The sequence below is a fragment of the Canis lupus genome, chromosome 23 (genome assembly GCF_011100685.1).
Source record: "Canis lupus familiaris isolate Mischka breed German Shepherd chromosome 23, alternate assembly UU_Cfam_GSD_1.0, whole genome shotgun sequence".
In the NCBI taxonomy this organism is placed as follows: Eukaryota; Metazoa; Chordata; class Mammalia; order Carnivora; family Canidae; genus Canis; species Canis lupus.
The window spans coordinates 26,762,427-27,050,784 of record NC_049244.1 but is presented as its reverse complement, the minus strand read 5'-3'; the positions used below and the strand labels follow the sequence as shown (position 1 = coordinate 27,050,784).

General features: G+C 43.7%; 3 protein-coding genes and 2 long non-coding RNA genes across 10 annotated transcripts; 3 read left to right on the top strand and 2 right to left on the bottom strand.

The window, feature by feature from the left end:
- Nucleotides 1–8,020: 8,020 nt before the first annotated feature.
- Nucleotides 8,021–15,525, bottom strand: DPH3 (diphthamide biosynthesis 3). Its single transcript, XM_038570765.1, has 3 exons — nucleotides 15,276–15,525; nucleotides 14,286–14,360; nucleotides 8,021–10,493 (listed from the first exon to the last, which is right to left on the bottom strand). Exons 1-3 carry the CDS (start codon nucleotides 15,381–15,383, stop codon nucleotides 10,428–10,430), a joined length of 249 nt encoding a protein of 82 aa, XP_038426693.1. The 5' UTR covers nucleotides 15,384–15,525; the 3' UTR covers nucleotides 8,021–10,427.
- Nucleotides 15,526–15,899: 374 nt separating this feature from the next.
- Nucleotides 15,900–52,397, top strand: OXNAD1 (oxidoreductase NAD binding domain containing 1). Of its 4 annotated transcripts, none has more exons than XM_038570761.1 (9): nucleotides 15,900–16,038; nucleotides 21,765–21,903; nucleotides 23,717–23,843; nucleotides 24,107–24,170; nucleotides 36,614–36,720; nucleotides 43,290–43,431; nucleotides 50,019–50,261; nucleotides 51,041–51,149; nucleotides 51,828–52,397. In XM_038570761.1, the coding sequence occupies exons 3-9, from the start codon at nucleotides 23,725–23,727 to the stop codon at nucleotides 51,980–51,982; spliced, it is 939 nt and encodes a 312-aa protein (XP_038426689.1). In that variant the 5' UTR covers nucleotides 15,900–16,038; nucleotides 21,765–21,903; nucleotides 23,717–23,724; the 3' UTR covers nucleotides 51,983–52,397. The 4 variants fall into 4 exon arrangements, with proteins under 4 accessions (XP_038426689.1, XP_038426690.1, XP_038426692.1 ...); XM_038570763.1 differs by lacking the exon at nucleotides 21,765–21,903 and adding an exon at nucleotides 21,932–21,997 and having other exon boundaries at nucleotides 15,922–16,038; XM_038570762.1 differs by lacking the exon at nucleotides 21,765–21,903.
- Nucleotides 52,398–65,242: 12,845 nt separating this feature from the next.
- Nucleotides 65,243–265,914, bottom strand: RFTN1 (raftlin, lipid raft linker 1). 2 transcript variants are annotated; one of them, XM_038570760.1, is made up of 10 exons: nucleotides 265,790–265,914; nucleotides 247,674–247,826; nucleotides 185,575–185,761; nucleotides 158,750–158,858; nucleotides 125,346–125,685; nucleotides 116,500–116,703; nucleotides 104,857–104,972; nucleotides 75,799–75,902; nucleotides 72,602–72,683; nucleotides 65,243–66,622 (listed from the first exon to the last, which is right to left on the bottom strand). In XM_038570760.1, exons 2-10 carry the CDS (start codon nucleotides 247,816–247,818, stop codon nucleotides 66,227–66,229), a joined length of 1,683 nt encoding a protein of 560 aa, XP_038426688.1. In that variant the 5' UTR covers nucleotides 247,819–247,826; nucleotides 265,790–265,914; the 3' UTR covers nucleotides 65,243–66,226. The 2 variants fall into 2 exon arrangements, with proteins under 2 accessions (XP_038426688.1, XP_038426687.1); XM_038570759.1 differs by lacking the exon at nucleotides 265,790–265,914 and adding an exon at nucleotides 265,047–265,179.
- On the top strand, nucleotides 78,545–85,294 carry LOC111091921. Of its 2 annotated transcripts, none has more exons than XR_005376998.1 (3): nucleotides 78,545–78,791; nucleotides 84,943–85,053; nucleotides 85,204–85,294. It is a non-coding gene; the product is annotated as an uncharacterized LOC111091921 (long non-coding RNA). The 2 variants fall into 2 exon arrangements; XR_005376999.1 differs by lacking the exon at nucleotides 78,545–78,791 and adding an exon at nucleotides 79,018–79,871 and having other exon boundaries at nucleotides 82,090–85,053.
- On the top strand, nucleotides 138,397–141,066 carry LOC111091922. The gene is made up of 3 exons (XR_005377000.1): nucleotides 138,397–138,482; nucleotides 140,155–140,229; nucleotides 140,955–141,066. It is a non-coding gene; the product is annotated as an uncharacterized LOC111091922 (long non-coding RNA).
- Nucleotides 265,915–288,358: the final 22,444 nt, after the last annotated feature.

Sequence of the window (288,358 nt, the reverse complement as noted above, 5' to 3'; positions counted from 1 at the left end):
TTTGGACTGAATGTGAGCCCCAGGTTTGGTGGGAGGAGGTGGCTTCCCCCCTTCTTTGTCCCTCAGCCGTTTTAGATCTTAAAGTCATTGGGTGCCCCTTGCCCTGCACCCACACCCCACACACTGCCCCTGTGTAGTGCTGCACTTAAATGTGTGTGTGATCACCCACCACCCTTTCACAAAGGGCACACGGGCTCCCCAAATCTGCCACCTGCTTCCACCACTAATTCATAATATGACCTGAGGCTCCTTCCCAGCTTCCAGGAAGTGGAGAGGACTTTTGTTGTTGGAAGCTTAGAGATTTGAAATCTCATGTAAGGGAAAGCCCTGTAGCACTTAAAATGGATTTCAGGGGCGCCTGGGTGGCTCAGCTAGCTATGCATCTGACTCTTGATTTTGGCTCAGGTCATGATCTCAGGGTCATGAGATTGAGCCCCTCATGGGGTTCCATGCTCAGCACAGCATCTGCTTGAGATTGTCCTTCTCGGAGAGGAAATGTGTGGGAAATATCAGAAAGAGAGACAGAACATAAAGACTCCTAACTCTGGGAAACGAACTAGGGGTGGTGGAAGGGGAGGTGGGCAGGGGGTGGGGGTGAATGGGTGACGGGCACTGAGGGGGGCACTTGACAGAATGAGCACTGGGTGTTATTCTGTATGTTGGTAAATCGAACACCAATAAAAAATAAATTTATTATTAAAAAAAAGAGATTGTCCTTCTCTCTCTCCCTCTGCCCCTCCCCCAGCTTGTGCACGTGCATGTACACGCTTTCTCTCAATAAATAAATAAGTAAATAAGTGAACAAATAAAAATATTTTTAAAAAGAGAGGAATTTCACTTCAAGGACTTTTATGAGGTAATATTCTCCGAGTCATCAGTGAGTCGCTATGCTAGAGACATAGAGCCACTCTACTACCAGGCAGTCTCAGTATTGGCCTGTAGTCCCTCTCCCTTCTTGGGCTCTGTCACTGCTGGGCCTCAGCATAGCAGAGCTGCTGCTCTCCTCTGGCCTGGGTCTCAAATGTGGCATCCGGGGTGTGCAAATCAGCCAGAAACCCAGCCCTTCCCTCCTCCGAACCCATCTCCTCCAGAAGGGTACTTTCCATTTGGCAGCTCTATTCCACATCAGAAATCCAAGTATTGTCTGGTCCTTTGGGGAAATAAAACAATCTTGCCAGCAAAAAGACCCCTTCATACCCACACAGAAGAGAGCAAGCACAATTTATCATTAGGGAAGAACCAGTAGATGCAGATGTGAGTGACTTGAAAGTAACGAGTCTGGATACGATTCACATGACTTTATGCAGTAAGGTGGAAGAAGGAAGAAAGAGAACATCTCTCATCTTTCATCTCCTTGAGAGACAAATGGTGGGCCCTGTGATTATCTCCTGAATACTTCCAGAGACTCCTGAGGTCATTTTCACGGTGTATGTTTACAGTTCCAGGGGGCAGAAGGCTCTTGACCTTGGATTATAAAATCAAAAGGTCATGCCACTGGGTGTTATACTATATGTTGACAAATTGAATTTAAATAAAATATTATAAATAGTCAATATGGAAAAAAAAAAAAGGTTGTGCTTCTTCTCAGGCCTATTGTGTTTGCAAGAAGACTCCCTAAGGAGAGGGGAGTGGGAAGTGTACTTATTTTACCTTACCTGAAAAGCCACCAATATTATTCCAAAACCCACCCTTTTTTGACAGAAGTCTAATGACAGTCTCTCCTCCTTTTGCTTTTTTTTTAAAAAAGATTTTATTTATTTATTCATGAGAGACACAGAGAAAGAGAGAGAGGCAGAGACATAGGCAGAGAAGCAGGCTCCGTGCAGGGAGCCCAATGTGGGACTTGATCCTGGGACTCCAGAATCATGCCCTGGGCGGAAGGCAGGCACTCAACCACTGAGCCACCCAGGTGTCCCCTCCTTCTGCTTTTTGTGCATCACTCGGTGAGAATTTGTAGTGCCGAGTGCTTATCAATAACTTCATGTTGATTATTCCATCTGATCTTCACAATCTGGGGAGGTGGTTTATTATCCTCATTTTACGGACAGAGAAACAGATGAAGTGACTCTTGTAAACTTGGGAGAGCTGAAATGTGAACCCAAGTTTTTAATATCAAATATCTCATCTTTTTCAGCTTCTAAATATATGGCTAGCCCATTCTAATGCAAGCAAAGAAGGAAAGGTAATATAAGAAGGGAAAATCATTCTTATATTAAAGGGAGAGGCATTTCATATTTCCTCAGCATTTGAGCACTATGCCACATTCCAGAACAGAGCCGTTCAATGGAACTTCATGTGGTGATGGAAATGTCCTTTACTTGAATCATCCAGTATGGTAGCCACAAGCCACAGCGACATGTGTATACATGGGTACTCGAAATTGAGAAATGACTTCTTAATTTTATTTCATCTTAGTTGAAATGTAAATTTAAAAAGCCACGTGTAGCCTGTGGCTACCATGTTGGATAGGGTAGCTCCAGAATGCAAAAGCCCTGCTAGGTGGGTCTCTACATGTCACCTAGGCCAGTAACCAGTGGGCTGTGTTTGCCTCAGACCTTGGAGTGAAGCTTCCACAGATGTCATTCTCATTAAGTAGGCTGCCCCTTGGGGAGGAGAACCTGTGGGCTCAGAGACATTTTGGCTATTGGCATGGGTTTGGGCTGTCAACACTCCTATCCAGTGGGGCTCTGACTCTCCCCACAGGCCCTGGCCCCTGTCAGCACTCTAATCTTTCTCTTTCTCCACCCCTTCCTCAGCCCAGAGCACAGTACTCATCCCTAGGTTGCTCCTTCAGGTAAATCAGGACAACTTCATCAGTAAACAGAAATAATCGTTCACTTGCTCAAAAGTCACATCAGAACAGAGCTGAGAGAGACCTTCAGATTTATTTTTTCATGCCCTCCTCCCAGTTTTATAGCCAAGAGACCAAGGCCTGGAGAGGTGACCAGTTATGTCCTTGGTCTCTTTGCCCAGGGCCCTGACCCACTGAGCCCACAGATGGGGCAGGAACACCTGTGTAAGCAAGAAAACAGGAGCCATCTGGCCACATTCAGGCATTCCTTCTGCCTACTTACATCCATACAGTGATTCCCTTAAAAGTGATGACGGGAGCGCCTGGGGTTTAGTCAGTTAAGTGTCTGCCTTCAGCTCAGATCGTGATCCCTGGGTCTTGGGATAGAGCCCAATGTCAGGGAGCCTGCCTCTCCCTCTCCCTCAGCCCCTCCCCCACCCCACTCATTATCTCTCACACACAAATAAAATCTTTTTTAAAACAGTGACGATGAATAAAGAGAACCAAGTTTCCAATCCTTTAACTACCAACACATGCATTTGGGTGAAAAACATTTCCATGCTGTTCTTAAAAGACTCTCCATAATATAATTCTATCTTTTAAATCTCCCCCTTGCAGAGATTAGACTCAACTCTCATAAACAAAAAAATGCTTGGGGCATCTTTACTGATTGGATGACACTACTTATCCATTTTGGGGGTAACTACTAACAATCTTAATAATTTTATAAGCAGAAAATCCTGCTTCATGTCTAACCTGACTGATTTTCTTTTTTTTTTTTTTTCCCAACTCAGCATAGTATGATGAGTGCTTAGCCATGCCAGATGGACAGATCATGAGCAGGCCACACTGGGCTAGAAACATAGAAGCCATATCTGGCAGACTTTGTCCAAAGTTCAAGATTTCAGACATGGCAACGCAAGTCACCTGGGACTTTAAGGGAGTGCTGCTCACCTGATCTGAAACAGTCTGGATAGCAAACTGTTGGGTACCGCTAATATGCACCAGGGAATTAGTTGCCATAGAAACATTCAAAATGATCATCCCCAAATCCCAGCAACCAGGAAACAGACACGTCAGGAAGGTGGATAGTGTAGGTTCCCATGGGTATTACATCTCACTTTTAATGACATAATATGAGCCTAAGTCCTGTTTCTCTCTATAATTAGAGCTAATAAATATCTTCAAGTGGATATTTATGGCAGACTTTGGAAATATTAATCTGTTATTACTAGTGTTATATTGCTCTGAATTTGAATATGGAAAACATAGCCAAAGCCTTGCTTATCTCAAAATGCCTATGTAGCAAAAAATGAGTCCCTTGGGCTTGCTGATGATGTCTGGCTGGTGTCTGGCTAGCAACATGAGACTGCTGACCTGTTTTAATGTTTCAAACCGCTTCCATTTTATCACTTGGAAAGTTTTTCAATTATTCCAACCCTGCCACAGAGGAAAGAACATGCAATTTGGAGTCAAAAGTATCAGCTCAAAACGCCAAGTCTGACACTTCATGACTGTGGTCGATTAGATTACTTTCCAAAAATAGTCACTCCCTCCCTTCCCACTGCCTCCCTGGGAGAATTGGATTTCCCTGCCACCTTGACTTTGAGCTTGGCCACGTGACTTGTTTTGGCCAATGGGAAGTTGGCAGACGTGGCTCTTGCACCTCTGTCCTGGCTAGTCCCCTGGTCTGAGAAAGAAGGGCTGTGTGAGACCAGAGCCAGAACCAGCCTGCTGTTTACAGCCATCCAGCCAAACCCAGCCAGGATCGGCCAACCCCAGCTGACCCCTCGACACATAAGAGAGAATATCCGACTACTGTTTTAAGTTTTGGGTGGTTTGTAATACAACCATGCCTGACTGACACGTTGACAAAGACCTGGTTTCAGTCAACATGGGGATAATGATATCAACATCACAATGTAATCAAAATGACATCATGCTATTATCATTTTACCTGCTTAAAAACAAAGTTGCCCCACTCTCTCCTTGGTTTCCCCAACATTGTATGTGGTGCCAATTTAGCTAAACTGGGACTATAGGACTATCTTCCCAGAGTTCCCTTCCCTGTATGGTTCTAAGCTATCACTGACCACCAGAGAAAGATTTGTAAAGCAGCACACATATTTTTATGCTCTGAAGGTTGGAACAGGGAACCAGAGTGGGTGCTCACACACATTATTGCTGACCTACTAGCTTGCCTTGTTCTAGGCTGCCTGGTTGTGCAACTCCACAGGGAAGGGCACCAGCTTCCCCTGGAAGTCACCCACAGCATCAGGGTTGGAGGTGGTGAAAGGCAAATGTGGGTTCCAGGTTGTACTATTCTCTTGTTCATATCAAGCCTTCTTTTCCAACTACCAGATTAGCTGACCTATAGCTACTTTAGGCTCAACATCGGGTAGAGGTAATGGCCTTGCCTATGCCTCCACCAGCTTTCATGGCTAGGTGGAAGTCCAATCCTTTAACAAATCCCTCATTCTCTATCACTCATGGTTCTTCTGTTTCTTTGGATTGAACCCTGACACATCATGGCTGAGTCCGTTGTTGTCTTAACATGTAAATTCAGGCAAGTTCCCCAGACCACAATCTTGAGTCACTTCCAATTGAGCGAGAAATTATGTAAGATTAAACTATTGAACCCTTACTATGTACAAACACTCTGCTAACTACCTTAAAGTGCTGTTTCATTTAATCTCATTAAGTGATTCACATCCCTGATCCAGGCTGGTTCACTCTTGCTATTACCACCACTTGATAGTTCAGAGATACCTACTAGCTACAATAATATCTCCAGTTCTGCCATTTGGAATTGCAGACTGGGACCCAGGGCCCTCTGGGGTAAACCTGGATGGAACCTGGATGGTATGTGAGGCCCTCACAGAAAGAGTCAGGACCACAGTTAGTGCCATTGAGGGTTTCTTACCCCCTCTTCTCCCTCGATCTTGGCATTAATCTTTATCCAAGGGTTCAACACTCAACCCTATCCAAGAACTCAGGTCCCTTCTAAGAATGAAGTCTACCCCCAAAATCTTTGCTTAGTGACTGGACCCTGCTTCTGTGATCTAGTCTCAGATGGGAACTACTTGCCTTGTCCCAAGTGTTGACCCACTGAAGTAGCACCTGTAGATCTTACCAGGATGTCTCACTGCTTAGTAGACATTTATCTCTATTTGGGAACCACTTTGTATTGAACACCTACCCCTATCAAACGTCCCTTGTTAGACTTCCTTAGATGCATTTCCCACATTTTGTGAGCTAGGGAATAGTATCTTTAACTGTGATTTCTTATTCACGTGTCCTTTGTTTTAGATCCTTAAGAAGGAATAATTTGTAAAATGGCTTCCCAGTCAAATATGTAATCATGAGCAATTTGCTTTGTAGGAAGGAGGAAATGGCAGGCATCCTCAAATGGAGTTTGAGTAATCCTAATTATGTACATCAGCAGAAGCTGTCTTTTTTGTAAGATCTGTAATTAGCAGCTAGCATGTGCTGGGAAAAATGTGATTGTCTGTTTAAACAGGGTGCAGTGCAGAGACTGCCCAGAGTGGGGCTCTCCTGCTGTGTTCATTAGCCCAGCCCCAGCTGGTCACCTGCTAAGGCTGACTGCATGCCTGAATATAAGGTGTGGAGTCAACCAAGCCCGCAGGCCTTTTCCACAGGCAAAGCAGGTGGGACCACTGAAAAAAGTTGGATCCTCTGTTCTTTGTGATTATGAATTTTCTGTTTTTCTAGACCAGTGGTTCTCAGCTTTGGCTGCACCCTGGAATTACCACAGAGACTCTAAAAATCCTGGCACCCGAGCTGCATCCAGACCAATTAAGTTAGTTTCTTTAAGGCATCAGTTTTAAAGTTCCTCAGATGATTCCAATGTGCTGCCAAGTTTGAACACCTGTTCTAGACCAGTGGTTCTCAAATGTTAGCTGCATCAGAATCACTTGCAGTGCTTGTGAAAGCCCGCCCCCAGATTCATTAAGTGCAGGGGGAGGGTGCCCTATAATTTGCACTTCTCATATTTATTCTAAGAATGCCGCTGATACTCAAAACATTGAATTCCTTTTGGGATTTAAAGTTAACTTTTTAAAAAAAATATTTTATTTATTCATGAGAAACACACAGGCAGAGGGATAAGCGGGATCCATGCATGCAGGCAGCCTGACGTGGGACTCAATCCCAGGTCTCCAGGATCACGCCCTTGGCTGAAGGTGGCGCTAAGCCGCTGAGCCACCGGGCTGCCCTTGAAGTTAACTTTTATTATTATTATTTATTTTTTTTAAAGATTATTTACTTATTTATTCATGAGAGACACACAAACACACAGAGGCAGAGACACAGGCAGAGGGAGAAGCAGGCTCCATGCAGGGAGCCCGACCTGGGACTCCATCTCAGGTCCCCAGGATCAGGCCCTGGGCTGAAGGCGGCGCCAAACCGCTGAGCCACCTGGGCTGCCCGAAGTTAACTTTTATTTTGCACACGTAACAGCCATTGTGCTAAATGTTTTACTCACTAGCTCACTTAATCATTTTCACAAGGCTGCTTCATTCCTACCCTCAGGTCTCAGAAAAAACACCCGACCTGAGATGCCTTTTGCCTGCCCTTTATCAGGCACCTGCAGTAGTTACTGTCCCATCACTTAGTGTGTTTCCTTCTGGGCCCTAACCACAGCCTGTTATCTAATCTCCTTTCTTCCACTTACATGTGGACACCCTGCCCTGTGTCTAACGTTGACAGGTACTCTACACACTTCCTGAATGAATGAATCCACAAAGTAACCACAGGAGAGGTACTATTATGGTATTTCAGACTAGGATGTAGATATAAAAGATTCAGTAATTTGCCCAAGATCATTAGTGGAGGAAGCCAGGCTCAGACTGTATCCTGACCATAGCTGGGCTTTCAAACCACTGCAAGAATTGTCAGCCTTAAATAAAATAGCAATCTTCTTTCTCAGCAAAAACTTACTCATCTAAGAATGTGAACTATTTTTGCCTTAGTGCCACTTGACTCAAAGCTTTCTTCCCAGAAAAAATAAAAATCCAGAACCAAAGCCCATGTGGTCAAACTGTAGAAACACTGGCAATTTCTTTTGCATTTCAAAACTCCACTGTTCATATCAGAAACCTACTTGCAATTTCCCAAAGCAGGTTAAGGTTCTACCTCATATAAAATCACATCAAAACCTTTTTATACAAAATGTTGGTATTTAGGGGAAGAAAACTACATGAAAACAAATGGATTTGAATTATGACTTTATTTAGCATGTCAATAATTTATTCTGGTAATAAATTAGTATGTACAGCAATCAAAAGTGTTGGGTGCTTTCCAAGAAAACAGCTTCTGAATGTGTACACTAAAATATATGTAGAATCATTTAAATAGGCAATTTTATTTTCAAACTCAGAAGTGTGGGAACATCAAGATACTGAAGAAGCATGGAGTCTCTTTCTCTAATAGTTCATGATTTAGTTTTGAGTCTATGTAAAGGTTTTAATCACCATTTCAGCTCCTGCAAGCTACAAAGCCTGAAATTATAATATTGACAGTTTATACAAGGTTAGTAAGAGACAGAGAGCCTGGATTACAGATCAGTTCTCAGAGTTCTGAAATGTCTGGTAAGGTACACAAGGCACATAATACACACAGAACTCTACTCATATCTGAAAGATCTTGGTTTTACTTTCTGCTTAACATAGGATTAAACCCTGTTCTTTTGTGGTTAACAAATTTAGTAACTAAATTGCTTTAAAAACATCACTCCCATCACTACAGATTATCCCTGATTGCCAGTGCACTTTGATTTCATTTCTCCTGGTATGTTTAGACTTGGGTAACTTTTATTCCTTACATGTTCACAGTATATCTACCTCAAAGGTGCCTGTTCCTGTTTTAAATTCACCATCAGCTGAAGGAGTTAATGTCTGTATCTACAAAACCATCAAAATAAGCATGGAACAGTTCATTTCTCTTTTCAGTTCATTCCCATTAGTTGGCACATACCATGCTCTCTTCATCTGAGCTGCCACTGGCTCCAATCTACCAGTAGATTCTTGTGGGGGATCAGCGACCTCAAATAGAAATTAGACTGCTCATTCCATGAAGAATATGCCATATAACATCATATAATCTACCCTGCACTTTGCCATACAATTTTTGGTCACTTATCAGGTCGCAGGCTAATGGCTGCCCATAGCCATGCTGCTGGCAGGTTTAGGAAAAAAAAGAAAAAGAAAAGACCAGTTGTTTTAACTTAAAACCCCCAGTGTGTGCACAGCACATTTATCAACCCAGTAATACAATAGTCACATTCTGGCAAGCTATTTTTTCTAACTGTGGGAACCGTTCCGAAAGCCTACCAGACATCAGTGAGTTTTTAAAAATTTTATAAATACGTAACAAAATTGATATGAAAGAAATTTCTGAATTTTTATGTGATTCTAATTTCTTGCTACTGTACTGCAGCAAAGGAAGATTGATAACCTATCTTTATAAATTTCTTTTTCTCCAGGGCAACATTTCTCTGAGTGCATATCTCGCTCAGTTACAGCTTATATCTTTTATCTTACACTTGTTAGATGTGTCCCCAGGGACATTCTTATTTAGACTTAGGCAGCTCTTCTTCAAGTTCATCCTCAGGAGGTGCAAGAGTTGTTGTAGCTTTACCTTTTACAGGCAGTGACTTGATTTTGAGGTAAGGCTGAAAGCACTGCTGCCAGCCATGAAGCCTGGACACAGACCCCTCTCTCGAATGCAATTTCATCAGCCTTATCTAAAGACAAACGGACAGACAAGATCCAGATACACAAACATTATCTGCTTTGACCTGGCAAAACCATCCAAGCATTCAATTTACTAAGTTGGCAAGTTTTTCTCCTCTGGTTCTGCTTCCAATTTCACTTCCTTTGGCTGCTTTTCTTTTTATCTTGTCCCAATTTTCGAGGAATATGCAGAATACTGATAAGGAAACTCCTGATTCTTTGACCATTTCACTTTTTGACTTTTCTTTCTTACTAACTTTTAGCTCTGGAAAAATTGTGAGCTCAGTAGATTTTCTCTGTAATACCATAACCAGAACTCAATGTAGGAAGTATAGTGGAAATGACATGCCAAGCAGCGTTCTAATGAATCGAAGGCTAGGCAGACTGGCTTGGTACGGGACCTGAAAAGTACAGTGTGGATAAAGCAACTCATTTGCTTAAGGTTAGAACAGCAAAGTTGAAAGGGCTTTTAATAATCTTAATAACTAAGCCAAAAATATAATCCTTTTTTAAAATTAAGGAATCCTAATGACTTTGAGGTAGATGATGCTGTTTGTTACAAGAAAGAGATCAGGTGTAGGACATAAAAATAATGATACGGAGAGAAAACGTGCACTGATCTGAAATGATCTTCCTTTAAATTCACGTGGAAAATTAAGAAAACTTCCAATTCAAAGTTCTAAGCACAAAATCCAGGCATGTCATGTCATGACTTGCTTCTTTAATTGGAGATGAACTCAGCAGTCAATGGTAAGGGATCCACACTCTAATGGAAGAGCCAACTACGGAACGGTTGTTCCCTGAAGAAGCCAGAAACTTCGCATTTGATTTTTCCAGCTTGGTTCATTCCCAAATGTTCGGGATTTGGACTCCTAAAGTCTTCTTCAGCATTTAACTAATTCTTTGTGGGTCGAAGGGGCAGGGACTGTTTCTCCACACATAAACTGATCCTAAGACAGAACAAGAAATTATATTAATCACTGAGTGTGTCATAAATGCATCAATATTACTTTAGTTTTGTTGCAAAATCAATCTGTTAGAGTTTTTTTTTTTTTAATTTTTATTTATTTATGATAGTCACAGAGAGAGAGAGAGGCAGAGACACAGGCAGAGGGAGAAGCAGGCTCCATGCACCAGGAGTCCGATGTGGGATTCGATCCCGGGTCTCCAGGATCGCGCCCTGGGCCAAAAGCAGGCGCCAAACCGCTGCGCCACCCAGGGATCCCAATCTGTTAGAGTTTTAAACAATTTTTTTGTTTCAGTTTATTTAGTAATGTCTACACCTAACATAGGGCTCAAACTCACAATCCTGAGATCAAGAATCACATGCTCTTCCAACTAAGCCAGTCAGGCGCCCTGCAGTTGTTTGTTTTTCATTGCCATCACTTCACTCTTGTTCAAGGAGTCAATGGCAACACCAGAAATATAATCCTAAAAGTGCTTCAGTTTTTAGTTCTGAATCCACAATTTAAAGCATCTTATATTACAAAGCATGCCCACCTTCATTACAGAGCATCCACTTGTCAGAAATCACATTTACAATCATGTATCACATCTTTTAAGTTTCTGTATTAATTACTACACTAAAACTTCTCCACTTCAATATTTGGTCATTCAAATACGTGTCCTCTTCAAGGTACTTCTTCCAACTAAAAGGAACAGTTCTTTATGTTTCCCAACACAGATAATCTGGTGTCAGCTACATTGTAATTGAAGTTCAATCTCTGGTTATTTATCCTGGCTTCTGTCGGCTACCACAAGAAATCTCTGCCTTCCAGGTAACTGCTCATCTCCTGCAGTCTGATCCCCGGCAGGGTCAGGCCATATTGTGTCATCACTCTCTCACTCCCGCCCAGCACCTGGGAACTCCTTGCCTCTCCCCACCCCCCCCAAGCCATCTAACTTGCTCTTTGGAATTTATGGTCTGTCATCAGCACACTGCTTCATATTCTCAACCTCTTTGCTGAGTTTGAGAATAGGTTATCCCCTAGGACGTCGTTTCCCTTATAACCTCCCAAATGGTGGTCCTGCGTTCTCAGAGTGTTGATACCACAGACACTGGAGGAGGAACTGGTTCTCCCTTCTGCCACTGTTCTCTCTCTAAAACCCACCAAACTTTGACTTTTATGTCATGAGATATATCATCACTGCTCCCCTCTGTGTTTTCTGGACCTCGTTTAAAGTCCATGGTCACTGATCACAATCTCTCTTCTCTCCCTCCTAGTTAAGAAAACTATAATCTTGGTTAAATCTAACTTCCTGTGTCTACATTCACTCATGTAGCTGAATGTCTACCACCTTAAACCCCCCCCTTTTTTTTTTAAGATTTTATTTATTTAATCATGAGAGACACAGAGAAAGAGAGGCAGGGACACAGGCAGAGGGAGAAGCAGGCTCCATGCACAGAGCCCAATGTAGGACTCGATCCTGGAACTCCAGGATCATGCCCTGAGCCAAAGGCAGACACTCAACTACTGAGCCACCCAGGCGTCCCTTAAACCCTCTCCTGATCCTCTATCACCACTGGTTACTGCCCCATGTCTCTGCTCCCCTTTGCAGCAAATTCCTTGAAAGAAGTGTCTATGCTTGCTGCTTCCTATTCTTCTCTTTTTCTTGTCAATAAGTTTTCCACCAATCAGGCTCTGTATTACTTCATCAAAACTGCTCTTACAACCATACAAATGGCCTCCCTGTTAAAGCCAATGGTTAACTTTCAATTATTCATCCGTGGCATCTGACAAGGTTGTTCACTTCCCCTACCTCTTCTCATCTGGCTTCCGGGATATGGCACTGGTGGTTTCCTCCTCCTTCCTTTTTGGCCAGCTTTGCTGATTCCTCATTTCCTTCCCTGACCTCTTAATATAGGGAGTGGCCTGAGCTCAGCCCTTTCTTTTGTCCATCTCCATCTATATTCACAGCTCTGGTGATCTCGATCTCATGGCTCTAAAGCTATCGAAATGCTGATAACTCCCAAATTCATAGCACCAGCTGATCTCTCTCTTCAAACTCTAGACTTGCATATCCAATTGCTTTCTCACTTGCTCTCCACTTGTATAAAAAACAGACCTCCTAAACTTAGTATGTCCAACTCCTGCCCTCTATACCTGCAGACACATACCTGTCAATTGATGCATCCCTCCAGTTATGAAGGCCACAAATGTTGAAATCATTTTTGATTCCTCTCATATCCTATATTCAATCAGTAAAAATAAGCCTCATCCTTTAAAGTGCATTCAGATCCAAAGACTTCTTACCACCTCCAGCACCACAGCCTGGTGCAAGTCATCCATCTCTTCCTGTGGTTCCTCTAACAGCCTCCTAATCATTACCCTTGCTATATCCTAACTCCTATCCTTGCTTCCTCTTAGTCTACTCTGTGCACAGCACCCAGAATCACTCTATTACAACTTAAGTTGGACTATAGTACTCTTTTGCTGGAGAATCCTGCAATGGTTCCCTAAGTCATTCACAGCAAAAGCCAAAGTGGCCCACAAACACCTTTAGGACCTACCTCACTCCACTACTTTCATCCTGGGCTACTCTCTCACCCTTGTCTACTCTGCTTTGGCCACACTTGCTGTTCCTTGATAAAAACAGGCATGTTCCTGCCTTAGGGCCTGTGCACTGAAAGTTCCCTTTGCTGGATTGCTTTTTATCCCCCAGGAGGAATCCTCACCTCTTTCAATCTTTGCTCCATAGGCCTGCCCTGATTACCCTATTTAAAAATTGCAACCTCTTCTCATACCAGCACTCCTAATCTCCCTTAACTCTGTTCTCTTTTTGTTCCAGAAAACATCGTGATACAGGAATAAATCTGTAAACTTCTAAATTAGAGCACACTTCTCCCATGAGACCAAATGCCTGGTGCTCATCTTCCCTATACTCATTTTAGAATTCGTTCTTAAGAATGTTAAGCTCTGTTATATGTCAACTATATCTCAAAGAGAGAGAAAGAGCGCAAAAGTGAAAAAAAAAATTAAGCTTCTTGCTTAAGACTCCATTCAAAGTACTGACCAAAAGTTGGGTTCAAGGTGGGCAATAAGAACATTGGTTTTCTATTGTCAATATCCTTCAGTGAAAATAAGAAAATGAAAGACCACAATGAAATCGTAAAATTGTAGCTATGACATACTTCAAACAAGACAATGCAGAGTTCCATATGTAGAAGTCAGGTAAAAAAAATACTATACAATTGTTCCCTCCAAAATTAGTCTAGGAGCTCTGAACAATTTTAATTACTTATTAAATAAAGGAGGAATACAGACTGTCAATTAGATAACCTTCATAATTATTTTTCTATTTAATAAGTAATCAATAATTTTCATTAGCTATAGAGCAGTTTTCTTTTTTGCCTTTTCCAAAGCTAAAATGAGTTAGAGTTTTTAGAGTTGTAATTTATGATATGGCTGTTCATTAGTAGTTTTAAAATTTTGTTTTATGGGGCAGCTCGGGTGGCTCAGTGGTTTAGTGCTGCCTTCGGCCCAGGGCCTGATCCTGGAGTCCCGGGATGGAGCCTGCTTCTCCCTCTGCCTGTGTCTCTGCCTCTCTGCCTCTCTCTCTCAACTCTGTGTCTCTCATGAATAAATAAATAAATAAAATCTTTAAAAAATAAATAAATAAAATTTTGTTGTAGGAGTCGGGGGGGATAAAATGTTTAAAGAAAAACAGCAGTTACCTAACACACTTTTAAACATCCTTGCCTCGCCATCCTCCCCCATACCTTTTACAATTCAACTACTTACCTTGTCATAAATCACTTTTATGATGAGAGAGCAGCTAGGACACGTTGCCACGTCTTCCCCATTCTCCAAATCTTCCTACAACAAAATAAGAAACGTTATAGTATTGTCTTCCCTTTGCGATCTCCTCCTCCCAAACTCTTTCCACCCCTTGGGTCAAGCTCCGTTGTGGCTCACCTCCCTACAAGGTATATGAGGGCTAAAAAGGGCTACCTAGTGAAATACCAATTCTATTTTTCCCTGCCAAGTGACACTTTAAAAATACCCAGGCAGGGCAGCCCGAGTGGCCCAGCGGTTTAGCGCCGCCTTCAGCCCAGGGCGTGATCCTGGAGTCCTGGGATCGAGTCCCGCGTCGGGCTCCCTGCATGGAGCGTGCTTCTCCCTCTGCCAGTGCCTCTGCCTCTCTGTCTCTCATGAATAAATACATAAAAATTTAAAAAAATACCCAGGAAGAGGGGTGCCTCAGAGGCTCAAGCACTCAGTTCCGGTCATGATCTCCGAGTCCTGAAATCAGCCCCACCCGGGGGCTCAGCACCGGGCCTGCAGCCTGCTTAAGATTCTCTCTCCTTCTCCCTCTGCGCCTCTGCCAGATCCCCCACACCCCCATCCCCACCACTTGCGTACCTTCTCTCTCTCTCAAAAAACACAAGACCAGACCCGAGAAAGGTCAGCCAAACTTCATCAACTCAAAACCCCTGAGAAGACAAACACGTGACCCTTCCTCCAAAAGCCTCTCAGGAAGTGGGACCCGAAGTGGCGGAGGATGACCAGCCCGACGCTCCCCGCCATCCCACCCTCCACCCCTCAGCCCGACTGAAGGCCAAGACGATGTGCCCACTGACATATCAGAGCATCAACTTTACGGGGACTTGGAGGCTGGACAAGCAGTGCGGGCACAGCTACGAGCCTCAAGGCGACGGAGCGGCGGAGGGAACCGGGCGGAGCAAACACGCGCCTGCTCCCGCCAATCGCCGGGCGGGGCCCCCACGTTACCTTGGTAATGCAGAAGTTATCCCCACACGGGCAGGGGTAGAAATAGGTCTCCGAGTCTTCGTCATATTGGAAGTCCTCGATCTCCACCTCGTCGTGAAACACGGCCATTGTCCCTGGGGCCAGCAGAGGTCGGTCGCCCCCGGGGACGGGCTCACTCCGCGGGCGCCGGTGCCAGCCCGCTGTGGTCCCCACGCACCGGCTCAGGAACGATCGCTTCCGGCGCAGAGACAATGACGCAACTCCGGCGTCGGAGGCCAACTCGGTGACCGGGTAGCGGTCACCATGGAGATGGCGGAGCTAGGGGGCGGAGACACTGAGTGCCGCAGCTCCCGGCTTGGTGGGGAGTTCGCCCTTCCGGTCGTCGGAGGGACTGGCCAATAAGGTGTGAGGACTAGCTCGCGCTGCTGTGACGTCACGGCGCCGGAAGCTCTCCAGCGAGGGTGGCGGAGTTGGGCCGGGTGGGCTAGCGGTGTCCCGGCGGCGGCGGTGTTGGCGTTCTCCGTCCAGTCCCCCGAGGTCAGAGAGGCCTTGAGCGGAGTCCGCGGAATCGGTGGCATCGACCCGGCCCTCGACGTCCTTGGGGAGAAAGGGGCGCTCCTCTGGTTGGTCTGAGGAGGCGGCCGGAGCAGCCCTGCTTCTCGAACCTCCCCCTTCCTGCCTCCTCCGTGACGGACGAAAAGTTCGCTTGGACTTTGATTCGCCGAGTGACCTTGGCTCCGGGCGACGCCTCGCTGGTGGTTTCTGGCTGCCCTCGGCTCTTCAGGTAGATCCGCGGCTCTTGCTCACCCTGGGTTCCCTTCGGATGCCCTAAATTGTGTTGTCGAGAGGACCCAGACCGTGAAGGCGTCCTGAGCTCTGCTCCTACGTTTGCCAAGCATGTGCCGTCATTAATGACCATGACTCGCACAGCAGTAATAACATCGCCTTTTATTATTGGGAGTTTGCTGTAAATACTAGGTATTGCGCCAAGTATAATTCTTCCATCATCCCTGGGAAGTTAGATGTTATTCCGTATTATTAATCTTCACACTGAGATACGGAGAGTTGGTTATCTTGACTAAAATCCCCCATCTAGGAAACGAAGAGCCTCTCTGTCCCCAGAGCCTCGAAACAGATCGCTTAGTTTATTTGAACCACGGTTTCTCCTTTTTAAAAGGAATGGCATCAGCGGACAGAGTTATGGCCTCGAGTCCTCCGTACATTGGAATGAAGGGCAAGTAAAAAGGTAGTTTGTCTTGAAAGCAATGCGAATGACTGTTTCAGTACAACCAGATTCCATGGAAGTATTGCTCCATCGCTAACACGTGTATTCAAGTTTAGGTAGAGAAGAAATGCAGTGCAGTGAAAGAAGCACTTTTGAGAAATAGGTCTAGGGTCAGAATCTGATTGCTGGGAACTAGTTCTGGGAGCTGGATACATTCTTTGGGCCTTATTTTCTCTTCCGACTAACAAAAGGGTTGGATTAGAGATGGTATACAAGATCATGTGCAGATCTAACATTCTACTTTTGCCTGGAAATTAGGAGACTTACCTGGTTAGCAATTCTATATACCATATTTCCTTTATATCTACATGGTATGTTTCCCATATTACCATGTATACACACTCCTATGCTTATTTATGTACACATACTCAAAGGTTTGCATGAAGTTACTGATTTTATGCATACTGAGGTGGAGCTCCACCTCATTTAGCTCTTCTAAGGCTTGAAAACCTAAAGGCAGAGGAGTCTTGGGAGAAAAATCAAGAAGTTGCATTAAAAAAGTTTGTGGAAGGTTATCCCAAAAGCCTCACATTTTGCATAATTGAGCCCTATGTACCCAGCAGTTAGGCAACCCTTATTAAACTTGTTGAGGCTTAACTGGGATGGTTTTGGTGTGACTGGGCAGAGTCAAAAATGCCAGCAAAGCCCACCCAGCTCCTTGGCTGCTCCCTGTATCTTTGTAGGCACAGATACTTCTCAGGTAGTCTCTTGGAGATGGGAGAACAAGGGAGAGCCTTCCAGGATCTATTCTGTAGTCCCAGTGAGCATTTTGAGACTGGGAACCATCTCTAGTTCTTAACAGTGCTTCTCAGCATAAGTACCTACAAATTAAAGAGCCATTTTTGAATGTATGGAAATGAGTGTGTTCATATTTGGTTCTTGGAAGTATAAATTAGTAGACCTTTTAGAAAGCAGTGTGGACCTAGCAAAAACAATTTGCTAGGGAATTTTAAAATTTGAGGTTAATAACCTGGAGAGTTTACAGGAGTTGTCGGATTTTTTTTTTTTATAATTTCTTTCTAATTTTCAACTTTTTTTGAGTATCCATTTACCTAAAATGGAAAAAGAAAAACTAGTGAACCACTTATGAATAATAATGCACACTATGTGTCAGGCACTATATCAAATGTTTTATATGCATGATGTCATTAAAGCAGCCCAGTGAGATCATTAATTCCATTGTCAGCATTGGAAAATCAGAGGCTAAAGAACCTGCAAAGGGAGGCAAAGCTGGTAAGTGATAGTAAATTGTGGTGAGAGCTCAAATCTGTCAGATGCCAGGACTTAGGCTCTTAATTAACTTTGATGTCATCTGTGATATAATGGCATTGAAGCAGAGCTGGATTAAACATACAGCCCTGAAGCTCTACAGACTGCTGAGATTTTCTGTTAGAGCAGTGCTGGTTCCCTTGAAACCTAGATTTGGGAGTCTCCTTGGCTTTCCATACGGCTTTCATCCTGCCGTCTGTTGGCCATACATCTTGTCTTATCAGCCAGAGGTGATTCCCTCTATGGTTCTGCTCAGTTTGAGTTTCTGCTGTGCTGAAACCATAACCAAACACTGCCATGCAGTTTTTTTCTTTTTTAGTCCAAGCAACATTTTTAGTTAAAACATTACGTTGACTACTGAACTTTTCTTTTATTCCTTAAACAGGATGGAAATGTTTTGCAATGAGGCATTATTGGACCTTGAGAATATGACCTAAGCAGATTTACTGGTTGCTATAGCATCATTTGCAATCACAAACTTATAATTAAAAGAAGTAAAGTCTATTGAAAGCACCATGAGGCTTTGAGCGAGGCTCTTCCTGGGCACAGTGTGGGCTTCTGTGTCAAGAACATACCTGTCAGGGGATCCCTGGTGGCCCAGCGGTTTAGAGCTTGCCCAGGGCGTGATCCTGGGAGTCCCAGGATTGAGTCCTGCATCCAGCTCCCTGCATGGAGCCTGCTTCCCTCTGCCTGTGTCTCTGCCTCTGTCTCTCTGTGTCTCTCATGAATAAATAAATAAAATCTTAAAAAACAAACAAAAAAGAACATACCTGTCAGATATGTTCAGCATGGCAGTGTGGCTGGTGATAGCAAAAATGACCCACTGGTGGAAGCAGCTGGTTTCACAGCTCAGGTGATTATCCTGAAACATCCAGGCCAAGTCAGTGCTGGATATGCACTTGGGCTGGATTGTCAAACAGCTCACATTGCTTTCAAGTTTGCTGAGCTGAAAGAGAAGCTAGTTCTGGAAAAAAGCTGGAAGGTGGTCCCAAGTTCTTGGAGTCTGGTGATGCTATCATCGTTGATATGATTCCTGGCCAGCCTGTATGTGTTGAGAGATTGTCTTATGACTCCTCTGAGCCATTTTGCTGTTCATGCCATGAGACAGATGGTTCCTGTGGGTGTCATCAAAGCAGTGGACGAGAAGGCAGCTGGAGCTGGCAAGGTCACCAAGTCTGCCCAGAAAGCTCAGAAGGCTAAATTAATATTATTCCCAATATCTGCCACCCCAGTCTTACTTAGTGGTGGAAGAGTGGCCTCAGAACTGTTTGTGTCAATTGGCCCTTTAAGTTTAATAGTAAGAAGACTGATAAATGATAATGCATCGTAAAACCTCCAGAAGGAAAGGAGAATGTTTTGTGGACCATTTGTGTGTCTGTGTGTGTGTGTGGCAGTTTTAAGTTATTAGTTTTTAAAATTAATACTTTTTAATGGAAACAACTTGATCAAAAATCTGTCACAAAATTTTGAGACCCATTAAAACAAAAGTTTAATGAGAAAAAAATTTAATGAAATGTTAAAACTGCTGATCTGGAAAATAATAGTGGCCAAAATTCTCAGCATGTGATCGAATTTAGAACTTATAATTCTGAATAGAAACTGTTTTGTGAATGCTGTTGTGTATCAGGCTGAGGAGAGTTATTGACAGTATCAAACCACTGCCCCTCTACCTGGCAGGGAGTAGAGGGCAGGGGTTAATGGGATTGCCTTGATTTTTAGTAACACTCTTGCTTGCTAGGCACTTGCACAGACATTTATTTGTTCCTCTTAGTGCTCGCTTCGGCAGCACATATACTAAATATTTGTTCCTCTCAGCAATCCAGTGAAGTGGTATTGGCATTCGAACTTTAAAATTTTAACAGATGACTGGCCCAAGATAAAAAAGTAGGAAGGAATCAGACCTGAGCCCAGTTCATCTGATTTCACGTCAAGCACAATTTCAGGTCAAGCACTCCATAACTTGTGTACCACTAGGGTTCCCTTACCAAATGCCAAATGCTGGGGACTCCTTTGCTTCTTCAGTGACACTTAGGGTTCTAAATTAACAGGTGCCATGATAGTTCCGCAAATTTACTCTCTTTCAGTGTTTGAATGCTCTTGGAGGCATTCTTGGTTCTCTCTCTCTCTCTCTTTTTTTTTTAACTACTCTCACATCTCATCCAATATGTTCATCTACTTTTGCCATCTCATAGCTTTATCCTGCTCTCATGTTAGATTGGAGCCTTCTAAATAAGAACTCTTGCCCTTCTGTGATCCATTCTTTACGTAGCAGCTTGAGTGGTCCTTTGATGTAAATGTAAATTAGGTCATTCGGTTCAGTGTAAATTAGATCACTTAATGTAAACCTTTCCTGGCTTATTGACACCCTTCAGTTGCTTCCTGTTGCCCTTAGAGTAAAGGCCATACTCTTTCAGAGGTCTGATGTGATCTTGCACGTGTCTACCTGCCGTGCTAATCTCTTGTCACTGTCTCCTAGCTCCCTACTCTCTAGTCCTACTGGCTGTGGCTCCTGTAACATAGTAGTTTGCTTCTGTGATTGGGCCTCTGCCTGATGGCTCTACGCTTACTGTCCGCTTGGCCACCTCTTCCTTATCTCAGGTCTCAGCTCAGATATCTATTGAGAGAGACCTTTTCCGATATTCCCCCACTCATTTCTTTTATCATACTCCCTGTATTCTATATTTGCCTCACTAATTATCTGCTTACTGTCGTTGACTGGACACACGGTAGTAAAAGTTTCATGATGACCAGGGCTTTGTGTTTGGTTCTTTATTGTGTCTCCACCGCCTAAAATAGTGCCTGGCATCCCAACAATTCTTAAATTGAGTGTACCTATTGAATAGAAATCAGTATTTTAAATACTAAACCATTTTAAATCTTAAATTTATCTGTCACCTGAAGTAATCTTTTTTTTTTACTGCTTAAGTGGATACGATTTTTTATTTATTTATCACAGAAATAGAGTTAATTTTTTTGAAGTTATGCCTGTGAGGATAGAAACACTGATGGAATATTCTTTCTTGTATCATTTTAGAAAATTCTTAGCATATGTTTATTATCTATAGCTAATTAAATATTTACATTGAATATATGAAACCATTGGATGTATTTCAAAAAATGAGTAGTTTTTTTGTTTTTATTTTTAATACCTTATTGCTTTGGAAGGCCCTTTGAACACGATTTGATAAAAATACCCTTTATTTGATAAAAATACCCTTATCTACCACCAGTAGATGGCACTCTTGGTCACAGTTACTGGCATTCAAAAACCAGATTTTAGAATTTTAAAGAGAACAGTTTTTAAAAAGTAACATTTCTTTCTTTTTTAAGAGCTTTTATTCATTTATTTGAGAGAGAGAGTGCAGTGAGGAGGGGCAGAGGGAGAAGCAGACTCCCTGCTGAGCAGGAAGCCCAACACAGGGCTGGATCCCAGGACCCCAGGATCATGACCTGAACCAAAGGCAGACGCTTAACCAACTGAGCCACCCAACACTTCTTTATTTTCAGATTTTGTTGAGCAGTAGACCCTTTAAACAGCATAATCACCAAGAGGTGTATTTTATTTGAGGACAATTTTTTTTTTAGCAATCGTTGTCTAAAACATTGAGCAGAGAACAGTGTTGCCATATTAACTATATATCAGTTCCATTTTATCAGGGAAGTGACATGTGACTGTATCATTCCAGCCATTAGTCTGGTCTTTCATGAGGTGGACATCCTAAGGAGCAAGAGTTAAAGATAGGCCGAGGCAGCTGAAAAAAAGGGAAGCAGGAAGAGAAACAGAAGAGCTAAGTGGAAACACGAGGAGGAAGAATTGATGGGAAGGAGGGAGTGGAGAGTAGACTTGCTGTGAGGTGATGCTTCCTGATTATAATCAGCCTTTCCTTTTGCAGCTGAGAATGCCTTTCCACAGTTTCCCAGAACATGATTCTTACATGTCATCTCTGCCATTGCAGGAACTTTGTGAGAATTTCAGTATATGGAAACACTGCCCTTGTTCCAACTGGTGTCACTCTTATTCCAGGACCAAAGTATTATATGTCAATCAGTCAGCCACATACTTAATGACTCCTAGAAATTTCATGGACTTCTAAAGTAAGTTTCACCTTCCTTCTTTCAACAGTGAACGCACCATTTTTGGTATAGCACGATCAAAGGAGAGAAATTAAACTTAGTAGTCTTACATGAGGTGAGAGGCCTTATGCTTTTTTCATTTACTAGAAAGAAAGATGGCGAGTAGCGTGTTTACTGACAGTGATGCTACAATATACTAGGAAGTAGATCTTTTATCTAAAGGAAGTAGCAAGTAGATCTTTTATCTAAAGACTAGTTAGCACTTTTTGATATGACTTGGTTATAACTGACTTTTATCATCACTTGATTATTTACTTTTGTTTTCTGTCTGTCTTCTAAAATGTAAGCTCCCCAAGAAGATCTTTGTTTTATGTCTGTGTCCCCAATGTCTACCACATAATAATAGACTCTTAATAAATATTTGTCAGATAAAGGACTAAATTAACAAAGATGAAGTAGGAATGGAAGCACACACAGCTTGAATTTTTCTAACTAAATTTATTGCAATTAGTTTGTATAGTACTTTCCAGAGAGCTCAGAAAAAAGGGTGTGTATGTACATTTTCATTTACTCTCTAAGATAAGAAAGGACAGCTATATATGGCAATATAGTCTGTTAAACATAACCATCTGAGACAAAGAAACATTCAGAAATTGGCAGAGGATAACAGAATGGTAGGAACCAAAAAAATATGTCATCTGACTCACAATCAGTGCTTTTTTTGATAAGCCTCTAGGTTTTAGAATTTAAATATTGGGTAATCTTTCTGGTTTTATTTTCAACATTTTATTGAAATATAACATAAACAAATACATAAATCCTTGGAGGGTAGCTTGATTAATACTTTTAAGACTTAATTTTTAGAGCATTTCTAAGTTTATACCAAAATTGAGGGGTAAGTAGAGATTTTCCATGTATTCCCTGCCTGCACACTTGTATAGCTTTCCCTGTTGTCAGTATCCCCCAGCAGAGTGCTACATTCGTTACACTTAATGAACCTGCACTGACATCATAATGATCCAGAATCTGTACTTTAGGCTCACTCTTGGTATTGCATGTTCTGCGGATTAAGACAAATGCATAATTACATGTATCTATCACTATCACATCACCATGGTATCAGGGTATCTTTAGTATCCTAAAAATCTTCTGTGGTTTGATGAATTATTACCAAGTGAAAATACCCACACAATCAGTATTCAGATTAAGAAACAGCATTGTCACTATTACCTCCCTAAGGGTAACTGCTAACTTGATTTCTAACTTGATAGATTAATTTAGTCTGTTTTTGTACTTTCTATGACTGGACTCATAAGATATACGCTTTTTTGAGTCTGGCTTTCACTCTCTTCATGCAGTGTGCTATTCATGATACCTGTGTTACTACATGCGGTCTGTTTATTCTCATTGCCATGACCCTTAGAAAATTTGCTCCTTGCACTTTATCTAGCAAGAAATATTAAAGACATGTGGTGCTTTTTGGCTGGAATGCTATTATTAGGCAGTTTTAAAATCTACTCTCCTTTTCTATAATAGTGTAAGATTAGTGCCATGAGCTTGGTTAGTGATTTTGGAAACTAAGAGAAAGCATGAATATTTGATGGCACCACTAATTACCTAAGTATGTACTGTGGAGATCAGTTGAATCAGCTCCAAGTAGTGGCAGAAATTTCATTAGGGTGGAGTTAGGCTTTAATATTGCTTTGCTGTTTTGTTAGGTCAACTCATAATAGTACCAGCAAAATTCCAGAGTCTTCATTGGCCCCTAAAGTAGCCTACTATTTCCCTACTTTTTCTTAAAATATTTTAACTTCCAAGTTTTCTGTTTGCCCAGGAGGCACCATGGCCTGTGCTGCTGTCATGATTCCTGGGTTGTTACGAAGCTCTGTTGGAACCATCTGTACTCCAGCTACTTCCCTGAGACTGACGTCCAGTACTTTGCGTCACCTTACTCTTACAAGGTGAGTTTCTGGCCCTTGGTGTCTTTTGAGGTGATTCAAAGACATGATCTGCTGATGGTCAAGGGAGGTGTATCAGAGCATCTTGTTTAAACATTCATGCCATCTGTAGACGGTTAAAATTTATTTGGGAATGCCAGTTTTCATGACCACTTTCTAGGGTCCGTAATGTTGTAGTGTATTTTGGATACTCATGATATTACAGGGGAAATGAATTTTTTTTGTGGGGATAATACTTAATAATCTAATTTTACTTTCTATTAAAGCATAATGAAATCCAAAAGGAAAACTGATCACTTGGAGAGAACTGCAAGTGTCATTCGTCGGGAGGTTTGTATCTTTGGGCCGTGGCAAGTTTTTCTAGGCCGAACAGTGCACACGGTTATGACTGGTTCACGGAGAAGACTTTAGATGAGGCCAATCCCTTTGAAGGACAGTTGAGAAAGTTTGTCATTTTTTTGCTCACAACTTTTCTGATAGGACATATGACAACTGATTTGAAAAGATGACCGTGAAATCAAAATTTTGCTTTAAAACTTAGAATAAATGGATTAATTTTTGATGAAGGGAGTATAGCAGCAATTGAAGGACCTATCTTCACATGTGTAATGTTTAGAGCTATATTTTAGGGATAGAACTTTTATAGCCTATGTTTTATGAGTAGTTTACCCTTTGCTTTCTATTTTTTTGTTTGCTTGTTTCTTTTGGCATCATGTCTCAAAGTCCTTGTTCTTATCCCTACTTTAGAACAACTTCTTATTTAATCAAAGGAGAAAGCAATAACATCCGAGAGAGGAAGTTGGATGAGCTCTTGTTACCTTTCCTATGTGCAGATTTTTTCCCTACCATATTCAGATCTAGAAAGCTAATCTACCACCTAAAAGGGTGTCAAGGGCTGGGAAATAAAGGATCCTCACCCTTTACCTCACTGAGTAATCCCATTTTTTTAAAAAAGCATAAAATGGATATTGGATTTTACTTTTTGTGCTTTCTTCACATTTTTTGATATATTTAGCTTAGTGTTGTGCATTCAAACTAACAGTAAGAAAACTATTATACACTTCTATAACCATGGTCAGAAAGTGCATCATTGCAGGAATTTAATTTTTAGTATTAATAGTAAGGTAGACTTTAATGTAAAAGACTATTGTTTAGGCCCCACTTTCCAAACTTTTTTTTTTTTTTTTTTAAGATTTTTCTTTATTTATTTGAAAGAGAGAGTGTGTGCACAAGCAGTGGGGAGGGGCAGAGGGAGAGGGAGAAGCAGACTGAACAGCTGAACAGGGAGCCTGATGCGGGGCTTCATCCCAGCAGCCTAAGCTGGAAGCAGACACTTAACCAACTGAGCCACCCAGGATCATAGCCCCTCAAGCTAATTCTAAAGAAAATTGCTTTGAGACCATGGGTAGTATGTTTGTGTATTCAGTTTTAGGCCAATTTGTTTTTGAGATGCCTGTGTAAAATTAGCATAGCAGATTTATGGATATTTGGGAAAATACACTTTTCCTACTGATAAATCTGAAAACCCTTTTTTTCTTCTTTTTGATTTGCTCAGCATACAAAAATAAAAGTGTTCATTCTATAAGTGTGTGATAGTATTTCTTTTTAAAAAGTGAAATCCTTCCAGTTTTGAAGCAAAAGCAGTTTATTTAACAAGCTTGGACTATACTCTTTCTGTTGTATTTTGAGGTAGGTAGAATTAGAACAGGGTTTGGTATACTTTCTGTAAAGGGCAAGATAGTAAGTATTTTAGGCTTCATGGGCCATGTTGTCTTGGTTAACAGCTACAAAACTCTGCCTTTGTAGTGTGAAATAGTCATACACAACTCGTAAACAAATCTGAGCCGCTATGTTCCAATAAAAAACATTATTTACCAAAATACCCACATTTGGCCTGTGGAACATAGGTTGCTGTCCCTGAATTAGGTTAGCATTTCAGAATTTTACAGGACAAAATTATTGAGATTGTTGGGGGTTATTTTGAGTGAAGTTTTGTTTTTTGTTTTTTTAAGATTTTATTTATTTGAGAAGGAGAGAGTACACATGGGGGAAAGGTCAGAGAGAGAAGTGGACCTCCTTCTTGATCAGGTAGCCGGATGCCAGGACCCTGGGATCATGACCTAAACTGAAGGCAGACGCTTAATCAGCTGAGCCACCCAGGCGCCCCTGAGTCAAGTTTTAAGAAAACTGCACAGGAAGTTAATGTAAGCTCTAATAGTGTGATTGCAAAGTTAAGAATTTTAATGCCCAGGGAGCCCGTGTGGCTCAGCGGTTTAGCGCCGCCTTCAGCCCAGGGCATGATCCTGGAGACCTGGGATCGAGTCCCATGTTGGGCTCCCTGCATGGAACCTGCTTCTCCCTCTGCCTGTGTCTCTGCCTCTCTCTCTCTCTCTCTCTCTCTCTCTCTCTCTCTCGTGAATAAATAAAATCTTAAAAAAAAAAAAAAAAAAGGAATTTTAATGCCCAGAAGTCAGAAAATGCAACCATGGTATGACTTTGGTAGAAGAATTTTCCAATTGCAGTTCCTTTTTTCTCTGCTTCTGATTTCCTCTCCTCTCCCAAACAGAATGGGAGCTAGAAGCTGGGAGGAATTGGATAAAAAACTAGATGGTATCTGGGCTATAGCTTCAGTGGATGTAAGGTCAGCAGGGGCTCACCCTCAATTCCTCCAGAGGATGGCTCCTAGCCATAGAGCAGGAGTCAGGCCTTGGACTTGCCAAAATGAACATCAGCTTAGCTTGGGTTGTAGTAGAACTGGATCACTGTCTCATGCCACTCTTGCCTTTTATTTGTTTTGCAAGTATACTTTACAGAAAGGACTCCTAGCATGTCACTTGCTCTTCAGTTCAAGTCTGTAAGATAGCTTTGGAACAGGATGGCATTTGTATTTTATGAAAGAGGAAGCAAAACTTAGGAGATAAGCTACTGGCTTCTCCCTGGACCAGAGGGAAGCTCCAGCCTAGTCTCTGACTCCTAGGCCAAAGGACCCCGCCGCCCCTCCTGGAGTGGGTAAAGAATAGAGCACTCACCCACCCAGAAATGTTTTTTCCTTGTTAGGTCTTCAGTTCTCGAAGAATTTATTGAATAACCACATTATGATGTTAATGCTCTTTCTTATCTAGAGCTGTAAATGTAACCAGCCTGAGGTCATGCTGATGCAGGAAGCTGAGGTCTGAATTGGATGACATTTGACTTCTTTGTTCAAATTCACATTTTTTTTCTTAAGGATCAAAGAATAAGCAGTTCGGGTAACCTTGGAAATGTCAAGGAGATAAATCAGATTATGTAATGCTGTAAAGGATTGTTGAAGTAAGACTTAAGATTTCACTGGGGGAGTCCATACATGCTTGGCCTCTAGAAGGCTGACCCATTGAGCAAGATGGACTCCCTCCTTCAATTTGATGGGAGAGTTTGGTAAGGAAAGAATTTTTAAAATAATTAATTCTTATGCATTTATTTGGAAATATGCCAGACACTAGGCTAGGTTTTAGGGTTGTAGCATTGAGCATGATATATGAAGTCCTTGACCTCAGATTCTGATCAGAAGAGACCGATTTGATGCACCTAATTCATTGTGGAAAAAAATCACTAAGTATTTTTCAGTTGTACTAGTTTGCTTCTTTTAGAAGCCTAAGCATTACCCAAAAATGCCTTATGTATATCATTGCCTTTTTGTTGACAACGCACTCGATTATATCAAGTTGATTCTCACAACCACCCTCGGAGTAAGATAAAGGGATCCTCGCCCCGTTTCACGGATGAGGAAATTGAGACTTCAGAAATTTAGATGTGGTGACCCTGCTTCCTGATTTTCCCAGGCTAGCATCCCGTTTCACTTTCACCAGTACCCTGTTTTGGATGAAAATTACAGTGTGGGCCTACATTAAAAAGATTTGGTTAGTAAGTGGGGGGGCCTTAGCCCTTGAACTCAGATCTTTGATATCAAACTGGTTTTTCTTTCTATACAACAGAACAATGTGACAGTTGATTTAGACCAAGTTTAATTGAGCAACACAATGGAAGATAAATTTCACAGATCCTCATCTCTGTTATAAATCAAAACTTGACTTAAGTGTTACTGAATATAAGGAAGGAGAGAGTTGTGGGTGGCACAGTAGTTAGTTAATAAAGTCAAATGGCGGGCAGCCCCGGTGGCCCAGCGGTTTAGTGCTGCCTTCGGCCCAGGGCGTGATCCTGGAGACCCAGAATCGAGTCCCACGTCAGGCTCCCTGCATGGAGCCTGCTTCTCCCTCTGCCTGTGTCTGCCTCCCTCTCTGTGTGTGTCTGTCATGAATAAATAAATAAAATCTTAAAAAAAAAAAAAAGTCATTTAAAAAAAATAATAAAGTCAAATGGCTGGGATGCTCCTGGGATAGAGACGTCTGGAGAGCCTATGGTTCTTGTGCTGACTATTGAATACTGATAGTGTGCTTGATTTGTGGTTTTGTGGAGGCTTGGGTTTGAGTGGGATGGGCTGCTTAGCTGGAGATCTGGACCATTTCCTGGGTTTAACCCTTAAAGTTCTCTGCTAGTCATCACCTACACATTCTTGGAAGATTGTATGCTGCAGTGGCCTTCTTCATCTCTGAGGGAAGAGGGGCAGGCATCTCTTTGATATGGATTGTTTCTAACAATTGGATGCCTAATTTGCTGTGCTTATCAGAATCTGATAGAGAGCCTTTTAGAGATTATCTAGCCTTGGATGTGCAGTAGTTGGCATTCCAGCCTCCGCACTGTCAGCTCTGACAGCAGAGCATGGTGGGGAAAACCTCAGGCATCCACTACTGGGAGCTGTGTGGCTTGTAGAGGGCCTGGGCCCAGTCTTCTGGTGAGACTCCCAGGGAGGTGTAGTCTGATGGCCCCAGCAACCAGCCCTTGGCTCCTCAGAATGCACAACTCACACTGCTGTGGATGGAAGCCCGCAAAGAACGAAGCTCCTTGGTGGAAGGCTCGGCTTGGTAGTGTTGTAGCCACAATATCCAGCAGTGCCGATGTCATGTGGGCAGTCAATACATGTGTACTGAGTAGAATAAGCAAATGTTAATCCCACCTCTGTGGCTGATTGAGTGTACTGCCTTAATCCCACCTGTACTGCCTTGAATGAGTGTCTTTAAAGTAGGAATGGTGATGACATCCATCTCAAGAGATGAGGTGACAATGTGAGTGTACTAGATGGTTCTGTACAGGTAGGGGTTTGAAAAATGAGGACTTGCTTATACTACCTTCTAGCTATGCCCAGAACTTATTAATGTCTAAAATGTATAGTGTCTCTGCTTTTCACTGACACATTTTTGTTCAATAAATTAAGTCATCTTAAAGACAAGGAAGGCTCCTCTCTGTTTTTCCCCCAGGGGATCCAATCAGGTGAAATAGATTTTATTTTCGATCCAGCAGACCTGTTTTCGGAACCTACTGTGTATGCAGCCGTGTTCTAAGTGCGGGAAGGAGAACAGTGCACGAGGCAGGTAAGGCTCCCACTTATGTGGAGCTTCATTCTGGTGCAGATAAACCAGAGAGTGTCAGACGTGATATATCCTTGAAGACAGGGTAATGGTGTCTTTAGAGGCATGAATGGCTGGGAGTGGGGGTGCTGTTTTAAATTGGTGTGTAACGATTGGAGCTAAGACGAGGAAAAGAGTCAGCCATGTGCACAGCCTTTCTGGCAGAGGAACAGACAGGAGCCAAGACTTTGAGGCAGGAATGAGCTTGGTGTGTTCAGAGGAAGGTGGTAGGATGAGAGGTAGGCAGGGCCCAGGTTGTATAAGCTATTATGGGCTGTATAAGGATTTGTGATTTTATTCTAAGGGGGATGAAAGGTTTTAAGCAGGAAAATGACATATGATTTATGTTTTATTTTTTTTCTGATTTTTTTTTTTTTTTTTGATTTATGTTTTAAATGGGTCATCTATCTGCTTGGTAGGACACCAGACTTTTGTTGTGCTTTGACACCAGCTAGAGGCTATGGACACAGTCCCAGGAGATGTGATGGTGGCTTAGAATAAGATGGTAGTGGTGGGGATGGGGGACAGTGGGTGGAACTAAGACACAGAAAGGGCTGATGGGATTCACGGATTTGTGGTGGAAGGGCTGTAGTGCATACAGTAAAGAGGAGAAGACACCAAGAGATTTGGGATTTGAATAATCTGACCAGATAATAACAGTGGCATATATTTGCTAAAATGGAGATGGACAAGATGGAAGAGAAGAAATAAAGTGCTTGATTTTGTAATCTAGGGTGGGAGGGCAGAATGTGGGGAGAGTGATAGATGAAACAAAATTAGCTATGAGTTTCATCAGCTCATATCAGCCTTTGAATCTGGGTTATGGATACAGTGGAGATTCATTATACTATTTCTCTTACTTTTGTATATGTTTAAATTTCCCGTAATAATAAAAAGGAAGAAACTTGGAGAGATAAAAGAGTTTTGGGTTGGATGTTTAGTTTGAAATGGAAATTCAGATCAGTAGTAGGATAGTTTGGAATTCACTGCTGGAAATAAAAGGTTTTAGCCATGTGGAGAGTAGGGGAAGAGGGCCCATGAATCAGCCCTGGGGTGTGTCAACATTTAGAGGTGAAGCAGAAGAGGAGGAACTAGCAAGGCCAGAGGGAAATCAACAGGGTGTTGGTGAAGCCAGGAGAAAGTGTTTCAAGGGAGGAGTGGCCAACTGTGTTGACCTCTGTGCGGAGAGACATCACTGGATGGAGCAAAATGGGTGGTGGGTGGCTCAATTGCTGAGAGTCAAAGCCTGACTAGACTGTGTTGGAGAGAAAATGGGAGATAAAGTGGAGCCAGGGCCATATAGAACTTTCGAGAATGTTTTATGTGAATGGGAGAGAGAAATGGCCAGATTAAGGGAGAGGCTTGTTTTGTTTGTCTTTTGAGAAGCAGCAAAGCACAGTGGCCAGGTGCCTGGATTCGAATCTCTTTCCACTTACTAGCCTCGGGGCCTTAGTTTTTTAATATATAAAATGGGAATGAGGGGCACCTGGGTGAAGCAGTTATTAAGCATCTAACTTTTGGTTTTGGCTTGAATCATGATCTTGGGGTCCTGAGATCAAGCCCTGCGTTGGGCTTCAATCTGAGCGAGGAGTCTGCTCGAGATTTCTCCCTGTCCCTCTGCCCCTCCTGCTTGTGTTCACTTTCTCTTGGAAATAAGTTTCCCAGAAAAGGCGGGGGGGTGGGGGGTGGGCGGTGATAATGCCTGCTTTCCAGGGTTACTGCAAAGAATGAATGAATTAGTGTATGTGAAGTGCCTGGCACATGGGGAGTTATACATAGGTGTTTGCAGCTGGCATAATGTGGAGTTGGAAGATCAAGTGCAGGTGTCTCATGGAGAAGGGATTAAAGGGGCGGTGTGTGAGAGAGGGTCCTGCTGGAGAAAGCAGAGAGGAAACAGCCCAAGTGGACAGGTTAGCCTTCAGTAGGAGCAAGGAGAGTCCATTGGTCATGCCAGGACTTGGTGTTGACAGGCAGAAGCTACTTATGTAGTTTGTCCAGTTGACAAAATTTTGCGGTCTTGTTGGTAATTCAATAAAACCAGTTTCTTGTAGTCAGATTCCTACTCAGCAGATTGGTTTTCTGCCACAATTTAAATTAATGTCTCTGGGCTTTGATCTCCTTATGTGTAAAATGATGTACTATTTTGGATAATGACTGAATTTTCCTTTGACTCTGAAATTCTCTGTACCCTAAAGGTATTTTTGTTTAAGGTTATCTCTAATCCTGGCTTTGTTTAAATTTTTAAACAGCAAATGAATGAATGGGAGTGAACAGAGGAAGCCAACCAGGTTTCCCAAAGAAAGACCTATTTCCTGCACAGAGACTTTTGCAGCAACAGTAACAACAAAATATCCTACACAAAACCAGTTTTTAAAATCAGTATGATGGAATTTCCTTTTAGATGCTGACTCCGTCAAACCATTAAAAATGTGTGCTAGTAAAAGTTGGCAAATGTATTGTTATTTTATTGAACAGTAGAAGAGTCTAAATGTTATTTTATGGAAAACTTCATTTCCTGCCATGTGTTTTAACTTAGGACGTGGCTAGTTGAGGTTTCAGTTGTGAAATCTTTTGATCCATTAAACATGAGAACAAGTACAAATGTTAAAACATATAGTTTGTCCATCATGTTTTGCTTACTCATAAAAGATAGAATGGCATATAACAAGGGCCATGATTAAAGATCTTAATTATATGAAACTAGCTCCAGAACAAAATAAAGATATGGCCTTCAAAAAGATTTTGCTAATGTCTTTAATCCACATGACTAGAAATCTTTATTGTGTGGCTTGGCATTAATTGAATAAAATAAAGTGTTAATAGGAGGCATGTCTTTAAAAATCATGAGTCATGCAACATACTTTGTGTGACCAGTCATAGCGGTTTTGCCCAGATTATTAGGACTAATAGCAACAGGTATATTACTATTTGTATTAATAGCAATATGTGTAAAGCATCTGGGAACATTTTTGTTCATAGAGACTATCTAAATGAAATGACTTTTTAATAGAAAGTTTAACTTTATTGAATTTTATATTTGAACATTAGCAAGTGATTGCTGATTTCATTTTATATAGTGTAGCATTTGATTGTGAAGCATGCTCACCTTCCAGCTGAAATTCTGTGCCCGTCTCCCCAGGCTCCCCCTCAGTGATTATGAATGTTGGCTTCCCTGCCACCAGGTGACTCTTGAGGATGTTTTTAAAGCTTATACATATCTAGTTTTATCAATGAATATGACAAATGCCAGGTAAACCATTATAAATAAAATAGTCTAGCTTTTGGCTATGTTTTTACAGATTATTATGTTGAAAGAAAATAATGAGTGTTTATAAAATAAACTTTTCTTGGTAAATCTAAAATGAGAGTAATAATGTAACAGTCCTCTGATGAATCTTATTGTTTTTGTAATAAGATATTTAAAATAGAGTGTTCTACTGAAGAAATCCCTGCCTTCCCTTACCTCTCCCATGGTTTTAAACATGAATCTAGATTTTCTGTAGTGCTTCCCCCTAAGCCTCCTTTTCTTTTTAAACAACAAAAGGCTCCTGAACTTCTACTAATTTTTGTTCAGGAAACTAATTGTAAGTGACTTGAAGTTAGCGTTTTCATTCATTCTGCAGATATTTACTGAATCTTAAACTATGTGTTGAGCTCTGTACTTGATCTAGAGAGATGTAGATTCTATCTTTGACCTTAGGAGGTTTGTGATCTTGTGTGGTGGAAGGGAGACGTTCATGAATATTTATAGTTACATTCACATGCACTAAGTATGCTCAGAAGATGGGAACATTTTATTGGTAGAGTTGAGAGGATGGGGAGAAGCAGGAAAACCTCAGGCAGGATTCAGTCTTTGAGCAGGGCCTGGAAAGGTGGGCAGGAGGTCCACTGACAGGGCTGAGAGCACAGTGGAAGCTGAATGATCTAGGCAGTTTTGGGAGGCAGGTCAATGTCCGGTGCCTTTGAGAACCAGCAGATTGTCCAGTTTGGCTGGTAAACCACTAGCATAGTGATACAAGAGAGGTCAAGCTACAAAGGTCTTTTAGCTTTTTTTTTTTTTTTTTTTTTGAGTTGAGTTGAGTGTTAGCCCCTGGAGGTTTTTGAGCTGGAAAGTAAATCAGTGAGGTCAGAATACTAGCAGTATTTACCTGTTGGCTGCTTTGAGAGAGATAAGGAGGCTAAGGCAGTGTTCAAGTGAGAAGAAATTCTTGGCTCACGATGTTAATGGGTGAGCACAAGGAGGAAGAAACATAAGCTGAATTTGTGGAACTTGTTCGTATTAGGGACAGGATAGGATGCCTGGAAAAGAGGCAAAGTGTGTGTGTGTGTGTGTGTGTGTGTGTGTGTACACACGTGTACCAGTTGAAAATGGATTTGACTCTTGAGTCCAAGATGAGTTCTGAATTGAACTCCTGGTGATGTAAAGCTGCTGGTTCTGTGGGGCCCCCTGTGGGCAGGAGCAGCCTTCTCCATTTCTACGTCTCCAGTGCCAGGCAGCCCATGCTCAAGGAATGTTTGTGGAGGGGCTGAATATGGTAGATTTGGTTGGACACGTAAATGAGCTTACCATTGGGATGGGGCTATCCAGTGATTAAGGGCCAAGCACACTTAGATTTGAATTCTAACTCAGCCATTCCTGAGTGATCTTGAGTTACTAAACCTTTCAGTTTCCTCATGTGCAGAGTAGAGGATAATGCCACCATCTGTTGGGCTATAATGTGATTATTCATATTAACTGCATGAATTGGTGTACGCGAGACACTTAAGCCTTCACCTGGAATATATCTGTGATAAATGCTCCTCAGACATTGGCTGTTGTTACTCACAGGGGAGTGTAGATGTGAGCCTGATTGCCAAGAAAAGTAAGGAGGGTTTGGGCTGGGGCTTAGTCGCTTTGGGAATGCTTTTGGGAATGCTGGGGAGCCTTGACCTCTGGGGAGCCTTGGCCTAGAGTCGGAAGAGGGAGTGGGACGGAGGCAGTTTACAGAAAGTGCCCACTGAGGAAGTACGAGGAGAAAAGGTAAAGATGTGGGAACCAGGTTGGAGAGGCAGGAGGGGACCCCAAGAGTTCCGCGACATCAGTTATCCCAAGCAAGGAGAATGTTTCAAGATGGAAGGGAAGTGAAAAGTATCAAACTCAGAGAGCTCCGGGAGGGGAAGAACTGAGCCTGGACATTGGAGTTCAGTTGTTGCCTCCTCCAAGTTGTTGACAGAGAGCAGAAGCCAAGTCACCTGTGTTTACCGAGAGTGTCAAGGACAAAGAAGGTTCTGTCAGATAAGGAAGTTATCAGTGGAGGTGGAGATTAAAGGTAAGATAAGATTTCTGAAATAGCTTCAAGACAGTATGGCTTTTAAGTTTGTTCTAGCAAATAGGGTGTGGTGCGAAGACCACTGTACCTTATAGGTCCTTGTCGTCTGTGAGAATCGGCCCCCTGAGGGTGTGCAGTGCTCAGTCTGTGAGGGCCTTCATGGCAGCACTGCTGTGGTTCTGCATATGTAATGATATATGAATAAGGTATAATGTGTAATGTAATAAATATTAATAAGCTGTAATTAGAATGAATGCAGTTAAGATACATTATAACTGACACTTAATGAGTACTTACTATGAGCCAACAGCATTCTAAGTGCTTTGCACGTATATGTCCCCAGCAGCTCTGGGGTACAGGTGTTGTTGATCTTATTTTATAGCAGAGGGGGAACTAAGGTAATGTGCCCAGAGGCCCACAGCTGCTAAGTCAGTGCTGGGGCCAGAATTACATGCCAGGCATTGTGGTTACAGAGCCTGTGCTGTTGGCAGCCACACTGTGCTGCTGCTTTCTGTTTTGTTGCTCAATTGTTTAGGACCGGCACATGGCATTAGGTACCATGTCTGATAAGCAGGAGAACCCTGAAGGAGGAGTCCACTGGAGCTGGGTGAAGCACTGGTTCGGAGAGGGAGGGCAAGACTAGAATTAGAGGTGCAGGAAGAGGGTCAGTGCAGACCAGCCCACTGGCTCTTAGGGAGAGGAAAAAGAGGCCTGGTAAAAATCCAGAGGAAGAGAAGTAAGGGATTTTATGGGAGCAACAGAAAGGTAAGGCATTTTCAGAGATGTTTTGAAGTTGGTGAGGGAGACCACCATCCATCTGGAGAATTGTGCAGTGGGTTTTTAAGAATTGTCTCCCACTGATAGTTCGATTAGACCTAGTCCTGTTGGAGAAAGGGGCTGAAGGAGCCAGCTTTAGGGTGTGAGGTGCATTGATCTTGACAGCTTTCCAACACACTCTTCAGTGGAGCCGTGAACCTAACTAACACCATCCATGGAGAATGATTGTATTTTGGTCACCTGCTATTGCTTTGATTTGCTTCCAGAAGTGGAATTGAATGGCAATAGGAGGTTGAGGAAAGAGTCATACTGTCTTTTTTCCCCTGTTGTGAAAATATCCCAGATTTCAGGAGGAAGAAAAGCCCAAAAGTAGAAGAAACAAAAAATGAAGGAAGTAGAGGCATTTTGAATTTGAGGGATGCTGAGGGGTGAATGACACTGAGGAGTGCCTAGCTCACACCTTAGGATTTTCTAGAAACCAGATATGTTGTTTACAGTAGTGCTTCTCAAGCTATCTGTAACGAAGAGCTGTTTTTGATACTGTTCAAAGGTTGTGGACTGTTTGTATTTTGTCAAATATAATCAGTGAATTAGAAATAATAAATTAAAAAAAAACAAGGAATACAAACCCAGTTTATTGTCTATAATTAGATTCAACAGACTCTGAAATTGCTTAAAAAAAAAAAAAGTTTGTAAATGCTTACTTGTAATTTCTGAAATTAGCTAGTCTTGGACTTGTTGCCAGGCTCAGAACAAACAGAGGCTTGTACCTAACAGCGAGCTTTACTTTAAGTATGTCATACTGACCGAGAATTTAGATGGCAGGCAGGTGGTTCACAGGGCTCCTGTTTCCCCCAGGCTCTTTCCAGATTACCCAGCCTGGTGCATGGAGCATACCACGTGCTCACCAAATGAACACTTATTAAACAGCCTCTTTAAGAGATGATTTTTGTGTGCAGAATAAAATTCAATTAGTATGATAGCCAGTCTCTCAAAAATAAAAAAATTAAATTTGTTCACTTGGTGGTAGGCAGCATTTTAAAGCAGAGTGTACCTTGTTTTGCAGTTTTCAAAAAATCACATCTTTGTAGATTAAAAAAAAAAAAAAGCCTTAGTTACCAGGAAACTAGTTTGTTTCTGATGTGTATACACACTAACCTCAGTCACAGTTCATCTTTTGCTCTAGGTCGTGTCGGCTGCTAAGGTGTGTGGGGCTGCTGATGAGTCACCATCAGTGAAGAGGCTGCACCTTCTTATTGCTGATAAAGACTTTTCTTTTAAAGCTGGCCAGTGGTAAGTGGCTTCTCTGTTTCCTTAGTGTTGTGTTCATGAAGGTGCCATCAAATAGAAGGGCTTATCATTGTTATTATTCTTTTTTATTTTTTTTTAAGATTTTACTTATTTATTCATGAGAGACACACAGAGAGAGAGAGACAGAGACACAGGCAGAGGGAGAAGCAGGCTCCATGCAGAGAGCCTGATGTGGGACTCGATCCCAGGTCTCCAGGATCACGCCCTGGCTGAAGGCAGCGCTAAACCTTAGCCACCTGGGCTGCCCTATCATTGTTATTATTATTTTAAATTTTAAGAGAACTTCAAGGAGACTGCGCAGAGCGTGGAGCCCGATAGAGGGCTCCATCCCATGACCCCGAGATCACGACCTGAGCCAAAACCAGGAGTTGGATGCCCAACCAACTGAACCACCCAGGTGCCCGTAGAAGGGCTTATTTTTTCTTCTGGAAAGGATTACGTGTCTAGCTGTTTTTCCTGAGGAATAGGAATTCTAGCCCATCCCCATTCAGGGGGAGCCTTCCTTAGGCATAGGGAATCTGATTCTTTTCCTCACCTCAGAGCTCACCTTGGTTTTGAGCCCTTGACCTTCTCAGTCATATATGAAAATTGCTGCCTTGAGTTTTGTAGATTGAAACAAAGCTTAGTTCTGAGCCATGGACCTGATAACTGATAATTATGCTCTTCAGAAATGGTTGCTATAATAGAATGCTCTGGAATAATCTAATCGGCTTGATTATTTGTGCTGGGGATTGATACATTGTAAAAAATTAGTCTTTATGTCAAATACAGAGTAAACACAGCAGTCTGGAAAGAAGAATACCCAGTTATGTCACAGAACTGACCACCCTCTCAACTGAATTACTGCATCACTTGTCTGAGTTGAGTTTAAATATTTTCCTGAATTTATTATCAGGACCCCCCCGCCGATCAGGCCCAGCTTGCACCACACTGATTGTGCCTATTTGACACCGAAGACTAGTCAGCATACGGACAGGCTAACAGCCCAGCTGTCCCACTATTCCTGCGAGTGGCTTCACTGAGTTGCAATTCAAGTTGCATTGTAAATAAAACAGCTTGTATTTCCTTAGGAAAGGTGTGTTTGGGTGTATGTTTCCTTTATTTAAATAAAGCATTCATTTCTAAGTGAATTTCTGGCATGTCAATCTTGGTAGTATTTCTTAGGAGTCACTTGACTAATTTTGGCAGTCCATCTGGAAATGTGGTTTTGTTAGAAGGAGGATGTGTGATAATAGCAAGAGTTAGCAGTCTTGTGTTAATAGTTTGCCTTTGAATTTAGAACTAGAAAACAAGATGCTGATTGCAATAATTTGCGTTTGTGAAGCAATTTACTGCAATCTTTGCACATGTTCAGTGATACATATTAAATGCATTTGGGCTGTTTTAGGGGGGCGGGCAACATTTTTACCCTTCAAAAATAGTTTAGCAGTTATTACATTGAAAAGTGGAAACTTTAATTGTAATGATCTGTCTTTCCGTATTTCCCTTCTGTGGAAGTGTTTGGGTCCTGTGCACAGCATTGTCCCTGTGTCTTCAGCTCTGAATTGCGCCAAGACTCCTGATTAGAGAAAGACCATGCACTGGTTTATAATGCTGCTACCTTGGTGTGCCTGCAAGTGTATTAGCACTTGCAAACTGTAGTTACCAGATAAAAATACCATCATTCCCTAGTGATATATATAGAAATAGGGTTCCCCTGTGATCCTCAAGATTAGATTTTCAGGGTTGGTATTATATATCCCATTTCGATGAATGGATTTGGTAATCTCACTGATGTCAGGACTGGTTTTACAATGCACCTGACAGACTCCTGCTGCAGAGGGCAGACATCAGGGTGGTCATCTCTGGCTATTTAGTATTGACCTTTCCCTGCCAGGTGTCCATCAGCATTCATTCCTGGCATTTGAACCTCCCCTTTTAAAAGATTGCTCCCTTGCCACTGACTTATTGTGTGGCTGTAAGTTCTTTTGGAAATTTGACTTCTTGCTTACCGAATGGCTATTTGCTTAGATTAGTGATGTCTGCATCTTCGGTTCCATTGCTAGGATGGCTTTTGCTCTGCATTCTGTTAGGTTATCAGCTTGATGGTAAGCTCCATTAGTAGCATTTTGGGGAAGAGGACAAAGATCAGGGAGAGAGAGTATGGATGCAGCTGCCATGCAATTTGTATAGTTAGGATTATTAGAGTGGAGTGCTGCTAGAGGTAAAGGAGAAGATTGCTCTTGGGCTTATCTCTAGGGTCAGAGATTGGGCCATGATCCCACATCTCTGAATTCCTGACCACTGCCCTCATCTGACACCTGCCAAACTAAGAGGGAGGCTCTAGACCTGCACAGGACCAAGGGGAAGCAAGGCCAAAGCATTTTTGTAGAGAGCAAGGTGTGTCTCTGACTTCATGTAAGATGACATAAATTTTCATGTTTGAAAGTGACTGGGCTCTACTAAGAGAAAGGGCTCCAAGAAGAAACAGATGAGAGGAGTAAGATCAATGAAATAAGATTCTACTCCTACCCTCTAGCAGGGCCGCTGCATTGTGGGCAGTATATACCCTCTGTGGCCGTGTTCAGCAGCCTCGACTCTTACATGACCACACATAAAAAGCGCCACGTTCCTTGGTGTCATCATTGTTCAGTTCAGACTGTGTCCTCCTCCATGCTTGTTTGGTGACTGCTGTGTGTTTTTAAGACTCCGCTGTGAAGTCTTCGTTAATTCCTCCATACCTGGTATAATTGACTGCTGCATCCTCTGCTTTCTCCCCCCTTCAACCCCAGGAAGATTTTTTTTAAAATAGTGGTTTTATTAGTTTTTTCCCGATGAAATCACATATGTTGGACGTAAGAAGAAATCTACACTAAGTTCCAGTTCTTCCAGACAGGTCTCAAATGATGAACATTTTCTCTCCTCCAAGCAGATTTTGTCATAGCCCCTGTAATTATATTTATTTGTTCATTTTCTTCCCATTTGAGTGAGTTTATTGAGGGCAGGAATCACAACATTCTTTTTTTTTTTTTTTCCTTTTTTTTTTTTAAGATATTTATTTATTCATGAGAGACACACAGAGAGAGAGGCAGAGACATAGGTAGAGGGAGAAGCAGGCTCCCCAAGGGGAGCCTGATGTGGGACTCGATCCCCAAACCTGGGATCATGCCCTGAGCTGAAGGCAGACACTCAACCCCTGAGCCACCCAGGCGTCCCAGGAATCACGACATTCTTGATCTTTAGCTCCAGCACTAACCATGGTGCCTGTACTAGGTAAGCAGGTGCTATCTGTAGTATTTGCACAGGGGATGAGGGAGGGGCTCCACATGCTCAAGCTGAAGACTAAAGGGTTTTAGGATCTCATGGTGAAGCATCAACTTTTGGCCACAGTTTGTGTACCTGGTCTCTGCTGGGCCCTGGGGCTGGACGGGGCTGCCTACTGTGTCACAATTAGATAAGGATATGTGGCTTCACTACACAGTTAGGCTCTTTCTCCCAGTTTTTCCTATATTCACTTTTATGAGAGTGCAGTTAGTACCTCAGCTCTTGGCTTCAAGAATGCTAGTCTTGGAAAGGGCATTTTTTAAGTGTGTGTGTGTGTGTGTGTGTGTGTGTGTGTGTGTGTTTAAAATTTTTTTTCTTGGGATCCCTGGGTGGCTCAGCGGTTTAGCACCTGCCTTCAGCCCAGGGCGTGATCCTGGAGTCCCAGGATCGAGTCCCACATCGGGCTCCCTGCCATGGAGCCTGCTTTTCCCTCTGCCTGTGTCTTTGCCTCTCTCTCTGTCTGTCTCTCATGAATAAATAAATAAAATCTTTTTTTTTTAACAAAATCTTTTTAAAAAAAATAAAATAAAATAAAAAATAAAAACTTTTACTTGGACAGATGTTTTATTAAATGTGTATTGTGCATATTTTCTTAAATCCATTCAGATGAAGTTTTGATGTCATTTGAATTCTGTAGCATTTAATGAAGGAGTCTTTTTTTTTTTTTTTTTAAGGTTGCTTTCCAAAGTTACTGGAGAAGGAAAGATCCCTTCACTTATCTGAGAGAATGGCCTTTATCAACATCAAGCAGCAGAGGGCGCTATGGTTTAGGATATGAAGCTGCAAAAAGTAGCTCATTGATTAACTTATTTTTTAAAACATAGCTGTAGAGATACTCTTGTAGTTCTTCTCTGATAGCATACAGAAACTGTATTAATAAATATTAGCTATAGGCACAACAAGAGAGGCAGAGACACAGGCAGAGAGAGAAGCAGGCTCCCTACAGAGAGCCCGATGTAGGACTCAACCCCAGGACCCTGGGATCACACTCTGAGCCAAAGGCAGATGCTCAACTGCTGAGCCACCCAGGTGTCCCTATTTTAGCTCTTTTATGGATCATTTGTAGCATAAAGTAATTTTTTCTAGGCTAGTTTCTCCATTTTTTTTTTAACCTTGGTGTTTGGCGTCATATCTAAGTAACTGTTACCATGAAGTTACTCCTCTGTAAGTCTTCCAAAAGTTTATAATTTTTCTTACCTTTAAGTCTGTGACCCATTTTGAGTTAATTTATGTATATGGTGTGAGGTAGGGGTCCGACTTCATTCTTTTAATGGTGGATATCCAGTTGTTCGTTGAAAAGACTGTTCTTTTGTCATTGAATTATGTTGATACCCTTGTCAAAAATCAATTGACCACATGTTTAAGAGTTTACTTTTGGACTTGGAATTCTTCTTCTTTTTTTTTTTAAGATTTTATTTATTTATTTATTTATGTGAGACAGAGAGAGACAGAGACATAGGCACAGGGAGCCTGATGCAGGGCTTGATCCCAGGCCCTAGAATCATAACCTGAGCCAAACAAAGGCAGATGCTCAACCACTGAGCCCCTCAGGTGCCCCTGGACTTGTAATGGTTTATCATTGGTCTATGTGCCTGTCCTTATGCTAGTACTACAGTGTCTTCATTAACTGTAGCTTTATAGTAAGTTTTGAAATCAAAAGGTGTGAGTCCTCCAAATTTGTTCTTTTTCCAGATTGTTTTGATGATTCTAGGTTCCTTTTATTTCCATATTAATTTTATGATCATTTTGCCAGTTTCTGCAAAGAAACCATCTGGAAGTTTAGATAGGTATTGCATTGAATCTGTAGATCTATGTGGAGAGTATTGCCCTTTTTTTTTTCTTTTTAAGATTTTATTTATTCATAGAGACACACAGAGAGAGAGGGGCAGAGACACAAGCAGAGGGAGAAGCAGGCTCCATGCAGGGAGCCTGACGTGGGACTCAGTCCCGGGACTCCAGGATCATGCCCTGGGCTGAAGGCGGCGCTAAACCGCTGAGCCACCCGGGCTGCCAAGTATTGCCATCTTAACACTATTAAGTCTTTCGGTCTATGAACATAAGATGTCTTTTTATTTATTTAGATCTTTTTTAATGTTTCTCCATAATGTTTTGTGGTTTTCAGTGTGCAAGTCTTATACTTTTGTTAATTTATTCCCAATTCTTTTTTATGCTATTATAAATTTTATTTTTCTTAATTTCACATTTAAATTGTTAACTGCTAGTGTATACAAATACAATTGATTTTTATTAATCTTGTATTCTGTAATATTATTTGAACTTGCTTATTGGTTCTCCTATCTTCATAGCAGATTCCTTAGGATTTTCTATATACATCATGTCATCTGCAATTTCTTCCTCAAATCTTCGTACCTTTTATTTCATTTTCTTCCTTAATTGCCTTGGCTAGAACCTCTAGTACAATGTTGAAAAGAAGTGTTAGGAGCAAACATCCTTGTCTTATTTCTGTGTTTAGGGGAAAAACTTGTAGCTTTTTACCATTAAACATTACACATTTTGTTGAAAGCCTTTGTTAGATTGAGGAGGCTCCCAGTTTCATAGTTTGCTGACTATTTTTATTATGTAAGGGTCTTAAATATTGCCAACTGCCTTTTCTGCACGTATTGAGATGATACTTGGGTTTTGTCCATTGTTCTAAGTGGTGTATTTCACTGATTGATTTTCAGGTGTTAAACCAACCTAGAATTTCTGGGATTTTTAAATCTGTATTCACAAGGGATACTGAACTGTAGTCTTTTCTTGTTATATCTTTGTCTGGTTTTGGTAGGGTAATACTGACCTCATAGAATGAGTTGGTAAATGTTCTTTCTGTTTTGGGGGAAGAGTTTATAAAAGTTTAGTGTTCTTTAAAAATGTTTGGTAGAATTTCACCAGTGATGCCATCTGGACCTATCCTTTTCTTTCTAGGAATTTTTGAAATTACTAAAACTATTTACTTGTTACAGGTCTGTTCAGATTTTCTGTTTCTTCTTGAGTTCAATTTGGTAATTTCTGTCTTTCTAGGAATGTATCCTTTTCATCTAAGTTATCTAAGTTTTTGTCATATAGTTGTTCATGGAATTCCTATAATAATCTTTTATTTTTGTAAGGTAGGTGATGATGTCCTCCTTCCATTCTTGATTTTACTCATTTTATCTTTTATTTTTTTTTAAGTTTGTCAGTTTTACTTATTTCATTGCCCACTTTTAAAATCGCTTCAACAAAAAGCGCTTATTTGCCTTTCTTTTTAGGATTGATTTCTTTATCCCAGGAGTGTCTGTGGTTGGTGGGTTCTCAATATGCTCCAGCCCCAGACTGCTAGAACAAGAGAGAATGATAGAATTGGCAGTGAAATATACAAACCACCCTCCTGCTCTCTGGATTCACAATCAGGTGAGCAAACCTGTTTAAACTTGGAGATCTGGCCATTGCTTCCTCCCACAAAATTTGTGTTCAGCTCAATTCATGCACCTAAGAAACCTAGCTAGGCTTGAGTGAAAAGGGTACATGCTCACAAAGAGCTCCCCTACATCCAGAATTCCGACTCTATAATGCTCGAAGAAGCAGAATCCTTTTGATGCATTAAGGAAGACTCACAGATACTTTGAGATCTGAAAATATCTTCTGGGTTGCCAGTGTTCAGTTGAATACTGCTTTAGTATATGAGCATTTTACTTTATATGTAAGGCTTTTTTAAATTGGCTCTCTGTATGTATGTCTTGTAAATGGTAAATCTATAAATCAGATTATTTTGTCCTAACTATCCTAAATAAAAGGAATTAAACTATTATTCTGTCACTTGGAAAGGAAGTGATTTCTTTTTTTTTTTTTTTTTTTTTTTTTAAGTTTATTTATGATAGTCACACAGAGAGAGAGAGAGAGAGGCGGAGACATAGGCAGAGGGAGAAGCAGGCTCCATGCACCAGGAGCCCGATGTGGGATTCGATCCCGGGTCTCCAGGATCGTGCCCTGAGCCAAAGGCAGGCGCTAAACCGCTGCGCCACCCAGGGATCCCAGGAAGTGATTTCTGATCACATCCCACTTGTGCCCACAGCTGAGCGCTGCTAAGTCCATGGTACCATTGCCTCTCTGGAGAGTTCTTAACACGGTATCCTGAGAGGGAATCCACCTTTGCTGCTAATAACTCATGTTTCACCATGAGACTCAACACAGTCCTACATAAGCTGACTATTCATCACCTCTGAGAACTCTGATAACAAAGAATGAGCTCAGCACAAGTCACTTGTTTGCCTTCTTAGTTTTTGACCCTTGTCTCCTTTTGCCATCCCTTTTCTTTCTAGAGTGTGCCTTCTATATTTACCAACAACCTCCATCCCGACCCAGGCATTTTCTTATCTCCAGAAAGGAGTTACTAGTACGATATTGTAGCTATAGACAAACTGATTTTAAAATCAAAGGGACTAGAGTTTTTGAAACAGAATAAAGTAGAAAGAATCACATTACTCAAATGTCAGAATAAAATAAAGCTATAATAATCAAAACAGTGTGGTATTGGTGAAGGGATGGACACACAAATTGATGGAAGAGAATAGAGAGTTTAGGAGTATCCAACACACATACGGTAATTTGATTTTTGACAACTGTGCTAAAGAAATTCAGTGGCGAAAGGATAGCCCTTTCATTTTTTTTTTAAATTTTTATTTATTTATGATAGTCACAGAGAGAGAGAGAGAGAGAGAGAGAGAGAGAGGGAGGCAGAGACACAGGCAGAGGGAGAAGCAGGCTCCATGCACCGGGAGCCCGACATGGGATTCGATCCCGGGTCTCCAGGATCGTGCCCTGGGCCAAAGGCAGGCGCCAAACCGCTGCGCCACCCAGGGATCCCTGGATAGCCCTTTCAACATGTAGTGCTGGAACAATTATTTATCCGTATGTCAAAAAAAAGAATTTTGTCCTAAGTGTCATACTTTTTGATGAAAAATTCCCGCAAAATAAATTGTAGATATCATTGGAAAACACAAAATTATAACAGTTTTAGAAGAAAACATAGGAAACATTCTAGACTTGAGGGTAGGTGCATTAGGACATGACACCAAAAGTCAAATCTGTAAAAAGAAGAGATTGATAATAGGACTTAATCAAAATTCAAAATATTTTTTTACAAAAGATACTATTAACAGAATTTTTAAAAAACAAGCTACAGACTCAGAAAGTTGTTTGCACTTAGTTATCCAACAAAGGTTACTTAATATCCAAAATACTTAAAGAGCTCTCAAAAATCAGCAAAAAGAAAACAAGTGTAATTTAAAAATGGACAAAAGACTGCTCCTGGCATGGAGCCTGCTTCTCCCTCTGCCTGTGTCTCTGCCTCTCTCTCTCTCTATGTCTATCATGAATAAATAAATAAATAAATCTTTAAAAAAAAATGGACAAAAGACTGAATAGATACTTTGCTACTAAGGATATAAGAACAGCTAATAATCAATGACAGGATATTGAACATCATTCGGGAAGTGCAGATTAAAACCAGATACAGGGATCCCTGGGTGGCTCAGCGGTTTAGCGCCTGCCTTGGGCCCAGGGTGCGATCCTGGAGACCCGGGATCGAATCCCACGTCGGGCTCCCGGTGCATGGAGCCTGCTTCTCCCTCTGTCTGTGTCTCTGCCTCTCTCTCTCTCTCTCTGTGACTATCATAAATAAATAAAAATTTTTTTAAATAATAATAAAAAAAACCAGATACAGTGGGATATCTCTACCCCACCTATTAGAATGATTAAAGTTAAAAATTCTGACAGTACCAAATGCTGGTAAGGATGTGGAGTGACTGGAACTCTTTTATAGCTTATATTGCTAGCAGAAATGCAAGATACAGCAGCCAGTCTGGAAAACATTTTGGTAGTTTTATATGAAATTAAATATACATTCTTTTTTGAAATTAAATATACATTTATCATAAGTCATAGTAATAGTGCTCCTGAGTCTTTATTCTAGAGAAACAAAAGCTCTGTTCATATAAAAACCTGTACATGAACATTTATAGTGGTTCTATTCATAATTAACAAAAACTAGAAACAACCCAAATGTCCCTCAAAAGGTGAATGGGTAAACAAATTGTAATGTTATTCAGCAGTAAAAATGGGTGAACCATTGATGGACTCCACTTGGGTGAGTCTCAGAGGCCACATATTGAGTAAAAGAAGCCAATCTCAAAGGTTACATACTCTATAATCCCATTTCTGTCACACTCTGGAGGACAGAAATACAATGAGTGGTTAACAGGGGTTAGGGGTAGGGAAAGATGTGATCATAGAGGGGAAAGCACAGGGAGGTTTTGAGGATGATGAGACTGTTCTGTATCTTGGTTTTGATGGTAGTTAGATCTGTGTATGTGTTAAAATCCACAGAATTGTACTCCCCTCTACCCCCCAAAAAAGTTTTTAAATCTACAGCGGCATACAAAAATATCCATTCTAATTGTGATTTACATGCCGAGTTGTTTCTGTTCAGAGTAAGGCAGCCACTTGCCCTAGCATTTCCATTCTAAGTATCCTGTCACATTTTTTTACCCTCTGACCTTCAGAGTCCTTCCTTCCACATGTCCTCAGCTGCCTCATTCCTTTTTAGATTATTTCTGGATTTCCCACCCATTGCTGTCTCTCAAAAAATGCTGTAGGGGTGGGACCAGCAAGGTTGCCATGTGCCCCTTGCTTGGTGTTAAAATGAGCTTAGTGCCACGAGCCCCCTCCAGTTATCTGCCTCCCACGTGACCTGCCCTGGTCCTGGTCCACAGCTCCCTGCTTGGTTTCATGCCTCATTGGCATTTCAATGAAGGAACTTATTCTTAGAGGCTGAAGAAAATCTCCAAGTGGCATTGCTTGAATGCACATTTTAATTGTAGTGCCTACTCCACTCTGCCCGGTGGGAGTTGCAAACAGCCTTTATGAAGTCAGATTTTTCTTGGAACCGTTCTCAGGTGGCTATTTTCCTCCTGAGGATTTGTCTTATTAAGCTATTAGAGTGGACAATGGAGGCACGTGAGTGTCTGGGTGGCAGCAGGCCGCTCTATTGGGACATGGGATAAAGTGCCATAAATGTCTTCCTTTATTTTATCTGCTTTGGCTCAGGCTCCTGGCAGGGTAAAGGGTTCTAGACAGCTATTGTGTGCTGGGCTCCAGTTGCTGTGGAAAAGTTGTTTATTTCCCAAGTAGAAAATCTATACCCAAAACATGGCTGTGTAATTGAAGGTAATGTCCTTTTACTCACTTCCATATTACAGCGTGCAGTACTTTGAGTGTTGTATTCGTGCTACCTTGGCAGCTTTTATTGATCAATAAAAGACAAAGATGGCTTTTCATTCTTTCCAGATGCTAGCAAATGAGAAGATAGATCTATTTAAGATTATTTTGTCACTCGGGAGATGGCAGGCCCCTTTATTTTTTTTTATTTTTTTTATTATTTTTTTTTTGCCAACTTTAGAGCTTTGAAAATACTCTGGTTTCAAAACACAGTTCTCTAAAGGCTTTGCTGTCATTACTAATCCTGCTGAAGATGATCACTGGAGAAAATGATTTCTTTCTCATTTCTTAGTTTCTTTTACTCATAGATTCTTAGAGATAAAGGGAGACATGTACAGGCAAGCAAGATGGGGAGTGAGGGGACAGAGATTAAATCTGTTGTCATCATTAGGCAGAACTTTTCATACCATAGCTTCTGTTTTAGAGACTTGAAAAGAAAGGGCATTTTGAAGCACTTTGGTAGCCAGTGTAGTGATCCGAGATTGTACTTACTCCTAACAGAATGCTCCATTGCTGCTAATTTCTCTTGTCAAGAATGAAAACCCACTTACCATCCTTCGTGTAAAAATGGCCTATATATAAGTTTAGCTGTTTTTCTTTTCCCTCCGGGAAAGGATTTCCCTTTGCTTAATAGTTTGTTACAGGAAAGGATCTCTTTTGTGAATTAGAATAATTTTCTTTTTTTTCTCACATTTCTCTGAGACTTTTTTTTTTTTTGAGACTAAATCTTCTTTAAGATTTAACTTCTTTAAGTTGTAAAGTTCCAAATTCAATTCATGTCAGAAAGTACTTACCTGCCTACCTGCCATATAGGGTGTCAAGGAGTGAATGCTGAGGGTTTGGTCTTTAAAAAGCACATGATTACTTATTGCTTCTTAAGAGAGAGTTCATTTAGTTGATTTACATCAGGAACATGTAATGGAGCAAACTTTTGCTCTTAATACAAATTTCTTTAGTTCTAGATTCTGTTTTTTAATGACAGGGAAGAAAGAAGCAGGTCCCCCAGAGCTTTTCTCCATGACAGCTTCAGTGACTGAAACACCTCCTCTAATAGAGCTTGACGCCAGCAAGCTGTTCTTCCGCCACACGGTGTATCATGTGATGGCCACCACAGCCCTGTGAGGTGAGCAGGACAGGTGTTGGTACCCATTTAACAGATGCAGCAGCAGAGGCTCAGAGAAATGAAGGAACTTGAGGGATTTCATAGGCTGTGATTAATAGTCATTCTTCTCTGACTCTTACATCAGTACATTTTCTCCAAACTAGAGGTCTCAACTGTCTCAGATCCAATGCCCTCTTTCTAGAACTACCCGAAATGAAACTCAAAGTTAATGTAATCACGTGAAAAAATTTTTTGGGTGGCATAATTCTCCAAGTGTAATGCCAAGGAGAAATAAAGAAAACTCGTAGATTAAATAGTAATTAGGAATCCCTAATGAGAGACTATGTATTTCACTATATCAGTGGTTGGGCAGATCTTAACTAGAAGATGGAATAAAATGGTCAGATGGCTGTTCCTCAACGCAGAATCACTGTGAGTGCACTGTCTACTGATGCAGGTGGTACAAGCTGTTGTATGGAGACATGCGTGTTACCAGTTGGGATGTGGTTGTTCAGAACAGTGGACATACTTGGTAATGTTCTGGATACAGTAGAATATAATCTATAAGGTGGTTACATTGTGGAAAATTCAGACTCCACTGTGCAAGAAATGTTTTGGGTTTTTTATGAATGAGTTAGGATCTCGTCTCAGATCATTACAAATTAATTTTCACCTACATGTATGTCCCATGGGCCATTCATAAGTTTCTGCAGGGCAGTCCTGTGCATTGGAGATAATGTGCTGCTAAACTGGCTCTCTGAGTACAAAAAGTCATGACTTGCAGCATTTGCTAACTTCTGTGCTGCAGATACTCAGTGGCTGATTTCAAACTGCCAGTAGAAATGTTCATGAAATTCTTCAAAAATTACCCATCAGCTGAATAGGAGCCAGCTCCAGGGTGCTGCTAACTTCACAAGACATCTAGCATCTCTGGTCCTGCCTTCTAAATGCCAGTTGGGCTTTCCAAACCATTGTGACAACAAAAAAAGTATCATCACATGTTTTGTGGTAGTCACCCCCTGGTGAGTGAAGCCTCTGCTGCCTGTCCTTGCTGCTCCAGGGAGAAGTGAACAGGACTGAACAGCACCATAGCGCAGGCCTCGAGCCTGCACAGCAGCTCTGGCTGTGCCCTGCTGGTGACCTGGATGAAGCCCCCCAGTACCCAGAGTCTTCTCTGGTGAGCCCAAGGCAGCCACAGTGTAATGACACTTGCCCCATCCTGCCAGTCTGAGTTCCATAGCTTTGATCAGAAAACAGGAGCACCATACAGAAAAGGAAGCTCCTGCTTCAGAGCTATCCCGAGTCCAGTGCCACTTTCCACAACCCAGTTCATCACCTAAGAAGTTAACAAATGGCCAGATGACCGAAGTGAGCATCCTTTTCTCTGTTTTGGAGTGGCTGTGCAGTATGGGATCAGGAAGGCAGAGTGGCAAATGGCCTCTATAATGGACAAGTGGAACCGGTTCACAGTGCCTTGGGACACTTGAGAACCGGCCATAAAAATAGTCCTCAACGCTGATAAAGATGCAGGAGGTAGATGCCGTCCGTTTTCTTCAAGAAGAGCATCAGGTGTAAGACCTGTGCCACAAAGGACTAACAGATCTTTTCTTTCCTGCCTTAGTGTACACTTGACTCTGAAGTGGCTGTGAGAGTGGGTGGAGAGTTCTTCTTTGACCCACAGCCTGCAGATGCCTCTAGAAACCTCGTGTTGATTGCAGGAGGAGTAGGAATTAACCCTCTGCTTTCCATCCTGCGGCATGCGGCTGACCTCCACCGAGAACGGGCAAACAAGGGAAAGGGCTATGAGGTCGGGACGATAAAGCTGTTCTACAGTGCAAAAAATACCAGCGAGCTCCTGTTTAAGGTAAGGGACGAGTGCCCGTCTCCTAGCAAACTCGTGTCATGGTGTGACTCGTCCACAGACCTCTCTTCCTGTTCTTTCTGTCTTCTGTGTGAGAGTTCACTGCCTCAAAACGCTGGACAGGGCTTATCGTGTTCAGGTGGGAATTAACGTACGCTTCTCACGCAGGACTGTGAAACAGCTCATGTTCAGGAGGCTCCCGTGAAGGGACCCGACAGGACAGATCTGGCGGGCTTGGGTGTGGAGGCAGAGGAACAGAAAGGTCACCACAGCCCTGAGGCTCTGCTGAGCCAGGAGACCTGGGGTGGAGGGTGCTCGCATGTCTCCGGAGTAGGTGAGAGGCAGAGTTTGGCTGCGGCTGGGTGAACAAAACCCCCACTGGTTGCATCTGTTGAAAGGAAGTACATTTGACAGGAGAAGGCTTTCACTCCGGATTGCCTTGCAGCTGCAGGGATGAACAAAAGAACAGCAACAGTTAAAAGACACAACTGTGGTCAGTGAAACTGCTGCTTAATTGCCAATGCCTGAGAGAAAGGGAAAAGAAAAAACTCCCGGAGAGTTAGTAATATGCTTGTTAGCATATTCAGATTTCAATTAAAGCCAAATAGCCCTCTGTACTCTGAATGCTCTGGCCTGCTAGGCTGCAAACAATACCTCTCTAAGTAGAGAGGAAGAGTGGCAGACGTGTGCAGAATGGGAGTCGAGGTTCAGCGGCAGTGGTTGTGCACATCTGTTTTGATTTTTAAAAATTGTAGTGTGACCAACTATGTTTGACATTCCAGAAAAATATCCTCGATTTAGTAAATGAATTTCCTGAGAAGATTGCGTGCAGTTTGCATGTTACAAAACAGACAACGCAAATCAGTGCAGAACTCAAGCCCTACATCACGGGTGAGTCCCCTAAAGATATTTTGACTAACTCCATGCAGTTGTCTGCTGGACGTGCTAGTTGGTTGAGTGTAGATGCTTTACTGTCCGAGGCCACTGGCTGGTAATGCCGCTACCTGGAGAACTGGGAGGTGATTCCTCATGGAAAAATAAGGAGGGATTCGGTTGGATTTACTTACTGTATTCAGGTTTCTTGCTGCCCATGTTAAAATTTATTTTCCGCATATTGCAAAGGGGACCTTTGCGTCAACACTGTAGTATGCACACGGAGAATTTATATTCCAGCCTTAACTGAAGTCATGCCATTTGCCATTAATGGTCATTTAACTTGCTCGTGGTTTCCCCTGCTTGGAAAGATTCTTCACCAGTTTATTTACTTTGCTGAAGCCAGTTCTGAATCTCTACCAAAGATCAGTAAGCTAACTGGCCCTGTCCGAAGAGTGTGTTCTGGTCAGCTTCCCACTTTGCTTGCTGTCAGCTTAGGGAACCCGGAGATGCACTCCCTGCTTGGGTCTGGCGCCCGGTGCTGCCACCAGGAGCCGTCCTGTGAATGACCCCACCCTAGACTCCCTAAGCTTGGGTTACTGGAAATAAACCCTCTTGCTGAGTTGTGGTTAGTCCTTCCCCAGTTCAGTACAGGCATGTCCGGCTTATTTGGTGTTTATTCTGTTTTTTTGGTAGAAGGAAGAATAACAGAGAAGGAGATAAGAGATCATATTTCAGAACAGACTTTGTTCTATATATGTGGCCCACCTCCAATGACAGACTTTTTCTCCAAGCAACTGGAGAACAGCCATGTTCCCAAAGAACACATTTGCTTTGAGAAGTGGTGGTAGGGAGCAGGCAAAGGTGGAAAAGAGAAAGCTGTGAAATCCACTCAGGACAGGAACAGAGACAAGATTTGTGGCATAACGGATTTACCTCCTATTCAGCTTTTTTTTTTTTTTTTTTAAGCCTGAACTAAGTGACCAGCTGGAGCATAAAAGAAAAACCAGCTCACAGACTTAGATGATAAATTTTTTTACAAAGACTTCATTGATTAAATTATTTTTACTATATTTTCTTTTATTAATAACTGATTCTCTCATGCTGTATCTTGAATTGGTCAATACAGATTTTCTTTCCTCTTAGGGAAAAAAGAGATACATACTTAATCATTTAAAAATGTGCTTTCCTGTGTAAAATGTAAGCTATCTTTATTTGATAGCAACCTTTATATCTTATGCTCAATAAACTTATAATTTAAACACATTCCTAATCATTTTACTTTGAAATTTCTTTCTATTTAATGTCTTCGTTCACTTTACTATGCCTGAAGCTTTGCTTCTTCAGACTGTCAAAGTTGGGTTTGGAAATGGAAGCTTATGAGGAAACTGCTTCAGGGAATTGAATATCTGGCATGTTGGCTTAATGTTAATGAATGTCCTAAGTATGTATCCTGACTGATTGTTAGTTTCTTCTCAAACGAAACCCTTCCTGCGCTCTGTGTCTTGGCCGCCTGCCTTAACACTCTACGTAGGAGGCGGCTTCTTGTTTGGGACAAAGGCGTCGGTGACTGCTGGACTGCATGTCGAATCTGCCTTCAATGACTAGGCTGGCTGCCTGTAAAAAATGTGCTGAGGATTGATTAGGGGGTACAGAGCCATTTCCAAATCCTGCTTTTCTGCCTTTTATTTTATTTCTTTGCCAAGGTTGTTCTTGGCACCAGTAGCTCCTCGACATACTACTCGTTGAATGACTGAAAGAAAGCAACTGGCATTTAGCTCCTTGATAAGCCTGGGGGTTGGGAGGTGGTCCCCAGAATGGGTAGAGAGAATGGTAGAGCCTCATCTCAGGGCTGCTGTAATGAAACTCCTAGAAAGCAGACTGCTGTTCTTAACCTTCGTTTAGATTTTTAAAAATCCAAAACAAGTCCATAGGCTAAGGCCAGGCCATTCTTTCTGTGACACACAGTGTTGGGCCTGAAGCTACCAGCTTGGAGAACACTGTGAGAAGGAGAAGGCAAGATCAGTTCTAGAGACACAGGAGCCCCAGTTGGGATTCTGTTCCTGAGCTGATGGGAAAAGTCAACTTGCCTCTTGTCATCTGTGGCTATAGGCCTCCCAGGGACTTTGGGGCTTAAACACAGAATGGATTTATGGGGCCTGATGATGACTGGCACCACTGTTCTCAGTCATCATCTCAATGACTCTGCCCCATTTTGAATGTTGTCAAGTTTTAAGCAAAGATCATTTGTCAACTATTTCCATCCCAGATTTGAATTCAGCAGGAGGAAAGGGGGGCTGTTGACCTGATGGGAATTTCAAAGTTTATCCAAGGTGCACTGGTCACCAGTGTTTCAGAGGTGAGGTCTGGCCACTATAAGGAGCCCTGACTCATCAATTGGCCCCAAAGTGCTCAGGCCCAAGGGCTGGGCTTTAGGGCTGAGTACCCAAGAGGCACAGGAGCATAGCACCATGAGATTCAGTGATGTGGGAACAGCAAGGGGCTCTTCTGCTGGCTGGCCAAGGCAGCTGGTGTGGAAGCAGACACAAAGGTACAGAAAGAATGGCCGGCCCGGGCCTTTCTGTGTTGGGAGTGGAGATGCAGGGTGAGCCCCTTCAGCACAGCAGGAGATGGGAGCGTAGGGAGGTGCCACCACTGCCTGTCTGTCCACTATTGTGCTACAGCAAGGTCTACCTGTCCTGCCCAGCACCCTGCCAGTGACTGACTGTCACCATCTGTAACCTGCTTGGATGGGCCAGGTCATGACCTTGGCCTGGACTGTAGTTCCTTCAAGCCTGTCATTTCTGGTGCTGAGTGCTGGACAGTCTTTCTGGTCTGCTGGCCAAGAATGGCCTGTTGCCCTTGTTTACAAGGCTAGTCAAGATCTCTTGGGTACTTGGATTGAGCTAACTCCCGCCAGGGTGCCTTGAATTTATAGTGTGGTGGCTGAGAATATAGACTGGAGAGAGCCCTTGAATCATACTGCTTACTAGATAGATGACCTTGAGCGAGTCACTCAACTGTGGCATGCCTCAGTTTGTAATTACACACATGTGTGCACACACTTGCAGCTGCATATAAAACAGAGATAATACTCCATACCTCCTAGGGCTGTTAAGGGGACTAAATGTGATTTAAAAAAAAAAAACATATAAAATGTGTAACAGAACACTGCTTGAGTGTGTTGTTAATTTGCTATTCCTTGTCCTATTGAGAAAGGATTTGAAGAGGCCAGATGGCTTAGGCTTAGTCCACTGACCTTTAACCTACTTGCAGGTAGGGCTCTGTCTTGTTCAGCACTATGCTCAGCCCACAGCAGTTGCTTAATATTTCTTACATGGGTGAAAGGACCTGCCCAGAGCTGATGAGCTACGTTAAAGAAATTCTTAAAGATCCTTCTGTCTCATGATTCTGTGAAAAGACGTTTCTTCTTGTGACAGGAGACCCTACAGTCTATGCATGAGATAGGTTTGAGCCTTCCTCAAATGTGAAGTGTTGGTATGAGCACCAGTGCTCACCAGAAAATGGATCAAATACTTGGTCTTTCCCAAGTAGTCCACCATTCCTCACCAACAGGCTGTCTGCAGGTGGCTGGGGAGCTCTGAGGTAAAACCCTGGAACCCTGGTTCTGGTTAGTAGCCTCTACTTTAAAAATCTTGTTATAAAAATGATGAAAGAATCAATGCTTGATTCTTTCCTTTTATTTATCAATATGAATTGGTGCCTTAGCAACCTCCAAAGATGGTCACCAGTGAGATGTTTTTAAGTTTCGTTATGAACTCATGGCTTTTTGTACATTTGATTGTATCTATTGTGGCCAATTTTCTGATGCTCAGCTTGTTCGGAATGGCCCCTGCTGTGTTGGTTGTGGGCGCTGATGAAGGGTTGGGACTCTCAGGGGTACAAAAAGTGATCTAATGAGCAGGAAGGAGGAAAAGAAGGTAAGTGTGGTATCAGGAAGCTACATGAAGAAAGCATCTCAGGGAGGACAGACTGGCTAGCTGTGTCATGTTGCTGGTAGGACAGGAGAGAGGAGTTTCCACGAGTGGCCATTGATTTAGCAGCTGGAAGGTCACTGGTGATCTCCATAAGATGGGTGTTATAAAGGAAAGCATGTGAAGAAAGAAAACCTATTGGAGTGGGTTTAGGAACAACTGGGAGAAAAGAAATTATAATGGGTGGGTATAGATAATAGTTTCAAAGAGTTTTACTATAGAAGGAAGGAAAAACATAGGAGAGGCAAGTAGAGTCAAGAGAACTACCTCCACCCCACTTTTTTTTTTTTTACCCATTTAAAAAAATTTGTTTTAAAACTTTTTGTTTTTAAATAATTTTAGGTTTATAGAAGAGTTGCAAAGGGTTCTCATATATCTTTTACTCGGTGTTTCTGAATATCAACATGTATTTATCAAAATTAGGAAGTCAACCGTATAGTTAAGTTGGTGCAGTACTGTTAACAACCACAGTATTTTTAAGATGAGAGAAGTAACAGCCTGAAAAACTATGAAAGAATCATTCAGTGGGATACCAGCTGGGGAGGTGGTGACTTTTTCTGGAGGACGATAAATTGGTTAAGTATGATTTATTAGCATCTAGTATGTGCAGTCACTGTGCTAGTAATTGAAGATAGGAAAATATGTTATCTTGAGGGAGTTAAGTAGTTTGGAAAACTCTTTTTTGCCATTAAAAGTGGATGCTTTGGAGGGAAAAAGTGGGTTTTTTTTGCAATCATTGCTGGTGCAAAGAGAAGCTGTAGAAGGTGGCTGGCTGGGCAAGTCCCTGGACAATGACATCCTATGGGTGGAGGCGTGGGAGAGGCAGTGGGAAGGGTTGTGCCCACACGCTGGAGACGGTGCTCAGGAGAGTTCTACAGGATGCATAGCCGCTGCTGCACATATGTTCACGTGCGCTTGTGTGAGCAGCAGTGTGTTTGCGTGTGTGGGGATTGTCCAGTGCTGTGTGCCTCGGCCTGATATTTTTTTTTTTCTTTCTTGATGGAAAACAGCAATTTCCTTCATTCCTGGGTACTGCAGATGATCGTATGCTGATAATTTGACCCGAGCGCTGTTGTTTCATTTTATTTTAAATGAAACTCCAAGAAGTATTCTATTCTCATCTTAGAGAAATACTGAGATGCCTTGTCTTTAATATTATTCTTCCCTAATATGTGCCTCTACAGCAAGCGGGGTGATGACATATGAAGATACCTCCTAACCCACCATCAAATCAAGGCATGCATTTAGAGGTGTTTGTGTTCAGGAATTCAGACTTCCTCATTGTTGAGCAACCATCTTGGTCCAGTCTGTTCTGGGTTCTTAAAAACCCTACAGGAGCCCATAAGCCTGGCGTCGTCTCTTCCGTCTCATCCCTGGGTCCCAGTTTGTTGTGCTTCAGCATACCAAGATTTTGTCTATTTCTCTCTTCTTTTTTAATTACCTGATAATTATGGTTGTAAAAAATCAAATAATATGAAAGTATGAATACTAAAATGCCAAAGTTTTCTTCTCTCCCATCCCACTCCCTGGCCTAGAATTAACTTCTATATAAAAAGCTTGCTAGGTATTAGACATTTTACAGTGTATTTACCTCATATACAATATACAGATATGTGTGATAGTGAATTTCAGTCTTCTCACACACTCCACACTGTGGGTGTATGCCATAATGTATGTAACAGTGTGTCTATGACAAACGTCTAGATTGTTCCCAGTCCAGGCCTATTACAAACAGTATTGAAGTGAACAAATTTGTTTGTGTGATGTTTAGCATGTATTCCTTTTGTTTTTTTTTTTAATTTTTTTAAAGATTTTATTTATTAATGAGAGACACAGAAAGAGAGGCAGAGACGTAGGCAGAAGGAGAAGCAGGCTCCATGCAGGAAGCCCGATGGTAGGACTCGAGCCCCGGACCCAGGATCACACCCTGAGTCGAAGGCAGATGCTCAACCACTGAGCCACCCAGGCATCCTTAGCATGTATTCCTGTGGAATTATTAGAAGTGTCATTTTTGGATCAAAAGTTGGCTGGTATTACCCAATTACCCTGTAAAACACCTAATTGACTTATATTCTAATAGAGTATTAAAGTACCCATTTCTCTGACAACACTAGATTGTCAAAGTCTTTAAAGTATATTTTCCTAGTCAGTGGAATCAAAGATGCTTTTTGAAAAAAAAATGCTAGGAAGTAGCTAAAGTATTTTGGCCATTTTGATGTCTTACTGATTTGCAAGTCTTTATAAAATAGAACAAATACTAATCTTTTGTCTGTATATGTATTGCAAATGTTTTTTCCTAGCCTATTAATTATCCCTGAATTCTGTTTGTTATAACTTAACACCAGAGTTTTAAATTCATATATAGTCAAACATATCAGTCTTTTCCCTGGGCTTTTTTTTTTTTTTTCTTCAATTTTTATTTATTTATGATAGTCACAGAGAGAGAGAGAGAGAGTCAGAGACACAGGCAGAGGGAGAAGCAGGCTCCATGCACCGGGAGCCCGACGTGGGATTCGATCCCGGGTCTCCAGGATCGCGCCCTGGGCCAAAGGCAGGCGCCAAACCGCTGCGCCACCCAGGAATCCCCTTCCCTGGGCTTTTATGCATATATATTCTTCCAGTACTTTTGCAGGTCTTTAGTCCTTTGGGAATTACTTTCTGTGCTTGATGGGGGATAACCGTCTGACCTTTTTGTATGGCTCTCCAGTTGCCCACCACCATTTATCCAATTCCCCACACTTTCCCTAATGATTTGGAATGCTTCCTTTAGAGCGCCTGGGTGGCCCAGTCAGTCAAGTGTCTGCCTCCAGCTCAGGTTATGATCCATGGGTCCTGGGATAGAGTCCCTCATCGGCCTCCCTGTTCAGTGGGGAGTCTGCATCTCCCCCTTCCTCTGCCCCCCTGCTTATGCTCTGTCTCTCACACTTGCTCTCTCTCAAATAAATAAAGGAAGCATTTCTTTAAGATTTTATCACATATGAAATTCCCACCTTCAGATGAAATTTTTTTCCCCTAGACTTTGTTCCATAGGTTTACTTATTTGTTCCTGCTTTGTTATAACACTGTTTTAATTATTCTAGGCTTCTTAGTATATTCTGTATTTTCTTTACCTCCTTTCTTTCATCTCCATGGCTGGGAGTGATGAAGCCAGACCTACGGGACTGGGACTTGGTCTATTTCCTCTCCTTTTAGGGGGCTTTCTGCCCCCTGGACTCATCCTTGAGCTTGTTCCAAAATCCTCCCTCCCTGCCCCCCCCCCCCCCACACACACACACCATTAACAGGGTAGACTGGCTGCTTTTTTTTCGTTGTTTCTATCTTTTTTTTTAGAGAGAGAGAGATTCATTTAACCAGAACACCCTGTTGTGAAAGCATTCCAGTAGTGAGTTTTTTTTTAATTCCAACTAAGGCTCCCTGTTCTTAGGGACTGTAGGAGCCTAGAGAGAAGAAACAAAGAATGATACAAGTTTAGTTGGCTGTGTAGTAGGATGGAGAGAACAGGGCATGGAGAGACCTAAATCATCACTGTCTACAACTTGCCTCCTTCATGACTCACCATCTCTCTGTGCCCTGCTCTCCTGATCTGTCAAGTGAGTAGGACTATAAAACTTACTATCCCTTTTGGCATGATCATTCTGCAGTTTCCTGATGGAAGAAACGGGCCTTAGAGATCAGGGGGTGGGATGGGTTTGAGGTTGGCCATTCTGATGAGAGATGACTAAGGAGGGTCTTAACTGTCTCCAATCTTTGATTCACTGTTGGAGTGGCTGTTGTTTGCATCTCCAATGTCGACAGAAGAAGAAGAAACTGCCTTGGACTGAAGCACGGGAAAAGTTTGGTTTGATGTAGAGGACTTTTGCACCATAGTGCTGATTAAATTCTGGAGTTGGGGCTCGGGAGAAATGGTGGATTCACCATTAATAAGAAAGAAAACTGACAACATTTGCCTGTTGGGGCTTAAGGTGGGCTAGACTGAGACAGCAGCTGAATTGATAGCTCCCTGGATCCGTGAGAAGTTAGTTTTCAACAGCTCGTAACTTAGGCATTTCGTGAATCCAGAAACTAGCAAGACTGCCAGTTGTCCTTCCTTCCAAGATGATTTTCTCGTTCTTTTTTGTTGAAGAATCAACAAGAGGGGAGGTGCCCAGGAAAGCTCACAAACAGAGCTTCATTATAGGAAGCATTTTAATACCCGATAAGTGAAATGTTATTTCTTACCCTCATTAAGGCTTTATATTGTTTACAGGCAGCAGAATAATCTAAAGCCGTAGTGAACTTAGTGACTAGTGAGCAGGACATTTCAATATAGAGGTGTTTATTACTAAAGACTGCATTTGTTGCAGGGTGGAAAGCTTGCTTTCTTCTACCAGTCAACCAACGTGGGATCCATGTTTTTAAATCATTTCTGGATTGAATGAATCCCTTTACTCCATTGCTTTCCTTTTTTTTTAAGTTTTTAATATTATTTTAGAGGGAGAGAGAGTGCAAGTGTGTGAGCACAAGTGGAGGAGGGGCAGAGGGCGAGAGAAAAGCAGACTCCTCGCTGAGCTCGGAGCCTGACACTGGGGGTTTGATCTCACAACTGACACCATGACCTGAGCCGAAACCAAGAGTTGGATGCGTAACCAACTGCACCATCCAGGTGCCCCCCGACTTTTACTCCATTTCTTTTTTCTTTCTTTTCTTTTTTTTTTTTTTAAACTCCATTTCTAAGACAGAGTCTGCACAGTGAATAGCTGTGGCTGAATAACTGTCACCATCACCATAAAAAATCTTTTGGGGCAAAACTTGGGCCCTGTCCTTCTGACCCAAAACACAGAGTTGCGGTTGTACAGCCACATGCCTTACCCATGGTACCTCCCAACCAGCTGCTTCTGCTTGCCAACAACTCCCTCTCTGAAAATTAAAGACATATTCTTCAAGTCTTAAGGAAAGTATCACGACTTAGGTTTTATTTTTTTTTTTTTTATTTTTTTTTTTTACGACTTAGGTTTTAGTAACTTTGTAGAATAGTTCTTCAGATTTTTTTTTTTTTTAAGATTTTATTTATTCATGAGAGACAGAGAGAGGCAGAGACGTAGGCAGAGGGAGAAGCAGGCTCCATGCAGGGAGCCCGATGCGGGACTCGATCCCAGGAACCCAGGATCAGGCCCTGAGCCAAAGACAGACGCTCAACCACTGACCACCCAGGTGTCCCAGGCATTCAAATCCTTAATATTAATCCACGAGAGAGGTGCTAGAAAAGAGGTGCTAGAAAAGTTTTTAAACAATGGTAGTATCACTGGATTGCTTATTCCGAGGAATAACTTTTTTTTTAAAGATTTTATTTATTGGGGATCCCAATAAATAAGTCACGCGCCCAGGGCCACACACCCGGCCGGTGGCAGGGTCGGGGTTCCAGCTGTGGGCGGCTCAGCCCATGCCCCCCCCCCCCACCCGTTGGTCTCCACGCAGTCCCCGGTCACAGCCGCTGGGGCGGGGGGAGCGGGGACTGGGCGTGTGGCGGCGGCGTGGGAGGTAACCCGGTCCCTGGCCGGGCGCATGGCTTCCTCCTCTGGCAGCAGGCACCAGGGCTCCCAGCCAGAGGCTCGCCGGGCCTCACCCTCGCGTCCACCGTCCACGTCCTTCCCGGTGCCGTACTCCGGGGACCAGGGACAGGAAACCCCGAGTGTCCCAGGAGGCGGCCTCGCCCGTCTGGGTGGCCAAGCAGGCCGGGTGCTGCTCACGCGGGGGCCTCCGGCACCTCGGCAGCCCGATGGAGGCAGGACCCCCTGGACAGCTGGGGAGTCCACGCAAGCCACCCCCAGGCTGCAGGCTGCAGCCGGGCCTCCTCCTCCCCCTCTTGTCAACCCTTTGTCCATCTTTATCGCCGCCCGCTGCCCTTGGCCTGCTCGGGTGGGAGCCGGAGCCCAGACGGTGCTGGGCCCCCCGGGTCCCCCCAGGGCCAGCAGGCCCCCCCTGCACAACTGCAATATGTTGCCGGAGTGAGGAGCTTGGGGTGAAGCCGAACCTCCTAATGAGCACTGCTACATCTGAGAGCTATTCCTGCAAGATGTCCTGCGGTTTAAAACGGGCCATGATTAATATGTTTAGAGGACTGATAAAATGTGCTTCTTAAGAACTGAATTAGAACGTCTCGTCCCGATGCTTTCTTGAAGCTGGTCCCATCAAGCAGAACTGGCCGGGTGTGACCAGCTGGGAGATTTGAAGACATTCACGCAAGGACTGGACTCATGTTGACTTATCGTTACTTATAAACCACTAACAGAGGGGTGCCTGGCAGGGCGCAGTCAGTTAAGCGTTGGGACTCTTGGGGGCCCCTCAGTGGCTCAGTCAGTTCAGCATCTGCCTTCGGGTCATGATCTCAGGGCCCTGGGATCGAGCCCCACATTGGGCTCCCTGCTCACAGAGAACTTGCTTCTCCCTCTCCTCCCTGCTTGTGCTCTCACTCCCTTTCTCTCTCTCTCTCTCTCTCTCAAATAAATAAAATTTTTTTTTAAAAAAAAGTATCGGGACTCTTGCTTTTGACTCAGGTTGGGATCTTGGGGTCATGAGATCAAGCCCTGTTTGGGGCTCTGAGCGTGGACTCTGCTGGAGCTTCTCCCTTTCCTTCTGCCTCTGCCCTTCCCCACTCTTTCAAAATAAATAAAATCTTTAAAAAAAAATCTCCGCTAACAAATACATTAAGATTTTATAAACACTATTAAAGTATTTCTGTTGGGATGGCTCCTCTGTGCTTCCATAGCAGATAAACTTCACATTCTCGGTGCTTCAGCAGAGCTCATTTGATGTACCCCTCGCCACGGGCCACGGTGACCCCTGCCAGGGGTGGTGGGGAGGAGAGGGCGGGGGGTGCTTCGTAACGATCAGGCCCAGGGGTGGCCCGCATCACATCTGCTCACGTCCAGTAGCCGGAGCCCAGTCACAGGCCCCCAGGGGCTAGCGGGACTGGGAGAGAGGAGCCTGTGGGCACCGGCGGAATGAACCCTGACAGCCTGTCTCTGCCGTTTGTCGCCTGCCAGCCTACGTGAGGATTAGCCCCACACCACACCAAGCACTTTGCATACAGAAAGCTAATGAGGCGGGTGTCAGCGCCATCCCACACATGGGGACACCGGCACGTGGAGGGTAGCATGTAACCAGCTGGCTCCACAACCCGGCTGGGCTTTCGTCCCGCACGGACCCGGGTATCAAACAGGCTCACTGCTGCATTCGCGCGGGGTCCCCAGGCCCTCCCTGTGTCACTTCTTCGGCCTCGTGCCCATGTGCACTTGAGAGCACTACCCCTACATCTCATTCAGCAGGGGAAGGTTTCCTCCGCACCCACACCCTTTCCCCGAGCCTTTCTGGAGGTGGAGAGGAGGTCTGGAAAATACCTTCCTGGCCAAAGAATTCAGCCACAGCTTCGAAAGAACTTCTTTTGTTCCTGGGGGAGGGTTTTTTCCCCCTCTAAAAACCTCTCGGGTTACCTGGGTGGCTCAGTAGTTGAGCCTTTGTCTTTGGCTCAGGGGATGATCCTGGAGTCCTGGGATCGAATCCCGCATCAGGCTCCCTGGAGGAGCCTGCTTCTCCCTCTGCCTGTGACTGCCTCTCTCTGTGTGTCTCATGAATAAATAAGATCTTAAAAAATAAAAATAAAAACTTCTTTCCATAGACAAAGGGAACAATGGGGCCGAAAAACTACCAGAACCCTCCATGGCATGAGGCAGTCCCTCCCATGAGGCTGGCCTTGGCCTCCCCTTTCTGGCAGTACCCCTGACTCCCTGGAACGCTCCCATTGGGCTGCATGGTGGTGGGGGCAGGGCCACTGAAGTCAGGTCTCCACTTTTTTTTTTTTTTTAAGATTCCCCAGACTGCGGGCAGCCCAGGTGGCTCAGGGGTTTAGCGCCGCCTTTGGCCCAGGGCCTGATCCTGGGGACCCGGGATCGAGTCCCACGTCGGGCTCCCTGCATGAAGCCTGCTTCTCCCTCTGCCTGTGTCTCTGCCCCTTTCTCTCCGTGTCTCTCATAAATAAATAAAATCTTCAAAAAAAAAAAAAAAATCCCCAGACTGGAATCACGCCCTGAGCTGAAGGCACTCAACCACTGAGCCACCCAGATGTCCCACTTAGGTCCCCACTTAAGTCATCTGTCACCCCCAGAATTCCCCCTTTCTTTCCAGACCTGCTGTGACAGGTGCAGCCCCAAAGACTGACTGCCACATCCACAAGCCTGGTGGAGCCCAAACATGAGCCTCTCCAGCATTTCCTGGTCCACAGGGCTCTCGGTGCCAACAGGCCTTTTCCCTGATCGGCAGTCACAGGAGAGCACACTCTCCTTCAGGGATCCCGCCACCCGAAATGCACATGGAGGATGTTGGGATTGTCGGGGCCTTAGTTATTTGCCGTTAGTAAAAAGCATCTCATTTCACAAGAAACAAGCTGTGACTCAACTCAGCAATCCTGTGGCTGGTGGCTCTCACCCTTGGCTGCACCCTAAAATCCCCAGGGGGCTTACGAACCTGGTGCCCAGGCCACTCCCTAGAGCAACCACTCTAGTCTTGGGGTGGGACCCAGGTAGTGGGAATATTTTCAGCTCCCCCAAGGATTCTAGGGCGAGCCAATCTGAGTTCCGCCTCGGGCAGACCGACGTTTTGCCAGGTATCAGCGGGGGTGCGGGGAAGTGGGGAAAAGCAAGACCCTCAGGAATTACTTGTTAGCCTGGTGCTGGGGGCCAAACTCCCTGAGGAATTCAAATTAGCTACAGTCACCTTTAATTTTTTTTCCCCATAACACATGCAGCCAACATAAATGTCATTTAATTATTGAAAAATATGCCCACTGCCGAGTGATGGCAGCCATCCACCTGAAGGGTGCAGCCTGGACCAAATGCTTTCCAGACTTGTGAGAGATGGGCCTTGTTTTTGTCCCAAGCTCTGCTAATGAGCGTATTTTTAAAAATCCATTCCTCTAAGAGGCTAAGAGACAATGTTTTATTTTTTATTTTTTTAATTTTTATTTATTTATGATAGTCACATACAGAGAGAGAGAGAGAGAGGCAGAGACACAGGCAGAGGGAGAAGCAGGCTCCATGCACCAGGAGCCTGATGTGGGATTCGATCCCGGGTCTCCAGGATCGCGCCCTGGGCCAAAGGCAGGCGCCAAACCGCTGCGCCACCCAGGGATCCCGAGACAATGTTTTAAATCAGTGTGGGTAGCTCAGTGGTTGAGCGTATGCCTTTGGCTCAGGGCGTGATCCCGGGATCCTGGGATTGAGTCCTGCGTCACGCTCCCAATAGGGAGCCTGCTTCTCCCTCTACCTGTGCCTCTGCCTCTCTCTCTGTATCTCTCATGAATAAATAAATATGATCTTTTATAAAATAAATCAATGCTGTATAGATATTCTTGAGCATAATTGTGGGGAATGTCATTTTTAAGTATCTTCTCTTTGAATGGAGTCTTTAACCTTTTTAGGGAAGCTCTGGGTCTGGGTGGGGGGCAAGCGTACTCAAAAATCAAGAGGCGAACACCTGGACAACATGGCTTACAAGGGTTTTTCAGTACTGCCCTATAAAAATATCGCACAAATGTGTTTATTTTAGCAAACTTGCAAATGAGGACGAGACTGGCTTCATGAAATAATTAAAAGTCTGGCAATGGGGCGCCTGGGTGCTCAGTCAGTTAAGCAGCTGACTCATGATTTCTGCTCAGGTCATGGTCTCTTGGCTCTGGCTCTGAGCTCAGTCTGCCTGGAATCTTCTCTCTCCCTCTCCACTCCTCCCCCACTCACATGTGTGTGCACTCTCTCTCCTTCTCAAAAATAAATATTTAAAAAAAAGTGGAAACATGCAAAGAAACCGATGGAGGGCTTTTTGTTTGCTTCTAAAAGATGTTTGTCTCGACCACCCCAGGCACTAGGAGGTGGCAGTGCCCTGCCTTACCTGGTGACACCTAAATCCCACTTTCCATTTTCTTTCTGCAAATGACAGGAAAGTACAGTGGGCTTCACTGGCTCTATTTTCCACAGGAACTTCATTTTCCTCTCCAACAGGAGTCAGAAACAGAGTGAGTGGGGACTGAATCCTCTGGACATCAGGCTAGGATTTTTTTCACTGTGACACAATACTCAATACTCACAATACACTAAACTCATAGATGATTTATTGCTTTAAGTAACTAAACAAGAAAGAGAAGAGACAGGCTGTTGCTTGGGTCAAGACAGTCGGCATTCTCTCTCCATAGTTTGCCAGTTGCATCTACTTAAAGCCTTAACAATACTTTCTGGACAATATAAACACGTGATAGCATACATGGAAACAACTTGGCCAATGATACACTGATGAAAATAGCACGTAACAAGGGCTCCTGACTGGTCGGGTTGCCCTGAAATGACAGAAGGAACGGGTGTTCATACGATGTGCTGAGTACAAAACCCTTAAAAAATTTTTGGCATTAATACTAATACAGAATACTTTCTTGGACATTCTGCAAGAGCAGGTGCACACACAGCATTACCTCTTCACTTCCAGATTACCAGTATCTATGGGAATACTTTGAAAAAGCCAGGAGGTGGGGCACCTCCCCTCCCCGCTGTCATTTCCTCATTTTCTTTGCCAAAGCAGCAGGGTCTGTGGGGTTGAGATGGAGAAGGGCACCTGATGGCCTCCAGGGGCTGTAATGTCACCAAGTAGCTGCAGAGAGCAGCAGGGGATGGACAGGGCCTCAGTGGGTGGGCATGGGGTGGGGATGAACAACAAACAGCCTTGGTTTGGAGCCAGGGACGCCCAAGGATGGACTTGACTCGAATGCACCCTGGAGACCGTGGGGGTGGACACAGGCACTGGATGTTCTAGTCCCTCCCATGGGACTGGGCAACGGACGGAGAAATAACTTGACCTCTTGCATTCTAACACTGGGGCAGTACGACACATTTCTAATGGATGTGCAGAGACCAACACTGTCAGGGACCCGGCCCTCGGGAGGACCCGGGTGAGCTCACGAGAAGAGGTCAAGCCAAGCCAAAGGGTAACACGTGACACTGGGGCGAACCAGCCCCCCGCCTGGACACCAGCATGGAGCCTCGGGTCGGCCAGCTCATCAGGCTTTCAACACCAACACTGGACTCAATTGTCTTCCACGGTGGCAGGCTCTGCAGCCCCCTCCTCGGCACCTCCCTCCCCGGCCTCCTCCCTGGGATGGGGGTGCTCAGCACAGCCCCCCGCGGGGGCCCTGCAGGGTCCAGCTGGACCATTCTGCACAGCCCCACCCTCTACACACAGCTGCTCGGGACACTGCTTTCCTTCGATGACATCCTGGATGGGGACCTTCAACTCCTCAGAGGCCTCGTCCTCCTGATGCGGGCCTGGCACACAGTTTCCCACGTCTCCAGCTTTGGAAAACTGGTCTTCTAAATTCTTCTCGTTTTCTTCTGCTTGTCGCTTGTCTCTGGCGCTGAGTTTACCTTTGGATTTCCTCATCTGCCTGCTGTGCATGTCTTCTCGGGAGAATCGCCACTGGAACTAGAGATCAGAGAGGGTGGGGATAAATGAATGCAGTCTCCAGGAACCTAGAGCTTCACCGATCACTCGCATTTGCACCCATGTCACTTCTCAGAGCCAGACACACAATCGCCAGTATTCCTGGAGCACAGCATTACCAGCACCAAACTTGAGTCATGGCCCAAATACACCACACCCACTGCAAGAGTCTGCCCAAGGTCTTCCATGTGGTGTATTTTAGATCTGGATTTCAGGGGTCTCTGGGGACGGTCTCTGTCTTTCAACTGGCTTTGGGAAAGGAGGTCCTGAAATCCCATCATTTGAAGAGGCAGGATGGGAGAAGAGAAGAAACATGGGGCCTGTCCCTCTTAAGAGCCACGGTGCTGGCTACTTGCTTCCATTCTGAGCTGTGGGTTACCAAGCACTGGGCCTGCATTCTCTTAACCAGGTCCCTGGAGTTCAAAGGGCACAGAACCAGGGGCCAGTGCTGTGCCGCATGATCCACCCTCTTGTCCCAGCTCAGGCCAACTTAAAAGGCCATCCCAGCTCCAGGACTCCCTGGGGCTTTGGCTAATAAAGCCACTGCTGTGACTGCATCACAGCCCAGCTTCTCCCCCTGCCCACTCCTGTGCTCTCCTTTCCCCACAGGGCACTCCTCCCTAAAAATTCCCTCCACCCAAATTTTCAGAGGCTGCTTCCTGGGGAGCTTCCCCGCAACTAAGCATTTCCCCCATGTGGCACGGAAGTCAGCAGAGGCTCAGAGTAGACAAGGTCGCACGGTAACGGAGCTGGGCAAGAACGGATCATGCTGACGCTATGAGGGGTGACGGGCGTGAGGAGTCCCCAAGGTCGCGAGGTGCCCACCCGCCAGAGGTTGCCGCTAGGGCGGCAGCAGCGTGCGGGGGTCAGAGGCGGCCACGGGCCTCGCGGGGCGTGCCTGGCAGTCTCCGCGCCAGCGGGCAGCGGGCACCGGGGCAGGAAGCTCAGACCACCCAGAGGGAAGGCAGCTGTCTGTCCTTGGGCAAGTTATTGATCTCTCCAAGTCTCAAATTCCTCGTCTCTCAGAGAGGCCCCGGCTGTGCAGCTCCTCTGGGCCCTTCTACCCCTGCCCATCTACCCCCCGCTTGCACTGTCTCACGCACGCCCGGCTCTTCTCCCAGGAACTGCTCTTGCCAACTAAGCAGAACTTCCATGCGTCCCCTGGAAGCCCAGCCACATCCAATTTCCTGTAGAAGATCACATTTTGTTGGTTTGCTGTAACCCACCAGGAGAAGACCCCAGCCACTTTCTCCGGGAACCGGCTGGGCTGCTGGGCACAGGATTTGGGGCTGTCCACACCGAGCTGGTGGGAACGATCCCAGCCAACGCTTTCTGTCCTCCCTAGTCACCCCAGGGAAATCTGTCAAGCAGGGTGACTTCTAGGACTACACTGTCTTCTGTGTCCTCAGACGGGCCACGGTGACGGTCACCCACTCCCCCTGCTGCCTGGGGGGTCCCCATCCCAGCACAGCTGTCACGGGGCCTGCAGCTAAGCATCGAGGAGGCCCTGACTTAACTCTCCCCTTTGCCTCCTTCTCTCTCTGGCAGGGGCATTCCCCCCTGAAACAGGGAAGGAGCAGGAGACAAAACTCAGTGTATCACCTGGAAGCGAAATGTTCCAAAATGTGAAGGCAAATGGCCTACAGGGTGGAACAAGCACACACCACTGTGCCTAGGGAGGAACGGGCGCACACCACGCTGCCTACCACAACTCTCACACTGTGGCAAGGCCTCCCGTTTCCCTGAATCCCCAAAGCTGTGCTCTCACTAGTCACTGTTAGCATGATTTTATAGATGAGCCCATAGAGGTTCAGCGAGGTTGAGTAACTTGCCCAGTCACATAGCTAGAAAAGAACATGCTGGAATTCAGACATGCTGAACATGCTGGCTCCACACAACCCTTCCAGCCTCTCATTCTTGGTAGATGAAAGGCTTTAGGCTCTTGCTGTGGGTAGGAGGGAGGGGCGGGGCAAGGGAAGACAGGAAACAAAGGGAGAGGCCAGGCACCTGTGGAAGGGCTCAGCCCAACACATAGGCGCCTCACCTTTCAGACTGTATAATGTTCCGATGCACCTGCTGGGTCAGGCGCTTGACTCATTAGGCCAAGTCGTCAGCTAATGGAAATCCAGATTTAACTGCCATTAAAGATAAGATACTTTGGTTCAGCTTATTTAAAAAAAGATCTATGCTGAAGCCTCCCTGACAGGCCTATTTTTGAAAAAAACCAATAATGGCTGTCCACAGGTGAGCCAAGAAAGGGCCCCACACTATTTAATGATAAGGCACTGGCCCTCAGACTTGAGCAGACCCCACAATCATGCAGAGGGCTCCAAAAACAGATCACTCACCCCGTCCCAGAGCTTCTGATCAGTGCAACCTGGGGAGGCCGGGGAGACTTTGCATCTTTAACAAACTCCCAGGTAAGGTCCATACTGCTAGTCCATGGGCCACAGTCTGAGAAGCACTGAGCTAAGAGAAACACACCCTCTGCCCTCCCACAGCCCTCAGCTCTGCCTCCCATGGAGGGGCCTCCTGGTCTCCCTCTCATCTTCACATCGGGCCCCCTTCACCACCTGGGCTTCCCCTCCTTCAAGCAGAAGACAGTCAGGGGTTTTAACAAATAGCAACTGTTCCAGATCCCAAAGCTCAAAAGGGCAACGTCTCAGAAAGCAAGATGAGGAGAAGCAGGGCGGGACACAGCCACCCCTGTTGGACAGTGTCAGGTTTTTGGGTTGAGGCCCTGAGGGGAGGTCTGTAACCACCGCCCAGCATCCTGGTTAGGATGGATTCCTAACCTCGGGAGGTACCAGGACAGCCTGTGAACAAACAAGCAGGCCGCACGTGCCGGGGCCTTCCCAAGCCGTGTGTATGGCACGTGGGTGTGTCGCTGCAGCCCACACCAGAAGATTCCAACTAGCCGTCCCTGTCAGAAAGAACCGTGGAAAAGAAAAAAAAAAATCCTTCACCTGACAGCAGTGCATGTCCACAGTTCCATGTCGGCAAGGGGTAATGGATTTCAACCCCACGTTTTAAAAGCTGTCTGTTATCTGTCTCCACTTCAAGGAGTGTAGCCGGAAGGAAGACTTTGGTGTAGTGGAAATCACCTATTACCTTGGTAGGAGTTTAATTATTTGCTCTGAAAGTCACACTCACGTGCACACAAAGAGGTTTCTTTCAAATGCTGAAAAGTCTTGATTGGAGAATTTTCTCTACTTTGCTGATTAAAAGAGGCCTCAATATGCTGCGTCCTTGGTGTGCCAGCCTTGAGGTCCCTTTTCTGAGATTTTAATCCAGATGTAATACGAATTTCCTGCGCTCACAAGTTTCATTACTCATACATACAAAGGAAGAGAGTGTCTGAGGCAGAGGGAATAGCCAGGGCAAAGGCCCTGTGGCGACAAGGGACACAGAAGGTCATGAAGGCCACAGGAGCTGGAATGCAGAGAACGAGGACAATGGCAGAAGAACTAAGAAGGGCCAGACCACACACGGCCCTGTGGATCCCACTGCAGACTTCCATCTTTATATTAAGAATCACACAAAGCTTTAGAACCATTTTAAGCAGTAGGGCCATAGGATTCAATGTGCTGTTTTCAAAGATTCCTCTGGCTCCTCGTGGAGAACGTATTTGAAGGGGAGACCTGCTACTAGCGGATTAGAGTTGTTGAAGTGCATGGTGGTGGCAAGAAGTGGAGGGATTTAAAGTTTCTAGGACCTAAAATAGACATGTCTTGAGGATACAGTGACCATGGCAGTGAGGAGACAGGGAGTCAAGGATGAGCCCTGGATGAGTGGCTGCCTCTGGGTGGTGGTGATGCCCTTGTTCTAGTGGGGGTGGGGGGAGTGGGAGTGGCCAGGTCACAAGTTGCTCAGAGATGCTGAGTAGTGACGGGGCACATGCTGCTGGGGTCTTAGGGCAGAAGCGAGTACTGAAAATGCAGGTATAGGAGTCATCAACTCAGGTGGTCAGATTTCTCCTTCTGGGGAGGAATGAGATTTTCTAAGGAAGAGACCAGAGAGTGAGAGACAAATGGGGCTGGGTCTGAACAACCTGATGGAAAACCAGGGCAGCAGTGTGGGGTCAGACCCAAGAGAAAAAGGTGCTTCAAGAGGCAGAGGGCAGCCAACAGTATCAGTGCCGTGGGGGCTCAGGCACAGTGAGGACTTGATGGAGTCACTGCCATGGCCATGAGGGTACCCACACCTCGTGCGAGCAGGATGCCAACCTGAGTCAGCGGCAGAGCACTGCCAGGACCATGAGAAGGAGACAAGCCATCTGGCTGTAAAGTCCCCTCTCTGGGACTCCACCAGTGAGGTGACCTCTCCAGGTCACACGCAAAACATGTGCTCCACACGAGCCAATCCTTTGAATGAGCAGAAGATAAGTAAGTACTTCACAACAGGAAGCAGCCACCCTAAAATTTTAGTACAGCTGATTGGGGTTGGAAGGGTCTACTGATCAGAAAATGAATGACTCCATCCTCTGGATTTTCCCCAAGGAAGTCGGTCCACCTTCTTATAGTAGCTTTAAAGCTCGGAATCTAAAAATCTCTGGCTCATCTCCTCCGTGAGCCACAAACCCTGTGTCTCTCCTTTGGGAACGGCCCACAACCCAACCAGGAAGAGCCTGGCAGGAGAAGACAGCACTGCCTCCCTCCCTCAAGGGCAGAGCCGGCGCGTTCTGGCGTCGATGGCAGACCTGCCCGCGCGCTGTTGCTGGATGTCACCGTGAATGCACGTGGTCCCTGGGAGCTTTGGGCAAAGCCGCAGCTTACAGTGGGCCGGGGGAGATCCATCTTCCAGCCGGAGGCTGACTGCTCCTGGTGGTTAATGGTGGCTTCAGTCGTGGCCTTCTGGCCCTCTGCTGCTGTCACCTGTCACATTAGCATCTTGGAGCTGAGACAGAGACTTTCCTCTGCATCCTACACCATCTGGCTTCAGGTCGCCATCTCCTTGGCGCTCCTCCCAGGAGCCTCCCCCCAGCCCCTGGGTTTGCCGGCTGGTGAGGGGCTGCTACAATCTGTTCACTTGCTTGGTTGCTCCTGTCCAGGCTCTGTGTCCAAAGAACACGAGGAGCCAGGAGGGGCGCATGGGATGGTGCCAAGCGTGAGATGTGGAGCAGGTCCATCAGGCTCTGCCAGCGAGCGCTGCCGTGGCCATCAAAGGGGGCTCGAGCTGGCTTCAGGTGGCACCTGACTTGGGCTTTGGCAAGTTCCCCTGACTCCCTCACCCCTTCCCAAGCCAATGGTGAACCGCTCACCGGCTGCAGAGTGTGGGAGTGCAAAGCATCAGATTCGTCCGACATAAGAGAAGGACTTGGGTTTGACTTCTGGAAACGCGGGACAATTTCTGAGAAATTCCCAGCCACTGTCTCCCAGCACGACTGTGTTCTCCAGGCCTGGTCACGTGCCTTCCAGAGTGGGGAGGAAGGCCCCCGGCAGCCCCCGGCAGCCTGGCCTGAGGACTCACCGCCACGGACTGCGGGCTGGCCTCGGTCCATACCAGCCGCTGCCACCGAGAGGCCCTCGGGTCGGGGCATGCCAACGAGGAGCCCTGGCAGCGTCTCCCTGCCAACATCGCCAAACTTCTGATGTCCCGAGGGATCCAATGGGCTGCAGCTGGAGCTTGTCATGAGATTAAGATACAGAGAAGCTGGGCACAAACCCAAGCCAGCGCACCCCCTGGTCAGACGGCGGCTGACCTCACGCCCCTATTTTCAGGTTAGTGGGAGTATCTGGCCTATGTGAGCGTCCCCCAGAACTGCTCTACTCCAGTCTGGCCTGACTGCGGGAGACTGGCGGACAGGGAGATCCCCCGGTGCCCCCATCTGGCTGGTTTCGGCAGCCTCGGGTGTGATTCTGCTTGCCGAGGGCTCAGGAAGTCAGAGCCGGCTGCCCACTCTGCGCCACAGAAGGTCCAGCTGCAGGCGGAGTCCTGCCCAGGAAAATCAAGGTCACTCACCTTTGATTCCTTCTTCTTCATTTTCTGAGGTAGACACGGTCTCTGAAGAAAGACGATCTGCTTGGTGGACACATTCCCCTCCCTGTAACACACACAGAGCTGAGACTGTTACACCTGGGGGGGGCCCCAACCTCACCGATGCGCCCGTCCCGAAGGTCATTAGGGCCGAGCACCTGCAGAAAGGAAAGCTGCCGCCCACAGTGAGGGTCAGAAATCGAGAAGCTGCCCCCCCCCCCACACCAAGCCATCCCCCTCCACTGGATTCCAGGGGTCTCTGCCAGGCGCCCAACAAAAGCGTCGTGGGCCTCTCTGCCAAGTCAGCTTCGTAGCTGGAAGCTCCCCTTCCCTCAGTGTGAAATAACAGCCGGCATCTTGGCCAAATGATGACAAACTGGCTTCTTTAGTGACTCTCAAGAGGTGGAAGGCCTCTTCCAAATCTGTCTTTGGATATGAGCCGAGGAGAGGTCAGAGTGGCCCAGGACGGGTGGTGAGCTCTGCCCCTCCTGGGCCCTGAGGCGGCCTGGCTCCTGTAGGCACAGGTGAGGGGTGCTTGGCAGCACTACACATTTTTATGGGTGCGCTTTCCTCTCGGCCCCCACAGAGCCGCCTTTAAAGGTGGCAGAAATATTTGTGAAGGAGATCACGGTCTTCTCTGCTGAGGCAAGCGCCACTGCATGGAGTATCAGAGGGAAAGGAGGGAGAAAATGAACATATTTTGTGCTGGGGCTGGGCTGGGTGATTTCACACATCATGGCTCATTTAAGCCTCACCACAGAGCTCCAAGGAGTGGGACTGCCGCCCGTCTGTAAAGACAGGAGACAAAAGCTCAGTTAAGGATCGGGCTTGAGATCACACGGTGAGGTTTCAAGCTCAAACCTGCCTGGTTCCAGGCTCTCTCCACTCCACCATGAGGAGGCGTGTATGGCACAGGCAAGCGGAGGATTAGGGGGGATTATAGAGCAGTTATTGGATCTGAGGGGAGACAGAGACACCTGTCTGTACCCTCTGGGTGTAGAGAGCTCAAAATGAGCTGGGGCTTCACATTCAAATCCATTCTCATCACGACTCTTGTCCTTTGGAGTAGGTAGGGGGACAGGAATTCTTCCAACTTATGAACAAGGAAACAGATTTAGAGAAGCTACAGAACTTGACCAGAATGGACAGTTAGCAAGTGGAAGGGTCTGGACTGGTCATGGACAATGCACAAATTCAGCATTCTTTCCACCCCTCCGCACCATCCCATACCCACAGAAATCTTGGCTGTGATGCAGCCTGGACGCTCCCCATGGCCTGAGGCCCAAAGGTGGCTGCAGACCAATGCCTGGTTGTGTGCAGACCCGCTGTGGCCCAGTGTCAGGAGGAAGACATGTGGAAAGCCCACACAGCCTCATGGAGGGACCCAGGAAGGCAGAGATCGTCACCATCATTCTCCACCCTCAGTCCGCGACTGCTCCGCAGCTGCACTGCCCAGCTGTCCCCCCAAAATCACCAGCCTTGCCTCATGCTGGCCATCACCCTGCAATGGTGAGCATGCAGTAGGACTCAGGGAAGGTGGAATATTGAAGGCCAGGTCGGTGACAAGGCTGCCTGGTGTAGAGGAGCACCTGACTCTGGAGACTGAGGGTCTAGTCTCAGTTCTGCCACTTACTGGCTTGTGTGGCCTCAGGTACATGATAGAGCCTCTCTGAGCCTCAGTTTCCTCACTTGTAAAATGGGAATCATATCTATGCTTATAACCCCACAGGATAGTTGGGAGGATTAGTTGAGATAAACCTGAAATACAGATGGAAGGCCTTTCAGGGTTGATGTGCCTGGGAAATGCCCATGAGCTCAATGGAGGGTGGGCCAACCTAAGGTGGACAAATTCTCCTAAATGTGAAACTGTAGGGAGTGCCACAAACAAGAGCCAAGACCACAGGTCTTCATATCCTCTTTGTGGGACTACTGACCAGGATCATGATCTTGGGTAAGTCCTTCAACCTCCCTGGCCATACCTTCCTCAGCTGTAAAATAGGTTTCATAAAAAGATTTTACCCTACATGATTTTTTTGAGGACTAAATGAAGCTTTACATGCAAGGTACCTCCTCAGGCCAGCATAGGACACAGAGTAGGGACTCAATTTCTTTTGTACCTGAGAGCCCTGGGTCCCCTCAACCCAGCAGGCTCATCTTGGACATGCCTGGCAGTCATGATTCATGGGCCAAGACTCCCCATGTGGGAAAAGGAGTGCAGAGGTGATGGTTAAGAATGAATGCTCCTCATCACTTGCCATCAGGGAAATACAAATCAAAACCACAATGAGATACCACCTCACACCAGTGAGAATGAGGAAAATTAACAAGACAGGAAACAACAAATTTTGGAGAGGATGTGGAGAAAGGGGAACCCTCTTGCACTGTTGGTGGGAATGTGAACTGGTGCAGCCACTCTGGAGAACTGTGTGGAAGTTCCTCAAAGAGTTAAAAATAGAGCTACCCTATGACCCAGCAATTGCACTACTGGGAATTTACCCCAAAGATACTGATGTAGTGAAATGATGGGACACCTGCACCCCAATGTTTATAGCAGTGATGTCCACAATAGCCAAACTGTGGAAGGAGCCTCGGTGTCCATCTACAGATGACTGAATAAAGAAGATGTGGTCTATGTAATACAATGGAATATTACTCAGCCTTCAGAAAAGATGAAAACCCACCATTGGATTCGTTTGTGGATGGAACTGGAGGATATGATGCTGAGTGAAAGAAGTCAATCGGAGAAGGACAATCATCATATGGTTTCACTCATATGTGGAATATAAGAAATAGTGAAAGGGACTATAAGGGAAAGGAGGGGAACTGAGTGGGAAAAATTAGAGAGGGCGACAAACCGTGAGACACTCCTAACCCTGGGAAACAAACAAAGGATTGTGGAAGGGGAGGCGAGCAGGGGGCTGGGGTAACTAGGTGACAGGCACTGATGGGGGCACTTGACGGGATGAGCACTGGGTGTTATACTATATGTTGGCAAATTGAATTTAAATTTAAAAAAATCTGGAAAAAAGAAAACCAATCTGAAATCCCAGCTCAGTCACTTCCCAGCTGGAGTCTGTGTAACCACTCTAGCCTCACAGGGCTCATCACAGGATTAGATAAATGATGCGCATGAAGTGTGCAGCACAGAGTAGGTGTTGAATAATACTGACGATGACTGTTACCTGGTAGTCTTGATGACAGGAGTTGGTAGCACACAGGTGAGCTGCCAGCCATAGGCCGCCAGGGAGTTCAGCAGGGGCACGTAGTCCGTCTGCACCTCGACACCCTGGGGGAGAAAGGCCACTGTGAGGGCTGCGGGGCCGAGTGACTGAGGGGGCACTGGTCAATTGGCCAACTCGAGAGTAGGAAAGAAGCGGGGCACCCTGCAGCCTGGAGGTCCCGCTCCAAGGATGCTTACAGACTCTGGAGCCAAACTGCCAACACAAGATTTCTTTCTGGGTCCTGACTCAGTCTATGCAGCGACAAGGAATTAGAGCCAAAGGATTAATGTGTTAATTTGGTTTTATTCTTGTCTGGACAAATAGCCTCTTGTAAGTCTCCTGGAGAAGCACAATCACCTTGCTTCAGAGCTGTATTCAGGGCTGATGACAACATATGCTAAGGATTTTGGAGCGTGCTGTGGGGAGTTAGATTATATCACATAAACGATCAAGTCGTTTGCATCCAGCCATAGCAGCGACACAGACACACAGTCACCCATGCACACACAGTCACACACACAGGGAGCTTCACCTGTGTTACACATCCTGACGTAAACGGGGTAATGAGCACTCTCCGTACTTCAAATCAGTGTGTGTGTGGTGGTGGGGAGCACTGACTTGCCTTTCAATTTAAAAACTCAGTCCTGCTGCCATGGGAGGGCACCGTAATGAGAGGCCACTGCCCTGGGTTCCATGTCATGCTCTCACTTTGCACCAGGCCTGGTTTCTTTCCCTGGGCTCCCTGCTGACATTGGAAGTGAGGCCTCCACCCTGCCCGGTGTCTACCATGGATTCCCCATCTCGGAGGTTGGCTTCAGAACCACAGAACATCTCAGACCAGGGTCCAGATTCCTTCCAACCAGGGCTAGTCAGCCAGTATTTCAGTATTTTGTGGGGTACAAATGATGAACGAAGGTCCTGCTGCTAGAATTCACAGTCCGGCAGAGGCAACAGCACAAACATTCGAGTAATGGAAATATGAAATGGCCTACTGGCAGGGCCACGAAGCTTCGAAGGTCAGCAGAAGAGGTAGGATGCCAACTGTGTGTCAAGGTAGGCTTCCTGAGGCCCAAGGGCTGGGCAGATACTTGACAGGTGGAGCTGGGGAAGAGGCATTCCAGGGGAAGAGGTCCAGCACGTACAATAGAAGACCACACCGGGCCTTGAGCACCGCGGAAGGTGAGCTTCACTTGGGACTGGCACTGCTCACAGGGGACCATAGGTAGTGAGTGGCTGTCCTGCTGGAGGCCTTCTGGAAATAGAACCAGCTCATCTGGCTGCTCTTGAGTGAGGGAGCTGGCAGAGAGACGAGCCTTGCCTCTTTAAAATGGCTTCTAAAACCCCCATTGCTGGGTGCCCATCCCGGTGTGGCTACCAAGTCACCTGAACTCCTGGCAACTAACTGATCCTTTGGGAGCCTGTTTCCTCAACTGTAAAAAATGTATCTTGGCTTATGACGACGGTTCTCCAAGTGTGGTCCCCCAGCCGGCAGCATTGGCATCACCTGGGAACTTGTTAGAAACACAGAGTCATGGGACCCTGCCGAGACCTACCAGATCAGAAACCTGGGGGTGATGTGCCCTGGAATCTGTTTGAAAGAACCTTCTCACTAGTCCTGATTCAGCAAGTTGGAGAAGCACTGCCTGAATAGTCAATTAGGTCTCTCTCTCTCTCTTTTTAAGATTCATTTATTTATTTTAGAGAGTGAGTGAGTGAGTGAGGGGCGGGGAGGAGGGGCAGGGGGAGAGGAAAGAGAGTCTCAAGCAGACTCCCTGTGGAGCCCAGAGCCTAAGGTGGGGCCTGATCTTCTGACCCTGAGATCACAACCAGGCCCGAAACCAAGAGTCTGATACTTCACTGACGGCACCACCCAGACACGCATCACTCAGGTCTCCTCTGATGACACCGAAGAGTCTGCAATTCAGAGGCCAAATATAATCAGTTGTTACCTCAGAGCTAACCTTCCGTCATCCTTCTCCACTTGAGAAGAGGGCTCTGAAAGGGAAGTGGGGTGAGGAAGGGGAGAGGGCAGGGGAAGGACAGGCAGGCTAAGGAGCAGGAGAAAGGAAGGGGCCTTAATAAGAAGGCAAGGAGCGGGAAGGGAAGGGAAGGGAAGGGAAGGGAAGGGAAGGGAAGGGAAGGGAAGGGAAGGGAAGGGAAGGGAAGGGAGGAAAGGAGAGAGAGGCCCACGTCTCATCACTTGACCGGAGGGCCAGGAGGGGCCCCCATGCTGACCCTTTCCCTGAAGTCCCCACTCAGGCCCGGAGATGGCAGGTGACCCCACGACACCCCTTTCTGCCCAGCCCCCTGGCCACAAGGGGGAACCCCCTTCCACACCAGCTGGCTGCAGCCTTCTTCACTGGGCCAGGCCCCCGCCACCTGCTGTGGCTGCTTTGTCCTGACAACCCTGCCCCCATCTCCTGCAGTCCCCGTTTCAAGGAGGGAGGGAAAAGTGTTAAATCCACACTCTCAAGCTTTGCGAGGTTATGATTACTTGGGCCTATCAAGAATAACCTTCCCACTTTATCAAGCGCTGTGACAAACCCGCCACAATCAGACAGTAGCCATGGCAACTGGGACAAGCTTTGGCGCCTCACAAAGCCCTGAGAGGCAGAATGGAGTCCTTTTATTAGTGACCGTGGCCGGCTGGGGTTTTCGCGGCGGGCACCGCGAGCCGCCAGACAATGGACCGCCCCGCCGCGGACGGGCCTGCCGCGGACGGGCCGTGCCTGGGCTGCCTCTGTTTTGCTCTATTTTATTTCACTTTGTCACTACCTTAAAGAGAAAGACAGCAGGATTTCTCCCAAACAGTTTTTCCCCTCAGGGTAGGGGATGTCAGCCAGAGGGTGCAGAAGCAGAGAGTCTAAAAGGAAAAGAGAAAACACAACAAAACATAACCCTGCCGGAGAGAGCTGAGGGTTCAGCCTCGAGTGTCACTATCGGGCCGTCACGTGGTGAGCCTGAGCCGCAGCGTAAAGTACAAATGGCAGGGGGCGAGGCGCCGCACTCTGCCACACTCTCCCGCTCCCACTGTTTGGGGTGGTCTTGATTTAATTAATGGTAAATGTGGTTTTTCTGTAAGCATCTATCAAAGCCGGTTTGCATACTACCAATACTGCATGAAGATGGCATTTCTAGAATATGACATGAGCCCCATGCAGTCAGTGGAGGAGGCTTTCAAGTCCATTAGCTCAGAAAGGTAGGGAGAAAACCTATCCGGGTGGAGGCTCCCTTTGATCTGCTTTCCTGTGACACTCCAGTGAGGACAGAAAAGCACAAACAGCACTCCAAAGACAGCCCGCTTATCAAACGGAAAGACATTTCTTTCTGGAAGTAGGAGCACAAATTTTAATTAACTCTCCACTCTCCTGTGTGGATCCGTAATCTCCGATCACACCTGGAGTGCTAAAAAAATGGAGCATGTCCTGTGGTTTTGCAACTTGTGTAAAAGGAATTCATTTGTATTTATGGCTTTTTTCCCCCCTTTGTTCTCTATAATTTCTCCAGTGGTTGCAAATCAACTAAGGAAACAGACATCCAATGCAACCTTCCCTTACCCTCCAAAAATCATGACAACAGAATGTAGAGTTTACTAAGAAATGCTTTTGTCTTTTGATCATTTTTAAAGATCCTCCATGCAGGGAAGTAATGAGGAGGTAGCATACTGGTCCAGTGAGAAAGTTGGTATCCTGAATGTCAGTTTGCTCTTCTCTTTTCTCCTCTTTCAATCTGTGGAAGCAATCTGGGAGAAACGCAGTTTCAAATAAAAGACTTGGATCCTTCCACATGACTGTGTAGATGAAGAGAGGAATTTTACTTCCCATATCTGAAAAGTGTGTGGGACCAGCACTGGGATGGTCTCCATACCTGGAAACAGTGACTGGGGAATGTTTGCCTCTATTCCTGACTGCCACCAGGCTGGGCCTTCGCCTTTCACGGAGAGGGTGTGTGAAGGTAGAGAGCCCTGCAAAGACACATGTGTGTCTTTTGTAAAATTGCTGCCAAAACACTAATGCCCAACACTTATTGGCAGGGTATGTATATACCACTGTTTCTTTCCTTTCAACTTTAGATATCCTTTTATTTCCTACCATGAGAAGTAAAGGCTTAGCATTCCCATACACATTTTTTTCTTAGTGCCCCAAATGGTCACAGTGTAATTCTAATCAAATCAAAAGTTTGTGTTATCACAACTTTGCAAATGTTGCTCATTGCCAGGGCAAGCAATGCACTGTGACTCTGCCTTCTTTTTCACAGGATACTTTATTTTTCCTGGAGTTAATTATGTCCTCAATTTTTTTTTCCTTCACATGTCTGGTTGTATGTGAACCCATGACTAATATTTATTCCATGCTCCAACAGCTATACTTTATGCCCATCGATAAATATCCCATGTGCCTAAATACATTAATTCTGTGTTTGTTTTTTTCTCCATTAGGGACATCACTTCTGGAGCTTTCTACACCCTTGCTCCAATCCTGGTCTGGATGCTTTCCATGACTGGGTTCATCTGCCAGTGCTATCTAAGGCTGGTGTTTTCTCTTTCTTGGGTTCCTCCACATTTTGCTGGACTGCATCCTCCAGTGGCTCCCTAGGAAGCAAATGCCCTGGAAGTCATTTGAATCTGTGCATTCATAAAAGTATAACTATCCTCACCTTTAACTAACAGTTCGAGTAGAGAAGTCTGGGCTGAAATCTACTTTTCCATTAAGATTTTTCAAGTACTGCTTCACTAGCTTCTAGAAATCAGCACTGCTATTGGAATATCTACTTTGATTGCTAATACTTTGTAACCTGTTGCGTGTCATAAGCTTTTAGGATATCTTTCCCGTGAAGTTTCAGAATTTCACAATATGCCTTGGTGTGGGTCGTTTTTGCTCATAGGGCTACACACACTTGATGGCCTCACATTCTGAGGGTTCTTGTCCTTCAGTTCTGAAAAGTGTTCTTTGGTTTTCCTTTGATAGTTTTCGGTTTCTCCATTTTCTCCCTTCTTTCTGGATCTTCTGTAAGTCAAAATGGAGGACTGAAATTTTCATGTCATTACCCCTCCCTATTGTCTTACTTGGTCTTTTTATTTTTCCTTTTGAAAGATTTCCTTTATCTTTCAGCCTTTTTATTACATTTTAAAATTTTCTGCAGCTCTATTTTGGAGACCCAAAAGCTACAAAGACAGGAGCTAGGAATCATATCACAATATGTAAGGATTTTAAACCAATGCCTCTGTTGTCATTTCTGCTGTTCACTTCTCACCATCCCATGGTCATTTATACTTTGAAAACCAGAGCTTTTCTCAGGTTCTGCAAGAAAAAATGGCTCCTTGTACATTTAGGTGGCAGCTTCCTGCACTTTGCTAAGCCAATTAGCATCCCTCTATTTTCCTTTTCTAAAAATGTGTTGAAATCAATCCTCTTCTATTTCCCTTCTTCCAGCCTTTTTGTTCTTATGAATATCTCATCTATCTATCTGTCTGTCTATCTATCTGCAGTCAGTTTTCATTATTCATGGGAGTTATGTTCTATAACGCTGCCACAAGAATTACTGAATACAGTGCTCTAGAGGAAACACAGGGTTAGGTTTCTTTGAGCTTCTTCTGATGACAATATCTTCATCACCTGATCAATACAGAACCTTGTTTTATGTGTGTTTCTGTTGAAAGGCACCTTTTTGAATATATCTTGTTGATTCATTAACTTTGAACTCACAGCTAACAGTACTAGAACCCAAGGCTGAACAAAACTTATGCAACATGTGTCTTTGCTCTGTAAGGCACATTACAGCCTTCTTGTGCCTAGGAACACCAGAGAGTACTTCAGCACTAGGTTTAGGGCTATTTTAAACAGCAAAATCACCAATAAAAGGCACAAAAGTGTGAAAAATGTGGCACTAAGTAGACTGCAAAAAAGGACACTTGTTTATAAGGGCTGAAACAACAGTATGCCTTCGCTGGGGCACGTGAATATTGGCAACTCAAGTTCTTTGCCGTTCTGCATATGCCTACAAGTGACAGTGAAAGCACCAAGATTATTTATTTGAGGATTACAAACAAATTTAAGCAAGTAGGATTTGCAAATATAGAATCCATGAATAATGAGAATTGACTCTATCATCTTTTCATCTATCTACCTACTTACCGATGTATCTATCATTGATCATTCCTTTTGTATCCTTTCACTGGGATTTTTCAGAAGACATAGATGCCTGTGTCCAACTCCCCACACTGAAAACAGTTTTATTATTTTAATTTTAAAGGATCTACTGGAAGCCTTTTCTCAGAGTCTGGAAGCTATGAAGTAAAAATAATAAATTTGGTGACATAAAAACCCTTCTGCAAGACAAGGGACAAGCTATGTAAAGTGAAGAGACAAAAGAAAAGATGGGAAAACATTTGTAGCTCATATTACAGAAAAAAAAAGGAAGAGCTCCTAAAATTTGATTTAAAAAAAATCCAGTAATCCAAGTTTTAAAATGGACACAAACAGGAAGAGAGTAGAATCACAAAAAAAAAGGAAATTCAAATGGCCATTAAGCACACTAAAAAACACCACATCCCACAATAAGAGAAAAGCGAACTATAACTACTGAGATACATATTTTCACCTATCATACTGGTAAAAACCCAGAAGTTTGACAACTACTTTGTTGACAAGACCACGGGGAAGTAAGCATTCTCATACACCGCTGGCAGGAAGGCAAATTGATTCAATCTCATACAGAACAACTTGACAGTATCTTTCAAAATTGCAAATACATTTACCCTTTGACACAACAATCTCACTTCTGGGAACTGATCCTATATATATATATATGTCAAATGTACAAAGTTATTCACTGGAGAACTGTTTGCAATAGCAAAACACTAAAGATTACCCCGGTGTCTATCACTATCAGGCTTGCTAAATTAAATTACGTTTTATGCACATGACTTGGGGGCCTGATTATTGGCTGATCATATGTTGAACCAAGGTGTCCAGGATAAAAAAGACAATGAGAAGGAGTGAATTCCATTTTAGACATGCTGAGTTCAAGGAACAGTGGAAGGTCCAGGAGGCAGCTAGATGAGATGGGGCCTGTGGTAGAAAGAATATACCCACCCACTCCCCCAAATACTTCTATGTCCTAATCCCTGGAGCCTGGGGCTACATCACCTTCCACGGGTAAGAGAGATTGGGCAGATGTGATAAAGTTAAGGATCTCCAGAAGGGGAGATTATCCAGGTGGGTTCAATGTAATCAAAAGGGTCCTCTGAAGAGAGAAGCAGGTGTTGGGGATGGAGGGAGGACGGGGGGTTGGCCAGTTAGGGAGAGAGGTGTGAGGATGGAAGCAGAGGTCAGAGTGACTGGCCCTGAGCAAGACAGCCTCTATAAATTGAAGTCAAGGAACAGATTCCCTCCTACAGTCTCCAGAAAGAATGCAGCTCTGCCAACACCTTGATTTCAATCTCTTAAAACCCATTTTGGACTTCTGACTTCCAGAATGGTAAGAGAATAAATCTGTTGTTTTAAGCCACTACAGCAGCCATAGGAAATGAATACACAGTTAAATGCAGGGGAAGGCAGGATGAAAATAAAGAACTGGAGGGGACAGCCAATACTCAATACTTGGGTGCTGCAAACTCAGGAGGCTTGAGGTTGGTGAGGACAGGATCTCCTGGTGAGGAGGTGAGTGGAAAATAAAGAAAACAGAGGCTGGATGGGGATAAATCAGCTCTTGAGCAGTCAGGGTGGGAAATGGGTTTAAGAAGAAAGATTCACACCATCAAATGTCACAAGAGGGCAAGCAACACAACAACCGAAAGACTTTCTGCAGTTGATAGTGAGGTCTTGGGAGACCACGAGCAAGACATTTTAGAAGGGAAGTGGCAGACGGCAAGAGGTCTAGCATGTGGCTGGTACTGAAGACGAGACAGGGTGTTAGCATGCTGTCAGGAAATGAAGGTTTGCCTTGGCTGAGCCTGGGTGCAGCAGGGGCCGTGGCCACCAAGGGCATGTGGGGAACAGTCATACCCTCATGTGATGGAAAGTAGAGATCCGAAGGCTGGGCAGGAGGGAAATGCCAAGGAACATTTCATCTCTATTTATTCAATGATAAGTGGATGCTTAACACTGGGCCAGTCTTTGCTGAAAACTCAGTGAGTCCTTCAGCATCCCAGAGGGCAGAGCTACACTCCTACCACTCTCCATTTATGAATCTCCACAGCTTAGTCAAACTGGTTCTTTGCTGGGCACCTGGGAAGCAAGATAGTTGAGGCTCTTCTGCTGCGGCAGGAGATCCCGGTCTGTTGCGGGGGTGTGGAGAGATGAACACGGTTCCCCCACCAGATGGAAGCCACCATGAGCTGTGCAGGAGGGAAGGACAGAGAAAGGAATGACTTGCCCCTCTGCTCTCTGGGGAAAGGGCAAATCCCTCCAGCTGGGGCTGCAGCAGCCCTGCCTTCCCAGCCCTCATCCTCCCCCTGGGCCTCCTGCAGGACCGCTGCCTCTGCCAGCAGGAGGGAGGGGCAAGGACGCTGGGGCCGGCTGGAGATGTTGTTTTCCTCTTTGTTTTACACACAATGCCCCAGAAAAACATTTTCCTGATATGTAATTAGGCCAACATAATAGAGTCTAAGAAAGCAGTCGGTCTCATTTTAGACAACTTTGGCTTTCATAACGTTCAAAGAGAATATGTTAAAAAAAAAAAAAAAGCTTAGTTCTCAGATGTAGAAAAGGGGGCAGATGATATGCAGGCAGTGCAGTCTTCCATCCGAAGACTCTTTCCCCACCCCCCTTGCTTAATTCACGTCTTTGCCTGATTTTCTCCACCACTCAAGAAAGGTAACCAACCTTAGTGCCCTTTGAGAGCCCAACAAAATAATAATAACAACTGTCATTATTATTTGAGATGCATTGTTTGCAAAAAATGGCCTTAATTATTGTCTCCCTGTATCCAGGCCTCTTTACAACATACCTCTGCAGAAAGAGGGAGAGTCTGTCTCTCCACCCCTTGAAACCAGGCTGGTCTTCTGATTTTTTTCTGACCAAGACAATATGGTAGATGTGATCTTACAGGAGTTCTGAACCTGTGCCCTGATGGGCCTTGTTGCTTCCCCTTGCTCTCACGCAGCCCTGCCTATGTGCTGAGGACATGCCCAGGCGAGCCTGGTGGAGGATGGCAGACATTTGAGAGACCATCTTGGACCTATTAGCTGCTGCCGAGGCATCTGTGTGAGCCCAGGTGGGATTAGTCAAACTGAGGCCAGATCAGCAGTCACCTGGCTGATCTGCAGACTCACTAGCAACAATAAAGGGTTGTTCTTGAAATTCACTAAAAGGTGGCTATTTTATTCCATAGTAGAAGCTAACTATCCTATTCTTATTATTCTAGGAAGAGCTGGATGCCCGAGCAAATGTCTAGAAGGAACACCATTGTAAAAGTCACCTGGTCTAACTTGAGAGAAATAAAACAAAATAGCTGCTACTGAACGGAATTCAGTGTTTTTAATTTTTCACCACACTCAAAGCTGGCACACCCAACCCTCACTTTCTCCATGCCAGACACTCTGTGACCTTGCATTACACCTGCAGCCCTGAAGGCTAATTGGTGATAAGCTACCTTGAGGCCCAGCACTACCACCAGCATATCCTGGGAAAGAGTGATAAAAACCCCCCACTGGGGAAGAGCATCCCAGCTCGAGAAGCTGCTCTGGCTTCTCCTGAAGTACCACCCACGACAAGCTGGCAGGAAAACTAAACCTGCATGTGCAAGATAACACTCTCCTGGATGCGAGGACAAGCGGGGTGATTTGGTCCTGGTATGTGTGGTTTTCTCTGAAGTCACATACGTGGAAGGTGGGAAGGGGTTGTGGGGTGGCAGGTGATGATGGCAAGCCATACATACTACCGGAGCTGTCTGCTGACATGCGCCAGCCTGCGCAGAATGAGAACCACAAGAGGCACGTTACAATATAGGACTCGGGATTATGCTGGAGATGATGAGGTTGGATGTTTTGAGGTTAAGGGGGTGACAGCTGAGCAAACCTAGCTGTTAGTGGGGACAGTCGCTGCCACGGTTCTGAGTGCAAACAGTTAAGCATCTCAGAACTGCTACATCCTGTTGGCTGCTCAGCGGGACCTCATACTGTCGCAGCACGGGACTTACATCCTCCAGAAGCTGACATTTCACACACATACTGAATGCATCAGGGGTGAGCATGTCCTCTCCAGCAGACTTGGAAGCAGCTTTGTTTGATAACAATTAAACAAGAAACGCTTTCTCTATCCAGAGATTTGCCAAGTCCCTCCCACTTGCGTTGATGAGTGAGGAAATTAGGCTCTCTGGGAGTAAATGGGATTTGCCACTTTATTACTCTTTTTTCAGACATTCTGAGGTGGATGAAGGATCATTTTCTAACCTTTTTTATGTCTTCACATTATCTACTATCTGGAAAAGAGAGGATTTAAAAGAGCTTTCCCACAGTATATAATTAAAGGGATTTACTTTGGAGTTGGGGGCCTGAAAGTATGTCAGCAAAAAACTCGAACTTTTTAAAAAATTATTTTCTATTTTTTGGGGGGCTAGGAGGGGTAGAGGGAGAGAGAATCTTAAACAGCCTCCACACCCAGTGTAGAGCCGACGCAGGGCTTGATCTCACGACCCTGAGATCACGAACTGAGAAAAAAATCAAGTCAGATGCTCAACCATCTGAGCCACCCAGGTGCCCCCGAAACTCTAGAACTTTTAAGACTACATCAAAATTACCACCTTCCTCTATGGTTGAGTCCTGACACCTTACCAATAATCATAAAATGCTAACCCAAAAGATGGCCCAGAACAAAGGTTGGCTCAAAATCTTAACAGCAGAGGAAATGGAAGGAAACTAGCAACAGATAGAGCTACACAAGGCTGGGTGTCTTGGCCTTGGGTTCACTCTGAAAAGAAAGTGGCTAAGACCTTGATGCTGTGGAACGCTCAACACAACAGATTTTGTCTCCTGACTTTCCCCACCTGGTGAATTCAAGGTGCCACAGTCCCACTTTGGCATTCGGTCAATATTCTCTTCAGTCAATTTTCTCTCCACGGTGACCCAATTGTCAGCGTCTTGTTGCTATGGTTACCATGATTCTAACTCAGCCATCTCTCCCCATGTTCCCTGCTCCCTCAGGCTAAATTATGTTACACTAATCCCAGAGCACGCCCTCTAAGGACCCTACTCCTGGTAAGTGGACTTCTAATAGAGTGTCCAAGAAGAATATCCAGCCTTCAGGACATGTCAGATCTCTGACTGTCCAGTACCCCCATCCCATGAGTCCTTCCATTCTCTCTGGCTCCCTGCTCCACTATAGCCTAGAGGTAAATTCTCCAGAGACTGTATCAGCATCTGCACTCACCAAAGGACAAGCTGATGAAGAGCAAACCAAAGTCAAAACAATGAAAACGATCTCAGAGAGACTGGCCAACTCTACTTGGTGTCCTCTGAGAAATCCCCATATCACCCACTGTCCCCTGCCCTATCACTTCATCTTATTGATCACTACTTGGCATGGATTTGTTTACCTACTTATTGCCCCCTCCTTCACAGGAATGGATCTCCACAAAGGCAAGGATTTTATTTATCTCATTGCTGACAAATCCCAAGCATCTAGGCAAGGGTCTGGCACAAATGAGTGTTCAATAGTTGTTGAGTAAATGAATGAATGCACTTGCCATCCCATTTTTAGGGTAGGTTCTCCTGCTGCCATCTTCTACTCTCAAAGTCTTAACCAAAATTGCTATAAATCACATTTAACATTGATGAGAGGAGTTTACCATTAAAAAATGTGACTTAATCTGCCCGGAGGATGTGATACCATTCTCCTGGGTATTCTGTATGTGGGAGCTGGAAGTATATTCTTGTATGAAAATTGAGCACACAGAGTCATATGCTGGTCACCATTAAGGTCACTAGATATTTTAGCAAAGATTATCTGGTAAATTATTAAACTGGCCCCACACCAATTCATCCACTTCCTGCATCTGTGCTGCTACAGAATGTTGCAGATTGTCTATCAGGAGATAGCGTCTTTTTCCCCACCTCTTGAATCTGAGATTGGTTTCATGACTTTCTTCGGCCAATGGGACATTAGCAAATGTGATGCAAACCAAAGCATGAAATAAGCTAGCACACTGGGACTCTTGAGGACCCTGGGACTGACATTGTGTGAATAAGCCCAGTTAACCTCCTGGGCATTAAGATATTTAAGACCAAGTTGCCCCAGCCAATGGCCAGGCAATAACCGGCCATGTGACCAAGGCTACCCTGGACCATCCAGCCGTCAGCTGAGGCATAAGAGAGCCCAGGAGAGATTAGCTAAGGTGCTCCAGAGTAGAACTGTTCAGCTGACCCAAAGAATCCTGAGGTAAGTAAATGGCTATTTGAAGCTAAAGACTGGAATGGTTTACTACCAGCAAAAACAAATATAGACTAGAAAACAAAACAGCCAACTACCATTTAATAGAGACGAGTCTTCCTGCTTCTTTCAAAGTTACTTTGTCCTCATATGGGAAGGTGACTCTACAGAATCACCTGTAGATGATTCATGGCCCAAATAAGCTTTAAGTAGGGCAATACTTTTGTGATGAGCCCTGACCTTTACCTTGGGCCATAATCACCATGGCCCAAATAAGCTTTAAGTAGGGCAATACTTTTGTGATGAGCCCTGACCTTTACCTTCTTGCCCAATGCCCTTTCACTAGTAAGAACTTTCACAGTAAAATCAAAAGTAAAATTTGCTTCAGTGGGATAAAAATAAAAAATTAGGCTTAAAAAGTATGGACTTTTAAATCAAAAAATGATATGAAGTGTAATGAATGATAAAAGGTAAAGAATATTCATGGTTCAGGCACCTGGAGGGCTTGTCAGTCAATTAAGTGTCTGACTCTTGATTTTGGCTCAGGTCCTGACCTCAGGGTTGGGAGATCAAGTCCCACGTCAGGCTCTGTACTTGGCGTGGAGCCTGCCTAGGATTCTCTCTCTCTCTCTCCACCCCCCCCCACCCCGATTTCTCTCTCTCTCCTTCTTAAAAAAAAAGAATATTCATGGTTTGCAAGCACAAGAAAATGGAAACACCTAAAATCCACCAATAGGAAGCTAATGGAGCAAATTAAAATACTATTGTTCGTATACTGAAATACTTTACAGCCATTTAAATTGATGAAGTAGAAACAGTATGAACAGTAAGATCCCAAATATGCAAATGTAAACAGAATATATACTACAAGAAAATATACCAAGATGTTACATTGTTATGTGGCTTTTTTCTCAGTGATAATGAGAGTAGGGTTTTTGCTTTCTTTTCCTCATTTGCATTTCCTAAACTGTCTTCAATTACAAGCACCACTTTTTAAAAACATCTTTATTGAGATATAATCGAAATATCTAAATACTCACCCATTTAGTCTTCAATTCAATGGTTTTTAATATAGTCACAGAATGGTGCAACCATTACCACAGTTTAAATTTGGAACATTTTTCATCACCCCCCCCCAAAAAAATTCTTGTGCCCGTTAGCAGTCACTCTCCCTCTCCCTCCCTCGAAGCAGCACCAATCTACTGTTTCTATGGATTTCTATGGATTTGCCTTATCTGGACATTTAGTGTAAATGGAATCATGCATTACGTGGCCTTTTGTGTCTGGCTTTTCAAGGTTCATCCATTATACCGAAGTGAAAAAAGCCAGTCACTCCTAGAGATGTAAACTCAGAGACATCCCTTCTACCTCAGTTGAAGAGGATGTTACTTCTATCTCATCATGATCCCAGGGTCTGGAGATTGAGCCCTGCTTCGAGTTCCCTGCTCAGCAGGGGAGCCTGCTTCTCCCTCTCCCTCTGCCTCTGCTTCTTCCCCTACTCCTGTTCTCGCTCATTCTGCTCTCTCAAATAAACAAAAAAATCTTAAAATAAAAAAATTCTGTCTCAAAGAGGGTGCTCACTTAAAAGCAATGAGCCAACCATGCATCCCAGCTTGTTGAAGTTGGAAGGGATCAGGGTGGTCCTGCAGTCGTGTGGCTCTTGGGCTGGTGGAATGTTTCACACGTGGATCTCGCATTTTCCCCTCCAGACCTACAGACACGGAGTCTCCAGGGGTGGCGCCTTTTTAAGTCCCTAGGTGATTATGAGGATCAACTGCTCTAGTGCTTTCCTGCCTCTAGAACTGACTGAACATGTGAATCACACTGGTACTTGGTTGTTGACAGCCACAGGCCCCAGCCACCTCCATCGCTGAATCGTTCCACAGGGGCTCTCCAAAGGGACCTAGTTATTTCTTTGCAACCAAGGAAAACAGAGTCTACCTCCTTTATGATAGGTCAGCCTCTCAAAGTTAGGGAGTCAGCTACCGGATTGCCTGTTTTTAATTCTTTTTTTTTTTTTTTATAGAATTTATTTTTTTTAAAATTTATTTATGATAGTCACAGAGAGAGAGAGAGAGAGAGAGAGAGAGAGAAGAGGCAGAGACACAGGCAGAGGGAGAAGCAGGCTCCATGCACTGGGAGCCCGACATGGGATTCGATCCTGGGTCTCCAGGATCGCGCCCTGGGCCAAAGGCAGGCGCCAAACTGCTGTGCCACCCAGGGATCCCTGTTTTTAATTCTTTTAAGATAAATATGCCCAACTGTTTTCAACCATTTCCAAGTGTACCCTCCATCCCTCTCTCTTCTGTGCTCCCTATAGCCTGTGTTTCTCATCAAATATGGCAGTTGTGGTGCAACATGAGGCTTGAGGGCAGCCAGTATCAGACTGGCATGTTCATAAATGTGGCCGGTTTTCTTTTATAAGTAGTAGTAACCTGATGTTGTTCTGTGTTCATTCAACCAATGTTTGCAGAAAACTTGCAACACAAGAGAAATTAGTATGGGAGCAGGGGACATGAATATTAAGGATGGCTAGTTGTCGTTGGGTCATGGAGTGTGCACAGCAATTTTAAAAATTAACTCTAGAGTAAGGTGGAACATGCTCGATGCCAAAAGAAAGGGAGAGCTGATGTTATCAAAGATGATTCCATAAACATCTGGGGCAGGAAGTGTGAGGATCCCCATGGTGAAGACTTGAGATGGAGGAGGGATTCAGCAGAGGAAAGGAGAGAACACAATGAGGGGACAAAGCGACACCTGGTGTAATCTGATAAATCCCACTTTGTCCTAGCCCAGGGCATGTGGAACATCTGGAGGGGAGTAGTAGGTATACTGTTGACCTGTATTAAATTCCTTTCATTAGAATTGTTGTCAAATCAAGTATTCTCCCTTCTGTATGACTGATTTTTTTTGAACTTAAATGTAACTGATTTTTTTGTGATACTTAAATGTACCTCTATTACATTTCATTGGACTGGTCTTGATCCAACATTGACAAATTAAGAGATAATGAGATTAGAAAGGAATTAAAAAGTCACAGAAACCTACTTAAAAAAAAAAAAAGCTGGATTAGATAAGTAATTTTCAAGGTTTCCTGGATTTTTTCTTTCTTTCTTTTTTTTTTTTAAACAGTGGGGGTACTTTCCACAAATACCAACCGTAATCTAAATTAGAAACTCTGTGAAAACAGAGATTCAGAAAAAGCAGTTCTTGTTGACACTGGCATGGGTGGGTTGTCCAGAATCTCCCCCTTCCCACTGTCAAATGTGCCCTTTATGGTCTTCCTCCCATGCCCAACTGGAATGTTTTTGCAGAGCCCAAGAGCATCCATGATCTTTAGATCCTCAAGGCCCCCTAGTATACTCTGTGGCTTACCAGCTTTGGGTCTTTCTCCACAGGCCCACTACTTTCTAGATTTCTACACAAGCCATTGAAAAAGCCGCAAAAGAGGTCAATGCACAAGATGGCATCACAGGGCCCAGGGGCAAAGACTTCCTCTAATTAAAGCACTTCATTGCTGAGTATAGTCTCTCAACCAGTCTCACTCCATCCATAGGCTCCTTTTTATTTAGTTTTATTAAAATTCTTGGCCAAGTGAATTTCAAAAAGGACACATTCAAAGAAGTGGTGATGAATTGATCACTTAACTACAAGAACACCCTTCAACCCTCTATAGTCACTGATTTAATACACTTCATTCTTCTTGGAGAACCATCTGCCCTGTCCTCCTCTGTAGCTTGCAGACTGTCTAAGCATCTAAAAAGTTCTTCTACGGCTATACCACCCTGAAAGCACCTGATTTCGTCTAAAAAGTTCTTAAGGGGGCCACACAGAAAGCATGAGAAGGAATGTGGCAGTCCCTAGGAGCAAAGGCCTGCCCTTGATTGGCAGCCAGCAAGGAAACCAAGACCATAGTACTACAAACGCAAGGAATTGAATTTGGCCAACAACCCGAATGAGCTTAGGAGTCGATTCTTCCCCAGAGCCCCTAGTAAGGAATGTTGACCTGCCAATACCCAGCTTCAGCCTTGGAAGACTCTCTGTAGGGGAAGGAGTTGAGCCCACCTGGATTCTGACTCACAGAAATTGTAAGATAGTAACTGTCTGTGCATATGTTTAACACTCTTACAGAATTATCTTCCACCCTTCTAATGCCAAACACCCTTGGAAATCTAGAGATCGAGCTTATTTTATCACATTGAGGGTTGCCTCCTTGTCATTCTGTGCTTACAATGAAGGCTTTGAAGCATACTGTTTTTTAAAAAATGCATTTGTTAAAAAATTCTGAAAATTTCAGAATTTTAGTGCGGAGTTCACTATCCCTTCCTCTGCTGCAAAGCTCTAAATTCACCTGGCCCTGTGGTCTTCACCAGAACGTACATACACTTGCCTCTCCCCTCTTGCCTGGGGGTCCTGGTGACTTAGTGCCTTTCACCATCCTCAGGATGCATGACGATGAAGAGAAATTATTTATGGGCATGCAAAGGCCAGGGGGTGGGAATTCATTTTTAATGACTGTATTCCTTCTCTCTAGTTAAAGACATCAATCCTTTCTGCCCCAATTCCCTCCATTCATCATTTTTCACAGTGGCTGACACACAGTAGGAACTCAATATTTATTTGTTGAATAAATGTTTTAAAAGGTCTAACTTAACTTGTATTACTAAATTTGTACAGGAAGTGAAATATGGGTGTCTGAGAGAACCAGATCATTGACTTTATGGAAGAAAAACATCAAATTCTTCCTTTTCACTCTCCTGCTATCCAAGCTGTCACCATGTCCAGTTTTCTTTAGCATACTTCCAGGAGCATCCCCCACCTTTCTAGTCCCACTCAGCAGCAAACACTGTTGGCTGTCAATCAATATAGTCACTTGTTAGCCCCGGTTCCCTTTCAAAGTGACACCCTCTGTAGCTCTAGCTAACCATTTCCTTGACAATGATGTGGGTCTGCGACCCAACCCCAGCCAAGGGGACCCAAGCAAACTCTGCTTGAGAGTTTCTGGGAATAGTTTTGCTGGGGGGGGGGGAGGGGAAGCATGTGGCAAAAAACAACCTGTTCTCCCAGTTGTCAACATGTTCACATGAGAAGCTTGGAGCTGCTGCAGCCACCTTGGGCCTAGTGTCCCAAAGAGAGACCTGGTAGGCAGAACAAAGAAAGGTGACAGCACTTAGGTCCTTTGCAATGTCCTTAAGCCATCAGAAAAGCCATCGGTTGCTGACTCTGCAACCACCCCACCTTCCTCCAGATCTCCTGCTTGGTGAGATGAGAAGAAAAATGCCTACTGTTTAAATCATTTCTAGTTGGATGTTCTGCTGACAAGCATCCTCGCTGAGACCATGACTGCCACTCTTATTCTCTGACCTTGGGACCTTTTCCCCAAGCATCCGTCTGCCTTTCCCCCATTCCAGTCCATCTCTCCCAACAACATGCCACTTTAGGGCCAACTGTCTGTGGACTCATGGTTCCCTGATGAGATCCCCACCACAGGCCCACTTCAACCCACTGCAAACCCAGGTTCTTGCTAGCCCACAGAGTTTCTGGCAGACTCTCTTCCCAAGCAGACAAGCTATCAAATGCACACCCCAAGGCTCCCCTGCAGTTCCATCCATACATGTCCCCATTTCCCAGGACTGCTGTAACAGTGACCACAAACTTGGTGGCTTACTACAACAATAGAAATCCATTCTTTCACAGTTCTGGAGGCCAGAAGTCCAGAAGTCAAGGTGTTGCAGGGCCACGTACCCTCTGGAGGCTCTAGGGGAAAACCCATTTCTGGCTCCTTCCAGCTTCTGGTGGCTGCTTGCATTCCTTGGCTTATAGCTGCATCTCTCTATTCTTTGAGGCCAGCGTTTCCAAATTTCTCTCTACTTTGCCTTCACGTCTTCTCTGTGGGTGTAGAACCTCCCTCTGCCTTCCTCTTAGAAGGATATGTGTGATTGTTTTTAGGACCTATCCACATAACCCAGGATAATCTCCCTATCTCAAGATCCTTAACTTGAATCACATCTGCAAAACTCCTCTTTCCAAATAAGGTAACGTGCACAGGTTCCAGGGCTTAGAAGCTGGTACTTTTGGAGGGCCCTGTTCAACCTACTTCTCATGTGGCTGTGTGTGCCCTCCACCTCTGTTTATCTCTGGAAGGAGCTCCCAGAGGGGACTCTTAGGGGATGGAGGGCCAGAGGTGGGAGGAAGATTCACTTTTTTAATATATGCACTTTTGGACTGTTAAGAGTTTTGTTTAAAATTATTATAAAACCCACAATAATTTTTTATTTCAATTTGCAACATAATTCACATTATCACATGGAATTTTTTAAAAAAGACATATTCTATCTTAGGCCAGTTTCCCCAGAAACAGACCCTGAGAGGAGGATTTGCATGCAAGTAGCTTTATTATAAGGCAGCGTGGGGGTGGGGAGAGGCGGCCAAAAGGCTGAAGCCAAGCAGGGACACAGGTTTATGCAACATCCCCTGAACGGTAACTAAGCCTCACCCCATGGGAAGCTCTGGGGGGTGTCCAGCCTGGAACCAGGGAGCTGGCCTTTTACATACCCACCCTCCTCAGTCACAGACAAGGACCACCCCAGGGGTATCTAAACACCCAGGGACTTCTGGCTCGCCTTTGCCTGAGCACAAAGCAGACGCCAGCAGCCAGGCACAGGTGTCAGCAAAGGCACTCAGGCGCTGGTTGCTAGAAGTGAAAGCACATTGATAAAAAGGAACCCAAGGATCTGGAAAACCACTGACATCAGCTGCTAATGTTCTAATTTGAAAACAAAACAAAACAAAACAAAACAACACCAACAAATGAACAGATGTGCTTTCCCTTCTGGTCTGCCTCCGCTCTTGCAGAAAGCCCCTCTTCCAACCCCCTTGGCTCATCTGCACCCCAACGGAAGCTGCTGTGTCCAGCAGCCCTTGTCAGTCTCTACTTTCCCAGGGCACTTCTGGCCAGCAGGATATCATCCAGCACTGAGTGCCTTGCTACTTGTAGGAAGTCTTCTTTTCACCTGGATGCTCCTTAAGGTTAGGGGCCTCAGCAAATACCCCTTTGAGTTCTTGTCCCAGGGCAGCAAAGAGCAGTTCCCTCTCTCTGACCTCTGAGGTTTTGCACTTCTCTGGGAGTTCTCTGCTTTGTAGCCACTAATGCTCTTCACCCTTTTTTTCACTCCTACATAACCTTCCACCAAGTACTAGCCATCTCATGGGGAAGCTGGAGAGCTGGTTTTCATCCAAAAGCCCATCATGTGTCTCTTGCTGCCACTGCCACAATCCACCTGACATTTCATGATTCCACGTCAAGCTGCTGCTGCCCAGAAAGAGGCAGAGGGAGAATTCTGCCTGAAAAAGAAGAGGAACAGCCATCCATCCAGGGATCCACTAACCCAGCAAAGGGCCCAAGTCTAAGAGCAGAAGTCAGGACTCAATGACCCGATAATGGCTTTTTGGGGATCACTCTTTTTAAATACAATCTCCATCATTTTGGGAAGAGGAGTGACTTACTTGGGCAAACACAGACCATACAAACTAAGCTGTTCTCCATCAAGTTCCTAATAGCCAAGGAGCAATAGAGACCCTTCCAGGGGCAAGAAGAAAGGGGATGTCAGAAACTCAGGGAAAGTTCACTATGGCCCTATGGCAAGAAACACCTGAAGGGAAGCTGACTCCAGGTAGCAGTGTCAATTGAGGATAAAGTTGCAGCACCTAAGTAAATCAAGGAGTCTGTAGAGATTGATTGAGTGTGGATTTACAAGGACAGAGGGAGGTACTTGACTCTCCAGGGATGGTGACAAAAGTGAGGTAGACCCAATAAAGGAGGAAAGTTAGGCCCAGAGCGATACTAGGTATACGTGACTGCATACACATTTATGCACACACGCACCTTTCAAAACTCTCTTCACAGCAAGAAGTTGTACAATACGTTGAAGATAATAGAAAGTGGAATTATTCAACTCTCATTTTACATCCTTATCTACAAGAAGAAAACAAATATAGCTAAAGACGAAGAGAAGAAAGGATGTGGTGAGACCTAACGACTTATCTTTTAAAATTTAATTATTAATTACCCAAGTAAAATGAATATTTCTCTATGGAAAAATGAAAATGTTAATAGATAAAACTACCTCCCCCTCTTCCATTCCGAGTCACAGAGAACCACTGATATCAGGTTGATGGGGGCCCTTCCAGGGTATATTTACATATACCCTCAGAAAATAGATCATATTGTTTTGTGAAGCTTTTTCCCCCCATTAATGGCATCACACTGTATCTGTATTAGTCAGGGTTGTCCAGAGAAACAGAACCAGCAGGCTGCGTGAGAGACAGAGGACAGAGGCAGAGATACACAGATACAGGTACTTCCCTCTTTTCAAAAGTTCATTTTCTACCACTTCATTTCACTACAAAAGACCTATAATAGTGCCTGTTTTTGCTAATTGCAAAAAAGAAAAAAAATCCAGTGAGGATTTATGCTTTTATGAAAAAAGGCAGAAGGCAAAAATAGCGTTCGGTGGCTGTTGGGCAGCGAGCTGGTGCAGAGGGAAGGCGCATCCAGAGCAGTGAGGGCGGCCCCGCCAAGCTCCCTCCCCAGAGCCACAGAGCCACCCTAGCTTTGACCTGTGTCTGTAAGCACCTCTGTCCTAAGGCATAAGAAAAGCCCAAGAGAGATGATCTTTTGGGTCTGGAAATGCTCAAAACATTTTCTATGTAAATGAATGGCACTCACTTCTTTGCTTTATATCAGGCTTATGAAAGCCTTCATAGGAGTGCTCTAGTTTTGGATAGTGGGGTAGACCTGTATACATATTAGAGCAGGTTGGGGGAGGGAGGGATTGATTTTTTTTTTTTTTTTTTGAGGAATTGGCTCCTGCAATGTGGGGGCTAGCAAGTCTGCAGTCTGTGGGGCAGGCCCTCAACTGATGGGATAAGGCCCACCCACATTATAAAGGATTAGCAATGTGCTTTACTCAAAGTCCACTCATTTGAATGTTCATCATGTCTCAAAACTCCCTCCACTGCAACATCAAACTGGTGCCTAACCCAACAACTGAGGTCCACAGCCTAGGCAGGGTGACACATAAAATCAACCATCACAGCATCATTCTGTAACCTGTTTTTTCACTTAACATTTCTTGGAGTCCCTTCCCTGTCAGTTTAAATGGAATGACTGCATCCTTAAGGATGTATCATCCTTAATCCTACTGATGGACATGTATACTGTTTCCTTTTTTTTCTAGTACTCTAATCATCCTGAGATAATGTCCTTCTGTGTGGCTTCTTGTGAACAAAGGCATGTGTTTCTCTAGAAGAGGTGGATGTGAGGCATGGGGGCTTGCTGAGTCATGGGTAGAAGTTGGCATTTCACATTTTTTAAAAAGATTTTTTATTTATTTATTCATGAGAGGTAGAAAGAGAGAGAGAGAGAGAGAGAGAGAGACATAGGCAGAAGGAGAAGCAGGCTCCATGCAGAGAGCCAGACGTGGGACTCGATCCCAGGTCTCCAGGATCATGCCCTGGGCTGAAGGCGGCGCTAAACTGCTGATCCACTGGGGCTGCCCAATTTCACATTTTTAATAGAGAATAGTAACCTGCTCTTCAAAGCAAACCTCAAATTTTTAAACAATGAACTTAAAATTTGTCAACCGTAGGTACATTACATTTTAAAGAAAAGGTGCTCAGTCGTAACAGTGCAGTGATGTGCCACTTTCAAAACCCAGGTGGGACACAAGGAATCTGATCAAAGTGAAAGCCCCCAGAGTTGCTAGAACAGACTCTGAGGTTGCCCTAAGCACCTCCCCTCACAGGCCTCCTCTGTGCTGTGATCTGCTCTGGGTTAAAAAAAAGGGCAGAGTTATGGCTTGGCAGTGGGTGGGGAGTGGTGGTGGGGTGGGGAGGAGTCTTGCCTTCAGTCCTGGTCAATCATGGCAGTAATCATTTGAGGGAAAATCTGAGTCACAGGAAAAAGAGAGAACTGCTGCCTTTGGCACTCAAGGCTATGATCTCAGAACCAAAGTAATTATCCTAGAGAAACGGTGGCAATGAAAAGAATGCCAGATGGTTTAATAAGGATAAATATTGGCTCCCTTGTCACAGCAGAAGGTGGTGGATGCTAGATACCATAGAAATTGATGTTACTCCCTGGCAAATCCTGTGTGGATTGTTCAAGAGATGGCTGGGAGCCCCTAGAAACAAAAGATGGATCCCTAGAAGCCTTAAAAATACAGAAATTTGTGGACAACAAGTGGGACCGGTGTGTTGTGGGGCAGGTTAGGGGACGAGTTGGGTGGGGGCATGGCCCAGAGTAGATGTCAGTTACAGAAATGCATCCCACTGAGCCTCTCGTGATTCTTTCAGCGATAATGCTGACATGGTAGGTGGAACAAGAGGACCATCTGAAACCTTGGCAAAGGGGTTGGGCATCATGTTAGAGACTAGAGGAGAGATGCCCCCAGCGTGCCAAAGGGCCATGTCCTCCATCTAGTTGTATTTGACATTGGATTGGAAAGAAGCCATCCTACATATGAAACCTTCAGAGAAGCCAAAGCTGAGATGATCCTCCAAAAATGCAGGACGATATAACCATGATCTAAAATGTCTCCACAGGCTGGGAAAATGGGCAGAAATTAATAGGATGAGATGAACTGGGAGTCAGTTCAACAACAGACTGAATGCACAGGGAGCGGATGGGGAGAGCTGACTACATGCCACCTCACATGGCACAGTCTGTCATGGCTGCCTGCAAAGCCCATCCAACCTCCCGCTTGACTAGCAGAAGCTCGGGTCCAGCTGTCGGGGGACCAAGTACTCACAGGTGGCAGGCTGCTCTCCAGGCTGCTCATGCCACCCCACCCCCAACCCTGGTCCCAGCAGCTGAGCAGAGCACAGCAGGCTGACTCCCATGTGTTCCCAGACCTGTGTAGGCCAGTTAAGTTCAACATCATAATTGCAGGTCTTCAGTTAAATTACTTAAACTGATGGTGAGGGTGAAAGAAGTTATTTCTAGGGAAACTAAGTAGAATGCTTTAAAGACTTGACAAAGTACAGTTACTTAAACATAACAACTGTGGCTGAATTAGAAGTGGGGGGGCTGGAAAAGATTAAGAAAAAATTATGAAAACAAGGATTCTGCAGTGTGATGCCTTTCCTAGACTTCTAAGAAACTGACCCAGGACACTGACAAAGTCACATTGGGTGTGGTTTACACAAGAAAGATGAAGTGGGGGGATCCCTGGGTGGCTCAGCGGTTGGGTGCCTGCCTTCAGCCCAGGGCGTGATCCCAGAATCCCGGGATGAGGTCCCACGTTGGGCTCCCTGCATGGAGCCTGCTTCTCCCTCTGCCTGTGTCTCTGCAACCCTCCCCCCCTCTCTCGGGTCTCTCATGAATAAATAAATAAAAATCTTTTTAAAATATATTTAAAAAGAAAGATGAAGTGGAGTTCCAATCAGCAGACCTCAAACTCTAAAAATTGGCAAATATATGTGTACTTATATATCTTACATTTAAATATATGTGCAAGATAGGGATATGATTTCCTTTGGTTCTTTTTAACTTTTATCAACTAACTGGCCAAACACCATGCCAACTACATCCGCCAAAAGTGCTTTTACTGTTATCTGGTGGTCAGTTCTGGCAGCAAATTTCGCAAGAAGCACTGATGAGCTAGAAGGGATCAGGGAGAGGGATGAAGATGGCCTCAAGGGGCACCTGACGGTGTCCACAGCAGTGACGGGCCATCAGGCTGAGGGTATGCAGAAGAGGGTCCCTGCCTCTGTCCTTCCAGCTCTTACTCTTGACCTACTCATCTATGTAGTTTCCCTTTTCCTTTCAAAGAAGGACCCTTTCGGCTCATACTCTGGATTGTAAACACAAAGATGGTAAACAAAATGGGCTCCTGCGTGGCTCAGTTGGTTAAGCGTCTGCCTTCAGCTCAGGTCATGATCCCGGGGTCCTGGGATTGAGCCCCAAGTCAGGCTCCCTGCTCAGTAGAGAGCCTTCTTCTCCCTACTGCTCATGCTCTCTTTCTCCCTCAATAAATAAATAAATAAATAAATAAATAAATAAATAAATAAAATCTTTGGAAAAAAAAGAAGATAAAAAGAATACCTATTACAAATGTTCTATGGATGGGGCAGCCCCAGTGGCTCAGCGGTTTAGCGCCGCTTTCAGTCCAGGGTGTGATCCTTGAGACCCGGGATTGAGTCTCACGTCGGGCTCTCTGCATGGAGCCTGCTCCTCCCTATGCCTGTGTCTCTGCCTCTCTCTCTCTCTCTCTGTGTGTCTCTCATGAATAGATAAATAAAATCTTCAAAAAAATGTTCTATGGATGGACTTTTATCATACTACTCACAACTGCCTTTAATTTAGGCCACAGGCTTCCAACTGAGAAAAATGCAATGCGTTTGGCTCCATACTTTCTCTAGCCAACCTCAGCTGTGCTTTCAGAATAAGATCAAGGCAACAGGGAGAGGATCTTTCTAGTTGATGACCCTAGGTGACCAATAAAAGAAAGTGCTATTTACTTACTATATGCCAAGTACTACACTCACAACTTTTTAACATATTATTTTCCTTCATTCTCAACTTTGAGAGGTTAACAGTATCTCCACTCATACAACTGAAAGATGGATAAACAGAGGGGATGATTTACTTTTCATATATTCAGTCAGCCGGCTGGTAATTAGAGAACCAGGATGGATTGCCAGGCCAGACTCTAAATTCTCTTTCCAACATATTGCAGTGTCTGCAGAACTGTGAAGAGCTAGGTAGGCTTTCTCATGAAAGCATACATGTGCACAGGTGGACAGGGAAGTCAGGAAGCTGTGGCTAAATGAGAACGTTACATCTGTACACGCCGCTGAGGCTACCAATCTGCACAGGAGTAAGGAGGCAAAAAGCAGCAGGACAGTCCCAACTGTGAGAAAAGGGAAAAAGCTGGTCAGAAATGTTTTGCGGCCAGAGCCCAGGAGTTTATGGGCTGGCCTGAGAGGATAGAGGTTGCCAGAAAGGCAGGGTCAATCATGAGCCAAGAGGGACCTGCCCAGGGCTTGAAAAGGAAAGGTCTTTCCGAGATGCCAAAAGGGTGGATAGGAGAGGACGCCATTGGGGTCTCAAGGGTGGAAGCTGAGGTTGCTGGACAGATGCCCACATACCTGGAGGGGCAAGCAGAAGAGGGGCTGACTGTGGGGGCAGGCGGGGGTGGTCCTACAGAGCCTCTTCAGAGAGCTGAGCCATGGGCAGACCTGCCCTGGACTGGACGCTGCTGGGCCGTGCTGGGACACAGCTGTATACAGGTGGTTCTGCTAAGGCGGAGATTCTCAAGGGTGGGCTTGAAAAGGAAACGCAGGTAGGGAGAACTTGGATATCTGTGTGTTTTAAAACTCTCAAATGATTCAAGCTCAATTCTGAGAAATGTATGTGTACGTAATGCTGGATGAACCAAAAGGCTTCAGCCCAATTCAGGAAGCATTTGCTGGAAGCCTTAGAGAACAAAGATGACCAACCCCCAGCCAAGAAACTCAACGTGAAGGAAGGAAATTGGATAAAGAAATCACAGTGATCATAATAGGAATAGACAGGCTTATGCACAGAGAATTATAGAAAAACAGAAGAAGAGTCTTTAACTCTGAAGGAGTTTAAAAGGCTTCCTGGAGGAGGAGACCTATAAGCTCACCCTAAGTCTGCTTATACCAGCTTTCAAAGAGGAAGAGAAATCCATATAGGCTAAGGGGTACAGTCTGTCCAGAAGAGAGCTCCCCTCCTTTCGTCCTCCAGAGATGGCAATCAGAGGCTGATGCTGCTAAATGGACAAGGGTCTGTTTCTACTGTGGGAAATCTGGGAACACTCCAAAGGCGCTAGAGAAAAGAACAAGTCTGAAGACTTGTGCAGAGAAAACTGGCGAACACCTACATCAAAACCATTAATCCACTTGTCACCATCAGGAAAATTAAGAAAATGTGTTTCTGCCTAGCTGGATGCCAGCCACACCTGCCTATCATGTTGACGTGTGATAGAATAAAGGCCTAGCCAGTGATGTGCTGCTAAATGCTTACAACTGGTTCTGAGGGAAAAAAAAACAAACCCTGATTTCTAAGGTTTGCCAGTTTTCATGGCGCAGTACTTCCACTGTGGCCAACTTCAAGTTACCAATCTGACTGAATCTGTCACCGAATAGGGAGCTGGGAAGAAATGCACAGACCTGGCTTTGCAAGCTGGTACACACCACTGGGTCAATCATGAGTCTTAAAACCCTAGGTCATTTCCAAGGATCCCTAGAAAAAAGCCACAGCATTCCTGCAGTGAGTGTGTGTGTGTGTGGGGGGGGGGGCATGCAGAGAGAAGAAGACAAGGCACAATGATGACACGACTAAAAACTAGTATCACTAAATTAATCAATGCACAAAAATTAGAGATCATGACAAAAGAGTTCAAACATCTCAGAAAGAAATAAAATTAACAAATAAACCTAATGAAAACCAATTTGCCTATCCAGGAACACTTTCTGGGTAAATGTTAATCTTTCCCGATCTCAGCTCTTAACCCGTAACATTGATCTCTGAATCAAAAAGACAATCGTGTTCTTATTTCCTTATTTCTTATTTGCTGTAACCTTATCTTCCTCCCACAAACATTTTAGATAGGATGCATTCATTCTAGTTATCCATCAAGGTCTCAGTTAGTTTCAAAGGCTAAAGAAAGCCAAGCCATTGGGGTACTTTCCCCCATCACGACTTTCATCAAACAACACACTAGACATCTGTACTGTCCTTTTAGAGACTGGTTCTTGAAACTGTGGATCAGAATCCCCTGGAGGGCTTGTGAAAAGGGATTGCCAGGCCCTACCCCCAGACTTTCTGTTTCAGTTCATCTGGAGTGGGGATCCCAGAATCTGCATTTCTAGCAACTTCCTAGGTGATGCCAAAACTGCTGGTCCTGGGACCACATTTTGAGGTTTTGGATCATTGCCATCAAGTCCCCTTTCTTGAGGAAACCGCAATGCCCTCCCTTCCCTGAACAGCCATGTTAGTGTGCAGACAGCAAGAGATGTGACACATGCCCGTGGCCTGCCGATCACTTCCATACATGCACCTGTTTCCATGTATGCACCTTCCATACAAGCACCATGTGTGGCTTGCTGTTACAGCCAAGTGTTACAGAGCAAACAGAGTTACTGGATGTTGAAGCATGTGGGCTGTTTCAATAGGGTCCTTAGGATCCTCAGTTGCTACCTCTGTTATGTCATATTTTATCCAATCACATGCAGTGGGCTGGATGAGCAGCATGGTCCCATCTTAAATTCAGGAAGCTTCGGGCCAAGAGGGTCTTGACCTGCCCTTGTTGGGTCTCCACATTATACCGAGCTTCACCTCCTTTGCATTCCATTTCTGGTGAAGGGAGCGGAGGTCCACTGAGACCAAAGTCAGGCAGGAGGAGCTCACAGAGCCTGACAGCAAACCGGGTCATCGCCAGAGTCCTACCTTTCCTTAAGGACCCCCAGCGCCCAACCTAACTGGCCCTGGATGCTGTGTTTTTGGAATTCCTATTGTCTCACTGATTACTATAGTTTTCCTTTGCACTCTTGCTTTCATACTTGCAAGCATCACTGCTCGCATGCAGGCACGCCCCCACCAGCTCCACTGCCAGTCTCATGCCTGCTCAGAACTGGGTTAACAGTGCCCTTGGGACACCAGCTGCCATCCAGCAACCAGGTAAGGGAGTCGCCTGCCATCAGGTCGCAGTTCCAGAAGGCACGAGGGCACGGCATGCACCCAAGGTCTGGTGGGTCCTGGCACCATATACTCCTCACAAAGACCTGCACCCACATCTGTCTTACTTTGGCATAGAGAGCCCGGTTTGGCAAGGCTCCTCAGGGCAATGCCAACCCTGTGTTCTACTCAAGAAATCAGTTCAGAATTCAGTCCTGTGTGTTCAAACCACTTATCCCTTTATCCAAGATATGGGCTGGGTAAGCAACTAGTCTGAAAAGCCCATCCCCCCTATAGTTGGGAGAAATCTCCTCAAAGTACATACTGGCAAATCTGAGAAATAAATCAGCTCTTCCAGGGTCCCAGTGGAACATGGCTTGAGGAATTCCTCTGCCCACAGCAGTTTGGTGGCTTCGGGGGTCAATATTTCTCAAAGACATCCCTCAGCACTTACTGTGAAACCTTGGGTCAGGGACCTAACCCCTCTGTGCCTCAGTTTCTTCATCTGTAAAATAGGGGCAGTCATGTGCTTGCCTCCTGGGCTTACTGCACAGAGTACGTGAGTGTACGTGCACAAATTTCTTCTAAGGATACTTGGCAGAGGGAGCCATAGGGTCTAACTCCAACAATAATGCCCTTATTATGGTAGCCACAAACTGTGTGCAGGCCTCATTTATGTCACTTAGAGTTTTCAGTTATAGGCAAATTAGTGAAAGAAGAATCTCCTTCCACCCAATGATCCAGCACACACATGTGTTTTTCCTACAGAAAGGGAAAGTGGGGCCCCAACTGGAGGGTGTGGCAGTATGAAATGGGCCTTGGAGGGTCTACCCAGGTCAAACTGCCTTTCAGAGAAGATCTGCAACAGACACGGTCAGACCCAGTGAGCGGATGAAACAATCACTGTCCAAACAAAAGAAGCACCACTGCCAATCCCACACTTACTTCCAGGACTGTCCATTGTTCGACAACAATAGCATCATAGGCCTGCATGGTTTTGCTATCTTCTGTGGAAACAGCTTCAAAGATGAATACTCCATCTGTCAGGCTGTGTAAGGAATCTGTGGAAAAAGAAAAAGGCGGGGGGGTGGGAGAGTTCTGTAAACCGTCTGTGGCAGAAGCCTTACAAGCAGCGAAAATTTTCACTGCATTCATTAATAATCCCAATCAGAACATCTTTTCAGCATGTTAATTAAAGAAGGCACACACAGCCATAGAGTCTAGCCCCATCAGAATGAATGAGACTAATTTACCTCGCAGTTTTGAATAATATCCTTGATTTTATGAGCCCAAATTTCATTGTTAGCAATCACCATTTGATTTCACGCTTTACCTTCTTCTTCACGCTCCAGCGTCAGGATGCACTGGGGTGAACTTATTCAGGGTAAAACACAGTCATTTAGAGACAGTTTTTAGAAGAAAACTATATTTAGGTGAAAGGATTTTTTTTTAAAGGGGGAGAGATAGAACACACCTGATCTGAGCTTGGCGGATGCATTCTATATGCGCTCATTCTTGGGAGTTCCTCATGATGTGGGCAGCTGAACAGACAACACTTTAGCTAGCTCTTGTCAAGAGGCAGAATTTGAGGGAAAGGGGAATTTTCACAAAGGATTTACCACTGAAAATGTTTCCTCGGGCATTGCTCTGGTCGGTATTCCAGGGTCTGAGTTCCATACAATTCCACAAAAGTATTAAACAGATAACAAGATTCAAGAAGGATTCATGGTCTTACATAATGAGAGTATAAAGAGAACAACAAGGTCCCTACCACAGCAGGAATCATTAAGATAGGTGCTATTTGCCCCTTCCTTTTTCTTAATGGCTCCTACATGCCCTAAATTCATTTAGATAAGAGATTGTGGGAAAGAGGTCTTGGAGAGAGAAGCAGGTGGCTTGGATCCATGCCCTATCATGAAAAGTGATGTGACCCCTTTCAGAGGTTTGGTCTCTCGTCTGTGAAATGGGATTATGGATATAGACTGACTCCTGGACGCTAGATTCTGTTCAACAAAATCAATCACACTGCTATGTACTGAACTGTATCTCTCCTCACCCCAAATTCATATTCAAAGCACTAACTTCCTTTTTTTTTTTTTTTTATAATATCAAAAATCACTTTATTTTTTTTTTTTTATTTTTAATTTTTTTTTTTAATTGGTGTTCAATTTACTAACATACAGAATAACACCCAGTGCCCGTCACCCATTCACTCCCACCCCCCGCCCCAAAGCACTAACTTCCAAAGTGACTGTATTTGGAGATAGGGCCACTAAGACAGTTAATGAAAGTTAAATGAGGTCATCAGGGTGTGCCCTAATCTGATAAGGCTGATGTCCTTACCAGAAGAGGAAGACACCAGTGTGCCTTCCTCCCTTCTCCTTGCACGGAGGGAAGGCCAGACGAGGACCTAGAGAGGGAGGGTGGCTGTCTACACATTAGGAAGATACGCCCAACCAAAAACTGAATTAGGTTCAGTTGAATGTGCTTAGCCAGCACCTTAGCTGTGGACATCTAGCCTTCTGAACCATGAGAAATAAATGTCTATTATCTAAGCCATTCAGTCTATGGTATTTTATTATGGCAATACACACAGAAATATATTTAATGATATACTATTTTTATTTTAAAAGAATAATTCACATAATAATACGATTTTTTGAAATTTTATTTTATCAGAAAGGGAGGTAAATTCAGAAAATCCTTTGAATCACACTGGAGTTCAGGAACTGCCAGCATTTTCAAGAAGCCACAAAAAAACAAGACTGGCAGATGTAAATACTTAACAAATATTTAGCTTCTGTCTTCCAGTAGACATCATAAACAAAATCGAAAGGCCATTAAGTGAGAAAATTATTTGCAACAAAAAAGATAAATAAATAAATGGCTACGCTTAACATTCTTTATATGTGTATAAAAAGCTTACGGTGCTTAAGGGAATTTTAACTGCACGATCTTTCTGGAGAGCGATTTCACAAGGTCTCAAGAGCCTAAAACAGAAAAGTCCATCCTCTTTGACCCAGAAATCTTACCTCTTTCAGTCTATTTTACGATAATAACCACTAAAGCCATCAAATATTTATCTACAAGGAATACTTATAAAATTACTTGAAAACATAATCTAGGGGCTCCTGGGTTGCTCGGCTAGTTAAGTGTCTGACTGTTGGTTTCAGCTCAGGTCATGATCCCAGAGTTCTGAGATCAAGCCCCATGTCAGGCTCCATTCTCAGCATAGATTCTGACTGAGATTCTCTTTCCCTCTTCCTCTGCCCCTCCCACTCATGTGCTTTATCTAAAATTTTAAAAAATGTTTAATTTAAAAAACATAATCTAAATGCTCAACAATGCAAATATTAAACCATAGACAAATAGTTAAGTAAGGCAGGAGACTTCCATACAATTAAATACTATGTGGTCACAAAAGAATCATGGGAATTTAATGACTCAGAAAAATCCTTAGAGACAATGTTATAAAGAAAAAAAAACAAGATACAAGACTACAGTATGAGCTGTATGTGAATTTTTATGTTAAAAAGGGTTAGACACACAAACTTTAAGGGAACACATAAAATCTAGTGGCAGGTATGAGTGGCAGGCTGAAGTATAATTTTAATTTTTTTAATCCTTTTCTACAAGGTGAAGCAAGAGTTAACACAAGCATAATACAAGTAACAGATAACACACACACACAATAATTTTCTTTTTCTGTCTTCCACATGGCTCTTGAAGACAGAACTAGGATCAAAAAGTTTTAGGAGGGAACCCTGGGTGGCGCAGCGGTTTAGCGCCTGCCTTTGGCCCGGGGCGCGATCCTGGAGACCCGGGATCGAATCCCACGTCGGGCTCCCGGTGCATGGAGCCTGCTTCTCCCTCTGCCTGTGTCTCTGCCTCTCTCTCTCTCTGTGTGACTATCATAAATAAATAAAAAAAAAAAATTAAAAAAAAAAAGTTTTAGGAACTACAGGGAGAGAATTTTAGTACAATAGAAGTAGAACCTTCCTTAGTCTAAAAACTGGTAGATAAAACTCAGAAGAGTGAGCACTGTGTTACTGGAAGAATTCAAACTTATACTGAAAACCTTTCCTAGTGGCTCATCCATTCATTCCAATGCTTACCTAGCATCAATCTCATGTAAGATACTCCTGTGGTCACCGGAGATCTTGCAGGCAGAAGGACAAATGAAGTCTACGCCCCACAGAGCTTACCTTGCAGTGAGGGAGGGAGTCAATAACATAATGTCAGAGGTAATAAAGGCTATAAAAATATAAAGTAGGCTAAGGGGAGAGAGTGAAAGTGGAGGCAGTGGTTGGCTATTTTTGGAAGAGGTGTCCAGGGCATGTCTCTCCTTTTGAGTAGCAATAGGAATTTAATTAAGCAAGGAAGCCTTATGGATCTTTAGGGTTTGAGAGTTCTGGATAGAGGACAGAGCTGGAGTAGTAGAAAGGCACAGTGAATGAGGAGCAGCCAAGGACCACAAGAATGGTGAAATCATAAGAGAAGAAAGTCAAGACTAACAGAACTGATGGGGAGACCAGACAACTTGGGACTTATCCATGTGACTTGTCTGGCCAATGGCATATTAGCAGGTATGATGCAACAGGTGCTTGGCAGGCACTTGTGTGGTTGAGCTTAACCTCTTCTATCTTTGCCACCACTTTGAGAGGACATGCTCAACTAGCCCATTGGTTCCAAGAAGCTGAAAGACACATAGAACAGAGTTGCCCCAGTGGATCTCAACTGAGACCAGCTGACCCACAAACCTGAGAGTGAGCCCAGCTGAGGTCAGCAGAAATGCTTCATGGGGTTGCTTGGGCCAACCCACAAATACTCGAGAATAAATTATTACTGTTTTAAGCCAATGATGCTGGAGTGGTTTGTTACACAGCATTATTATGGCAATGGTGACTGATACAATGTCCAACCTAAACCTAAGAAAGATGAGACTGGTGTACTTTTGGTTGGCTTGGGGGTATTCTTGATTATTTCAGAATGACAGAAAGGCCTGGCCAGCTCAAAAAACCACAGCTATGAGAGTCATTCCTGTAGCACAGTAGCATTATCCAGATACTATTCCAATCTGACAAGATAATACTGCATTTCAAGTAAGATCAATGTAAGTTAATCAACACCATGCTCCGGTTTCTCCTTTGTTCCCTAAACTGAGAGTCTGTTATTAAACAGCTTTGGCTAAAGTACTAAGCTTGCCTCTCTTATCTGCTCTATTATAAAGTTTTCTCCAAGTGTTTGCTGGATTCCCTCCTGAGAGATATTTTACAGAGGTAACCAGGGAAGAACAGGGCTGCTTTTCAGCTGAATCACATTACAAGTATTTGGGGCTTCAGGATAAGATGGACCAGAGTCAAGCTGATTTTTAAAGTTCTGAGTAACAAAGATCTAGCTGGAGCTCCTGGCACAGTAGGAATGCCCTAGAGAACTGCTTTGAATAAAGCTTCCCAAGTCCTGACCTGGGGATTCTCAAGACCAGAAGGGACTCAATGATTCCATCAGGATTATACTAATACACCACAAATTCCCACAAGCCTTCTACCAAAAGAGTTTATCTCCAATTTCCAAAGTCTTTACATACAAATCTCCTCAATGGAAAACCTGCAAGCCCTTAAAATGTGCCTACCATGCGCTTGACTTACTAAAGAACCCGATCTGACATAACCATGATGATGTGTATTTAGCCTGCCAAGAGCACTGTATGGCTGAGCTGGAGTCCAGAAGGAGAAAGAAGACACTGCCAGTCAGCCAGACTTTCCCTCCTTCCTCCCAGGTCACAGGCCCGGAAGGAGGACTGTGTGGTCAGTGGGAAGAGGTACGGCCAGACCTGGGTATAAACCAGGTCCTTGTTTATACCACCTCATCCACTGTCTGCTTTCCAGCTCTCAGCCAGCTACTCTGCAATTCTGAATACAGAATGCTGATTCACTTAACTATGAAGCAAGTTCAGAATGGCTGTCAAAATTTGATCATCTGTAACAGCAAAAAGGTCAATGAACCACAGAGAGCAGACAGCTGGGCTTTTAAAGAGCCCCTTGTTTTGACGGCCTTGTCCACTCCCCATCTTCTCATTACCTTCTTGGCTCAGCCTTGCTGCAATGTGTGCCGGGCTAGGTATAAATAGGTCTAGCTTAGAGTGAAGGCTCCCAATGTAAAAGGTTAAATCGCCCTACATCTATGGAAAACACTCCATTATCACTGCATTTTTTATTAAAGTAAAGATGATTCCCTACTGTGCACAGAGAGCTATTTTCCCTGATATTGTATAAATATTTGATGCCAGTCTTTTGGCAAAAGGCCACCTTAACATTCCAAGCTTATGATTTACAAGAAGGATGTGCGAAATGGAGATTTGCCCTATTATTCCAAGAGATAAATTCTAGGGGGCCACTGCTCTGTCCCTGCAACCTCTGAGACCTAGCAAGCTAAACTTTGGGCTTATACTCATGGTGTTCTCCAAAGTCCAGCTGGAAACATGCACACAGTGACAAGTATGTGGTCTAATTTTGTGGGATGAAATAAAAAGTTACCATTCTCCTTTTAACAAGCTAGGCTGTATTAAATTGTTCCCACTGGGATAGCTGACCTAACAGATTTCCTTGGGTCTCTGAGAGCCCGCCCGTTCTCCCCATCAGAGGCTGTGCGGTGCTCACAGCACCATCTTGGTGCCAGGAATGGCACATGACAACTGTATAACCATAATTGCATGTACTCTCATCCCTACCTGTAACCTCACCATAAATGTAATCACTGTGAAGCCAATCCTAGGTCATGGTGCCACGTTGCTCCCCAAGCATATGATGCCTAATTGATATTAACAAAAGAGTGGGTAGGCCTACTGCCTTCTACTTCCCAAGCACTCATGGCTCCTCTTGGCCTGTCTTCACTCCTGTTTTCTAACTTTGAAGTGGTTAGTGATCTAGAGGAGGTATTACCCCGCTTCAGTTACAGCAAGGTGAGCCTGCAAGTTCAGAGCCATTTAACCAACCAGACGGGGAGGAAATGCTCTGATCTGCTTGCTGGATGTGAGGCACATGGGCCAGGCACAGTTAATAGTTTCCCACTGAATCCTTCCCCCAGATCTGCAAGGCTAACCATTACTTCTTGGTGAGTGAGTGAATGGAGGCTGCAGAAGTTAAATCATGTGTCCATGTTCAAATGGAATGAATGCAAGGGCCAACCTAGATCTAAAATGTGGTTTGTTTGATCCCAAAGCCTATACCCTTTCAATCACTAATGGATATTTACTGAGCTACCATTCTGTGCCGGGCACTGGGGTTCCAGCCCAGGTTCCTAGCCTTATGGAGTTACCTGACTACTATGCCATACTCCACACCTGGCGTTTTAGTGGGATCACAGTGAGACTGGCCTTAGGGCTTCAGTTTGGGGCCAAATCTGTGCAGATGCCACACCTTCGTACATGGAGCAAAAGGAAAAAATGAAAATATACTTGGAAGTGGATCAGTTGTACATATTGACACAAGAGATGGTGTATAGCAATGAGAAAAAAAATGATCTATAATTACATGTAAAAATGTGGATGAATCTCACACATACAATGAGCAAAAGAAACCAAACACAACAAGGGGATTCATTCATATACTCCATTATCAAAAGTTTACAACTAATCTACAGTGTTTCTAATTGGGACTACAGTCACCCTCTGGGGATAGGGACTATGAAGAGGGCTTCAAGGGGACTGGTATCTTCTATTTCTTGACCTGGTACTTGTTACACAGATATACTCACTTTTTGAAAATCTACTGGGCTATTATCTTTATAATGTGCATAGTTTTCTGTATGTGTGTGATACTGCATTAAAAAGTTCATTTGAAGATGTGCTAGGGATACAAAGGAAAATGCATTTATGGTGTAAGTGACCTCTACCCTTCACAAGTGGCTCCTCTGAAACAGAAGCCATGCCTGTAATCAATAAGCCAAACATTCCCAGAGATGGCAGTGTTCCAAGGGAGTGGCTGCTGGAAGCACCTGGAACTGCCTCATCTCCCTTCCTTTCCATTCCGCCCACATCTAGCTCTTTAACTCCCCAGGTTCCTGTGATACACACCCTAACACCAGCTTCTCCCCTCACCTCCACTGGCATTACTTAGCATCATCCAGAAACCTTTATCGGTCATCTTCTGTATACTGCATACAGTATACAAACACTGGGATACTAAGAAGTAGAGGATGCAGAACACGCCCAGGGGTTTTTAAGTACGCCTGTGTAAAATATGTATCTCTGTGTATTTTATTTGAAATATATACATGTATATTTTGCAAATATAAAGTAATGTAGGTCATGCTAGGCATCAAAAAAGATGATATAAATACCAAGTGTCATCTCTTAATGAGATGCAACATGTAAAACTCAACATCATCTGGAAGGTGCTGTAGTCATGGTGCTTAATTTATCAAGGCTGTAGAACTAAATTCCAGTTTATAGAATAGAGAGGCTAGAGAATTAGGTAAATGACATCATGAAGTACCAACCAGACAAATAATACAAGACATTCTGCAGGGTAAGAGGCCGGATTTATTTCAAGCAGCAAGGGTCATAAAAAACTCTTTTAGGTCAAAGAGAAGTGAGGCCATGGTCACCACATGCAGTGCATATTGGTGGACTGGGTTCTGGTCTGAACCACTTGCTGCAAAGGACATTTTTGAAACAACTGGAAACATCTGAATGTAGGCTGGATAAGGATGATACTGCCAGAGATGTCAGGAGTATAGAGCTAGGAGAGGGTGACGGGAGGGCCAGGGGAGCTGGGGGGAGGAGAATTAGGACGGGCCAAGAGAGTATAGCGCAAAGGTGAGGTCAGGGAGGTAAGGATAGGGCAAGGGTAGAATAAGGAATGCAGAGCAAGGACAGGGTCAGCCAGGGGACAAAGGGAGGACCAGGGCAGGCAAAGAAAGTTGATGGTGGCAACAGTATCATCAGTGGCCTGTGAGAGCAGCACAGATTCTGTAGGCCTGGAGGCCCTTGATGAGAAATCAGGCTCCTGAGTGGGTCTTCAGATGGTGGGCACCTGGCTCTACTTTGCCCTTACCCTTAAGGATACTCACCCAACTCCTTATCAAGAGCAGAAGGATTCCCCTCCCAGCTTCTGCCACCCTCTGGAAGCACAGATTCTGACATTTGTTTCAGTGGGTGGTGTTTCTTTATACCTATCTGCCCTACTGTCCGACCCACCCCTGTATGCATCCAAACCAGTGGCTGGCAACCCAGGTCCTGCTACTTCCCTAAAGGTGACTCTGGAGCTCTCTTCCTTCCCAAAAGCCAGCCAAGGCCTCACTGGGAGCCTAAACCTCTTGCCAACATGGTCACCTCCTTTACTCCCTCCTCACATGGCTTTTCCCTCCCCTTACCCTTCTTTCTTCCTACTACTCTCCTGCCACTTACTAGCTGGTAACATTAGCAATGACTTAACCAGTCTGTACCTCAGTTTCCACAGATATGTAACAGGGATAATAACAGTATCTGCCTCATTGAGTTGTGGGGAGTAAATGAGTTCCTATGTTTGAACTGCTTAGACCAGCACAAGCACAGAGTGGTTGCTAGGTGTCTTTTATCATCATTATGCTTCATTTTTATCTGTACCTTGGCTTGCCAGGCCTCAAGGGCACAGCTTCCCCAGCCCAAGATACCCGGTCCTTCTAAAGCTTAATAAATTATTCCAGGAGAGGAGCTCTAGAGACTGAGCAAGGCCCAAACTTGAGGACCACTCAAGTCTTTCCATGTCCATGCGTGGGCAAAGACTTGAAAACAGAAGCTGGAGTCTTAACTAAATAGGCCTGAAAACAGAAGCTGGAGTCTTAACTGAATAATTCTGGCTAAAACATCACCCTGTTTATGGGACAAAGTTCTCAAGAGTTTTACGACTCTGTGGAAAATATCTCAGAGTATAAATATCTATTTAAGAATCAAGACTGGTGTTTTTCCAGATGGCAAACAGCTTAAAGATATGCTTCTAGCTCTGCCAGCTTTACTTGTAAGAACACTAATTACCTTATTAGAAATAGGTTCCTTTTTATAATTATGATTAGCTTGCCCTTTTTTTTTTTTTTTTTAAATTCTGGGAAAAGAGCATATGTATATTTCATCCCTGGCCAATGGAAACCTTGGGCTTTTCCAGAGCAGAAACACCCTAACCCACTGAGTATTACTCCCAAGTCACATTCCCCTCCCATCAGAAGCATACAGGGTGAAATTGCATTTGAATTTTGAGTAGGTTTAAATAAATTTTGTTCTGAGAATTTTGCCATCCCTGAGACAAGCCATGCAGCTGTACTGAAGCCATAGACATGTCAGAGGCTTGGGGCTCAGCTTGCACAGTTGCAGTTGCCAGGGGAAATTTCATGTTCTGTCTTCAAGGCAGGAAGGTTGGATTTAAAGCAGCTAAAGCCAAGGGAGGATATAACAGCATTTCATTTTTTTGTTTATATATATATATTTTTTTTTATTGGAGTTCGATTTGCCAACATATAGTGTAACACCCAGTGCTCATCCTGTCAAGTGCCCCCCTCAGTGCCTGTCACCCAGTCAACAGCATTTCAAATGCTCAAGTCAAATCTGAAGAAAAAAACTGCATGAATTATCTGTATTTTTGGACTCAGGGTCAGAGAATGGGGTAGGAGGAAGTAGGAAGCTGTCTTGATTGCCAAAGCCACAATGGCCCAAAAGATGATTAATGGCATTGTGAACTTTCAAGGTGTCCTCAGTTTGCCCCAGACATGCTGGTCAGCAGGACCAGAGAAAGTTTCTCTTTTGACACCCGAATTCTCCAAAGTGAGGCTGCCTGTGTAGCTGCTACCTTGAGTGCCTCACTGAACATCTTTAAGGTGTTAGGACAACTAACCATCAGTTTCCAAGGGAGAAATTTAAACAGATGTATGGCCACAGAGAGCCTCTACAGGCCTAAGAGCAGATAAAAGGGGTCATTAGCACAACCCAAGATGGGTGATGGGGTGTCTCTGCAGGAAGCAGGAGGCGAAGGGCTCCTCCCTGGCTTTCCCTAACGCCAATGAATCAGGGCTGTAAACATGTGCCCCAAGTAGATGCCACTTGGTGTCTTATGGTGCATTTCAAAACAGACTGTGATGTTTTCTGGTCCAGGACCTTTGCAATCACCCAGGGAAAGCCTCCTTGTATAGAGGGAGGTTGCCAACCTTGCCACCAGAGAACCAAATCGATTCTTCATTAGTTGTATTAATGAAATAATATACTCTAGAACTGCACTAAGATACTACTAGCCAATAAGCACATATAGTAATTTAAATTTAAATTAATGAACATTATATAACATTTTAAATTCAGTTCCTCAGTCATACTGGCCACATTTGAAGTGGTCAACAACCATGTATAGCTGGTGACTACCATCCTGGACAGCACAGAGACAGAACTTTCCCATCATCGCCGAAAGTTCTGTTGGACAGGGCTGCTTGAGGTGTATTCTTAATGAGCCAGCCACCTTTCTTATGTCATTCATCCATTCTACAAATGGTTCTGGCCCCTCATGCTATATAATACCTTCTGCTATTGTATTAATATTTTAAATTATATACTGATATTTAGATAGGAACAAGGGACTCATTTCCAAAATTAAGACCTGGCTGTGCCGTACAATGTTCCAAGGCTTCAGATGATTTAAAGCACACATTCAGAACTAAGACTGATGTCTCTTCTGCAGATGTTTGCTGGCATTTCAAGGACTGCAAATAATGTAGAATCCAAACTCTGTTCCTGACTCGGCTAATTCTTGGAGAGAAAACTGCTCAACAACCAAGACACGGTGCTGTCAATGCCCCCCACCAGGTTTTGCTGGGATCAACAAATTTGGTGTTACGTTTCACTTAGGAATCCTGCTGACTGGCAGCCCTCAGGATCCTTACATGCTGGCATGTTGGCCTCACTCCCCAAACTGCCTCCCAGCTCTGATGGCGGGGAGTGACTCAACTTGCCTTTGTGTTAAGCCCAAACCCTTTCTTTGCCTGACGCATTTCCCCCCTGTGGGCACACTCTCTGCTTTAGAAGAGTGGTCATCAATAGTCCTACTCCATGCAGCAACCCCCAGAGATAACTCATTACTGGGGAGGGGGTACTGGGTGCCATGAGACCCAGAAACAGTGTGTGTGTCTCCACAGAGCTTATAGAAACTAGGTAGTTCAACTGACTTCTCTGGGGTTAATTCTAAGGTGCTGCTACTGCTACATCCAACTGTAATACTGTCTACAAACAATTTGCACTTTTGGAGCAGCATGATCCCAGGGGGTAATTAACAAACGGGGAATAATCTGTTTAAAGCCTTTAAAAGCAACATGGATTGAGACTATCATCAAAAACACAGAATCACTTCCCCTCCTCTGTCATTTTAGAAGATACTGGGCTGACTCCTAGAGAGGTTTAGGCAGGAGAGGTGGTGGATTTTGCAGACAATTCCTCAAAATGTGTTAATTAGAAATCAAACACAACGAGTTTAACGGCTGTGGGGCTTTCTGAATGGGGCAGGCTCTGAAGTCGGGCTAAGAGGAAAAGAGAAGCAGAGTTCATGAGGGCTTGCCCAAGGTTTGTAACTTCCATACCATTGACCATGCCAAGGTAGAAGACTGCATTCACCAGCATGCCTCCTTTCCGGAAGTGGTCACTCATGTGCTCCAACCAGTTGGCGTCCAAACTGCTCACCGTCTGGCCATTCTTGGAGACTCGGAGAGGAATGCTGACGGGATAGTATTGCCGGCACTTCTGCTGGCTCTTCGGTTTGTTGAAAAGGGTGAGGATCTCCATTTCTGTTGGGATTGGTAAAAGAGGCATGAGAGAAGAGGTCAAATTAGTGCTAAAAACCTGCCTCATTGGGTCTAGCGGAATCTTTTACGAGCCTTAAGAAATGATATCAAAGGTAAACTCTGCTAGATTGCACTGTGCCAAAAAATAAAACCTGATTCCAGCTTATAAATTAGGGAGCCTTGAAAATGACATGGACGCAAAGGTTGAGCTTCCAGTGGGGAATGGGTTTTGAATCTGGCATATAATGAATAACTGTTATCTGGGATCAGTTTGTACAGTCACGTGTTTGTGAAGACATTGTAGACATTTCTAGAGATTCATACAAAGGTGTTTTGGGGAAAAAACAGTGGGCATATTTGAGTAAGAGCTGGTCTTTAAAAAAAAAGGTGAATATACAGAGGTACATAAAAATAAAAATATGGCTCTAATTCCAGGAACCTTGTACACCCCTGAACTATTTATAAACTGCAGTGGTGTTTCCTGGGGCTGAAACCATAATACTTAATCAAGTACCTCAAAAATACACCATTGATATGTAAAAATAAATATGTTCCCGTAAATGTTCCCAGGCAGGAGTGGCAGGTAGATGGTACCAGGAGTGAGGCTCTGAGCTTTCCTTTCCATTCACTTATAGCACAGTTCTTCAAAAATCAATACTCACTACCACCCAGCAGCTGACCCACACCAGCCCTACAGGCTGCTGGCCATGAGTGAGCAGTATCAGCCTCGAGGAACAATTACCTGGAATTTCAATGTAAGTCTTGAAGGTCTATTTTTGTGTTACTCATTTAGTCAAGCAATCAGAGTTTACCCAGCTGAAAAAGCTTTGCTTACACAGGCTAGTCAGGAACATGCTTTGGTTTCCAAAAATATCTATTGGAATAAAAAGAAAATCCCCACCCTTCTTTCAAAGAAATATTTTAAAGGTCGTAAACAATGGTTGACATTAGCAAAAAGGACAACTATACTTAATGCTCACTGGAGAGATCTGGCCTAGAGCCACATTCTGGGACATGGTCTCCCATCCCTCAGTATCTCACAATTTTGCAGTATCCAAACACTAGCTGAATTATTATATTTCTAAACAGAATCACTTTCCTTTATTTAAATAAATGAATTTAAAAAGGAAACTTGGCTTTGTGGCCATAAGGGAAACAACTACCACTTGCTATAAACAGAAGGGGATGATGAGGCACATTCACACCAAATATGTCCACCCACATAACATCTAAAATTATCCCACATAGGTACTGTATTCCGGGCAAAGGAAGTTTTTTACAGCTCCATCTGAGCAAACAGCAGCAGAGATCTCTGGGGAGCAGTGCCAGGCCATGACACTTTATCATCTGCAAGAGTTAAGCTACCAAGGGGCCATTTCAAGTTATCCATTGGATAGAACCAATTAGGAAAGAAAGGGGCCCATCTTCAAAAGTAGCCACCTGGATTTTAAGCAACTGAATTGAGTCTGTTTATTATCCCCACTCCAAATTACCTTTCTCAGTCCACTTGCCTAACTCAGGAAGCCACCTCTAGCCAGTAAACGCTTTCGCACAAGAAATTAGGTCCTGGTGTCCAGAGGTAGTAATCACCAGACTACTTCATGACTTTGAAACACACTTGAGAAATGGAGTCATGCAAAGAAAGGCTTGTAACGGAGGGGAATCAAGCAATGGATTGGAGCTGACGGGATAGGATGTGAACTATATGATTCTCCAGTCCTAGGTGCTAGGGGTTCAAATAAAAGGCACAGCTACTAAAGACGAGGATAAGCAATGCTTTTTTCCTGACTTCATCTAGATTTCTTCCAAACCAAACCCTGTAAGTTTTTGAGTGCCAGTAATTCATTTGGGAAGTGGTCCCAGGAAACAGAGCAAGGGGGCAGGGGTAGGAAATAAGCAAGAGAAGAAAGCCTGTGAAGGAATGCCTTCATGAGCAGGTTACTGCTATAGCTATAGGGGTTCAGTTAACAGGAGCCCCTGAGGCACTGTGTAGAACACAACTCAGACTGCCTTACCAAGGGGCAGGGAAGCCAGGGCATTTATCCTCAGGGATTGAGGGCCACTCCTGAGGTCTGAATTCTCTGGGAGTGTCTGGCCTACTGGGGCGTGTCCCCATTCCAGAGAACATCTGCAGACAGAGGCTAAGAAAACTGTCCTCAGGTGATCCCAGGGTGGCCCAGAGTACCAACTACCATGGTGTGCTACGGTCAAGCACAAACACATATAGAGATTTTTTTAATATAAAGATTTTATTTATTTACTCATGAGAGACACAGGGAGAGAGGCAGAGACATAGGCAGAGGGAGAAGTGGGGTCCCCACAGGGAGCCCAATGTGGGACTCGATTCCAGGAGCCAGGGATCACGACATGAGCCAAAGGCTCAACCACTGAGCTACCCAGGTGCCCCTAAACACAAATAGATTAAAAAGAAAAATCACAGCCTCTACATGGGAGAGGCGAGTGGAGAATTTGACGGTGGCCAAAGTCCAAAAATACATGACAACACTTCATCACACCGAAGGATTCCCCACTCATATGGCACGACAGAAACACAACTTTCCCAAATGCGTAATGGAACAGAAAAAGGGGAAGGCCAAAAGGGGAAGGGAGGGTGCCAGATGTGGGGTGAAGGGAAGACAGAGACTGTCCTCCACAAGGTAGGCAGCATGGTGCTGACAGCGCCCCTGCTCTCCCATGGGGTCCTCCCCAGGGAGGAGGGCTGAAGCTAGAGACAGAAAAACATTTTTCCGGAAGGGAAGGAAATGGTGCTGGACTGAGAGCATCCAACACGTTAGTAGCAATGAAATATTGGGAGAAACTTAATGTTGGATGCGTAACCCTTAAGTTAACTCTCTCCTCCCGCTCTATCCGTGGCCACAATCCTCTCACTACTCACATGGAAGCCGGCCAAGAGAAACTATCCCCAAACGATGCTCTTTGATGTTTTAATATTCTGATTCTCCAACACACATCATCACATGAGCGGGCACCAAGGGTTCCAAAAAGGAGTCCCAAAGTTTGTTTAAATTTTCTCAGCTGCTCTGTGACTCTGCCATGACCCCAGCTGGAAGATTTTTCCAGACATGGGACAGAAAGTCCCAAAGGAGGGGGGAAGACATTGTTTCTGAGAATGTTCTGAGAACAGCTGAAGAACTGGGACTGACAGAGCACTCAAGGAGCCAAGACTGTCTTGCCTTGTGTTATTTGTCTTGTCTTTCTCTTTCTTCCTGACTCAAGGGGCCTTGCTGTGTGCTTTGTAGATCCCGTGTGCAGAAAAGCAGTAATATGATGGGGGATACGTACACATTCGCTGGATTGACCTGAGCCAAACAAGGTCAGCAAGCCAGGGAAGGAGGCAGATGGCATGGGGCCTACTGGGTGCTGCCAGCCTGACAGCCAGGTCACTGAGGCCTCGCTCAGCTCCTTGGGAACAGGAAGGAAAGGTCTGAGGTCCATGCCAGGCAGTGGGGGTTTGAGCATGGGATGAAGTCTGCGTCCGCCTGTAAGTATGGCCCCAGAGAGCCTGTGACTGGCAGGTAGCGGCAAGCTGGCTGGGTCCTGGTGTTCCAAGAGACCTCCGGGCTGGAGGGAAGAGAGAGTTCAGAGTCTGGCTAAAGCATGGGGGCTCCAAGGGCCAGAGTAGGAGGAGGAGGAGGAGGCTGGCCAGTTGGCCGGGTGGGGGGAGGAGGGAGAAACAAGTAGGTGTCAGATTTGACCTCGTAGCTGGACTGAGAGCGGGCTAAGGTCTGCTGAGGTCCCAGGCAAGGGGGCTAAGATGAAAGGTCTGCATCAGAGAGCAGGGCTGTGGGCTCTATGGTGGGACAAGAGGGCAGAAAGGCTTGGAGCCCATCCAGATTCCTGACTCTGCGAGACACTGCTGCAGACTTCTGTCTGGGCCTGGTACTACCAGCGGGGCAGCTCCAGGGCCTGGGTGGGGGCTATTTGTGAGGACAAAGTAGGGGAAACCCTGCACGCCAAGGAAACCCTGCACAGCCCTCTATGGGAAGCCCCTGGCAAGGACGGCAGCAGCCACGGGCACTTCCACCTCCACCACCTCATGTGACTCTCCCAGCCTGCAAGCAAGGGGCTGCATCACTTCTATGCCCAGAAACCTCAAGTGGATCCCCCAGACATCACAAACTGGAAAGTGGCAAAGCCAAGAGTCTTTAAAACCCCAAACCTTGGGTTGTTTCCAAATCTAACAAGAGGCTCATTTCATCAGTACACAGAAAGCAGGAGCTGCTGACCACGGGTGGGGAGCTCAATAGCTCGTTGTTAATGGACTGAGTGAAAGGCCAAAAAGATGGTGGCAGGTGGCAGGTCTGGGAAGAGGCAGAGCCACAGGGAAGAACCATCCTGGGGGCACAGCGAGGGGAGGGTGCTGGCCCAGCCCGGGAAGGGGTCAGACATCAGAAGGGCCAGACTCCAGAGGACACCTCCTCGCCCTCTCCACACAGTGAGCTGGCTGCCAGGGAGGCCTCCTAAAAAAAATCCCCTCAGCTGAGAAATACAATTGAGGTCACTGGCTTGGGTTTCTGGCTGGCATTTCTCAGCATTTTTGAGTGACGAGGCACAGGATAAGAAGGGCAGTGCTTCGGAGATGTTTTATCATTATTTCAGTGACAGTGAGAACAATCTGAATTTGTGTGGACCTTTCTGGCCTCCATGTTTCTCTGACTCAAGATGTAGCAACAGAGACAAAGAAGGAAGGACAGAGAGGAACGTTGGAGGCGAGGGGACAGGCGACAGGTTGACATCGGGGGGATGCCTTCCTGACCTTCCACTGCACTGGCCTTCCCCACCTGGCCTGTTCATTACAGATGAAGAAAGCATGCTCCCCATTGACAGAAATGCATCACAAGGGGCCATTCATGCTCCTGTGAGCAGAGCTGCTGGGGTGCCATGTGTTCACCGTAAGGCAGGGGCAAGCACGGGAAGTGCAGCGTCTGAGGGGAGGCATGGGGCTGTCCCAGCACCAGGTCAGGAGATCTCTGCACAGCAGGGACATGAAACCCTCAGAAAATGCTCCAGGACCAGGAAATAAGGCGATGACCAGGAAGAGAACTGCATGATGGATCTCCAGAGGGACCTGCATGGGCAAGGGGGCATAACCTCCAGACCAGAGAGGCAGTTCAAGAGCCCACGGGGATGGGGAGGGCCCGCCTGCCTTGGGTCTGGATGGTGAATCTGCTGGCAAGCCCTATGTGAGCAGTTGCAGCCTAGACCTGGCTCCCCTAGGCCTCCTATAAAGGAAATAAATTAAACGAGGAGAAGGAGGGGGAAAGAGGGAGACTCCCTCTGGATTTTTTTTTAATTGTCTTGCTGTGATTGCCTATTTAAACCCACCTGGCAGAAAGAGGAGTAAAAACACTTCACCCTCCTTAGGGGGCCCTGAGAGAAAGGCAAGCTGAAAGCTGAGCAAGCAGCGGGGAGGGGAGACTGAGAGGATGCCGGGACAGGTTGGTGGTGCAAGGAAATGGCAAGACTTCTCAGGGAAAAGATTTAGGAGAGAGGCCCGGGTCAGGTGAAGGCCATGACCAATGCTGACATGCTCCCGCATGTCCGGCCTTCAGGGAGGCTGGATGCTCAAGCTATGAGATTAAACTTCACTACATGAGGGCATGGAAGGTGACTTTCCTTATCTGTGAAATGGGCTTAATAATAACATCGGCCACCATAAAGCTGTTGTGAGGCACCATCAAGATGGCACATCGGCAGAACCTAGACAGGCTCACCCAGGGTTACCACCATCACAAACTGTTGTCTATTCATCCCCCACAAGGCCATGTATGTGCACCAGCAATGCCTGTGTGTTCATTAGCTGATAAAAAAAGTCCAAAAGGCTCATTTCTGCCACACAACAAGGAATAAAGGATGGCAGAGAGCTGCCAAAATTTCAGAGACCCGTGGCCTCTTAGCAGAGAGATGGGGGCTGTGTGTAAACAACAGCCAGCCAGCTTGCCCACTGGGTGAGATTAAAGTGGGTATTATAACATCCTCCACAGCCGAAATTCCCATCCACTATTGGGCCGACCACCTCCAGACACACATTAACGCATTACTCCTCAGCAGGATCTGGTTTGTTAGGAGAGAACAGAGACTCTGAAGAAATGAGACACAGGCCAAGACACCTCAGCTGTTGAGGACTCTCTGTGTGTACAGCAATGGAAGGGAGTCTCTGGGTGAGAGAGGCAAATAGCCCCAGGGCAGCATGTGGAGGAAAGGGTCCTAGGGCAGGAGGTCTGGAAGCAGTCTGGGAGAAAGGTGGATTCTGGAGCAGGAAATACCAGAAAAGTCCCGAGGGGTACTTCAGTATTAAGTGTCTCCTTTCTCAAAACCAGGGTTCTGTGCAGGAGTAGAGGTCAGTAGGCAGGGCTACTGAGCCTGTACGCCAAAAATAACAGTTCACACTCAGAGTCAGGCAATGGTAACTGTTTTAAATGTACATCTCATTTAACATTCCAACAAGAAAATATTGCTCCATCTCTATTTTCCAGGGTAAGAAACCGAGGCACAGGAGGGTATTGTGCCCAAGACTGCCTAGGTAGAAGGTGACAAATGGAATGTAAGTCTAGATTCTAAAAGATTATTTATTTGTTTGTTTATTTGAGAGAGAGAGAGAGAACATGAGCAGGGAGGAGAGTCAGAGGGAGAGGGTGAAGCAGGGGAGTCCGATGTGGGACTCAATCCCAGGACCCCAGGATCATGATCTGAGCTGATGTCAAATGCTTAACGGACTGAGCCACCCAGGTGCCCCTGGAGTCTAGGTTCTTACCATAGTGCTACCTGCCTCTCAAGATTCCTGTCCTTTTCTCCTGAGGGGCCTGTGCCTGCCCTGAACCCTCACCCTGGTATGTTCCTCCAAGGAAGCCGGTCTTCCTATCAGAGATTCAGAGCAACAAATCCAGCCCAACACCACTGAGAAGATGGAGGTTTCTGGAATAAGACTTCAACATTCATCAGGAGATGCACACAGGGTCTCAGCTACTCTGGAGGGACCAGAAGTCTACCTCACCCTGCATGAAATGCCCCATAAATAAAGAACCCCACTTTAGGATCTAGACCTTGATTAAACAACAATCATAATATATCCCAGAATGGAGGTAGTAACTTAATCCCTTTAAGTTAACTTTGCAAATAAGCCCAGAATGAACCATCCCACAATTTTCTTTTTAGGAACTACTGACCTAATATAATAAAAGAAACTGTTCTACCTTCTTTTCTATTCTCAAAGCATAAACTGTTCCTCATCATTAATAAGAGGCTAATTTTGGGATGCCTGGCTGGCTCAGTCAGTTAAGCAACCGACTCTTGATCTCGGTTCAAGCCATGATCTTAGGGTCGTGGGAGCAAGCCCGGGGTGGGGCTCCATGCTCAGTAAGAAATCTGCTTGTCCCTCTCCCTCTGCTTTTCCTCCTGGTCAAATAAACAGATAGATAGATAGATAGTAGATAGATAGATGGATAGAGATAGATAGATAATCTAATTTTAAGAATCAGTAAATGAATCATAACATTAACCAGGAAGGTTAAGGCTAAGGAGAAAGGCCTCCTAAGGCCTGGGGGTCTCCTCGCAGTCTTGTTACTTGTGCACCTTCCAAAGGCTTGGAAAAGACCACAAAACTCATGTGAGAGCCTGGCTCTCAGGAAATGGCTGGACACTAGATTTCTTGGAGAAAGAAGAGGAAAGGGAATTACAGGGAAATGGAGTGAAACGTCACTCACCATAAACTGAGAGCGTCCGTCGATCTTATTACTCTATGAGAGCATCACACAGGGGAGACTGAGCAGAGAGGTGAAATGGGATGGCCGTTAAGGCAGCGGGGCTCACAGACCAGATCTGCCAGTTTCCAGCGTGGGTGAAGATTTACTCTCTAACCTCTGTTTACTCAGCTGTAAAATGGGCAGTGATACCACAGCTGACCCACATCACAGGGCTATAGGGGGAATTAAGAGATCAGTCATGTAAAATGCTTACTGGTGCAGGGCCCGGTACACAGGAAGTATCAATATAATGTTGGCTACTATCATCACTGTTGTATTGTTATTTGAAATTGCCAACCTAAAGTGCATGCTCTAATGGCCGTTACAATGTGATTAAGAGGATTCACATATTGGTGGCCTCTCCTTGGCAGTGTTCTCTCCACAGTGCTGATTTGTCAACTACACACACTCCCTGAAATCTGGTTGTTTACAGCCTAGTGAGTTGAATCACCAGTTTCCTGCACAATTTGTCCTCAAATGGCTTTCTTGATTTCTTTCTTTAGGCAGATATTCAAAATAAACGGACCAAAAGTGGAGCATAGGTTCTACATTGGTGCCCAGCATGTTAACGCTTCCTATGCTAAGAGCAAACTAATTCAAGGTCAGTGCAGGAGTGTGGGGATAAAGATCCCTCAGGTTCTAGAATCCACTTCCAATGTGACATGTTGGAGCAACTACAAGTCAATTTCATGTGGCTGTGCTCTCTCAGAAGTCAAAACCCCAAAAGCAATCAGTCAGGAGGCCCAGAAAAATCAAGTTTTGGATAGACAGCCATCTGTACACTCTCATTCTATTTCTTTTTCCTAAAATGCCATGGGAATTACTGGAAAGCTGTTAGCCTCTCTTTAAGTGGGTCAAGAGTCCCTGTGTGGACATACTTACTTCCCGAAAGTGGCTCCTCATGCACTTCCAAGAGGTCACCATCCGGCCCATCCGAAGTCTTGTTCACCCCATGTGGTGACAATGCTGCACCATCCCCATCTCCTGAGGACAAGCTGGGCTGCTCAGCAATGGGCGTCTCCCCTCCGGGGCCCTGGCCTGGCTCCTGGCTGCTGTGGGTCCCTGCTGGTGCACCTGGCTTCTCATCACCCCCACACCTGCCAGGCTCCTTTTCCGCATCTCTGGTGTCTGCTGGGGGGCTGCTGGCTGCTGGCTTCGCAGGGCAACCGTACTGAGGTATGACACCGACAAACTTCAGGCCCTGACTTGCAGCATCCTGGATCTGTGAACAAAATGAAGGGAACCGATTGAATGGGATGTTCTATCAAAGGGGAGCATGTACAACATCCAAAAACACCTCACTAAAGGCATCTGTGGGTATTTCAGTCTGAACATGAAATCTCTCAGATGCTCCATGTTCCCTCTAGGTGGTGGCCACACCCTAACCCTGGCCCCACTGGGGACAGAGAGCATGGGGCTTGCTCTTTTTAACTACGAGGCATGTGGCTAGACAGGGCTGAGATTACCTCTCTTTGAAATACTGCACGAGTCCCTTCTGGTTATTCTTTTTTCTAAGAGGCTACAAGAAGGTTCTAAAGGGTGGGCTGGAACAAAGAGTTTGAAAGAGGAAGTTCATTTTGGTAAGAGTTTATTTTTTTCGTTATTTTTTTTCTGATGAATCACCTACTTCCTGCCAATGAGGCTACTGTATAATCCAGCATGTCTATATAACCATATACCAACTACCAGATGATATTTTATGACCCAAAGAGCTTCCTCTTTTAAACCATTGTTTTGGCAGAGGAGGGCGGGAGTAGGGAGAAGCACCACTATGTGAAAGCTGATGCGCACGTTCCCCAGGGCGGGGAAATCTGATGGGGACCTGCTTGGGAGGTGCTCTCCGCCAAAGCCAAAGGCACCTGAAAACGATGCTGGGTCCACAGGCATTGCTTGGGCAGACTCGTGACTCTCTAAGCTATGGTACATACCCTCTAACCTTGGTAACAGGTAGCTTGCTTCTGACTTCCTGAGCCCACGAGATGGGGGGTGGCTAATGGCCACACAGAGTATTGAGGCACTTTAACTCTCCCCTCCCAGACGAATACCCCCAGGCTGTTTAATAGTCCTAAGTGAAAGAAAAATGCAAAGTAGTAGCCTAATAAAATTAAGCAAGAGCCAGCCCAAAGTAGGAAATCAGCTTTAGGGGACTTCCTGGGCAAGGATGCTCAGGTCACTTTACAGATAAATCAGGAAGTGAGGACCTCAGGGTTGTAGGAGTCTTAGTCACCAACCTGAGTGAATGACCTCAGAAAATCTTGAGGCTTCTGCAGCAATCATCCACCCTTATTTGAGAATTGGTAAGAAACGCCAGCATGGAGCTACTCTCTCTAAGGGACAAGCAAGCCATGACAGCCCTCCTTGGATGAACCAGCATAATTTTAAGCCAAAGGTCATTTTAGTTCAACACTGCACATTCTGGAAAGCAATCTAGAGCAGTTACAAATGTACAGTACAGTCTTTCTATAAAGTCTAACCCATGCTAGAAAATAATGACAATAGGAGGAATCACCAGCTAGTGTAGACTTACTGTGTCCAATGCACTGTACTAGGCATTTTACATAAATTGTTCTGTGTAATCCTTCCAAGACCCCACATTGTATCATCATCTTCATTTCAGATGAGGATGCTGAGGCCCAGAGGCATTAAAGTCATAAAGCAAGCAGCAAGTAGCTAAAGTTCAAAGCGAGGTATGAGTCAGGCCCAAGTTCATTCTCTCAACCACATGACCAAGTGGACAGCTCTCAAAGCATCATCAAGCACATACATGTTCTTGGACATATATGTGTCCAAACATATGGCCATGGTTGGCTCAATCCATTCTTCAAAAATTGAACAAAAGGGGTCCACTAAACAGATCCCTTTCCATTCTGAAAATTTTTCACCCACAAATCTGGGATACTCACTTACTTTTATAAATTGTTTTGGAGAGCTTCTGAAAGAAGACACAGGTAACAAGAGTTTTAAAAGAAAAGAGTGGGAGATAATGATTGTCAAAGTACCTTAGGTTAAGGGAAGCTCCTGCATACAAAGCAGAGCTCTGAGCTTCCTGGTGACACAGGCAAAGCAATGGATTTTACAATCCTCAAATGAAATGAGGAAACATGCCAGCTCCCTAAGAGAGAAGTATAATTTGCTGGTAAGGAACCGAGAAGTTCGTTGTAGGACTCTTGTAGAGTCATGGTGTAAGACATGTCTTCCTTAGTTTTACAGAAAATGAAGAGATATTTTTCTCACATCACTTAGGTATTCTTAACCCTTGATAAAAAGCGAGGACATCAGGCTAAAGCACAGATCTTTGAAGGTCCTTCTATGTGGAGCTGAAGCGAGGTGACCCAGGTCTCTGTGGACAGCTGTGGCAGATGGCAGCACGCTGACATGTGTCAGTGCCGGGGAACTGGGCCACATTACCACTAACTTCTCCAATTCCCACCACAGTGGCCAGGGGTGGCTTTTTCTAATCTTAAATTGTTGAAATTTGTCAAGTTATTTCACAAATTACTTGCCTACACTTCTTCAGAAGGGGTCTGGAAACTGGCTTTTTAAAGTTTCAAATACGTTAGGCAAATTCTCAAGGCACTAAACCTGTACTAAAAGTAAACGAAACCTAACTAGCCACAAATTTTCATAGGTGAGAAAATACCATCAATAATTTCCAGATGTAGCTCTTATGGGAAGGACAGTGAGCCATCTTCCCCCAAGCTGCAGACCTCTGTTTCAGCTGTCAGGCCCCTACACTCCAGTGTGGCTTTCTCCTTCACCAACTGCAAACCTGAGCCTCTCCGCTTGCTGTGGCACTGCAGGGACAGGTACGCTGCCGGCACTTGGCCTGCTCACACCTGGCCCACGTGACAGGGGTCTCACTGCAGACAAAACACCTCTGATGGCTGAAGCATTTTTAAAAGCTGGTCTCACCAAGGGCTTGACCCCAGGCCAGTCTCAACCTGAGTCATGGGGCTGGAAGGCAGGAAGGCCTGGCTTGGAGCTCCAGACGTGATTCTGGTACCAGAGTATGTTACATAACTTTCTATGGTTCAGTTTTCTCACCCATAATATGGGGAAATCATACTTCTCTTGCAGTTGTTCTGAAAATCAGACATTGCATATGGCAGGTGTGCTGAAGGAGAGGCACAGAGAAGGTAGTCCTGACTGTTACCGTTGCTCTACCCCCCTCCTTGTCGGTCCCAGGCTTCTGTGACCCTGCAGAGACTGCTGACAGTCACCCAGAGTAAGGAGGTGACAAATCTGGACACAGGGCACTATTCCAGTCCTCTCCTTCCTTACTGAGACTTGAAATTGGAGAGCTTTGCATTAATCAGACATGCATTCCCACAGCTAACTGGGCAACCGTATTCCTTGGTGCTACTGCACCTCAAACTTGTCTTCTATGCCAGGGGTTCCCAAAGTGGAGTCCCTTATTAGCAACACCAGCATCACCTGGGAAGTTGTTAGAAATGCAAATTTTCAGGTCTTACTGACTCAGAAACCCGGAATCAAAACCTCCTTCAGATTTGATCCCCAAATAGGTTTTGCCTGGCATACTGTATTTCTGGATCATGACATGATCATGACATGTTGGGCCCAGACACTTGTGTTTTAGCAAGCCTTCCAGGTGATTCCAATGCACCCCAAATTTGAGAATGCACATTTCACAAAGGCAGAATTTTGTGCGCTGCTGTGTGCCTGGTGTTAGGATAATGTCTGACATACAGTAAGTGCTTAGTAAGTATCTGTGGAATGAATGAATGAATGAATGAATGAATGAATGAATGGGTACAATAAATAATGAGTAATGAGTGAAGGTAGGGATGAAGCCAATTAATTTTTCAGCTCCCGAATTCAACAAACTGTATTAAGTCCCTACACTGGCCCAGACCAACACTGTATCTAGGTGCTGGGGTATAAAATAGGAATCTCAAATCTTAAGATTCAGCCAATTATTGTAAACAGACTTTAAAAACAACTACATTAATATGGCACAAAAATGCTTACTTTGTAATATTTTATTTAAAAATCAAGATTATAAATTCACACAGTATCATGACAGCTATGTAATATTTCTATTACTATGATTTTTCAAAATTTATCTAATGAGTATGCATATTACTTTTATAACTGAAAAAAAGTAAACATTCCAAAAATTTCTCATTGAGAATGACAAATATAGTAATGGATATAAAGGCATAGAAATGACAATGATTATTCTTGCCTAAAGGGGAGGTCAAAATGTTTCTGACAGGTCAGGGCTATAACAAATGAAATAATGTAATATAACAGGAAGAGGTAAGGAGTGTGATAAAATTGGAGTATGTATGCCTCATTGTACACATTCAAACTAAAAAAAAAAATTTGGGATCCCTGGGTGGCGCAGCGGTTTAGCACCTGCCTTTGGCCCAGGGCGCGATCCTGGAGACCTGGGATCGAATCCCACGTCAGGCTCCCGGTGCATGGAGCCTGCTTCTCCCTCTGCCTATGTCTCTGCCTCTCTCTCTCTCTCTCTCTGTGACTATCATAAATAAATAAAAATTAAAAAAATTTTTTTCCCCAAAATACTGTGCTAGGCAAAACCTATTTAGGGAGCAAATCTGAGGTTTGAAGGATGAATAGGAGTTCTCCAGACAGGTGAAAAAAAGGGAGAATGGCAATGCAGGTAAAGAGAAAGAAGGATCATCATGGGTAAAAACGTGATGGTTTGCAACAGCCTGATGTATTGAAGTATCTTTTATGAATATTTCTGGATCATGACAGGACAAGCTAGGTGTAGGGGCGAACTGGAAATCAGAAGGGCCATATCGTGGATGTCACTGAATGCCCATGCCAACAAAGTCTGTGACTTCACACTGCAGGCCAGCATAACCAACTTTCCCACTGTAGTAACTCCAAAAACAGAGAATGGAGGTCTGAGGGCAAAGCACAAGATTTCTTTGAATGCTCACCTTTTATCTTAAACATTAATGAGAAATTTGTATCCTGCACCATTGTACTATACAGTATTGAAACTTTTAAAAAGATGCCAAGGTTAAATGACTCCCTCTTGCCCCCACCCCAACCCTTCCAGAGAAACTCATGTCTCAGGAATATGAAACATCTTGGTGCATAAATCTTTGCAGCTCTCCTTACTTTCTTCGGGTGGATTCCTGGAAGAGGAATTAATGGGTCAAGGGATATTAACTTTTCAAAGGCTTGATACAGGCTGCCAAATTGTTTACCAGAAAGGGGGAGTAGTAGTCCTTTTCAACCAGAGGAACTGCATTTAGATTTTATAAAGATCAATATTTGGCTAGACCCTAAGGGCCCTGACTCTTCTAACTCTAGTACAGCACTTGCTTTTCTCTTTTTCTCTCTTAAAGTCATTTGATTGTTTGTTAAACTGATCCCTGTTTGTTTCTCATGCACTCATTTATTCATTTGTTCCTTCATAACCTTTATGGAGAAAATCTCTTGAGCGTACTAATGGTAGGCACTGGATGCCATTTGTCAGGGTTCACCCTCAGTTACCCAGTCTCCTCACTCTACATCCCCTGTGGTGACCTCTTCTCCTCATGTGGGTTTGGCCACTAGTCATATGTTAATTATTCCCAAATTCGGACTCCCCAGCTGTGACTTTCCTCTGAAGTTCAAACCTATATGACTGATGATCAGAGCTGCTAGGTCCACCATTGTCCTTGTTTCTCAAACTAGAGCCACAGGCTTCTTCCTTAGCTCTTGCCTCTCTCTAACCCTGTGTTATCAGCTCACCACATCCTGACAGATTTATCCCTCAGTGTTTCTGGACTCCCTTCCCCATTCTCCATACATCTAAGATCAATTTACTTCGGTCTCATTGTCTGCTGCTAGACACTGCCATTCCTCCAAGTCCTCATGAGCATGGAGTCAAATCAATGTGGAAGATCAAATCACAAACACCCAGGTCACCTTGTTATGGAATTCCCTGCAGACTGTCACATGCATGCCTATAAAATTTCTCTAATGACTGTGATTATTAAAATAGCAACTGTTAACATTGTATAACTTTTCCACAAAGAACTTTAATATGCAGGATCTTAGGCCCCAAATAATACCTTACAGAAGAGGAAACTGGTTCTGGTCAAACTACCCAGAGCTAACTACACTGGTCAAACTATCCAGGGCTGGTCAAACTACCCACAGCTAATCACAGGCAAAGTCCAGATTCAGCTCAGTATCCTAAATCCAACCTGATGCTCCTTCAGTGGTACCACTCTTTCTATTTTGTGTAATCTAGCCTGTCCCAAGATGCTCAGTATGATACCAGTTTAAACTGAAATACACCTGCACCCACCCTCTCATTTCTGCTACATTTAAAAACCACCACACCCCTGGCACTTCCAGGAGTAACACTGCTAGCTTAGGCAGCAAAAATTAAGTAAGACCATTTTCAACTGATCCGAGACTTCATTCAACTGCTCTGTAATGAGTAAACACAAATTTTATAGTAACTTTATTTTCCCAACCTAAAAATCAGATATTATAGTGTGAGAAAGATATTTTTCTCTTCAAAAAATTTATTTCTGGGACGCCTGGGTGGCTTAGCAGTTGAGCGTCTGCCTTTGGCTCAGGGCATGATCCTGCGTGATCCTGGGGTTCCAGGACCGAGTCCCACATCGGGCTCCTGCAGAAAGCCTGCCTGCTTCTCCCTCTGCCTCTCTATGTCTCTCATGAATAAATAAATAAATCTTTTCAAAAAATTTATTTCTATAAAGTCTTAACTCATTATAAAAACTTAGAGCTTCTTTGGTTATACACATTTTTATTCTTTTTAAAGATTTTATTTGAGAGAGAGAGAGACAGAGACAGAGAACATGAGCCAGGGAGCAGAGGGGCAGAGAGAGAGGGAGAAGCAGGCTCCCCACTGAGCAGGAGCCCAATGCAGGACTTGATCCCAGGACTTGGAGATCATGACCTGAGCCAAAGGCAGATGCTCAACCGACTGAGCCACACAGGTACTCCTGGTTATATTTTTAAAGAATCACTTTCCTGAAAAATCACAACATGACATTGGAACAGTCCCAGAAAATCTAAGACGTGTTGTCTGTTACTCTACTTCCAAAATGAATACCTGCTGCTAAAGATACATACAGGTTTTTCCTACTATCTGAAAGTAGTGTGTTCCTATGAAAACTTTTGTCAGCCAAAAGACACAAAATGAAGAAGCAATTACCATTAGTTTCTATGGAAAAAATCTTGAGCAGACCCAGACCCAAAAAATAATCTCTCTTAAGCTTTTCTGATACATTAGGACACGTTTTGCTAACAGATGCACAAAATAAATCAAGATAAAGCACAGATGCTCACAGACACAGATCAAAGTTATGGAGGCTGGAGGCTGAGATGTTGAGTATAGTTCCTGGGGAAGGACACTGGTGGGGCCACTATTGCTGCTTGGTGTATGTGCTGCCTCTATGATGGCTTGCTGCAAAACAAACAATGAATGCTATTTTTGCTTTTTGCCTTTTTTCACAAAAGCAAAAATCCTCATTGGATTTCTCCCACTTGGTGAAAACAGGTACTAAGGTAGGTTTTTGTAAAAGAGAAGTAGCATAACGTGAACTCTCAAAAAGTGGAGGATATCTGCACTCTGTCTAGTACATGTGTTTCTGTTTTAGAGTATATGTATCAGCCAGGATGAAACCAGTTATAGAGAAATGGAACATGGGCTGGATTTTGTAAAAATGAAAGCTATGTGTAACATGATGAAAGGAGCAGAATAGGATCCTGCTGACTGGTCAATGGGAATCACAGTTCCCACAGACCATACTAAATGGCATATGTGAAGGATCAGAGTCAGTGGAAGACTGTTTTGTCAGAATCCAGTGAAAAAGGTGTTGTGGATAATTTTATGTGTCAAATGGCCAAACTATGGTGACCAGTTGCTTGGTCAACACTAGTCTAGACATTTCCATAGAGATATTTTAAAGACATGATTAACATCTTAATTAATTGACTTTAAATAAAGCAGATTGCCTTCAATTATATGGATGGGCCTCACTCAATCAGTGGAAGGCCTTAAGAACAAAGATGGAGTTTTCCCCAAAAAAGGAATTCTGCTTTTAGACAACAACCTAGAAAATCTGCTCGAGTTTACAACCTTCAGACTCACAATGCAGCCTGACTCTTACCTGAGCCTCCAGCGGGCCAGAGAACCCAGCAGGTTTTGGACTTGCTAGTTCCCACAATCCTTAAAAATCAATCAATTCCAATCTCAGTATCTCTCTCTACAGATAGATCAATCAATAGATAAATAATCCTATTAGGGGATCCCTGGGTGGCTCAGCAGTTTAGTGTCTGCCTTCAGCCCAGGGCATGATCCTGGGGTCCTGTGATCGAGTCCCACATCGGGCTCCCTGCATGGACACTGCTTCCCCCTCTGCCTGTGTCTCTGCCTCTCTCTCTGTGTGTGTCTTTCATGAATAAGTAAATAAAATATTTAAAAAATAATCCTATTAGATCTGTTCCTCCAGGGAATTTTGACTAATACAGAAGGAAAATAGAGAAAGGAAGCAAGGGGTATAAGATAGCACAGGGCAGGCTGATAAAGGTCTCTTAAATCTGTACCCGACTTGGGTGTGAAATGAAGATATGGCCAGGAGCTCCCAAAAGGTAGTGAAAGAGCATGTGCCCCAAACAGAAACAAGACCATTGGGATTTATTCTGACATTGACTTACACTCCCAGAGGAGAGGCTGAAGTATGGCAAGAAGGTTACCAGGTAAAGGAAACTGCCCCACCACATTTTGAGGTGAGAAAAGGTAAATCCTTAACTTCTACAAGTTATAGGCAGTTTCTAATTTTATGATGAACTTAAAAGTTAAATTAATAGAATTAAAATTAAATTCATAACTCATTAGTGAACTAATGCTGGAAAATCAGAAACTCATAGACTTTTAAAAGATACAGAGCTGGGCCATCCAATATGGTAAGCTATTAGCCAGGTGTGACTATTTAAATTTAAAATAATTCAAATAAAATTAAATCAGAAGTTCAGTTCCTCAGGCACACTAGCTATATTTCAAGTGTTCAATAGCCACTTGTGGCTAGTGACCATATTATTGGACAGTGAAGATACAGAACGTTTCCATCATCACATATTAATAAATATTATTGTGAGCATAATAAATCATATAAAATACTAATAGAAACAGTTTTCAACAATGACTCCAGAGGCATGTAACATAGGGAAAAGACTAAGACCTCTCTCTCACACACACATATACACACCCCACATTTACCCTAACCCAGACCACTGCCCACTCTGACCCTCCCCCATAACTCATGGGCCACCATTCTGCAACAGCTGACATTTTAAAGTCTTTGGGGATGTACGAAATATAAAAGGAACCTACAGAAGCATGCACTTATGTCAAGAACAGGCACAAAAATGCTGTTCTGAGTGGCACAGTTACACATGAGTCTTTACGGTGAATATTTTATCAGAGGCATACAACCCTTCTCATCTTTTGTCACCTAAACTCTGTACAGCTATCTGAAAAGAAAGGTTCAAAAATAACACAGGTTTTAGCTCAAGTCTGAAGATGCCCTTAGTTCTGATGTGTTAACATTCAGCCTTAGGAACTGAAACCTTTACTAAGCATTGTTGGGAGTTTAGCGCCATTATCATATAAACCTGCTGGCGTTGTGGTTTTCTCCTTTAATGACTGGGGCTCTTAGAATAAGCCCTGGACAAGAAGTCTGTGACCTACAGCTTGGACCCAACTCTGCCACCTGCTAGCTATGTGACTGGTTAAGCCAGTGGATCTAACTGAATCTCACTCAGTTCCCTCATTTATAAAATAGAGTTACTAATACTCATTCATTCATTCATTCATTCATTCCCTAACTCAAAACCTTACTATGTGCTAGGCACAAGTAGCAGGGAACACAATAATGAGTCAAACAGGAATCCCTGTGCTCTCAACTTATTTTGGTCCAAGTCAAGGGGTAATTTAGAGATTTTGAAGAATTACTGTGTTCAATCTTTCTCAAACTATTGCTCAGTTTGAAGGGCCACTGCTTGCCCTTAAATCCCGGTGGACCTTGGGTTGGGGGAAAGAGGTCATTTTTTTAAAAGATTTTATTTATTTATTTATTTATTTATTTATTTATTTATTTATTTATTTATTTATTTATGAGAGAGACAGAGAGAGAGAGAGAGAGAGAGGGGCAGAAGGAGGAAAAGCAGGCTCCATGCAGGGAGCCTGATGTGGACTCAATCCCGGGTCTCCAAGATCACACCCTTAGGCTGAAGGCGGCACTAAACCGCTGAGGCACCAGGGCTGCCCAAGAGGTACTGTTTTGTTCTCTTCTACTATTAGGGGTGATTTGGTGGGAAGCTCAGAATATGCTGAAAGAACTGGAAAGCCACAAACTCCCTTAAAAACAAAAGAAGAGATGGAGCCCAGCATCCCGGTGGCAGTAGAGAACCGACCATCCTTCAGTAGCTCTCTTCAGGGTAGGCATTTCTGATAAAAGGAGTTTTATTGGCCCTCATTATCTGTGTTAATTGACTTAGTTCTTTCATTTAGAGTGTGCTTATAATTTCATAATTCATTATAAGTGTAGTGCATAGGAGTTCTAAATCAGGAGAACTGAGAAGGTGTGCTGTTTAACTCCTATTCCTCAAAGATCTTCAATTGGTGCCCCCCTGAAAACCAATCCGTTAGAAGACCCCAGCCTGCCAAAAATATAAATCAAAGATGCAAAAGGGAGGTAAACAAGGAAAGGTCTATACATGAGGAAAGACTCAATGGTATCTCAAGTAGCAGCCAAGTGGAGACAATATGGTAGGGCCAGAGCTGGACCTTAGGAAGACCTGGAGCCAGTGTCTTCAGCACAGTCAGGAAACTTTCTCCAAGTTTTGTCCCTACTTTTATTTATTTGTTAGCATCATTCTTCTTTCTTATTTAGGAAAACTTTTCTCCATGTGGCAGGAAATAGGATCATTGTCAACTTCTGAGTTTTCTCCTTACAGCCTAGCCCCTGGAGATAGAATGTCCAAACTTCCTGGTTACACACTACCGAAGATCCCACAGAAGGGCTCTGATTGGCCCAGCTCAAATGAGGTGTCCACTTCTGGGCCAATCAGCTCTGGCCAGGACAGAGCTGGGTGGCTCCCATGGAAGTCATATAGCTGGATTATTAGAACAAAGGTTAGCAACATGAAGAGGTAAGAAAGTGTCATAAATTATGTAGAGGAGAGTAAGTGCTCAGTATGCCTGCACAGAAAATCCATAATCACAAAAGGTTACATTAATTGAGTGCTTACTATGTGCTGCAGACTACTTTAAGGGCCATACATGAGTTAACTCATTTAATCCTTATGATAACAATAATCGATTTTTTTAATCCCCATGTTACAGATTAGAAAACTGAGGCACAGAGAGGTTGCACAGCTTGCCCAAGGGCACACAAACTGGTGTGTGTGCGGGTAGGATTCAAAAGGAGGCAGTTTGGTTCCAGACTCTATATTCCTACCTATTATATATAGTTCAGCATTATACTGTCTATACAATAGCCTATACTCTAACTTATGTTATGAAATACCAGGGCTAGGTCATGAAGACTGTTGAATCTTTAGTCTGGACTTTTTACTCTGTAGGTAACGAGGTGCCATCAGAGTGTCAGAATAGCAGTGACACAATCAGATTTCTCCTAAGGAAAATTAATGTGTCCACAGAATGTGGTATGAATTCACTTCAGTGGAGGGTGGTAGTAATAGAAGTGAGCAGACGGGAGGCAAAAAGTGGCTGAGGGGGCCTGAGAGTCACCGCAGAGGTTATGAGAAAGGTCTTTAGAGCTACCCTTGTCTGGGAAGGATAGGAGTGAGAAGTAGATGGGAAACCAAAAGTAGAGACATCAATCTGCCAACTAAAAGGGCAGACACCACAGGCCTCTGCTGTGTTAAACAATTGCTAATCACCCAAAGGAGGACATTTTTGAAAGCAAAGGTAGAACAGTTAATAATAATGCTGAGATGACAGGGATAAGTTGCAACCATCCAAGGAAACTGAGGCATATGATCACCTAGTTAAACGTGATCAGCAGTGAAGACCCAGAGAGCTGCTTTAAAAAAGACTCCAGTGACTGCTCTCTCTCCTCCTTCTTTGCCCAACATGTGGTCTGCTTTCTTCTATCACTTAACTGCTATTACATCCTTGGCTTTCTCAATCTGGCCCCTCTTGCAATGTCAAATCCATCCCACCCATCCAGGGTCACAGCAAGGAAGGTTCAAGGCCTTCCATCTCGACCATGGACCGACACTGTGCCGACCTGCAATCCCTCCATCTACCCCTAGCCAGCGCTCCCATCCTCCCCCTGGAGGGCCTCCCCCACACTTTGTTCTGGCACCTCCACTTTCATGAGCCTTTATTCTTTTATCATTCAAAGTTCATTCCCCTGCTTCTCCCTCTGCCTATGTCTCTGCCTCTCTGTGTCTCTAATGAATAAAAAAGTAATCTTTAAAAAGGGAGGGGGGCTCCTGGGCGGCTCAGTAGTTGAGCATCTGCCTTTGGCTCAGGTAGTGATCCTGGGGTCCTGGGATGGAGTCCCTCATCAGGCTCCCAGCAGGGAGGCTGCTTCTCCCTCTGTCTATGTCTCTGCCTCTCTCTCTCTGTGTCTCTATGAATGAATGAATGAATGAATGAATGAATGAATAAATAAATAAATCAATCTTTAAAACAAAATGGAACAAAGATCATTCCCTTTGGGGTCTGAGCAGATTGTTCTATTTGGGATGCTGTTCGACCTAAACTCCTCATGACTGGTGTCTCCTTGCCACCAGGGTCCTCTCTTCCCATTTATGGCCCTCTCTGAAATCCCAGTCATGGTCACCTCGTCATGTTTCAACATGCCTCTTCCTTAATTTTCATCATATCACTTACTTCCACCTGTGTCCTTATTAACTTATTGTTCGTCTTTTCCAGTTGAATGAGAACTCTGTGAAGGCAGGAATGTTGTCTATTTTGTTCCCTACAATGTTTCCAGCATCTGAAACACTTGTTGGTACCTCGTAAGTCCTCAATAAATGTCTATTAAAGGGGAGAATAGGAAACATATGAAATTTGCAGCATCTGATGTTACTCCTAAGTGGAATGTCTATGACTCTTATAATTTCAGAAACAATCCATCTGGGGCCAATAACGTTTTGCAAATAACAGTCAATTGAGATTTTGAAAATCTGCACATCATTTGATACTCATCTCATTTTTAACAGTGAAAAAAAACCTAGTCTAGAGAAATTAAGGGGTTGGAGGTCCAGGGCTACATCCTAAGAAAGCAACGTTAAAATAAAATGATTTGCAGCCCTTCGGGTTTCTAGTCCATCTCTTCACAAACCAGGTCAATCTTCCCCTCAGGTAAAAGAAAATCTACAACAATAAACAATTCGTTCATATCAGTACTTCTTATCAAGGTAAAAAAAATGCCTCTTAACTGGGCATTCCTTGGGGCCTTCTTTCTTAAAGGAACTACCTAACACAAGACCATGCATTTCCTTAAAAAACAAAATGAAACAAAACAGCTAGAATTCAGAATCCTGGAACTGCTGAGGTTGACAAGCTCAGTTTTATACTCCGATAATACCAGTGACCCTGGAGTTGCAGGCTTGAGACAAAGAACCTCGAGGGCTTATTAAGACTCCTGAGAATGTTCTGGAATACCAGTTTTAGAGTCTTCATGGAACTCAAATCTCAGCACCACAGTTAAATGTTTGAAGCAAAAGAACATAAGTTTAAAGAACTTTAACCAAGAGCAGATGTTTCCCTTCACACCATGCTGCTTTAACAACCAGTATTTGTGATTTTTTTCTCCCCACCATTCCCTGATTTACATAGGCATCCAAAACATTGATGAAAGGCACTTTAACAAAATGTTGAAATGGTGTGGTTGGACCAGTACTATCCTAGTTTTACCTCTTGGTTAAAAAAAAAAAAAAAAAAAAAAAAAAAAAAAAAAAAAAACCCAAAACCTTTTCTATTCCCATGACTTCAGACCAACAAAAATATAACACGGTCCTAATGGCATTTGAAACCCCCATGGTAAACAGAGCAGTTAAACTAAGTACTTGGGGATGGTTTTCATTACAATGTGCTAAAGAAATGAATGTTTTATTGTTCCTTTGTAAATACCCTGGAGAACACTGGGATGGTTCTTCTGGAAGATGGAAATGATTTGAGGGAGTTTCAGATCTCATGAAGATATGTGATCTCTTTTGAGTAACAAATAGGATTTATTTTGGGGGGGGTGCTTTGTATTCACAACTATTGAGCATTACACTTAAAGATTATTTTCAATGTCCAATAACCTTTCTACTCAATACTCAATTCTACTTCTTGCCTTCCTTTTTATTTTTAATGTATTCCATATTTGCCCTTGCATGGTCTCAAAGCACTCTCCCAGGAGAATGAGCTGTAAATTAACATAGCATGTTCAAATTCATGTATGTGGCAGACTGTATGTTCCAAAGATGGCCACAACAGTTATTTCGCATTCCAAATGGTCTGCAGGAACTGTGCCACTCCCCCATCAAAAAGCAGAGTTTATGTCCCTCTATTTGAACCAGTATGGGCTTCTGTGATGATTTTGACCAATACATAAGGTAAAAAGGGTGCTATATGACTTGAGGCCTCGTCTTAAAAGTTCCATGAATGCTCACTTTGTTCTCTTGGGATGCTTGCTCTTAGGACACAGCCATCATGCTTTGAGGAAGCCCAAGAGTCTGTGGAGAGGCCTATAGCCAGCAACAACTTATCAGCCATGTGAGTGCACCATCTTGAAAGTGGCAGCCACTATCACTTCAGCCATGTGGAGCAAAGATTAGTTAAGTCTCCCCAGTCCTGCCCAAATTGTAGATTTGTGAGCAAAATGAAAGACTGTTGTTGTTTGAACCTTCTATGTTTTAGGATTGCTCATTACACAGCAGAATAGATACCCTCTTAAAATCCTCGCTAACCTATGGGAAGATACCAGACTACAGTAATTTCTTAAGGTAAAATCCACATCCTTTATAAAGGATGCAATTAGCAGCACTCTCAGATATGCAGAAATATAAACAAGGATACTATGAATACTTCCAAGGAGTGGGCCTTGAGGAATATGCTTTAATCGAAAGGTAAGAACAGTTTGTAATTAGCTTCGCAGTTTGTGATGATGCCTCGAAACTGCTGGAACTAGCGGGTACTCGGGAGGTAAGCATTGCCCCTGCAGTGTGCCTTACATTATTAATCGGCTGAGCAAACCTGTAGACAAACATGAGCTCAGTTTTTGTTTATCACAAGTTACAAATGTGCAGAATGTGAATTAATGATGATGTTTTACTATTCAAGAGCGACACAGAATAATGTCCACGTTCCCAGGCACCATCAGAGTCAGAAGGGATTGTAGAGACCTCTGCTAAGCTTGAGGCTTAGTCAAAAAAACAAAACAAAACAAAACAAAAAAACAAACAAACAAACAAAAAAAAAAACATGTGTGTTATCTTCAGGTGTCCTAAAGAGAATCTTCCATTGCCCTCTGGAGAGTGTCTCAGAAGCCGAGTAGCAGCTACAGCTCTCATTCAAAATGAGAAGTCACTGAAATAAAGTTTCTATGCCAACTGAATGATAAAGAGTTCCATCAAAAGCTAACTTTATTTCTACCAGGAATATATGTAAACATTTTCTTTTAAAGTTTTCCCATCTTTTCAGGTATTTTCTTTTGACTTCTACTCCCTGTATCCTCCATACCCCAACCTTTTTCTCTCTGAAGAAGCTTTCTTTATAAAAGCTTCTCTGCCTTCTGCTCAATAATATCCCTACCACCCCTTCGATAACATCCCTAGTTCTGCCACCAATAACATCCCCTATCTAAAGAAGATGTGGGGGCAGCCCGGTGGCTCAGTGGATTAGCACTGCCTTCGGCCTAGGGCCTGATCCTGGAGACCCAGGATCAAGTCCCACGTTGGGCTCCCTGCATGGAGCCTGCTTCTCCCTCTGCCTGTGTCTCTGCCTCTCTCTCTCTCTGTGTCTCTCATGAATAAATAAATAAAATCATTAAAATAATAGAAAGGAAGGAAGGAAGGAAGGAAGGAAGGAAGGAAGGAAGGAAGGAAGGAAGGAAGGAAGGAAGGAAGGAAGGAGGAAGATGTGGTATATGTAAATGGTGGACGATTACTTAATCCTTAAAAAGAAGGAAATCCTGCCATTTGCAACAACATGGATGGACCTAAGTGAAATAAGTCAGGCAGAAAATGATGAATACTGTATGATATAACGTATATGTGAAACCTAAAAAAGTCAAACTCCGAAAACAAGAGTGGAATGGTGGTTGCCAGGGGCAGAGGGTAATGCTGGAGAAATGGGGAGGTGGGGGTCAAAGGGCACAAATTTACAGTTATAAGATTAATACATTCTGGAAATGCAGTGCACACCATGATGACTATTGTTAACAACACCGTTAATACAACACATTGCATAATCACACAAGAGATAGCTGTTAATATTCTCACTACAAAAAAGGTAACTATGGATATGTTCATTAACCTTAAGGTGGCCAATGATTTCACAATATGTAGGTATATCGAATCATCATGTACACCTTAAATTTACACAATGTTGTCACTTGCAGCTCAATAAAGCTGGGGAAAAATAATCTTATTTTTTCCCATTACCCCCAACAATATACCATTACTATCACCCCCATTGGTAATACTGCTACTATTCCAGATAATAACGTCCCTAATATCCCATCAGATTTCATGCCTACTACCCATCTTCCCCAGCTGCATTTTCAATACCTAGGAATACTGCTGTAAGACTCACGGAATGAAGATATAGACTAGGAAGTAATTAATTAGATGGGAAACCTTGGTTTGATCCATTTTCTCTTATTGCTTAGGCTAGATGTATAATAACTGTTATTAGAGTACTTGGGCCTTTTGTCCAAAAATACATAACTTGTATTACTTTTATAGACTACAGCACCACTCATATCATGATAATCTTATTTTTTAGTCCTGTAAACACTTAAGTCAGAAGTGATCCAATGAGTGAATCATTTGAAGTCTTGATTTTCCTCACAACATGTTTTTTTTTCACTGTAGTCTCACTCAGATGGTAACATTTACTTGAACCTTAAAAGAAGAAAAAAATGTGCAAACATAATAGCCCTTGTATTAAACTCCAATCCCGGCTGTTAGCTAAGAAAGGGGAAGACAAAAACAGTTATCACTCAACAAACACTGACTTACTGGATGGAGGGCACAGGGTATAGTAAAATGAGCCCAGCAAAATGTACAAAAATGAGAACGTCTGGCGCTCAAATTCAGCGTGCCACCATCATAAACCTGAATTAGCCCAATATGCCTCCTTGACGGGGGAAATCATCCCAACTCAGACCCACCATAAAATCGCAGAATATTTAGAGATCGCCAATGTGCAAAAGTCTCATTTTACAGAGAAGGAAACAACAAATTCAGGAAAGTGATATGCCTTGCCTAAATGACTGTTACTAGCAGGTTTCCTTTACCGGAATCAGGACAAAATTCTGGAGTTGGGCTTTTAAAAAGTTCCAGAGTTCTCCTTGAGGAGGCAAGGCAATTTCAGCAAAGGAGTACTTTGTGTCCAAGTGCTTTCCTCCACCAAGCCATGTGCAGAGCTCATCCTAATGCTGAGAAGGATGAGTGGGAATTCTCCCAAAGGCAGAAGACCCTCGGAGAGTCCACATGATCCGCAATCAAAGTGAAACCTTCCACTTGCAGAGGAAGATAAAACAGGCAGCCTAAGCGCTTGGCAGGATAAACTCCATTTCTTAGAGGAGACACCCCACCCTCCACACGCCGCCGCGAGGTCTGTCCAGATTCCCACGTTCATTGTCTGTGCTGGATCCCACACAAATCTGGCAGACAGGAGGTCTCGCCGAGCAGGGGCGTCCAGCACCTCTGAGCCACGCACGCGGGCAAGTTCAGCCTGTGCTGTGAACCCGTCAGCTACCACATGTGTTCACTGACGGTGCATAATTAGCACTCAAAACATGTTCCATCTCATAAAGAAAGAAAGATATATATATATATATATGCACGCATGCCACTTTGGAAACCTTCCCGGTGAGAACAGCAATTTCCATATTTGTAAACGTGTCTGCCGAGAAGTATGAAGCAGAAACGGGTGACACAAGAACCTTCACAAATCGCTTCCAGAAAGGGTTTTACTCAACAGGTTTCAAATACCCTGAACACTGGAAAAAGCTCCTGCAAGTTACAGGAAAAGAGAAAACGGGTGAACGTCTGTCTACTTCATCTTCGCTGCATTACCTCTGAAAGCATCTGTCTACACGATGCTGATACCGTTCGAGCCCCAGAAATCCACGGGCTCTCGCTCTCTTCATTCCATAAATATGCACCGAGCATCTGCTATATGACCTACTCTCTTCTTGGCATGGGAACAAGAGACAAGAAACAATAAACATACTAAGTAAAAACAGTGAAGTATCTCTGGGAGTCAAAAAGAGCTACAGATAAGAGAAATAGAGAAGAGTGAAGGGAATCAGTAGGCTGGGGAGTGGCAAGGCATAATGGGGGGGTTCCAAGATTTTGTTTGTTTATTTATTCATTTATTTGTTTGTTTGCTTATTTATTTATTTATTTGAGAGAGAGAGAGAGAGAGAGAGAGAGAGAGGAGGCAGAGGGAGAGTGAGAAACAGGGTCCCCGAGGAGCAGGGAGCCTCATGTGAGACTCGATCCCAGGCCCCCAGGATCAGGACCTGAGCCGAAGGCAGATGCTTAATTGACTGAGCCACCCAGGTGCCCATCAGGTGCTCTTTTAAAAATGGTGGGCAGGGTGGGTGGGCTCAACGAGAAGGTGAACTTGAGCAGAGATAGGAAGTGAAGAAGTCAGCCAAGCAGATATCTCAGGGGAGGAAGGTCCATACAAATCATCTCCCCTGTCAAGAGTGACACCAGTATTCAGCAACGGCAACATGAGGCCCTTCACCACGGTAAGCTGAAGGGGGAGATACACCGCCTCATACATAATCACACCCTGCATCTCCTGGATATACCCTGGGTCTTACCCTCCAAACTGTTATTTCTCAGGAAGGAGGGAACTTAATTACTTCACACACTGGCCGACTTTTACAAAGTTTCTCACAATATAAGGGCGCTCTGTCACTTTATTTTGAACAACAAAATGCTTACTAGGGAAAACACATTAATCAAAACTGCCTTGGGACCTTTATTAAAGTCATCTGATGGACTTAATTTTTTAGAGGGAGGGAAGCACATTTAACAAAATTTAAAATAATTCCTGTGGCATGAAACAAAATTTTGGGTGCTACAGTGTTCATGCTTCTTTAAAGACTGCATTTTAAAAAAGCAACGTACAGGGAGGCCTGGGTGGCTCAGTGGTTGAGAGTCTGCCTTTGGTTCAGGGCAAGATCCCGGGGTCCTGGGATCGAGTCCTGCATCGGGCTCCCTGCAGGAAGCCTGCTTCTCCCTCTGCCTGTGTCTCTGCCTCTCTCTGTTTCTCATGAATAAATACAATCTTTTAAAAAAATTTAAAAATTTAAAAACAATGTACAAATTCTGTACACAAATGAAAATGAACAAACTACCAGGACCCTGATGTGGCTCAGTGTTGAGTGTTGAGTGCTGAGCAAAAAAATGCCATTTACGAGAGATTCCATGTAAAATTCAAAACCAGGCGAAGTTAACCTTTGGTGTTAGAAATTAGACAGACTATCTCTGGGGAGAAGGTGGGGAGAAGTAATGGGAGTGGCCAAAGGGAGGGCTTTGGGTTGTTCTATTTCTTGACTTGGGTACTGGTTACCCAGGTGCATTCATTTTGTGCAAACTCACTGAGCTGTACACTTAAGATTTATGCACTATCCTGTATTTATGTTATAGTTAATAAAAAGAGAGTTGTTAAAAAGGGCAATGCAGAGTAAGGGGTTGCATTACAGAGATTTCTCATTCACCTCTGAACTGGATAAGAAAAAAAACAACTATCCTAGTGCTAAATGAGTATTTTTGACTTAGGGTAAGTCTAGAGATGGCATCACTCATGAATTTTTAAAGTGCTGAATTCCAAACAATTTGGATGAAAGTAAATATAATGAACTTGAAACCTTATTTTAGATGGCCCAAAAACTCACTCTGGTGATGATAAAGACACTGAAGGCAAAGATACATAAGAAGTGTAGCAATAAAAAGTGTTTTGTGGAATATAAACATGGGGAGAAAAGTATTATTTCCAAATGTATATATTTTATATATCTAAAAAAGGGCAGTTATAACTAAATTAATAATTAATATTATAAACAGAAATTTAATTATTTCAAATATATTCCTAAATGGCTGTAAAGTTGGCTCCAAACTGTGTTCTGGATCATCCCACATGGGAAACTGTCCTCTCTTATCCAATATATGCTATATACTGATATTGTTCCTTGCTCCTTGTGGCTGACAAGACTCATAACCACCAAATTTTTGTGTCAACTGGAAAACACGGAGAACTGAAACTATTTAAATAAACAAACCCTGCAGAACTATGCTGTCCACACAGCAGCCACTAGCCACATGTGGCTAGCCATTAAGCACTCATAATGTGGCTAGTGCAATTAAGGAGCTGCATTTTTCATTTCACTGAATTTTAATTAACTTCAACTTAAATTTAAAAAGTGAAGGAGTAGAAAATATTTTTTCTATTAAACACAAGTTTATTTTGTAGGACATTTCACTTTAACTATTGGAAAGTTAGCATCCAAATTGAGATGTGATACAAGTGTAAAATATATACCAGATTTCAAAGATTTCACTTGTGGAAAAAAATATAATATAAAATATCTCATTACAGGGGTACCTCGGTGGCTCAGTGGTTGAGTTTCTGCCTTCTCAAAAGTCCCGGGATCGAGTCCCACATCAGGCTCCCCACAGGGAGCCTGTTTTTCCCTCTACCTATGGTCTCTGCTTCTCTCTCTGTGTCTCTCATGAGTAAATAAAATCTTTAAAAATTAAAATAAAATATCTCACTATAAATTGAAAACATAGTATTCTGGAGATATATATATATATATATATATATATCCATATATATTTTATATATATAAAATATAGTACTAAACTTGGTTAAATAAAACATTGTACTAAAATTAATTTCACCCTTGTTTTTACTTTTTTAACACAGCTACCAGAAAATTTTAAATTACATGGGTGGCTGAAATTATATTTCTATTGGACAGCACTGCTAAGGAATAAAATGCCACTTTTGATTAGTGACTATAGGGGAGAGATAAAATGAGAATGAGAAATCAAAGCTGGAAAACCAATATATTTGAAGATCTGATTAACAACTATGGTGGAGGGCAGGATGGGGGTGGGGGAAAGGAAGGAGACAAGGGGAAACATGCCTAAGAAACCAGTGCTTCTTTTAAAGGACCATAGTCAGATAAGTGGGGACGGACCCAGACAGCAGAGCAAACACTATCTATGATTCTACAGCTGTCAATAAATCCAATGACCTAGTTTTGCTGACTACGTGTTAGAAGATTGCCATGTGTGTTATTAAAAAGCAACAAGAATGACAGAGGTGCTGAGCACATGTCTTTCTGGAGTGACAAAAGAGAGGAGGGAGTTTTAAATTGCTCTGCTCCAGATTTCCCCTTCATTAGAGGTTTCGTGGAAGATTACAAAACACCAAGTATCTGGGCATAAACACTTATTTTAGCAGAACCAAGAAAGTGCAATAAGACGCAATAAAGTCCTTCACTCTTGTGAGCAATTGCCGTCATGTACAGTTGGGGGACAATGTTAGGAATCCCCTGTAAAAAGAAAGGAGATTGACCCCGCTGCTGCTAACTACCTGCAATTGTCCATGGTGGTATAGAAACAGGTGTTTGGGAAAGAGGAGAAGTAAGGGGAAAGTTCTTAAATTATATTTGAGAAATGCTGAGGTAAGGTAAGTAAGCAGGTTTCTGACTGCAGACCTTTTCAGAATCTTGACTCTTTTAAGGAGCATCACGACTTTTCCAAGAGGATTTACAACATGCATGTTTCCCAAACACACTGGACCACAGAGCCTCTTTTGCTGAGGAGTATTACAGGAAGGGCACATTATCAAAAAGCGCTGGCTTAGAAGGAAGAAACTCCAAATCTTTGGCTCTTTGTTGCTTCACCCTCAGCCCTAAAGGAACATTACTATCTGCTACACGCATAGTTCAGAGGCAATTGGAACTAGAACCTGGTGGTTAACGGAGCTCATCCATCACCAGACTTCTTCTGAGGACTATTTCAGTAGCTGTGACAGCAAGGTATATCTCAGGTGTCCTGTGGCCAGAGCTGTGTCTTGGAGAAGTACCCATCTCCTTCATCTTCAGGACCTCCCAGGCTGGCCTACAGCCAACCAAACATCCGGCCTCAGGCAAAGTTATGTGCGCCCTGGCATCATCAGCCTCCTACCAACAAGTGGGGATGGAAGAGCTATTAGCCTGCCACAGGCCAAATGCCACCCAGGAGGGTGGAAAAGTATCCTGAGAAGTATGACAACCAGGCTGAATTTCTCCCTAGAACAAAGCATTCATGGCACCTCTCTTGGAGCATCTTATTTCCCCTCCAGTCTTTTGTCTGCTTCACTAGCTTCTAGAATATTTTTCTGATTCCTTGGTTTTAGGGCAATTTCTCTGCAGAGACCACAAAGGAATGAAGGCCTGACAGCCACGGGCTGCCCACAGAGTCCCCAACAGGCCACTTTCTGTTCTAGGCACATGTAAATGCCATTTTTAGGAATCCCAAGTTAATTTTATTTCTATTTTACCTACAAGTTTGGTTATTTTATTATTTCATGTGATATGTGCTGCAAAAGCTAAAAATTACAGAGAATTGTGATGCTTCATATGGGCAAGTCCTAATCCCCTAGTCAGGTATTCAAATTCAGTCGCTTAATAAAAAATTGCATTAAGGAGAACAATGAAGATAATTCAGCAAGCCCATGGAAAGAAAGGACATCTTAAATTTAAAAGTGAAAAAAAAAAAAAAAAAGCCTGGAAGACTGGAAATGTCAGAACCATCTTAGGAACACAGAAACACACATGAATCCTATGGGGTAAAGGACAGTGGTTTTTAATTATAACCCAAAGACATTTTGGAACAGGCCTTGTAAAATACATGCTGGAGGGGGAGAGGCCACCAAAACAGCTTCCATAAAGATTGCCAATGACCTCATGACCACAGCACGATCATGGGGTCAATGGCTAGTTCTGATTTTTAGTCTTAGGGCACCGACACGGTTGACAACCCCTCCATGCTGAGACACCCTCCACCTCCATCACCCACTCTTTTTGAATTTCCCTCAAACCTTTGAGCCACTTCCTTTCTGCCTCTTTTCTCTGCATGGCAGTCAGGGCTGGAATTCCCTGGGGCTCAGCTCCCTTCCTTCCTCAGTTATTTCATCCATGACCAAGTTTCAATTAGCATTTGCCAGCCGGGGTCTCCAGCCCAGAACTGATGTCCTGGTCCAGTCTTCCTGATCTCAGCAAAGACCCCTATTCATCCAGTTGCACAGGCCAAACCAGCCGGTCCCCTCCCTCTCTGCCATACCCTATTACCCAATCCCTAAACCCTATTACCCAAACCCTGGGGAGCTGTATGGCTCCATAGTTCTTAAATCAAACCACCTCTCCACATCTCTACCCTGACTGCAAGCTTAAGCTACAATCTCTAAATGTCTATAAAGTAATACTCCAACAATGTCCTAACTGCATCTACTCCTGCCCCCAATCCAATCTTCACATCTTTTCCCAAAGTATACATTTGGTATCACTCTTTAGCTTCTTCTCAAAACTCTCCAGTGGCTTTCTATTTTTTTTTTGTAAGATTTTATTTATTTAATCATGGGAGACACAGAGAGAGGCAGAGACACACAGGCAGAGGGAGAAGCAGGCTCCATGCAGGGAGCCTGACATGAGACTCGATCCCAGGACTCCAGGATCATCCCCTGGGCTGAAGGCGGCGCTAAACCGCTGAGCCACCAGAGCTGCCCCCTCCAGGGGCTTTCTATTGCATTTGGGATAAGATCCAAATCCTGAGCCTATAGGTGAACCCTACCTACCTCCCCAGCCTCCTCATGCAGCACTTACCCTTCCTTCTCTGTGGTTAAATCACAATGGCCTCCTTCCTATTCCTTGCAGCAAACATGCTCCATCCTCCTCATGGCCTTTGTCCAAGCTATTCCAATAACCACTAACCCTGACTCTTCTTCACCTGTTTGACCCCTTAGATCAAAGTGCAAACACCACTTCTTAATGGACCGCTTCCTCCTCCCACTGCCAGCCTGGGTCCCTTACTATGTTCTGCCCTAGAGCACTTACCCATTTGTGATGATACTTCCATCACTGACAGCCTGCTCTGTGTCTGTGTCTTCAGCTGCACTGTATGACTCATGTGACCAGGGACATTATCTGTACTGGCTCACTAAGGTACTCCTAGACACTACCATAGAGGGGTCATCAAAAGATCTGTTCAAAGGAGCATGAATGGATTCTGGCTCACTGCTACTGGGTCTTGGATTCATGCAGAGAGACAATGAAGCACAAGAATTTGTCTTGTTTCTTGGAGAGTGATCAAGACAAACATAGGCCCCCTCTCTCCCTGGAGGCTCAGATTAACTTCAATTTACTTCCCTAGACAGAACGGGAAGGTGGCAGGCCAAAGAAAATAGCAGGAGACAGAGGATCAAGAGGGGCTAGGGCAGGAGAGTCGCTCGATAAGAAAACAGAGGCCTTCAGACATCAGGGCCTACATTTTTTTTTCTCCATTCTGAGCATCTAAGCCTATGAGGTCCACCTACCACCTCCCCAAGCCTGAGGAACAGCCGATGACTACTCTGTGGGCTCACCACCACCCCCCACCCCTGGCCTGCCTCCCTCTTTAACTCACCTATGACTTTAATTTTCTCCTCTCTACTGGTATCTTTTCACTCCTACTTAAAGCAAACAAAACTTCCTCCACCTGTACTCTGTCTGAAACACCACTTCTGCTCTTTCCAAACTCATGTACTCTTAAACCCATGGAGGGAGGCCTCTGCCTTCTCCAACTCTTGAAAACTGCTCTTGCAAGATTTACCAGTAGACTCTGGTGACCAAACCCGGTGGGCCACCTAACCAGTGGTTTCTGACTCGACCTCTTTCCTGCTTTTATACTATTCTCTTCCCCCAGATTCTGTAACATCATGTTCTTCCTTTTCTCCCCTTGCTTCATAGAAGTCCTTTCTTTTTCTCTGGGTCCTCCCCAGAGCTCTCACCACGGTGCTTTTCTCTTGCCCCTCTCCAAGAACAAGTTCTCAGGTTCTCCATCCTGTCCCATGGCTTTGGCACCTCAACCAGTGGCTACTCAAAGTGTGGTCCTCAGCCATTGCTGGTCCACTGACTTTTTGTTAACAATCCATGACAAGATATGCACATGAAGTGAGAGTGAGCAGGTAGACAGTTTTCTAGCCACCATGTTTTTATTGTATTTTCAAAAGTATCATTTAATAGACTAGAAAAAGAGCAAACCAAATAAAAAAAAAAAAACAAAAACTGGTCCTCCACCACAGATAATTTGAAAAACACTTATCTAGCCTTACAGATTTATTGATTGATTGAGTTATAAGATTTTATCTATTTATTAGAGAATATGAGAGCACAAGGAGGGAGGAGTAGTAGGCAGAGGGAAAGGGAGAAGTAGGTTCCCCTATGAGCAGGGAGCCCATGCGAGGCTTGATCCCAGGACCCTGAGATCATGACCTGAGCTGAAGGCAGATGCTTAACCGACTGAGCCACCCAGGTACCCCTAGCTTTTATAGTTTTAAACTGGTTGATTAGCTTATTTGGGAAAACCAAGAGACTTCACAGTAAGAAAATAAAAAAACATTTTCAACTTCTCTAAAACAAAGCAAATTGACTAGGCAACCGAAGTACAATTGGGTTGGTACTTCCACCTGGGAATAATGAGTTGATTCTAGGTGGCAGCTGCCCCTCTGAGGTGGGTATGTGGCACCTAGATAACCACCTGAACTTCATTGTCTCTTGTCATTTTCCACCCTGTAGGCCTCTAGAGCATGTGCACCTCAGACAACTGAATTCCAGCCCAACAACCACAACTGTCTTCTGCAATGTTTCCTTGAGTGTCCCATGAGTCCCTCAGTCCTAACATGTCCATCATCAATCTCATTACCTCCCTAGCTCTGAATAGTTCCTCAAGCCCAGAGTTCTCCATCTTCACAAGTGACCATACTTCACATTTGAGTCACCTGAGTGTTATTTTAGGTTCCTCCCTCCCCTTTTATGATATGATCTTAGTGATTCTTCCTCTGTTTTTCTCTTTTAATTTGTCCATTCCCTCGATAAATGTTTATTAAGTTCTAGAGACACAACAGCAAACAAGATAGCCCTCTCCACCAGCAACACCTCACAGGTCACCTCTGGCCTCTTCTCTGCCCTTCTCCCCCCTCCCCTCCCTGCCCCTTCACCCTATCCCCCCATCCCCGCTCTCTCTTCCACTCTGAGGACATGCTCATTTATACACTATTTTGCCTTCATTCCTTCCCCACTCCTGCCAGATACCTTTTTAAAATGTCACAATCTTTTTTTTTTAATAAATTAATTTTTTATTGGTGTTCAATTTACCAACATACAGAATAACACCCAGTGCTCATCCCATCAAGTGTCCCCCTCAGTGCCCGTCACCCACTCACCCCCACCCCCCACCCTCCTCCCCTTCCACCACCTCTAGTTCGTTTCCCAGAACTTGCTTCGTTTCGAACATACATTCAATTTAGTGAAATAGAATCGGTCCATCTGATTTTTTGAGTGGGTTAGCCTCTCGACTTGGCTAAAGCCACGGTTTTTCAACCCAAGGTGGTGTGTTTGGAGGGTGGTGGGGGGGGCGGGTAGTAGGGAATTCCAGATCTGAATCTACTAGAGAGACTTCTTTTTTTGCTTCAAAACACACCTGCTCAGGCTTCCCTCACTTTTGGTTGCTTTGGGGGTCCCGAAGGGGCACCTCGTTGAGAGTCTTTGAGTTAAAGGGCCACATTCAGGCAATTTGAAAGGCCTAAAGATGGTTCCCTGTCTTCAGCAGTTTTAATAAAAAAAAATTTTTTTTTAAATAAAAAAAATAAAATGTCACAATCTGCTTGGCTTGGGGGTAGGTGAAGGTGTAGGGAAGATTAAGGGAAACCTTTTTAACATATTTCTCCTTTCATTCTGAATCGGTGTCTTACACTAATTAAAATTAAACTCTGCACTCCACTTGTAGAAATGAGGCCCTAATGCTCAGCAATCAGACAGAAAAGCAAATGATGAGTCATTTATATACTAGAGGCAAACTTTCATAATCCTGGGGATTTGGGATCTTCCATTTCATTAAAAGAAGCCACTTAGATTTTAAAGATCTGTCAGGTTCTTTTCTTTAGGTCAAGATGTTAAGCAGCACCATTTGGTTCTTGAAAGGGCAATGCATCTAGCTTAATCCAAGCTACTGAATTTCTGAGGATGAGTTGGCCCCCAAAGGACAAGGCAGGGAGGGATCTGCCTCACGACCCCTCCACTACCTACATTCTGAAGTCTCCATGGTCCAGGAGAAGACAAATTTAGCTCTAGGTAGATCATGCGGGTCAGTGCTCACCCCTCCATCATAAAGTGGAGTGACCCTAAGGGGCAGAGCCCAGAGCGGAGGGCCTGAGGGCAAAACCCCTGAGGTCTCACCTGGACAGTGGCTGGGAGTGTGGCTTTCTCCAATGGGTAGTGAGGCCTAGAGACCCAGTCTCCACTGAGGGGAGGCCTCCGAGGTGCTCTACAATCTGTGTCTGCCTTCTATGCCACCTCTCCTCCAGCTGAGACAGCCCCTCTCTGTCCCTGAGCACTACCCAGAAGAAGCAGCATGGCCCGATGATCATGGATGTGGCCTCTGGGTCAGACAGGCTGGCTTCAAACCTTAGTTCTGGCTCTCACAGTTGTAACTGGGCAAACCATAAAGCTTCTCTGTGCCTCAGTTTCTCTACCTACAAAACAGGGATAAGCCTTCAGAGGGGGTGAGATGAGAGTTAAGAGTACAGAGTGTGTAAAGTCTGTCAGTACAGGGTCTGCCTGGCACACAGAAGGATTCCCTCTGTGCAGTGAAATCCCACTTAAAATTCAAACAAAATGGCTCAGTCAGTTAAGCGGCTGCCTTTGGCTCAGGTCATGATCCTAGGGTCCTGCGTTCAAGCCCTGCATCGGGCTCCCTGCTCGGCATGGAGTCTGCTTCTCTCTCTCTTCCCTGCTTGCGTGCGAGCTCTCTCTCTCTCTCTCTCAAATAAATTAAAAAATAAAATAAATAAAATTCAAATAAAACCTGCAAATACATAAATATGGACCAGCAGCATATAATACAACCAGAGCGCCTAATCTTTTCCTCCTCTCTCTTTTCCTCTTGGGCATGGCAGGTACCTTCCTGTATTCTGTTGCAGGGGCTCCCAGCCAGTTTCTGTATCTTTGTAGGAAACCCTATCTGATGTACTGCACCTTAGCTGGCTTGAGTACGGCTCTATGTCACGTAATTAAAAGAACCCTGCCCAGAACAGGCTCCCTCTTCCCTCTGTTCATCCCAAACTCCAGCCAAACAGAACTTGACTCTCAGCCTTGAGCTTTCATTCCACACTCCTATCCTTACCAAAACCAGTACTGTCTGCTTCACCCCTCCATCCATCCCTCACTTTTCAGGACCCTCATTCTATACCACCCCTCTCCAAAACCTTCCCATTTGGCCACAGAACCTTCCTGCTCCACCCAAGTCCCACTGTACCCGTTGGCGCCTCTCTTGGAGAAAGACCTGGTCAGGCTGCACAGTCTCAGCCCCTGGGCAAATCTGTCATCCTCTCGGAGCTCTTTCCTCCTGTCTAAAAGGGAGCCACCACTGCCAGTGTGACCCCTTGACCAAAATTACTGTGAAGCATAAACCAGAAAATGTATGCAATGATTCTGGAATCATCAAAGGGCTTTCCAAACATATGAGCACTTTCCCAAGAAGCTCCAAAGAATGTAAAGGAATTTGAAGATGAACATGTAAGCCCTTTATCTGACATCATTCTGTCTCTTTACAATCCTCTGGGAACTCTGAAGAGCAGGAAATTCCAAGGGGCCCTACACATCCACTAGCCACACAAGACAGGCTCCGGAAGTACCTGGCAGCCAAACCTTTGTCTCAAAGGAGCAAAGGCGGCACCTCTGCTCTCCAACAGCCTTGAGACTCTTTGTCCCTGGAGCATTCAGTTCTAGGACTTGGAACACACAGTCTCCCCAAGCCTGCCCATAAATCTGCCCTTTAAATGTTCTGTGGTCCATAATAAATAATTTATATAAAGGGCTGGTTGGATGGAGCACAGCAGGATACAAGAGGGGAAAAACAAAACGCAGTAGCCCAGATTTAATTTGAGCAGCTAAAGTGCTCAGAGAAATCATCAGACCACACTGAAAGGAACAGAGTCATCTTTATATAATTCCCTTCGCCCTCTGTGGAAAATCATGATGGAGAGAGCCTGTAAATTATGGCACCTTCAGCTAATTTTACATGACACAGATACAGATGATTTTATTTTTCCTAATTGTGGAAAATAATGAAATCTTCTTTCCCTCCTTCCATCCATGTTCTCTATCCCAAAGTCCTTCTAATTTAAAACATTCAGTGGAAAAATAATACCGGGCCATTGTTCTTAAGAAAAAAAATCTAATCACTTTGAATTTAATTCTAATATGCAGAGAATATGAGCTTATCCTGTGTGATGGTACAATGACAAAATGAGTTAATTACCATCTCATCGTAAGACGGATCTGCTTGTCATAGGAACAGGAGCCATTATTTCACACAAAATAATGACCCAGATAAAAAGTAATGACTGTACACTCTAGCCGCCAGTGGCGCAGCTTCATCTTGGCCTAAGTGAATGGCAATTAACAAGTGTCACCACTCTCTATATATACAAATAGGGACCAGGCTGGCTATTCATTAAATATTTACTGAAAAGTCACAAATGGTTTTTAGCATATTTCTTCTCAGGAAGCTCTGAGGATCTTCTACTTGTGTGATGACAGAAAAATTTACACATATGTAAAATTCTTCTATCAGCTGGAATAGCTGTTGATCCTAGAGAGGGGCATTCAGTTCCCCTCCACTCTTTGCACACTGAAGCAGTGTTTTCTCCAGCAATCTTGTCCAACAACAGAAAAGAGGAGCAGAAGGAAGGAGGCCCAGATCCATCATTTTGTCCCTCTTCTGCCTATCATGGCCACTGGCTGAGAAACTAAAGCTACATCCTACACTGATAGCCAGAAATACTGGATCCTTCCAGGTCGTGCCCTCAGCTGCAGTGGACAGTGAGGGACAAATGGTGGGATGATCTCAAGACTCCTGAGTTGTTGGCAGAAAACTTTATGTGTACCCACTGACCATGACCATGAATCACCTCTCTACTGAGAGGAACAGAGGGGAGAGATTCTGGGAGACAAGCTCCAAGCTCCAAGACAAGCTCCTAGAAATCTCCTAGTGTGCAAACTGTCTAGTCTGTCTGGACCCAATGCTTTTTGTTTAATCAGGCATATTGCAGGAGCAGGATGGCACCATGGACTTTTTAGGGTGTATAATTTTCAAAATGTTAAAAACAATTTTTATACAAACATAGAATGAGGGATCCCTGGGTGGCGCAGCGGTTTAGCGCCTGCCTTTGGCCCAGGGCGCAATCCTGGAGACCCGGGATCGAATCCCACGTCGGGCTCCCGGTGCATGGAGCCTGCTTCTCCCTCTGCCTATGTCTCTGCCTCTCTCTCTCTCTGTGTGACTATCATAAATAAAAAAACAAAAACGAAAACAAAAACAAAAACCACTTTCTTTCTGAAAAAAGAAACATCGAATGAGCAGGTGTCAATGATTTATTTAACTAATACTAAAGTGAACCATCTAAAACTGATATGCACCCATGCATGTAAACACACACATACCACACAGATGTCTACCTGCATGACAGATGCTACACACACCAGGATCTGAGAGCCCACTAGTCAGGCTATTTTCTCAAGACCGGATACGGGCACAATGTAACAGGCCAGTCATGCAGTAAGCTTGTTTGGTTAAGACGAAGGTACCAAATCATATGGGGTTTTTGTTTGTTTATTTGTTTAAATATTTATTTATTTATTTATTTATTTATTTTTAATTTTTTTATTTGAGAGGGAACATGCATGTGTCGGGGGAGGAGCAGAGGGAGAGAATCTCAAGCAGGCTCCCTGCTCTGTGTGGAGCCTGACACCGGGCTTGATTCCATGACCCTGAGATCATGACCTCAGCTGAAACCAAGAGTCAGCTGCTCAACTGACTGAGCTGCCCAGGTCTGCCCCAGATCATATGTTTTTAAAAGAGATACTTGATAGTATACACAGAGCCTCATGCACTAATCTTAACCCACTTAGCCCTCAAAACTTCCAAGCATTCCAAGTCTTGTTTACAAGCCTATTTCTAAAATGACTTTTCCCAGTACTCAGATCATGGGGTAAGTTCCACCTCTAACATATCACTACCCAAGTTTATCAGAACATTTTATAACAATTCACAAAAGAGGACCCTATTTATACAGATGTGTGAACAAAATTTACCTTTTACCCACATTTCTGAGATAATGATCTGAATTCCACCAGAGTAGAAAGTCTCCACCATCCTAGTAAAATTATCAGAGACACTGACCTATGATGTCATGTGACTCCCAATCTGCAGGTCTTGCTCCTCCACACACACACACACACACACACACACACACACACACGAGGGGCTAACCCTAGGGCTTTGTCAGGCCTGAACACTCAATAAATGTTGAAGGGAGGGAGGCAGGAAGGGAACAGCAACAAAAGAGTTACTGGGTGGGGAGCCTGGGTGCCTCAGTGGTTAGGCATCTGCCTTTGACTCAGGTCATGATCCTGGGGTCCTGGGATTGAGTCCTGCATCACATCAGGCTTCCCACAGGGAGCCTGCTTCTCCCTCTACCTATGTCTCTGTCTCTGTCTCTGTCTCTTATGAATAAATAAATAAAATCTTTAAAAAAGTCACTGGGTATTTAACAAGATAATATAATTATTTCATTCTTTTGTAAAAATCCTCTGAAGAGCCTCTACTGCATTTACAGCAGAGTCCTGGCCCCTACCACCATCCCTTAGACTCCCTTTCTCTCCCAAAGCTTGATCTTTTTGACTCCCCTCACTTGCTCCTGCACCACACCTTCACACATGCTGCTCCCTCTGTTTGTAGGGCTCCCCAACCTTCCCTGGGCAGCCCCATCACTAGGTTACTCCTCCTCATCCCTTCTTAGTGCAGAGGGACCTCCCCAGACCACATGGTGTCTACTTGCTCCTCTGCCTTGCTGCTTCCCTGCTGGTAATGCTCATCACACTCCTCCAGGGTCTGCCTTCCAGGTATGACGACATGAGGGCAGGGGTCACAGCTATTTCATTCTCTGTGTCCAAGCACCAAGCAGGCAAGTACTATTTCTGGTCCAAAGTTGATGGCCATCACTTCTTATTAATGAATTTACTAACTGACAGATCAGATCTCAAACAAACCATAATCACCTCTACAGGATAGGGAACTGTCAAACATTGTGCAAGACTGGGTGACAGAGAAAAAAGCATTGAGGAATGAACTTAGCCCCAGTTTGGGCAAGGACATTCCTTCTGCAGTAGATGTCACATTGAAAGTGGACCCTGCAATTCGGGTAGGAAACCTCATATGGCATGAAGAGAAGTTCAAAACCAGACAATTTCTGGGCAGAGAATGATTCTCCTGCAAGTGGGCAATTTTCCCTGATATAACTGCATGCCAATGGATACAGCATTCTGGGATGCTCTCACACTAGAAGGAAAGATGGCTCATGGCAATGAAGACCCACAGGATAAGTAGAAGGTGGGATCTGGGCTGGAGGTGCTATCACACCACCGTGAAGGTTTGAAGGGAGTCCCAGCAATGGGTCCACAGGCCTGTCAGCTATTAATGCCACTACAGCTTTAAAAGACAAGGTCCAGGGACCTGCCTGCCCAGGAAGGGGGGAAGCTACCATGTTCCCAAGTCATCTTCAGCCTGAGCAATGTGTGTAGTGGTGGGGGTGGGGTGGTTTGCACCCTTGCAGGACTGCTCAAAGACCCACATTCAAGAAGGCACAGGCTCTGCCCCAGCCTGTGAAGTGTGGCTGAACTAACCAAGTTAGCCCCAGCCAGTTTGTACTGCAAACCTGTTCAGTTGTCTACAGGGCTCACCTTCTTAATGAACTCTGGGATGAGTTTTTGGCCTGTCAGGTGGTCTAAGGAGGAACAGCAATCTAATTCCAAGATGTAGCGTTCATTGTGGAGATCACTTTTCTGAGATCTGAAGAGAGGAAAAAAAACACACAAAGATTAAGATTTTGTACTACACACACACACACACGCACACCTGAATGAACAGTTGGGTATTTAATGAAACCCCAAATTCTTTCCTGAAAGTAAATGTCAAAAAGGCACTACTGAAAAATAATTTATGGTAAAACTCAAATTTTACACACACACACACACACACACACACACACACACACATAAAATTATACACATCATGGAAAGACCTCTAAGACATAGTATCAAGTTATAGACATTTAGCACAATATAGTGTATGCATTAAAACCACACACACACACACTCCCATAATGTTTATTTCCCATGTGTTTATATCTACCAAGGCACAGACAAAGAGACACACCAAACCAATAATAGATTTACCTCTGGGGGATGGAGAGGGTCTGCATGGGAACTGGACCAAGGGGTGGTGTGGTACCTGAAAGTAACTGTAGCTATATCCCTAATTTTCTTTTCACTTTTTTTTTTTGAAGAGAATATATTCTTACAGCACTTAGAAAATTAAAATTAATTTTAAAAGACTTTTAAAAGGTCTTTTACAAATCCTTTTTTTAAAAGGTTCATCCCCTACAGAAGGCAATCTGGCAAACTCTATCAAAATTAAAGATGCACTAAAGAAAGAATATAAAGAACTTTAGTTCTGGGGAAAGAGTGATTATCAAGGCTGTTTGTGGCAAACAACTGCAGTCTTCTGGTCGGTGCAGAGGTGTCCAGCACAGCCCCGCCATCTCCCCACACAGGGGGTGTGGCCGCCTCCCTCTTTCCCACCATGTAGATGTGCAAATGATACAAAACTACGCACATTCAGGAGAGCCAGCAGCAAGGGATCACCAGAAAGAAAACCCACCACTTCATGCCATTGTTTTGAGGGGCTCCTATATGACACTTACATAGGCCTGAGGAATTCCCAGAAGCCACATGATTATCAGAAATGGAAGATGATTCCTTGGCCCACTGAGTCAGGCATAAGGCAAGAGAAAGTGGATTGCTGCTAAGTGTCAGCAGGGCATGTATGCTCTCTCTCTCTCTAGGTAGCTGTCATGGAGATCAGGACTCAGGACTAGGGTCCTGGGCTCTGCCCAAGGCTTCCAGCACAAGCACAGCCACTCCCCACTGGCTGAGAGGTGAACAAGGCTCTCCCGGCCCACTTATGAGGAGCTCTACCAAAGAGGGGCCCATGCCAGCCCCTGTAAGAACAGGTGTGGCCATAAAATTCTTAAAGTGGGGACTTTCACACCAAACTCCTGATACACACGTATCCTGCCAAATAAATGGCTTCTGAATGCATATTTGCTACATTTTAAAAATGAATTTCTAAGATTCTTCTATATTATTAAAATCAATTTATGCTACCGTTAACTATCTGGGTATGATTTACATAAAATTCAAAAGTGCAAAAATTTTAAAGAGGATTTGGTTTTTCACAGGTGTGCAATGGGGGAAGCAATGTGAATTGCATTATCTTGACTTTATTTTTCCTTCCTGAAAGGAAACACATCCTTTCAGGAGTAGGGACTGAGATATATACTTTTGATATGTAAAAGAATAAACAGACTTAAAACTGCTCAAACTGGAATAAACTAACTCTGAAAGAAGAAACCAGTTCTGTGCTCCAGACTTCTTGCATTAAGACTTTGTCAGACTAGACGCATGTTTTCATCCTTCCCCCACATTCTCATCCTCTACCACCCCAAACAGAAAACATATTAAGAGAAACTAAAGCAGAAGATTTCAGACTTTTGAAAGAGAAGACTTGGTCATGATACACAGTCATGGGTATTGTGGGGTCTCAAACAATGAAGACAGGCATGGGAGGAGAGTGTTCTAAGATGTGAAATCCCAGCTGCTCTGTCACATGAAGACAAATGTCAGACCTTGGAGGTTATTTATAAACACCCACTAAGATTTTAAATGAGTAGGTTGAAAAACGGTAATCATTTTAAGTAAGTCGACACTATAGCCACTCAGTAAAACACTCAGAAAATTAATGGAGTCGGTCTTTCAGCAAATCCAAACCAGGTTCACAAGGAATAAGCTCTAGTACAGGATCTAGTAACCACCATCTTTGGTTCTAGAACCAGAAGTAGTATAGGAAGGAAGGCAGCTCTGGTTCATTTTAGCAGATAATTTACTCAGTTATATTTGAACTGAAATGAGCACAAAATATCTACAAAAATAGGCGTTGACAAATTTTCTAGATAAAACATGAAAAATACACATCTTGACCTATTGTCTTGGCAAAGCAAATCCAATGTCTACTGAAGGAATAGATGAGCAAATAATAGGTCGTCTCTTGCCTTTAGGAATTACCTCCAGAATATTTAAAAAATATTTTATTTATTTCAGAGAAAGAGAAAGAGAGAAAGAGCACACAAGTGAGAGAGAGAGCATGAGAGAGAGCACACACAAGCATGGGGGAGGGGTAGAGGGAGAAGTTGACTCCCCGTTGAGCAGAGAGCTGCATGTGGGACTTGATCCCAGGACCCTGTAATCATGACCTGAGCTGAAGGCAGACTTTTACCTGACTGAGCCACTCAGGCACCCCTATCTCCAGAATTTAACTACAGTAAATATGGTGGCTGTGGTGAACATACCCCTAAGGTGACCCCTTCCTCCCAATCACTTCCACCTGCTGTTCATGCCTTTATAAAACCCTCCCCTTGAGTGAGGGCAGGACCTGCACTTCTAACCACCAGAATTTGGCAGAGGATGGGGTGTCACTCCTGTGATTACACTATGCTGTAAGGCTCCATTCCAGCGGGCTGGGGCTACATATTCCTCTTGCTGGCTTTGAAGAAGTAAACTGCCATGTAATGAAAGGGTCATGTGGCAGCTCCTGGCCAACAGTTGACAACAAACTAGGGATTTTTGTTTGCAATAGGATGACTACAAGGATATGAATCCTGTGAAGAACCTAAGGGAGCAGTGGAAACAGATCTTTCCATAGTTGATCCTCTGTTGAGATTATGGCCCCCGCCAACACCTATATTGTAACCTAATGAGACCTGGCACAAAGAACTCAGATAAGCTACAGGAATGTGTGATAAATAAGGCATGTTGTTTTGAGCCACTAAATTTGTGGTAATTTATTACAGAGCATAGAAAAATAATATAGTTGCTGAGTAGGAAGACACGGCAGCTTCATGCTCACAATAAGCCTCCCACTGGTGACTAAGTCTAGGCTCAGGCACACAAGATCCATTCAGACACCTGAGAGCAGTCACTAACGGTGATGAGTGCTCCATGTCTCTGAGGGTAAGGATCACCCTGGGAAAGAGAAGCAGACACTCAACAGAAGTTGCTCTAGGTGTCAGGGTGTGGCCTGTGATCAAGGGATCACATCAGGAAGGAATAGATACTCTGCAGTCAATCAAGTTCCTATGGAAGAAGTATTAACATAAAACTCTCAGCTGAGAAGGCATTTGCCTCCTGTGAGGAAGAGAAACACCACTTAGGTTTCCCCAAAGGCCATGTCCTTGTGTTATTCTGGAAAAGGAAATGAGAAACCATCCAACTTCCCCTGGACCAGAAGCTGTGATGGCTTCCACTTCTGGAAAGGACAGAGGGATCTGGATTTAAACCATAAGAAAAAGGAGGGACACAGAATGTGTTTTGGAGATGTAGGATTAACTACCTAAAGTCTCCCTCATCTGGAAATTAACACCTAATACTCTGAGATTAAATGTGAGCACTCAAAGAAGAGCACTGCTAACAGTGAAATGTGCTTTGCCACCTCCCTCCATTGCCTATTCCATAATTTCCTCCAGATTTATCATTTATAGGCTACAGGTGCTAAAGCAAACTAGAGGTGGGTTGCTGACCATAAATAAATATTTATTTATCTACTTATTTATTTATCTATTTATACTTCCTGTGTCTTGTTTCTTTCACCGTTAAATGGGAATATTATTAGTAGCTGTCTCTTAGCATCATTGCAAGGGTTAAATAAGACAAAAGCATGTAAAGCCCTTAGCATAGGGCATGGCAGGAGGTCTGGCCTCAGCAAACATTAGCCACTGCTGATGTAGTGACTATCATCTATAACTGCATTCTTTACTTTTCAAACACGCATCATAGTTTATAATTACTCATTTGATAAGTACTGACCACAACTACTATTATGCGCCAGGCACTGCTCTTCAGCATACGTCAACAGACAGAAGAGACAAAGATCTCTGCTCTCGTGGATCTTACAATCTAGTGAAGGGGGACAGGCAAAAAACAATAAACATACATGAGCACATAACAGAGTATGTTCAGTGGTGGTAAGTGTAGAAGAAAAAAGAAACAGAGCAAGGTGAAAAGAATCAGGAGTGTGTGAGAGGAAGATGTGGGGGTTTTTGTTGTTGTTTTTAAAGATTTATTTATTTATTTTAGAGAGAGAAAGAGAGAGAGAGAGAGAGCACGAACAGAGGAGGGGCAGAAAAAGAGGGGGAGAGAGAATCCTCAAACAGACTCCCCACTGAACATGGAACTCGATGTAGGTCTTGATGCCAGGACCCTGAGATCATAACCTGACTTGAAACCAAGATGTGGCTGCCCAACCAACTGAGCCACTCAGGTGCCCCTGGAAGTTGCAGTTTTAATGAGGGTGGTCTGGGCCTTGCTGAGAAGGTGACATTTATAATACAAGATCTATGAGAAGTGAGGGATTTGGCCATGCTGATATCCAGGATAAGAGTTTCCAGGCAGAGGGAATAACCAGTACAAAGGCCCTGAGGCAAGACAATACAAAAAGGCCCTGTGGCTGGAGCTCAGTGAATAAAGGGCAGAGGAGGAGAGAAGACATGGCTAGATAGTCAAGAGCAAGGTAACATAGATCTTACAGGCCACTACTGTAAAGACAGTAGTTTTTACAAAGAATGACAGGGGAAGCCCTTGGAAGTACTAAACAGAAGTAACATGATCTGATTTATTTTACAAGGATCCCTCTGGCTATAGGAGGCAGCTAAGAGATTAACTCAGTCTTCTAATGGGGAGATGATGATGGCTCAGGGTAGGTTGTTAGCAGTTTAACAGTAGTCACAAAGGCTAGATTCTGGATATATTTTCAAGGTGGAACCTTTAAGACTTCCTTATAGGGTGTAGAGGGAAGAAAGCAGATCAGGGTGACTAAGAATTTTTGTCCCAGTAACTGGGAGAGTGGATGAAGTTACCACAGCTATGATGGGGAAGGTTGTGGGTGGCACAGTTTTGGGGGAAGGTCAACAATTCCGTTTCAGATGTGCTGAACTTGACTTATGCAGCAGACGTCTAAGTATAGATGTCTGGTAGACAGTTTAATACATATTTCAGTCTGGATTTCTGGAGATACAAATTTGAGAGCCATCAGCTTCCATGTATTTAAAGCATAAGATTGGATGAGATTTCAATTAATGTAGAGAAAGAACTGTCAAGGACTGACCCTTGGGACCCTCCACTGTGAAGACATTGGGAGAAAAGAGAAGAAAACTCAAAGAAGAAGAAGGAGAAACCAGAGAGGAAGGAAGAAAACCAAAAGAACATGCTGTCTGTCCTAAAAGCAAAATGCAGGAAGCATGTCAAGGGGCAAGGTATGGGCTACCCTGTGAACTGTTTCAATAAAGAAATTCATAATCTTCTCTTCAATTTACCAATGGTCTTGAAATCCCCAAAGGGAAAGTAGATTTAGTCCACCCTATGGAAATAAGTGCAAAGAAATCTGTTTATATTATGATTAAATTATGATTATTAAATTAACCCATCGATTTGGGTTTCCAACAGCTTAGTTCCTTGAAAAAGTAAAAACACCTTCATGCTGCTAGGCCATTTCTCAAAAACTGTGTGTGGGGGAAAATTAACTAAACAGCTCTAACCCATCTCACATCTTGAGGCCCCCACTTGTACACAGCATTGGAGAATTGAGGTGGGCTTACTTCCATTCCAAGGGGATTTTCTGAAAGGAAGAAGAATAAAAAGGATATTACTGAGCAGAGGTGTGATGCGCTGGTGGTAACAAGGCACATATACACGGCAGTCCCGACTGCTCAGGATGCTGGAGAAGCAGCTAAGACTTCACAGCCCACTTAAGTTTTAAAAAGGCATCACAACAGGACAACTAAACGTAGCGTGGTACCCTAGACTGGGTCCCAGAACTAAAAGAGGACATTAATAGAAAAATTGATGAAATCCAAATAAAATCCACAATTTAGTTAACAGTAATGTATCAGTGTCAATTTCTTAGTTTTGACAAATGTACCAGGGTAACATAAAATAGTAATGCCTGGGGATCTCGATGAAGTGCATAAGGGAATTCTCTGTAATTTCTTTGTAACTTTTCCGTTAAATCTATAATTATACCAGAGTAAAATTTATTGTTTTAAAAGAAAGAAAGCCATTCTAGACTTTTGGGTATGTGTATTTCCCATTTTGACTCTGTAATATTTATTCTCCAAGTCAGTGTCTCTAGACTAAACTATACCTACACCTCTGCCTGCCTATACTTCTCATATCAGAGACCCCTCAAATCACAATGGGGCAATGTCTAAAACAACTGGGTCTGGAGGAGAAAATGAAATGACCTTTGATGTGCCCCAACTTCAGGCACTGGAACATTCTAACAAGCAAACCTTGGGCTCTGTAAATCAGATAGGGTTTCCCACAGGGCAGGCATCCTCAGCCTTAGCTGCATTTAACTTTGGAAGCACTTTGGGAGCTCTCATAAATTCTGATTAGTTTTAGGTATGGCCTGGGCTACAGGATTTCGGAAATTCCCAAGTGATTCTAATGTGGAGAGTGAAGAACCACTGCCCAGGTAGGGTATGTTGTATCTGCCACTGTCTTGGAGATCTTCCCTGGACAAGAACTGAACAAGTCCATGGAAAGAGAAAACAGAAAAAGAATGACTTGTAGAGACCAATAATGTAGACTCCTATACCCCCAGAAGAAAACAAACCTTCAAAAAAAAAAAAGAGATTAAAGAAATACAAAATAGAAATGAGGACCTTTCTCTATGCCTCTTTTGGTCAAAAAAACTTCGAAAGGATATCTGACTTCTTGCTCCCTTCTCTTCATTTTTACTTTTTTATTGTGGTGAAAATATACATAACATAACATTTATCATTTTAGCCGTTTCTACATGTGCATTCAATGTCATTAAGCACATTCGCATTGTTGGACAACCATTACTACCATCTATTTCCAGAACTTTCCTACGACCCCAAACAGCCCTCATTTATTTGACACCTTATAAATGTGATGCAGGCCAAAACTGAATAGAGAATTTTAAATAAGCACTTGTAGGGGCAAAATTTTTAAATAAATGTTGTAGTGGATTGAGCATCTGACTCTTGACCTCAGCTCAGGTCTCTATCTCACAGTAGTGAGTTCAAGCCCAGTGTTGGGTGCCATGCTGGGAAGGTTTTTTATAGAAAAAACCAAATGCTTGCACAACACATAAAAGCAGATTTAGAAACTGAGCATTTGTGCACAAATTTCTCCTAATTGTAGGGCAGGAGAGCAAAAAGCCCCTTTGCTAAATGAAGTACCTCAGATGTCAGCCCAACTGGCCACGGATGTCAGAGTTGTTTAAGACCATAAGACCACCTATTCCGTGTCGTGTTGACCTCATTACTCACACACAAACATCAACTGTAATAAAAACTGCAAATCAGAGCTGCACTCATTACAACAATCACGTCTGCCAAGGGTTATGCAGTCACTCCCCAGGCAGCCAGAGGGTCAGAAAGTCAAACCAGAGATGCAAACTCAAAAGCCCACAGGCAATGAGGGGAAAAGGATATACTGTTGACCCAAATACATACTCTAGACACTTTGTTCTCATATAAAAGATACAGGAATGGTCTTCCTGTCCATGGAGAAGCAGGCTCTCTCTGCTTTTCATTCACACAGAATCCTATCAGATGCCCTCTCGCTAATGCCATTTCTGAGAGCGATGTGGTTGGAGAAAACCTGTCTCCATCATGAGAAGAGTCACCAGTGCAGGAGTGACCTTAAATGGCAAGCACCATGGCACTACAGTATTGGGGAGACAGTGAGAATTGTGGAAATCAACGTAACCTGGGCAGTTTACATCCCAGCCATCACTAAGGATTCTAGGCCAGAGTTGCCAAAACTTCTAGTTTTTTAAAATAAGTCATTAAATTGTGTTTTATGTCAGCTATAACTGTTAAACTGTGGCTCCAGACAATGTTTTTTAATGTTACGTTGGCCAACATCTTGGGATTGAATTTGACCTCTTGGTCACCAGTCTCTGGCCTCTCGGTTACATACACAAAGCTCTCATGTGAGTCACAGAAGGCTGGATGCCAGGGAAGAGATAAGAGTGAACAGATGATCTAACTGTATCATAATCAGAATAACCAACCCATAAACCCAATCCAGATAGTTCATTTCTTGTAATGACTCAGCAGATTCTTCCCCTCCATGCTCTCTGCTAACCCATGATCATGACCAGTGCATTCACACAGCCTCTACCAGCAACACAGCTCAGCCCTCTGCTAAGCCATTGAAAGAGCATGTATGCGAGCAAAGACTGCACTGTCTATGAGTACTTTAAATATTCAAAATCAACTAGGGCAAAAGGGTTAATCTTCAAATTATACTGACAAAATGCCAAGCAGTTAATTAAATATCCATTTTGGTTTCATGAGCAGATCTGGAATGTCTCCTAAAAAACAAATGCCTGTCGAAAAACTATTATAAACTCTACTTTTAAAAAATAAACATGTGAATAACTACTACCATACACACTACTTTTAAATAATAAACATGTAACAGATCTCACTTCAACTCATAAACCCCTTAGATAACTTCAAAGACCATGAGTTTAAACAACATCTCCTCTTTCCCAGGACTACAGTCCCAGTTTGAACTTGAGTTGTGAAAAGAAAAGAGAGGATGTGCAGTTCATCAATAAAACAACTTTTGCTTCACTTACAAATAATCAGAAAGAAATGGTGGTAAACTCAAACTTAGATTAGTAGGCACTTCTCCAACCAAAAAAAAAAAAAAAAAAAAAAAATTACTGAATGTCAGTTGACAGAAACAAATTCTCTGTCTGGGAAACAGGAAGGATTTTTAAAATATTTCCCCCAAGGCAATCCCAAGTTCAAGTAGAATAATCAGAATATTTTTTTTAAGTAGTAGTAGAGAGGGAAATGAATTACAGATCTGAAGACTTGTCAATGTAAAAAAATAATAATAATTCTCTAGTTTCATTAAGTAATGTGAAACTAATGACAATAAAACAACCTGTGTATTCATTCATCTGTTCATCACTTTCCTGACCACTGACCACAAGTAAGGCACTGAGTTAGATCCTGCCTTCAAAAAATTACAGTCTATGGGCATCTAACTATGCAATATCGCTATCTACTGTATGTAAACTGTATAAAAACAGAGGTGCCATGGGAGTTCAGTTACTTTCAGTGTCAGGGATCAGGAATTTTTTTAAAAAGCAAGAAGTGTGTCAGCTGAGTCTAAAGCTGAATGGAAATTAGTCATGGGACAATGGATAAAAGAATATTCCAGGCACCAAGAACAGAAATTAGTAAGCATATATGTGGAAACAAGCATGAGTTACATAATGGAAATAATAAATAGGTCAGTTTGGTAAAAGGTGAGGGCTGCCTATCAGGATCAGTGGGACCAATAAATATGAGCCCAGCGCACATCTGGATATATCTGCTGTTAGGATGGACCTGTGATGTGTCTTACAGGGTGGGGCAGCAGAGAAGTGAGGACCATGGTTGGAAAGAAAGGATGAGGTGGTCGCTACAGGATGGGACTGGACTTCATTTTGAGGGAAAGGAGAGTCAAGCATGGTCTTAGAGAAGAGAAGACATGAAAATACAGACTTTAGGAAGATTAAGCATGCAGCATTGTGTACGATGGAAGAAGAGGGAAAGAATGTTTCAGGAGAGCAGTAATGAGCTGAGCTAAGATTTTGTAGAGGGAGTGGACGGATGGGAGACAGATTTTAGGTATTTCCCGTCCCTGCAATTGGTGGTAGTTGGGGTGGAGTGGGGAGGGGAATAAATGCTGCTTCCCAAAGATGCTCTCCGAACAATGGGGAAAAGATTTCCGATCATTTTATGACTCCTTCCCCTTGTAAAATAAATCAAATCTACTTAAAAAAAAAAAATGCAGCTGCTGGAGTCAAAAGCTTCCCCTAGTAGTGAAACTTAAGAAATGCTTCAGGGGAAAAAAACAAAAAACAATCCCCAAGTAAACAAATCCTAGCAAATCTTTACATAAAGCACCTAACTATACAGTCTATCAGAGGAGCTCTGAAGTAGGAAGTAGAAAGAAGGAGAAGAATGAACTCATAGATGGGTCACTGCTTTTCTTCTGATTTTCTCTTCCTCTTTCACCCACAGACGTTCCCCACTTCTGATAAGGGTTTGATATCACCAGGAACATTCCAGAAATAATGGGGGGAGGCTGTGCAAATGATACCCTAACCACACACTCTCTTAGGAAGCTGCACACTGCCAAGTATGAGCAAGTTACTGTGGGCATCTAACTATCCAGTACTGCTGTTTATTCTAGAGAAATCTTGCCACATCCTGTCTCACTGTTTACAGTCAGAGCTGGCTCCCTGGTAGATAAACTGCCAGTGACTGCGCAACCCAAGGAGCTCACCATCAATCTTAAAAGCAACAGGAAAACAAACAGGCTTTACCCCACTGGTCCCTGTATAATGCAGTATTTCAATCCCCATCAGGCTGGACTATAGAAAAGAGAACCTCAAGGAATGAGATCTGGGGCAGGGTCCTGCTTTCTCTGGGATCCTAAAAGTTTCCCCATTTACTTTGAAAACTGTGGAAAGGACTGATCTTCGTATTAATGCACAAATAATATTTTATCACAAACATAACACTGAATGAAGCAGGTCTCCCTGATACTTAACTGCTTTAGAAAAGTCATGTTATCCACAGACAAAACTAACAGTAATAGCACCCCATACAAATGTTCTTCATGACTCTCTCATGGGCTATGTTCAACTGAGTGACAAGAAGTCTCTTCTCTGTTTATATTCAATGCACATGTTCCAAATTAAAGTCTGTTTATTGTTTCCTTCTTTTCTAGATCTTCCTACCCACACCCTCTAACTAAATTAGATGATGGAATTAGATGATGGAAATTAGCCACTGTCCAACGCAGTAGCCACTAGCCATTGTTGCTATCAAGCACCTAAAATGTGGTTAGTGCTCCTAAGGAACTGAATTTTTAATTTTATTTAATTTAAATGAATTTACATTTACATTGCTACACTTGGCTAGTGGCTACCTAATAGGAGAGCACAGCTTAACTCTCTTAAACTTTAATGTGAAAACATCACCGAGGACCTTGTTAAAATGAAGATTCCAATTCAGCATTGGCGGGGCCTGGGAATCTGCATTTTCAAGGAGCTCCCAGGTGATGCCAATGCTGCTGGTGCACGGATGACACTCTGAGTAGCAAAATTCTAACTGCTTTGAGAACCAGTGGCGTGATCCAGAGGTTTCACGAATCAGAGGTTTCACGAATCAGTAGTCTCCAAATTTTTTGATCGTGGACTAGGTCAGTAAAAACTCCTGACTACTGCTGCACCAACAACCTACATAGGTTACATAAACTATACACAAAAGAAATTTTTAAAGATGAGAAGCAAATGAGATAAGCAGTATTTTAAAATTATAATCACAAGAAGTTCATATTATGAATAGCTAATATTTCAAGACTTAATATACACTTGAAATGAGATTCATTGTTAGCAATAGTGGCAACATTAACCCACATTTCAAAATGTCTTCTTGATGAGTCCAAATTTCTTTGGCCATCTTCTTTTAGATCTGAATAGGTATATAAATACATATATATATATAGAAAGCTCTTACAGTGAGAAATGGGTCAGTGTGACATTTTTCTGTGTGTGAGTGTGTGTATGTGTGAGAAAGAAACAGACAGGGACAGAGAGAGAGGGAAAAAAGAGACAGAGAGAAGGATTTTACATTTATATTTCTGGTGTGTTTTCCTGAATCTGCAACCACATTACAGGATTTTTTTTAAAGATTTTATTTATTTATTTATTCCTGAGAGGCACACAGAGAGAGAGAGAGAGAGGTAGAGACACAGGCAGAGGGAGAAGCAGACTCCAGGCAGGGAGCCCGATGTGGGACTCGATCCCAGGTCTCCAGGATCACGCCCTGGGCTGAAGGCGGCGCTAAACCTCTGGGCCACCAGGGCTGCCCCAGGAATTTTTTAAGCCATGCGTATATTTCATGAGGGTTAAACTACAAAAAATAATCCACAATCCACTTCACTGAGTTTTCAAATGAAAGTCTTCCTCTGAACCCAGGCTCTCAGGATACCTCCTGCTTCATATAGACAGGTGACTTCTGACCTCTGCAAGCAGCCAGGGAACCACCTTCAACCTGAACGTTCAATATTAGTAACACATAACTTTTTTCCTATTTTTTTGACATAAATAAATATACACAGAAGCCTCAGTACTCCTTCAACATGGGTATGTACCTCACTTTGGTAATACAGGCATACATAACATGTAGAAGTCTCAGAACGATCACAAAGCTCTAAAATAAAAATTTACCTCCAACACTAAGAGTGAACTCTATGTTCCTGAAAACACACAGTAGAAATTGTGTTGTAATGTAATTACAGTTTTTAAAGAATTTACTGGGAATTGGAGAAAATAGCTTTAGACTCTGTATCAACATGCAAATCAACACGCAAAGGTTGGAAAATCCTGAAAAAGAACAGTGCCTTGATACTAATATACACTAAAAACTTATTGTAACAAAAATAGCATGGCATAGGACAAAAATCAATAAAGAGATCACAGGAACAATAAAGAACTGGGAACAAACTAGGGTATATACAGAAATCCAAACTATGATATACAGGTACCCTTTCATTCCATGGTAAAATCAGGCAAATGCAATAAATGCTGTTGACAAAGGCAGCTATCTGGAAGAAAAAAAAAAAGTAGATCCCTACCTCACACCCTAACATTAGCTCAACAGTTCTCACCTAGAGGCAGTTTTGCCCATCAGCAGACATTGATAATATCTGGAGACATTCTGATTGTCATTAACTGCAGGGCCAGGGGTAGGGGTGGTGGTGTTTGCTACTGGCTTCTAGTGGGTAGAGGCCAGGAATACTGCTAAATATCCCACAGTGCACAGGATGGTCCCAGCCCAAACTGTCAATAGTTGAGACACTATATATAGGCTGGGAAATCCTACCCTACCCTTACAATCTAACCCTAATGGTTAAAAAATTAAAGAGGAACAGTGTTAGTAGTAGACAGCTTCTGATGTGAATCCTGGCTCCTCACTTACCAAAAGCATGACTCTGGACAAGTCAAGACGGTCTCATCTTCTTCATCTTGCTTTCAGGAGTAAAGATAATGTATATCATGAAGCAATGAGCAAAAACTCGGGCCAGACACAGTAAATGGGAGTTACTATGGCTAGTGCCATAAATAATGAATCACATTAAGAAATGCCTGCAAACATGTACACATTCTTCACAAGAAAAGTGGGCTTTTTGTTCCTAATAAGATCCAAGTTGCCTGACAGAGCCATTTTGGGGACTTTAACTATAAAAGTCCAAAAATTAAAATTTCAACATGTTGGGTATGTCATCAATCTCCCCAGAGCAGGGATTGTGCTCATCTCATTCTCTCTAACAAAGGCTACTACCTTAGAAGATACAAGACACCTAATAAATACATTTGGGGTTTTTTAAGTAAAGAGGAAAAATAATGCACTAAGGGCCTCAAAACCATTTGCACAGAACTGTTTAGTGCAGAAACTGACAAGATCCAGCCAGCCTGCTCAATGGAGCCACCCGGGGCGCTCAAATGGTTTGTAGTGTCAAAATGCCCTGAAACCAGTTTATGCATAACCAGGCCTCTGGTCCCAGAGCCTAGCTATGGGGGCTGAAGATGCTGCAAAGCCTAGAGGATACTGGGAATTCTTCAAGGACCCTTCTATAAGCTCTAGGGATCCTGGGCTGAAAGATGGTGTATTTCTGAGCCATGAGCCTCAAGAGAGAACTTAAGCCCCCTACCCACCAAACAGTCCCGCTCACCCACCCCACACTTCAATACTAAGGAGTCATTAATAACTTCTTCAGGCTAGTTTTCCTAGGATGTGAAATGGGAGGTGGGAGCTAAGGCAAGAAAATGGTGCCTTTCTGTTACAAAACAGAATTAAGTCTAAACTTCCATTGAATGCATGATGTTTTCAACAAATATTCATAACAAAAACAACCATCATGAGGACATAGTGAGAATAAATTATAAGACTTAACACATAGGAGTGAAGCAAAAGTGCTCTCAAACCCTCAGAAACAGGTGTTGTATGAATACAAGTTACTAATTTAGTTTTTAAAGCCTTTGGAGCCATTTTCAGTTCCAACTCATGGTTGATGAATGGGAGGTAAATGAAATGATGTACTCCACTAAATTGTATTTATGGCATTTACCTCTTTGTAAAATGGTTCCATCTTTCAACCACTTAAAAAATTATAGAAGACAGTTAGATAGATAGAAAGATAGTCATTATATCAAAATCCTAAGAACACTGAAATCACTGATAATGTATTTATACGGATCTGAAAGTTATTTCTCACCTGCTGCTGCATTCATAGCTAAAAATGTAAAATTAACTTAGTACTAGTCTTTTCCAGAATCCAACACTGGTAATGCCCATGTATTTCTCAGCTTGAAAAATACACACAATCTAATTTAAGCCTGATTGACAAAGAAGAGAAAAGACAAAAAAGACTGCCAGGAATATTTAAAGTAAGACAATCTGAGTTCCTAAATTTAATATGCAATAGGCATATAAATACAAAAATCTAACACTTCAGTAAAAGTATTGCAACTAAATTACCTACACTGTGTGCACCAAGCCCTCAAAATAGCGTATAGGAATCCCTACAGCCCACCTGTAATGCCTCAGAATAAATCTTTCATTGTTATTGAAAGACTGTGTGCTCTGTGGGAGGAAGGGGCCTTTATTTTACTTTAAAACAAATACAGACATTTCGTGGTACTCTAGTATTTGCATAAGATCAACAAGGAATTTCAAAGAAATTTCATGCTTGTGCCTCTGTGTCTTGGGTACCTGCTCACTATTCTCTGCCATTCTAAACTATTGGGAAAAGACTGGAAATCACTAGTATGCTAATTCTCTCTCTCAGAGGAGACAAAAATAAGTAAATAATAATAATAAAAAAAAAAACAGAGAAAGACATAGGCAATCAAGAACGGCTATAAAACAGGGGTGGGGGTGGGGGAGGGGAGGCTCTCCCTGAACAACGCAGGTTTGTTTCTCTTGTTCCCTCCACTGGGACAAAGGCCGACACTTTGGAGGTGTAGAGTAAGAGTAACTAGGCAAGCCATTACGGGTGTGGATTGAAAAAAATTCTCTTCCCCCAAGAGAATGTGGCTTTACACCAGCATATTAGATTGGAAAGTGCAAACACAATAATTAACAGTGAATCCTGATACTTCAACACACCAGAAAAGGGTGTCACTCCAGCGTGAGATGGGAAATAGGAGGACTAAATTAAGGTAGTCTTCGGTGATGCTGGACAGCTCCTTAGGGGGTACAGTGGCAGCCCAAGAGAGCTAATCAAGTCTTCCAAACACCTCGGGAAGCTTGAGAAAACTGCTGAAGGCTGATACCACGCCAACAATGAGGGGCAGCTGCGATCCCAGAGTGGGGGCCCTTTCTATATCTGAATCTAAAATAACGACCTCCATGCTAAACAAACACTCTCGTATTCTCCGCTCTGATTTAAGAATAGAACTTTGAATTCACCTTCTTCAATTTCTGCTGTCTGGGAATAAACCAGCTGCTGTGGTTTCTCCACCGCCGTAACACATGTCAATCACTGCTAAACCCAGTGTTACTTTTCTTCCCCACGTGTGATTCCAACATTCAGCACGCTCCAGGGCTGAACCCCAGCCTCCTAGCCTCATATGGGAGCATTTTCTAGGGCACACCTCTGTAGGCTACTACCCCCTGTGTATTTCGTTTAATTATGAAACCTCTTTCTAGAAGCCCTGTAATTCTCCCAAGAGTCAAAGTAATTGGTAGAAATTAGACATGAAGAGACACAAGGCCACTTAAAGAGGACACCTTCGATTATAATTTTTTAAAGAACTTTCTTTTTAGTACCAGTATAATTTTGTACTTTCCCAATTTTGCCCTTTTCAAATGCCAAAGAAAATGCTCATGTTATCTTCTGGGCTATAAAAAAAAGGCAATGTAATGCATTTGTACTTCACTTAAGGTGCACAAAGATTTCCTTTTCTTTGAAGGCCATCCTTTGGATGTTTTTAAAAAGGAAAAAAAAAAGAGTAAAAAACCTATACATATACCCTGTGGCAAATTACTTTTGTTTGGGCAATGAAAGGATTGTGTGTGTGTGTGTGTGTGTGTGTGTGTGTGTGCGCGCGTATGTGTTTTTCTTCCTTGGGGCCCATGCTGTGTGGCTACATTATCAAGATGCACTTTTGGCACTGGTAAATATGTAAACCAAAACCAGATCCATTTTGCAGTGAATTTATGGCCTTCTAGTGAAGATGGTAGCAAAATTCCAGAGCATAGTTCTATTCCACTCAATTCAAGAAAATTCTATTAAGCGACACACATACTCACCACCTGGCACTCTACGTAAGTAATGGGCATCCACAGATAAATGAAGATTTAGCAAGGGGGAAATAGGGTAGGTGGACATTTCCTTCAAACAATAACAAGAGTCTGAGAAGTATGATGATTGCTGTGTGTGAAAGGAGACGAGATAGCTCAAAGGGTGAATGATTAACTCCATCTAAGTAAGAATCATACAGAAATCTTAAAGATTGCAAGATGCAGCCATTGGGGTAGGCTAGGGCTGCACAGTGATACTCTGGATTCAGTTTCAGACCACCACAATAAAGTAAATAGTGCAATAAAGCAAGTCAAATGAATTCTTTGGTTTCCCAGCATTATAGCAAAAGTTATGTTTACACTGTACTGCAATCCATTAAGTGTGCAAAATCATGATGTCTAAAAAAAAAGTATATACCTTTTTTTTTTTAAAGAGTATTTATTCACGAGAGACACACAGAGAGAAGCAGAGACATAGGCAGAGGGGGCTCCCTGTGGGGAGCCTAATGTGGGACTTGATCCCAGGACCCCAGGATCACACCCTGAGCCAAAGGCAGACGCTCAGCCTATACCTTAATTAAAAATACTTATTGCTAGAAAATGCTAATCATCATATGAGCTTTCAGTGACTTGTAATCTTTTTGCTGGTGGAGGGTCTCCCCTCAATGCTGATGGCTGCTGACTGATCACAGTGGTGTTGGCTTAAGGCTGGAGTGGTTGTGGCAATTCCTTAAACTAGGGCAACAATGAACTTTGCCACATCCATTGACTTGTCCTTTCACAAATTATTTCTCTGTAGCATGTGATGCTGTTCGATAGCATAGCATTTTACCCACAGAAGAACTTCTTTCAAACAGGAGTCCATCCTCCCAAACCCTTTATCAACTGCTGTTTCATCATCTAAGTTTATGTGATATTCTCAATCCTTTGTTGTAATTTGAACAGCCTCCCCAGCATCTTCACCAGGAGTAGTTTCCAAATAAAGAAACTACTTTCTTTGCTCATCCATAAGCAGCAACTTCTTATCTGTTAGTTTGATCATGAGATTGAAGCAGTTCAGTTCCATCTTCAGGCTTCACTGCTAATTCTAGTTCTCTTGAATTTCCACCACATCTGCAGTGCCTTCCCCCACTGAAATCTTGAACTTCTCAAAGTCAGCCATGAGTGCTGGAATCAACTTCTAAACTCCTGTTGATGTTGATATATTGACCTGTTTCCACGAATCACAAATGTTCTTAATAGCATCTAGAATGGTGAATCCTTTCCAGAATGTTTTCTTTTTCTTTTTTTTAAAGATTTATTTATTTATTTATTCATGATAGACACACAGAGAGAGGCAGAGACACAGGCAGAGGGAGAAGCAGGCTCCATGCAGGGAGCCCAACGCGGGACTCGATCCCGGGATTCCAGGATCGCGCCCTGGGCCAAAGGCAGGCACCAAACCGCTGAGCCACCCAGGGATTCCCTCCAGAATGTTTTCAATTGGTTTGCCCAGATCCATCAGGAGAGTCACTATGTCTGGCAGCTAGAGCCTTTTGAAATGTATTTCTTTTGTTTGTTGTTGTTGTTGTTTGTTTTTTTCAAATGTATTTCTTAAATAAGATTTGAAAGTTGAAACTACTCCTCGATCCATGTGCTGCAGAACGCACGTTGTATTAGCAGGCACAAAAACAACACTAATCTCATTGTCCATCTCCATCAGAGCTCTTGGATGACCAGGTGCATTGTCAATGAGCAGTAATATTTTGAAAGGAATCTTTTTTCCTGAGCAGTAGGTCTCCATTGTGGACTTAAAATATTTGGTAAACCATGTTGTAAACAGATGTATGGTCATCTAGGCTTTGTTGTTCCATGCTTAAAAGCAGGCCAAGTAGATCTAGTATAATTCTCAGGGACCCTAGGATTTTCAGAATGGTCAATGAGTATTGGCCTCAACTTACTGTCACCAGATATATTACCTCCTAACAAGGAGAGTCAGTCTGTTCTTTGAAGCTTGGAAGCCAGGCGAGGACTTTTTTCTAGATATGAATGTCCTAGTCAGCATTTTCTTCCAACAAAAGGTTGTTTCATCTACATTGAATGTCTGTTTGGTGTAAACACTTTCGCTAGTTATCTTAGATCAATCTTCTGGAACTCTTGCTGCACCCTTTACGTTAGCACTTGTTACTTCACATTGCACTTTGATGTTATGGAGACGGCTTCTTCCCTTAAACCTCATGAACCCACCACATCTGCAGGCTTCAAACTTTTCTTCTGCGGCTTCCTCATCTCTCAGCCTTCATAGAATTGAAGAAAGTCAGGACCTTGCTCTGGACTAGGCTTTGGCTTAAGGGAATGCTGTGGCTGTTTTGTTCGTCTATCCAGACCACTCAAACCTTCTACATATCAGCAGTAAGACTGTTTCACTTTCTTATCATTCATGTGTTCATGTGTTCACTAGAGCAGCTCTTCTAATTTCCTTCAAGAACTTTCCTTTGCATTCACAACTTGGCTAACTGTGTGGTGCAAGAGGTCTAGTATTCGGTCTATGCTGGGCTTTCAACATGGTTTCCCACTAAGCTTAATCATTTCTAGTTTTTGATTTAAAGGGAGAGACACACAACTCTTCCTTTCACATGAACACTTGGAAGCCACTGTAGGATTATTAACTGGCCTGATTTCAATGCTGCTGTATCTCCAGAAACAGGGGTGCCCAAGAAGTGGGAGAGAGATGGGGGGATGGCTGGTTGGTGGAACAGCCACAACTCATATTTATCTATTAAATTCATTATCTGACATGAATGTGGTTCATGGTGCCTCAAAACAATTACAGTAGTAACATCAAAGATCACTGACCAGTTTATAATAACAAAAAAAATAATAATGAAAAAAAGTTTGAAATATTGCAAGGGATGACAAAATGTGACAGAGACACAAAGTGAGCAGCTGTTGGAAAAATGGCATTGATAGACTTGCTTGACACAGGATTGCCATGCACTTTCAATCTGTAAAAACTGCAGTATCTGAGAAGCACAATAAGGCAAAGTATGTCTATATTTTGAAAAAAGGGAGGCAATATTTAAAAAAAGAAGTTCTCACATAAACATCCAGATTTCTGGGTTTTCTTGAAAAAAAAAAAAAAAAAAAGGTACAAGACCTGATGACACCTGGCAACAACAGGACAGAGTTAGGTACTGACTCTCTGACAACCCAAGAGCCCCCACCCAAGGTTCTGGCCCCTGGAAGCATCTGAACTTGCAAGCCCTGCCTTAGAAAAAAAGGCAGTCTTCAGGATTTCAGATTCCCAGCCCCAAAGGGAAGAAGGGGTAAAGGCTAGGCACTTCCTGATATTTGCTTTCCTGGAAATAAAACAGCAAAAAGCCAAAAGTATCGTCTCTCACTGCATCACTTGACACTGGGCGGCCAGAGCTGACTCATCTAGCAATCTGTGCTGCTCGTAAGTACTTGGGAGTACAGCTTGCTGATGCGGTCTGAGAGGAAAAACTTCTCAGACTCCAAGCATATGGTCAATTTGGAACCGGGCAGCTCACTTACCACAGCTTTCGGCAAGCCACAGCGTCTCTTCTAAGAATTACTAGAGGCATCTGGTATAGGGAACAAGGACCACAACAGGCTGAGCTCAGTCAGCAACACTGAAATGGGCCTGTCCTCGTGGGCTCACCACAGCTTCACACAGTTTCCCATGGCCTCACTCAGCTCAGACTTCACTCCTGGCTCCTGACTGCAGACACCTGCCAGGGGACATCCCGCCCCCAGCAACTGCCCACAAACACGATGCAACCAAACCAATGCTACTCACATTCCTTCTGAGGTGGATGCTGCCCACGCTCCACCGAGATCCCCTCCAAAACCTCTCCTGGCTCTGTGTGTCCTCCCCCTACGTTCTGCATGCTTTAAGTTCTCTCTTGGCCATTGGAATTGCCCTGCCGGGAGGTGCCCTAGGCCAGGGAAGTGTCTGAGGCAGCTCATGGCAAATGGCTGCTGAGGGCAGAAGCATGAAGGCCCCTTCCCAGCCTCAAGATGGACTCACTGCTTCCTGGGGAATCAGACTGAGACTGACACTGTACCCTTGCTGGCTTCCTTCCCTGCCCTGTCCCATGTCTCCACTCCTAACTGAGGCTTCTTAGGAACACTTCCCTGATGATCCTCTCAGGATCTGCTCCAGGGAAACCCCACTAAGACAGAGCCCTTCCCCATCCCCTCCCCTCCCTCCTCCAGTTAATCCTCCCAGCCCCTCAGAGTCAAAAATGCACTTGTATTTTGATTCCTCCTCTTCCTTCACCCTCTCTGCAGCTAAATGTTAAATCTGTAACATTTCCTCCCATCAGAACCATCTCCCATCCAACTCTGCCTTAGTTCCCACCACAGCCCACCTGAGTCCTTCTAGAACTAGCCACCCACTGGCTCCCTCTAGAACTGTTTTCTCAACCTCCATTGTCTTTCCCTCTTTCACTTTGAAAACTCAGACCTTCTAAGGGTTGTTCCTACAAAACAAAACAAAACAAAACAAAACAAGACAAAACAAAAATATTGCAATGGTTCCCCAATGACCTCAGGATAAAATCAAACTTATTAGCCCCACCATCAGAGGCCTCCTGGTCCCGGCCCCTCAGGCCTCTTCTCCCTGCTTCTCTCTGACCTGTGCTTTGTTCACCCCACACCATCCATGGTCTGCTTCCTCCAGGCTCCCTCGGGCCAGTCCCCCTGCCTGGAAGACCCTCCTCACCACTTGTCTCCCTGTACAAATCTACCCATCATTCCAGACCAAGAGCAAAAGGGGGCCACAGATCCTCCTTCTTCTCTAAAGCACCCCCATTAACAAATTCTGGGCGAGAGGTGAAAACCAAGACCTATAGATTTAGCTGGGCATTCACATAATTTGCACCATATATATTTGACAACTCCCCTCTCCGCAGTAGATAAGTATCTTGAGAGCTGAGAGCTCTTTAGAGTCATCTTTGCATAGTGTAGCTACACTGCACACATTTATCTTAGACAAATCTAACTGCAAGAGGGGGCCGTTTACCACTTCAAACGTGCCAGTTGTTCTACTCAACAGGCAGATGTGTCCCAGAATGGATGTGAGACAGGAGGCATGGAGATCCTGTTCCCTTCACCACAAACGGTTCCCTAAGGGCAGCACCTCACCCCCTCAGCACACTCACTGTAGGCCGAACCAACTTACATCTGCCTGGGGTTCATTGTTGGAAACACAGATCTGATCTCGTCCTGAAGGAAAACATGGCATTGGTCAGGTAGAGAAATGCTCCAGTATTATACTTTGTGGGCAAGTAAAGAGATTTGCAAGGGCAGTTTTCATTATATGCATTTTCCACCTTCCAGGAGGGCTTCTGAATCCTGCCCCTTGCATTAGCAGCAAGCCCCTCTGTGCACCCTACCCCTTCACCCAAGGCCTCACCTGATGAATGTGGACAGGGTTCACAGTTTTCTTCCCTTGTACCATATAAGGCTGATATCCCAGGGAACCTGGACCCAAATGGTTTTGACCCATTAGTGATGAAAAACACATCACAGATAACCCTGAACTGGCTTTATGTGTGAACAATGACGACACAGCAGCTGAAAAATGGAGAGGCACAATGGGGTTTTGTATTTATGCCTACAACCATAAAACGGCCTAGAATTAAACCCACACTCACGAAATATCAGAAGTGACATGCTAATAAGTGACTTCTCTTAGCCATCAAATTTTAAGATCTTTGGCAACTCATTTTAAGGAAAAGTATCTGAAAAAAAATGAAGGACAACTTAACTGTACTTAGAATTCAGAATGAATGAAACTATATTAACTATCCTGGTCTGTTAAAAATCACTAAGTGTTCCAAAGAGTTTTAAGAAAGTAGCACAAACTCTCTTTCTACTTATTCATGAAATATTTCAAATTTAGCTACTCATTCTTCAGACAGTTTTCAAAGTAAATTCAACACATCTAGAATCAAGAACAATTTGTACTACAGTGTGTGGGTTGGACTGACATCTTAAAATGAAATGGCAGTTATCAGATTTTTCAAGGAAAAATGATCAGGTGATTTTTCATGGAATTAAGTAAAGCTTGTCTGAATGGTACAGGGCTCACAGGAATGTTACTGCACTGAGCTTTCGGAGTGACTCATTAACAATGCAGTTCAACTCTCAATGGTGCTCTCAAATTATCCAATCTCCATGAGGAGACACTGTAATTATAAGACTCAAATAAACTCTTCCCACCTCATGCACATCACTCCCATTTCTGCCCCAAAGAAATCAGGACCAAGTTAGAAGCTCTTTCCTCCAGAAACATTCCTTCCTCTCCTTGCCAGTGGGAGGTGACTTCTTTTTCCCAAATCTCATGGCATAAGGCAAATGCCTCATTTTCTCAGTTAAATGACAGGTGTCTAGAGGGCAACCTCCATGTCTGGTTGAATCTTGCACCCTCTGCCTCCTCACCAAGTAGAGCTCCCAGCAAAATACCTTACAAAGGGTAGAGTTGAGTGTTTGCAAATGAATGATGAAGGGAGTGAATGCAAGCTTGTAGGGTTCTGTCCTTTCTCCTGATCTTAACTACAGATCCCAAAAGCCAGTATGTTCACCTTTTAAACATATGAAAGTTTGTATCCAGGTTTCAAGTTGCCACCCGTGGTTAATTCTTGCGAATGAACTTGATTTGGACTGACGCTACTCTAACAAGTTTACCCATAGCTCTTTTGGGATGGTCCAATTAGAAAATATTAACCAGGCATTTTACTTCCTCTTTGAGAACTAAATCATTTCATTTAACAGCATCTACAGCTCTCAAAACTTTGGCAGACTTTGTGAAAAATACCATATTAACTTTATTAAAAATTCATCATGTATTCTCCTTGTTTCATTTCTACTACATAAACTCCCTACTGATACAGGAAAAGCTCTGTTGCTTTTTGTTTATTTATTTTTAATAGTGTGGGGTGTCCTTTCCTAAGGATGCAAAAACACATGGTTATTACATTTGCTAGGAGATAAAAGCCCTGCCCTTTAAAATGATATTGTATAATGACTGCTTTCCACCACCACTCCTCCCACCCAATACTAATGGGGAATGGAAATAGGGGAAATTCTCTTGGTCATTTTTGCCTTGAGAACGGTAAGTTACCATTCTCATTAGCATGACAAATTAACAAACTTTAGTAATTTCCTTTAAAAAAACAAACACAACAGGGTGGGGTGGGATCAATTTCAAAAACTTGGCACAAAGTTATCCAAGGAATTTCTTTCTCTGAATCTGCTTCTTAAGAACCCAGATTGTTCTATAAAGTCATCCAGCAGTATGTAGACTTCAGGCACTATCTACCAGAGTAAACTCAAATCAAAAGAGAATGCCATCTTCTTCTTGAAACCCTCCTGCACACCCATGTCTCATTCTTCCTAATGGCTTGATCCATTTTCCTTTCCTGGAAAGTAAGTTTATTAGCTCAGGGACTGTCCTCAGTCGAAGTGAAAAAAAAACCTACTGAATACCTTTAGGTCCATTGCTGGCTGGTTATGGACTATTCCCCAAAGTGATGGTTCTTCTAATGCTTATGAGGAGCTTTCTCACCCACCTCATCTGATCAGATAACTGAGGTTAGTTAGTTCAGGCCTTGCAAATCATTTAGTACCAGAAAAATCCACTAATGTGCCCCTGACCCTATAGCACTTATTCACAGGGGTGCAGTGTAGAACACAAGCCCTCCAACCAGAAGCCCTATGTTTCTTCTCACCTTTCCTGGTACTCAAAACTCTTCCTAGCAGTAAAGAGGCGATCCCCATGAGCTCTGGTGAGTATCGGCATGGAGCTGGACAAGAATTTGATTCTCTCACCTTTGTTACTCTAAGTGTGACCCATGGACCAGCAGCATTGCTATCATCTAGGAATGTGTTGGAAATGCAGAGTCCCAGGCCCAACCCTAGACCTGCTGAATCAGACTGCACTTGAATAATATCCCCAGGAGATTCACAGGAAGCACATCAAAGTTTGAGAGGTGCTACTCCATAGTAGCATCTTCATATGTAGAGTCAAATTCATTTATGACGTGCTGACTTCATGCCAAACCCCACACTAACATCACCTGCAGTAGAATTACACTGAGAGATACTCTTGTGACCTGACCAAAGTGGACTTTCCCTTCTGCTCATCAAGTCCAATGCAATGATATAAGAAGCAGAAACACCGATGCCCAGTGAATGCCTTGTATAATCTGGAAGGTATGTGGTAGGTTGGTTTTATTTTATTTCCTTTCTGAAATTCTTACTTATTCTGAGATTATTGAGTCGTAATATGGAGGAAGATGGAATAATGAAATTACTACCTCATCTAAAAATCAAAGGTAGCTTCCCTGCTTTTTCCATAAAAGGGTTTTCCACAAGAATCATGGGTGCAGGAACACAGCAGGTACTTCACATCAGGGTTCAGAGGGGAGGCAGCCTGCCTGGGACCAATCAGAGCTCTACTTGCTGCCATTTGTACAACCTTGACAAGTAAGTCAACATTTAGGCTTCAGCTTCCTTTCCTTTAGAATGGAAATAAAGGGACTCAGTGGTTGAACCTCTGCCTTCAGCTCAGGTCATGATCCCAGGGTCCTGGGATCGAGTCCTACATCAGGCCCCCCGCAGAGAGCCTGCTTCTTCCTCTATGTCTCTGCCTCTCTCTCTGTGTCTCTCATGAATAAATAAAATATTTAAAAATATAAAATAAAATGAAATAAAATAAAATAAATAAGTGAAAATAAAAGCAGTACCTATTTCAAAGACTCCTTATGAGAACAAAATGATACCTGTAAAGCCTGGCATATTGTGAGCACTCAGTACAAGTGACTTATGATAATTACACATAATATTGTGTGTCAGTGGAACCTAAAACCATTGTGGCTCTTGCAACAATTTCCTCTTGTGATTGATCTAGATATAGTAAATCAACATAAAGAAATGAAGAGTCAAAAAAGACAGACTTGAGAAAAGTTTCACTCTATGAAAACCATGGTAATTCTGGACGTTAGCAAAGGTGGCCACCATCTTTCACTTCAAATTCCAATGCGTGTGGACTCAAACTAAGCGTCCAGAGCTTGATCAGCCATGAAGAAATGAACACTACCGGCCAGGAAGGAGTCTATCTTAGTCACCCAAACCTCCATCTCACAGCTGCCTCTGGTGAGCTCACTAGCCAGATGTCTGTTTACCAGGCAAAGTAACTTTTTAAAAGACAGAAAGAGAAGCAATCATTCTGTACTCTTTTTAAACTATAGCGCATTGTCATTCCTCTCATGATAACTGGCCAAAGGACAGATCTGATTTCTTTTGCCAGATTTTATTTCAAAATAAAGCACAAAAACATATCATGCTTACTATCCCACCCTCGTTGTTTTTTTAAATCACTTAAGATTAATATATCTCCTTTTGAGAAACCAACCTCTACCTCTCTTTTCCTAATTAGACTCAATAAAAATATAAGAATAACCATTCAACTGGACAAGCCACACTGAAAAACACCCTGAAAGCCTTGAAAACTAAAATGAAGACAAATGTATCACAGCACTTGATTCAAGTGGGTTTTGTTTTTCTTCCCAAGTGACTGACGGAACATACGGTAAGTTTAAAATATCCAAGTATTTCTGGAGTTTGGAGGAAGATATTAAGTTTGTATAGTCTTCAAAAAAAGAGTGTGCTTTGCAGCCATGCATTTCAGATGGACAGTATGATACTCTCACCAGCTGCATCATCCTGGGAGTACACCTTTTCAGACTTTTCAGAGGAGGCCTCTTTTTAGTCAAGTGTAATCCAATAAATTAAAGGAGGGTCAGGATATATGGAACTCTCTACTCATGCAGTGAGGACAGTTGCAGGACACTATGAGACTTCTCTCTGGTTGTCTGACACTTTGTCTTACCTGTCAGAGAGCAGAGGCCCTGGGGAGATCATGAAAATTTCAAATATATTCTCTACCTCTAGTCTTCTCACTTTCCCTCCTCCATTCAACACACATCAGCCACCTCCTAAGGCTCAGCTAACGGTTCACCTAAGACGACTTACCTGTCAGTTTTCTTGATCAGGATGGCCCTGAAGATGTGCTCGAGGGGTGTCTTCTCCCGTTCATGGGTTGGCTGCACGAAGGGGTGCAGTGCCACTAGTGAGAAGCCCTGTTGGTACAGCTCCAGGAGCTGGGCGGGCAGGTCATGCAGGGAGGCCAGCCTCACCGCTGAGGACCTCGGGAGCTCCGCTGGAGGTAGAGAGAGGAGAGGCTCATCAGGAAAGCCACACCAGGGCCTGCCCTCCCCATCCAAGTCCTTCTCCCCTTGCCCTTGCACACTTCCAGGTTACTTCTCCCTAAAAATGAGTTTATTCCTGTCTTAACTACTGTCAAAGAGAACTTAAAACAGCAGATTATTTTCCAACTCATCCAAAGGGGTTGTCATAATTGGATGTTTTAAACCAAGAGTCAATCTTCTCAGAGATCACATTGGAAAAGTCATTTCCACCCTCTCAAAAAATAAAAAAAGAAAGAAAAGAAGGAGGAGGAGGGAAAAATGACAACTGCATGCAAATATAAAATTCCCCAGCTGGCAAAAAGCAGCACTGACAAAGTCAGAAGACAAACTGGAACAAAATTTCTGGGACACTTAAGAGAAAGGGGTAATTTCCTTAATTTGCAAAGAAACCACTGAAACAGCGAGAGAGAAAGAGACAGAGAGAGAGAGGAAGGAAGGAGGAAGAAAAGGGGAGGAGAGGGAGGATACGGAAGGAAAGAGAAAGGAAGAGAGAGGAAGAAAGACAAAATATACAAAGACTCAACTGCCTAAAAAACAGAAAAAGTTAATTAATATTTGGGAAAAAACTCAAATTAACTCCACATTACAACTATGCAAGACACATATTTTTTTCACCTACTGAATTAAGATTTGAATTTAAAACAATTTTTTGAGATGGACAGACATAATACCATAGATTATTACCATAAGTAATGTTGATGAAAAATACGACTCCTACATAATTTCACATGGATGTACATAGAGTACATCATACCCAGGGATTCCATACCTAGGAATTTGCTGGACCAAAGATAAAAGTATTGTACTTTTTTCATATATGGCCAGATTTCTTCCACAGAGTAGCATGGATTTACCTCCTATCAGCAATGTATAAAGGCATTCCTTTTCCATGTCCTGGCTAATTTCATAGTGAAAAAAATGATCTTATTGTGGCAATTTGTATTTCTCTTACTACATAACTTATATTTTTTCTTACTGAACATCTCATGTTTAAATACTATCTGTGTCACCTTTTCTATTAACTGTTCATAATCTTTGCCTAGTTTTCTATTGGGTTATTGGTCCTTTTCTCTATTGATTTGTCAAAACTCTTTATATATTAGGAAATTTAGTTGTCATTGCAATAGCTTTCCCAAATTTATTGTTTTTTGACTTTGCATAAGGTGGGTTTTGTCATAAAGAATTTTTTATGGAGCTAAATTACTCAATATTCTATGATTTTTTAAAGGTTTTATTTATTTATTCATGAGAGACAGAGAGAGAGATAGGCAGAGGCAGAGGGAGAAGCAGGCTCTACGCTGAACAGAGAGCCTGACATGAGGCTCAACTCCAAGACCTGAGGATCACGACCTGAGCTGAAGGTGGAGGCTTAACCAACTGAGCTACCCAGGCACCTGCCTTCAATGACTTGAATTTTATGTCATAGCAGAGAGATCAGGGATCATAAAACAATTTTCCTGTTAAGACATATTTCATTTTTCAGATGTGAATCTTTGAGCCAATTTGGAATTTATGCAATATGAATTCAACATCCCACCCCCTTTTTCTCATTAATTTGAGCTGTCACCTTTATCATATATTCTTGAACATATAAATTTATTATTGTGATCCATTAATCTGTTTTAACAATTTTAATGTCATGTTTTAACATCTGGTCAGGCTATTTCCTGAAACTTCTTATTTCCTTTTTAGTTTCTGAATCTTCCTTTCTTTTTTTTTTTTTTAATGACCTTTAAAACTAACTCATCAAACCTTCCTTCCAAAAAAATCTTATTGGTATTATTATTGGATCATGTTAAAATTATAGCTTAACTGAGGGAGAATGGATATCTTCATCACACTGTAAGTTCCCATCCAAGGACAAGGATAATTTTTGTTTATTCAAGATTTCTTTGGGGTCCCTCAGGCACATTTTAAAGTTTTCTTCACATAGATATTGTACACTTATCAATTTTACTCTTATTTATCTTACTGTTATTGGAGTAATAGAATTTTTTTCCCCTTTTTATTCCTATGCTACCCATTCAGGCAAGAATGTTGGGGAAATAGCCATATTCATCATGGTGATGTGGTGAACTTCTCTGGAGGGTAATATAGTGTGTTTGTCTTCAAACCTAAAAGTACACACACCCTTTGTCCAACAATCCCACTACTAGGTATTTTGCCTATGGCTGGACTCATAGAATCAAGATATACGGACAAATATACTCACTACAGGCTTGTTCCTATAGCAAAAACTTGAAACCAAATAGTTCTTCATTGGAGGGCTGGCTAGCTAACCACTGGGACACCTCAGTGATGAATTCTATGGGCCATTTAACAAGACTAAGATAAATCTGTTATGTACAGATGGAAATGTATCCAAGGTAAGTTTTTAAGTTAAGACGCGACGTGTCAAACAGTGTTTATGACAGTCTTGTATAAAAATAATTAGAAAGATAGGGAAGCCCTGGTGGCTCAGTGGTTTAGCGCCGCCTTCAGCCCAGGGCCTGATCCTGGAGATCCAGGATTAAGTCCCACGTCAGGCTCCCTGCATGGAGCCTGCTTCTCCCTCTGCCTGTGTCTCTGCCTCTCTCTTTCTGTTTCTCTCATGAATAAATAAAATGTTAAAAAAAAAAAGAAAGATATTTTTTTTAGAATAAAATTTTTTTCTGAAATAAAAAACATATGAATGTAGGAGAAAGGGGCTGGAGTATAGAGGGAAGGAAGATGGTTTTTATTTTGTACTCACAGTACTATTACCATCCACAGGGGCCATTGGGTGGAGGGTCTATGAGATATTTTAATTTTCTTATTTATATGCAAAAACATCATTTAAAAGTTTCGCATATATTTCTGAGAATAACGTATTATTTCTTTTTTAAGATCTATTTATTTATTTATTTATGGTAGACACAGAAAGAGAGAGAGTGAGGCAGAGACACAGGAGGAGGGAGAAGCAGGCTCCATGCCGGGAGCCCGACGTGGGACTCGATCCCGGGACTCCAGGATCACGCCCTGGGCCAAAGGCAGGCGCCAAACTGCTGAGCCACCCAGGGATCCCCCAATGTACTTTTTTAAAACACAAACCTGGGCACCTGGGTGGCTCAGTCGGTTAAGCATCTGACTCTTGATTTCAGCTCAGGTCATGATCTTAGGCTGCTGAGATTAAGCCCTACATCAGGCCAGCTCAGCACACAGTCAGCTTGTCCCTCTCCCTCTGTTCCTCCCCATGCACATGCGCATGCACACTCTCTCTCCCAAATAAATAAATAAATATTTAAAATAAATAAATAATTAAGCACAAACTTAAAAAACTAAATCTAGGGCTACTTAAGAATACTACTTAACATCAGCTACTGCTCTCATTTCCATACATCATGCAAGGAATTTACAGGAAAAAAAATCTATAGCAATGATTCACTCTAAAGCAGTGCCCAGCATCCTGGAGAAATCTCCATTAATAACAATGACAAATAGAAGATTGGCCAGGAAAGTGTGCAGTCTTTTCCCTTGAAGTGTACCTTCTGGATATGCAGCTAGTCAAAAAAATCTAAAGACAGGTCTGGTAAAAAAAATGCTGAGCCCCTCTGAATTCCCATGCAAAGAAACCCGCCAAATACCTCCTTAGACCCAGGCAAGGGGTCTCCCACCCTGGACCCCTTGCTTTAGAGCAAGGGTCCTCCAAGTGTGCTCCTTAGTCCACCAGCAGCACCAGCAACACAGAGATTCATTAGAAATACGGACTCTAGGGCCCCACCTCTGACCTGCTGACTCAGAATCTGAGTAATCTACACCTTCATAAGCCCTCCCAGGAGACTGAAACGGAGAACTACTCTGCGGAGGGTTCCTTTGGCTCTCCTCGCCACTCTCCTTTCCTCTCCCCTTCTTGGGTGAGGAAACCAGGGACCTAAGTAAGACATGTACCAACCTGTCATCCACAGCCCAACCTCACATAGCCAAGAGCTTGGAATTCCCTGACCTTACAACCTCGGGCCCACCATGCAGTTCTGAGCAGCCTTCTTCAGTCTGCAGCAAAGGTGGATGGTGCCCATGTGCGCACCCCCAGGCCCCCAGGCAATCAGGAACTAGGGTGTGATAATCTGTGGGGAGACACTGCCACGGGAGCAAAATTTAAGGGCCACCGAAAACTCAGTAAGCAAGATAAATAAAAATGTAACGCAATATGTTAAAAAGTGAAAATTCATGCAAAATCCATAATAAAAAAATATCAAAACTTTTCATAAAGAGAGGATCAATATTACGATATTTTCCCTTTTTCCTTAAGCTCCAATATGGCTTAATACAGCACTTTATTGATCTTGTCTTTTTTTTTTTAATTTTTTTTTAAATTTATTTATGATAGGCACACAGTGAGAGAGAGAGAGGCAGAGACACAGGCAGAGGGAGAAGCAGGCTCCACGCACCGGGAGCCCAATGTGGGATTCGATCCCGGGTCTCCAGGACCGCGCCCTGGGCCAAAGGCAGGTGCCAAACCGCTGCGCCACCCAGGGATCCCTTGATCTTGTCTTTTTAAAAAACTGTTGCCTCACCTGCCTCACCCTAATGCTGGCTCATGCCCAGTATCTCTTGCACTCTTGACCTGGGCCCCTGCAAATGATAGAAGCAGGTCTGTATGCAGGTTGTGCCCAGAGAACAGGGGCAGGTTTCCTCTGCTGTCAAGAGATTACAAAGTGGCTGACCTGAACAAGCATCACTGTGTGTGGCATAGACGCTGGCTGTTTCGTTTGCAAAACCGAACAGACTTTTGGTAGGTGGGTAAGCCCTTTTCGGAGGGTAATTTTACAATGTCGATCAAACCTAAAAATACCATGCAGCATTAAGCTGCCCCCTCTTTGATGAAAGCATATATGAAGAGCATCTGTGAGTCAACCAATATGAGACCACCCACTCAGCCGGTCTCCACAGCACAGTGTTTTGTAAATGTTTCAAGTATTTCAAATTCTTACTGCTATAATAAAATAAGCCTTTACTAAGATTCTGATCATTTATAGATTTGTTCCCCCTTATACATTATGCTGTAATAAAGAAATAAAAGTAGTCGGTGTCTTTAGAAGACTTGGGATTCTAACTACATTCTTCACTGGTATTAATCCTGGGCATGTGAACACCCAGTTTCCTTGTTTAAGATGGGCATACTAACATCATACCGCACCTAGAAGAGTCCAATGGGATGATGCATGTGAAATCGATGAAGCTACAAACTACCACTGTCAGTGGTGGTAGCAGTGGTGGATGGGAGTTGGTCAGGGATACTGGTCAGCTGAGGCCAGTGATGACACCATGGTGCCAGGCCACTAAATCATTCTCCATTTCCTCCCATACCCCATAACCACCAGGCTTACAAATCACTGTATTAAAAACAGTAGTTGATCAACCACTTTACAGTTAAATGCTTCCTGAATAAAACATAATACCTTTAAAATTTTCATCTTAAAATCTAAAGATGTATCTCTTGTCAAAACTCAGCAAACTTTATGGTTTTAATTTTTTGGTATGCATGCTGGCAAAGTAAGTTTAGCTTCATGGCTAAAAAACAAATAAAAATGAATCTCAACAATCTTGTTGCAATAAAAAAAAAGGCTCTTGTTGTAAATATGATTAAAGGCCTTAATTTCTTGTTTCTGTTTGAACCTTAACCTTCAGAAAAACGCTAGTTCTTATAAACTAACCAATCCCCCAATATTATTACCAGAAAAATAAAGGAAAAAATGACTTATCTGTTTGGAGGGACATACCAATTGTAGCCTCTTGGTCTATTTCTCACCCCACCCACCAGGATAACCTCTCTACTATTTTTGTTTTGTAAGATTTGCCTGACTTCGTTGACAAATTATGTAACCTTGGGCAAGTCATATGACTCCCACCCCATCTCTTGGGTCCATTCTTTATAAAATGAAGACCCTGGATCGGCAATTCTGATAGAAGCTTCCAACTTTAAAATGCAATTATCTCATTATTTCAATCTGAAGAGTAACATCCAGTTTCTAACTAAAAAATGACATTGGATAATATGATAAATGTTCGCAAAGTGAACTCAAAGAATTCCCCTAAACTAGAGCCATAATGGGAATAAGGAAAAACCGCACGTGTGGGAGAGATGGATAGAGGCAAGGACCTGCTGCCACTGTGGCAGATTAAAAGCCACTGTTGTTTTTGAGGGTCCCAGTCTTCTACCCATCTCAGGCACTAGACTGTCCGCTCCGACTGTCCTCAGGGGGTTGGGAAGCTTTCCGGGGGCATTCTAGGGAAGAAATGCCTGCACAGTCATGGGAGAGAAAGGGGATATTTTAAGAAGCATCCCTAGGGACGGTGGGTTCCTCTCTTCCTAGCAGAGAGCTAGGAGGACAACAGTGTGAGTTATCTGCAGTTACTGTGACGTCCTGGGATTTTATTACGATTCCACTCCAGGACTGAACTATGTACACCACTCATTGTAAGTTGAAATTTCTAATTATAAGCCTTCATGTTCTTAAGATGAGAGACACTGATGATGCTGTCTTGGTCAATGTTTCTCCAGTCTGAGGCAATGCCACTGTTACGGCCCAGTATCTGCCTGAAGATCACACTCTCCTCTCTCTCCACTTTCCAATCAAGTTCCCAAGTCTTTATCTACAGTGATCAGTCTTCAAGCCCAGGGACCAGGCTGGACACCCCCTGTGCTCCTACTCAGTGGCCGCATCTTCCTTGCTCACAGGGACTTGGACTTACAGCGTGCAAAGGCCAGTTCTCCAGCTGGCCTCTCCGACCACCCTGGCAGGAATTGGCTCTTACCTGGTGACCTGGTAGAGGGTCTGGGGCAGATCACAAAGCCAGGAACTGGGGCCCTCGGGACTGGAAGGATATGGTACAAGAGACACAGCTACGGGAAGAATAATGAATACTAAAGCCCCATCTCACCAAGGGGGCAGCATCGTGTTCTTCCAGCCTGGTCCCTGTCAATGGGAACACAGGCCCAAGAACTTCATATTCTTACCTTCAAGAACTCAGAAATCTTGGTCCTCATGGAAACTCTCCTCATCTTTAGATTTGGCAATTAATTCCCATTTTATTTTCAAGTCCATATGGCCCAAAGCCAAGACCTGTAGGTTGCAGAGTCTGGATGGGGCATTTAATTAAGTGTAGGGAGATGGATTCTCCTTCCTATCTCTGATCTAGCACTGTCAAAGCATGGTGTGAGCCTCGGTCATGTACTGAAGAGCTTGTGATTCTGTTCATTCTCACATCATCACGATTTACATCAGCATTCAAGGATACATCTGCACGTATTTGACACAGCCCCCTATTTCCTAATTCTTCTCTCTTCTATGCTGATGTAGAGATGAACTACAAGTTTAGAACCATATAATTATGTTTTGAATCCTCTGGAAATATTTCTTTCCTTCATTCAATCACCAATAACAGGCTTTTGATTTCTAAAAAAAAAGTCAAAATATAGAAAGTACTGCTGGAAAGGTATTTTGGGTGGCATGAGAGTCCAAAGATCTTTTAGAATAAGGATTTTGTTTTCCTTTCAGAAAATAACTCCATATAAATAACTAAGCCATTATTCCAGGGGTAAAAAAAAAAAAAAAAAAAAAAAAGAGGAATGCAAACAGGGGGAAAGAAACCTCATCCACAAAACCACACATTTCTTAACACTCCTGGGATAAAGTAGATTTCGTTTTTGCTATGACTATGTTTTGTTTAGCAAAAACATTCTGCAGCCCCACTTATTCCCTGGAAACGAAGCCCTGCAGACATCTGCAGAAGAGCCAAAGCGACGGCTTTGCTCCTTTCAAACTTTATTCCTGGGAAAGTGCCAGGTTCAAGACAAGGAAACCCCTGGTGTACAGCACCCGCACACTTTTCTCCTCTGTACAGGAGACAACGGCGTGCTGAACTGCAACAGCTTCTATTATTTTGCTCAGCCATCATTTGTGACTTTAACCTAATTATTCAAAGTCCGACTCCGCTTTTCTAATTACATCTGCTAATGGATCTGTCAATACCAGGGAACGAAACACGAGAGAATGACACCATCTCCCTCGGGTAATTTCCCTCACAGGTAGAGCTGATAATGACACTGTTCAACCAAATCTCTCTCTCTCTCTCTCTCTCTCTCTCTCAAGTTCCTTGAAGGCCGCTATTTCTATAACATCAGTCGGCCTGCACTTTGCAATAGATCCAATTTAGCGAAACACTAAAATCAATCATTTTTCAATGTGGGGTTTATTGTATAGGTAAGGAACAGGAATTCAATTTTTTAAATAATGCTTGCAGCCCAATATCTTCTGTCTGTATGTCATTTCTAAATCTGCGGAATAAATTAAAGCTTGCATTTTGAAGCTTTGCAAATTCAGATTTCTATCATTACTTGTCTTATCAAATAAATGCATGTTTTTGAAACTTACATAAATAAATGAAGCCTATCCAGGATAGGCTCAGGAGACCACACCATTAAAACACTATTTATTCTTTTTTATTTTTTTAATTGAAGTGAAATTCACATGAGATCAACCATTTTAAAGTGAACAATTCAATGGCATTTAGTACATTCATAAGGTTGGACGACCATCACCTCTCTGTATTTTTAAAACATATTCCTCACCACAAGGAAACCCCATAGCCATTCAGCAGTTACTCCCTACTCTCTTCTGCTTATAGGCTTTGGCAACCACCAGTTTTCATAAAACACAGTTCTTAACACCTTATCTAAATCATGGATAAACTCAAGGGGGAAAATCTTGGTAAGTCTAAAAGCATTTCTTTAAACTTATATAAACCTAGGATTCTACATTCAATCATGGAGTAATTGGCAAAGCAACAGACGACACCTCATCAAATGAGTTCTTAAGATTTTTTGTGGCCACCAGACCACAAATGACTGGGAAGCATCAGATGATCAAAGTGCTAGGATAACAGGTGTGTGTGTCTCTGTGTGTACATGTTTGTGTGTGTGTGGGTAAAGCAAAGGGTGGAGGGAGACAGGAAACTTGTTATTGGTTGCTGGTCATTTCAAAGAGTCACGCATAGTCACTGAATTATGCACACACAACATCATACTGTAAAAAATTCAGTGTCTAGAAGTTGTAAGGAGAGTGCTGAGTAATTCCCATTGACTGTACCCATTAATCAAACCCAAAGGACGGCATTACTGCTCATCTCACTGGTCCATTTTGACAGAGAAGACACAGGCAAAGATTCAAGAAAGCTCTTCCAGCAACACCAGGCCTCACGCTGCTTAGATTTCACAGTGGGGTATTGAAATATTAAAAAGCAACTGGCTAGAAACTGAACTCAGAGTATTAATAAAATATTTCACACACTTAAAAATACTTCTTATATAGTGAAGAGAAGATGTAAAGGATCACCAAGTCTTTAGAATTTCTATTCCAACTGGTCCATACCAAATCCAAGGAGAGCTTAGCATGAGTCAGAAGAAAAGTTAGTTATCAATATTTTATGCCACTTTCCTAATTGAGCATGATATCATGATAGCTGACACTCTGAGCAGTTCTCTTTGATTTTGAGAGTACAATAAACTGATTGCATCCAAGACCAGCTACTAATGAATATGTGCAAACAATATGGAAATGAAACTGTTTAGAATGTAAATGGGATCTTATATAGATTTCTATGCTAAAGTCTAAAGATTTTTATAAAAATAATCAGTACTGAAAAAATAATGTCAACTGTGGCCAAGTCCTCAGAGAAGGCGTATCAGAAAAATAATGCACCTTTACAAGGAGCTGTAGGAATCAACTAAGAAGTGTGATTGCTCTAATGCCTTCAGAGAAGCCAAAGGAACCGAAGAAGCACCTGAAATGGGTAGCATAGTGAGCCAGCATATACATTCTGAACCTGGAGACCATGTGGCCCCTCACTCCCGCGCACGTTCTTCTCTGTCCGCCATGTGAAGCAGCCCAGCTAGAGCCAGGCAGGCAATCAGCTCTTTCAGAACAAGAAGGGACATGGTGCATTTTTTATCTGTAACAGCCAAATGCCATTTTAATTCCTTCCCTACATGCACACGATGAAATCCATCAACAACAGTATGGCTGAACGGTTATGCTATGGCTCATCCATACTACAGACTATTAAGTAGCAATTTAAAAAATGAGTTGGATCCATACCTCTGACCTGGAAGAAAAAAAACAAAGGTTGGTATGTCACTGAAAGCAAAGAAAATATGCAAAAATCTCATTTTGCATAGATGGCCAAATAATGACAGGACAAAGATTGTGGTTATATACAAGAAGTGACTGGGAATCTAACCCTGAACAACATAAAATGTGGAAAAAAAAAAAAAGAAATTTTCCCAAGAGTATGGTGCCCCAAGGGCATGCACACACTTCAATTTGGCACAAGAGAATACTACTGTTTCTTTTTACTTTGAGTTATTATCACAAGGGTCTCAACTCTATAATAGAGTTTCACACTGGTATATCAATAAAGTCTTTATGTAGGAGAATTTTTTTAAAATTTGCAAATATAATATGATAAAAATATATAAAATTATAAAATAATGCACTAGAGAAACTGCCGGAAAGCACAAAAATTCACCATGTGCAAGAATAGTTTCAAGATCTTATGACAAGAATAAATTCCACCATCTGGGGGCTTAGCACAACATCTACCCACAAAGGAAATCCACTTGTTGGTTCAAAGACACTACTCCCAGACACACCAGCAAATTCACCTCAGTGGCCTCCCCTTTTCTTTGCTGTAGTGGAGACACACCATATATTCAGTGGCACTGTCACAAAGACATTCATAAGACTTACAAAAAGTTCCACATATTGGAAACGCGTTTTAACAAAAAATACTCTAAGGTATATGACATTGCAAAAGATTCAACAAAACTCTGTCACATGACAACAGGGCCAGACAGTTCCCTTACTCTAAAAAAGGCTTCCACACCTGCATTTTCAGCTTTGCATGAACAATTACTGCATTCATGCGCAAACTCCCAAATTGGTGCATGGAAATAGAAAATCATACACACAAGTTGAGCAGCCCCGGGCTCCGCTAACCAATTTGCATGCAAAATTGTCATCAGCACTCTCTGGTTTATTTTTTGCCCGTGGAAGAGATGAGGGTCTGTGATGCCTGAGGCCAATTTTAAGAGGTATTTTGGTTCCCACTATAAAAATGGAGTCCCGAAGAGTGTCTGGGGGTCTATGCACGCCTGTGTGCCCCTCTCAGCTGCCTTCCAACAGATCCCCAAGGAGGAGGAGAAAAGCTGGAGAGTGGGATTAAGTAGAAGAGTTAGGTGAAAGCAAATGGCCATGGGAGGTTCTTCAGAATAAGAGAAGAAATGTAGGAGGGTGGAATTTTTTATTTACATCCAGAAAAATGTCATCTATCAACAACAGTTGGCACAAAAAGAGGAAGATAGATTTAACCAGGGAGGAGAAAGGATTTTCCTGACTTGTCAGTGAGAATTTATAGAAATGGACCACCAGAAAGTGTGGCCTTTGAGATTGCCAAAGAGGGTGTGAGAGGCATCTATGTGCTCATAAAGCATCTTGGGGTTTTCGCTAACAATTTCTACCCTCCACCCCTGTTTCTTTCCTCCTTTCATGTGTCACTACTGAGCACTCAAAATGTGGTTAGCCTCAAAGGAGGTGAGCTTTAAGTGTAAAACAGACATGACTTCAAAAACTTCATATGAAAAAAAAAGAATAAAATATCTCGATAAAAATTTATTGATTACACGTTGAAATGACATTTGGAACACACGGAGTTAAATGAAATGTATTAAAATTAATTTACCTATTAATTATTAATGAATTAATCTGTTATAATTTTTTAATTTAAATTTTTTATGAGAGGGGCACCTGGGTGGCTCAGTGGTTAAACATCTGCCTTTGGGTCAGGGCATGATCTCAGGGTCCTGGGATCGAGTCTCACATCAGGCTCCCTGCAGAGATCTTGCTTCTCCCTCTATGTTTCTGCTTCTCTCTATGTGTCTCTCATGAATAAATAAATAAAATCTTTAAAAAAATAAAAATAAATAAAATTTTTATGAGAAAACTTTAAATGACATCCATGGCTCACATTATATTTCTATTGGGCAGGTCCGTTCTAGAATCTCTCATTTTAAATTAGACTCAGTTTAGCCCAAAACGTGTGATCCCTTCACCAGCCACCTTTATTAAGGTGTCTGTTTAATTCCTTACTTAACATCCTATAGCTACAACTATGAGTAAGGCCACTTCTTTTCCCAAAATAAACCTGTAACACCAAGGAATGGGGAATGCCTGCAAAAATCTTTACAATGTAGGACTGAATGGGTAATCTTCCTTCAGGGATACTAAATCTTTTCTTTTTACCAATTGTCACCATTCCAAATTGGCAGAAGAAAGCAAAACTTTGGGCTGCCTTCACGTCTGATGTTTTTAGTCCCTGAGACCCTTGAATACCTGCTCTTTAAGAATCTCTGGGAAACCAGTCACACCGGCTTCTGAAGTGTTTACCTCTCTGGAGCCAGTGGGTTCTCAACATTTTTGTGTCCCTACTGCACAACAGATCATACACCCTCCTGAGTCACACATCTCACCCGCTAAGGGAACTCTCAAGCTGAGAGTCATTGCTCTGGCAAAACTGGAGATAAGAACCAGAGGCCTCCAGCCAGCCAGCACCCCAGCTGAGATTATTCCTATCAGAAAGTTCAATGGACAGTGGACCCTCTAGTCTGTTTCGCCGAATCCCTGGAAAGTGCTTCATATTGGATTTTCTGGATGATTTATATTACATTTCAGAGATGCAAATTCCCTCTCATGCCCCTAATAAACTCATCTATGTGGTCTTAATGCTTGGACTTGACAGAGCTGTCTCCTTCTTGGTCCTTCCTTGCCTGGTTTCTCTGAGGGTAGGATGGCAGCTTCATGCTGCTCGGAATTCTCACATATTGTAAGAAGTGAGTATTGTTATTACTTTGTTATAACTGCAGTGTAGTTTGTCTTATTTCTAAATGATGCAGATCCTATTAGGCAAATATAAAACAGAAATCTGGAATTGAATTATAGGGTAGAAAGCCGGTGATGTATCAAATCTGGCTCAGGCAGAGAGATGGATGGTGTGCTGGTCAAGGTTCCCTCTCTGGAGCCAAAGTACTTGGGTTTATTTTCTGTTTTATTTTTGTTTTTTTAATTAAAGTATAGTTGACACACAATGTTTCATTAGTTTCAAGTGTACAATATAGTAATTCGACAACTCTATACGTCCGGCTGTAGCAGTGTAGCTCCCATCTGTCACCATACAGCACTATTACAATACCACTAACTACATTCCCTGTGCTGTGCCCTTTATCCCCGTGACTTACTCATTCCATAACTGGAAGCCCATGTCTCCCTTTCCCTTCACCCATTTTGCCCATCTCCCCACCAAATCATCTAGGTTTAAATCTCAACACCACCCCTTCCTAGCTGTATGACTTTAGGTGAGTTACAAACCCCTATGGGCCTCAGTTTTGTCTATGTCAGATAAAGGTAATGTCAATCATATTGGGCTGGGATGAGGATTAGGTGAAATAATGCATATGAAGCACTAGAACTGGACCTGGAACCTGTAACACTTCTGTATATAGGAGCTGCTAAAATAATTATTCTCAATATTATTATTATTAATAGCTCTAATCATCTCCCCACTTGTTAGCAAGCAATGACAGGTCTCCGTGTCCATAAATGGATCCTTATGTCTGAAATCACTCCAGTTGTACACTGATATTCTTTAGTTTTCACATATGACTTTAATTTCTCAGCCTAAGCCACAGGCCTGATTTTTTTTCCTGCAACTTTCTTTTATTTTTTTAAAAAAGATTTTATTTATTTATTCATGAGAGATAGAGAGAGAGGCAGAGACATAGGCAGAGGGAGAAGCAGGCTCCCTGAGGGGAGCCCAATGCAGGATTTAATCCCAGGACCCAGGAATCAGGACCTGAGCCAAAGGCAGATGCTCAACCATTGAGCCTCTTTTAAATGCTGGTTTTAATTTCTATTGGTTTCTAAATGTGAATGCCCAATAGGTCTAGAACATCAAGACTCAGAAAAATAAGAGAGGCAAAAAGCATATTGAGGGGTTCAATGATTTATGCCAGATCCTACCACAGACTTTGGTGGTATCAGAGAATGGGCATGGGGAGGAGGGGGTGAGGGCATGGCTGCAATGGGACTGGAAAAGCCTGGAGAGCCAGTTCCAGAAAATGGCACCATCTGTTAAGAGTAGCCAGGAACCAGTGGGAGAAGGATAGCAGAAGGCCCCAGTGAGGAACATAAACCACATTCCAAAAGGAACAAGAGAATAAAGGAGATGACTGAGAGAAGAGGTGGAACCACTTAAAGCCTTTACCACAGAGCACACCAGGAAAAGGGAGATGACGAAGGGATGGTGAAGAGGAAGGCATCGGGCAGGCAAATGTCGCCCCCGCCCTGACTACTCTCCACGCCTGTCTTCAATCCATCCCAGATTTGAGAAGTTAAATGTGCAAAGAAAAAATACTTCTTGAAGGAGGCATAAACCCAGGGGTAATTCCAGTCTCTTCCCTTTGTTTCCTCATCTATGTGTCCTAAATTCCTCTCCTAACTGCCACCGACAAGGACTCCTATGCTAAGTTCTCCTCCCACCTCAGGCCTGCTCTGCCTGCAGCTCTACTTGGAAGCGTTTCAGGCGTTAACATTTAAAATGAGAACAGAAGCCCTATGAGTTTGTCCTCAGCTAGCACAGAGAAAGGGGAGGCTGAACCGATAGTGTCTGGCCACCCCCAGACACAAAGGGGTGGCAGCCTCAGGGAGGGGACGGGCAACCACTAGGTGTGGAGGGACGCAGCTAGAAGCAGGCTGCAGACGGGTCAGTTGCCACCTGACCGCTTCACTGCCTGCTCTTCCCCAACTACCATCCTCTTTCCTCTTAGTGTTCCAGACTTTATTTATTTATTTACGGTTTTTTTTTTTTTTTTTTTAGGTTTTATTTATTCATTTGAGAGAGACAGAGAGAGAGAGCTCGAGCAGGGGGTGAGGCAGAGACAGAGAAGCAGACTCCTTGCTGAGCAGGGTGCCCAACACGGGGTTCAATCCCAGGACCCCAGGTTCACGACCCAAGTTGAAGGTAGACACTTAACCAACTGAGCCACCCAAGGGCCCCTGTTCTAGACTCTAAATACTGCTTTTGAATTGCTTTTCTAAGAATCATGGTTTCAAAGGATTTTACAGCTGAAAGAGCCCTTACAGAGACAAGGATAGGAGAATTATTCCAGAAATAACAGCAATGATGACAACACTGATAGCTAGCTTCTACTAGATTTATGCTGTACCGAAGATATTGTTTTATGTGCTTTACTTGCATCTTCCTTTAATTCTCAAACCGCCTCTCTAAGACCTCCATTTTAAAGATAAGGAAACTCTGGATCAGAGAGGTTGAGTATTTTCCTAAGGTTGCACAGCCAGTAAATGGTGAACCCAAGACTCAAACCCAATCATTCAGAACCTATATCCTTAACTATGAAGTCTTCCTAATTACTTAAACCAGTCCATTCATTTTCATGGATTATAAAGTGACATCCGCAGGGATTAAACAATTAGCTGTGGACATATAGCTTGCAGCAGAATCAGAACTATAATAGACTTCTGGACTCTCCATCCAGTGCTCTTTGTACCATACCATAAAACTATAGTGAGTGCAGCAGGATCACAACAAAAGAATCCTCAAGACCAACACACTGTCTCCTTGTTTCTCCACAATGGTGTGCCTCCTTGGTATTCCTTCTTAGGCTCTGTATTTTGTTTAAGTACCATCCATACTTTACTACCTAGATCACTGTTTTCCCTGAAAGGCTGATCACAGGCAGGTAAACAAAGCCTTTCTTAAAAATATAATGTTTATTTCTTCAATAAATTTGATAGTGTATTCTTGATTGGGGAAAAAATACACCATGAATGCAAGCCATGCGTTTAGCGCCACATAAGTTTATAATGGGAAAACCAGAAAAATAGGGATAACTACATAATGATTATAAATAACCACCCGAAACCAGACTTGTTTAATTTCAGGGTATGACACAAGAAAATAAATAAAGCAAATGTTTAAAAGAGAATCCACTTTTCAAATTGAAATTTTAATAGTGATCTTCAAAGACATCAATAATGTGGGGGCCGAGGCATTTCAGTTGGGCAAATCCAAACAACACGTTATCAACCTTCCCCGTGTCTCTGGACTTCCTGCCCACAGTGCAGAAGTGGGAGGCAGATGATAAACGTCTAAGCCAGATTAACGGTATGTCGTGGCAGACCTCTGTAATGAGTATGAACAATATCTGGTGTGTGCCTCCCCTGGTGGGAGATGGGGGTGCCACCCTAACAAAGCTTCCTCCTTCACCTCCTGATGGTAATAATTTTTAATGCTTTTCTAGAACCCCATGTTCATACGTCTTCATAGGCAGGGGATTTAATAGCAATTACCAAATTGCCCTACCACTGTCTTACTGATCTGTGGAGTGAGACCATGCCTATTTCCCCACGGTACCAAGTCGATAGGTGAAAAATGATATCGTTGCTTTATTCTGAGTTTCTATAATTAGTCATGAGGTTGAGAATATTTTTATATATAATCCATACAAATGTAATTAGGTATTTCTTACTCTTCAGCTGGGATCCCTGCTACCCATTTTCCCATAACACAGATTATCGTTTTCTTATTGATTTGTAGTACAATCTTCTACAAGAAGGGTATTAGTCCTTAATCTGTTATGTATATTGCAATTTTGTTTTTCTTTCACTACAGTAGCAGCCCCCTTATCTGCAGGGGATATGTTTCAAGACTTTCAATGGATATGGGAAACCACAGATAGTACTATACACACTATGTTTTTCCCTGTACATACAGACCTATGATGAAGTTTAATGTGTAAAGTAGGCACAGTAAGAGATGAACAACAATAAAATAGAAAATATTTTATTGCTATAGGAAAAGTTGTATGAATGTGGTCTCTCTCTCAAAATATCTTATCATACTACCCACCCTTCTCCTTCCTGTGATGATGAAAGATGATAAATGCATGATGAGATGAAATGAGGTGTAGGACGCAGGCACTGAGATATAATGCTAGGCTACTACTGGCCTTCTGATGATAACTCAGGAGGATCATCTGCCTCTAGGCTGCAGCTGACTTTGGGCAACAGGAAACCCCAGAAAGTGTAACCATGGATAAGGGAGGACTATTATACATAAAAGTTTTATGTGATCAACACTAAACTTTTTTTTAAGTCTTTTTTTTTTAAGATTTTATTTCTTTATTTCAGAGAGAGAGCATGAGGGGTAGGGAGGGGCAGAAGAAGAGAGAGAAGCAGGCTCCCCACTGAGCAGGTGGTCTGATGAGAGGCTGGATCCCCATAATCATGACCTGAGCCAAAGACAAACCACCAACTGAGCCACCCAGGCGCCCCACTTCCAAAACTTTTAAGGCATCTGGGCTACATGGCATATTTAGAAAGGAGTGCGCTTTACATTTACATTGATCTTTATATTGAAAACTCCCTTAGAAAAAATTAAAAATAGAAAAAAAAATGAGGAAAAAATAAAAAGAAAGAAAGGAAAAAAAAGAAAACTCTCTCTATAACTAAAAATGATGTCACTGGCCCCTAAGATATATAAGTGCTTTGAACTAGATTCCCAATGATGATGGCAGGTCATGACTTGGCCTCTAGAATAGTCTTAGTGAGCTGGCTGTGCACATGTGCTGAAGTCCAGGAAGAGAGTGTCTGAGCAGGGCCAACAGCCTCATAAGAGAATGAACCAAATACCCAGGATCCACCTTCCTCTAAAATTACTGAGGTATCTAATTACTCCCCTCCCCCATCTCTTCAAATTTAGATCATAGATTCCTTGTGTTCATGCCCAATATATTATTTCCTGGCAATTCAGAAAACATACTGTTGGGACTTTAGAGCTGGAAGGGACCCTCATTTTACAAGATGGAGAGGGGCACCTGGGCGGCTCAGTTAGTTAAGTGTCTGCCTTCAGCTCCAGTCATGTTCTCAGGGTCCTGGGATCGAGCCCCTCGTCAGGCTCCCTTCTCAGCAGTGAGTCTGATTCTCCCTTTGCCTCTCCCTCTGTGATCTCTCTTACTCTTGCTCTCCCTCAAATTAATAAATAAAAATTTTTTTAAAACCCAATAACAACAAGATGGGGAATTGAGGCTTCTCCCCTTCTGGGCCCACACCATTTGGGCACTGCTGGAGAGAATCATAGTGTTGGGAGAGGCATGGTCTCTGACATCAGCAGGGCCAGCATTGCCCACACCTCTGTGGCTCTCTCTCTCTCTACCAGCCCTGGAGGAATTCCAAGCCTGAACTACATCTCATCCACTCCATGACCCCAGCATCACTTCCTTCCAGACAATTCCACGTGCCCAACTCACCTAAGTTTCCATCTCCAGAGCTCCAAACCCATCTCTACAGCTGGTTCAGAAAAAACTCCATCTGCAAATCACACAGGCAATTGGAACCTAACATTTTTGGAACCAAACCTGGCCATCTTTTCCGAAGCTTGGATGTCTTCTGCATCTCATCATAGTCCATAGCATCACATCTGAGAACAGTGCAAACCTGGACCCTGGGAAAAACAGGCAGCTCCCTCTTCCTCTCATTCTTCTCTACACCCAACTCGCTGCTGCAGCTTGTCAAGTCTCTCCCTTGGACTCTCCTTTCTAAGCCTTCTTCCTTTCCACAGCCCGGCTTTCAGCCTCAGGTGGTCTCCTGTGGCTTCCAGATCACCATTCCCATCTCCAGGCTACATGCTATCTACACCACGAGCCCGGTGATCTGCCTACTACACAAGGCTGGCATACCTTTCCCCTGCCAAAAACCCAGGACCCCTCATTTGGTCCAGTGGTTCCCACAGGGAACGGTACTGCCTCTTAGGAAACATTTTAGAAATTCGAGGGAGGCACCCTCAATTACTGCAATGACTGGAAGGTCACTACAGCAGGTGAAGGCCAGGCATGCAAGACACCTATAAGGTACAGGGTAGCCCTACAAAGAATTGTCCCAATCCCTACACAATTAAAAAAAATCCCAATGGACAGGCTTTGTAGGCGAAAAGCCTATCATTATCAGAGCCTAGAATTTCAATTTGCTTTAAATATAAACAAAAATAATGTTGTAGGAATGTACTCATGTAAATCAAGAGATCAACAGCCAGAAAACTATTTCCCAATACTACTGTCCAGCACATCTGCACCAGGGTCACCTGGGGCGGGGATGGGGGGTGGGTGGATGGGAGAGCATGTCTGCTTAGAATGCGTATCCCTGGGCTAAGTCCCAGATCTATAAGTTGATCTGCAGGGCAACGAATAGGGTCATTTACTTCTTTTGCTCACTCAAGTTTGAGGCAGATTGTGTGAGAGGCTGTCGGGAGCTGCATTCTGAAAAAGACCGTCAGGCCCAGGACAAGCTCACCAGGAAACAGTTCGCAGTTGATTAGTAATGCCTGTATGGTGGCAAGAATGGGTGAATACAAGATCCCAAGCTCTCCTTCCTCCTCTCCTGCTCACTCCCTACCTGTTCATTCCTCATCCTCCATGACTCTTTCTAGAAGAGTCTTTCTTCTTCAGCCTGCCTGAAGGCCTCTCTCCATATCTCCAGGCACTATCTAGCACTCTTTTGTTCAAATAATAGTTTACTAGTGTGTCTCTCTCAGGCAGGCAGGGACTTTGTCTTGCTCACTTTCATGTCCTCACAACTAGTCTCTTTGCCTAGCTAATAATGAGAATTCAAGAGCTACTTTGCAAATGAATAAATGATAAAAAGGAAGGGAGGGAGGGAGGGAGGGAGGGAGGGAGGGAGGAGGAAGGAAGGAAGGAAGGAAGGAAGGAAGGAAGGAAGGAAGGAAGGAAGGGAGGGAGGGAGGGAGGGAGGGAGGGAGGGAGGGAGGGGAGGGAAGGAAGGAAGGAGCAAATACATAGCCAGTTACTGGGAAGGATAAGACAGGAAACCTGTGTCTTTCTCTACACCATGTAGCTTCGCAGCATGATCCCTGGCTCCTCTGAAGATGATGAAGACTAGTGCCCAGCAAAGCCTCCCACTCCAGCCCCAGATTCTTGTCTGGGCACTCATGACGGGGACCTCCAGACCATCAAGGCCTCTTTGCTCACGTACCTGGGCACTGGAGATCAACCACCAGCTGCAGAAACAGCCGCACACCAGCATCCCCATTTGTTTAGGTGGTGCTTGTTTGTAAAAAGAGCTTGCTCTGTGGTGATTCTCTTTAACTATGACTTGGAGGACTGCTGTTATTTTTAGAGGCCAGGGGACACTAAAGAGGCTTATCTGGCAAAGAAACACAATTTGTTCGCCTGAGCTTTGCGTGTGTATGTGAAAATCCTCACGCTCCCGGCCGGCAGTTCTCAAATCCACTAAGAGACTCCATAAACAGGATGGGGGCAGGAAAACAAAAACCCCAGGATGACAAGCGTGGAAATTAACCCTGGAACCAGGCAAAGAACTGGTGTTGACAGACAGAAGGCAATGAAGTTGGCCATATGTAAGGATTAGGGACATTTTGAATAAGAGAACATTTTGCACAAAAGTTTTATTAGGAGAAGACATTAACACTAGTCATTTATGGTCCCCGAAGCCCAATATATTATCATCGGGGGAGGAGATGTCCACTGTGTTCAAAGGACCAGGGGCCCTGAAAATTCAAGACCCAGAGATGTTCATTCCTCTGAGCTCACTCCTCCAGCTAGCTCTCAGATAATCAGCTAATAGAGACAAAATAATCTAATCATGAAGTAATAAATGCACATGGCAAAAACACAACGGATATACTATTCAACAGAATTATACATCAGCTGTTCTGTCAAGATGATAATGAAACATCAGACAATCTGTGAGAATAACATGCCAAGGAGGAGAAATACAAATTGGGCTCCTCCATTCCTCATGGAAATTAGAAGATTCTAAACTAATCAATTAGCTCAACATCCCCCACTACCTCCACCCCATCTCTGCATTATCATTGCTCTTCATGAAATTTCCTGGGAATCCACTTACTATTCTGTGATCGCAGATATCAAATGAAAATCAAGTTCTCTGCTGAACACAAGAGAAACTTTACATTGTAATGTAAGATGAACTGATTAAGAGCACTTAATCTGTGAGCAGCTAATTCTTAAAACCTCCTAGCAGAGTGGATGAAATGTCAGAAAAGAGAAATGCAGCTTAGTTTTGATCACATAGGAAAAATGGATTCTGGCACTCAGCAGGCTGCCTTATTACCAAGTACAGTAACGGGGGCTGTTCTTTCTCAAATAAGGCTCTGGAGGTTAGAATGAAGAGCCAATCTCTGGAGAACCAAGGTAGGAAAAATACCTTTTCTTTTAGGAGATGAGCTGCTCAGGGCTTTGAGAGGACCCTAAAAGATGCAAGGTAGCTCAAAGAGAAGAACGGTTTACCTTTTTAAGGCAAATTTCATCTTACCCAACCTCTTACACGTTGTAAAGGAATTACAAACTCGGGCATATTTGGAACAAATTAATTGTAAAAAATAGTAAACACTGTCTATTGAACAAACTCCAAGAAAAAGGGTCTCAGAATGGCTTTTCCTTCTTAAAAATTCTTGAGGGTTCCTTAAGAACTTTTGTGTACATGTGTTACATCGGTCAATATTTATTATATTGGAAAATAACGAAGGCATTTTCTAAACAAGAGTATCCAAGCACACATTAATTAGTGACGATGCCATCATCCGCCATGCAGCCCCTGGAAAAAGACTCCACTGTGTGCTTGTGAGTGAATGAATGAAAAATGCAAATAAAAGTCTTACTATTATTTTGTTGGTTTTTTTTTTTAAAGATTTTATTTATCTATTCATGAGAAACACACAGAAACAAGCTGAGACATAGGCAGAGGGAGAAGCAGGCTCCCTCTGGGGAGCCCAACGCAGGACTTGACCCCAGAACCGTGGGGAATCACGACTTGAGCAGACACTCACCCAACTGAGCCACCCAAGTGTCCCTGACCTTACTATTATTTTGAAAAAAGTTTTGCCCTTAGGAACTCCTGGAGGGCTTCAGACCACACTCTGAGAGCTGCTAGAGTCATGTCTGGCTGACACAGAGATGTTGTCTGTCTCAAGCACCATTTCCCTTTGTATTTGTAAAAACAAAATACTCCATGCATCTTATGAGTCAATAAAAAGTTTACAAAATGGCAGATGCCAGCTCTATAAGAACTCTAACATGTATGTGTGAAACTTTTTGGGAGAATGACAGGAACACTGGCTCTTTCATCTTTTATAGTTCACCACATTTGTTTGATGGCCTCTGCCAGTACAGATGACTTATTGCTTCTACACAGGGTCATGAGATGCCTCTACCACACCAAGGGATGGGCTTGTCCCGGTAAATTCAGTTCCTCCAATAAAACCTGCATGTAAGTCAGCCACTCCCTAAAGGCTGTGTACCCTAGAGGCTAGGAACGCACTCTATGGAGGGAGACTCCTTGGGCTCAAACCCTGGCTTGGCCACTTGCTGAATGATGTTGGGTGAGTTCTTTCAATCTATTTGTGCCTCTATTTCCCCAAGCCTAAAAAGGGACAATAATCAAATTGCCTCACGGGAGCTTGATAGAAAGCAAAAGGATTAAATGCCTAAGACATCATAAATGCCCAACAAAAACCAGTTGTTATTATACCTTCTTTTACAATATACACACAGTTGCCTAAAAAGTCTCAAGGCAGTTTTAAGCTCAAATTTCAGAAGTGTGAGCTCTATAAACTTACCAGAAAATACCATTATTTAATTCTGTTACTTAAAAATAAAATCTTGGGACTCCTGGGTGGCTCATCAGTTGAACGTCTGCCTTTGGCTCAGGAAGTGATCCTGGAGTTCCAGGATCGGTTCCCATATCGGGTTCCCTGCATGGAGCCTGCTTCTCCCTCTGCCTATGTCTCTGCCTCTCTCTCTCTCTGTCTCTCATGAATAAATAAATAAAATCTTTTTTAAAAATTAAAAAATAAAAATAAAATCTTACTTTTTTCTTTCAGTCTTCTGACTTAAAATGGTAAATGCTACCTAAAACAAAAACTAAACTGCTAATCTCATAGTGGGATGGGGAATAAGATGAATGTATAAATAAATAGATAACTATTATATATAAGTATTTATTTATAACATATAAATTTACATGTTTATAACATATATAGTTATTACTATAATATAAATATAAATAATTCTTATAAAAACAAGATTTTTTTATCATTAAGACTTAATTCATTAGACACTTATTGAGCACCTGCCATGTGCCAGGCTTGTATGAGGCGCCAGGATAAAAAAAAAAAAAAAAAAGAAAAGAAAAAAAGCAGCCCAACTGGGGCTTACACAGTCTAGTGGGGGCAGGCATGGAAACAATTCAATATAGCATGCATGCATCCTGCTGTATTACTAAAGTCTAGTTCTGCTCAGGGTGTTGGGGCCTCAGGTAGTTAGCCCAAGTGAGGACAGAGGGAAGGAAGAAAATATTGGCCTTGCTGACATCTGGAAAACATTTTCCCTACCAGTGAAGTGAACTTTTCCTTTCACTTGTCATTGATTCTGTTCATCCACAAGAAGCCCATCTATCTACAGCACTCTTATCGCACCAGCTCTTTAATACAGATCTTTATTGAGCTTTTCCGTCTTTGTAAATCGTAAATTGTCCTTTCAACATCCATAATGACAAGCATTTCGACCCATACGTTCTATTTACATATCATAGTAACAGCCTCTTATTTAGATGTCAAATTCCAGTAACTAAAAAACTCAGATGCATACAAAGAAAAAGCACAAAAGATGCCGAAATAATTCTCAAAACCATGGCTACTTTCCATAAACTTCAGTTCTCTTTGGAGAGTGTCTCAGGCTATACTTACTCTTCTTTTACACAAAGGTATAGTGAGTTTGTACACTTTTTTTTTCTAACACATTGGAAATACAGAAATCTGAAGATCAATTGAAAATACGATGCTCAGCTCCAGAAGTTCTTTAAAGTTACCAACCAGGACTTTAACCAAATGAAATTAGTCTTCATGGGACCAGAAAAGACTAAGTAACGTCCACAATGTATTTCAGACATCTAAACTCTCACAGGAGGAAAGATTTATTCTTATGAAAGACTGATTTCTATTTTCCCATTATGTCAAAAGACTGAAAATTAAAATCAAACTTAAATCTACACTCAAAATTCTCCTAAAATGTTTCTTGAAAATACTAGTCCATGCTCAAAATTCCCTTTCCTGAGTAGCTGTCCCATATCTCTATAGTGACTTAGTCAATATCATGATGGCATAAAAAAAGGATGAAGAGTGAGTATATTACTCTAGAAATGTTGGCCATTGTTTGTTTAAATGCTAGAGAAAAGTAAGCTCTGAGATTTATGGATAATAGGTTTTGAGAGAGGTTTATTATTCTGTAACTTTTAGTTGTTTGACATTTGCAGACTAAAATAGAAAACTCAGAAAATTCAATGTGATCTTTTTCTTCTCAGATAACCACAGCCAAGATATTTTTAAGAGCATGAACTTTCCAAATGATTGGCTCATTTCAACACTGTATGTGGACATAGCCTTGGTCTGAATGTTTGTGAGTTTTCAAGATGATCCAGATATATTACATGAGTATTATATAAAATCAGATAATGTAGTTTGTAAAATATACTTGTAGAAGGAGTAAATTATGTGGATTCTTCTGGCCCTGCAAAACATCAGAATTGTCTCAATTTCTCTTTTTCCAGTGTGATTTTTATCTACTGTATGTTGTTTTGATATGTGTACTTTTATTGGAGGCTGGTGGGATAAGCTGTACATAGGGAGCTTTTTTTTTTTAAACCATATTTGGTTTTCATTTTAGGAACAAATTCCTCCTCTCCTCATTTTTTCTTCCCCCGAGGTCCATTAGGTTTATAAATAAACTCAAAGCCCAGAGGGAAAACTTCAGGAGGCACACACAGGTGGACCTTTCATCTGAATTCGCTGAGCCCACTTCTGTCTGAACAGCTCTCATCCTCTTCGGACCACATCTGGGCAAGCAAAGTGAAGCAGTAAATATAAGAAGTGGATCAGTGATGTCAACCACCAACATCACTGGCCAAGATCGAAACCTCACATTTCAATCAGAGGCTGGATAGGGAGGATATTTTTTTAACTGAAATGTTCTTCCCAGTTTTCTCCTTTTTTGGCTAGGGTAGAAGTATCATATCAAAGGGCTGTTACACAAATAACGGATGTGAGAGACAAATGAGCAGACATCACTTTAGCCTCATTTTCCAAGCCAAAATTCAGGATGTAAGATCTAAAACCAGAAAGAATATTTTAGAACCAGAAAGTTTCAGAACATCTGAGACATGTGGCCTCTGCAGCTATGACATGGTCCACTCCCTCCCACCCACTCACCCCAGAATTTCTTACCCTTTGCAAGGCAGCCCCCACCCTAAAAGAGCCAGACTTCTCAAACAAAATGACAGACAAAGCAGACTTGGCCCCCATATAAATCCGAGAAATCTCAAAACACATTACTCAGTCGTTTGAAAAGTGAGCTGGAAAGGCCCATGGAGGCACTTCAGACAGCCTAGGCTGAGGGACAACACGAGCCTGTGCAAGCACATGAGTGCTGTGCAAGCACAAGTCAAATGTCTGTGATCTAGAGCAAAATCACAACATAGATCCCACTAGGCAATACTTAGGAAGAAGCTAATGAACTGAACCAAATTTTCCTTTGACCATTTTTGATGAGAAACAAGCTCTGCTATAATAACTTTCTTGGAAGATTTAAATATAGACATGACAGTAGAGTTCAATAAAAAAAAAAAAACTCTTATAAAGGGGAAACCATCTCCTCAAATAGACTCTAAGGTGATTTACCTTGGAGGCACATTTTTCTGTAAAACTCTTACATGAATTATCAGAAATAATCAACCTTTAAAATACTCCCTATACATTAAGGAGAGCACAAGATGAGATGAACACTTTATGTTGGCATACTGAATTTAAATAAAATATAAGAAAATACTCCCTAGGGACACCTGGGTGACTCAGCGGTTGAGCATCTGCCTTCAGCCCAGGGTTTGATCCCGGGGCCAGGATTAAGTCCCACATCGGACTCCCTGCATGGAGCCTGCTTTTCCCTCTGCCTTTGTCTCTGCCTCTCTGCCTCTCTCTCTCTCTCTCTCTCTCTCTCTCTCTCTATCTGTGTGTTTCTCATGAATAAATAAGTAAAATCTTTTTAAAAAAATACTCCCTATATTACCATTTTCAGTTCTATATATACACATACATGTGTGCACACACACACACACATAAATACATACATTTATCTGTATGTATTTTCACTAGGCAACCCAAGCCAAGTACTGGGGTTTGTCTGAAATAATCTAATACACTAAAACCCAATGGCCAAGCTACAGACAATAGCAGGTGCATCAAGAGAAAGAATAGAGCCTTTTCAACCAATTATAGAATTATACAATGTGACCATGTTTACATTATCGAAGGGAGGCAGACCCAATTACCTAGCTACTTCAAATTAATAACCCCATTTACCTCAATTATCTGGCAGGCAGGGTCTAAGTAATCTAAGCAATTACCTTGATTCACTCAGATGGTATAGATTTGGCCTGTGAGTCCAGAATAATTTTTCCTTCCAGAATGCCTCCACCATCAGCAAATATCAAAATGCACAACAGCAAATTCACATCAGCTTCTTCCATAAGGATTAAAAAAGAAATTCTTTCCACTGTCTGCCAGATTAAAATTTGCTATACTTTAAATAACACAGGTTTGAGGTTTTTTTTTTCTGACAAAAACTCATAGGACTATAGGATTTTACAGCTGGAAAGTACCCCAGGTTTAAAAGCCACTTACTAGTGGCAGTATCCAACGGGAAATCCAGCTACTGACTCAGAGAAACAAAGTAAAGGAGCGCTAAAGCCCAAACACTTAGGTTCAAATTTTGGCTCTCCCACTTAATAGCTGCAAGGTGACCTTAGCAAGTACTTACCTCTCTGAGCCTAAGAGTTCTCATCTGTACAAAGGTGGTAATGATGGCACCTACCTTATACTTGGTACTAGTGCCAAACGAAATAATGCATTTAATGCACTTGGCAAGTTCTTGGAACATACTACCATTTTTAAGAAGCTAAAGCACTCAATATTATCATTGCTATAACATCACCACCTGCAATGAGCTCAGTGATGGCCCCAAAATGATAAGTCCACATCATAATCCCCATGACCTGTGTATAGTACCTTATATGGAGAAAGATGCAAAAGTGATTAAGGATCCTGAGAGAAGGAGTTTATTCTGGATTATCCAGGTAGGCCCTAAAAATGCAATCACATATATCCTTATAAGAGAGAAGCAGAAAAAGTTTTAAGACAGACACAAAGAAAATAACACAGACATACAAAGCAGAAGGCAATGTGAAGACAGAGCAGAGAGATGCAGCTACAAACCAAGGGGTGCTGAGAGCTGCCAGAAGCTGAAGAGGTAAGAAACAGATTCTCCCACTAAGGACTCCAGAGAGAGAGTATGGCACTGTCACCATGTTTTCAGATTTCTGGCCTCCGGAAATTTCTGCTGCTTTAAGGTTACCATATGCAGGGTAGTTTCTTATAGCAGCCCTAGTAACTACGTCACCTAAACAGATGCGTCTCTTGTCTGGCCTTTAAACTGTGTCGAGATAATGCCTCTCCCTCCGCCTAAGCCTGTTAGCCCATAATGCTAACAATGACAATGACAAGGTAAGGATGCCTGGCACTGGAAATGCCAGGGGCTGGTGTTACGGGACTGAGCTTGACAAAAGCAGAGAAGCAGGAAAATGCAAGAGACAAGAGGTAAACAGGTTTTGTTTGAGAACAGGGGTCTGGGAAGTAAATGCATTAAGCCTGAGGCTGGAGGCCCACCCTGTAAATGGGTCTAATCCACCAGTAACAGTAACCTCAAATGTCAGTGAATCATTTGTTTTTAAATGACATCCATATCCACTCAACACCCTGTGTTTTTTCATTGTATTTTCACATCTTGAATCTGTGGGTGGATCTCTCTAATAAATTTGGGTAAAATTTTTAGCCATTTTCACTTCAAATATTGCTTCTGTCCCATCCCCTCCTTGTCTTCTTCTGAGAATCCAATTCGACCTATCACAGACTACTCGTTGTATCCCACTTCTCTTATGCTCTGTTTGGAATGTTCCACTTTCTCCTCTCTGCACTTCAGTTTGAATAATTTCTATTAACCTTCCTTCCAATTCCCTTTTTTCTTCTGTTCTGTAGGGTCTTCTGTTAAACCCCGCTCTACTGAGTTCTTACTTCAGATATTTTCACACTAATAGAATGCCCGTTGAGTCTTTATAGATTCCGATTCTCTGTTGAAATTTTCCATCTTTTCATCTATTTTCCCCATTCAAAAAATTTCTTGAATAGGAATCCCTGGGTGGCTCAGCGGTTTGGCGCCTGCCTTTGGCCCAGGGCATGGTCCTGGAGTCCTGGGGTCGAGTCGCGCATCAGGCTCCCTGCATGGAGCCTGCTTCTCTCTCTGCCTGTGTCTCTGCCCCTCTCTCTCTCTCTCTCTCTCTCTGTGTCTCTCATGAATAAATAAAAATCTTTACATAAATTTCTTGAATATATTAATCACATCTAAATCTAATTAGTAAATTAGATTTTTTTACTAAATCTAATTAGTAAATTCTAGATCACCTGTAAGTCTGTTTATATTATCTGTTTCTCTCTTGTTTTTCTAGGTGACACTGGCATGCCTAATAAATTTTTATTCATACTAGACCCCATGTATGAAACAAATAAAGAGACTTTCAATGAAGTTACCTTCCTCAGGAGATGCCTCTGCCTTTTGCTGGCAGATGGAGCTGGGTGGAGGAACAGTTGAATACCTGAACCAGCAAGGGGCTGGTACAGGACTAAACTTCCCCTGGGTCACTCCTGTTCCCAGGACATGGTCCATCAAGGCTTTCACCTGAGAGCCTGGTATATTCACTCCATTCCCTACCTCTTCTCACCTCCCAAAGCAGGTCCTGTCTGCTCATCTTTATCTTCCCAGCACCACACAACTTCAGAAGACTGCTGAACTTCTCTTCTGTTGTCCACAGGCCTTCTGATAAGCCTTTATCTTCCCAGCCCACACAACTTCAGGATTTAGCAACTGTTTTGAGAGGAAAACATAATTGACTCTCCAATTTTGTCTCTCCAGTCCAGTCCTATGAAGTCACCAAAACTTCTGCTGGTTTCTCCTTCCCAGAGCGGCAAGGCTCCAGCCAGGCAAAGATTTCCGGTCCTTTGCCAGAACTCTGAACCAACAATGTCCCTAGGGGTAGAGTAGATCTGTCAGCTTATCTCCTACTCACCTCCCTTCTGACACCTCAGCATCTCCTACCCAGTCCTCATTGTTTTAACACCTCTCAGGTACTTTTTTTCCTTATTTTTCTTTTTTAAAATTTATTTATTTATTTGAGAGAGAGAAAGAGAGAGCACACAAGCAGGAGAGGCAGAGGAAGAGAAAAAGAGAATCTCAAGCAGACTCCACATTGAGCATGGAGCCCTGGGTGGGGCTACATTTCAAGACCCTGAGATCACAGCCTGAGCCAAAACCAAGAGTTGGATGCTTAACCAACTGTACCATCCAGGTGCCCCAACACCTCTCCAGTGCTTTTGAACAGAATGGTGTGTGTGTGTGTCTGTGTCTGTACAGTGTACTGTATATGGCTTTTCTTGCTGTTCTTGGGATCATCAGTATGCCTCAAACTCCTCAATATTACCGAGAAGCAGAAATCCCTCCTTTATATTTTTCCAAGTGATTTCGCTACAATACTTAATTTCCTCTTATAAACCTATGGGGGGAAAAACAGGGCAGTATTTATCATTCGGGTCTTTTAGATGAGGGGTTGGCAACTATGGCCTACAAGGCAAGCCCAGCCTGTTGCCTGTCGGGGTGAATTTTTACTGGATTGCAGCCACACACATTCATTTACATATTGTCTGGGGTTACTTTTGCAAATGACAACGGCAGAGTTGAGTAGTTGTGAGAGAGACCACAGTGCCTCCAAAGCACCAAATATTTACTATCTGTCTCTTCACAGAAAAAGTCAGTCAGTCCCTTTATATAGAGGAAGCTGAGGCTCAGATACTTTCAGAGACCTTTAAGTTAACTCGAGACAGAACATTGCATCTAAGGTCCCCTGATGTTTATTCTAGCCACCTTGCCACTGTTCTAATTCTCTTCCCATCACAAGATTATAATAATTTTTTAAAGATTAACACAACTCTACATCTGAAAATAATGACTAATTGAATTTAGATTTTTAAAAAAAGGATTAACACAAGCAGAGGGAGATGAGTCTGAATCAGACAGGCCCAGTACAGAAAGAGGAAGAGTCCCAGAAAACACAATTAAAAGCCCCTCTATCTTTGGAATATTTAGGGAGTTTCAGCAGTCACCTTGGAAATCTGCTGAAACAAATAAATACAAGAAGGCAAGCATTCAAAGATGCCACTCTGAGCAAAGAAAGTCTTACCATCTCATGGGGGGTTTTGGTGGTGGTTGTTCAGAAAATGAACATGTAAGGCAGAACAATGAAAAGAATCCTGGAGAGTATATTCAATTTTCATCCACTTGATTGCTAAAAGCTATCATCCTGGCAGTCCCTGAGCTGGAGGGAAAAAAAGTTCTCCAAAAGAGGATGGCAGCTCAGACAGACAGACATACAGAAGCACCCAAAACACACACACACACACACACTATATATTAACCAAAACAATAAAACAAGAAATTCTGATACAGTTCCACACTTTACAAGGACTTGAAAGACCATCTTTCTCTTTTTCCTCTTCTGCTTAACACAACGCATGGCAATTTGCTTCCTTTTCTGAAAATTGTACAATCTGATGAGGGGTGCAATTTAGCACCCCATGTCAATTATGGATGCTAAGAGTTTCAGAATCAGGAGATCGCTGAAATTAATACACACACACATACACACACGCACGACCTGCTGAGGCAGCTAGTCTTTTCATCGCCTCTTATGCAGAAGGCTGTGCAGGGCATGTCTACATCTTGCCAACTACCAAGCCCCATTTTTCCAGAGAAAATGGATTTACAGCTGAAGAGGGAAAAGCAAGGTATAAGAGAGGAGAAAGACTACTTTATAAAAGTAAAAAAAAAAAAAAAAAGTAAATACAAACTCCCCTCAGAGGAAAGGAAAACAAACTCGGGAGGAAGGAAAGTCTCTCAAGGCCTCCCTGACAGGATCCCAACGTTGATTCTCCCAGTGCTCAGATTTTTTTTGAAGACAGAAAGTCAAAAGCAGAAGTTAGCTCACACTTCCATGAGTGAGCCACTTAAATGCCCATCATTCTGTGTCATTCGTGCTCTGAATTCCTCAATGGTCCCCAACACCCAGTACTGGCGTCCGAGGCCCTGGACACAGCATATACGGTGCCCTGCAATCCCATGTCTCCCCTCAAACTCATTTTCCAGCCACATTCTGTCTCGTCCGTTCTGCTCTTGTAATAAAGAGCGTCTTCAAAATGCATCATCCCACCACCCCGCTACGAAGGAATCCAGTTTTGCTGGACAACCAACCACATTTCTACTTCAGAATTCAACATGAAAGAAGTTAGAATATTCTACTTGATTTTAAAGTTGTACTACCTATAAAATCTCTATAGTTATTTACTGATGATATCATGTGTGAATATTGCAAAAGTTACTTCAAGCATTATGAAGCTCGAATAGATCTCCCACATTGTCTACTCCAAGTTTCCCATCTGGTAGCTCACGGAGTCCATAAAAAAGGGCAGAAGATTCTTTTTGTTCATTGATAAAAACCACAAAGAAAGCAGCTTCCCGGAAACTGGTCATTCTCTCATCTCCTTCTGAGCCTGACTTTAGGCTCGTACTTGACTTTCAAGTAAAACACCAAGTACCCTCAGAAACCAATACTTTTTACAGCAGGAGCTTCTTCCACCTTGTTAGCCAAGAATTTCAGAAACATATCCCTTGTTTGCCAAACAAGGCTCGCAGCTCCACAAAGCAAGGGCTACACTGAGGTAAATAAGTATCTACACCCACACTCACTTCTCACAGCTGCAAACAAGGAAGGCAGTTCATGGCTTACCATGAGCAGCTACAAGACACAAGACTCTCAAACATAAAACTGAGTCTCTGAGCCCAAGGAATATATGATGTAGTTGAAGGATTAACACACAGACATACATGAACTCTAACCACTGTAACATATATTGTTTGAAATGGGAATCTTTTTGTTTGTTTAAAGATTTATTTATTTATTCATGAGACACACAGAGAGAGGCAGAGACATAGGCCGAGGGAGAAGCTGGCTCTCTATAGAGAGCCCAATGTGGGACTCGATCCCAGGACCCCAGGATCATGCCCTGAGCCCAAGGCAGATGCTCAATCACTGAACCACCCAGGTGCCCTGAAATGGGTATCATAAATATTAAACAAGGATTGTGAGAAAAATGTTAAAAATCCTCAATATGTTAAAAAATTATTTAAAAAAAACTTTTAAAATTGGTAAGAAAAACATATGCATTCAAAGCTAAAAAAGCTAGAAAGCAAGCTGAAGACCAAAAAAACAGCTACCAATTTTTAAAAATACAAATGATTTGTAACTAGATTTTTTTAAAAGTTCAACCTGGCTAGTCAGCAGAGAAATGTCACCCAGGAGAGGGAAGGGGTTCAGGGCAGCAAGGATTTTTGTGGCCTCCCACAGGTAGATTCATTTCTAGCACATTTAATTTTTCTGGAGGACAGCTCAGAAAAAGGTCTGATCCTTGTTTGCATAATAAGTACTCCAAGGACACAGTAGGTATTCAGCAAACGCAGACTGAATGAACGCAGGCTCTATTCTTGCTATAACCACTGATACTGTAGGCCCATTTACTGGCATATTTGTTTACAAAATTGGCTGTTCCCAGCTCCTCCCATGTCTGTAATGTGCATGCCACTATTCCCATCAAGAGGGAGGGTCTACTTCCCCTCCCACTGAATCTAGGCTGGCCTTGCAACTTGCCGTATCAACAGCATGTGGCTGAAGTGACACTGCCATTTCCGGGCCTGGGTCTGGAAGTGTGGCAGCTTCCACTTTCACCCTTTTGGGATACAGCTCAGGCCCAACTCCTGAATGAGGAGACACTTGAGGAAAACAAGACCAGGAGGGGATGCATCAAAATGCCCCAGCCAACAACCACTGTTATCTACCTGAGAAGTGAATAGAGCTATCTTGGGACTTCCAGCCAAGCTCCTAGCTGATTCAGCCATATTGAGTGACCTTAGGTGATAGCACAGGAGCTGAAGAACTGCCCTGCTAAGCCCAGCAGACTCACAGACTCCTAAGAAATAAGGCATTAGCCACCAACTTTGGGGTAATGTTTGACACAGCAAAGGATAACGGAAAAACATGTATCTAGTTCTTTCTAGACAGTGAGTTACCTAACACAGGTCAAGAAATAGTAATTATGCTACAGAAAAAGGCAGGCAAGATACTGGGGGGCCACTCTCATTAAAGCAGGGAGCAAAAGGGAGGTGGAAACAAAATGACAGGCCTCAAGACCAATTCTTACTACCATGTTGGTATGGAGAAAAATGAGTGTTGTGTTGATGCACAAAATAAGAAGCAGGGGGTGAGAATTTCAGTAGAAGGGAGTCACTACTGCAATCTACTCCTGCACTAAAGGCCTGGGCCAGGGACAATGGGAGGCATGTGATGGAGGGAGGAATAGAAAGATGATGGAAAAAAGAATCAAGTAGATAGGATGGTACTGGACACAGCAGGAGAGGAGACAAAAAGAAAGTAGAGCATCTTGATCTTTCTGGGGAGATAAAGAGCAAAAGGGCAGTACCTCACTTACACAGTGGCCATGCAGCTCCCAAGCTCAGCCACCTGGAACACAGTCAGCCTCCATTCCTGGGCCCCATGAGGGAAAGCCATACTGCTCCAGGCCCTGCCCACAGGACTGGCCCTGCAACCTCTCACCAACTGCCTACCACTCTCTTTCTCTACCTGGGCCAGACACACCGGCTGCGTCCTGTTCCTCAACACGCCAGGCACATGCCTACCCCAGGATGAGACTCCCGGAAAAGAAGAGGGGCAAGGTGTGACCCCTGGGAATGCCCAGGCCTAAGGGTGAGGCAGAGAACAGCACAAAGATGAGCTGCCCAAAGAGATGGAAAGGAAGCTAGGGATTCAAAAACCTAGCTGCAGTTCATGAACATCAAAAGCTTTGGGAGATGAAAGTCGAGGGAAACAAAGTTCCATTGAAGGAAGGAAGGAAGAAATGGATGAGAATGGTTCAGCCTTGGCAGTCTGAGCAGGGAGTGAACCCACATAGGAAGGCAGTTGTAAAGCATGCTGTCCCTCACCCCACGGCGCCCGTGTGTCAGCAACACCGGTGTAGAAGGAAGCTGGGAGAAGCTGGCTCACTCTCACTAACCCTAAATTAATTCCTAGCAAACCTTTCCCATTCATTATCGTCATCTTTTCTTCATAAATCAAGCCTGCTAGACTCAAAGACTGGAGCATTCAGGAAGTGCTTACTCAAAGCACAGAAACATCAATATGGAGACTACAGACCCCAGAACGATAACAGGGTGAGATATATTTATATCCCACAGTTGGCCATGCCTCAGCACACTTTTCGCTTTCTAGAAATTCCGTCAGCTTAATTTATGTGGCTCATACCTCATTCCCTTTCAGGCGACAAGCTTTTTATCTTTTTCATTTGGAAACTTATCTTTAGTATTTTCCAAATCCTTACTGTCTTTAATTTTTGATGTAGTGTGTTCTGTCTAGAGTTCCTTGTAGATAAGCAGGGCTCTTTTAGATGCCATTTGTCTACACCCCATGGCTGTTGAATGTGCTCCACCCCGTGATCCACCCTCAGATCCTAAGAGCACTGACAGAATGAGGGGCAGGGTTCCCTTTTTCCTGTTGTTTTCTCTTCCAAACCACTAAAACTCTCCCAGGTGTTTGCGTCCTTACTAGCTTTAGATTAGATACTTAATGCATAAGTCAGCCCAAGTAGAGCGATAGTGTATAGAAAAAGGCTGAACGTGCAACCTAGGATTTGGGAGTTTATTTTTTCTTTTTTTTTTAATTTTTATTTATTTATGATAGTCAGAGAGAGAGAGAGAGAGAGAGAGAGGCAGAGACACAGGCAGAGGGAGAAGCAGGCTCCATGCACCGGGAGCCCGACGTGGGATTCGATCCCGGGTCTCCAGGATCGCGCCCTGGGCCAAAGGCAGGTGCTAAAACCACTGCGCCATCCAGGGATCCCAGATTTGGGAGTTTAAAAAAACAAAAACAAAACAAACTTTACTCAGGAAAAAAAAATAGATAAGGCTAAAACCAGATCTCAGCTTAAAACTGGTATGGAAATTGCAACTAGCTTAAACCAATTCAAGCTGGGCCAATTATCACCAATCATAAAAGATGACTTATAAGAGGCCCCGATGCCCCAGGACAATGGAGCAATTAAAACTTTATAACCGAGACAGAAAATGCCACATAATTAGACATAGCCAGAAAGGAGTATGTTGGCTTCTCCTTCCGGTGGCTGACCCACGAAGGCAGGCATGCAGCCATCTCTATACTGGCAAAAGCCCGGTCCATTCTCCTATCACTCAGCCTGCCTGAACCACATCCGACAGCAGGCCACTAAGGTGGAGTTTCCTTTGGCAGCGAGCCACTAACAATCTTTGGGTCTCTTGCCTACTCCAAGTCCAAATAAACAGAAGAACTACTATGTCCCCACCCAACAGGTACCCACCTGGATATGTGCATTAAAAAAAAAAAAATCTAGCTGTTTATTGAAGTGGTCAAGCTTCTAGAGCAAGGTACCTAAGTTAAGATTTTGGCTGTCCTACTCCCCAGCAACATTTGTTTGTGTGTGTGTGTGTGTGTGTGTGTGTGTGCGTGTGTGTTTAAAAGACTATTTATTTGAGAGAGAGTGCACAAGCAGATGGAGGGGCAGAAGGAGAAGCAGACTTCCCACTGAGCAGGGAGCTAGATGTGGGGCTGGAACCCAGGACCTTAGGATTATGACCTGAGCTGAAGGCAACGCTTAACTAACTGAGCCACCCAGGTACCCCTCTCCCAATAGAATTCTTATCTGTAAAATGGGTAAAATCATAATACAAACTTCATTGAGTATTATAAAGATTAAATGAGTTACTGTAAGTGGAGGGTTTTGAACAGTACCTACCTAGCACATAGTAAATGCTACATGAGCTGGCTGTGGTTGTTTTTACTATTAAGTATTCCACAGTGGTGTCACTATTATTATTAAGCAGTTCACAAGAGCAAGAATTGCCATTAGCAGCCAGTTGCAAGGCTATGACATGCACCCAGGCAGGCCAAACCCAGGGCATAGGAATGAACAACACAAGCCAATGCTAACAGGCAGTGCAAAGAATATCCACAGGCTTCAACAAAAGCCCGGCGCAGGAGGCAAGAGAACTGGAGATGCGGAACTCCAGGGAAGTGGCACGACAGGGTCCCTGCAGGGAAACAGGGAGAAGCCCAGTTGCTCAGGACAGACATCTGATTCTGAGGCCCCTCTAAGACTTTCAGAGAGAATGGTCTTGGCCCTGGCAGATGCTTGCTCACTTTGAACATGAAGCTTATTCTTTTCCCTCCTCCCACATTTAACACTGACTGGACACAGAGCCAAGGTTGGCTCTATAGAAAGATAGGACAATGAGTCACAGAAAATATACCCCCAAGGACTCTTTCTGTTGACACAAAGACATTTCCTGAAGGTCTGCTCTGTCCCAGGGCACTCCAGATAAGTTATCTCATTTTACCCTGACAATGACCCTGTGTTGCTACAGGCACAGAAAGGCTAAGTAACTTGCTCAAGATCATGGGGTTAGCAAGAAGCAGAGTGAAATCTGAACCTTGATCTATCAGAGACTCTAAAACATGCTCTCTCCACCACACACCAAGTGCCTGCCCTTCAATAATGATCAGTTTATCAGTGTCAGCAGGAGAACCTCAGGTATATTGTCAATAGCATTGAAATGGAAAAGAAACTTCCTTTGTTCAACTAAGTCAATCTGGATGAGCAGAGAGATAGCTGGGAAGGGACAGAAAGGAAAAAAGAGGACTAGGCTACAGACCCAGAGACTTATATTCAGTCATTCTTAACAAACTCAAGAGATGTGATCCCTTGGTACTTTCATTTGTCCATCTATAAAATAAGGATGTTAATATTTGCCTTTCTAGCCCAACTTCTATATGGCTGAGGAAGCTCCTATCAGATTAATTCTCCTGCAGATGATAACTATAGGCTCTGAACAAAAACCAAAGCTAGCTGAGGGCACTGGAGAGTGAGAACCAAGGCAAACAGACACTGGAAGGGAGTCATCACTTAGAAGAAAGGTACTAGACTGAGTAGGTTTATGTATGGTCTCTATCTAAGAGCAAGTCCTAGTCTGTACCTCAGAGGAAGCTAAAACTCAGACAGAAACCTGCAGTCTTACTGGCTTAGAGAAATAGAATCCAGGGTGACTTCAGGCACTGGAAAACGAGAGGGGAGTCTCAGGAAAGAGACAGCCAGAGATGAGGTGCCTCAAATCCTGTGTCTAATCTCTGTCCATATCTCTGGCTGACTCCTGAACCATGTATGTATAAAGTACTCTCCCAGAAGCCTGGCTGAGACTGAGCCACTCAAGACACATAGTTTGCAATTAGAGTCAAATCAAGTAAAGTACCTGCTAATACAAACAATTAAACAAAAATCAACACTAACCAAAGGAATATAACAGAATCTAGAGTCTCTACAACATGACAGTCACAATGTCCAGGATATCATCTAAAAATTATTCCAAAATATGATCTAAAATGTGACTCATTCTCAAAAACAATGACAATCAATGAAGACCAATCCCATGTTGACTTGGAGGTAAGAATTAACAGGCAAGGATTTCCAAGAAACTTTTATAACTGCACTCAATATTTGTCTAACCTACCTAACAATTATTTAAAGCTAAAATATGGTGAGGTGGGCAAAAGGTGCTTTGAAAAATTTTACACTGCTACACCTACAAAATAAAAATACAGGTGCTTCCAACTTTCCTTGTCTATTACCACAAAACATACAATTAAGCAAACTGTTTTTTTTTTATTTTTTTTAAATTTTTATTTATTTATGATAGTCAGAGAGAGAGAGAGAGAGAGAGAGAGGCAGAGACACAGGCAGAGGGAGAAGCAGGCTCCATGCACTGGGAGCCCGATGTGGGATTCGATCCTGGGTCTCCAGGATCGCGCCCTGGGCCAAAGGCAGGTGCCAAATAGCTGCGCCACCCAGGGATCCCACAAACTGTTTTAATATGCATCACCTTTCCTCTAGGAATAAGTTATATTCAAGAACTAAATTTCTGATCAAAACTCTATTTTTAAATAATCAGTCTAATAATGTGTTACTTTATTTTTTAAGATTTTATTTATTTATTCATGATGGGGGGGGGGGCAGAGACACAGGCAGTGGGAGAAGCAGGCTCCATACAGGGAGCCTGATGTGGGACTCAATCCCAGGACTCCAGGATCACACCCTGAGCCAAAGGCAGGCACTAAACTGCTGAGCCACCCAGGGATCCCCTAATATGTTATTTTATGCTTATGATAAGCATAAAACATAAATCATTTTTTAAAAACTAAGCCATACATCTTAGCTTATTTTATGCAGAGGGAGGGGACAGTATATATATATAAGGCACCATTGTGGTCTTAGGTAACAGACAGACTGGACTCAGATCTTGGCCTCATGACACAAAATCTGTGTCTCCTTTAACGAGTTACAAGATGCTTTGCACCTCAATTTCCTATTGGAAAATGTAGATAATCATAGTACCTGCCTCACAGGATTGGTGTAAGAATTCACATTTAAGGCCTATGCAGTGACTTGGTACAGAGTCAAATGCTGAATAAACAGGTGAGAGAGGGGAGGTGGTTGGACAAGCATCGTCCAGCAGGCCAATTACAGAACTGGGAGTAGAGCCCAGACTCGTCCCTTCATTTTTTTTTTTTTTAATTTTTTATTTATTTATGATAGTCACACACAGAGAGAGAGAGAGAGGCAGAGACACAGGGAGAAGCAGGCTCCATGCACCGGGAGCCCGACGTGGGACTCGATCCCAGGTCTCCAGGATCGCGCCCTGGGCCAAAGGCAGGCACCAAACCGCTGCACCACCCAGGGGTCCCTCGTCCCTTCATTTTAAGTCACTTCCTCATCAATGCTCTTTCGTTAGGCACAAATGCAGTGTAGATTGATTATTCCACATTCCCAAAGACTTAGAGAATGAGCAAAACACATAAAAAGCACAACTCTGCCAACTCACAAATTTGATCAAAATATTGTCTAAAAATCAGAGTATATTAGTTTCAAACTTTTTAACAATTCCTTTGAATTTGAAATGTCTTCAGATGTGGTTTAGAAAAGCACTGCTCCTTTTTAAAGGTGACCTTGAGAAATTTACACAGGTGTCTTTTTTTTTCCCCAATCATTTTCATTGGTGCCCACACAGAGCCTCAGAATTCACTGGACACATACCCACAAACAGCATCTTTATACAAGGGTATCTGCAGCTGTGAAGATGGTGTGGGCGTGGGAGGACCAAGCACCTCCTGCTTATGCTTCTTGTATTTGCTGTCTTTCTTTTTTGCCCCTTTTCATCTCTCCAACAGCTAACACAACATCAAGGAATTTAAGCCGAAAAAAAAATTGTCTAGGATTTTAGGAGGGAAAGTCACATTTCTTTGCCCAAATGACATAAGAAGTGCTATAACTTTTTTTAAAAAGATTTATTTATTTATTCATGAGACACAGAGAGGCAGAGACATAGGCAGAGGGAGAAGCAGGCAGGACTGATGTGGGACTCAATCCCAGCATCCTGTGATCATGCCCTGAGCAAAAGGCAGATGCTCAACCACTGAACCACCCAGGCATCCCAAGAAGTGTTATAACTTTATGAAATTTGGGATTTTGCCTTAAAAAAAAAAAAAAGAAAAACAGGCATTGGGATGCAGAGCCACTCAGAGAGATGACGTATTTTTCCTCACACAACCCTCCTCCTTCCTATGACCAAGGACAGGATTTGAGAAATAAAACACAGGAATCCATTAAACACTGGCTATATAAAAGCAACAAAGATCATCTACACAGGTAGACAAAACCTGAGCCAAAAGCCCAGGTCTCAGACCTCATTTAGTGAGGAGAAGAAATTAGAACCTTAAAACATGTCTCAGAACAAGAGCCCAGTCAAACTACTAAGTTCAGAAGGAGAAAGAAGAACATCAAAATGCCCAGGGGTTATAGCTTCTGACAGAGGTACATGAGATGACTGGCCAGGAATCATCCCTGAGGGTTCATCTGGAGTGTTCTGGAATTACAAGAACACCCTGACTAAGGTGTGGAACCCCAGCAAGGCAGAGACCGTTCTGTTTCCAATTTTAGGAGAACACAATTTCCTGTTTGAAAGAGGGACTTTGTCTCAACACATAATGACCTTTGCAGGCCTTTGGTCAGTCCCCTAATTACACAGGGGAGGACATCTGAAGTTGAACTGATTAACACAATGTTAAAAGCTGAGGAACGTGGCCAATTTAGGGCCACGGTGAGACTAGGAGTCGCCAGAAAATCTGGATTTTTCCAGGGGCTGGCGCCACCAGGTTGGCTGGCTGTGGGCAAGCTCTTTCTCCATCAGTGGCCTCAGTTTCCTCATCTGCACAGGGTCATACCTGGGTGGGGTGACCTCAGAGGCTCCTCCCTCTTCTAAATGCTGGGAAATCACTGTTGGCCATAAACCTCCTCATTGCTAAGAGCCAGTTCCCATGATGTGTGAGTGCATGTGAGCGTGCGTGCGTGCACACACCACACACACAATATTTTCAGAATGCAATTACCTTGTCTATTCCTTTAGCTCTGCCCATTCAACACTGTTAACCAGAGGAACCTACCTCAGCTCCAACACTGGGCAGGATGCCATGACACCAGGTCACTAGAGTAGTGCAAGACACCACATTTTCACAAATTGATCACTTTCTTATCTTACCTATACATAAACTAAGACTCAGAGTTCCTTATTATTGAATGATTAAATAAGAGCCACGAAAGCACTCTGCATTCTCTTGCAAGCCCTCTATCAATACGAAGCACTACTATTTTTCCCAAGGCAGCCAGCTTCTACCTCTGATGGGGAACTTTTCCTTAGGTTTCCCCACTTTTCTCTATCCTGCCCTGTCCTTGTCTGGTGTCACCTGGGCCTAAGTGCGGCCCTCACCACTGACCTTTCCTCAGACAATGCTTATGGTCCTCATAGTCTAGCTTGTGCCACATTCCACACGGTTCTATCTCACAGTTACCCACTCAATGCAGTAAACTACTGTCTGTCAACATCCTGGCAATGGGGGGGACCTTCTCGAAAGATCAATTTGGACAAATAACCTTATTTTGAAGATGGGGCCATGAAGGTCCAAAGAATCATTTAAATCATTCCTGTCTTAGGCAGTAAATCTTGTCAGGTCTTCATGGACATGAGTCTAACCTGACTCTTCCTTGCATCTGGTATAATAAAAATAGCTACCATTTACTGCATCTTATCTACAGGCCTACCCAATGTCATCTGATGATTTCATTCAATTCCAACAACCCAGGAATACAGTGCCATTTTACAGGTAAGAAACTGAGACCTAGAGGTGCTAAATAACTTACTTGAGGTCACAAAGTGAATGAGACAGGATTCCCACCATATCTGCAGGCCTCACTCTTGATCTGTGCCCTTAGTCACTCAACCCGTGCTATTGCATGATGTGCGTGGGGGATGAACGCATACACAGTTACGGACTAATTAGTTAATGCTGCTGCTATTCTCCTTCTTCTCTACAAGATAAATACAGGCTAGGCTGATCCTGGGGCCACGAGAAAGATGCCAGCACACCCCCAGGAAGCCAACTATGGTGAGAAGTATACCAGGGACAATGGCCTGGACATGTCTGGGCATCTGATGGCCACCTTAAAGCACTCAAGAAGAGGTGGCTGAAGAAATGGGCTTCCATCCAATGCAATTTTTAAACCACTGATTCACCATGAAATGCAGAGTTGAAGTCGAAGGAGCCTTTGCCATCACTATGTTTGGAAAAATTTATATACTCTTTGAAAAAAAAAAAAAAAAGCATCAGTTATTAGCCCAACCTTTCCCATGCAGCCAGATGAGAGAAAACATCCTGACAAGTTGGGAGTTCACTCTTTCAGGACAAAGTTCTACCACAGCCAGAATACACAGTTCTAGCAATCGAGGGAGGGGTAGAAGAAGAAATGGCTCTTCTTCCTACTAGACCCAACTCTTAGACCTGCTGGTTTGGAGGTCCTCCTTGGTTCTCAAGGAAGGAATACTTCTACCAGACAACACAGCAATGGGTTCACTGAACTGGCAGATTGGCAGGTGAGATAGCCAAATCGGACTGCTGCCATAAAATGGAACCCACGGCAGTCTGTGGAGTGCCTCTTGATACTTCCATGTCCAATAGTAAATAGTAATGGAAAACTAAGGCAACAGGGCTTGAGGACCAATAAGGATTTGGATTTCTGGATTACCCCACCAGGTGATGAACTCCAGCCAGGTGAGGTGCTGGCTGAGGGCAAAAGCTAAGTCCCAATACTCAAGGCATCCACAGCTGAGCAACACTGCAGTCTCTTCCAGCTCCAGCAGTCCCATATAAACATTCTGTATCCTACAGGCTGAACTAGAAAAATCACTCATGTCACCCAGAGAAGGACACTGTACCAATTGGAATTGTGTGTCTCCTCTTCCTGGGGAGAAAGCAAGAGCACTGTACAAAGAGCAGTCACATCTTGTTAGGCAGAAACGTTGTTGTGTTGTCCTGTCAAGTTTAAAATGTGCAGGAAGATATTTAGATGCTGGGACTCTGAAGGGGTGGGCTGTGCTGGTCATTCAGTTGCTGTCCCTCACGTCCATCTACCCTTCTAGACTCTGATCTGTGTTGTAAGCCAGGAATCTGAAAATGGCATTCCTCCTCGTCTTTTAGGTTCCTATCAGGTTCTACCAGTGGGGGCTCCAGATAGACATTAGATGGAGAGAGAGGGGAGAAGGGGCCCCCTTCTCTTGTGGCACTTCCTCCAGGTGGCAGCAGCCGATTCCAACCGCTAGCACATTTTATTATTCCCAGAAGCAGCGTCATGTAGCTCAGTGGCAGATGCCGAGGCTGGAGCAGTTAATGAGATAGAAGCAGCCTCTATCTTCAAAGTGTTTAAAATTCATCAAGGGAGAAGACATTGAACAAATAAGGAATTGTGATCAATGTTGTGAAGATTTTCTTCTGAGAGCTTATCACAGAAGAATGATATGTCCATGGGATGGTTACATTTTGGGATTTCTGGCTATTGGCACAAATATATAAGGATAATGGCACCAAATCACATTCAGAAGATCCACTCAGACTGTGTCATCCACCTGAAATCAATATATCTTTAAAGAAGGTTGATGTGCACATCTAAGATTTTTTTTAAATTGCTTTGCATTATGCAGTTTTTACACCCATCATTCATTCATTCAGACATTCAATGCCTTGGCATTAAGGCTCTGATGACAGCAATGACAAAGGCAGAGTCATGCCCTCCTGGAGCTTATATTATGGTTGGGGGACATCATAAATAACATCAAAACAATAAAACAGATTCAGATGCAGACAAATTCCATGAAGATAGTAAGACAGAGAGTGAAAGTTAAAAGTGAATGGGGCAAGGGGACCCTATTTTAATCAGAGTCTTAAGACAAGGCCTCTCTGAGAAGGTGGCTTTTAAGCAGAGACGAGATGAAGAGAAGGGATGAACCAGGAGAAGATGTGGGAGCAGAGCCTTCCAGGCAGAGAGGTTCCAGAGTACCATCAGAGAGAAATCCTCTGGTCACATGATATCAGAGGTACTTGAGCAAAGCCATTGTGGAAGGAGACCCTCCATCTTGGGCAGAAAGCTGTCCATTCGTTTCCAGTGAATTCTACATGTAAGACATAACTCAGTGGCTGAGTTCATGTCCCCACTCTGGCATGTGGTTATTTTTCTTTACTTTCAATTTACATTGCAAGCTGGAGAGAAATGAATTACATCCCCCTGGGTTTCTCTGTTCCATACAATTAAGAAAACCTATTTCTTAGTCAAGGCGGATGACGACACCAAGATTTCCCATTTTCTCTCTGCAGGGAGGCTATCATCACTCAATATTAATTGATCCTACTTTTCATCCATAAAGGGGTTGGAACAAATTTTTGGTCACAAAAACAGCAACTATTACACTATTAAGATAAATTATTAATGGGTCTCCATTAAAGCACACTCTTGTTCACATGGCATCAGCTGCCTCAACTCTTACAGTGTTTCTTTAATGGGGAAAAAAATGAGCAAATTATTATATTCCTTCCTGATTGTGGATAAATCGCTGGTGCTTATCTTATTTAAGGTTGCCAGGGATTCTCTACCATTTCATCACAACTAGAAACACACAGAAAGTGTGTAATATATCTTGGGTTCCCAGCAGGAGAGTATGTCAATCGAATGCAATTTTATTTTCCTGCTAGAGAGCAGATAAAGTGAAAACAGCAAGAAGACACAAGAAATTCTCAAAAATCAAGGAGAGCTAGTAGCATCATTTATATGCATTTTTTTCTTTCTCCAGACAAAAATTTGATGCTAATTTTTAGAGTATGTGTTCAGATTAGAGGGATATAGTGAAAGGAAGGAAGGAAAGAAAGAGAGAGGGAGGGAAGGAAGGAGGGAGGAGAGAAAGGAAGAGAAAGAAAAAAAAAGAAAGGAGAAAAGAAGTAATCCAGTTGCATCATCAAATAACCAGCCCATAGTGAACTGGGGACATTTGGTTAGAGCCAAACATCATTATTACTGATGGGGGATGACTAGGTGCTGGCATCCGGTAAAGATCAATTCTCTAATTTAAGAGAGGGATTTGGATACCCATCTCTTTCATGCCCTTCTTGATCATTTATTTATATAGGTGCTAGGGCTTTGTAGAAGGGTATCCACAGGGCATTTACATTTCATCAATATGTTTAAATGTCACAAATCTTGACTTTCACAATTGGAAGGCCGACTTAGCAATTTACATCCCAGCTGATATATAACTGTGGTCAAAGCAAAAGGCTTTTCTGAAACATATAATTTAGTCTTGAGAAGAGATATGCTCTGCTCAACAGGGCCTATGGCATGAAATTTGAGAAATGCTACAGACATAGCTCATGACATCAAAGAAAGGGCAAAGATAGAAAAATGAACAGTAATAATTTGCTTCCGGACTAAGGGACCTATACCCCCATCTGCCAGGTGCTGTGTATTGGCTGCCCTTCCTTCTGGAAAACTGCCCTCAGATAAATGGGAGCCACCTGGTCTGGGCCATGAGAGCACAAAAGCCACCAATGTTGCCCCTTCTTTCTTTCTTTCTTTCTTTTTTTTTTTTTATAAATTTTTATTTATTTATGATAGTCACACACACACACACAGAGAGAGAGAGAGAGAGAGAGAGAGAGAGAGAGAGAGGCAGAGACACAGGCAGAGGGAGAAGCAGGCTCCACGCACCGGGAGCCCGATGTGGGATTCGATCCCGGGTCTCCAGGATTGCGCCCTGGGCCAAAGGCAGGCGCCAAACTGCTGCGCCACCCAGGGATCCCTGCCCCTTCTTTCTACTTACTGTGGCAGAAATTGTGGATTCTGTCAATTAAAACCCATTTCCACCTCCCTTAAGTTAGTCTTCCTGGACTATAGAGTCTGAAAGCCAAAACTACAGTTCCTGTTTACAGATGAGGAAACAGAGACACAGAGAGGTTAAATGACTTTCCCAAAGCCACACAGCTAAGTGGCAGAACCAGAATTTGAAGTCTAGCTCAAGGGTCTGTGCTCTCAACCACTCCACAATGCTGCCTATCCTAGAAGAACAAAGCTTTTAACATAAACTGCCTGTATTAGTTATACAACAATGTGTTACCCACGGATTTAGTGGCTTAAAACACAAACATTACCTCACAGTTTCTGTGTGTCAGGAATCCAGGTGAGGTTTTGCTGGGTGTTTCTGGCTCAAGGCTTATTATGAGGTGGCATCATCCGGGGCTAAAGGGATTTCAAGGATCCACTGGGGGTAGGACCTACATCCAAGCTCATGCACAGGGGTGTTGGCAGGACTCAGGTCCTCCAGGGCTGCTGGACAAGTGCCCAGTTTTTCACTGGCTATTAGCAGGTGGCCTCCCTAAGTTCTTTGCCATGTGGGTCTCTCCACTGGGCTAATAGCATGGCATCTGGCTATACTCAGAAAGAGAGAGCAAGAGAGAATCCTAGATAGAAGCCACCTTCTTTTTGTAACCTAATCTTAGAAGTGACATTCCATTACTTTTATGATATTGCATTCACTAGAAACAAGTCACTAGGTCCTTCCACACTCAAGGGAAGATTACACAAGAGTGAGAATGCCAGGAGGGTCACCAAAGGCCATCTTGGAGGATGCCTACCGTGCAGCTTACTATCACGGCATATTAATAATAACAATAAGCATAACATTGATAATAATAATCAGCATAAAAGCTGAATTTAAAGTTGTTTTTAGGGCAGCCCTGGTGGCTCAGTGGTTTAGCAACTGCCTTCAGCCCAGGGCATGATCCTGGGGTCCTGGGATCGAGTCCCACATTGGGCTCCCTGCATGAAGCCTGCTTCTCCCTCTGCCTGTGTCTCTACCTCTCTCTCTCTCTGTTTCTCATGAATAAATAAAATCTTTAAAAATAAAAAAATTTAAAAAATAAAGTTTTTACCTCAGTCAACTTGGCTTTCAACTCATACTCCTCCCAGTTTGAACAACAAAAGCTTGGTTCCTTCACCTCTCTGGGGCCTTGGCCCCATCACTTGTCTTAAGCCACATCTGACTCCTCACTTCATAGTAAAGCAAGTAAAAGGTATTAGGAGAAAAGATAGTTTTTTCTTGGATTTTAGTTATTTTGGTCTAATCCACTTATGTGAAGTCCATAGTAAATACTGCCAAGTAGAAATAAATTTCTGTTTGAATTTATAGTTTCCAAATTCACAAGAAACAATGGTAAGGGATAAAGCAAGGCAATCCTGAAAACCATGAATGCCCTTCTCCCTGTTCCTAGTCTTGGTCCTGGCATTAAATCGGCCCAGGCTGCTGCAAGAAGCAGCAAGAACTTTTCTTTCACAGGCTTATCTCACCCTGGCCAAGCAGACCATTGGTCACCAAGAAAGCCATAACAGACTGAAGTCCAGGGCATCCTGGATGCACCTACTGAGTCCCCATAAGCTCAGCTGTGTGCACGAGCAGCCCAAACAAGTCCCTCACCCCCCCAAAAGCTGGCTTGATTGAGACACTAACTCAGGGGTTTTCTGAGCTGCAGTCAGTGGGTCCAGGGATCAGACTTCAGATCTTATTTCCAGGGCCTTCCTGTGCCCACCAAACAGTAGACAAATCTCTAGCCATGCAGCGCCCACCAAGTCAAAGATAAATCATGGTAAGTCAAGGCAGATGCTCTTCTAAGATAACACACAGACTCTATTAAGTGTGCCCACACTGGACTGGTTTCCAGATACAGGAAAATAGACACTAGGCTAGGACATTAATAATGTAGACTTGGATGGGACGTTTTAGACACTGGTTCCTACACTGAGGGACCCTGCCTGACCAAGAGCAGGTAATCAATAAATATCCAATGAATTAATTTTATTGAATAAGCCTGTCAGACAAGACTGATTTCTCCGTTAAGGAAAGTCCACCAACCAAGCATGCCAGCTCCCTTAGGAATGAATATATTACCAACCTTAGATCAAAAGCATTCCCTCCACACTGTGCCATATTGTGTTCATGCTTACTAAGCAACTCTGAATATACACCTGGGATGCCAAACTGAAATAATTTCCATCCTCTTTCGGGAAGAAGAAGGCTGTCAAACTAATGCATCCTCCTCCTAATAAATCCTATGTACGCACCTGAAAAGTATGTTTATACAACAGAATAGGAAAATATCTCAGCTGCTGGTTAAAGTAGCAGGTACCCATCACCTACGTAGTTTTTATTTATCAGATGACCTGTAAACAAAGAACAGCTTCAGGTATGTCTAAAACACAGAACTGAGGAAATTACTTTCTAAACATAATGACAGTGACATGCAACTTGAAGCCAGAATCCTCTGCCTTTCCACACCAGAACTGCTTTTGAAAAAAAAATTTCTGAGGCAAAATTTAACAAGCCTCCTCTCTTTGAAGCATCAGTGAAATCTGGTCAAAGTGTTGGAGAAAGCCTCTTTATAAAAATTCTTTGAAGCACTATCGCTAGTAACAATAATTACTAGCATACATAGAACATTAACTTGTTTTCTGTTCCATTTTAACCAAATTAGATAAAAATTATTCCCACTACAGCACCGCTTTTATGAATTCTGCAGAAAAATAATTTGGTTTTGCTTTGACAGATAACAGTCCTCACCAAGAAATATCATTTTACTGAATGCAGCCTTAAGTCGCTGAAATTTACTGCTTGCACACAGGCACAGGCACATATGGACTCACACCCAAACCTGAGCCTATTCTCACACAACACTGAGTGCTGTTTCTTGGTCTGGCTTCGGAGTAGCTGGAAGAAGAGCAGAAGAATTTTTACATTAGGAAAGGAATGCAAAGAATGCCTTCCTTCCTCTTAAATCTAATCTTATTACCTCCATTAGTGAATATTTAACAATAAAATTAATACTAATAGACTTGCTTGCATTATCAAAAGCAACAACAATATAGAAGATGTATAGAGTCGCTTTGCTCGGAAAAGCTTAATGCCATGTCACCCATATTATCTCATTTATCTTTAAAAATCCCCACAAACTCTGTAAAAGCATATTTATCTGCAGCAAGACATGTTTTATGGGAACCGATTTCCTTACCACTCTGCATCTTCTGTATAAAAACAGGGTCTGTTTTTAGCACACCTCCCAACCAGAACCTCAACCCATAACTCATGCCACTGACTTCCTTTCATAAGTCTTAAAAACAAAACAAAATAAAAAAAAGCAACCAATTCTTAGCAATTACAGAAACTGAAACAAAAATGAAACACGGGTAGGAAATAAGTTGATAGCACTCAACAATCGCTGTTGCCCAACCTGAAATTAAATAAATATACACACACGCTCTCCATGAAAACTCTGCTACACAATTTATTAATGAATGGTGAAAGAAAACAGAAGCCGAAAGTGGGTCAGGAGAAACTGTTTAATCTAATAGTCTGGAAATTATACTGGGAGGAACAGATGGTTTCACAGAAGTCGATGCTACCTAGAGCAGCAAGGAGTGATTTTCTAGGAAAGAAAAATGTTTCCCTACCCTATTGCACATACTATTTTCAGCAAAGGAGGAGTCTATATTCAGCACAGGATAACCTCTGGGCTTGGCATATTGACAAAAATGGGACTAAGCAGCAGCCATCCCACACACCCGAGTTCAGACTTGGCCTTCCAAATCTGAGCTAAAGGTCAAACAAAGCACCCTATTTTAAAACCAGCAACACATGGAAGCCAACATTATACTCTAGTGGGTTATTAGCCACTTTCATGATCTTGGCAAATAAGAAAACAGTTCCCAGTCCATGATGGACAGTATGGTCTTCTCATGGCTTCTAAGCCCCAGACTCTGAGGGTCCTGGGCAGCAGCAAGAAACAGGCTAAGTGGAGTCAGAAAACTGAAGGTGAAGCTGTGGCCCGCACATCCACTCTGTGACTGAGCCTCTCTATCTCAACAATAAAAAATCATCTATCAAGTTGTAAGGACCCCTTGAGCTCAAGTATGCAAAGCTGCACAGCAACTGTACAGTGTAATGCCCAGTTGCTGTTTTCATCCTCACTGCCTCATTTACCAAAACATATAGGTAAGTTCTCCCAAGAGCAGAGCTCAGTTGAAGGGAGGGCCAGCATAGTGGGGCCTTCAAATGACAGGTCGAAGTCCACCGAGCCTCAAAGCTATACCAGAGAGACCTATGGTAGAGCCAACACTGCTTATAAGCAAAGGAGTTGAAGAATGCAAGTCTGAGTTCTGATTTTAGCCCTATCACCTATTTGCTGTGCAACCACGGGCAACTTGGGTAACCTCTCTGAGCCCTGTTTACTTATTATCTGTAAAATCAGGATCCTAGGGGATTAATTTGCACAGAGCACAGTGCATGGCTCATTAGCTGTTATTACTGTTGCTATTGTTACCAATAATAATAATGTTATTATTATTACTGTCATCATCCAAGCCCATTGCTCCTGTCACAATCTCATTTGCAGGGATCCTCAGCAAGCCATGATAAGATACGGGCATAGAACAGCCTTTCTGCCATTATGATTACAGTCTGCAGCAGGAGGACCTCCCTCAGGGATGAGCTTAAGATTTAGGGGATGTAAAAAGCCAACATCCCCAACTCAGACCAGAGAATTTCCTGCCTTATTCTATAACATCAAGGGCTGCTTTGGGCCTTCCTTCTATCCATCCTCCTCCCCTCCTTCTTGGCTTCTGACATTTTGTTTCAAGGTTGATTGGTTGGTTTGTTTCACCCAAAAAAGAAAAAAATGTCATCAACATCAGTGACTTTATGTTCAATTCTGCTGAAGAGCTGCAAATATTATAGATGAGTTTGTTATGTTCAAAAGCTGCAGGTATCATATTTAGAGAGAGGTAATAAATACCTCATTAAGGATGGCAAAACAAACACTTGAGGGCACTTGAGGCTCCATCTAAAGGAACCCCATGATGAAACCCACTTTAAACCAAGAATCCTCCTGTAATGCAAATAACCACCCCCATCCCCCTATTCTTTTCCATTCCTTCCCTACCTTCCTGAGTCAGAGTCAGACATCCTTGTAAAGGGGGACTCACATCTGTTGGTCCCCTGCAGCCAAGTGTCACTTCTAGCCCATGTCCTGATCCATTCTCCATTCACACTTGGTCTAGATTTTCAATTCTAGCTCATTTGTACAGAGCCTGGTTAGGCTGGCAAGGACAAGGCAAAGGCACAGAAAAGGAGTGCTGAGAACAGAGGTAGTGGAGGCCTAATTAAGGCAAAACCTTCCAGAAAAGAGCCCAGGAAGACGCTGAACCACGTGACTGGTGGGGCCCAACCACAGCTTATAGACCTTTCTAAGGTGGCATGGTTACTGCTAAGTGTGATGAGCTGCATAACTGAAAATAAAGGTCTATCTAGATATTGGGGATATATTCGGGTCCCCAATATGCCTGGTGTGTGTTGGCCAGAGCCACAGTTCTGACTGGAAAGCCAGAGTATGCCCCTGGGTCTTGATGAGTGAGTGAGAAGGGTTCACTAAGGCCTCTGAGCCAAGAAAGAGTTTTCTGCAGACCCCAGACCACAGGCTACAAACCTGTTGGCCAGGAAGAAACTGTTCCCTAAACACACCTCTCACTCCTCTTCCAGGAGAGTGCCCAGCAACTGCCTGGCAGACACTAATTCCCACTGATGCAGCCTCTCATTCTCGAATCCTTCCCTCCTGTGTCCTCCACTGTCCCCTCCACAGAGGCTGGTCACCCCTAGGGCTGGGTTTTCAGGGAAGAGAGCCTGAAGGAGATGAAGCTTTCCATGGACCTTGAAAAAGAAAGAGCACCCAGACTTGGAGTGTGGTGAAGGGGCATCACTCCATATGAGGAGCAGTAGACGCAGAGAGGCAGAGGGGTGGAATGTGTGGTACCACCGTGGGAACAGCAGGTAGGTTCATAAACGACTGTCAGGAGATGAGGGTAGGAATGGATAAAAGGGAGCCAGTCTGAGAAGGACTGGCTTTTCAGATGGGATGAATAACCATTTAAGGCTTTAGAGTACCCTGAGGAGGTGGGAAATCCACTGGGGTTGGCTGGGTTTCAGTTACAACTGAGATACGGAGAACTTGGGTAAGAAGGAGGTTTTTGGCTGCTGGGGGGCCTGTGACCTAACCCCGTAGTTTTCAATGTCATTCCAGTGGGAGCAAAAGCAAGCAGAAGCATTACCTGGGAACTTGCTAGAAATGCAAACTCTTGGGCCCCACTCCAGAACTCCAGAAGGACAAATTCTAGAGGTAGAGGCTCAGCAATCTGTGTCCCCACAAGCTCACCACGTGATTCTGGTGTTGTTATAAAGTTTGAGAACTGTTTATTCCAGGGCTTCCCAACCGACAGCATGTCACTCAATCACTCAGCACTCTTGGGAAAGAAACTAGACATTGAGGACCTGGAAGGCAACCTGCAGGAGATTCAAATAAAATCTCAACACATGTGACCCACTGAAGGTAACCAGTTGGGGTACCCACACTTATACCTACCACCTAGCACTTTACAAATGCCCACTTACTCATTCTCAACCATAGCCACATGCTGGTATCAACTGTAGTTTCAAAAAATGCTGATATCTGAGTCCCTTCCCCAAGACTGGACTCGTCTGGGATGTCAGGTGGGCATGGGAACTTTTTAAGCAAGTTTGAGAATTATTGTGTCAGCTGGTACTATTTTTATCTTAGGAGTATGGCCTGTCCTTCCAAATATATTATAAACTATTTCAAGGCAATAAATTATGAGCAGGTCATTATATATTGTTAGGTATATAAGGATTTATTGAGTTTATTTTATGCTTAAAAAATCAAACCTTTTTTTTTCCTGCCCTCTTCACTCAGATAAAAGAAATTTGTACTCTACCTGGTCTTTGGAGGTTCTCCAAAAACGAATTCCAGACCAGCCGTATCAGTATCACCTGGGAACATGTTATGACTGCAGGTGCTCCAGCCTTGCCCCAGACCTAATGAATCAGCAACTCTGGGGCCAGGGTCTGAGTTTCTGGGTTAAAGGCCCTCCAGGTGATTCCGATTCACCCTCAAACTGGAGAACTATGACTTGAAGGAAATGATATGTTCTAAAGGCTCACAGTCTTTCCGTGTAGGTTAGCATTATTTTGGATGGCATCTTAGACCTTGCTATCACCTCCCTTCATGACCCATGAAATCTGACAGGCTAACAATGCCAGGATTTACAACTAGCCATTAGGCACCCAATAACCCCAAAACACTTGAATCTCTTTGTTTCTTGGTCTTAATGTAAATTATGATCCATCCTTTTAGATGAGTCTTTTTCCTGGTTGTGGAGCAAGATTAAAAGGACTACTTACACAAAGATTACTAGCTGCTTCTGCAGCTGCAGTGAGGGCTAAGGTTGCCCAGACTGGAAGTTAAATAAAAACTGGACCCTGAAAATGACTCAATGAACAATTTGCATGTTTTGAATAATGTATGTCATCCTGTGTTATTATCATGACTACCCAAAATTTACATACCAAGCCGAAAGGCTAAAATGCTGGAAGTCAAAATCCAAGTATGAGTCTGGTCAGCACAATGTCAAAGAAAAAATCCCAAAGGTCACTTCTTCAAGACCTTTTGGACAGGAAAACCACAGAGATGGGAATTTTTAAACTGTGGCAATGTGGACTAATCTTAGAAATTGTAATGCATGTCATGGGAATTCTTTATTAGCAAGAATTTAAGAGAAGAAGCAGAAGATGAGCCTGAAGAAGATATGCAGTGGAGCAGGGAGGGACTTTTCAACTTTTTCATGTTGAAGTCCAATTTCGCTTCAATCCCCCCAGTGTGCAGGAAATTCAGAAACCACGAGAGCCCAAAGTGATGGCCTCATGGTGCTACAAACAGCTAACATCTTGCTGGCCTAGAATAAGTGGATTTTACAACCCCTTGAAACTCAAGATCTCAATTTATTCCTCTATACCATTAAGGTAACTAGCTAGCTACCCTTCTAAGATTGTTGTTAGTTTTTAAAATTGATTAATACAACACTACGTGCTGAATAAGCAGTAGCTCTCATCATTACATGTGAAAAAAATGAAGCTACTAACCTCTCATGCATTGTTGAAAATGTTCAATGGTACAACTATCTTGGAAAACAGCTGGCAGTTCCACATAAAGGTAAATATGCATGTACCAAACAATCCAGCAATTCCACTCCTACTTCTTTACCCAACTGAGATGAAAACGTAAGTCCACATAAGACTTGTTCACAAATGTTCATAGCAGATTTAAAAAAAACACATTTTATTTATTTAACAGAAAGAGAGAGAGCACAAGAAGGTGGAGCAGTAAGCAGAGGGAGGAAAGGGAGAAGCAGATTCCTCACTGAGCAGGGAGCCTGACACAGGGCTCCATTCCAGGACCCCAGGATCACGAGCTGAGCTGAAGGCAGAGGCTTAACCAACTGAGCCACCCAGGAACCGCTCATAGCAGTTTTTTATAATAGCCCCAAAGTGGAAATAGCCCAAATGTGCAAAAGAATGATTTAAACCAATCATGGCACATCCAAACAATGGAATATTATACAAAAACAAAAGGGAATGAGCTCTGATACATACAACAGCACAGATGAATCATAAAAGCATTACACTGAGTCAAAGAAGTCACAAGTTAAAGAAGTCAAAGATGACACAAAAGACCATACACCATATGATCTCATTCCTGTTATTCTGAAAGAAGCAAAAGTAGGAATGCCTGGGTGGCTCAGTGGTTGAGCATCTGCCTTCAGCTCAGGGTGTGAACCTGGGGTTCTGGAATCAAATCCCACATCTAGCTCCACACAGAGAGCCTGTTTCTCCCTTTGCCTATGTCTCTGCCTCTCTCTGTGTGCCTCTCATGAATAAATAAATAAAATTCTAAAAAAAAAAAAAAATCTTGTGTTAAGAGAGTTAAAACACTGGGTGCTGGTACCACTTACTACTTACTACCTGTCAAGGTGATTTTCGGAAGGAAGGAAGGAAGGGAGGGAGGGAGGGAGGGAGGGAGGCTGGCAGGCCGGCCTTCTCTCTCTCTGACTCCAAGGGCTACTTGGATATTGGAGTGAATATATTATTTGAAAATGCTTTAAAGCAGAATCTGAGCATCCAGTTGGGCCGGTGCCCTACACACCATCCATTCCTCTAGTACCTACTCTCCCTTACCTGCCAGTCAGTCCTTGGGACCACTTCCTAATCTGTCCTGACTCTCCGACCCACTCCTCTTATCCCCACTGCCACTCCCTCAGCAGAGGCCACTTTCACCTCTTGCCAAATGACTCCAGTGGCCTCCAAATGGTTTCTCCTTCCCCACTTTTACCCGTTCTATTCTCCTTCATTATAAATCCAGAGCAGGCTTTCCAGAATGTGAATCTGATCATGTCATCCACCCTCTCCCCACCTTAAAAATCTCCAGCATTCTGGAGAAAGCTAGACTCCTCAGTCCAAGATCTAAGATCTTTAGTCATCTGGCCTCCACTTACTTTTCCCAAAGGTCACACTCTAACCAAAGTGAACTGCCTACAGCTTCCCATATATGCAATGTTGTCTCCAGGTTCTGACCCTCCCATAGGTTGTCCCCCTTGCCTGAAAAAATAATCTCCTTATACCCTTAATCTTCTGCTAATTTAGCTAACTCCAAATCCACCTGCAGATCTCAAGTCTTCCTCAACACACACACCCTTCCAACAAGACTGGGGTTACCATGTCTCCTGTATCACCATCACACGGGCTAGCAGCAAATCCTAAAATTGCCTGGTTCTTCATCCATAAGAGATATGAATCAATCTGAACTAGTAGATTAGACTGACACTATGGACTGAATGTGTCCCTTCGAAAGCCCAACCCCAGTGCCACTATTTGGAGTAAGGAATTAAGGTTAAATGAGGTCAAAAGAGTAGGGCTCTAATCTTATAGGATTCATGTCCTTATAAGAAGAGATATGACAGAGCTTGCTGTCTGTCCCTCTCTCAGCCACGTAAAGACACAGCTAGAAGGCTGCAAGCCAAGAAGAGGGCTCTCACCAGGACCCAGCCATGCCAGCCCTCGGATATCAGTCTTTCAGCCTCCAGATCTGAGAATATAAATGTCTGTGGTCTAAGCCACCCAGGCCAGAGTATTTTGTTAGGGCAGCTGAGCTAACTAAGGCAACTGGGAACACCTCCTGTCTGGTTCACCCATATTTCCTCAGGACATAACGTCTGGCCTCCAGTCACCGTTAAGTATCTGTGGAATCAATGAACTGTCATCTTATGGGCCCTAGTGGACCCAGGGGCAAATGTTCATAATAAAAATGGCTCACTAGGGATCCCTGGGTGGCGCAGCGGTTTGGCGCCTGCCTTTGGCCCAGGGCGCGATCCTGGAGACCCGGGATCAAATCCCACATCAGGCTCCCGGTGCATGGAGCCTGCTTCTCCCTCTGCCTGTGTCTCTGCCTCTCTCTCTCTCTGTGACTATCATAAATAAATAAAAATTTTTAAAAAAATGGCTCACTAGTCTGAAATAGAGATGCAGATTCAGACTGGAACTAAGTTATCCTCCCCTGAAAACAGACTAGAACAGTATGGCCCCATAGAACTTACCATGATGTTGGACATGTTTCTATCTACACTGTCCAATATGGCAGCCACCAGCCACTCGTGGCTGTTTTTTTTTTTGTTGTTGTTGTTGTTTTTTAAAAGATTTTATTTATTCATTCATGAGAGACAGAGAGAGAGAGGCAGAGACACGGGCAGAGGGAGAAGCAGGCTCCATGCAGGAAGCCTGACGTGGGACTCGATCCCAAGTCTCCAGGATCACACCCTGGGCCAAAGGCAGGCGCCAAACTGCTGAGCCACCCAGGGATCCCCGACATGTGGCTGTTAAGTACTTGAAATGTGGCTAGTGTGACAGAGGAGTTGAATTTTTAATTTTATTTAATTTTAATTATTACATTTAAATGGCCACATGGCTGGTGGCTCCTGTACAGGACAGCACAGGACTAGATGTTTTAAAAGCAAAATCAAGCCCAGGGCACTAACCTCACTATGCAGGTCACTCCCTATGCCAACTGTCCCTGACACCAGACATGTCTAAAACACAACCAATTCTCATGATACAGGTAGCTTTCAAGTGGTATCAGAGTGGCCTGGCACAGAGAAGCTGGCAAAACATATGTATAAAAGGGATAACGAGGCACCATTTTGCAGAGATTGTGGTGCTTTATGGGCCTATATTTGTGATGAAATCCATCAAAGGGCAGGTTCATCCCTTGGTGACCAGAGTTAACTGAAAATTTGAAACCCAATCAAATCACTCAGAATTGATATTTTGAGCAGCTTATGTGCTTCACTTTGAGAATCCTGCTGCTTTTCACCTCAGTCAGCCCAACAAGTGAGGCTGCCTATTGCAACATAATCCACAGTAGCTCAGAGCTCTAAGTAAGGGACAGACAAAACAGTGTCAAGTCTGATTCTGACTTTTGTAAAAGTGCACATGTCCCCTTCCTGTCTAAGCCACCAGGTGGAAGAGGCCCACACCCTCTCCCCAACTTATAATTTGTTAAAGTCAGATGAGCAACTTCCCCATGAGAAATAAGCCTATCAAGTGTTACTTAAAAATCTTCTGTGTCTAAAACCCTATGGAAGAGGACTATCCTTATGTCCCTCTAGGTGATAACAAATTTTCTAACAAGAATGTTCTATTTGGTGTTGACACCCATTTGTCTAGCACCTTGCAGTTTATGAGGCACAGGAGTTCTGGGGCCCTTGAGATCTAATTCAAATTCCACCCCAGTCACTTCCTGGTACTGTGTCTTTTAGAAAAGTGACTTAACCTCTCTGAGTGTTGGTTACCCAACCGCAGAAAAGGAATGCATGTACCCATGTAGCTCACTGGGTTTCCATGAGAATAAAATGACATAAGAAGCCACACAAAGATGAATGTTAATTTGCAACAGCCCTAACAGAAACAACTGAAATGTCCATCAACACATGAATGGATAAACACACTATGGTATATCCACACAAGAGAATATACTACTCAGCCGTAAAGTAAGAATGAACTACCACACACAAAACAACACAAATGAATCTCAAAACAAGTAAGCCAAGTGAAAAAAGCCAGACCAAAAAGAGTATGTCCCACATGATTCCATTCATAGAAGATCCTAGAAAATAAAATCAGTGATGGAAAGCATATCACTGGTTGTCTGGGGACAGGGGGCTGGAAAAAAAGGAGTGATTACAAAGGAGCATGAAGAAACTTTGTGGGAGATGGAAATGTTTTGCATCTTGATGAGGTCATGGTTTCATGGGTTTGAACATTTTAAATACCTGCAGTGTAATGTGCTTAAATTATTTTATTTTAATTTTGATAAAGTTGGAAACGTTGGGAAGACCTAATGCACCATCACAGGACTTAGCACATAGTAGGCTCTCAACAAATGCTGGCTCATTCTGAAGCAATAAGGAATGATCTCGTTAGAACTTTTGGAAAAGAACTTGATGGGCTGCCAGGGAAACAGGTGAGCATATGTCACACTTACTTTGGTTGACTAGAACCCAGTTATTCAGGACATGCTATTCTCAGCTAAAAAGTGTGAACAAGAAAGATGCACAGAAAGATAAGCAAGGCTTGATCTCTGCCCTCAAGGAAACACAAATACATTTAATGCATGATGTAATAAAAGTGTCATAAGGATGGTACTGACAAACGGCAGGCATGCCGAAGAGAGTAAGCGTGGCAGGATGGATGTCAGGGAGAACAGTTTCAGGTGGTGGGACTCTGGCAAGCAGTGAGGGGTGGGGCAGACGCTGTGCCACAGGAGCAGAGCAGAAGTTGGGATGGGGGTGGGAGGCACAGCCCACTGTGCTCCAAGGCAGGAGTAGGGGACGGTCCACAAAGTGCAAAGCTGAGCAGGAAGGTCCTCAGCACTGGGTGGAACGTCCACTGCATTTTTCCAAGGGAACCAGCCAAAGGTTTCGGCATGATCAGCTTTGTGTTTTACACAAATAGGTCCTGTCTAGAGGGCAATTTGGCAATTTGTCAAGAGTCTTGACATTCATATCTTTCAACTCAGTAATTCCTGAGGAAATAATCAAAAATGCACGCAAAGATTTATGTACAGTGCTGCTTATCACAGCATTATTTATGATAGCCCAAAGCCCGAAATAACTTAAATGTCCAATAAAAGAAAATCGTTAAATAAATTATGGTATGCTAAGTGATTAAATCATATATAGCCTTTAAATCATATTTTGAGAACATGTGGGGTGACAGGGTACTGCCTCACTCTACAACGTTAAGCAGCAAAAAAGCAGGACACAAAAATATACATTAAGTATTCATTCAACAAATATTTATTGATTATCTACAATAGGTCAAGCACTATTCTAAGTATCAAGGGTACAGCAGAGGGTAAAACAGACACAATCCTGCACTCGTTAGAGGGATCCTACCTTCTAATGAAAGAAGGCAGACCGCAAATAAGCAACAAATAACAATAAGCAAGATATACAGCATGTTAGACAATAGAAGGCATCATGGAGAGCAATCAAGAGGACAAGGGATGGGGAGTTGCAGGGTAAGTAGACATATAAAATAAATGGTCAGGGAAGGTTTCACAGAAAACCAGAGAGCTGAGGGTCTGAGCCAAGGGTATATCTGGGAGGACTTCCAAGCAGAGGAAACAGATAGTGCAAAGGCTCTGAGAAAGCCTGGAGGGTTCAAGAAACAGCAAGACTGAAATGGCAAAACACGCAGGACAAACATCTAGAGGATAAGGATGGACAGTAGTTACTCAGGATGAGGGGAGCTATGCAGGGCTTTGAGCAGAAGAGTGACATGATCTCTAGGGGGACAAGGGTAGAAGCAGGGAGACCAGTTGGGATTTGTCCAGTGGTTTCCTAATTTTTTTTATGATGGAGATATGTTCATTTCATAATCAGGAAACAAAAGGTAATTTAATATAAGGAAGCATAGTGCAGCAAAGCAGTGTGGGTGCTCTGATCAGAGCACAAGGCAGGCAACAAATCAGACGGTGAGGGAAAGAACTCAGGTGTAAGTGATGGAGCAGTACTCAGAGTTCCTGAAGATCTCTGTGAGCAAAACTTACTCTTTTTTTTTTTTAAGATTTTATTTATTTATTCATAGAGACAGAGAGAGAGAGAGGCAGAGGCAGAGGGAGAAGCAGGCATCATACAGAGAGCCTGACGTGGGACTCGATCCAGGGTCTCCAGGATCACGCCCTGGGCTGCAGGCGGTGCTAAACCGCTGCGCCACCGGGGCTGCCCCCAAACTTACCCTTCTTAATAATAAAAAATACATAACCATGATGCAAAGTATATATATATGTATATACTTTCATATATATGTGTGTGATATATACTCATATATATATATGAAAGAGACACAATGAAGCCCCCATCTTCTCAGCTTACTAACAATCAATATTTAACATGTTGGCATATTTCCTTGTATTCTTTTTTCCTACACATGCTTTGGTTTTCTCCTTAACCATGGTCTATGATGCCTGGACCGTTGTAGGTACTCACACGTTCACGGAACAAATAATGGATGACCAAATGCTCCAAATAATTTTGTGTTCAGCTTTGCTCATGTTACATTAGCTACATTACAAGCATTTTCAGAAGTAGTTTTAATAGGGCTTGGGTGACACAATGGAAATCCTGGGCAAGGAGAAGGCATGGTCACAGATGACTAAGGTGACAAGTCTGTCTGAGAAGACAGTGGTGACATCATTCACCAAGGACAACAGCAGGAAGGCAATCTGATGAGGAGGATGCAGGGCTCCGTTTGGGGGACGTGCAGGGGTTCACAGAACGTCCCTGCAGAGACGCCCAGCTGGCCATGTCTCTCAGGGCTCAAGAAGCAGGGGGAGCCTTGGCGCAGATGGGAAGAGGAGTGGATGGACACCAGCTGCCCTACTACCTGCCCGCATCATGCAAAGAGCTTCTCAGACCCCTCCTCTTCTGGTCTCTGCAGTTGCCCCATGAGATGGGTTTTATGTGCTCCTTTGACAGAAGAGCACACAGCAGGCCTAGTGATTGGCCCAGCCACTCCAGACTCAAACCCCCAAATAGAGGGCTTTTCCCACGAATCCTCTTCTCTGTTAATAGAAGCTTAAAACATACCCAGCAGCTCAGGGAGAAAGTGGCAAGGTGCCTGATTAGCACTTATGTTTGCATGCAACTTCTAGGGACTGCGCCCTACACCGAAAGAATGATCTTTCCTCTTCTGAAAACATATTTTATGCTTTACATGTTTTCTTACTTATAATTATAGTTTGTTGAGGTATTTTTTTTTCATGTATATGAGTCTTCTCTCCCACTAGGTAAGAAGCTCCAGGAAACCAGGACACACTGCATGACTGAACTACAGCATCAGCCCAATGCTGTGCACACAGTCGGTGCTCAGCAAATACTCCAGGTGAAAACCTTATTGCTTGTCAGTCACTCCAGGGCCACTCGGACAGTGTTAGTGGTGTGACCTGGACACCCTCAGGCTCAGCTGAGGCAAAGCCAAGCCCAGATGGACAAGCACTCTTAAAAGACACCAGACAACAGACAGGTAAATTTGGGTGGGCAGGCACGTTAATAGGAGATAAGGCAAATTCTCCTTTTGCACGTAGCTCACTACGACAGAGTCTGCACACTAGCTGCCCCGCGGGCCAAAGGCAGCCCACCCGCCTGTGTGTACCAGTTGGTTTTAACACCTGGTTTTAACTGGTTACAATTTCAATTAGTTGCTATCTTTTAAAAAATGAAAAGTTCCAAATAAAAATCTAGATTTCTGTAGAGAGTACCTTTTCGAAGGCCCATCTTTTCCAGGTCCCCACAGCCGCCCACCCTGCCCACCTCCCCAGTATATCCTTGTCAGGCCCCACCAGCCCTGCTCTGGGGTGGGAGGGGACCTCAGGTACAGGCTGGGTCCCAGCTCACATGCCACCAGGAGTGTGGGCCACCTGCACTCACCAGCACTCAGGGTAGTGAACTCCAGGAAGCGGTATTCGTAGGACACATCTATCTTGGTTTCCACCTGAGGCCTCTTTAAAGTTGAATAGATATTTCCAGGCCGTTTGTCATCGCGTTTCTCTAACTTGTTCAAGCCGCAACCCATTTCAGCAGCTGCCAGCAGAAACCAAGAAAAGGAAAAGGAGAGTGATTTTTTTTTCTGAGATTTTGTTTTTAAACACCATAGTATAAAAGACCCCTGACGACTACATAAAGGATCTCAGCCTTTATGAAACCCAGAGTATAATTCAGTGTATGACCTGAACACTGGAGGAACTATGCTCAGTACCCAGGCTGGCTTCTCCTTCTGTGAGGACACCATTACCAGCCATCCCACACTCCTGTAATGACACCAAAAGCATACCTGTCTTCTATCTTTTTTTCCCCTGAGAAAAATAATACCTCGGAGCACCTCAGTTCCACTATCATCTGTACACATGATTTAAAAATGAGATCTTAAAAGCAATATGGTACATTATGGTGTCAGCCCGGCTGAGAGGAAAAAACAAAACAAGAGATGTGTCACTTTCACTGTGGTTGCTAAGAGAGGATAATAAGTTGTTGGTACAATTTCCAAACTCCAAAGTCCTTTCTGCCCTCAGCAGTAATTATTTAGACAGGAATTTATGTTCATAAAACATCTCTAAAAGTAGATGGTGGTATTTTTACAGGCCTCATCTAAACGTCCCCCCTTTAATTCTTTTTTAGACCAAACCACAGGAAATAATAGTATGCTTCCATGCTCTTAAAGTCATTTTAGACCAAAATGAAGACTGGTTGAATACTAATAGCAGGGCCAGAGAAATTGGAAGCAGAAATCCACGTGTATTAGAGTGAAGATCTGTGGCTACAGTTTGAAAGAAAAATGGGAGAAATGTTAAAATAATGTGCATATTAGGGTGGGCTCAGCTCCCAGCCTTTCGAGGAATTAAAAACAATCAAGGTTCTCTGTTTAGGCAGAATGACATTCATGAAATGACTTTTTATCTACTCCCCAGACTTCAGCAGAAGATATTTTCCTTTTGTGCACTGAACATGACCAATGTTCCCCCTTCTCTGGGGTACTAGAGCTGCCATCAGAACATATTTCACAAAAACATTAACTGGCCAAGAATATCACAAACAGAAACGTGGAGACCACTTCCTGTTAGAGATAAGAATTTCCTTTTGCTTAGTCCATTCACAAGGTACCCAGCTTCCTAAGGCAAATTGGCAAACTCCAGAAAAACAAAATGAACCTTGAAAAAGCAGTAAGTGTGTGTATGTGTGTGTGTGTGGGGGGGGGTGGAAAAGGGTGGTGTCGTGACACCAGGCTATACTTTTCAGTAATTAAAAAAAGTCTGGATGGATGGATGAGAACAGGAAGGCTTACTTATGCCTTAATAAGGGAACATTAGTGTCCAAAGGGCCAGGGCAGACATGATTTATGTGCAATCTGCATGAACTGATTACTTGTAAAATACTCTGTAGTTCTGCAGATATAATAGCTGATATTACGGAGACTGCATATTTAACTACTAAAAAGCAAGCCACCTGGCATCTGCTGAGGCTAAGCAGAAGACAAGCGGACAGGAAGGCTCCTGGGTACTGGGGAACAGGTGACCTGGCAAGATGAGCACTGTGGCCACCAGAGCAGAACTGGAAATAACCCAGAGGCTCACCAAGTAAGTCACTTACATACCTACGTCTCTAAGAAAGACTGAGCACTTGGGGCCTTCAAAAAAAGAAACTTCTTCCTTAAAAATCCTCCCATTCTTATTATCCTATTAGGTAAATTCTAGCATTAGAGATTCACTCTCCCTCAAGGATCTCCTTTGAAACCTCAAATATCTCTATGGGAAGGGCAACAAACTAAGCTTATGGCAGCCACTAACGCTTTAGTATGACTTAATTTCTTCTATAAACGACACGTTCCCCTTCTATAAACGACAATAGAGAAAAAAGAGGAGAGGATTACCAGGATAAGTAAAAAGACTCAGAAAAAGTTAAGGAGGTGGAAGGAGATAGGGGACAGTGTGCCAAGAAGCTTCAGAGAAATTCTCCCAATTTACAACTTTGAGTTTAAGATTTCAGTTAGCTTGTCCCAAACATGAAGTCTCTGCTCAAGTTCACCCCAAAGAGCACTGTGCTGGTCTCACAGGACATGACAAGGCTCTGTGCAAATCATTCAAGTGATCTGACACAGAAAAGATAAACAGTACCAGCCAGAAGCAAAACAGTACCAATCAGCAGCAAAAGTGTAGTATTGGTTAAATCCTCAAGGTCTCAAACTTAGGATTCATTTCTTTGGAATACGTGCAACCCCAGTTAAGCAACTGCTTCTACAGCATGGCTCTCTCTGGGAAGGCGGCATATGAAGCAGTTGTGAGCCAATAAACCCTTAGTGTGAATTTGTTCCTCTTACTCTTTTGTGCTGAGTGAGGGCCCTACCTTATTCACTCCCGGCACAAGTGTTCCTTTTAGTTCCTTCCTATGTTGTTCTACCATTCATCCTGCCCCGTCAAGATAGTAAAGGTTTTCATATCGTTGTAAAAACATCTATTACAGGCCCTACTATGCTCAAACAAGAAAGATCTAGCTTACAAAAGGGGGAAAAATAAGATATAACAGTGCTTCACATTACTGTTTACTATGGGAGGTTCCCATGCTCATACTAGAAAGCCCACAAGGAGCTCAGGTATGGGCCTTTGAGGGCGGTGAGAGGTGGGAGGCAGAGGGAAGAGTGGAGGGTTTGGCTTTGCCAGATGCAGGCATTTGGTGCCGCACACTCCCTCAGACATTCAGGGAGTCTTCTGTATCAGTGGAACCATGTCTCCCTCAGGAGTCAAGGTCTCTAGTAGGGCAGAAGGTAAATGGTAAGGACAGTGGTTTTGAAATATGGCCCCCAAATCTTTGACACCCCTGCCATTGAAAGGTGGGGTCTACATCACCTCCCCCGAATCTGGGATCCATGGTTCTCTGACCAATATAATATGGTGGAATGACACAGTGCCAGCCTCTGGACCTGGGCTTTAAGAAACTGGGAGCACCTACTTCTTGATTCTTGGGATGCCTGATTCTTGGATCCCAGCCACCATGCCATGAGGAAACCCAAGAAGCCCCAAAGGGAGGCCCATGTGGAGAGCAACCGACAGCCAGCACCAACTTGCCAGCCATCTTGCTGTTAAGCTATCTTGGAAATTGAGCCTCCCGCCTCAGTCAAGACATTGATACCATGAGAGGCAGACACAAGCTGTTTCCACCAAACTCTGCCAAAACTGCAGATCCCTGAGCACACTACACCATTGTTTCTGTTTTAAGCCTCTAAGTTTTGGGGTGATTCATCATGCAATATATAACTCATTCACCAAGTTTGTTCAAAATGACCATGGCCTGCTGCCTCCTCAGTAGTTGAAACTGCCTGCATCTAGCAGCCCTGTTTTAGTCATTCACCCTTTGAAGGGCATTTGGCTTTTCCAGTTGATTATGAATAAAGTGGCTATAAACAGTCACACAGAGGTTTTTATGAGGACATAAGTTTTCATTTCTCTAGGGTAACACCTAGGAGTGGGATTGCTGGGTTGTGTGGTAAGTACAGGGGTCCTGTTAACAAATGATGCTTCTCTTTCCACATTCAAGGTGACCAGGTGCTGACCCCAGGAGAGGCATGGCAGAAGGTGAGACCCTTGGAGAGTCTCACTCTGGAGCATCAGCTCATGAGAGCCGTGCTATTCATGGTTATTCCTCCTTTTGTTGTCTATTTTTGTAAGGGATGCATGATATAAATCACTCATGTGTGATGAAGTCTTCCCATGTTTTATCTATGGTCTATCTAACCCCCACAGCTCTGCCCTTCCATATTCCTACAGTCACCTCGCATTGACACCTAATGTAAATCAAGTTGCTCATTTTATGTGTGATCAGATGACTGGGTCAGCTTTGATTATCTGACAGTCACACAGGAGGTTTTTTTTCTTTCTTTTTTTTTTTTAATTTTATTTATTTATGATAGTCACACACACACACACACACAGAGGCAGAGACACAGGCAGAGGGAGAAGCAGGCTCCATGCACCAGGAGCCTGACGTGGGATTCGATCCGGGTCTCCAGGATCGCGCCCTGGGCCAAGGGCAGGCGCCAAACCGCTGCGCCACCCAGGGATCCCAGAGGTTTTTTTTTTCTTTTGTTTATACCTCTGTCTTCCCAGAATACATCCCTGCACCCATGTGTATGCATCTCTCTAGCATCAAGGGACCAAGAAAAATCTTCCAAGAGTTCTTCAAAGGTAAAGCAAAGAGAGGAGGTCTTTCCCCATTCCTGTGGTGAGACAGTGGGAAAAGAGCCAAAATAAACATACAGTTCTCCGGCAGAAATTGGCTAAAATAATTAGGAACTGGATGCTGATTAGGGAGGAAAATAAGGTAATCACCGGGAGGTTGAGACCCTAGATGCAAGGAGACGTCGTTAGAGATTGCAAAAGACCAGAAAGCAGAGAGCCTTCTGATGGACTGATGTTCTGGAAAATCAGTTCTTTCCAAATCAAATCTAGGGTGAGGTGTGTTTTTGAGACACGATGGACCAGCTTCATGCAGAAACTGTCGGCTCCACGAGGAAGGGAACTTTCCCAAATTCATGCATATGTGCATGCACTCATTCATCACACATTTATTAAGATCTACTTTAAATCAGGCCCTCCATTAGGAAAGATAAAAATGGGAAGACCAGGCCCTGCTCTCAGGGAGATCAGAGGTGAAAGTAGGAGAAAGACAGTGAACAGATGCATACGGTGCAGTGGGGTGGGCTGTTCTGGAAGTCTGAGCAGAGTGCAGGACACTCAAAGAAAATTCCTGTGATAGAAAACAGACAGCATATCGCTACAGAACCTGGTTCCAGAAGAAGCTGATCAGCAATGGGCCATGATGTCCTGTGTCATTTTCAATGTTGAAACCTTTGTATTTTTATTTTAAAGTATTTCTAATTTATTTCTGAAATGCTTCCCAAGATGCTCATAAGACACTGGAAAGCCACTTCAAAAAAATCACTCCTTAAAAGATTATTTTTCAGCTAGCATTTCTAAAACTTCAGTTTAAAGGTTCATTTTTACTATCAACTAGCCTACAGGCATTTAAATAATGGGGGCAATAAATGTAGTTATATTTTCAAATACAAATTAGTTTCATTAAGAGGGAGTCTTCATTTACCACACTTGCTGCTAATCTGTGGCAGACTGTAAAGCTAATTTTAACAATTGCCAACAGCTCATGACAAGCAACCAGAGATGGGGCAATTATATGCAATGATGCTGGATCAGCTGGCAAACTCATTTTTTATTTCTACACTCAAATCCCGTATTTGAAGCCTCAAGCGTGTTTATTACATCACTCAGTCACCCAGAGTAAGAACTGATGATCCAAATTAAGACATTTTTACATGATAGGAACATCTCTCTCAACCTAGAAATGTAAACGAAAATGTGAAAATTCAAATACTATCAAATCTTGATATCCTACACACATGCCCTAAGACACAAAACCAAGGATAAGTAAAATTGAGGGACTGGGCCAAAGAGGTGAAGGGGATTAAGAGGTACAAACTGCAGTTATAAAATAAAAAAGGCAAAGAGATGAAAAGTACAGTATACAATATAGTCAATAACACTGTAGTAACATTGCATGGTGACTACACTTATTGTGGGGAGCACTGAGTAATGTCCAGAATTGTCAAATTACTGTGTTGTACACCAGAAACTAATACAATGCTATACATCAACTACACTTCAATAAGAAAATTTTACCCATTCAAAGTGTTCCTGATTAGATGCCAAGTATAAGGAACAATCTACATGAAACAGTATTATTTGTATGGTGCTACTTTTTCTAAATCAGTGAATATATATATAATTTATATATTCCATAAACTTATATAAATGATAACATACGGTAACATGTTACATATATATCTTGTATCTGGCAAGACACAGGCCACAATGTTCCCAGAAACTTCCTCTAGGCCATGAGATTATGGGTGACACCCTATGGTTTTTTACATTTTTCAAGTTTTCTGTGCTATCACCTACATTATTTTCTTCATTAAAAACATAAGTATGACTGCCAGCCTCCAAGATGACCTTCAATAATCCTGGCAGCATTCATGAGGGGTCTCCACCCACAGTGAACAGGGCTGACCCGTGTGGCCAGGAGAGTGCTACAGAAATGATGAGTGTCATTTCCAAGGCTGGGTTACAGCTGCATCGTGCGTCCTACCTTGCTCCATCTTGGATCTCTCACTCTGGGGACAGCCAGCTGCCACAGTATGAGGACACTCTATAAACCCTGTGGAGAAGTCCCAGGACAGGGAACTGAGGCCTCCATCCAACAGCCAACACTGTTGATTAATTCAACACCCATGTGCAAGCAGATCTATCAGACCCAGAACGGCCTCCAGCCTAGTCATCTTGATGACAACCTTATGAGGCACCTAGGTCAGAACCACCCAGCTAAGCTGCTTCTGGATTTCTAACCCACAGAAACCCTGTGAGATGGTAAATGGTTTTGTTTTGTTTTTTTAAATATTTTATTTATTCATGAGATACACAGAGAGAGAGAGAGGCAGAGACACAGGCAGAGGGAGAAACAGGCTCCATGCAGGGAGCCTGATGTGGGACTCGATCCCAGGTCTCCAGGATCATGCCCTGGGCCGAAGGCAGGGGCTAAACCACTGAGCCACCCAGGGATCCTGATGGTAAATGTTTATTGTTGTTTCTGGCTGCCAAGATTGGGAGTAATTTGTTACATAGCAAAAGATAAGGAACACAAGGGGTATTTACATTACCAAAGGAAAACACTTGTTTACTATCCCCTCACTCCCATACCTCAGTTGATCCAGACCACCTTTCTGCCTTCCCACAATCCCTATCACAAACACCCTTAACTAAGCCCAGTTCCCTTTCAGAAGAACCTGCTGCTCAAAGTGTGGTCCTCAGACCAGCAGTGGTCCCAGACTTCCTGGGAGCCTATGAGAAATCCAGAATCCCAGGCCCTCCCAGGCCTACTGAACCAGAATCTATATGTTTGACAAGTGATTCATAAAGTTTGAGCAGCGGTCAAGTCTGAGAAACCCTGGGCCATGGCAGGGGTCCTCAATCTTGGTTGCATACTGGAATCATCTGGAGAGCTATTTAAAAGTCCTGATGCCAGGCATTTGGGGGTGGGGCCCGATCGTCAGTATTTTGAAAATCCAGGTTATTCTAACTGGCAGCCAGAAGTGAAAATCAACAATTTAGGAGCAAGTTTGATTTTCCCCTCTCCAGTCTCGGATCTTTCTTAAGATTCTTAGTCAGGGGGACACCTGGGTGGCTCAGCGGTTAAGCGTTTGCCTTTGGCTCAGGGCATGATCCTGGAGTCCCGGGATTGAGTCCCACATCAGGCTCCCTGCATGGGGCCTGCTTCTCCCTCTGCCTGTGTCTCTGCCTCTCTCGCTCTCTCTGTGTCTCTCATGAATAAATAAAAATATTTAAAAAAACAAAAAGACTCTTAGGGCTAAGAGCCCCAGTCTAGAACATGGCCTTGTGGACCTCTTGATCCCACACTCCCACCTCTTGAACCTTTTGGTACTCAAATACTCTCTTTCTACCTCTCTGTTATCCTCCCAAACACAGGTACACCCCTAAATTTCTATCCCCAGCCTCCTCCTGTCTCATTCTCTTAAAATCATTTTCAGTATGGGGCGCTGGTTGGACCAATCGGTTGAGTGTCCTACTCTTGATTTTGGGTCAGGTCATGATCTCAGGGTCAGGAGATTGAGCTTTGAGTCGGGCTCTATGGAGAATCTCTCCCTGCCCCTCTGCTCCCCAACCACCAACTCATGCTTGCGCTCTCTCTCTAAAATAAATAAATAAAATCTTTTTAAAAAAAATCATTTTCAGTACAAGCCACTTCGGACATATAGATGAGGAGAGAAAATGAGACATCTTGGCTCAGGGCGTGATCCCAGGGTCCTGGGATCAAGTTCCACGTTGGGCTTCCTGCGTGGAGCCTGCTTCTCCCTCTGCCTATGTCTCTGCCTCTCTCTGTGTGTCTCTCATGAACTGAAAAAAAAAAAAAAAAAAAAAAAAAAAAAACTTAAAAAAAAATACACAGCAGAGGTTTTGAGACTTTCCACTTCCTGGCACCTTCAGCGTCTCAGTACGTTTTCACGGCACCCCCAAGCTAAAAGCAGTATTTACAGTTCCACTTATTAAGTACTTAGGTCCAAACAACATAATTATTTATGTCCAAACAACTTATTGGCCTTTTGAAAAAAAAAAAAGTATGTAAAAATGGAAAGAATATACCTTTCTTTCATTTCTAAGCCACCAGAAGTACTTACTAATGGGATGTGTACATCTCTTGGGCACTGCACAACCCCTCAAACCTTGGAATCACACTGGACACCATCACCTTCATTGCCTGTTCCACTAGGTGGTTTCTTAGCAACCACCCAAAAGCCAGCTTCACAGAGATAAGATATCATCAAAAGGAATGTTGTGCTGTCTAATGTTTGTACTGCAAACTACCCCAAGATGGTAGGTAGTGTGTTACCTAACATGTTAAATACCACTGCGTTCCCCTCAGAAATGTAAAACAACAACAACAACAACAAAAAGCCCTTTTGTCCTGTCCTTGTGATTTTGCTATGGTGCCTTGGGGTGCCTCAGTATGGAATTTGGGAACCTCCGATATGTGGTATTGTTGAGTATACTCAAAAAACTCACATAAATGCTATCATCTTCCATGTAGCCTTCATATGCCCTCTCATGGGCCCTGCTTTGGCTATTCTTGCTAAAACTTCCAGTCTCCCTCGCAGCCTGGTGAACTCCAGGTGAACATGCCCAAGGACCCATTTCAACATCTTAATCTAGACCTTCCCGACATTCCTGATGAACATACTCCAAAATGAACTCAACGCCTTGCCCATCAAGGCCTGTTCTTCCTCCTGTGTTCTTGCTTCTGTGGGTAGTACCACTGTCTTCGTAACATCCAGGCTCAAAACACCAGGCATCAGCCTGTTCCGACCACTGTCGTCACAGCTACCACTGGCATGGTACTGAGTTCTGGTGGAGGCCTTAATGCCACTGCTTCATTCTCCTTGCCAACCAGCTCTCTGAGAACCATCAAAGGCCTTCCTTACATCTGGTTTCCTTTGGTCTCTCACCCATTAATTCCTATCACAGGCTAATGCCAGATTAACCGTTCTGTGCCATGCAAGTGGCTCAAAGAGCCTAAGAAACATATACTGTCCAGCCTCAACCTCACCCCCAACTGCCTTCCTCCCAGGTCTCTGGCTATTCCTCTTCTTATACCCTGGAGTCAGGCTGTATGAAGTCAGGGCTACCTTTTGCACATTGAGTGCTCTCCAGACATCATTCCTTTATCTCCACACAATCCCCACCTGACACTCCTTTCTCTTCCATCTTGACCCTCTGTATTAGGGCTGTCCAGAGAGACAAAACCAATAGGATATACAGAGAGAAGGCAAGGCAGATTTAATTTTAAAAATTGACTCATGTGACTGTGGGAGCTGGCAAGTCAGAAATCTGCAGGGCAGGACAGTAGGCCAGCAGGTCAGAGACCTACAGAAGAGTTGGTATTACAGTCTTGAGTCCTAAAGCAGTCTGGAAGCAAGATTCCTTCTTCCTTGGGAGACCTCAGGCTTTTCTCGTAGGTCCTTCAACTGATTGGGTGAGGCCCACCCATGAATAATCTGCTTTACTCAAAGTCTACTGATTTAAATGTTAATCACGTTAAAAAAGAAAAATAACCCACAGCAACACCTAGACGTGTCTGACCAAAAACTGGGTACCATAGCCTAGTCAAATTGACACATAAAATTACCCATCATACCCTCCTTTATTAAGCACTTACTGTATGCAAATCACTGTTCTAAATGCTGAGGATACCAAAGTGATACAAAATACAAAAAAATAAATAAGTAAATAAAAATGAACAACCTTGCCTTCATGAAGGACCTTACCTTCTGGAGCAAAGAAACAGAATATACAAATAAAACTAATACAGGAAATTCAATTTTAAAGTATGTCAAATAAAGAATAATAAGGCAGGGAGGAGGGAGAGCCAGCACAGTGGCAGAATATACAATAGTTAAAAACAGGATGATCAGTCCTCACCCAGAAGGTGATGTTAAGCACAGTCCTACACAGGCCATGGGATGAGTGGGGGATGGTGGACTGGGCAACGTGGTAGCAAGTGCAAGGTTCTAGGACCTACTTGGGGAATGGGGGTGGCTATGGGGGGCACATGAAATCAGAGAGGCATGGGGAGACAGGTTGTGCAGGCTGTGTAGACAGTGGTAAGGACTCAGCTTTACCCTGAGATGGGAGCCCCTTGAGGGTTTCAAGCCAAGAGTAGACATGATCGCTCTGGCCATGACTACCATGGAAATGTGGAGACTAGTTGATGATGGGGTAGGAGCAATGATCAAGTTCTGGATCTATTTTGAAGTAGAAAATGAGATTTATTGGTGGTTTGGAAATAGAGCATGAGAAAAAGAGGGCATCCAAGACACCTCTAGGGTTTGTGACCTGAGCAACTGGAAGGCTGGAGTGGCCCCCTTCGGAGCCAGGGATGGCAACAGGAGGAAAACAGGAGCTTATTTTAGATGTGGTAACTCCATCAAGTGGCGGTGTGGGGTAGGCAGCTGCAGGGACAGTCCTGAGCTCAAGGGAGAGCTCTGGAGCTTTCACTAATGCCTCATACGCCCATGTGACAAGCCAACTTCCCAAAGGTCAGTTATGTCTTCTTCCTCCCCAGCAGCAGCTATCCCAATGTCCTGCCACAGATGCACAATAAATACTAAACCAACATCTTTGAGGACAGGGCAGACACTTACTACCTGGTAAAAGATGGAGATTTGAGAATATTTGGAATATTTGCCTGTCTCTCTCAAGTTCATCTTCTTGAACAGCATAGCACAGGGGTTGGGTGCACAGGTTCTGCAGCCACACTGTCAAGGTTCAAATCCCAGTGTGTCTAATTCCTAACTGTGTGACCTCGAGGAAGCATCTCAATCTCAGGTTCCCAATTATAATATGGGGATATCCTCAGAATCCACTGGCAGAGTGAGGATTAAATAAGTTAATACAGGACAGGGCTTAGAAGAGCTCAGGCACATAGAAAAAGTAGTATAAACATTAACCATTATTAGAAATACTACTGGTATCACTTGTTATCCATTGTAAAGATTCCTTTTGACCTTCCTATGGCCATAATTACACCATACTGCACAGGGTGCTTATACGGTGTTCTGAGACTGAAAAAGTTACAAAAGCCCTAACTTACAGAAGTATTTAAATGAACAATCTGATTCCTTGTACTTTATATTTCCAAAATTTGGTAATACATGATTCAGACACATTCCATTAACCAGAGTCTGTGATTAACCAACTCTCTTATCCAACTTTATGTATGAGGCCTATTACAATAATTTCTTCAAACTTAGGAATCTGGGAGCTATTCCATAAAACCTGAAGGATTCCTCAGGAAGTATTTCCTTGGGGTAAAATAACAAAGTAGGAAATTTCAAAACACACACATGTGTGCCCATACACACGATGGAAGCTGATAAACCTCTGTAAGAAATAAATGCTAAAAAAAAAAAAAAGAAAAGAAAAAGAAAAAAAAAGAAATAAATGCTGACAATCAAGGGGGTCTGCCTTGAGAACAACAAAATGGGACACTGGAGTTATTAAAGCCAAAGAAAGTTGTCACTGAAGTGCAGCTGGCTTCCTGGTTGAAAAAGTGTAGAAATATCCAATGACAGTTTATAAAGTAACTTAAGAATTGGTCTGGGTGCCTGGGTGGTTGAGTCAGTTAAGTGTCTGCCTTCAGCTCAGGTCATGATCTTATTAGGGTCCTGGGATCAAGCCCCGCTTTGGGCTCCCTGCTCAGTGCTGAGCAGGGAGCCTTCTTCTCCCTCTGCCTCTGCCCCCTCCCCTGCTTATGTTCTCTCTCTCTCTCTCTCTCTCTCTCTCTCTCAAATAAATAAATAAAATCTTTAAAAGAAAAAAAAAAGAGTTGGTCAGTATCAGATGAGCTGGGCAAAACACAGCTGATGTGGGCCTTCTACTGGCTGGTGTTGATGCCTCATGACACGTGAGGACTAGAACCCTCTGTCCTTTGAACCACAGAAGAGGGGTAAGCCAGGGCACCATAGTCCCCGCCCCTTGTCCTGTGCAACCAGGACACAGAAGCTCCCAGGCCCCCTCCAGCACGCCCAACACCAACCATAAGGGCAGTTGGACCCAGGAGAACTCCAGAGCGAAGCCCTTCATACCCCCAAAGAGTGTCTCCTCCATCTCAGTCTTGGCAGGTAGCCATCAGGCGTAGAATGTGACCTGATTTCCCAGCTCTTTGGTTCTGGCCCCGCTGAGAGCCGATTCTTCTTCCTGAATTCAGCCCAGGTGGGGAGTAAGTCACACAAATGCATATTTAAAAGCTGAACGGAATTCTTATTTGGAGAGCAAGGAATTAACAGGGCTCAAGCAGTGGCCATCACTTGCCTGCTGTACCGATCTTTTCACAGAAAGCATCCTGGTTAAATATGCAATGATTATAACGAAAGCCCCTTTGGGGGCCCAGGAGCAAAGGGAAACTCAAATTTATGTCAAAAACTGAATGTGAATTGGAGAAAAGATTACACACACATGCAAAACCTTTAAAAGGTAAACATAAAAGAAATGTCTGGCTAAATTTATCTCTTTGTCAGTGAAAAATAGCCTAAGCCTTTGCCAAGTGTGTTGCCAACTCTTCAGTTGAAGGAAAAGACAGAGATGCTGACTGTAGAGCGGCACTGTCAAGCAGGACCCTCAGCCCTGGTGAAAATACTCTGCCTCTGCACTGTCCAAGACCCATGCCGGGAACCACATGTGGCTCTAGGGCACTTGACAATGTGGCTAGTGGGACCAAGGAGCTGAATTTTTTATTTTATTTCATTTTAATTCATTTTACACTAAAATGCACATAGCCACACACAGCTGGTGGCCAAGGTATGGGGTAGCCCAGCTATAGACACTCCAACTCAACAGCTGATAGCGTTTTTTCTCCCTCCAATAAAACTAAAATCACAGTCAACCAACAATATCCACAACTGCCACCAAAACACTTAGTACCTCTCTACAGGCTCCGGCTGCCACAAACTCTGAAAACTTCAGAGCAAAAGAACAGAAGATGAAAGGAAGTGATCCCAGTGTGTCATTTCTGGCCACGGTGCTGTACCACCCGCCCCCCCGGTTGATGTGTCTATTATCCCACAGCTTCACAACTTTGGCAATCTGTGCTTGCAGACGTAACCTCATTTGCAAAACCAGAACATCACAGTCTCTTCTCTATGCCTAGGAAACGTGAAAAAGTGAACTTGGGGCAAGTTACTTAACCTCCCTAAGCTTCGGTTTCCTCAAGGCTAAAGTGCAGATAAGAATAGTCCTCGCTTCTCATGAAGATTAAATTCAAAGAATGCATGTAAAGTGCGTAACAGTGCCTGGCAAAGAGTAAAGTGCTCAGCAAGTGGTAGCTATAATGATCAGTTTGTTAAGAACAATAGTAAAATCTGAAATTAAAAAAAAAACCAGTGCCACTAAAGTAGAAGTTTACAGTCGGCAAGTTTTCCTAGGCTGAAACACTTTGAACCTGTTTACCAGGCTATGGTAAAGTATCCTCTAGTGAAATACATCTTGGGGACATCTCAGCATTCACTGTCAACACACAGATGGGCAATCACCCACCCAGTCACGTACCACGAGTCCCCAGAATGGCTCAGCCGGTATTTACCATGCCCCTTACTCTGTGGCAGGCACTGTTCTAGGCCGTCAGATCAGAACAGTTCCCAAACACAGGCAACATCTCGAGATTCTGTGCCACCTCTCATCTGACCCCTCAACCTTGGCCAGATGAGAATATTTCATTCTGGGGTCCCACGCAGTCGGAGGGGGGCTCTGTTTCTGTTTCCTGCATCAGCCAAGGCCAGGTTTGGCTGCTGGTCCACAGAACGGGACTGAAGGGTAAGAGAACCTGAGGGGAACCAGCCCATTTTCTCAGCCAGGACAATGAGAGGGTGTCGACAGGTCATGTTTCTCACTGACAGGCCAAATCACTTTAACAGGAAAGCTGTTTTCTGAGCCTTCAAAAAGCCAAATCTGATCTGCCTCACAAAGCAAACATAACCGCTTTCAGCAGCCAGCTGCGCAAGCCAGTGAAATCCAATGGGAATCTCCTCCACCAAGTTCACATCAACCAGACCAATACGTCAGAAATCCCCCCAGGAGTGGCTAAGCAGAAGTGTAGTGGAATTCTGTGGGTTTGGGGGGTTATTTTTTTATATATATATATAGAAAGCACTCAATCAATCTCCTTTCACAACCAAGGGTACATTTCCCTGTGGAATTCCCTTCTCTGAAGATCTCTACAAATAAAATATTTGTCTGATAATCTGCAATAATTTAAGTGTAAACTCACTCACTGGCAGAGTCAGAGATTTCTCACAACTCCTCCAGCTATAAAACAACATGCTTCGGACTGTCTCGGGGGTCCAATTTCTGCACCCCTCCACTGGAACACTGGTCAAACCATGCTCTTGACTTTGAGATAGGAAAATAGGGTTGTCATATCTGGAATCTCATACTTGTGTTCTTTGCTGGTAGGACTGTAAAAATGGTACAGCCATGTTGGAAAAGGATCCAGCAGCTCTTCTAAGGTCATAGACACCTCTTCTTCAACCTACTGATTCTACTTCTAGGCATTTACCCAAGAGAAATGAGAACATATGTCCCCGAAAGATTTATACACAAATATTCATAGCAGCTTCGTTCCCTCTACCCCCGAAAACTAGGAATAACTTGTGTGTCCATCCGTAAGGGGGAATGTATTAACAAACTGTGGTATGGACATATCCTGGAATATATAACTCAGCAATAAAAAAAAAAAAAAACCACCACCAAAATACTGATATACACAACATGGATGAAACTCAAAAATAGGCTGAGTGGAAGAAGCTTTACACAATACTGTAAAATTCCACTTACAGGAATTCAAGAATAGACTAAACTAACAGAAACAATCAGCAGTGGTTACCACTGAAATGGGGGCAGGGACTGACCGGGAATGGGGATGAGGAACTTTCTGAGGTGATGGTAATACTCTCTATCTTGCTAGCAGCTAAGTTACACAGGTGTACACAGCTATCAAAACATTATGCAAATATCACTCTCAAGATTTGTGCATTTCACTCTAAGTACATATATTCTACCTTAAGCAAATCATGAACATATATTGAACTCTGAATAATAAAATGTGTGCTGAAACATCTAGGAGTGACCTGTGCCAATGTCTGTAATTTCCTTTAAAGTGCATAAAACAGTAAGTTGGGACTTATTGATGGATGGGACTTAAATGAGACTTAAGATGGATAGAGGCATGAGTAAGTTGACAGATGTGTAATAAAGCCAGTACCGCTAAACTACACTCTAGATACGGGTATTGGGGTGGTTACCATTCTTGCAACTTTTATATATTTTTTAAAATGAGATAGGTGGTGAAAGAGTCATAATGCCCTCTCCTTAGCCCGCAATTTAGAAATTTGGCGAGACACCCATGCCCACCAAGCCGTAGGCCCATATAGTTTCAATTCTGCTGAAAAGTGAAGATTGGAAGAACACAAGTAGCTTTACAGGAACTCCCATCACTCATGCCAAAGATTTTCTGCCTGTTTCCCTACAGACAAAGCAATTATTTGAATGGAAGCCAAAAATTCCTGCTCAAGAGGGAGAAAAAGAACTCATTCCCAATTTGTTCCCTTTCAATTCCTGTACCAAACTATTAGCTAACTGCACAACACTCCACTTCCATTTGCCCCCACGTGCATCAAGCCAAAAGACTAACAAAGAAAAACCACCCCAGCGACTTGATAAAACAGAGGATGAGGTCCAAGCTCTCAGGACCAGAATCCCAGCTGAAGGCAAAAGAGGATGCAGAGTCACTTCTGAGGTTAAAGTGATTTCACTGAGGTTAGCACACACGCATGCACCAAAGAGCCCCAAACAGCTTGTTGCTTAACCCCTCTGTGGGGTCTGGTGACATCTGGGGTCACTTGAACTTCGTAGGGAATTCAGCTGTTCAGAGGTACAAATTAGGAATCCCGGCAGCCAGGGACACGTGGGGGTGCATAGCGTGCCCTACCCACAGGCCCAGAGGTCGCTCGCATTACCCCGCCTTCCTTCCTGGCAGGGCCTCACTTATCCTGAGATGACACACGATGGCAGGGGCTGAAGACGCCCGGCCTGACTGTGCACCCAGCATCTGAAAACAGCTGTACCAATTACAAGAAGGAACTCTTGCTGGAAACCCAGGGCATTTGTCCCAGACTTAAAAAACATAAATATGCTTTTTGTTTGTGTAAGCCCCCCCCCCCCCAACAACTCGCTGCCAGCACCCAGGGTCCCTGGGGATCACCCACAACCACACAGGGCAGCTAAGCATGAGCACGGGGAGGCAGCAGGGCGCGCGCCTGGTGGCACTTTTGGCTTCCAAGAGGTTCTCGCTGCCAAGACGGCGATATCCTAGGTCAAGGGCACGGCCCTGGTCCGGGGAGGGCAGGAGCGCCGCACGCCGACAATCGGGTTTTCTGGCAGGGACGCCGCCGCCGCCCCGCCGCGGCCCAGACCCACCCCGGCGTCCCCGGAGCCCGCGAAAGTGGGTTAGGACGAGGAGAGGAAGCCGCTTAGGGCCGGGGACTCCCGCGCCGCGAGTCTCGGCGCCTCCGGGGGCTGCGGCGCGTCTGCTCGCACGTACCCGGCACCCCCGCGCCGCACCCACCTGGGGGGGGAGCGCGCAGAAGGGCAGCCGGAGCCGCCTCGCCCCCGCCCCCGCCCCCAGCCTCGCGCCCCCCGGGACCCGCACCCCGCGTCAGCTCCTGCCCGATCCTGGCCAAGGCCCCCTGCGGCAGCGCCCCAGACCCACCTGTGGCCTCGAAGCTTCCCCCTGCTTCCCCCCCCCCGGCGCCCCCGAGCCCGCAGAGCCCACGACCCCTAACAAACTGCTCTAGGTGCGTCCCCCACAGCGTGCCAGTGTGAGGATTTTTCTTTCTTTTTTTTTTTTCTCCAAAAAAAGTTGGCCAAGCCCGCCGCGTGCGGTGAACGGGCGCCGACCGCATCCACGCCGGCCGGGGCGGTGGCGGCGGGGCCGTGCGGGGGGCGCCCCGGGGCGCGCGGGGTCCGGCGCGGCGCGGTCCGCGGGGCCGTGCGGGGCCGTGCGGGGCCGTGCGGGGCCTGTGCCCGCCTCCCCCGGTCCCGCCGCGCGCCCACCTACCGTAGGGAGCCGGCGGAGGGAGAGGCGCCGGCGCGGGCTCCCCGACACAGCGCGTTCCGTCCCGGGAGGAAAGTTTGTGCCATCCAGAGCCCGCGGCGCGGGGAAGGCGTGGGCGGGGGCGGGGGCGCCGGCGGGGCGGGCGCGGGGCGGGCGCGCTCGGTGTCCGTCCCTCCCGCGATCCGTGCGTCCGTCCCTCCGCGGAGCCCGCGGCCGCCGCGCTCCCGCTCGCTGCGCCCTGAGCCCGGCGCGCTCCGGCTCCGGCTCCGGCTCCGGCTCCAGCCCCGACGCGCCCCCGCCGCCGCCGCGCGTCCGCCCGCTACACTTCCTCTTCCTCTGAACTCATGTGCAAAATATGCCGCGCGGCATCTTCGGGGGAGCCGCGGGCCCCGCGCCCCCTCGACGCCCCGCGCCGCCCCCTGCGCGCGGCGGGCCACCTGCGCGCCGCACACGCCGCGCCCCGCGGGCGACCCCGCTGCCCCTGCGCTGCCCCTGCGCTGCCCCTCCGCGCCGTGCCGGGGCCCAGCGACCCGCCCTCGCGACCCCTCCTAACCAAGGCTGTGCGCCGCGGGGGTGCACGCAGGGCACCGGCTGCCCCCAGACCTGAGCTGCGTGCCCGGGGGTGACTGCCAGCCACCAAGGTGCCGCTGGCTGAGGGTCTGCGAGGATCACTGCGCGCACCTGTCCTCCCCCCACTCCACAGGCGGCCTTTACTACCCGCCCCTCCCCCCGCCAGGCTAAGTTACCCGAGTTCGTGATTAACGAGGGGGATGATGCCACCGGCTCCTTGCCACACCCTATTCCACCCACTTCAGGTGTCCAGAAGGTAGGAGAAGATCTGGCGAGCCATCTTGGCCTGCAACTCGAGGTCGCCCAAAGGAGACAACTACATAAAGAAAGCACCGGGGCAGGGCTGACTTAATAAAGTGAGAATCTGAGGCAGAGAGCCCATTAAAAAGTTTTGTTTTTTTCTTGGAACTTTGTAAACAAAGCAAAAGTACAACGTAGGAGGTTAAAAGCAGGACTCCTAGAGCCCGTTAGGGTTGGCCTAGCCTCCCTACTTACTCCCTGTGTGATTTGGGTAAGTGCCTTAACTGCTCTGGGCCTGTTTCCTCATTTGTTAAATAGCACTTCCTCGTGGGTTTTAATGTGTAGTGTTTAGGAAGCACTCTATAATTTAGCTATTATCATTGTTATTATTAATTTTATCATAAGAGGGCCGCAACAAGACAGCTGACATGATCTTAATTAATTATCTACACTGGTTGGGCAAACAGGGGGCCTTTAGGCATTGGAGCCCACAGAGTGGTGGGCTGGTTTCGGGCCCCAACAGTGTTTTAATGAGGTCCTTCTGGTACTAATAACAATCCCCCCCAGGGGGTAAGGAAGAGCTATTTTGTTTTCAGGAATTCCTGTTTCTCACACAGCCTGAGATTTTCTTCCTTGTTTTCTTTTTCCATAGCCATCCCAGTTCTGTGTTCCTCCCTCCTGCCCCCAACACTATATTTGTTTGCATTTTGCTCCTTTGCCTTTCCAGCTCTCCACTCGCTGGCATCACTCACCACCACCATTTCCAACTTCCCCGGCTCTCCTCAGCTTGCTCTCTGAGAGAAAACAACGAGACCAAGGGACAGCCCAAGTCCAGGTCCAAACAAGAGTGTGTTGGGGACACAAGGGTCCAGTGGCACCACCTCGGTTTTGAACACCCACCTATGAAGCCAAAAGGAGGGACGGATCTCTATGTCATTTATCTGTCAAGGCCTTGAGTTTCACAAGTCAGGGCCCATCTGAAATCTTTCTGATCCTTTCTAATCCTTACCTCAGAGAAAAAAAGTAACATTTATAGGTATTAACCAAAAGTTCAAAAGTACACATGGAGTATTTAAATGAAGATAAAAAGAAAAGTGGGGGAATGTAGCAGAAATGGATTGTAGTTGGCGGAAGAAGTTTTATGTCTTTTAAGCAAATCATTTTCTTTTTTTATTTTTTTTAAGATTTTATTTATTTGTTCATGAGAGACACACAGAGAGAGGCAGACATAGGCAGAGGGAGAAGCAGCCTCCCCGTGTGGAACCCGATGTGAGACTCGATCTCAGGAACCGGGGATCACACCCTGAGCCCAGGGCAGACGCTGAGCCGCTCAGATGCCCCAAGCAAATCATTTTCACTCTATAAATTTTTGCACATAAGTTTTTTTTAAACACCTGATCATTGGGGTTAGTAAATTATTCTGATTCCGTTTTCTTCCACTTGACATTTTCCTGAGCACTAATGATGTGTAAATGTCTGAAATGTCTTTTTCCCCTGCTTGGATCTGCCTTTTTTTTTTTTTTTTAAGGGTTTTCTAGAATTCTGGACCTTTCCCCCTCGATATTCTGCCACTTCCTAACCTGGGACCTAGTAGGTGTTCAATAAACATTTATGGAATGAATGGATGAGTCATTAGTATCCAGACTTTCAAGGTTCTGTGTAACCTACATTGAACATTATCTGAAATATTCTAATTCTCTTTCACCTGGAATACCCAATGAGGAGTCAACGCTGGGTTCATCTGCGCTGTGTAGAGGTCAACCTCGATTTTCCACTTGGCTGCCATGGACTGGCCAGCCAGGGGATAGACCTTAGGCAACTGGGACTCACCTCTGACTGACCTCGCCTACCCGGCATCAACCCCAAAGATGCTGGAAGTATATCCTGGTGGGTTACCTTGGCAACCTCACAATGTCATCTGTTAGAATGTCCTAGGGCGGCAGCTTTTAATTCTATCACAGCGGTCTCATCGGGGGTCATGTAATAGTGCTGTTTTTCCTCTGCTCACACTTCCTCCCCCTATGATTTAACACTAAGTACTCAGGGAGGGAGCTGAACACGGGGAAAACCAAGCTATTATAGCACGACAGGTCACAGATGGCCCCAGAACTGGGATCCTGAGTGTTCGCAGTCAATAAAATGCAGGCCCCAAGTTAATGGGGAAGCTGGTTCTCCCCACACCCCCTGTGGAAAGGAGAGGAGTTAAACCAGCCTAGGCAAGCGTAAGCAGCAGCCGTGGCCAGACTGTACAATTCTTGCAAAAGCTCAGTTAAAGGAACCCCCCACTGGAGCATTTCTCTCTCTTGGCCTCAGCAGCATCGCCCCACTCTGGAGATGATTAAGGCTATGGGTACTGGCAGCCAGAGCAATTTTGCTGCATCCCAGCTACGCTGAAGCTTGGAGGGAAGGAGAATCCCAGCTAAACCTCTCCTTGTGCCTTCCTTCTCCCCACCTCCAACCCTCACCCCGTAATTTCACCACATTCAGCACCCCCCAAGTCAGCTCAAAATAACTCAGCCCCCCATTAGTCTGTAAAGAGCAATAACAATTTATGCAGAAAGCAGACCCATCAAAAGCTTCAAAACCTGAAGAGCTATTGTCCTGTGTTCTCACAGGGCTGCAGAAGCTAGATCTTGTATAGGGCAGCTGAACAGCAGCAGTTCAGGGCTGACAGGAAAGATAAGTAAACTCATATGTGCCCTGGGGGTACAGGAATTATTCATCTTTATCATCACAGTTAATATTTTAAGTGGGTTTGCAGCCACAGTGAGGTCACAGTTTGGCCAGCTGCTCCACAGTAAATGGCTGCCAGAACCCGGCCCCACATAGGGTGACACTGGTTTCTATAAGGAGGCCTGGTGGCAGAGGCCAGATTCTGTGCCCCAGAGCCAATGGTTTTGGAGGAAACTCTGGCCCTCGGTTCATTATGAAAGGCACAGCCTTCACAGATGTACCCCTTGCAAGTCTGTGGTGCCCCTGGTCACTGTGGAGCAGGGCACGCTCGTCCCAGGCTCCAAACATACCCTGTAACTCCTTTAGCTGTGTGGGAGTGGGGATGGGGACAGGGAGCTCGTTAGGATGTCGCTTATACATGCATTGATTGGCCAGGACCAGGGACTTCTGTCCAAAGTGTGGTCAGACTAGTACTTTGCAAATGCCACCACAGGCGTCACCAGTTTGAGGAAACATACGATTGCCAAATGTTCCATTCGCACCATTACAAAAAATACATATATATTGTTATTTGGCTCCTGAATCCACTCATTTTTCCTCTGAATTCTCAGTCTGTCAAACAGGCAGTTCAGGGGAGCAGGGGCCCTCCTGTGGCTGAAATAGAATTTGCTCTCTGGAGCAAAGAGGCATGAAACTGAATTTCAGCATTATTGTGTGAAGCGTGCTGCAACCTGCAGCCTTGTTCTCATGCAGCCAGAGGAACCCTCTGGCTTTACCAAAATCTATCCACACATAGCTCTTCATTGGTTATTCCGTTCATGGGACATTTCTACTGACTTGCATTTGTGAACAAACTTTATTACTTTATATCCAGAGATTATATATATATGTACATTTATATCACATACATATATATGAATATATAGAAGCCTATATATTCTATAGATGTAAAAAAAGATCATGGAAATAAATAAGTAAATGGAATAAGATTTTGTTACATTAATTGATATGGTTTCCCTCCCACCACCATTCCTTCCCCTCTCCCACTGCATTTTTTGTGATGCTGTACCAACCCTCTCTACATCTGTTTAGACTAGAGAAGATAAAACATGCCACAAGAGAGTTATTATAGGGATACAAGGGGGAAAAAAGTAAAATGGTAAAATTCTTGGCTTTGGGGTTTTGAAAGTTGAGGTCCAAATATAAAATTTAAAAAATACGGAAAAATAGGAAATCAAGTAGAACCATTGTCCCCTATCACATCTCCTTTTGTTCCTTACCCACCCGCTATCCCATACATGCATACACATGCATGCACACACACACACCCCATTCCAAGAATAGATCAATGTTGTCAAGCAGGAGCACGGTGAGCTGAGAGAAACAGGGGGGCCATGTCAACAGGGGGAAATTGGTAGGATTTAGGGACTGAGTATAGTCAGAATTCAGAAACCTACTTCCCTCCACTCAAGTGAGAGTCATCCAGAACAACAACTCTTGGAACTTGTCCAAGAGCTCTACAGGTTTTCAGCAGAGGAAGGAAAAATGCTGTTCCTACATTTGGCAATGATCTCCCATAAATAGCAGCTGGAGCACGACCTATGGGTCCTCCAGAAAGACTAACTCCTGTTCCTCGAGTTCAACCCTTTCTTAGTAGCCTAAGATGCCGTTTAGATGGAGAGTAGGGCTCTTCAAACCTTCAGGGACAGTGCAAAGATCTGAGTACTGAAGATGCTTCTACCTATTCCTGTCAGGCCTGTACTTAGATGGGTGGACCAGCTCAAGATCCTCCTTATAAGGCAGGACTGCAGTGATCATCGTTGCTGTTCCCCAAATATTTCTGGTCCTCTCCTGGTCCCATGGTAGGATTGATCTTCCTAGCCCCTTGTGATTATTTGGGAGGGGTTAGAGGACTGGTTCTGGCTGATGCACTGTGAGCAAAAGTGATGTGTGTCACTTCTGTGAACAATTCCTTGTCAAGATGAGACCCTCCAGAGTTCTCTCTTCCCTCTAGCAAGGCCACTGGCAACATTCAGTCCATGAATAATGGCAGGAAGCTGAGTCCTCCATCTAACCTGTAATGATTATGTAACATGAAGAGGAAATGACTTGGTTAAGCCACTGAGACTACAAGTTTGTTTCTTTCTGCAGCATAAGCTAGCCTCTGCTGATTGATGTCACCTGTTAGAAGCCATAAGCTGTTCTGGAAGGCATCATGAGCATATCTGGGAGCTGGAAGACTAAAGGAGGGGTCCAGTGAGAGGACCATTTCCCACATTGACTTGGAATCTTAGTAATTCTCAAGATATCCAATTAAGGTCCATGATCAAAAAAGCAATAAGAGCTATTATTTATCCACTCATTTCATGTTAATCTATTTATTGAGAACATACTATGTGCCAACACTATGCTAGGAACAGGGATACAGCAGGGAATGAATAGGCACTGTTCCTATTCCTCGAAAGCTTCTGCTTTAGCCACATTGAGCTAAGGATTGAAAGGAAATAAGGGGGGGATCCCTGGGTGGCTCACCCTGGGTGGCTCAGTGGTTTAGCGACTGCCTTTGGCCTGGGGCATGATCTTGGAATCCTGGGATCAAGTCCCACATCCGGCTCCTTGCATGGAGCCTGCTTCTCCCTCTGCCTGTCTCTGCCTCTCTTTCAGTGTCTCTCATGAATAAATAAAATCTTAAAAAGAGAAAAAGGAAAGGAAATAAGGGCCTGGAAAAGTTAAGAAACTTGCTAAAGGGGATGCAGTTAATAAATGGTAAACTGAGGCTTACACTTGAGCTTTTTGGCTCCAAATTCTTGGGCTTTCCTCACCGTCCCCGGCTACTTGAAAACCACAAAATCAGTATCACTTTGAGCCTGCTCTAAAGAGTAGGCAAAATTTAATCCTAGACCACCTTCTGCCTTGCTCTCAATGTTTGCTGACACCTGAAATTTCTTTAATAAGCACAACTTTTCATTCCAGAATCATTACTTAGTGCAGAGCCAGACAAATAATAGGCATTCTCTAAATTTTTTTTAATAAGGAAAACATGCTTGAATGAATCAATAAAGGACATAAGAAGGCTTAACTATTTAAAACTATTTCAATATCAAATAATCTAGCTGGTACTAAACCACAACTAAGTAATCACTCAACATGGATGTGATGCCTGATAGGGAGAAATAGGTTTTTTGAAATACTGATGCTCTTTCCAGTCCCAGCATATCCTGTTGGCCTGCCCCTTCTCTTTGACTGGGGAGCCAGCTAAACTATGTGGCACCCATAGCTCAGGAAATGGTTATTTCAGCAGAAAGACAAAGAAAAGTCTTGGAGGTCTCAAAAGCTTTTGAGTTTCAATTGTTCAAAGAGACTCAAAATTAAAAAAAAAAAATCTTACAGAGGCAGAAAAAGATCTTTCCAACCACCCCAGGTACATAATATCGCCCCATACTACAGGGAGAGAGAAAAATGTGAGGAGGTGCAGGAGTGAGTGGACATTGTGAGTCCCTCAGTAAGATAGATCCCATATCTGGCCCCTATAGCATATGCAAAAAGAAAAAAGTGGGCAAGGTCAAGTAGCTTGTATTGAGCCAATTCTCTACATATAAACTCTACATAAAATCTAAAAACAACTCTCTGAAACCAATGAAAGGCAACTAAAAATAGGTAGAAACTAGAAGGGAGGCTATACTTGAAAAATGGAAACGTCCATGGGTGGGTTTCCCTTTTTTTTAATGGTTTTTCACCAGGCCAGGCGCCAGTTAGCACCCCACAGGGCAGCCCAAATTCAAACGGAAACCTACAGTGGCACCAGCTAAGGAATCAGAAGACAAATTTCAGAGTGAACACAGCAGCCGGAAAGTGAAAGGAGAGACTTCTATAAATGAGAGAGCCACAGATGGGGAGCATGAAACTGTGCTAACTCTCCTCTAACTTCCGGCTGACCCCTTGCACCCACTGCAAGGGAGACCAAGGTTAGAATTTTAGTTCAGCTAAGTTAACTGCTTGCTAAGACGTTTTAAAAATCAATATTCTTGGGGCACCTGGGTGGCTCAGTGGTTGAGCATCTGCCTTCGGTTCAGGTCGTGATCCTGGGGTCCTGGGATCGAGTCCCGTATCAGGCTCCCTGCAGGGAGCCTGCTTCTCTCTCTGCCTATGTCTCTGCCTCTCTCTGTGTCTCTCATGCATAAATAGATAAAATCTTACATAAATAAATAATTAATTAAAAATCAATATTCTTGCAAGTCACATAGCAGAATCCAGAGTCTTGACAATGTATCATTCACAAAGGTCCACAATACCATCCCAAACTACTAGGTGTTAAGAAGAAGTAGAATGTAACCCATATCCACGAGAAAAATTAGTCAATGGAGACCAACCTCAAGATAAGCTAGGTGTTGAAATAAGAGTAAGATGTTAAAGCAGCTATTATAACTATTCTCAAGAATATAAAGGAAAGGTATTTGTGATGAAGGAACAAATATGCAATCTCAGCAGAGAAATACAAACCATGAAAAGAAAAGAACCAAATGGAAATTCTAAAACTGAATATCTGACAAAGAAGTGAATAATAATGGTAGGTGGTATAATAAGAACCTGAGATGTGTTTGGGAGAGCACCAATACAGGAGGGCCTCACGGCTCCTGTGCCAAGTAGAGCTCAGGCTGGTAGCCAAGATGGTACATCTGGGCAGATGGGTCTGAGGAAGCCTCCAGGTTCCCTGGACCCTACCATTCCATGGAAAAAACAGAACAACTCCTGAGCACCCGAAATGGTAAAGGGCTGTAAAAAATCCCTCCAAGATTTCAGTAGTCAGGGCACCTGGGTGGCTTAGTTGGTTAAGCATCGGACTCTTGGCTTCGGCTCAGGTCATGGTCTCAGTGTTGTAAGATTTAGTCCAGCATCAGGATCCATGCTAAGAGCAGAGTCTGCTTGAGATTCTTGGCCTCTACCCTTTCCCCAACTCTCTCTCTCTCTAAAATAAAAAATAAAAAAAAAAAGAAACATAAGGTAAGTTTTGTTTTTAGCATATCTGGGTACCTATTATGCTAATATGAGATAATGTGTGTGATATGAGGGTAGAGATTAGACAGTTGAAGGTTGACATTGTTTATTAGCAAACAAATATAGGGGCCTCCTCCCACTCTTCCCGTGCTGCATAGAAGGAACTCTGAACAGGTAAGAGTCATTTCCTCCCTAACTGCTAGCATGTGGTTCAGTGTGACAGCTTCTCAAAATACCTGTTTTTTTTCCCCTTCCAAATATTAATTTGGAAAAAGGGGCTTCCCTGCAAGAGGGTTTGTTAACTGAGATTTAACTGTATGGCCTGATATGTAGCCATTGACTTCTCTCTTATACCCCCAACTGCATAAGGGTTCTGATCTAGTCATTTCTCCATTTCCTAGAATGCCCTGGCTTATAAAATAATGTGAATGAATGAATAAACAGACAAAGGAATGAATAAACAGGTGAATACCATTTGTCTTAGTCTGTTCAGGCTGCTGTAACTGAAATACCATAGACTGGGTGACTTATAAACAACAAATATTCATTTCTTACAGTTCTGAGGGCTGAGTAGTCCAAGATCATGAGCCTTAAACTCACATTCAGTGTCTGATGAGGCCCACTTTCTAGATGACCATTTTTTCATTACAACCTCATGTGGTGGAAAGAACAGAGTGCTCTCTGGGGCCTCTTTGATAAGGGCAGGAACCCAATTCCTGAGGGCTCTAGCCAAATGACTTAATCAGCCCGGAAAGGGCTCACCTCGTAATACCATCACCTTGGGGGTTAGGATTCCAACAGATGAATTTTGAGGGGACACAGACATTCAGACCATTGCACCATTCATATCAGGACCTAATGCATCTATGTTGGATTAATGTTCCTTGCAAACCCTGCTCTTCCCTCCTCCTAACTCATTCTGTTCTCCTCATTCCTTCTGAAACACATTTCAGGGGTTTAAATGTCAGTGGCTACAGGCCCGCCTCCCCCCCCCCCCCCCCCCCCCCCCCCCGCGTTGTCTGTCATCTCTCCACTCAGCTGAAATGGGAGTTCTGGAATAGGGCTCTCCGTCAATCACCGCTGAGGCCTTTTCTCTCAGCCCTACTGTTTCTAGGCCCAAGTATCAAGAGTCAGGCTGACAACCCTGGCCCCTGGCGGTCTGGGGAAAGAGCCTGAGAGACTTTTTAACGGGCCTAAATCTTGCTTTTGGCATGTAGCCTCCACTAAGCAACAGCTGGATGGCACTAGGCCAGACTCAAGCATCTGCCTTCTTCTCCAGGCGTTAGTATCAAGCATCTTTGCTAATGTTATTAAGGAATCATCAACATTTTACAAGTGTTATCATTTTTCAAAGAAAAAAAAAAGTCCCAGCTAGTTAGGCCATGCAGGACAGGACCTCAGTAGTAAAGATATAACAAGACAGGTCTTTTTCTTATTTCTCTTTTCCTCTCAAGGTCATTATGCTGATCTGATTACCTTTAAGAGGAAAAATCTGATTCCAAAAGCCACCTCCACTCTTGTCTGGTCTCTAATCCCAGTTAGAGGTTCTAACCAAGAGTCTATAAGTAAATTTCATTTTAAATAATTAAAAGTTTGCCTGTCAGGGTTCTTGTCGCATGCTAGAGAGATGGGCTCCAGACACCGGAAGGCATAAAGGAAATTAGGAAAAGGTTTTGGGGGTAGTTAATAGAAGCGATGGGAACACTGAGGAACCAGGCTTGGGCAGTGTGGCTAGTTACAGTTTTCAAAGATGGCCTGAGACAATATCTCCCATCCCACATGTTTTTCCAGAGCCTTGACAATCCCCCACCAAAAGGTGGAGTTTAATTACCCTCTCCTTAATCTGAGCAGTTGGCTGCATACCTGTAAACAACAGAAGGAGGCATAGATAAAGCTGTATGACTTCTGTGGATAGAAGATAATGCACTTGCCACTTAGACAGCTGGTGTTCACTCATAAAACATTCAGCTACCAAGCAAGCAGTCCAACTGCTTTGAGGCCACCATGTTTTGAGGAAGCCCAAACCACCCCATGTGGAGACAACATGCAGACAATGTGAAGAGAAAAAGAGATGCCCAGCCAGCCCCAAGTTACTCCAGTCCCACACTGACTTAACTTGATGAGAGGCCGGGGCCAGAAGCAGCCAGCCTATCCTTTCCCAAATCCTGATCCACGAAACTTATGAGAAAGAACAAAATGGTTATTGTTTTAAGCCATTAGGTTTTGGGGTTACTTGTTATGCAGCCACAACTGACCAGAACAGTCAGAAACAAATGAATATAAGAAAAGGATCATAAACAGTTTGCTCAAACAGGATCTTCTCACCACCTAGATTTCCTCTATCTCCCTTCAAGTTCCCATGCTAAGTGCCCAGTTCTACAGAGATAAATAAGAAAATAAGCAATGAACATAAACCTTGAAATGTCAGTGGCATACCAATTCTTTTAAGTGTACAGTTACCTCCTCCAAAACAGCCTTCTCATCTTCCTCTTGCCTTTCCTACCTGTCTTTACTAGAAAACAAAACTAAGCCAAAGATATCTGGTGGTGTTTTGTCTAGGTAGACGTGCATTTTGTGACTGTATCTTTTTTTATATTTTTCAGATGCTCATTTTAATGTTTTAGAAATGTGGGCTGAAATATGCAAGAAAAATACCTCTAAGCCCTTAAACACACACACATGCACTCTTTGTGGGATTTGCACAGTAAGACACATCAATCCTCAGATCATTCGGAGGGAGAGCCCTTTGACCCATGAGGGGGACAGTGACAAAAAAAAAAGCACTCTTGCTACTTTTTGAAAACCACTAGCTTACCTCACCTTCAAGTTCCTATTTTTGGTTCTCATTATGATACTCAAAAGAAACTTTCATTAGCATTTCTACTCAAACAAAACCAAGACACAATTAACAACTGCTTTAGGATTTTCAAATCCTGACATTTGGGAATTTCCCAGAAGGTGTTATTAATTTTACAAGTAAAATGTGTTCAGGAGGGAAAATACAGAGCCTGACTCATCTGCCTAACCACACAAGTAAAGCGTCATCTATTCCTGATACATAAACCCCCAGGGCATTGGAGAAAGGACAGTGACCACCCACAAATGCCAGTATCTCCCATTTCCAGATGATGGAAACCTGGAAAGCCACAGCTTTTCCAAATGTGTTTGCCAGCAAGACTACCAACAGATGTTGCCACAATTTGGCTTGTTTGGGCTGCCAAATAGGACCAGGAAGGATCAGGCCATATAACTCATGTGGATAGAGGCTAAGTATTGATGTCTTAAGTCATGGTCCAGATTCTATTGCTGAACAACAAATCACTCCAAAATGCCAGAGCTCCACTGGTTTTTATGAGCTAACCTCATAGTCACATAGTGACTCCCTTCCTCCTCTCTCTCTCTCTCTCCCTATCCCTCCCTATTTGTGGGCTCTATTAGGAGGCTTGTTCCCTTTTGGTGGAAGGATGGCTGCCAGTAGGCTAAGCTCAGCAACCCCTGTGAAGAAAGGGCTTTTTCCTTTCCAGATCATTCTTACAAAAGTCCCATCATTGAGTTTCTTCAGCTTTGAGCAGCCTGACTTGGTCACGTGGCCATCTCTGAACCAATCACCATGGTCAAGGTGACATGATCCTCTGATATTCCAGGTCTGAGTCACATGCTTACCCTTGAGGCTGAAGATGGAATTGTTTGCACTAGGACTGCACAGATTGGAAGTCAAGAATGGGCAATGCCACAGGGAAAATCAAGGAAGAGTTACCAGAAGAGGCTCAAGATCAGACAGAGAAAATACCCCTAGCAAAGGAAATTGAAGACCATGTGAGGAATCAGTCATGGTGAACTAGGATAGGATAGCAAGGTTAAAATTATCACAGCAGGCCCGTTGACTTCCATTCAGAGTCAGGTGTCTTTGAGCCTAGGCTGTGTCTGACTCCTCTGCCTGAAGGCAATCTGGATCCCAGAATTTGAGGCCAGAGTCACCCACATTAAGATTTAATCACCCAGCAAAGAGGCTGTGTGGTTCCAGCTTCGGGACTGGAGGAACTCAAAAGCAAGAGGCCAAAAAATCTTTACAATTTTATTCTCCAGTTAGATCAGAGATCGTTGGTGACCACACAAGTTTTTAACAACTCAAACTGTAAATTTTGTTTGATCAAATATCACATAAAGATTAGATGTTTGCAAAGTAAGACCCATAAAGAAAGCCAAAGAAATTGGTATTAATTAACCAGAGAAAATAAACTGAAAAATGCATGTTGGTGTATGCACACACACATACACACACACACGCTGCATGGAGATGGAAGAGTATTTTTAATTAAGTCATCTTCTTTATTTAAAAATATGGTAACTAGCCATTCTTGAGCTCTACTGAGGATGAAATAAAAAGCAAATGGGCTTAATTACAGCATTGGGGAATTAAACATGAGAAGGAATTCTTTGTTCAACACTGGCCTAAATTTTAAGCTCTATTTAAATGTAAGCTTCCTCTGGGTAAAAAAAAAAAAAAAAAAAAAAAAAAAAAAAAGTATCTTCTTTATCTTCCCCAAAGTTTGAAAGGATGGATAACCAAAAACTCTGAGAGACAGAGACCTGGACCAGACTCTATAACTTTTAAGATTTTATTTATGGCTACATATGAATCTGACTTATGCATTGTATCAGGAATATTTTGGCTGCAAGTTATCAGCCAAAAAAAAAGCCTGACTTTAATTATTTAAATAGTGAGGGATTGTTTTTCTTATGAAACAAAAAGTCTTAAGGCAACACCTTGCTGGCCCTGGTTTGTAGCTTAGAATTCTTTTGGCTTCCCTATGGTTGCAAGATGACTGCTGCAACTCCAGGTATCACATCCATCTTCGATCAGAAAGAAGAGGGAAGAGATGACACCTTCCTAGATACATATCTGGGATGTATATGCTCTCCCAAGAACCAAGAGAAAACATGAACTTATGTCTTACGGGTCAGAATTATATAATGTGGTCATATCCAGGTAGAATGTAGGGTAAAATATTGAGAATGGGAGTTAGATCGCCATGGAATTAGATCCTTGATGTTGCATTATTTTTACAAATATAAGCTATGAACATGATATAAACCAGTAAATATTTGTCCCAAGCAATGACCTCATTCCTGCAATTTAGGCAGACTACTTATCTCTCATAGACAATCTTAGCTTTCCAAGTCAGCTAAGCATTCATATTTGGTTCTGTATTTTGTTGTGGGGAGTGCTTCTCCCCAGACTTAGTCATCAGATCCTAGTGAGACTGTTGATCCAGGAGGATGTCCTGACCATAGGTGTGTAGGCACATGATCTAGGCCCAGGCAGTCATATTAATCCAATCATCTCTTTCCAGTGATTGGCCCATAGGTGGTCATGTGACCCTAGCATGCCCAATCAGAGTTATTCCCTAGGATTTTTTATTTAGAGTTAGAGGAAAAAAAAATCCTCAAATTTTGTTAAGAGCACTAGAAATGGGCTGCTGGCAAACAACTTCCCCATGTGGAGAAAGTGTATCTTTAGGAAGAAATGAGGCCACAATCACCAGAGATATGCAGAGTTTAAACAGCATGTGACAGCAAAGGAAAAAGAAGTAACTACAATTTTATTTAGGTCTCTGAATCTAATTGTGGTTGAACTTCCACTCACATGAGCCAAAATTCCCCTTTTTATTCAAATTGGTTGAACTGCATTTCTAGCCACTGCACTGAGTCTTGATTAATTAAGAGATTGCACAAACACCCAATAATGCAAATGCCATTTACTTGGGATTAAGGAAAAGGTTTACCAAGGGGAAATGGGGAAATGCTTCATGTACTTATATGGAGCTAATACGATTTTTTAAAGCACTTAGAAATGTCATAATATGTGAGTGCTGCTGTTAAACAATTAAAATTTCTGTAATTGTTTCCTGTCCTTTTTTTTAGAGCCCATTTAAAGACCTCTAAGATAAGCAGTGTTTGCCGTCTGTCCCTCTACTGTGGTTACTTTACATACTGGAAAATACTGCTAAGAAGGGTTCTGAGGATGACAGGCTGGCCAGATGGCAATGGGCTGAACTAGGAGTCAGACATCTGAATTGCTTTCTGTGCTGTGTGACTTAAGTGCTGTGTGGACCAGTATAAGCTACGTGGCCTCTCTGGCTTCAGTTTCTTCGTCTGTTCACTCAGAGACACAAACTAAAGCCTCTGAGGTCCTTTTCACTTCTATTGTTCTGTGTCAATGTGATCACTTAGATTGACCCTTGACTTTACTTATAAGGCCCAGGAGTGTGCCCAAGTCCTACGGCGAGGACACAGTCTAGAACTGAGACATCCTGACTCTCAGACTGTCCTCTAAATCAGACTAACCTCCTTCCATTATAGGAGAATAGCTGTGTTCTGTTGGGCAGATAGGACTTACTTTCATTCATTGCAGAGTACCTGATTATTTCATTCCATATCACCAAGTGTAAAGAATGAGGCCAGGTCATAAGCTCAGTCCCTATGTGGGATACTTAACTTCCCTCTTTCATGGCCCAGGAGTTACCCCAGTGACAAGCCATTGTCTTGTAAATGAATGCACTTGGCACAGAAGGACCAGGAGAGAGAGTGTACATACAGCCAGGAGAACTACTGAGGAATAATAGGAAAAAGCCACTGGCATCCATGTCATAGGAGTGGGTCTCTGAGTGTACAAAGAAGGTACATACAAAATCATTGCCCGAGTGAGGGGTCAGCCACTTCCCTAGACCCACCATCACACCAACAAGGACAGTGCAGTGAAGAATCCACTTTGGGGAGGGGGTCATGTCTCTCCATAGTAGTATCTAGGGAGAGAATCCATAGGTATTTCAAGGTGATTAAAAATAAAAAAGGGAGGGGGCATCTGGGTGGCCAAGGAGTTGAGTGTCTGCCTTTGGCTCAGGGCATGATCCCAGGGTCCTGAGATTGAGTCCCGCATCAGGCTTCCCATGGAGAGCCTGCTTCTCCCTCTGCCTGTGTCTCTGCCCCCTCTCTGTGTCTCTATGAATAGATAAATACAATCTTTTAAAAAATAAAAAACATCCTGAACTCCTGTGCTTTTCAAGCCAGCTGAGCTCTACAGAGATGATTTTCTCTCCACGAGAAATCAGTGGTTTGCTCTGAGTTACCTCTACCATATTTGACGAGAAAATCCCTTTCGAACGGAACATTTTGGTTGATAAATGTGTCCTGGAGAAATACTTAACCAGATGATCCTGCAAACCATAATTTTCCAAACATTTTTGACCATGATCCATGGAATATGGGGAAATATATTTCACCCTACAGCCTGGTAGAAACTCACTTACATGAAAAAAACTGAAATAAAACATTCAGGACCCCAAACTGACACCTTCTTTCTGCAACATATCCTGATATCTGCACCTCGTTCTGTTCTATACTTTTTGGTTCAGTTTTTTTTTTTTTAAACAAGCAAACAGAAAAAAGGTGGTTGAGACCCACTCAGTTGACCCGGTAATGAATCACAACCCACAGTCTGTAAAACACTGCTTCTCATACCTCTCACGGCTATTTGCTGCTGATTCCCTGGGACTTTGCTTCCTCTGCATGCAAGGTGTCATGGGTGCTGCTTTCTTGTCCTGGAAAAGATAGGCACAAACCACACAGGAACAGGACTGGCTTAGGGATCTGTTGCACTCAGTCATCACTCCAGAGTGGCCAGCACCAGGGGTGGCTTCCATGCCAAGGTGGAGCTGCACTTCAGAGCACAGAGACAGGGCCACTGGATCACCTGTGCTCCTGCCCTTGATCTGGGCTGCGGGCACTCTCATGGACATCACGCCCTCCTCCTTCAATTTCTTTTCTCCTTCCTTCAATTAACAATGAGTGGTATCTATCCTTAGCCAGCTAAGGGGCCCAGAGCACAGAGTGAGCCAAATCCAGCCGTGCCTCCTGGAACCCACACCCGAGGACAGAACTCCACCAGATGATGGAGAATAACTCCTGTAAGAGATGCTTCCAGGCAGAGCCTCCTGGAATAGTGGTAGCTGAAAATAGGGGGGTTGGGATCTCATCGGGGAGCGCAGAGAAGGTGTCCCTGAGCCAGTGATGCTGATCTGCGAGCTGCGAGAGGAAGAGACCGAAGTGGGCGAAGAAGGAACAGCTCGTGCCATGGCCTTGCAGCCCTTGGGAGATGGCAGGAACGAGGCTGAAACACAGCAAGGGGAGGTCAAAGGAAGCCAGGCAGGTGGAGTGCAGGGAGCGGGGTGCTGTCTCAGTTCTGGCTGCAGGAACACAAGACCTCAGACTGGGTGGCTTATAGACAACAGACCCTTATCTCTCACGGTGCTGGTGGCTGGAAGTCCATGATCACGGCTCCAGCTGTTTCCTCGTGGTGGCAGGTTGGGACCCTCGCGCCTCTTTGCTTTGTACTCGCAGGTTGTTAGGGGTGAGGGAGCTCTGTCGGGCCTCTGCAGTGGGACCCCTGATCCTATTCATGAAGGCGCCACCCCCATGACTTAAGCCCCTCCCAAAGGCCCCAGCTCCTAAAACCACTTGTGGGATTTCCACAAATGAATTGAGGGGTAGGGATAACACCTGCATTCAGACATAGCTGAGAGGGTGGAGCAATGGGTGGGGCAGAGGGAGCCCAGGGAGGTTTCCTCTCGCCCCTTGGAGGTTTTGATCAGGTTGACATGATCAGATTTGCATTTTGAGAAGACTGTTCTGTCCCAAGTGTGGAGGAGGGGTTGGGAGACAGCATGGAGGTAGGGGTACTAGACGCCCAGGTCACTGACAGTGCAATGCCCCAGGGAAACAGAGGAGGGCTTGAACCAGGAGGAGTGATGATGGCCATGGGGGAGAAGATGGTAAAGTGGGGAAGACTTAGGAGGCATCATCCATAGAGCCTGGAGATGGAACAGATGCAGGGTGCTAGAGGTGGCAGAAATGACTCCCTCACCTCCAGCTCACACTAGCCCAAAGCCTCCTTTAAGCACCAGTGTCAGCAGCAAGTGCAGAACACAGCCACCGGCCTGGCCCTGTCCCCAGCGGTGAAGGCTCCACACACTCTCTTGCCTGTGTACCCTTTACAACACTCCCTCTTGCTTTCTGCCAGCGGGGGGATCTCTGCTCTTCTCTCTTGGTGTTCATGCCCTATGCTGCAGAGTCCAGTTCTCTTGATTCGGCCTACAAGGGAGGCTGGACGTTATACGAGTCAGGCTGCCCTGAGACCTCAAATAATTCAAGATTTACATAATTCAAGCACAGTCTTTCCAAAGCAAGAGGGTAATTCTGCTTCCTGGCCAGAGTGCCTCCAGCATAAACCTACCATTTAACCCACACAGCTTACAGCTCAGAAGTATTACCTGATTCTTGACCAGCTTTTATGTGTAAAGGTTTTGAATTATTTTGTATCTTGTATATAAAGTGAGACTTGATATACATAAAGCAAATTCATACCAACTTGCAGTCACTTTGGGTTTCTGGCTTTCTGAGGCCTCTGCAGTCTGCAGGGGGCCTCCAATTCCAGAACCAGCTGCTTAGGCCCAGATCTGTCTGGGGTCTTGGGACTTCCCACCTCCTGCCTCGGCCTGCCCTTCTCAACTTGATCAAGAACCATGAGCAGGGCTCAAGGAGAATGACAATTCCCTGGGCAGGAGCATACTCAGAGGACCATTTAGAGGCAGCAGAAACAGAACAGAGGCTTGAAAGATGGGCTTGGTTAGTGGAGACAGAGAGGAAGAAAAAGGCGCTGTGTGTTTGGGGGTCACTGATCAGACAGTCTCAGGTATGGGGACAAAGGGCGAGCTGTTGAGCGTATAGTAGGAATACAGTAAAAGTTTTTTTGAATGTGTGAGTGAAAACATAACAGGTTCAGGAATTACTTGTCCTATTTAAGTACTGATTTGTTTGCCAACATTTCATTATGAAAAATTTCAAACCCACTAAAAAGTTGAAAGAATTATACAGTGATCACCTACATACCCTCCTATATAAGTTCTATGTAAAACAGTTTACTTTACCTGCTATATCACATATCTAGCCATTAGTACATCATCAATCCATCTCGTTTTTCGATGCATCGCCAGGTTGCAGACACAAGTACACCTCATCCCACACCTTTCAGCATGCATATCATTCACTAGAGCCCACTATCTGTTTGCATCTCTTTTTCACTTCTGAGGTAAAATTTACACTCAAGGAAATGCACAAAATTTAAAGATGCATTAGATGAGTTCTGACAAATGTATCCCAAACCTCTAACAAGATACTCAACATTATCATCACTCCAGAAAGTTTCCTCAGATCTTTTCTCATTCATGCTCAGCACTTACCCTCCAGAGGCAACTACTATTCTGTTTTTTGTTTTTTTAACCTCAGATGAATTTTGCCATAAATAAGTTGAATCAGGGCAGCCCAGGTGGCTCAGTGGTTTAGCACTCCTTCAGCCCCAGGGCCTGATCCTGGAGACAGGGGATCAAGTCCCACATCAGGCTCCCTACATGGAACCTGCTTTTCCCTCTGCCTGTGTCTCTGCCTCTCTCTCTCTCTCTCTCTCTCTCTCTCTCTGTGCGTGTCTATCATGAATAAATAAATAAAATCTTTAAAAAAAAGTGGAATCATACATTATGTACTCTTTTGTGTCTGGCTTCTTTTCATTCAGCAGAATGGTTTTGAGATTCATCTTTGTTGTAGTGTATATTAGTTGCTCATTCCTTTTGATTGCTGAGCAGTATGCCTTTGTATGAATAGGCCAGAGTTTGTTTATTCACTCTTTTGTTGATGGACTGGGCTGTTTTCAGTTTGTGGCTATTATGAATAGATCTGCTATGAACAATCTTATTAAGTACTTATTTTTTTATTATAACAAAAGCTAAAATATCATGAACTGGAAACCTCAATCAAAATCTCCAGCTAAGCCCGATAGTTTTCTGGATAGAAAAAAAATAAATAAGAGCTACCCTTTGTGGTAGACTTACATTGTGCCAGGCCATCTGCTGAGACTTTTCCTTCCATCAGTCATTCCACGTCAGCCTCACAGCCCTGTTTTCCAAGGCTTAGCGCAGGGAACTGACTTGTCCAAGCTCTCACAGACTACAGTGGCAGACCCTATGGGGGCCTTTCAGAAAGTGGCACAAATGTCAGTAGTAATTTCAAAGCCACGTAAAGATGGTTGTTTTGTATTTTTCATTTATCACATTTTATTATAATACTGACATCATTTTTATGTGCCTTCTGGAGTAAGCTTTAACTACAGCAAAGGAAAGTGAAGAGCCAAGGATGACAAGATCAGAAAGAAAGACCATTCCTTTACTAAGAAATCTTGAGGAACGGCAAGGAACTTTAAAAAGATTACTGATATATTAAAAATTAAACCGTTTCCTATTACAAAATACTAGAAAAAGGAAAGACCTCCAAATATACAGGCTTGATCAGCTTTTTATCTGTTTATAAAAGCAGATGTGACCAAATTGGAACATTTGCAGGAAACTTGGAAAGGAAGGATAGATTTACTACTACTACTGTTTATCTAGCCTACACTAGGGGCCAGGAAGACATGCTGGATCACTTACATGCATTTAACTCATTTCATCTTCCAGCAATCTCAATATCTATTCTCCCCATCTTCCTTAGTAAATGAATCCCTGATTTTAGTTGGTTATTTGGCCTCACAGAATAAAGGCATTTCTCAGCTTCCTTTGCAGCTAGGTTTGGCATGTGACTGACTTCTGACCACTGGGATGTAACCAAAAGGGGCATATGCAACTTCCAGAAAGAGGGTGACCTTAAAGGGAAGTGTGCCCTTCTTTGCCCCTTCCTCCTTCTAGATGAATAGAAGCAGATGTAATGGCTGGAGCTACAGCAGCTTTTACGACAATGAGGTGGAAAAAAAATGTGGTATGAATGGCAGGAAAAAAACAACAACCAGGGAGCCACTAAACAAGTTATAGACTCTGCACCTCCAGATTTTGTTTATGTGAGAGAAAAACACGCTTCTCTTGTTTAAGCTACTGTTAGTCTGTGTTTTCTGTCCTTCTAGTTGAATCTAAACCTGATATAGGAGGTACTGCCATCTGCATTTTATATATGAAGAGACTGAACCTCAAGTTTGCTTGGCTGGAGTATATTCTAGTCCCTCGAGGAGAACTATGCCCCACCTTTGGAACTGGTTGATTTCCCGAATCCCTAGGCTGATAATGGTGAAGTGACAAAGAAAATATGGTTTTTAGGTTTTGCTCACTGTAGCCATGCAGTGTGTCCACAGAGAACAGCAGCATGTCACAGCTTCTTTAAAAACTGGCCCTGGAGAGGTTTCAGAACACTGTGGGTGTGAAGTTTCCAAGAGCCACAGTTCTGGGTATCTGACTCTGAAAAAGTTACTTAACACCCTAAACCATAAGGCAGCAAAATTTGTCTTTAAAGCTGCCCCCCAAGTCAAATATCCTTTTAAAGGTGCCTGCACAATCCATGTCCTCTACGGTTCTGTGCAGTAGGCCAGACTCCAGCACAACTTCTCTGCTTGGGTGCTATTCCCTATGGAATGAATGAATGGATGAATAAATGAAACCTTCTGGTGTGATAACAATACAGCATGGATTAATGCAGCAGTTCCCCACCTGTAGGCTGTGAGGCTTTTGGGTGTGGGGAGAGCACACAGAGTTTTTGCATGGAGATCCTCAAATACTTTATTTTCCAGGGACTCAATCTCTTCTGTGTCTCCCACAGGGTTATACTGCTGCTTTTCAAGTGTATATATGCACTATTGTGATGAATAATATTTCATTAAAATATTATATAAGCATTAATCAATAGATATTAAACACACAACTATTATCATGCAAGAATTAAACCCTCAGCTTAATGCTACTCATCAAGAACTCTGAGAAACAGTCCCACAGCTAGTGATTTTCATAGAGTTTCAGACACAGAAGCAGTTCAGAGAATGGATACTTGGAGGCCTCCAGACCATTCAGTCACCTTCAAATCACACTGAGATAGAGCTCATGTCATGTGTAATGAAGCTGTACTGAGAAACACAAACCTAAACCCTTGAATTGGAGCTGCTGTGCACACTCCTTTCACTCTCCTTATATGGAAAAGAGGATCAGGTCCCGTGTACATCAAACACCAGTGTGTGGCAGTGTGTGGGGTGGGGGGTAAGGAGAAGGAACGAGCAGTGGGAACATCTGCAGCGAGCTACTGACTCTCTTGTTTCAGCCAGGGCTATCTGATGATAAAGTACAGAAACTGACTCTGGACAACTCAGGTGAGAAAATATGTACTCGAATTAAAGCTGGAGAGACAGGCTTTAGGAAGGACAGAAGGCATGATGGCAGCAGATACTTGAGGAGAGCTCCAGTCATTTTCCATCCATGTAGTACTTTGCCAAGATTGAGATTCTTTGAGAGAAGCATAGAATTAGCTAGAAGAGAGTAGGATACCATGAGTGGGAGCCTCCGCTCAATCCCTCACCAGGACTGGCCCCTCAAAGAAAACCAGAGTTCTGGCACCAGAAAAAGGGAGAAAGATGCTGAGCATGGAGGGAACAGCAGACATTTATTCTCTTTTTAAGGCTGTCTCTCTCTATCTGTAAAATGGGAACAACTATAAGCTACATTGTGAAACTTTACCAAGATAACACAGAATATAGTGTGGCACATGAGAATTGCCTAATATGTAAGTCTCCAAACTTTCCTCCCGAGAATGAAAATGCTATTGCAGGCTCTGTAAAGGATGCATCCCCAGTAGAGACTGGAAAACTTGCAAGTCCAGCCATGCTGTTTTACAGGTCTCCTGAACCTCACCAGAGAGCAAGCAGTGAATCTCTGCATGTTTGATCCATCATTTCCTGCTAGGGGAATAAAAAATAAACCGATTTTTGCATGAGTCCTTTCTTATAGGCAGGCTGGGGCTCTGGAGGAAGTCAATGCAATGGCCAATTCATCTGAAGTCAGAGGCTATAACAGAGCTATTATTTGTTTCCGATATTAAAGATCTCCCTCTGGCACTCAATGTTCTTTATGATGCATGGCCAACTGCCCACTGAGGGAGCTATTGCAGCCTGAACAATTTTATTCTAAAATAATATCATTTTGTTTTTATTTCCTACTGATACACACACATACGTATTTCTTTCCCTTAAAAAAAAATGATGATAGCTCAAAGTTACATTTTGCCTACACATTTTTCAAATTTTAGGATCATTTGTTCCAATCTGGATGTGGGCATGTCCCAAGCACTGCCTGATGGATGGCCTTGGTTTTTCTCTCCTATTCTTTCTTGGCTCCAATATTTGCCAGTTTGAACATTTTTGCTTAGTTCCAACATCTTCTTTCCATTAAACCAGACATTTCTGTTGCTTCACTCTTTCAGTGTTTTTTCCTTTGTCAAAAGTATGAAATTTGACAGATCATTTACTGATAATAAGTTACTGAAAGATGAGGCCATTGCAAGTTATGAGTTTCAAACTCTAGCTCTGGTGAATTTCTTTGAAAAAATGAACCAGCATTTTTTTAAAAATCTTAACAATAAAGTCATAATGCTTGGCTTCTCAGCCTGTTAAAGATTGGGTTTTCATCCTAAGAACAATGAAAAGACACCAAATTATATTTGACAGAGAATAAAATGACCAGATTTGTGTTTTTAGCATATTTCTCTATTGAATATGGATTAGAAAATGAGGCTCAGGGGTGAGAATGGAGGCAACAAAAGTAGATACAGGTTATGTTCATATGGGTAGGAGGCCATGGCCACTTGGAACAACATGGTGACAAGAGAATTGGAAGGAAGTAGGTAACTTGAGGGAGCTGACTGAACTAGATATTTGGCACAGGAAAAGCTGCATCAAAAATTAAGGAGTTGGGCATGTGGGT

What these genes read in the sequence shown, in the direction of transcription:
- OXNAD1 (XM_038570762.1), top strand. Translation starts at nt 23,725, where the DNA reads ATGGCCTGTGCTGCTGTCATGATTCCTGGGTTGTTACGAAGCTCTGTT. An exon ending in TCTTTTAAAGCTGGCCAGTG is followed by an intron (nt 36,721 to 43,289) that starts GTAAGTGGCTTC and finishes CTTTCTTTTTAG; the next exon opens with GATTGATTTCTTTATCCCAG. An exon ending in CCAGCGAGCTCCTGTTTAAG is followed by an intron (nt 50,262 to 51,040) that starts GTAAGGGACGAG and finishes TTGACATTCCAG; the next exon opens with AAAAATATCCTCGATTTAGT.
- DPH3 (XM_038570765.1), bottom strand. Translation starts at nt 15,383, where the DNA reads ATGGCCGTGTTTCACGACGAGGTGGAGATCGAGGACTTCCAATATGAC. An exon ending in ATAACTTCTGCATTACCAAG is followed by an intron (nt 14,361 to 15,275) that starts GTAACGTGGGGG and finishes ATTTTGTTGTAG; the next exon opens with GAAGATTTGGAGAATGGGGA. An exon ending in TAAAAGTGATTTATGACAAG is followed by an intron (nt 10,494 to 14,285) that starts GTAAGTAGTTGA and finishes GTTCTGTCTTAG; the next exon opens with GATCAGTTTATGTGTGGAGA.
- RFTN1 (XM_038570760.1), bottom strand. Translation starts at nt 247,818, where the DNA reads ATGGGTTGCGGCTTGAACAAGTTAGAGAAACGCGATGACAAACGGCCT. An exon ending in CTGATCAAGAAAACTGACAG is followed by an intron (nt 158,859 to 185,574) that starts GTAAGTCGTCTT and finishes TCCTCTCTTCAG; the next exon opens with ATCTCAGAAAAGTGATCTCC. An exon ending in TGAGGAGCCACTTTCGGGAA is followed by an intron (nt 116,704 to 125,345) that starts GTAAGTATGTCC and finishes CAATCCCAACAG; the next exon opens with AAATGGAGATCCTCACCCTT.